Source organism: Falco biarmicus, chromosome Z, assembly GCF_023638135.1.
Source record: "Falco biarmicus isolate bFalBia1 chromosome Z, bFalBia1.pri, whole genome shotgun sequence".
In the NCBI taxonomy this organism is placed as follows: domain Eukaryota; kingdom Metazoa; phylum Chordata; class Aves; order Falconiformes; family Falconidae; genus Falco; species Falco biarmicus.
Genome location: NC_079311.1, coordinates 42,722,895 through 42,985,088, shown reverse-complemented (window position 1 = coordinate 42,985,088; position 262,194 = coordinate 42,722,895). Strand labels below are relative to the sequence as shown.

At 39.1% G+C, this 262,194-nt stretch overlaps 4 protein-coding genes across 20 annotated transcripts in view; 1 reads left to right on the top strand and 3 right to left on the bottom strand.

Annotated features, from left to right (window-relative positions):
- Positions 1–58,431: 58,431 nt before the first annotated feature.
- Positions 58,432–199,149, bottom strand: FRMD3 (FERM domain containing 3). Its single transcript, XM_056325495.1, has 14 exons — positions 198,784–199,149; positions 134,479–134,583; positions 121,700–121,742; positions 112,685–112,763; positions 101,154–101,251; positions 99,803–99,926; positions 89,848–89,935; positions 87,936–88,024; positions 85,604–85,667; positions 84,510–84,598; positions 81,120–81,194; positions 80,468–80,536; positions 77,179–77,300; positions 58,432–61,921 (listed from the first exon to the last, which is right to left on the bottom strand). The coding sequence occupies exons 1-14, from the start codon at positions 198,880–198,882 to the stop codon at positions 61,326–61,328; spliced, it is 1,740 nt and encodes a 579-aa protein (XP_056181470.1). The 5' UTR covers positions 198,883–199,149; the 3' UTR covers positions 58,432–61,325.
- Positions 199,150–213,404: 14,255 nt separating this feature from the next.
- Positions 213,405–218,928, top strand: IDNK (IDNK gluconokinase). Of its 4 annotated transcripts, none has more exons than XM_056324607.1 (5): positions 213,405–213,456; positions 213,760–213,790; positions 214,084–214,170; positions 215,710–215,753; positions 217,911–218,928. In XM_056324607.1, the coding sequence occupies exons 3-5, from the start codon at positions 214,141–214,143 to the stop codon at positions 218,269–218,271; spliced, it is 435 nt and encodes a 144-aa protein (XP_056180582.1). In that variant the 5' UTR covers positions 213,405–213,456; positions 213,760–213,790; positions 214,084–214,140; the 3' UTR covers positions 218,272–218,928. The 4 variants fall into 4 exon arrangements, with proteins under 4 accessions (XP_056180582.1, XP_056180584.1, XP_056180581.1 ...); XM_056324606.1 differs by lacking the exon at positions 213,405–213,456 and adding an exon at positions 213,498–213,604; XM_056324609.1 differs by lacking the exons at positions 213,405–213,456; positions 213,760–213,790 and adding an exon at positions 213,480–213,604.
- Positions 218,929–224,265: 5,337 nt separating this feature from the next.
- UBQLN1 (ubiquilin 1) lies at positions 224,266–251,389 on the bottom strand. Of its 5 annotated transcripts, none has more exons than XM_056324604.1 (11): positions 251,103–251,389; positions 239,293–239,444; positions 235,051–235,166; positions 233,493–233,755; positions 232,557–232,715; positions 231,665–231,908; positions 231,048–231,190; positions 229,990–230,073; positions 227,677–227,792; positions 227,201–227,369; positions 224,266–225,480 (listed from the first exon to the last, which is right to left on the bottom strand). In XM_056324604.1, exons 1-11 carry the CDS (start codon positions 251,262–251,264, stop codon positions 225,388–225,390), a joined length of 1,701 nt encoding a protein of 566 aa, XP_056180579.1. In that variant the 5' UTR covers positions 251,265–251,389; the 3' UTR covers positions 224,266–225,387. The 5 variants fall into 5 exon arrangements, with proteins under 5 accessions (XP_056180579.1, XP_056180577.1, XP_056180578.1 ...); XM_056324602.1 differs by having other exon boundaries at positions 224,266–225,458; XM_056324603.1 differs by having other exon boundaries at positions 224,266–225,461; positions 233,493–233,734.
- A 9,843-nt stretch (positions 251,390–261,232) lies between these two features.
- The window catches only part of GKAP1 (G kinase anchoring protein 1), a 27,434-nt gene continuing 26,472 nt past the window's right edge, over positions 261,233–262,194 (bottom strand). For 9 of the 10 annotated variants that reach the window (XM_056325312.1, XM_056325311.1, XM_056325308.1 and 6 more), the window contains one exon: positions 261,233–261,541. In XM_056325312.1, the coding sequence (XP_056181287.1) occupies positions 261,500–261,541 (42 nt within the window). In that variant the 3' untranslated portion in view covers positions 261,233–261,499. The remainder of the gene's footprint in view (positions 261,542–262,194) is intronic. The other variant, XM_056325306.1, reaches the window with a different exon arrangement.

Below are 262,194 nucleotides of genomic sequence, written 5' to 3'. Positions count from 1 at the left end.
AACTTGAGGCTGTTTCCTTTTGGTCCTGTCACTTCTATGGGAGAAGAGACCTGCCCCCACCTGCCCACAGCCTCCTTCCAGGCAGCTGTAGAGGAGAACAAGTTCCCCGCTGAGTCTCCTCCTCTCCAGACTCAACAGCCCCAGTTCCCTCAGCCGCTCCCCATCAGACTTGTGCTCCAGACCCTGCACCAGCCTCGCTGCCCGCTCTGGCCACGCTGCAGCACCTCAGCGTCCCTCTTGCAGCGAGGGGCCCAAACCTGAACACAGCGTTCGAGGTGCGGCCTCACCAGTGCCCAGGACAGGGGGACCATCGCTGCCCTGGTCCTGCTGGCCACACTGTGTCTGGTACCAGCCAGGGTGCTGCTGGCCGCCTTGGCCACCTGGGCACACTGCTGGCTCACGCTCAGCCGGCTGTGGACCAGCACCCCCAGGCCCTTTCCCACCAGGCCCTTTCCAGCCGCTCTGCCCCAGCCTGTAGCGCTGTGTGGGGCTGCTGTGACCAAGGGCAGGACCCGGCACTGAGCCTTGTTGAGCCTCATACAGTTGGCCTCGACCCATCAGTCCAGCCTGTCCAGATCCCTCTGGATGGCATCCCTTCCCTCTAGCATGTTGACCACATCACACAGCTTGATATGGTTGGCAAACTTGCTGAAGATGCGTTTGATCCCACTGTCCACAAAGACATTGAACACCACTGGATCCAGTACAGAGCCCCGAGGAATGCCACTCATCATTGATCATCCAGCCAATTTGTTATCCACTGGGTGGTTCACCTGTCAAATCCATGCCTCTCCAGTTTAGAGACAAGGATGTTATGTGGGACAGTGTCAAATGCTTTGCACAAGTCCAGGTAGATGATATCGGTTGCTCTTCCCTGATCCATCAACACTGTAAGGCCACCAGATTTGTCAGGCCTGACTTGCCCTTACTGAAGCCATGTTCACTGTCACCAGTCACCTCCTTATTTTCCATGTGCCTTAGCATAGCTTCCAGGAGGATTTGTTCCATGATCTTGCCAGGCACTAAGGTGAGACTGACTGGCCTGTAGTTCCTCGGGTCTTCTTTATTTCCCTTTTTAAATATGGGAGTTATGTTTCCCCTTTCCCAGTCCTTGGGAATTTCACTGGACTGCGACAAATTCTCAGTTATGAGGGATAGTAGCTTAGCCGCTTATTCCACCAGTTCCCTCGGTACCTGCAGATGGATCTCATCACGACCCATGGACTTGTGCACCTTCAGGTTCCTTAGACAGTCTCAGACCTGATCTTCTCCTACAGTGGGAGGTTCTTCATTTTCGCAGTCCCTGCCTTTGCCTTCTGCTACATGGATGGCGTGGCTGGAGCACCTGTGAATGAAGACCAAGGCAAAAATGTCATTGAGTACCTCACACAGTTTGCAGTCACCTGAATCTTCATATAAGTACAGAGACACAAACACGTACTGAAGATGGTATTTCTAATTACAAGTGCTTCTGGTCAAACATCAAGTACACCACCTACACCACCAACAATTAACGATTTTTTTCTGACACATCATCTCTAACAAAAAACTCCAGAAACATTTCTGGTCCAGGAATCAAGTAAATAGAATTTACCTCTTTCTACCAGAATTCTCAGAGTTTTGAGGCAGTTGCCATCTAAAAGAGAAACTGAAGCAGCTAATCATCAAATAGACCATACTAAACACACTACAAAAAATCCCTGAAATCCATCTGTATTGGAACCACCTATTTTCATTCATTTGTATGGCAAATTTTGTGTGTTTGTGGCATTCATGTATACATACAAACTTACATATGTATACCAGCATATGCACATACATAAACAAACAGAACGGACTCAGACGAGATCAGAGAAATTGCAGCTCAGAATGAAAAAACACATGCCTATATACTTTCCATACAATACTATCTTCATATTCTTTGAAATGTGAACTAATGGTATTCCAGTCATCACAAGCATGTGCAGATAATAAATTCTGAATGAAATCTGTGAACATTGTGCCTGAATGACAGTGCAGATTATGCTTACATATCTGGCTATTTGAAATGTCATCTACACTTAAGTAACACAAACCAACACGCACATAGACTGCTGTTCTGAAAGACAATTTTGGAAGGAAAATGATCACGTGTAATGTGAATCATACACTGGCTATTGCCTTCTGGTTTCATGTTCACTAGTCAATTAAGATTTGTCATTTTGTTCAAGAAGAAACCTTTAAGGTGTTTGCTTTTTCAACACCTTTGAATATTTCTCTGAAATAAAAATTTGACTTAAAATGTCAACATTTTTTAAAAATTAAATACATAATAGTTTTACTATGAAAATAAAAAAGGACAAAATGTTTTTAAGAATTCCAAGAAAATACTTCAAATAGACAAAACATATATTTTCCTGCTAGTAGTCATATAGATGAGAGCAGTAACAAAAAGAATATTGGAATCACTGCCTACAACCATTGGAAAAGAAATGTGGTGGTCAACGCATTTGTAAAACAATTGTTACTAGCTCACATGTAAAGAAAAACCCAATGAATCAATGATCAGAGACTGCTGTGTGCTCTGTCTGAGTCTTCCAGGTAATCCAGTGACCAGCCAGGGTTCATCGTTTCCTGCAAGAAAATGATTGGTAAGGACAAAACTTTTCCTCTGTAATAATCTGTATTATTAATAAGAAATTACTGTCAGTGATCTAGCCAAGAGTTAAGCAGTTTGTTTAAATTTTGAGAAGTATTTCTCACCTTTACAGGAAAAGTTTGTTAGCCTCTGCTTTCATTTCTGAGATATCTGCACCTTATCACAGGCCGTTACAAATTAAAGTAACACACATTAGCTAACAGTCTTTACAAATACGAAAACTTTTATATATCTCAATATATGTGTAAAAATATAACTAGAAATTATTATTAATATTTTTCCTATTCTCTATTCTATAAAACACACACATAAATATTTTTTTCTAGGAGGGATTACAAATCTAGAGAAATGTTCTAAAATTACATTTGTGTTACATTTCTACATACAATAGTTCATCTGCCTATGAAAAAACATAAAACATACAGATGAATAATAACATAATTCAATTCAATTCATACATTATAAACAAAGAAGTATTTTGAATATATGAAAATTTACTAAGACAATATATGGCAGGTGGAGCTTGTAATTTTGATTATTAAACAGTATATAAATTAATGCAGTAAAAACTGTAAGGATAGCAATTCCAATAAACCTCAAACCATAAAAAATTTAAAATGTTTCTTCTTCAGCTGTAAATATTTACTAGAAGCAATATTTTTGTCAGGATGTGCATGCAGGGCTTTCAAATTGAGAAGCATCTATGTCATGGCTAGGGAAGAAGTTAATGGTTATCCACAGTATAGCACAATGGGGACCTGTACGTTACATCCAAGGACGGTGTAACGGTGCGTCAGCTGGGATTGCGTGGGAAGGGGAGGGTAGAAGAAAGAAGACCACAGAGAAAATCTGACTTGCTGACAATTTTTCATTCAAAGAACGAGTCTGCACATTTCAGGAACAAGAAATCGAATTCCTAAGGCAGCACCCCATTAATGTGCAGAGTTTTGCTATGCCAATGGTTTGTTCCAAAGAAAGGAGGAGAATGAACCATTTGATTATCTGTGAATTTCTGCACAGCAAGCACCATTCTGATTTTAGTTTGCAACACTGTGATATAATATCAACATATCAACATATAATATCACAATAGTTGGCAACACTGTGATATGCCTTAGCCAAGGATTGCTGGTATAATTCTTACTTAAAGAAGGATGCCAACCATGCTGTGTCATTAAAATACACCTAACACTGAAGGTTATGCCACATAAGCCATGTCTGAATGCCCATAATTAGCAAGGAAATTTCTACAAAAGAAGCAAAATTGCTAAATAACTCTTACAGCAAAAAAAGATAGACAATGAAAAAGAATACTAATTACTTTCAGCATGTCAAACCTCAGACAAGTTTTGGTGGTTTTTTTGGGGTTTTTGTTTTTGTTAAAAAAAACCCTTCTTTTACTTGTTGCTGTAGAGCTCAGAGCAAGATGATGAAGCTGGCAACAGCTGCCTGCCAAAGCCTGAATTCCTGTATAAAAGTCACTTTTTACAGCCACAGTTATCAAGATACCTGTAGATATCAAAACAATCGATTACTTCCAAAGTATGTTTGCTATGAGCACGTCATGAAATTAAGAAAGTCTTCATCTATATTTAGATCTATATACATTTACTGTATATTTTAAATAAGTATAGTAGTAAGACCATCACAGAAGTTGTTTTATTACTCTAAAATGTATACACTCTATACTAAAATACATTGATTCTCACTTCTCCTGCTTATATTATGGCTTCACTTTAAAAGAATTTTGTAAAAAACTGTTAATGAGAAGGATTTTCACTAGATCAACAGGATAGTCTCCGTAGAAAAGAAAGTTGCTTATACTAAGACACCTCCTCCACCTTGTGCTCAGGCTTTTTTATATACATGCTCACTTTTGACAAGGAAAATGTAAAGATTCCCAAAATAAAAATGAATTATATGCAACCAAGACTTAAAGTTAATGTTCTATAAACACGTTTAACTTGAATTCTAAATGTGAGATCCACTAGATTTTCTTGCAACTCTTATGCCTAAGCAGCTCATGAATGTCAATCTCATAGCGTAAGACAAAAACCCAGTGGTGAGTGTTCAATCATGAATTGTGTCACCGAAGATAGATAATAAACCTGGAAAGCTTACAACTATGTCATGACAGTATGGGGTTTTAGAGCATTAAATGACCAATTAAGAATTAAAATGGCAGAATAGTTACTAAGGCATGTTTTGTGCATAAATAGATAGATAGATAGATAGAGATAGATATAGATATGTGCTAGAATAAAATTTATGCTAAACCATCATATCAAATAACAACATGAAATCCGTTTATTCTAAATAGACTGCAAGAACATTTTCTTCCTGGTGGATTCTACTATCATGTTCCCACTTGGAGGCTATAAATCTAAGCAACATTTGTTTACCTAAGAATTTCATGAGTGCGAGCATGCTAGAGGGCTGTTAGGAAAGTAATGCTATGTTCTTGCTTTGATACCAATTTTCATAAGTAACTAGCAGGCTCAGCTAAAACATTCAGCAACATAGTTAATGAGCATGAGGAAGGAGTGCTTCAATTATTACCACCAGGCACCATCAAAATACCCAAGACAGATGGACAGAAGCAATCTCTGCTACCTCATCATCTTCTGTCATTCCAGCTGCATAGAACCACACAGAAAGATAAAAGGAATTATGAGAAGTTATAGCTTCAGTGAACTCAGAATTATGTAGCTGAAAAGGAAAGCTTAATTGAAGTAGGTGTTGTCACAGTATCTCACTCCTTAAATAAATACTGTAACTGTTTTTTTTTTGTTTACATATATTAAAAAGGTGAGGGAAAAAAAAAAGAAAACAGTGAACTTCTTGTCAGTATTTATATAGAAAATAATTACTTCTCCAGCAATTTAATAATTCAGAATGTTGCAGTCTTGCATAAAGTATCATTATTTCATCACAGAAATGTCTTTACAGAGCAATAACATAATGTTTTGATTGTTCACAGCAAGATAAGTATTTCTACAGAGAATCACTATCTTCTCCTGTTGGATACACTCTGAGGAAAAATTGATGTTTCCATCTTTCTCTAAATCAGAATTGCTGAAAAATTGGATATTTATACAGATGTAGCCAGCTTCTGCCAAATAGGACATCATTCAAAAGACCTATGCTTTCAATCACTAGAACCAGGAAGACTAACTGCTGATTCAGGACTCACATACCTCCACAGTGACATCTCCAGTAAAGAAACCACAGTCTCTGCTTTTGGAATACCAGCAAGACTCACATGATTTTTCAAATGGCTGAAATATTCAAATTGACAAGACTCTCATATGGACAAACATTTTCCTTTCAGCATTCAACTTTGTACTGATCATTCATAAACAGGTACTAAAGTCCACCAGTTTTGATCTGTCACTTGTGAAGAGGAGCTGAAAACTAAATACCTCAGCTTAGGACACTGAGTCATAATAAAATGGACAGCAATATCTCTCATCTAAAATGCAGCACATAGAGGGGAAATGAAATACGAACTCTTTAAATATGTGCCTAAACATACCTGCCTAAAATTTCCCTGCCAGAACATTGAGCGGCAGCTGAAAACAATAAAATCCAATGGCCATTCATGCTTGCACAACTTGTCTGTAGATAAGCAGTATACAGTTATCATTATACCCAACTTTATCATCAAAACATGCCTGGTGGTGAAGCCTCTTAGGGTTACATGGTCCTCGCTCCTTGAAAAATTAGCCTTTTTTTCCAAAAAAAGATGACATGATAACAAAGTAAAATGTGTAGTAGTAACAGTTAAGACTGAAGTTTGCAACACATATTGATTCCATTATCACGCATACATAACATAGCTGGATCCTCCCCTCACAGGCTCACTCTGCTATGAGCATCATGCTAACTCAGAGCAGATCTTCCCAAACCATGACATCTTCATTGACCAAAGACCTCTAACAACACATTGTCTGTTGCTAAGTCAAGGGTCATCACTATTTCCTTACTAGTTAGGCAAAATACAGAACTATACATTGATTTAAGCTACCAAAATAAATAAAAGGAGCAGATAGTTATTTGCAAGAAAAGACCTCATAGCAACGGGTTGTTTTCTTAATAACAGAATTTTATTACTGTCTGTGTTTTGTTCATTATCACAGGAAGCATTCACATCCTTTCACTGAGGATATCTTTCCACTTTATACCCCAATTGTGTTTTTTAAAGCTGTATGTAATGACTCCTACTGATACTCAATGAGACCTGGTAACTTACTGTCTTTTCTATACATTAAATTCAGTCTGCAGAAAACACTCTGCAACAAATGTGGGTTTTAGCACATGAATGTCAGACACCGTCACAATATTTTTAGGGTTCTCTGTTTTGTAAAATATGTAGGAGACATTCACAATCTCTATATTATGCCATTTGTATAATACCATGCCCGCACTCTTTAAAGAAACAAGACGTGGAGGCACTACCGTGAGTCTTATGGATTACACAAAATGCTGCAAGTAGATAGGAAATATCAACACATAGCATTACAAATATCAACAAATATGATGCAAATAATATAGATACAAATCAAACTGCACCTAGTAATTTTAAAATTAATTGAGGCAAGAGCAAGAAATCAAAACTTCATTACCACATTGAGCCCAGTTACACTGAGTGCAGTTTTCTCAGATATTCCAAACTATGTGATGAACAGGCATGGGTAATGCTCAGGACTCTGCCAGTGTTCTGAATAGCCACTAGCCATGGAGCTTAGACATTTGGCAGTTAGAGAATGACAGCCAAATAGTTTTAGTTTTCTATGTCTGGGAACAACAGGATGAAATTACAGAAACATCAAATTCAAGATCATTAGTACAAAAGCCCCCAAAAATACAAAATTTGTTTTAAATTGTTTCAGTTTTCTTTTTCCTAAATAGACCAGACATCAAGAAGATTGCAAACATTGACACAGAGGCACTGATGACTTCCTACTATCCAATTCTGGATAATGTGGGAAGAAACATGTAAAACAGAAACTTCTAAATACCACAGAAAAAGAAATGGGTAGTCAAATATTAGTCCCTGTGTCTGAATCTCCTTGTCTGGGTATTAGAGTGATGGAAACCTCTTCAGATACCTAATTATTTTAAATTTTCATCTTGATAGACCATAATCCTAGGCATATAAACTGAAGATGTTGGTGGATGAAAATGTGAATACAAAGCTCTTAGGATGGCACCTAATTTCTTACATATCAACTCTCCCCTCTCCCTCTTGAACAGACCCTTTAGCCACAGTTTCCAGTACAACATAACTCACAACCTGAAAGGACTCAACCCCTCTCTCAGAACTTACATTACAACAACACACAATCCATTAGAAAATAGGAAAGTAGTAAGAGAAATGAAAAAGATACTGAATGAGAAAGTTACATGTTTGGCCTTGAAAGCAGTAACAGATGTTGACATATATGGTCATTTAAGGACTACTTCATAGTCCATTACCATGCTAATATCATGCAAATATAAATATACTTAATAAAATCTATTTGTTTTCTAAAACTAGAAGAGGATTTAAGATGTTGGATTTCAGCAGATGAACAATTTTAATACATCATCTTTCCTCAATGGCTTATAAGGTGCATTTAGTGGTATGATAATATAGACATTAATCAAGGTTCAACACAGCTCCAAGTCAGAGAATGCGGAAACCTTACTTCTCTGATTCTGCACTTTACTGTTATAGCATAGCATTGCACTGAGGATTGGTTGGGATTTTTTCCTCTTAGGTGCTTTGGAGGATCACATCAATAAAATATGTGAATCCTTTGAAATGCGACTTAAATTCTCTTACAATTCCTCTGAGAGATAAGTAAACAATAGTATTTTGTATTAGTTTACTTTTACTTAAGAAAAGGTGACTTGCCAAAGGTTGGAGCATCTATAATGAAACAGAAGACAAAACACATTGCTTCAATCTCAACTCCACTTGCTTCTTTAATGTTTAACTAGTAAAACTATTGCTGAGCAACAGCAGTCACCAAAGGCCTCACTTGCAGCTGAACTAGCAGCTCAAGCCTCAGACAGATCAAACTGCCTTGAAAATACAGACTATAGTTAGTGACTAACTGGAATTATTCACCAGACACCTTCTGTATTCTGCAACAAACCAGACTGCAGCTTGAAATGGTTCATTCATTCCAAAGGAGCCCTGCAGGACAAGGTGGTAGGTTTTATAGCCACTTTCACATGGCAAATATATACCCAGATAAGAAAGTCCCTGTTTAAATTTCTGATCATAAGTCGGAACCTGCTGTGCGCTGGAAACTTTATGATGTGCTTATTTCCTGAATCTAGTAGGACACAAAAAAGAAGCACTTTCCTCCTCAGCAGAAATATATCTCATTTATACTTGTAGTATTTTATTCTTTGTTCCCATTCACATTTTCCTTTGACATCTTTCCTTCTCTCTGACACTTTAACATCTATTTTTAGAAAGCATTTGTCCTATATGATCATGATTAATCTTCTTTGTCTCTTCCAAATCTTTTCATTTCATCGCAGGAATAAGAGACAAAACAAGTTATTTTGTATTCTCTGCTTCTGATGCCATTTCTACTATTTCTAAGAATGAGAGGAATTCCTGTTTCCATGTACTGCATAACCCATTCCATTTGTCATCACATTTTGCAGATCATTATGGTCATTCCTGTCTTACAAAATGTGAGGGGGTTAATATTTAATACAAGACTTACACATAACTGCAGGAACAGGTGTTCTTTTGAAAGTGGTAAAATAGAAGTCGGAGAAGAACTGTCAGGGACAGCATTGAAACTTTAATTGCGGGATACAGATCCTGGCTGGCTTGTTTATAACTACACATTTTCTTGCATTTGGCAACCACCTGTTCTCACTCTGTCATGCAGCCATACGTAGACATACAGGGAATGGAAGCAGAATTCAGTAGTCAAGTACTCTGTATAAATCTGCAGCTGCTGCTGCGATCACAGCTTGTGTGCCATGCCTCAGCTGGCACTGAATGAACGCTTAGCTGCATCACTGCAGCACCGTGGAGCATAATTGTGGCCACTACAAACATGCAAAGCAGCTAAACACGTATCTGTGCAGTTACTCTGCACCGCCTTTCTCTCTACGGTGATCCTAGTGCTTAGCCAAGCTAGTTTAAAGCCAGTACTGATATCCCTAAAGGACATACGACCAATCTTGGTGAAGAGGTTCCTGGGATAACTGTTATGGAGTTATCCAGAGCAGGAAAGCACAAGAGCTTCCCTGGCAGAGCACTGCTCTGCAACACTGCCCGCAGGGCCCCTGCTCTCACATTTTGAGACAGCTGTAGGACTTGCACACACATCTGCCAATATCAGTGCAGACAGCCCCCAAATCAATTAGGTGCTTTTGTGGTTTTTAAGCTGTGAAACCCAGTTTGCCCTGTGAAATGCACAGTGACCATACAAATTATGTTCACCAGGTGTGAAAATGAGGCCAATCTTAAAGTGGTTCTGTAAATAACCAATTTTAGATGTCTAACCTTGAAAGGGAAGACACAGACTAAAGATTGCATCAAAATTACTACCGAAGATAATGTTGTCATTATGTTAGACAGCTATTATTATTAAAATAGTGTTTTTTCAACAGTAACTGTGTTTCCTACTTTTGAAGCTGAAAAGTTTGGTTTTGGCTCACGAATTGCATTTCTTTCTTTTATAACAGATAAGAAGATCCCTCCTCCCCACCTGCTACAGAAGAAATGTAATATCGTACTCACAAACAAACCAGATCAACTCCTGAGAGGCAGTCTGGAGAGTCAGGTGCTCCTGTAACATCAGTTAGTATCCTACTGAGTTCCCTTTACATTAGCCAAGGATTTAGCTCATCACATAAAATTCCAATTCAGTGTGAGGAGCAGGGTCCTGCCCTAAGTTTAATATACATTAATTTATGGTAGTACATGGTACCACATGATATGAAATAGGAAGGATAGATAAAGGGTCAGCAATTCATCACATAAAGGTATTTTTATGTCATTCTAAGTAAAATATTCAGACAGATGCTAAACTAAAAGAAAACACTTAAGCATCTTCAAAGCTTTGAAACATACATGATATATTTGCTGAAGAAAATCAGATGGATAAGGTTCTGTTTCCATCATTTTAATTCATAATGCATATTCTTTGCACAGAATATTAAAGAACTGCTTGAAGACAATGCAGCTTACTGCTATCACTTTCATTTCTTCTTGCTAATGTAATTTATTTGAATAAATTCACCATACAACCAAATTCTTGAACTATGAAAAAAAAATCATATTCTTCTCTGGAAAAAGCAGCACAAGTAATAGTTTTCATTGAATGATATTACTACAATATCTGAAGTATGTCATCTTTACCAATAAATTATGTGTATGCTGAATTCTCGAGTATTAACAATTAACATGCTTCAAACAGGTGAAAATTGATTTTTAGTGCTCAACTTCTGGCAACTTCTTTAACTGAGGACAACTGGCATTACCATGAAAATTTCCATAATTTTTTACAAAAGGCAACCTTCAGGAACTTCTCAAATTTCTAAGACATGTGAGAAACCATCAAACTATGTCTTTCAATGCATCAGGTCTTAATATGGACATGATGCACTGCATAGTAGTGGACTACCACACGTAATCCACATGTGCCATCTTCCCCCATTGCAAAAACAGAACAAGAATTTGGCCACTGGTACAGGATTGCCACATTCCTGGCAGCCTGATCAAAGCTACTGATCTGTATGGCTACCAGATACCTGGACATCTCAGAATTCTGCAAATACGGAGATGGCACACGCAGTGAGCTAGCACATCTTGCATGCACTGGACCCTATGCATGTGTCGTACGCGATCAGTACAGCTAGCACAGATGGCCCAAACTTTTTTGCACTTACTACCCATGTTCTGACCACTATGGACTGTCAATGCACACATATCTAGTATTTCTCAACAGAAGTACAGGTAACTTACAGTCTCACTCTATTAATGAACATACCTGAGTGAATAAAATGTACTAGTTATTAGCATTAGTTTAAAATAATAATGATGTGCTACCTTTTGCACTTAAGATAATGCAGGTCTTTGAATGTGTATTCATTCATATGTGTAAGTATATACATATATATTTTTATATATTGAATTAAAAAGATCTCATTTTACACCTAAGCTGAACAAAAGTGGAACTGTTGACCTGCTTAAAAAAGTAAGAAAGAAATTTCCTTAGACAACTTTGCTTAAAAATATGTATATTAATAGAATCAATTGTGTACTCATCTTTTGAGCAGTGACTAAGCATGGAATCACTTTATATTTTCTGTACACACAGAGACACCCGAAAAAAGCAACAAAACATAAAGCACTTCCCACAATCCTGGAAAGCAAACAAAATTTTACAAATCTTGCCATAAAGCTATGAGCAAAAAAGACTTACATGACTGAGTCATATGGTGCAAAATATGAATCCAGAGAGGACAACTGTTTGGCTAATGTGTGCATTTGTCTATGGTCAGTTTGAAGAGAAATGGACTGGCTTACCCCTTCAGCTAGAAGAATCAGTCTAAAGGAGGACTGAATAGCCTATGCTACTGTACAGATCCCAAGCATGCAAAAGAAGCAGAAATGATCACTTTAGACAGTACTCAGTTCAAAGGCCGTATTCAGCCAACTTGTCAGACTGACCCTCACTAGTATTTTCAACCATTGCCCAAATACCATCAGAGAACCTTCCCGTCCCCCGACATCAGGCAGGTGCTGGAGTCAAGACTGGATTTCGTGACCAAATTTTAATTCATCTGTCTTCGTTGTATACTGAAGATATTCTGAGGTAGTTAGACAAACTCTGTCTTAGAAAGAAGGTTGAAGAGCAAGCATTTCTGATGTTCCTCCCAACAAACCACAGTAAGAGATTTGCTGCTGGACAAAAACGATTGACTGTCTGAGCTATTAGACCATCTGCCTCCTTTCCAGCCAAACAAGGTTTCTGCCTAAAACTCAGCTCCACTACATTTGAGAAGAAACCTACATCAACATACATAACGTTTAACTTCATTCACAATTATTTTTTTATTCCACCCCCCCGCCCCCCAGCCTAAGCAAATATCTGAGGAAAAGAACTGGGCACTGACAATAAACAAAAGAAAAATAAGTGAAAATAGGTCCCATAGGTCCCATCCACCTGAGTTTCTTCATCCTCTGCTTCACGTTTAGCAATAACAAATGGAATGTCAGCAACACACAACCACCACCACCCCCAACAGTAGATTTACATGTTTTCTGATTCCATGTATTCAAAGGAAGTTCAATGACAAGCCAGCAAGACCACTTCAGAGTACTCCTTTGTCTGGGTAGTTAAAAAATGTCACAGTTCATGCCCTTGATTTTCTTGTGTATTGTTTAGCTGCCACACAGCCAAAATTTCCATTTATCGCAGGGTAACACATGTGTTCTCATACATTACTGCCAAAATACCTTATGCAAAAAAGTAATTTTGTTTTTTAGTTAGCAACATATGTATAAGACACAGATTCACAGTATACTCCTTCCAATTCCTATACTTGTGTATTATAAAAAATATAAAAACACCAAATTACTGCAAAAATTAACTCATCTTCTCTCATTCTCATGCACCTTGTTGCTTTATTTCCCCAAATACCATGCTAACATAGCTCTTACTGTTAACAGACTCTTTATGTTTCACAGGGTTTGATTTTTTCCTAGCTAATCATTCAAATCTAATGCTTCTTATATAATCACAAACACAAAATTCAGTTAGGTTGATATTGAGATTGTTACACAGCGTATCAACCAACTGAAATTGCATAAGCCGGGAAATAAGCCATTGATACACTCAGTTCTACTCTTCCAGGTTTTATTAGCTCTGTTACAGCACAGGACCCTCTTAGAGAAGAATACGTGCAGTCTTAAATCTGAACAGCTTGATGGTGTCATACCCAAGCAGAACTGATTCATGTTATGACTATATTTGATGTTTGTGTAGTTTGAATGTTTAATTCATAAACACAGCTGGAATGAAATCTGGTCTCTCAGAAGTGGATGTAAGGACAGGGCAAGGGAAGTAAACGGGCTACCAGAGACACTTACCTCTTCACTTATCTCAAACCCTAGGCCAAGTAATTAACTCATAGTCTCTAGTCTTCACCTACACTTAAAAGTTCGGGCATAGTCATGTGTCTCTGGAGTGTGAAAAACACACCTCCAACCCAGCTGGCAAGGATTAATGCCCTCAGGTAGACACACAACCCTGCTGTCAAAACCACTATGTTATCACCAGGTGTTTTTCTGCATAGGACACTGCTTTATCATTCTGCTAAGCAAGCACAGTATTGCAGCAGCTACACCCTCATTTCAGGGACAGTTATAAAAACTTTTCCTTGGAAGTTATATTAGTAACTACTTTCCAATGTAAACACAGTCATATGCACCTTTACTGAGACAGGTCAACACAGATGATAAAACTCAGCTGCAATTAAGCCAAAATAACTGCATTGTCACAAAGAACTTGTAATATCACTGCCCAAGGTCATTTGAATGGTGGTTACCTTTTACCATGCTTTTAACCAGGGTATTTAAAGCATCATCAGTAATCTGGCATCCATTAGCAGAAACACCCTGAGAACTGAAATGCAAAAAGTAATGTCTATTTCACCAGTCTTGGAAGGAAAAAACCAAAACAAAACCAACCAACAAACCAAACCAACAAACAAAAAAAAACCCAAATCAACAAACAAATGGAAAAAACCCCCACAAAATCCAAAGCTGACAATTTCACTGGCTTCAGAGGTCAGGACTAATTTACTCTAACTCCTTCCCATTACTTAGGAGGCATATAGGGCAAGGGAACTGGATGCCATCAAACAGAAAAGGCTTTAAAAACTTTCAGCTGGAGTAAATATTTCTGCTGCTTGCTTCCAGTCCTCTAAGCAGGAAGCCTGTAGTGACACAATGCAAAAAGGATGCACAGAAGGGAGCTGCACCCCTGAAGTGAGATATACTAACAGAAAGCTCCTACTCCCAAGGGTGTACCTGGATTTTAAAGCTGGAAAATTAAGAGTAGAGATTTGTTCCCTGCCACAAAACTCTCATTCCATGCATGATGAGCAGAGTTCTGGTACAGCTGAGAAGCAAGAATCAAGTGAATAAAGCAGGCTTTTGAAAACTAGGTCAGTGAACAAAACAAGTTGTATGTATGGACTTCAACAGTGTATGATAAGACTTGATTTTCATTTTTTTTCCTATAATATTTGACCTTAAAGAAGCTTCTGCTAAAGAAATGATCTCTAAATCAATAGACCCTGCCCAGCCACCTACCCACAGAGGTAAACTGTTTACAAAAGCTGCTTGCATGCAGCAGGATTATGTCCCCTCTCAGCACAGGACCACCACAGCTTGTTATATTCAATATCTAGATATAAAAAGTACAAGCAGCTTTGTTGCTGAGCAGTGCTGAATTCTTCTAGAGGAAGACCTGGGTGAACTTTATTTCACTAAACATGGACTTGGAAGAATTCTCAGACTGCAATTTTTATCCTGATGCTATTCTTTAAGTACAACTCTTCATCCTCATTTTTATATCCACATAATTAAAAAATTATTTTATGACACTGTTTATTGTTCTTTTTAATGGGATTCAAGCAGCACATTTACAACATATATAGGCATATACATATAAGCCTATGCACTTAGTGTACTATATATTTTCCACATACAAAATACACATTTAGATGTGAAAAAATATCTGTTTGCACTACCTTAAGTGTTTTTATATGGTGCAAAACTAAATTATTCTTGTAGGTGTAAATAGGGTTCACCTAAACAAAACTTTAGCTGCTTATTGATGTGGTTAACTGCAGTTGAGTTCCACTTCAGTATGCATTGAAGTTGTTATACAGCAGTGTAGCATTGTAGCAATGCCCTTGTTTTCTACATTCAAGGACAAAATAACTTGTTCATTAATTAAAATCACTAATGTTGACAAGAAAAATAACAGACAGTAAAGATCATATTTGTTTCCTTGCTCTACCATTAAAACAAAATTATAAACTGGAAGAAGTTTGTAGATTCATATTTGGTTCTATCAATTTTAAGAGTTCAAAAATCTGGAGACAAATTTAAAGCAGTTTTAATTCAACGTAAAATAAATTAATTTAAATTAATTCTATATTCCTTTTATTTGCCTCTCCTGTGCCTGCAGAATTGCTGTTCTCAGGGGTGAGGTGTAGGTATTACAGTAGCTACAGACATCAGTTTAGACTGTAAATTGAACCATGTAGCTCCCACACTGTTATCTCCTGACACTCAGAAGTTATCAGGTGTGTGCAGTGGCCTAGCAATTACCCTCTCAGTCTGCTGGCAGTTTGTCTTTAGTCAGTTCTCACTGTGACATCCATCAGCACACGCACTTTTATGGACAACCAGTGTGTACTTACTGTGTGTGTGAAGACAGCCAGCACCCGAGTTTGTGTCCTTTTCTGCCTCCTGTTCTGGCTGTTAAGGCCCCCATCCCAACCACCTTTGGTGCAGTGAAGCCTTTCAGACCTGATGTCTACTGTGTGCTCTGAACCAAAGGCAGGTTTACAGCTGATAATCACATCACAAGGCTGCCCCTAATCGCTCCTCACAAAGCAATCTGAAGTCCTTTGTAAGTCCATTTTTTCTCTCCTGGTTACAGCCCACTGAATGCCAGCATCTGAAACTGCAGCCACATATTATGGGCTGCCCAACTCAGATATCCCCTGTGGTTTTTCTCTGCTTGACATTCTGTCCCCCTGGCAACTGATTTATCTTTACCCCCTCTCTGAAGCCTATTCACTTGTATAGCATGAAAACAATTGTAAATGCCAAGAACTTTACCATGGTGCCACAAATAATTTCTCTGTAAGACAGGATACGGACATGAATTTCCAAAGAGAAGAAGAAAACTTCCATTTTGTCAGGAAACTCCTATTATGTTAATCAATAAAAGATTTATTGTTATTCTTCTATGGAATAAAGCACTGAAACATGTTTATATTGATTTTGTATAATTTTTAAATCAATCATCAGTTAATGGTTCACGTATGCAATCTTCAAATCGCTAGGTACCACAATTGAAGTGTTTCTACTGAAATGGCTCATTGGACTCCAATTAAATATTTTAGGCATCTTTCTTTCTCTTGCTTTCACATTTCACATGATAGATACATTTACAAGATCTGGAATGTTATATAATCTTTAACACACATTCTTCCTGTACCCATTTACCAAGATAATTTTGTATTTTCTATGACCACGTTATCAGAACACTTGACAGGTAAGGAACATATCTTCGCAGTGACCTTTGAGACAAAAAGTGTCATTATCAGCAAGTAAGTAAAATCCGAACTGAAGATATAAATACATGAATTCTCGAGTCTTCACTTCTCCTTGAAAAGTTTCATGAAGACAGAACAAGAAGTCTGTGACAGACTCAGCAGTTCCCATATAACAGTTTCAGTACCTTGACTGAAAATTCCCGGCTTACAGCATTTCCTGTGATCTGGTTAGTTTTGGCTGCAGGTCCTTCTCCTCCACTGGCAGCTTTGGCCACTGAAAATAGACTGAAGATGTGCACGAAGGACTGAATACCGCTTATCAACACTTTCCTTATTCTTCCATATATATTCTTGCTCTCCCTTATTTTTACTGCCATTTAAGGGAATGAGAAGCCATTGAATATACAAGGTCAAAATGTTGACAGAAAGAGATTCAAATAGCCCAGGCCTGGTGTAATTTCAAAAGCACCCTTACAGCCAGGTCACAGTTTCTGCTGCCCATGCAGGAACAAATTGCTACACAGATGTGCGAGCAGTCAGATTTTTTGAGGTTTGCTGTAAGACACTGGGAAGAAGACCTCATATAAGCTTAAAGTGAACTTCAAAGTCTACAAACTAAGGGGAAAGAAAGAACCTGTCTCCCACAGAAGCCACCAGGATCCCTTCTGTTGCCAGTAATGGAAACTAGGTTTGGTCTGAAATGTAGTTACATTAAACAGGCAATGAGTAGAAGAACCTGAAAGAGTATGCAGCCCAAATTTCATAAAACACCAGTTTTCCAGCACCAGATTGAAAAATTAGTATTGCTATTAAATAAGAGACTACTGAATACTAGTAAATATATTCCATAACGGCTTTAGAATAACAGATTTTTTAAATTCATTGGTCTGAATCTTATGGAAAAGGACATATAATGAAACAGTTATTGTACAAAAGATGAGCTGCTGCAGAAATTAATTGAATTATTCCTAGTTACCCTCTATGTCTGAAAATAATTTTGCTATTCAACCCAAGGGTCTTATTAGGGAATACTCAGCCACAGCTAATGTTCTGAAGAAAGCTAATTAACTGATATAACTGATGATCTATTTACAAGACACTTTCTTTTACCAGACACTTTGGGTTTGCTGCTAAAGGATCTGTTCACTTAACCTGGCTAATACTGAGGACAGACTAGCTATTTCAGGTGTAATGCATATATGAAACATGTTAACTCATTTGCCTATACCTGTGTATGTGCAACTGTGTATTTACACAGTTGCATATGAAGTATCAGTCAATAACTCTACCTTTTGTCCTTGTTTTAGATACAACTTTCACCACAAAGATAAACAGCATCTCGGAGATTTCAACGGTCAAGATGTCACAAGCTATATGGTTTCCTTGCTGTTCACCTTCTGTGCAGCAGCATGACAGTGCTGATACATACTCAGATTTGTTACCTAATCCTGACTGGCAAAGCCCTGGCACAGGCCCTCAGTTTGGTACCAACTGCAAATGTAAGGAGCAAGCTGCCTACAGCATTGTAAAGATCACTGAAAACTCTCACTGAACATCACTGAAATCTCTACTGAAAACAGTAGAACAAAACCTGTGAAGAGTTCAAAACATTCTCTCTATAATGAAAACAAATTACTTGCATCTACTCTTGAAACAGATTCCATTTTTTCATTTGTTTGCAGATATTTACACCTAGCCCATTTCTCTGGATTGCTTGTGAGAATAACATGAAGGACAGTGCCAAACACCTATTTGGTCTCTACTGTCCTTAGCCTCTCTGTAAGGCCTGTTAGCATACGGCAGAGAGGGCCATTGACTGGAAAAAGGTATCTCTTCCCTTTTTCTTTTATTTTTTTTCTTTTTTTTTTTTTTTTACCACCATTGAAAATTAAGTTTTATTATTTATCTGAAAAATCCTCCAGGAATGGTAGTTATTCTTAGCACACTAAAATTCCTGGCTTCCTTCTTTTTCTTCCTCAAAGACAAGCACTACTTAAGGGCTAATATACCCTAATACAATTTTTCCTTAATCTTCCTTTTATCACTGCTTATGCAGAATGACATCCTGTAACTATTGATTAAGCTCTCTAGCTACATATCCTGTGGAAATATGTGGCTATCTTGTTAATAAATATACTCAAATTGCACAAAACAGGTCCTTATATGTTTCAAAACTAAATTCTCTCTGTCATCTTCTAGTTCTGAGACAGTTCTCTGGAAAGCCATTATAGATCTAAGCCCCCAGTTTTGCATTATGCTCATGTTTAATTAATTGATTTCAATAAAGCAGTCACTGAAATATATTTTCTTAGTAATAAAAAGCCTTGGCAATGGATTGCTTTTATTTTTCTGTATTTTTCTGTTGAAAAATCTCAGCATACTGATGAACACTGTATCAACTTCATCACTGTACAATGGGCTTCAAGGAGGTTTTGTAATCAGTGGCTGATTGAAGCTACATGATAAATATTACCACCATGTTAATCTATGTTAATCCTTGAAATTTCTTAAATTAATAAAAATAAATCAACAGAAACTAAGGATTGTGTAGGCTTGTGCATATGCTATCCTTAAGAGGCTGGGGATGTAACTCTGATCTTTCCAATAAAATTTATTGGAAAACTTGTGAATTCAGTAGAGACCAACTGGGACAACGGGTTTCAGTACATTCTTTGGTTCTGTTTTTATTCAAAATAAGAATCTTACCTGTTTAATCTTTCCCAGGGTAGAGGTAAAATTCAGAAATATACTGCATCAGATAACTTTTCACTAGTTTCTGTTGAACAGAAGTCTGAACACCTTTAACTACTAAAGAAAAATTCTCATGTTTAACTCTTTAAGCAACACAGGATTGCCTGCTGAGTATATCAAAAAAGCACTTGGTGACTTGGGCTCCCTCTCGTGGTTATTTTTTGTGCAATATTCTAATTTTTCACACAAAACCCTTAAATTTGCTACACCTAAGAAAGAAATCCAAGTAAGGGAATGTTTTTAAATTAAGTGTGTTCTGCTTAAAACTTTTTCTCATTCATCTGTAAAAGATCAAAGAGTTCTTGAATCATTAATGATGATCAAGGGCAACAACCCAGAATCAAGCATATCCATTTATAAATTGTATACCTTGTAATAATTTTATACCAATATAATTTGTGTACACTAGATAAAAGTTGAAGACAGGTTTGGAAAGGAATAGGCATAGTTCTAACCTCTGTTACGGTAAGGGAGTTTCTAATAAGATGTCAGAAATGTGTTTGTGGAAATCCAACTTACACTATCCCATACTATCTTCTTCAACAGAAATTGTTTTCCTTGTCATGGCAGTGCTTAATTCAAAGGCAGCCACTGAGCAGTTTTATCTTAACTATTGTTTAACTCCTGGTTCCATGTACCACCTACTGCCCACCATTCCAAGTCAGGTCTAAGATGAGACCATCATTACAGCAACAGAACATTTCACAAAGAGAAATTGTCCTTAACTTATAGGACAGGTAACAGTTGATAATACTCCCCTTTTATGTATGAGAATGGAGGTACAGAGAGGGTAAGCATTTACAGCCTGCTATTGCAGTGTCACACCACTGAGTGACTTACTGAGTGAACATACTTTAGCAGTCTAGGGCACTGGAAAGTTTCCTTTTAGGTGCAAATTTTCCTTGTCTCTATACTTGTAACTATGGAGGTGTGTTCAGAGTGGTGCAACCAAGGCTGAAATCATGAGCAAGGATATCAGTTAAGGCACCTAACTCACCATGTGGAAGCAAGGTCTCCTGTAGTTCTTTTTCCACATCCAATACTCTGTTAATAACAGCAACATCCTGTTAAGTACCGACATAAAGTGCTTGCCTAGGACTGACAAATGATAGGAACTTTATTGATGGTAAATGTGTGATACAGACATGCAATCTTAGAGGCATAACAGCTCACATCAAATCAACGCCCAGTCCTTCCCTTGCTGCACTGCATAGGTTGGTAATGTAGACACACCCATGTACCACCCAGTTTGGACCTTCCCTGGGGATAAACTGGGTTTTGACCAGCTGAAGGCTGTTGCTGCATCTTGCTGCCTGTAACAGCATGCTTTATTCATTCCAGAGATCACCACCTAGTTTACACTTAAGGATTCCTTCCACAGTGCAATGCAATACGTAGATAGACACACTTTTGCACAGCTTTTGAATGTTCTTCAAATGAGGAGATAGGGTTTATTACCATTAAAATTGCTGTGTTATCATTAATTATTTGGAACTGAATCTCCCCACATTTATAATAGTATGAACCAGGAACACTCTCAGTTTCTTTGCTATATAAATGGTGTAAGTAAGTGGGAAAGCTGTCCCAGTGGTTAGTCTCATGCTTCAAGTCAATTGTTCTTTGCCTTAGCTGTAAAACCCAGATAAGAATAATGTAACTTAATAAGAGTGCTGCAAGGTTAGTTAATCAATGTCCACATTTTTCTCTGAAAGCCTAATTTATGATACAAACACAAGAAAATGTCACTATTTCAGTTCAGTGAAACAGACCCTTAATAAACCAACAGGTCTTTTTTGCCATCTTTTTATTGCTAAGAAAAGCTGGTTTGAGATACTTGACTAGTAAAAACTCTTCTTGCCATAAATCTTCAATGTTTTAAAAACATGATTTGTTTTAAAACCTATGTGGATCTTCATATGTTTATATGAAAGACTATAGTAAATTCACTCCTTAGTCCTACATAAATTGGGGAGTGCAGTCACTGACAAAATCGAAACACTATTAGAACTTTTGTATATCTTAATATGCCATTTTGACCATGTAAGTTAAAATGTATTATATATTGGTAAAATATTTAGATGTGAAGTACAAGAATTTAATAGAACAAATGTGCAATGTAAGTCCTTACTTTTACTCACATATGCCTGACAAAGCTAGAGCGTCTTTACTTCAGTTTTTTCATTTTCTGTAACATAAGAGGAGCATTACTTCAATTTTTTCATTTTCTGTAAAATAAGAGGAGCAGTAATTGATGACATTAGGACACTACTTTGAAAAGGTAAACCTCTATACAGTTGTTCATTATGACTGTATAACATACTTAAAATAAAATACATCTTTTTTGTATCTGAGTAGTATTTATAACTATCATTAAGCATTTTATTGCACTACAATGTCTGTCACTAATTTGTAGATCTAACCATCACTTTTTCAGATCATGTATAAAATACAAAACATGCCTGCCACAAACAGCATAAATGTAAGTACCGAGATGTGAGGCAACAAGTAAATACAACAAATGAAGGAGCACAAGGAAACAAAGAGATAATTCTCACCACATGCTAAACATGTATTTTTAAAACATATTAAAAATGTGAATAAAAAGAATCAAACCTTTATGTGGAACAAATCTTTCCTGGAATGTACTTGTAGTAGTAAAATGGCACATTTTTAAAAATCAAAAACATATCAGCACATAAGCCGTACCACGTCTCTGAAAAAAAGACTTTTGTCTCACAAAAACTTGCATTACCTTAAGAGACTCTGCAATGATCAAAGAACTAAGCCCTTACCAGTAAGCTGACGGTTTCATTGTGGCAAAGGTAAAGAGTGAAACACTGATGATGGTGGAGTCCTAAACTGATCCACCGTCCATAATTCAAGTAATGTTAATCTGCAATCTGAATCTCCCTTCCTGCAAAAAGAAATTCATGTTGCCATTTTACACAAAGAAATACAAGCACATATTTCTATTCCATTGTTTGTATAACATAATAGGTTGAAAGTAGTTTATTTAAAGACCTTATTTAAAGAATTAGATCCAGAATATATGTGTACAGTATGTTTTTCTACTAATAAATCCATCATTAGAATACAGTCTGAACTGAAGATTAACTTTGAAAAGGCCAGTGCTCCCTAAACAAACAAGAAAATTCAATCACATGCATTTCCTCTATGTCTTCTGCCGGCAAAAAGTCCTTTAAAAGTTTTATTGCTATTTGGTATGGTATTATCACTTCACAAAAAACTACTCTATAGTTACACAGTACTATTTGGAAATAACCTTTATAAACTATTATTGATGAAAGAACATTTTTTGCTTCTGCTTATTTGTTACATTCTCATGTTCACTTTTCCCTATGAAACCTCAAAGGATTTTTTTAGACCAGACATAATACTGGCATTGTCATACCCAAACATTTCAGACACCCATTCAAGCCAAAGTATAAACATTGCTTTGCCTTAGAAGTGTCATAACCCATTTACTGTGGAATAGAAAAAGAAGAGTGATTTCTGAGGATACCAATAGGTTTTACCTACTGTTAAGAATGAAAATCAGAACATGTGAGTCAACAGAATCCCAGTCAACTCAGGTCAACTGTTTTTGGCATTCAGGAGTTCATCTCACAGGGTATAGGAACTGTGGGGGCTTCTGTCAAGGAATACCCAATTATTAGTGAAGATCAACAGTTCTGCTCTAAAAGTTGGCCTGCGATTGCAAGATGTATGCCTGCTGATTACTCTAGCAGAACTGCTCATTTTCTTGTCTGGCTACATATGTAAATTGCTTTAATTTAATCTAAGTTCTCAAACTTTATTTCACTCCACTTAAAAGCAACAATTTTCTGCTGTGACAAAACTAGCAACACAGGATATTAATAGTGGCAAGCAATGCAACTCCTATTTAAATTCAGTATTAAATATGCAAAATTATCCACATTCTCCTTTTACAGAATGCAACAATATGCATTATGTGGAAAAAAACCCAACCACAAACTAGTTAGCTCCAGACCAAACTGGACAACAAAATAACTCATTCTTAAAAAACTTTGTCTGTAATGGGTAAAAACTAAAATAGAGGACTTTGAGTAGACTTCAACTTCTATGACACACAGGACTTTTTGTGCAATGAGCACCAAATCATTACATTTGTTAATATTATAGAAGTTAATTGACTAAGGCAAAGGTGTTGCACAAAACAGTAAATACTTCTACTTTTTATCTCACTCCAATGAATAAAAGTTAATTAATTACTAGATTGGAAACTAGTGGTTGCTTAAAGACAAGTTATTGTGACACACATATTCAATATGGGAATACAGAACACAGTCCCAACAAATAATTATACACATTTTTTTATTCAAAAGGGATAAATTTCCCAATGCAAAAAGTCATAGGAAAAATTACTGGGAAGAAAAATGTTCATAGAAAACAATATAACAAAAAATCAGAAGTTAAAGCAAGTGTTGCACTTGGCAAAACTCTTTAATTCCAGTCATCTTTGTCTAAACAATGGAGAACTACATTTAGAAGCAACAATTAGAAACAACAAATATAATTAATGTTAAACAGAGGAAATAGATGGTAATAAAACTGAATATAAAAAGTGCAGGAAAAGGATAAGGAAAGCTAAAGACTGCTGAAATAAATCTGTATTATCAGATGTTAGGCCAGCAAGACTAACATTTGACGTAAATTAGCCACAAAAGAAATAATGCCAGTGATATAATCCCACTTACAGACAGAGATGATATACTATTAATATTGCATGAAAGGCAAAATTGTTCAATGCATACTTCTGTTCTGCATTTTAAAAGAATCCAGATGATTTCCTTGTACAACAGAAGATTTTCAGGTCATTAAGAACTAAGATTTATATTTTAAAACATTCACTAGACAATAACCCTTTTAAAATCATCAAACCTGAGACTTCCATCCAAAAAGAGTTGACTACATAGATCATGTGGTAGAAGGCAACCAATTATTAAAAACCTTGAATTGTTGAGAAAATACTGTAAGAAAGAGCATACGGTGGACAACAAATGCTACAACAGGTAGCTGGATACTAGTGCTCGTTAAGATAAGGGAAAAAGAACCACGTTATAAAGTTAATAAAAGCTATAAAACTTGAAATCAAATCAATATTGTTTTCTAGGAAGTACACTTGATTCCATCTTGGATTTTGCCACATGACTCCTGATTTACAAATACAAAACTGGGAGACAGAATACGCTGAGGAACCTACACGGGAGAGGCAGCAAGGGAAGGTAAGGCTAAGGGGTACATGGAAATGAGGGACACTTTCTCCACCTGACAGAAAATGGCTGAAAAAAAGGGCAGTCCTCACTGCCAGTGCATCAAACAAATGAGAGGAAATAATGAAATAATCTACAGTTATCAAGGGAAAATATGCAAACTACTGAATCAGTGCCCTTTGCTGCAATTTCTGTACAGGCCTGTACCAAGACAAAATTTGTCTCTCCTTTTCCATTTACTCCTATTCCCCTTCTTTTAACCTGACATGAAAATTCTCTGTCATAAAGGAGAAACTGCAGGGAAAATCCCTTCAGGTCTTGCTTTTATTATAGACTAACACCATAAATCCTGAAATACTGGCACCAGGATTTCAAGGCCAACACACTCCCATTTCTGCAGCCTGCAGAACTGCATACAGAAGGCAGCTAACAGCAGGATCCACAGCTGACACTGAGACTTCAGGGGGAATCCAGAAGCACAGCATAAATTTACAGTTAATTTGCCATAATTATGTTAATTTTTCCCCATTAGAAGTTAAGGTAATTTAGATACGTAAATGCCAGAATTAATGGAACTACAACAAAATCACAGGGAAAATATCATCACAGCTTATGACTCGTAACAAGCTCTCAGAGGGGAAGTGGGAGAAAAATAATTGTTCCCCCCAAAAAAAAACCCACACAAAACCAACCAGCATTGATTAGCATCTATAAATATTATTAGCACCCATAACTCAAATAAGTTTAAATAATAAGAAATGAAACAGGATAAATGCTACAGCAAAGAGTTGGCCCTTCAGACAGCCAGCAGAAGCCTCACATTCACAGGCCCTGGTGCTCAGGGTGGGTCCCAGCCACCCCAACACCTGCTGCAGCCGTGCAATCCAGCGGGGCACAGGCAGTCAGGAGGTTTCTGGACTGCACTGATGACAACCTTCTGGAAAGCAATTTAGAAGCCGACAAGCGAAAATGCTCTGCTGGGCTTCACACATGCAAAAAAGGAAGGACTTATCATGGATGTACAGGTCAGGGGCAGCATTGGCTGTAGTGACCATGAGATGGTGGAGCTCAGGATCTTGATATGAGAAAACACGGTAAAAAACATGATCACAGTGCTGGACTTCAGGAAGGCCAAGTTTGGCTTCTTCAAGGACCTGCTTAGAAGAAACTGATGGGATATTGCCCCGGAGAGAAAGGAGTCAAAGAAAGCTGGTTGCTTTTCAAGGCTCATATCCTCAAAACTCAAGAATGGTCCATCCCAACAAGTAGGAAATCAAATAAAGGCTGCAGGAGGCCTGCATGGATGAACAAAACACTTGAGACCAAATTCAGGCATAAAAAGCAAGCATTTAAGAGCTGGAGGAAGGGCTAGTTAGCTCAGCAGGAATAGAGAAACACTGTTCAAGCATACAGGGGTGGGGTTAGGAAAGCCAAAACCCATCTGGAGTTCAAGGTGGTGAGGGATATGAAGGGCAAGAAGAATTTCCACAGGTACATCTGCAACAAAAATATGGACATGCTGCTGAATGAAACGGAGAACCTAGGTTCTCAACACCTTCTTCACTTAAATCTTTACTGGTAGGATTTGTCTCCAGAAACCTCAGTCCTCTGAGACCCAGGAGAAAGTCTGGAGCATGGAAGACTTATCATTGGTGGAAGAGGATCAGGCTAAAATTCCAGTCTTATAGGGTTATGGATCAGTGACACAACCTTCAGTTGGAGACTAGTCACGGATGGAGTAGAGTGCTAGGGCTTGATCAAGGGCTGATATAATTCAGCATCTTCATTAACAATCTAGATGATGTTACAGAGTGAACCCCCAGCAAGTCTGGAGATGATACAAAACTAGTAAGCATGGCTCTTACACCAGATGGTTGTGCTGCTAACCAGAGGCACCTCAGCAGGCTGGAGAATCAAATAACAGGAATCTGCTGGAGTTCAACAAAGGGAAAGGCAAAGTCCTGAGTCTGGGGAGGGATAACCACATGCACCAGAACACGCTGGAAGCCAACCAGCTTAGCATAAAAAGATCTGGGAGTTCTGCGGGCAAGTTGAACACAAGCCAGCAGCTCACCAACAAAAGGCTGACAGCTGCCTGGGCTGCATTAGGATAAGCAGCACCACTGGGTAGATAGAGCTGATCCTTTCTCTCTACTCAGCACTGGTGAGACACCTAGAGAGCTGGGTCCAGCTCTGGATCCCCAGTACAAGAGAGACATGGTCATACTGTACTGAAACTAGCAAGCAGCCATGAAGGAGACTGATGTCCTGTGATTAAGGGACTCGAACATCTGTCACAGAAGGAAAGGCTGAGCACATTGGGAGAAGAGAAGGTCTGGGGGGATCTTATCAGTGTGTGTAATTATCTGCTGAGAGGGTGTAAAGACAGAGCCAGACTTCTCTCAGTGGTATTCAGTGACAGGACAAGAGGCAAGGGGCAAAAATGGAAATGCAAGAAATTATGTTTAAACATAGGAAAAACTTCTTGACTCTAAGAACACTGACACATGTTGTCCATGTACACTGTGGAGTTTCCATCGTTGAAGATATTCAACACCCAGCTGGAGACAGCACTAAGAAACCTGCTTTAGCTGACTCACTTTGAACTGGGGCATTGAACTACCTGATTTCCAGAGGTCCCTCCTGCCTCTGTCATTCTGTGACTCCATGAAACAAAGGCATTGATAGGCTCTATTATGTCATCACTTTCTAAAAATTTTCTCCTCTATTCCTTTACTGTCAATATGACTGAAGTCTTTTACAAACCTACATGTTTAGCGCAAGTCTTACTAATGCAGGACTGAAGACCAGCTGCAGCAGAAGCAACCTGGTTTACCTTAAGCCTCCAACTGTTTCCAGTGTCATGTTAATGCTTATGGAAAATTTTCAGAAATTGTCTCTTGTGCAAAGATCTTATGAGCCACCAGGGAATGCAACACCATGCTGGGGAAACAGCTGATCTAGCTATTAATGAACTGGAACACCATATTATCATGCAACAACATTAGCTTAGGTTCCAAAAAGCTGTATAATTGCATCAGCACAATGCTTCATCCAGGCTAATTAGCTCTGCCAATCAGACTAATTAGCACAGGGCACAGCCATGCTAATGTGGCTATACTGATTCTAGCTCCTGAAGTACTAATGACAACACCACACTACTCCAAACAAGAGGTATCATTTGAGTATATTTAGAGGTGAAAATTCCTGTAACTCTGCCCATTCTGTATGTGCAAAATTTTTAGAAAAATTTTTCTTACTTTTCCAACAGACATTTAAGTATGAAACATATTTGAAGCTATTACAAATAACATTTCAAGGGCTTTAAAAATGTGTTTCTGCTCAATACTGGTTATTCTGCAAGATGATTAGCTGCTACAGCAGATTATAACATCCCCTGGATTTCTGTCAGGTTATGTCTCTTAGAAGGAGAATCTTTGAAAAGGCAGTAACTTCACTGATGCAATTTTGTTTCTTCACATAGGGTTTTCACAAAGCTCTATTTCCTTTAACACCTTTAAGACATAAACCACCAGACACTTCTCCTGCTCATCTGGTGTTGTACTATCACTTCCTTAAAAGTGTAACTCCTAATTTTTAGCTGCATAAGGAAAAAAAAATACTTTCTGGTATTTGGTAAATTTATTTGTTTCAAAATGTTATGATAAAGCTTAGATTACCTTGTGCTTGCTAAAAACTGGAGGTGCATTACCAATTTCCTCTAGGATATATGTCAGGCTTTGCGTAAAGAACAGCTCAACCTCTGTCATGCTCTGCTTGCTTCCCAGAAAACGATCATGTTGTTCAGGTAGTTCATGTCAACTTCATCCACTTCCAAATAATTAATGTCTTTGATGTCAGCTAATTAGTTCTGCACTGCTGCAGCCTGTTTAACAAGGCTCTGTGTATCTAGGCTAACGCAAGAAGCATAATAAATCCTTTCAAGTAAACTCTTGATCTAAAGCACACTTGTCAGGTCATACTTAAGAATGGATTCCAAATTCCAAATTTATATTCTGAAGTACCCCCTCAACATGGTCTTGATGTGCCAAAGGTTTTAATCTAGGCAGGGCCTTTCTTGGCTTGAAAATTCTTTTCTTAGTCTTGGTCTTGAAAGGATCTTAACTCCCAGGGTTTTATTTTATTTCTTTCCAGCTGTGACTCTACTTTCAGCTGCTTGCTGTGTGAAAGTGCACTACCCTGGCTGACTCTGCAGCAAACTAACTTACGATGAATACATGGGACATCACCAAGGCAAAATCTGAGCAGAAAGGAACCTAAATTACTTCTAGCATGTATCTAAATAAGGTAACCAAAAGACTTGTAATACATGCTGAAATGTTGGTGATTTGTTATAGCAAAGATTAATTTGACTGTTATCGCTGAAAAAATCAGCTTTAAAGGTTCAATATTTCCCAACTGAAACTTATGTCTAAAAGAGCCCCCCCTGGAAAGTCAGTCCTTGTCTGTGTTTGCAATACACTGTATACCAGTGCTCATAGCAACCTCATAATGAAACGCTGCTCCAGGGCAAACTTTCACACAGCCTTTGCCCACAGCAGTGGGTGTGGCAATACACAAATAAAGGTCACTCCGATGACCTCTCCTCCGCTATTTTAAATGTTCTTACTTCAGCTGATGATCCAGCAGCAGGAAGTCATCTGTATAAATACCCCAAACTGCCTTCGAATTAGCTGCTTAATGCCAAAAGATGTATACAATTCATTGCAAAAAGGAAATTAAAACCATCTCTCCTGGACAGATAAATAAAGGGTTAAATGAGTGCACTTTGCAATGGACCCATAGTCAGGCTGAGGTGCCCCATGCAACTGCTCAAGGTTTGATGCTGGTCCATGTATATATGAGGAATCTGCTTGTTATACATCTTTGCAGACTCTGTGTTGTGTGTTGATAGTGTGTTGTGGTGGGGCTCTGCCCAATGCATTGTTCATTAAATTTTCTGTTATATTTTAAGCACAAGCATGTATTTAATTTGCCTCAAGGGGTACCATAAAAATTCCCTAACAGTTGTTAAAATGATTTTAAAGAAATTGGGTACCATAAAAATTCCCTAACAGTTGTTAAAATGATTTTAAAGAAATTGTTTAAATCTTCAACATGCAATGGACTGCTCTGTTAATGTACACCAATCTATATTCTGCATCCAAACTGAAGCAATACAGGACAATTGACTGTTATGGTATTTCATCAGGCTTCTCATATCCTCATTTTTGCATAGATCTTCAACATACAGCAGCCTGAGCTTATACTTTCATTCAAAAGTGATCTAGAGTCTGTTCTACTAATGGGAAATATCTGAGGGCAGAGTTAAACAGCTGGTTTCAGCCATTTATGAGTCCTCCATTTTCCCTTTTTGAACCACATATAGTTCAGGATTTCATAATATTACAAAACTGTATTAAGAGGATCTTATTATCAGTTATTCCCATTTATTCACTGTTCTTCAAGTACCATTAAGTTTAACCTAAAACAAAGCTAAAATACTGTGTTTACTTGTTCAAAGGGTACCACATGCACATCAAGTGCTGTATAAATAGCTATGATCACAACAGCAATAACAAATTAACAAACCTAATTTGAAAAAGATCTAGAATCTGCTATTTCTCACCATGTGTGCTGCCTTACTTTAAGTTAATCACTTTACCATCTTCTCTGTGTGCCAAAAGTCACTGTAGGATTTAACAACAAAACTTAAAGCAATCACAGTACTTACCTCCATTAACTTAAATTGCAGTTCCAAAAAGAAGAAAGTACAAAACAGAACCTATGTTAAGTGACTTGACAAACCTTAGCAGTTTCAATACACTGATTTAATCTCTTTCTTCTCTTTTACACACAATGTACATCAGCTCAAACTGTACATACAAATGACCTAGTTGTGTGTAGTATATTGTCAAGCTACAGCTTTGTTTGGAGATGGTGCTAAACTCTCCCAGGCTGCATTCATGTCTACAGAAACTGCTGGTACTCCAACACGGACCCCAAAGCACCTCAAAATGCAAGAAGCAAATATCAATTATGAAAGAAAGATTTATAGACAGAAAAATATGGATAGTTTCTAAGGTTAAGGTTTGTATAATTTGCTGTGGTAGACATGATAACATCTACTGAAAGAATTAACTATGACTTAAACTTAGGGAACACACAGCCCCTTTTATGTAAATAGTATATATATGAAAAAGCACTTTTTTTTCCCAGAGCTTGGGCCTCAAAGGTTTGTTCCTTTTACAGCCACTCTTTCTATGGATGTTACCTATATGCATATATGTAAGTATGCACATCCCTCTGTGTCGTATGTAGGAAAGCTTTATGATAAACTTAAGAAAAAATCCATAACTTCAGTTAAGACTCATTTGCAGCTGTTTCCTCAAAGAGGGAACAGGGAACAATATAGCTGAGCTAAATAAGCCTGCTGGTTTAAAGAGGCAAATGTATTTTAATCGGTGAGTAACACCATTTACTAAAGATAACTGCCTGATTACATGAGACTGCCCCATTCTCAGTCCCCAAATCCTTACCTGACAATCACTCTGGAAAATTACATTCATCATTACTACAGACTAACAGAAAACATATCTAAACAACTGGTTGAGAAGAGAAATTAAAAGCATGAACTAAGAATCACAAGCAGAACAAGACTTGATTTTCAGAGACACAAACTCTAAACACTAAAGAGCAAAAGTTAGAGAGAGAGATGCCTCCTACTCCACTCTTGCTGCGTGATGGAGTATTGTCCAACCAGCTGAGAGACTATCAGCAAACCCAAAGCAGCTGTCTGCACTTGTAACCACAGTGGAGCTAAATTATTTCATTATTTCCAATTGAGCCTGATGAGATAGTATATTTGCTTACAGAATACATATGATAAGCTAATATAGATCTGTATTCTTTCTTAAAAGTAAGATATTCTTAAAAGTAAAATACATGCTAGTAACCCTAATGACTGGAATAACCTAAAGCAGCTGGTTACAGGAGAAGCACAGGATATTCATACATTACTGTATTCAGAATACTAGCTCTTCCATCATGCTGTACTTCCTGTTCCAGCAACTGGAGGACAGTTTTGTTAAGATCACTGCCCTTACTGCTATGAATCTTTCTGTCAATACCAGCCTGGCACTAGCAAGCAGATTTTTAAAAAGCTGGGTTTGGATTGGCTTCAGCCTTGTATTTCTTTACTTTTAATCATACCAGTTAAGGAAGTGGAATCATTAAAGGGGAAAGTAGCTACAGTTATTGAACATATGAATACAGGAATTTATGAAAATTTCAAAAATGTACATATAAAGTGCATAATTGTATCGACATCATGGGCTGAACATGACGTTATGTTAGTCTGAAATGTTAGGGCAAGATAAAGACAGGCTAAGGCTTAAAACACAGGACCTTCATCTCAGAGAAAAAGCTAGCTTCAGTTAGAGGCTTCCTAGAAGGCTAATGAAGATCAACATTACTTTCAGATTTGCAAACTTTGCGTATTACTAGTAGCAGAATACTACTGCTAGCATAGAAATAGTGTGGATAGCATGGAAATACACAGAAATATCTAATGTCAATCATAATAGTATGCCTTCATCCATCTTGGAAAACAAATATATATATTGCCTTTGAAAGTACGACATACCTATCTTCACTATGCAGTTCACAGCCCTTTTCTTATTTATCTGACCATGTATAACTGATAAAACTTCACTGAGTTTTGAAGCTTTGGTCCTTCACGACATGTACAATAACCAAAGCCAAATACAACACAAGCACCAAACTAAAAATCCCAGACTGACTTAAATTTTTCCACGCCTGTCTGTTGACTTTGGTTTACATCATATATGGTAGTCTATGACACAGTGCAAAAATCCTGCATGGAGCCTCCTGAATTGATGCACCTTGGGTGAGCCAGGACTTGCGTGCCCATCCGCATGGACCCTACCTGCTACTGCTGCTGCTGCCACCCTCTTTCTGGAGGAATACAATGCTTGGGTTGCTAAAACATTTGTTCAGCACCACTGAAATGCAACACCCTACTTTGTTTGGGCAAGGTGTAAGTATTTGCTCAGGAATCCACCGTGAGAACATGACATAAGCCCTGACAGAGCTATCTACAGCAGGTGACCTCCAGTTTTGTTTGCTTCCTTAGTCATAGCCTTGAGTTTCTTCCTTTTTTAGAAGCCGCCACCCTTATTAACCATTCAGGTCATTCAGTGCATGTAAGGTTTCTTCTGCTTTGTTTCTGAAGTGTTCTTCTTTGGTCTACGGATAAAAGTTTGCTGGTGGGTTTATTTTTTATTATATTTTGACTTAAATTCTTGAGAACAATAAAACAGAAACACTGTTTGACAATGGGAAATCTTCAGTTTCCTTTTTATTTCTCTGTAGTAAGTTAAACTTTCCCATGGGTGAAAGATTCTGGAAATCTGTACAAACAAACTGGAGAAAGCTGGGTTCAGTGACTTACCCTGGTCACTGAATGAATATTTGTGGCAAAGATCTCAATCCAAATGCCACTGATCACAAACCTACAATTTTCCTGCTTACATATTCATGTGAGCCCAGCTGGTCAAAATCTCTGCTGAAGGAGAAGAGCAGGAAGACTTCTTCATTACAGAAAAATTGTTCAAGTAACATCTGTCAGGTTTAGTATGTGGATCACACCTAATAAGATGGCACATATTTATGTGTTCTTTGGTAACAATAAAATTTTTTTCTTATTATTTATTCTTGGTTCAGACTCGTATATGTTTAGCTGGGTACTGAATCTAGAAGTACTTGAAGTATTTGCAGAAAATCCACAGCTACCACATCAAGGTGAACTTGAAAATGATAACAAAAATACAAAAGGGAGAGGACACCTTGAGAAGAATTCACTTACAGGAGATAAGTATGTGACAATTTTCCTTAATGGAAACACTTAATTTGTGAAAAAAAAAAGAAATCCAGTTATTTATGTCATATTTTATCAGGGATTACCTAGAATTTGCAATAATTTGCAAGTCCCAAATTAATAATGGCTATGTAAGAATATTTAAAGAACTTTAATATAAATACATTCAGGAGATTTTCTTGGGTTTTTTAAATACATTACATGGAACAAAACAAGTATAGTAATATCTGTTGTTGTTCCACACAATGCAATTACTTAGCCATTACATGTTGTTATTATCTTGATTTACAATATATGACAAACATAAAAGTTTTTGCAAGACCTTTCTATAGTGCAAGTGCTTTAGTGAAATAAAAGTCTTTCTATGTTCCAGAAAAAATGGAGCGCTATGGAATAGTATTCTCCTTAATGCAGAAGCTGAACACTAGACAAGCCTAGAGTAAATTCAATTTCCAATACTGAGACGCGCATATAGAGAAAAACAAGGCATATCTAAAAAGACTTAAATAACATACTGAAACAAAAAGGGGTACATTACATATCATAGTGCATGTGACAAATTTCTTGTAAGGCCTTGAAAATTAAGTTCTTTTCCATCTCCCCCCCAGACAGACATACATTTCTTTGTAACCATGATCTGCATAATTATCAATACAGACAAATTTGTTCTAAACATCATCTTTCCACCACATAACTTATTAGAGACAAAGGAAATCTTTACAATTTAAGATTTTAGAAATGGGTTTAATAGCCTATAAAAGACGACATTTATTAGCTTCAAAAACTGAACACATTCTTCCTCTTCAAAAATATCCCACAAATGAAAATATATGCACCATTTCTTAATGGTAACCTGTCAGTTACAACACTTACTATATAGGAGTAAGAGAAGTTATTGTTTGACCAAATACAATATCCACAGGAATTTATTCTACAAAAACTCATAACTCAATTAGAGTATTGCCAAATTAAAATTTAGGTCTGAACATCTGTGAACACGAAGTTGTTTAGACTAAATAACTACCACATTGAAACGTAAAAATGTGCCATTAGATTTTTCCATATCTATCAGTGGTTACTAGGGTGTTTCTTAGAGTCTCATTTGTTATTTCCCACCAGAGGGGACTTCTTCACCTTCATCTTACTGATCTTAATCCAGATACTGTAATATACTTACAAAACAATCCTTTGCAAGCCAGTGGAATCAGTGGCAGACTTATGGACAGCAGTAAGAAAATGCATAGCCACACCTCATCAGGCAGAAGAAGCCACACTGAGAAGTCACTTTTGCCTTTATTGCTCTGAAAGTAGACTAAAACTACAAGTAGTTGCAAGGAATGACAACAAATACAGTACAGTCTCTGACAATTCTTGTCAATTCTTGACTTGCAATAGACATGCAAAGTCAGGTACTGGAGGGGAGCATTTTCTTTTGTTCTTTAGATCTATTTTAATGTCATCTAATGTTTCTGAAAAAGAAACATGGTCTAAAGCATGCACCAGAGACACTCGGAAGATCTGTAGTCCCTATTTTAAAAAATCCTTACCACATCCTGGAAGACAGCTGTTTTGTAAAAATAAGCTAGAGAACAGATTTGCAAATAAAGACCATGCCATTATATTTTTCAAGGGAGCTTCAGGACTCACACCTCTGCAATCCCAAAGTAAGAATCTTTAAGATAGACACACACCCCCCAAAAAAAAAATTAAAATATCTGAAGGTGGATTTGTGGCATAGTAAAAATTAACGTCAAAGTAGTATTTTGAACATGTAGCTAGGCACAGATGTACTTATTTACTAAATACGTTGTTCTCTCAGCAGTCTGAACTGTATTTTTGGAAGTTGGACTGTATTTGGAGTTGGATTTTAGAAAAAAGAGAGATTAGTTTGAAATCCCAGAGTTATAAGTAACTTTCTTTGGGATTTTTTAGTAAGGAAAGATACTAAAAAAACCCAAAAGTAATAAATACATAAGCAGTGGTCAAGCTGCACTGGCATACCCTGCCAGAAATATATATGTACATTGTTATCACAGGGAAAACAGGATCAAATTTCTCAACTTTCCATGATGAATTCAGCATTTCCATTTTAACCACTATACAACTGGCCAGACTGTAATTTCCAAGAACTTGCAACACATAAGATTGAAAAGCCCTGTGATGTATGGGGATCTATTCTACATTTTAGTTCAGACTTTCAAAGGCCTATTAGGTCTATTATTACTGGCAAAGGCAACTGGAGGCAAAATTTTGTGCCAGAATAACTTGTGTTTGCACTTACTTTGGCACAATTGCTTTCTTAAAGATGTCTGAGCATGCAGAGGTACATTTTCTACAAAACCAGCTCTAACAGCTGCTAAGAAACTATGTTGTAGGGAATCATCCCAGAGCAGGAGGCAGACAGCTTACATGATTTTAACACATCTTTCCCATTTCTAAGAAATGAGACCTCATGAAGTGAACAACATATTTGTGTCTTTCATTCAATTAGTATTTTCTCTCAGTCACTGGTATTACGCGATTACACATTAATTTCTGTCACTACAATTGCTACACGGTCAACAGTTAATAGCCAATGAATTATTCTAGCATGAAGCAAATTAGGCTTTTACACATCATTGTGAAATATTTACACTGCTTTCTAGACTGAACTCAACACAGCTCAAGTTCAGCAGCATGGCAGATTGTAGAAGACTGCTGATTTACCATCAGCCTGACAAATTCCACTCTGTTGTTCCACTTATACATGAAGCTAAATAGCTGGGCAGGGTAGAGAACTGAGAGTCCAGTAATTGTGGACATAGGAAACTGGTACTTAAAAGGCTGTGAACACAGCAAGTGAGAACATGGAGTACCGTGCTATCTGCCCTTCACTTCAACTTGTACTTGGTTGACAGCTGATGTCCTAACAGGATTACTATGCATTAAAATCATCCTACTACTTCTGTTGATGTGATTCTTTGCAGAATAATAGAAGAGCATTTCCAACAAAAAATGAATGACTCATAAACTTCTTTTTAAAAAAATATAGTCTATTTAACATACTGAGTCTAGAGCACCAGTGATTATAGGACAACTGTATTTTATTCAGATAGCTTTTGCAATGATGCAAAGCCACATGTGGTCCCATGTGCATTCACAGTCTTTTTTTTTTTGAAAGCACAATAATTAGCATGGTCAGTAATCCATGCTAACATTATTATGTGACTACTGAAGCAGAGTCACTGACTGTCTTTGTGGATGGAAGAGAACAGTGTCATGAACTCAGATGGGCTGTGTTTGCTAGTATTCATTGCAACACAATAGTGCATACAAGCAGTACAAATAATTGTAATCAACCAGTGAAATAACATCTATATATAACATTCTCATGTCATTTACAGATTCTAAAACTTAATACACTACTTAATGTCTGCATTAATCCTTATAAGACCTTAAGATACAAAAGCTAGAGACTACTTGATTATGTCTTCAAAGAACTAGGCATATCAGTAGTATCCCATTCAAATCTTACAGTCCTGTTAATATCACTTCAGCCACTAATCCAAGGATAGCTTCAAACCATTTCCAGGAGAGGTTACTTGATTATGCTTTAATGCCACCTCCTGTAAGCTTCTTAAACTTAACTGTAAAAGATGCAGCAGCTTCAACTGCTCAGTGTTCAGCCACTCAGCACATCATTGAGTTCATGACACCAGATCTGAACAGAAGTTAAACCAAGCAAGGGGAAAGTGGTAGATGTAGCAAGCACAGAAATTAGGTGATACTTAAATAATGGTTTTTATTTATGTGCATTTAGTCCTCTTAAGAGCTACTACTCTGTTTTCAGCAGGCAGTTTCTGTTGTACTTTCTCAGACACAGTAAATTTCCAGGAAGGAAGTGTTTTCCCTTGTCTGAAATCAACACAAACTATGGAAAAATGTTTTCATAACATTTTCTTAGTTTCTTAGAATGTGGTAAGTAATGGAACATAGAACAAAATTATTTCACAGGTTGGAAAGAATCCATGCCACCACTTGATTCAATCTTTATGCATAACTTATCTGTAGTAATCCAGCAGTTCTAATGTGCTGAAACATAATGATTCAGTCTTCACATCAGACCTCTTCACTCAGTCTTGAATTTACCTGCAAGGTATTTTTTGGACCAGTCAGTCTATTCTAATAATTTGGTTTCCCAGTTTTTGAATCTTTTTAAACATTAGAAGCCCCATGTCAAGAATGTTAATCATTTTCAACAAGTCATGTTTCAGAAGTCATGGAATGCTTCTTATGGTATGTGGCTTAGGATCCACCAGCTTGATGAACTGAGAGAAATAAAGCAATAGGAAAAGAAGGGCTGGGGGTGGGGATGGGGGGGTGGGCTGGGGGAAGGTATTTTTATCTTCTTGTGTGAAGTCTTTAGTTCTTCTGTTTGAATACATAACTAGATTAATGGCAACAAAATAACATGGATTCTAGTTGCATTGCTAATGAACAAGGTTGGCTTTATGTAACCATTATTCTTGAATCGCAGTAAGAGATAAATAAGATTATCTGTCAACTGATTGCTGGGTTAGGGCGTTCCATCTTTGATTGGAACCTTTTCTCATTACTTCCAGAAAGAATGTACCTAGTACAAGCACACAGGATTATTAAGCAATGGGATGTTAAGACCTCTCCAGGATCTTTTGCAGTGTGCTGACACTGTGAACATAAGATCTGAAAGACTGAAATGCAGTTTCTACGTTTACTGTAAGACTATATTTTCTGTATACAGTGGAAGTGTCCATGCATAAATTGTTTACTGGAACTTGTCTGTTTTAAATTAGCTGCCTTGTAGCACAAAAGACATACAATAAAAGGGCAAAAGCAAGCTCTCTAATCTATAAAACTGAGAATTATTTGCTTCTGAAAAATTTCATTTAATTGATCAGACACAGGAGATATAAACCAGTATGCTTTAGAATGCATGTAAAACCCTTTAAGACTGCTATACAATTTAAGGACTGTCAAATAAGTAACTACCAGCTGAGTGTGATAAAAATCCAGCAAAGTGAGCATTTTCCTTTTATAGAAAGTGTATGTAATTGTCATCGTCATTGCATGATTTGTGCAGAACACTAATGTAAAAGGGAAATTGAAGAAACACAGTAAGTGTAAGTGTAAGCATGAACAAGAAGCTGAAAATATGGAACACAAAACCAAATCTGAGTATTTTGTATGATAAGAGTAATAGCTGCTTGCTTAATCAAAAAATTCAACATAGGCTCGGTAAAAATTAGTTACTACTCCTACATGAAATATCAAGAAAACCTTTGCAGGGGCAGTATTACATTGCATTTTACACATCATACATAATTAATTTATATACCACAACACTACAGAAGTAATCCTGACCTATAGGGTTGATATTCCAGTTGGCTGTGATGTCACAGAAGGCTGGAGAAATGAATAAATGGGAATCTCATAGAATTCAACAAAGGGGAAGGCAAAGTCTTGCATCTGGGGAGAAATAACCACATGCACCAGAACAAGCTGGAAGCCAACCACCTGACCAGCAGCTTGGCAGAAAAAGACCTGGGAATGCTATGGACAACAAGTTGAACATGAACCAGCACTGTTGGCTGGTGTGGGTAACAACCAACTGGGCTGCATTAGGAAGGGCATCACCAGCAAGTGATCCTTCCTCTCTACTCAACACTGGTGAGACACACTTAGAAAACTGAGTCCAGCTCTGGGCTCCCCACTGTAAGAGAGACATGGTCATACTGGGCCAAATCTAGTGAACAGCCTTGAAGGACACCAGCTGTGGAGTCTCTGTCCTTGGAGATATTCAATACTCAACTGGAAATGGCCCTGACCAATCTGCTCTAGTTGGCCCTTCTCTGATCAGGGACACTGCATGAGACAGTCTCTAGATGTTCCCCCTATTTCAATCATTTTGTGATTCCACATTTGCCAGTTTCTCAAAAAGTTGCTCTGATTTTCAGTCTTCAAGGCTTATCTCAGCAATGTGAACAATAAAATGCTTACTCTAAGTAATCACGATATAAATGGAATGACACTTAGCATGATTAAATCAAAAAAGCACAACTTTATTTGAAGCCCTTCAGCAGGGGCATGTAGATAGTACAAGAATGCCTCTTCAAAAGGATGGAGAGTGAAAAGATAGGAGGATCTGCACGAGAAGAAAATAAGCTCACAGATGACATGTAGAAATCGTGTACATTTGAATTAATAACCTTCTGAATTACTTTTCAAAGGTGAGTATTGTGCATTGGGTGGCTCAGAGTCAAACTTTCAGCAACTTTGTCTACCAGATGGAGGAAGTAATTGGAGGTAAAGGAAGGGTATTAATTAACACAGGCCCACAGGCTCCAAATTCTGTGTGGCAAGAAAGAAATACAATGTAACTACCACCAAACCGTAGGATGTTACACTGGTCTTGCTGTGTATTCCTAGGCACATAAGCAATCCAGTTCCACTTTCTGGGCTTTTCCCTACTTCATAGTATTTGTTTACTTGGAAGTAGGACTGCAACTACCAGAACATCACATTTAATTACACTGATTAAGAGAAGTAAACCAGAAAAGAATAAACTGAAGAATATTGAGAGATTCCAGTACATCATTCCCCTTTCACTGAAAGGTCATGCTTTCTTTCTGTTTTTAATTAAAATATAAAAGCAATTAAAATCTGTTTTCATTCTTCTGAATAGTTATATGACCATTTTAAACAAGGTGAAAATGTGGATTCTGAAACCTTGAGATTTGTCTCACACTTATCAGCAGGAGTTGTAGGCTAGGCATTGATCAAAATTTGTATTTTATCTACAAATCTGCAACAGCACATACATTTGCTGTGGCACATTGTTAACAGATATGCCCCATTGCCTCAGCCATACATTTAACCTAAGGACTTTTGTTATTTTAATGGCTATTGATTTATGTGGCAAATGAAGAGACGGGACGCAGCTTGATGCAAGCAAGTGTCCATTTATTAGTGATTTTCTTACAATTATATATGTTTCTACCTTCTACATATTACACACTGATTGGTTAAATCTTAAGCGTAAAAAACACTGATTGGTTAATATTTAAGGCACACCGTTAGAACAATAGGTACTTACTAGTTTATCTTGACCTAGCAATAATTTTTATTCCAAGGTTAGCGAGTTTCTTTCTACGCGGCTTTCTTGATTACATGTTGGTGCCATCCGTTCCCTTATCTGGCTACTTTTTTCTCTGTCCATCTGGTTGCCTCCTCAACTGTGACGGCTCAGGGGTCTGCAGTTAGCTTGTTCCTTTGCTCCCAGGGCTTGTGCCCTACAAGTTCTAACAGGTCTCTATTCATCAGGCTATCAGTACTTGGACTCTTGTCCTTGAGGCCTTGTCCTACAGATTTACATACTTGAAGATTGACCATTTTGATACATATCACTAATCTTGTTCGTATCAGCTGAAACTGGTCTTTGGACATATTATGATCTGTGTCAGGCAATAAAATATCTCATTAAATTAGTTCTTTATTTTCATTTGCTCTTCATGAAAAGCTATTAGTATGCTAATTAGCATACTATGACCCATTAGCTATGATGCACTGCCAAATACAGTACTAAAACACACTGAAAACAAAAACATAACTGAAATCATACTAGTAGCATTTTACTAAATGCACTAAGCATATTACATGTCTTAATAAATGGGTCCCTCTTTGCAGAGACAGTATAATTTAATAAGTTGCAAATCCATATAAGAAATATGGAACCAACCGAACAGTCATATGAAGAATTTCTGTAATTTGCTGTCATATTTATCAGCTTATTACCTTTTCAAGGAAAGTAATTCAAATTCTGTTATTTAGCTATCATGGGTTAACTATTTTGAACAGTTGCATACAAGATTCCTCCCATTAAAATGTAAGTATCAGAAGACCTAAACTTTTTTTACATTGCTTATACTAATTTCATAATCCGATGTACATACTAACAGTCATCTATTAGACAGCTGATATTGAGCATCCTGTGTTCATTTCAGCATCATACAACAAATTAAATTTAATGTTAATGCAAGTATACCTCTCATCTAGGAATATGATCTCTGACAACAATGTATTTCAAAAGAGTTCTCATTATTTCTCCTTAATGAGGTACACCAAAAAAACGAATATTTGCATACGGATTTACGCTACAAGGGTTAAAGAAGCTTTAGCCTTGCATATTTCTGTTGTTAATGTGAATTATTACTGCTTGCCCTTATGAATGAACCAGAACAAATGAGGCACAAAGTACAGAGTCATTTCTAAACAGTAAAGTTCATTCAAAATTCTTTTAGGAAATTGATGGGGGTTTATATGGCATTTGCTACACTTTTTCATGCAACATTACACACAATGCTCATTCAAATTTTTTCAGGTCACATGCAACGGAAACTGATGGAATGAAGAAGAACAAGCAGCAAGTTAGCAGCAATTAACTGCATGTAGGGAGCCTTAAAGGAATAATTCAGAGTCCTAACATTTGGTTTTAACACATTTAAATTCTCTGCTAATGATACAAAGGAGCTGGCAGCAGAACCTAGGAGTGGAGGAGACTGCTTAGGTTGCTTAGTTCATTGCATCACATGACTAATACCACATCAAATAATCCTAGCCATGGCTAAAATTCATTGCTGTTGAATCATACAAAGTTACACATTAATCAAAACAAAAGAATAACAGTGAAGTGTCGACAGGCATTAATAACATAGTGCGGAGAGACAAATACGGGGCGGGGGGGTGTGGTGGACGACGATGACAATCTTAAAATGTTCAGCTTGGAGAGTTTCAGTTGGTAGTAAGGCCACAATATGATCAGAAATACATGCTGTCAAAGAGAAGTGAAGTAAAAAATAACACCAGCCCAGTGAAGAACCTTTCTTTTTACTTTCTCTTAATGAAAATCTCAAACAGGATAGCTGGAAAAAAATGCATTCATGCATAGATTTTAGCAACATATTCACATAATGCTTTCAGAACAAACTGACTGCAGACACTGCATAGATGATCTAAGTTCAGAGGAAGTGGTTAAACTATTTTGACGGAGTTTTCCACTGGAAGCTGTTACTTAACTGCAAACATAAGCTTTTGAAGAAATGCACCATTTTGACAAAATTTTTGATTAAAAAGTTCTAAGCATTTAAAAAATAAAATGCATCTGTCTTTCAAGTCTGTTTTGATGCATCACTTTTTTATTATCTCCTTACCTAATTTTAAATTGAAACTGTTATTTTGAAAACTTAATATTGCCATAAGGTTCTGACAACAACACTGAGTTCTTTATTTTGTGGAAAAACAAGTTTTCAGCTAAATCTCAAGTAAAACTAGGAAAAAAGGCAGGAAAAGATTGTAAAAAAAAAACAGAGGTGATTTGTCTTGCCCATGGCAAGTAACTGGGACACTATCCCCTGCAAACCATTGAATACAATGGATTTCCCATTAAGATCAAATACTGCACAAAAATAAAAAGATATTGAAAAAGACTATTTGCAGTATGTCAGTCATCCACCATGTTATTTCCAGTTTCAGGCTGGGTGATTTATGAAGTATGCAGATACACGACCTGAATGGGAGCGAAGGGAAACCCACTAGGTCCAGAGTCCTGTTGCCTTTGTGGGACTCCATGGGGAATAACTTGGCAAGGATGCTGACAAGCACATCACAACAGGACGAGACAACTTCCATGCACTCTGAAAACAGGAACATTCAAAATGCAGCATCCCAGCAGGGCTCGGCCACTTTACTTGTACTCAGTTTTCTGCTGCTGTGAGTGACCTTAGAAGAAGGTGTAAAATGAAGGTAGAAATAGAAAAATATGTACCTGTTATGTAAATATTTTTCAAAGCCCTTTTCCTCACCTATTTTCCAAATATTTCTTTCTCCCACTGTTTTTCTCCAGTGGGCTTGATTTTTATTCATCACCAGGTCATCTACTTAAATTTTTTCTCATTTTAAACTCATTTTATATTAGATTTACATTCAGTGTAAATGATAATTTGATTCATGCTAAGCAATCTCTTTTATTTAAGTATACTGGCTTTGTATACAGGCTTTCTGTTTCTAGTGGTTACTTTTTCTATTCCCTGTCTTAAATATTCAGCTGTCTACCAAACAAAAGTAATGAAGTTCTGAGGCCTTTGAATAAAAATTTACCACAGACATCATGGAGGCCTTACAGGATATTAGCAATACAGGACTTACCTTGTCTTATTTATGGATGTGCTTCAAACAGAAACACTGAGTAATAGAATGTATTCATTGTAGCCTACCACCTCACTGTGGAGTGTATAAAAACAAAGCTCTGACAACTGTAGTTTGTTTTCTTTGATTTAAATTCAGTCACTGTCAGGACGATTATAACCTTAATGCAATACACTAAAAATTGAGAAAAATATAAAAGCTGAAGGTAAGGATTAAGGACATTGTATTGTTAAAAGTCAGTATTAAAGCCCTCACTGGAGTATTCACTAAAGATAAGAAATATCTTGTAAGAAATATGAGCTCAAAAAGTAAGCAAGCCTTGGTTTCAGCTGCCCATGTATGTAAGATGACTACGTAAGTCTGGACTTCTCCCAGTGCCTCCTCGGACCACTCACTTTTGTCCTAAGGGTTTGTGCTACAAAGAGTTTCCTATTTAAACTGTGTGACAGCATGAAATGTTACAAAACATATTTATTTAATACAAAACATGATGAGTGTTCCTTTTAATAAGGGGAGACCAAAACTTCTCCTCCACTGTAAAATAACTGTGTTGCTTAAGCACAGTTTCATAGTTCTCTACTACATTGTGCTGCATTAAAACCAGTTTTTGGTATCACCACCTGTGAACAACAACCAAGAACAGCTTTATTTGGGATTTTTTGTGTACAACCAGGCTATAGAATACAGAAGAGTGCTAATATTAACAATTAGTTATACAAGCAAGCTTTATGTTTCGTTTGACAATATTTTTCTAATGCAGAAATTGACCATGCTGGAATAGATCAATCTATTATGTATTTTAATGAGTAAGGGTACTACTTTTCAGGGTAGTGCAATTATTCCTATTACTACATTAAAGACAGTAACAATGTGTATTTAAAACAAAATTAATTACAGTCATATCAAAAAGCATGACTTGTATTTAACAGAATTATCAACAATGATTATTTACACAATTAAAATCAACAGCTAAGCATATGTCAGAAATTCTTTACCTATCTAAATTATATAATTAAAATTATATAATTAAATTACATACAATTATAGTAATATTTTATATTATATATAATTTAATAATAAAATCATATATAATAATTATATAATTAAAAATAATAAATCCTGGTTTATTAGTTGACGCAGGACTATCCAAAGGCTTTGAAAAAACATGCTTTACCTCAGATTCTGCATAAAATCTCTCATCTTCAAGCGGTATGGTCTTTTCTTCCACACCGCAGTCCTTCAATTACTATTAAAACTTAGTCTGGATGATCTGCAACCATTGCCAGTTCCTTCCATCTTGTCTTATTCAACAACTTTATTTTCAAGATGTCTGGCAAATCATCTTCAGAGAACACATTTCCCCTTTGGAGAAAAGGTGATTCATTTTCTTCTTTGAGCTGAAGCCATCTCATCATACTTAACATCCTGAAACAGACAAAACTCTCATTTTGTGATCCATGCTTAATGGTTCATCCTCCCAACATAACACCTTTCTTACTTTCGGAGCCTTATCAAGGCTGCTTTTCAAAACTTTTGTAGATGTGCTTATCAGATTTTATACACTCTTTGCTCACCAATGTATTTCCCAGAGTTTATTGATATACTGAACAGGGGTATAGCCACATTCAGAATTTCTGTTCGGAAAATTGAGACTTCTATAATTGGAAAAACCTTTAAAGGACAGGCAGCTTCCTGAAGGACTGTCTCCTGAGTTAAGCATCAAATCACTGCTTTCCACAGCAGAACTTTCTGCAGGTGATTGTAGTGCTAATTTATTACCAAAAATTTTGTCAATACTTGATTCAATAATGGCTCTATCCATTTGATTTATGCTAATCCACTTTCTCACTTCCAACATTTTGCCTTCCTTTTCTCTATCTTCAAATCTTTGTTTGTTTTTTCTGACCCGTCTGTACTTTAAAAACTTCAAAATTTAAGATCAAAGCCTCCAAATCATTTACTTATTCCTTTGCCTTAGGAGAGAAAGCCTGTCCCTTGGTGTTATCTGTAATATTTTTGCAAACACAGGAAATGTCAGCCTTTATGGGAAAAGCAGAATTTTTCATCTTGTCTTTATTATCTACTATATGCTTTTTTCTTGTGCTGCATTTTCCACTGCTGTTAGTCTTTTTTTCCAGAAGAAAACATTGCCTTCCAACCAAGTAGAAAAAAAGTGGTTTGTATTTTCTATTTTGAAGGAAGAAAATTTATTTGGAGACTTTTTTGGTATAATATCCTTATTGGATCTCCTTTTAATGTCTGTCAGAGCAATTCTTTCTGCACAGTTCTCATCAGATCTATCAATTAGGGTAATCAAAAAATAGGTATGAGTGTTTTCATGCAGTGTTTCTCCCTCATCCAAGCTTTCAAAATATTTCTCCTTGAGGTTTTGTGGTCATCAACAGCTGGAAGTTGGCCTAAAGTAACTTTTTAGATCTTAGGATCCTTTCCTTCCCATTTATCCATAATTACTGTTCTTCATCGATTAGTAAGATTCTGTAAGACTGAATCTTACAGAAACACTTGTTTTGAAAAGGTAATGAATAAATAGGAATGGATTTTCCTTGTGTAGTCCATACTGATAAATTAAATGCTACAAAGTCTAGATGCACACATCAGCATGTAAACTGAACTTGTCTGCCCACGAAAAGCAAAAGCTACCTGAACTTTCAAGTTTCTCCATCTTGCTAACTATTGCTTTCTTACTTTCACTGTCTTGAGAAAAGATACATTCTTGGTACAACTGTGAATTTCTTGACAGACAATTGCTCTTGGGAGCTTTACTGTGAGTCTGTCCTATACATTTTCTAGATACTTCTGAACCTAATATTGTTATCCAGTCTTTTTCTGAATGTGATATTCCAGGTCATTTCTCACTGTCTAATTAAGTGGCTGAGTGCTGTTTGACACAAAATTGATTTCCATCATCTTCTGCCTTCATTATGGAATACAAAATTTTTCCTTGCAATGCTTAGTCTGGTTTGTTTTGAGCAACAGGACAGGAAACCTTTATTTTTTTTTAGTAAGCTAGGTGCTTGACCTGTATGAACTTGAGGTCTTGAGCGTGAGTTGTCTTTGTTTCACTAGGGATTTTGGCATGCAGCTGTTCAGTCGCTTTTTCAGAAAAGTGTTCTGCCTGAAAGGAAAAGAAAGCATGTTAAAATGAACTAAAATGTTCCTTTAATATATTCAAAGCTGCATTACTTTGTTGGCAGAAAGCTGTAAGATAGTGGGGTAAAAAAATCCCAAAACATGCAAATCCATTTGAAATTACCTATGTTTAAATAAAGATGTTGTTGTACTTCACTATTTAGTGATAGTGATGACTGCAGATTTGATCCTGCCCCTAATAAAGGAAATTCTTTACTGACAGCAAAGACAACCCTGAAGATTAAGAGCTCAGTGAATGCCAAACAAAGACATAAAAGCAATATTCCCTTGTTGAAGTTCTATCTGCCTAACATGAAATAGGTGAGAAAATTAAGTTTTTTTCAAGGACAGTTTTCATGTGATTAGAATTGGGCATATGCACCACTGGCATCTTACCACTGACTCTTTAAAAGTTCTGAAACTTTAAAGTATTCATAGCAAGTAAGGCAGCTCTTTGAAGTGCTCCTTTATTTTCTTAAACATATGGAAAATCTTTTATTTATTTACTTTTAAACTGGAAAACCAGACTCTGAATGTATGAATATATGAAAATTAAAATCTAGATGATATTTAATTTCACAGTTAAAAGGCAACAGACCTTTTACACAGTATTCTATTGCTATTTTGATATGTTACAAATCAAACCCCAACTATGTTCACAGTTACCTTTAAACTAGATAGGACAATACACAAAACTCCTGCTTGCTATCAGACCCATATATTTTCCACTTGGCAAACAGGATTATATTGGTTGATTTGAAAATCCATCAGAAATTTAAATAGTACAACAGAAACAAAAATATTAAATGCATTATTTCCAAAACAATATTCTGGAGTATAAGAATAATATAGGGTATTAAATAAATCTGATATTTAGCCAGCAAAGCGTCTCTAAATTTTAAAAAACCCCAGCAAAACCTAATTTTGAAATAAAATCCTTAATCACAGCTCACTATCCCAAGGGTAGGACAGGTAAATTTCTCTATCATCAAGAATTATAGTAAGGAAGGTTTTTTTATATTGTCAGATATTCAACAAACTCATAGATATATGCATGTATGCCTCTGCAAAAATCTTTTAAATGTGTGATCTGCTAAAGCCTCATGAAGCCCTGACAACCTTGAAGGTGAAATCCTGACTTCATTAAGATTAATGATAATATTTCCAGTGATATTAACGCAAAGTCCATAGTTTTGTTTGTTTCCAAGGTCCAGCTGAGTCTTGCAGACTCAGAAAAATCAAACTAGCTCAGATTTGGGGAACACAAACAAATTCATCTGAATGAACACTGCAGTGCCACAAGATATCATCAATCGTTATGAAATACACAATTCCATTTAGGATGAAATTTAGCAATCAAGATGTCATTCAAAAAGGATTATAATGTATTTGAATTTAATTTTTTTTTTAAACTCAAAAGCCACAATAAAGTTGATAGCATACTTTTTTTTTTTTTTTTGCTGTCAATCCAGATCTGTACGGATCTTACTGGAGGAAAAGAAGCAATAATGCAAATAACAGGAAATCTACTTCACCCGTTTTCACCTGTCTACAGATATAGACCTTAATCTTACAAGAAAATTTTTACATGCTTAACTCCAAGCATATAGCTATCCTAGGTTACATGAAAAGGTGTCTTTTTCTCTCTCTTACAGCTTAACACCAACATTTGTCTTCCAGACTGACTACGCAGTCAGACAAGGAAATGTTGATAACATGATCCTGCATGTAACTGAATATATTAATAAAGATTTGGGTAAGGCTTACTCTCAACAGCATTTGATTTTGATTACAGGTCACCCCTGTAGCATGAATTCCCCTTAAAATGAAGGAACTTTAGCAATGTCCCTTTCAGGCTTAAGTACCGACTTGAAAGTAAGCACTGGTTATTTTTCAGTATTTTCCTTGAGTATTTGAGCCTTCAGATTCATATTGCTACTTTTTTTTATTTTAGGAAACAAGGCAATATACTACAAGCTTATCAATCACAATTTTAATAAAAGGTAAAAAGAGCAGTGAAGCATTTGGATTGACAGCACATCTAAAACTGATGTGTTTCCAAAGACCAATTCTCAAAGCTAATATAATCAGTAAAACGAATTCATTCAGAGGCTGCCCTTAGGAAATATTCTCCCAAGACAAAACTGACTGCAGATACTTCCAAGGCAAGCCAGATCCCTTAAAATCTAAAACTTCCATTAGGTTTAAAGCCACTAAGATGAACTAATACAGATGATCAAGGATTTAGGTGAAATACCACATATTCTTGGACTTCTGTTCCCACCCTGATCTTGCCCTTGCCCAAGTAACTCACCTAAGCAGGCTGAAGCATATTAGGCAAATAATGAGCAAATCAGAATTCACAAGTCATACAATATCATTCCTAAGGTTCAAGATATGTTAGACTGACCTTACTACTGGCGCGGATCTTCCACATACTCCCCCTCTGGCTACCCTGCTCATGGAGCAGAGGACACATGGGTTCAGGTATCAAAGCAATCAAGAAAATAAATGTTATTCCACCCAGTCTCTGCTCTAACAAAGGGTTCTTGCATACCTGCTGGCCTCAACTGAACAGTCTGCACAACCCTTCTGATTCCAGCAGAGTAGGCAGCATGAGGCACTACAAGACTGCCAGAAGGACAGTCTAATCGAAATGGCACCTATCAGTTATAATGGAAAATCCTTTTAATATCTATACAGAGCAAATGACATCTATAACAAAATATATACCAAATGAGATTTATAATAAATTAAATGTTATCATATAATTTTGTAAAATACAACAGAGCTGATGATTGATACCTACAGCTATAAGTAAGCTATGTAAGTAAGATACAGCAGGAAATAATTAAGGGATAGAAGACAGGGGAGACAGTGCAGAAAAACAGGTCTCTTGTTTGGAAACTTATGATAAGTTCCTTCCAAGAAAATACTTACTGATTATTTCACAGCCTGTGTTTCCTTCCCACGTAGTTCTTTTAAGTCCCAAAGATTTGACATTCTCTGTACATACCAAGGGCTTTTTTCAAAGTATTTCTATTTCCAATTTCAACTACTCTCTAGTCTCCATTTGTAATTTAGACCACAAAGTAATAAAAGCTTTGTGTATTTCTATCCTTTAAACATTACCTTAGGGGCTGATAAACATTTTCTTGGTTGCTAGAGGTTAGAAAAACCAAAACAAGCAGCTGACAAAATCTTAACTGGCACAGCAAGAAATGCAATCCAGACTCTTGTAGGTTTGATAAAAAGCAAAATAAAGCAAATAACTAGCATTCACAAATAATTTACTGAATAATATGGCCACAGAAACAACATTCAGCAACACAAAAATTAAATTTATCTTGCAAATGCCATCTGAATGGCTAAGAAAATTATACTAATTTATAACACATTTATTATAATAACTTCTCTCAGAAACCTGGTTTTCAGGTTATCAGACCACGTTAATTTTCAAAGCAAAGCTGCCCCACATACTTTTGCTTGCCTGCCTTCTCTAAGAGTAATTCTCAAACATTCTTTGATTATTTTTTTCCTCCTAAAATGAAGCCTAAAACTAAAGCTCTCTGGCTCAGATCAAACTGTTTCACTTTTTACCAGTACATCCTGTTCCTCCTTACTACGAGAAAAAGAACAAAATCAAAAGTTTAATCTGCATAGTTAATGAGGGGAAAGAAGATATCACAAGAACACAGTGTTTTTAGACTTGGAGACTATCTAAAGCTCAGAACTGTGCATTGTGTGTTAGTACACGTGTAGGTTGCATGGATCACTACCCTTAATTGTTCCCAGGGAAAGCTTCCACAGTATTCTGCTCCCATATGCCCTTTGGACAACTTTCTCTCAGTGAACTGTCTCATTTGTATTACCTCAAGGCTTTGCAGGGAGTAACAGGACAAGAGACAATTTTATAATTTATAGTTTTCCCATAAAATTCAAGAAAGCAGCCACTTAAATTGATGCAGGTGATAATTTTCAGTTTCTACCGTTTAGTGAAATCAGCAGAAGCACTCGCACTATCCATGTGAAGATCAACAGGGCTGACAGAAACTTTTCATATCAAACTTCTCAGTGGAAAACACTGTTCCACCAGAGCACTGCAAGTCCTTGTTCTCTTTTAATTGATTCTTCAGGAAAAAAAACATCCATTATAAATTAAATATTTCAGCTTGACATTACACTTCTTATCAGCTGCACAACTATACTGTCTTCATTTCTGTTCCCTTTTTCTACAGGTCTACTCTCTGGTGCCATGTTAACCTACAGCCAAATTTTCCAACTTGATATCAAATGCTTGAGGTCTCCCTTCCTACTACACGCTGCTCAGGAGCAGCTGCCTACACAGAAATGTATCATTAGGATCTTTTAGAGCAATCAAGGAGGCCAACATACAGCAGAGACCATCAGTCCTGGATGAACAGATTTCCCTTCTGTGTTGCTGTATATCAACACCAATATCTTCTTTAACTCCTGGGACACCTGAGCTACAGCAGTGCTGCAGTAAATTAAAAACCACCTGTTATTTTTTTTGTGTTTGGTGCAAAGTAAGTTCAAAAGAGCAGGACAGGCAGGGAGGAAAGTGACTAAAGGTCTCTCATTTGACTAAACTGAAAATGTGTAAGCTGTGGTTAGCTAAATTTATCCATGATGCCACCAGCCAAACAGAACTGAATAATAATAATTGCTTGTCATTTCCAAGTGCAGTTGAGAAGCGTGACCAAAGGCAATCCTGGTATGCAGAAAGATGCATAGTGCCAATGAGAAGGTCATTACAATCACACAAGTCCAGCTGAAGGTTTAAATGGAGCTTGCTTTCACTACCCCTCACAGACACACACTATGGATATACTATATATATATATAATGTATATATAGAGAGATGCATATTTATGTATCTGCAGGGATGCTGCCAGCAGTGGCAGAACTCTGAGCAGGATGGCTGTGCACTCACAGCTCCACCAACACTGGGGTCACCCAGCCCTGTCCACTTGGGGTGGCAAAAAGTGCCACTGGAGATCTTTGGCACTGTATTTTTCTGAACCGGTGTAAAAGTTTATTCTGAGATCAACAAAACTTGAACTTATGCCTAAAACTTTAAACATCTAATTCAAAACTGTTTGGAAATATTTCTTTAGTGTTATTAAAAAAAAAAAACCAACCACCAAAAAACTTAAATCCCAAAAACCAAACCTACTAAAAAAAACCCCAAAAACCCCACCAATACCAGAATCAATTTTTTTTAAAAAGGCAGAGAACTCCTGATGGATTATTCTGTAGTACCACAAGAGGACACTCTTAAACTTCTTTTTTTAATGAGGACAGGTGTATTACAAGTTGTTTTGTATTCAGTGGTAAATATAGATTTCTGCTCCCCAGCAACACAGAAAAGAAGGACAGTTCTTGATATTAATCAAATCTTGTTTAAGCTCAGAATTCAGGTAGTAAATAATTAATAAAATTTGTTATAATATCTCCTTTAAAAAATTTAGCTCAACTGACAGCTGTAGCCCTATACAAATTGCACAAGCTTTGGTTCTTACAGCTTTTTCGACTACTTGCTCATTTATACCTTTCCTCTGAAAGCATGTAAATGTATACACTATATTACAACATTGTTAGAAACTTGCTATTTCCATCTCTGTAAAGGTGTCTTACCAGTACTCGTGTACCTTGGCTTTAACTGCTCAAATCAACTAGGCATTTATACTATTTCTAAAAATTTCTTAGGAATTATGTTTTTAGAACCATAAACCAGGTATTTAAATTAGCTGTAGTATTAAAAATAATGAAACAACTACAGTGTCACTGGCTTATCATTATTTTAGAGATTTTGGGTGCAAGTTTTCGAGATAAAGTCAAGCAAGTAATTAGAATATGTGAATTATACATTAAAAACACTTGTGCACATGTAACCCAGTCACAGGTTTGGAACAAAACTAACACAAATACATAAAATATCTTCCTTCTCTGTAGTAAACTTGGTGGAGCATTTACAATCAACCTGTAAAATCTTTTTCCATTTTGCTTATTATATGACTTGCAGTAAATTCTGTGGCCTGAACAAGGACAACAACAAAAGAAAAAGTTAAATGATTAATTAGTTTCTTTATACATACAACTTAACAATAAACTGATTAGGAGCAATAAAACTTAACGATAGCTGATGTTGCTGGTTATATTTGGGAAAAAGGTGTTTCATGCCTAACTTAATTTTAAAGTTTTCATGAGGTGAACAGTACTGTTAACAAAACTGAGTAGGACTAATGCCCTTATTATACTGGTTAGTTGTTTTACGGGGAAGAGAGTAGCCTCAAATTGTTATTCAAAGACTCAACATTACATTTTTAACTTTGGCTTTCATCATAGCAGCAATTAGGTGGATACAGGAGACCACAATTATCTTTGCCTTGACCAACGTGGCCATGTCTGAGATATTCTGCTGGTTTACTTACATCCTTCAGATCTGTTTGCTGATTTTTGTTCAGTCTGATGTGTTAGTACCAAAAGAACTTTCCCCACATTACTAGGTCCAGTCTGATCCACCACAGCATTTCCAGCAAGCTGAATTTACCACATTGTCACCATATCCAGGAAAGATTTGGGTAAAGAAAACATGAAGAAACTTGTAATAAAATGTCCATTTTATAGCTGGTAGTAATATGAACAACTGTATTTTTTCTCCTGTCTTCTTGTTCTTTTATAATCTATATGGAAGCTTAACACTTAGATGAATGTAACTACAAATAGGATTAACACTGCTTGCTTTGTGTATCTCTGGAGAGTCAGACTCCTATAGTGGGGGCTTTCTGGTGTACATTCACAGCTATATTTTAGTATTTTAGGTAGATGTGAGGTCTGCTCAGTTGTGATTTCATAATTTCAAATTTGCTGTATTCCTTTTTCTAAGTTGTTATTTTGTGACGAATAGCTCCAGCCTCTGGGGAGAAGTATCTTGTGATTTCGGAGTCTCCTGGTTGCTTTTTGCTAAATGCTCTTCTCAGTGTCCCGCCAAGGGAGTTCTGATAACTCCAGAAGTCAATAAGTTAAGTACAGCCATAAATTATTCGCAGGCAGGAGAGTAGAGACAGTCACAGAACCAAAACCTTTGAAACAGATGCTATTGTACTTTATAAAGGTTTTGAGAGTGCTGGATCACAGCATATTTGCTACATCTGTAGATTTTTAGCAAGTATGTAAGAACAGCGAGTGCTGCAATGCACGTTGCAAAATAATGGCTATTCAGCACACAATATACAGGAATCAGTTGTACATGTTTTGCAGCTCTGGAAAATTAACACGTCAAAATATTACCAAATTAAAAAGGATGGGAAAGAAACATAGAACTGTGTTTCCTCCCACTTCTCCATGAGAAGTTTTCCTCACATGATCATATAAATGGCCCTCTCTGATCTCTGCATCCTGATGATCTAGGCATTATGCTGCACTGCTTTTTTCCCGATAATTCACTGTAAGACATGCCTTATTTCATCTCCAAAGGCTCACCTGTTGTTCCACATACACTCCTGGCCAGTCCTGATGGATACACAAAGTGTATCTGTTAGTTTTTAAGTAAGTTGCCCTTTTACTATTTCTTCAACGTTAGCCTCTCTCTCTCCTTAGCACTTTCATCAGGCGTACCTGCCTGGGGTGCCAGGTTCTATATTTTACTTTGCAGCAGTTCAGTTTCAGAAGCATTTTCTCTTTGTACTTTCTATGCTTTTTGTAAATAACCAGGAGAATGAAAAGGAACTAGCCCTTTTAGTGCATTGCCAAAGGTTCACCCTGCCCTGTTACTGACAAACGCTGCTACAGTCGCACCTCCCCGTCAGCCAGGGTGGCCAGGCTGTGGCTGGTGAGCAGCCCGGAGGTGGCCGTTGCAGTCCCCGGGGCACGCAGAATGGTTTGGATGTCCAGGGTGTGTATTAAAGTTGCATGTGAGAAATGGAAGAGGAAGAGAGGCTTAGAAAATAAGGATTTTCACAGGAGGAGCTTCGTGCTTTGTGGAGTATAGTTGCCTAAGTCAGAACAGCAAAGGAGACTGATCAGAAGACAGTGCACATGAAGGAGGAAGTAATGAGTACACAGCTGGGAACAGAAACTCCTGTTTCCAGCCTCTGAGCTCCCTTCACACACAAACACGCCAGCTATGCTGTTGTAATGACAAAGGAACTGCTCACACATTAAAAAGAAGAGATCAACCCTTTATCTGTGTACCCATACCATGCCATACTCTTTAAAGACATGTTTTATCTCATTTCCGAGGTTCCAAAATAACTTTTGGGAAACAGAAGTGTCAAGGAAAGGGCAGGGGGAAAGAAGGGAAAAGGACTTCCTATCCATCTGAAATGAAGAAAATTGCGGGAATAGAATAATGGTCTCAAAGGTAATAGAGTTAGCAATATTTTTGGTGAGCTGTCCAAAGAAAACACAACTGGCCTATTCTGGCTTAACAGCAGGTTTATTAAAAAAAAAAACCCAAAACAACACAAACCCAAAAGGATGAAATAACAAAACCAGATAGGCAACTATGAAGCAAAACTTCATATTTTCACCAGCAGTTGATGTTTATTTGGGGTTTATACCAGTTTAGCATAATAAAGGCATCTCTTTACATCACCTTTGTTGTTACAGTTCCCTGCGGATATACCATGATGTCAGACCGAAATGGCACATGCCATCAGCTAGGCAAAACCAGTAGAGGAATGGTGGTTGTCATGAGACCACGAGATGCGGTGCTACTGAATTTGGCATTTCCAGTGGTTATATACCTGCTGAGTGAGGATTACAGCTGCGACTGAGACTTAAGCAAACATTGAGCTCAGATGTTTTTTTGGATTTGGCTTTGCAGAAGTTCTGTTTCTCATACCTAAGTGTATCTCCATATGTCGACCCAGCTCTAACTGTGGGAAAAGAAAACTGAGGATTTAGTCGGAAAAAAATAGGGGACACATCAGGTGACATTTTCGTTTGTACTGCCAGGGTCATTGCACCTGAAGTTAATTTAAAAATACATGCAACCCTCTCAAAACTTCTCTTCAGGAAACTATTGCTGCAAATAGTACTGAAAATCAGAACACATTTTAAAGATGTTTTAAAAACAGACTTTTCAGAAGTCATTACATGCGGTAGGTCTTTTTATTACAGACTATAAATAGGATCTACAGGATTGCAGTTGAGAGGCTTTCTGTGTTCTGTCTACAGCTTTTTCCAGTAACACATGCTCTATTCAATCAATACAGTTAATTATTCTTCAGTCAAAGAAAGGTAACCTATTTCACCTCAATTTCTAGTCCATTTAAACCAGTTATGTTCTCTTCCATCTTTTGTGACTAGCAATTAGTAAGCAGTATTTGTTCATCAGGACACTGATGATTCTAGGGGCCACTTTGCATCTCTGAAGTATCTACCATTTCGTGAGCTCAGCAGACGTATCTGGATTGAAATGGCAAGCCAGCTACCATGGGAAAACTCAGAACTAAATGCACAAAGCAGGTAATTTCTCATGCTTATGTTTCATTTTTATAAATATTTTTTGCACCCCTCCACTACATGACTGTGAAGTAGAAATTAATGCTTTATTGTTCTTCACTGTCACGCACTATCATGCTGTGGTTGGCTATAGCAGGAAAACTTTTGTGATACAAGTTTTGCCACAGCCTTAAATTCCCACTACATGATTAAGCATCACCACATAGGAACAGCTAGTGCCCATGTTTTCTAGGAGGGAGCTACAAGACATGTAAAGGGCAAGCTGTGAACTTAACAGCGTAAGACAGAATTGCTGCAGGGAGTTCATCTGCTGAGATGAACAGCAATAACCTGCTTTAAAAGAAACCAGCTGCAAGCAAGGCAGATTCAAAACATCAAAGCAGCTCCTACAAACTTCTGAGGATAAGACTGAAAAAGGATTCACCTTTGCAGACGGGCAGAATGAAAAACATTAAGGCTATGGAATCAAAGTCTTGCAGCATGGCACTTAACAGCTGTAACAGCAGAGACCTTCACAAGGTGTCTCAGAGATCTTTTTCCACATAAAACACAGCTGTAAGAAAACCTACAGCAAATCCATACAAACAGAAAAGATGATTACTTCCTCTTGGGTTTAAACAAAACCAAAAATGAACAAAATAAAACAAAAAGTTAAGAAACGTACCTTGACTTCCAAATGAAGTTTCTTGCCTTCCAGTGCTTGTGATCTTCAATTTGGCCAACACGGCTGTTGTCAAGTTCTAAGTTACCTACAGCAACTATTAGCACTGATACCTGCATCCTGATGTCTTCAGATGCCAATTTGGCATGACATTTCTGTGAGTTTTAATTTTAGAGAAATTTTATGTGTCATTATTCAGAAGGAATTTTATGACAAATTCTGAATTTCTACTCGAAGTACACATGCTATTCCCATAAATTGTGGTAAGTACTTAGAATGTTGAGGAGGATATACTGTATTCTCACGTTACTGCAGGAATGCAACCTCTTTTCAAGGCAGCATTACAACTTACCCCATTTCAACTGAGCAAATAGGTGTACTTGTACTATATAGTACTGGCCCTTTACATTTCAAATTGCCAGACAGTCCATTTACATTTTGGCACCTTCTGTACTGTACATACACATCTGCATCTAAATGTTTTATGTGTTCAAGAAGTGTCCTTGTTTTTTTCTGACTTAGCTCTCCAAAACAATGTTGTTTCCTCTTTGCAGACTGTATGTTTCTTACCGGATGCTTTTTCACTGTCCGAGCTCCAAATCAACTTAATATAAGCAAGCTCCATCCAAAAGCTGCAAAGCTTTGCTTGCATAACAGTCTAGCCAGAACTGCCTACCAAAAGGTTGCAGCCATATTTTATGGGTCTAACTTTAAAAGGGCCTAACTTTAAAACCAGAGTTCTCAATTTGTATTCTCTGTGTAGTAATTTTATTTCAGGGCAAACTGAAGACTATGACCAACTCTTACATAGTAACTGCGCAAACCATTAAGCCCTTGGTTAGTGTATCTGAAGCCATGTTAATAATATCTCATTTTAAAGCACTTTCTTACTGTCTCTCCAGCTGATGAATAAAAAAATCAGTATGTAAAAAAACCTGTAAGAGTTCTAAGAAATCCGCACTGCATCACGTACTGATTAATTCTCAACAAGAACTATTATTTATGAAACATCTTTCACCATATGAACAGTCATAACTGCAGAAACCTTTTCTCCAGTGTATTTTTATTAGGGATTCCTGCCATCATATCAACATACAAACCAATCAGGATGTTGACATATAGAAATGTGAAATTCACTGTACAAAGATAAGGCTCAAGTTACAGGTATATTTTCCCCTTAGTCTCCATGAAATAAAACCATTTTAAATTCTTCCCAGAGTTGTGTTTATAAATGTTAGACAAACCACAAAATAGATTTCAAGTACATAACATTTAACAATATAATCCAAGCACAGACAGAAATACACAATACTGTACCTATAGATTCTCCATAATCCAAGTCTGTCATCCTCACCCATAAAATACGAGACTGCTACTCTCTCTGAATATGCCCAGCCATATCCTTCTGTATGTATTACGTGGTCCTAGCCTTTAAGTTACAGGATTCTCATTACCTTCGGTTAAATTACTTTTACAGACTAGAGAATATCAGGAAGGAAGGGAAGAATTTTAAAAGGCCAGGCCTGAATATATGCACATAGTTAGTAAAGGCAGGCGTATGTGCGCACACACGCTTGCATTTAACCCTACGTAAAACCTTACTGCACTGCACAGTTTCTGAGATTATGTTCTCATGCAACTCAGCTATTTTCTGATAGAGTTAAATCAAGCATAATAATACTCCTACTTTGGGAGTGCTGTAATTTACAGGGACAAGACTATATTTTAGAGCATAAGATCTAAGTTTTGTTTTTTGTTTTTGCTTAAATACTTATCAGGCTTATATAGAATCCTCTATGGAACCATGTCTCCATGATCCAGCAGGATGCCAGCTGCCACAGCCTTCACAACTCAAAACACCTTTTCTGACACCTTTGTTTAGAAACAATGCAAGTGAGTAATTTCCTGTTAAGGGCAAATATCGTCTTTAGTTCACTCTCCGTTTCTATTAGGCTGAATGATTACTACCTCATGGGAAAGGATCATTTAGCTGCAAGTAGCACAAGAAGAAGTACACATCAATAACTAATCAATAACGATTCTTCTGGGGAACAGATTGGCAAGGACAACCAAAGACAAGAGAAAAAAGGTAGTTGTTTAATTCAGCCTTTCTTGGTTGGGAAATGAATAGCAATTCAAAAATTTTCAACTAAAAAAGAACTCCTAAGCCATGTAACTGTTTTGTCCTTCAAAAACTGGGGAAGATTAGAGGGAAAGGAGAAACCCACCATGGAAATTGCCATTTTCAAACTAGAATCTGCAAAGGCTCACATGAGAAAACCAAGCAAAACTGATTCTCTGATATCAAAACTAAATTAATTTATTCAGTAGGAGATCTGGTACAATGTGTTAAATGCACATCTAATAAAATAGCCTTAAATATGTCTCCAATTCATAAATGTCTAAGCAGGAGAAAGGCTCTGAGGCCAAAATCAGATTTCCCTTGTTTAAATATGAAATACATCTGCACTAATATCAGGTCAGGGAAAAAGAATAAAAACTTTCTCCTCTTCAAATGTACCACAGGGGTTGTATTTAAGGCCTTCAAATGTTCTCAATATTGACAAGATTGTACTTAAGTATATTCTCTAAGCTATATTGGAATACTTTTAGATACACAAATCCATGTTACACGAAACAGCATTAGACCATGTAACTGGGCTTACAATAATGGGAAAGAGGGTAAGTATGCTGCTGTATGTGAAAGGAAGCATATTAGTATGCACGGAAAATATGTTGTCTTAGAGATTAGTAATAATGGGCATCAGGGATGAAGATGCATCTCTCTTAAAGTGTTTAAGCCTTTAACTGAGTCAGTAGGATACTTTTACATCGACTGTACAGCCTAATGCTTGTTTTTAAAAAGGAATACAAAAAATATATTCCTTTTCCTCCTTTCCCCTTCTCTTAATTTGTAAAGTAGGTAACTCCCTATTGATCTAGGTAGGGTGCTTTTTTTTTTTTTACTTTTTTTCTTCTTTTTTCTTTTTTTTTTTTCTCCTTACTATTGTCTTTTTCTATGTTATGTACAGTAATCTACATATAGACTGAAGACTCAATGTCTTCCAAAACATACTTACGTACTTGGACTATCTTGTAGGGACTTTCTACAGCACTGATAAAGTGTAAGACAACCTGACAGGTAAGAGGAAGGATCATTATTTTTAGTTCTGCTCACTTCCCCAAGCTTTACAACTGTGCCTTTCAGAAATTCTTCTGCACACTTGGTGTCCTTTCACCTCATCCAATCAGCCCCTACTGAACTTGAGTGAACTTTTAATATATTTCCAAACCACAGTCCCTCTATACAGAGCTATATTAAACTCATTCATTCTTCAGCCCATAGTTTAAAAACAAATCATTGCTAAAACACTAAAAACACCCTACGTGCCCTTGTGCATTACTCTTAACGGTTTCTACATTTAAATAACATCAGAAGTTGTCTTTTGCTAAAAATTTACCAAAATATTTTAAACACATAAAAATGTAAAAAAAACAAACAAACAGAAAACCAACTCAAAAACAAAACCCCAGCATAAACATTGCTTGTATAGGCATTGGTTAGAAGAGACTGCTGTACTAAGGAGTATATTCAAAAAGGTTTTTCTTTCAGTTTCATTGGATTTAGTGTCATGAATCTAAAGGTTAAGGACAATGAACTTTACTGTGACCCCATCTTATATGATGTAATAGATGAGCAGGAAGTCTGAAATGCAATTAAAATAAAGCTTCTTTTTTTGTTATTGAATGGTGACTGCATAAACCCGTAACTAAAGGGTAGCTTAAGTATGTAAAGAGAATTTAAGAAGCTGAAGAATCTGTAATGAACTGGATATGAAGACAGCTACCAAATGATGGCCCCAGGGGCAATATGGAAAGCTGGCACTAACCGAAATTTTGAATATAGCCCTTAGTTTTATCATATTTATTTCAAATTTAAAAGCTGCCCAGCATGTCACAAATGAAGTTTATTTTGCAAGCCACCCACTGCCTAAGGGGGCAGTAATATTCAATATGAAACTGCTGAAATTCTGGTGTCTGACGGATTTCATGAAGAAAAGAAATTTGAAGGTCCGATTCCAAAAGAACAAGCAGAAGAGGAAACACAAACAACAACAGTCCAAGGCCTACAAGAAGAAGTCTGGAGAAACTCTTCACAAAGGCATTCACCTCTATGTTGCCCATTACAAAGTCATAGCTCCACCTAAGTGCTCTCCGAGCTTCTTTCAGTTCTTCCTCTTCTGCAATCAAAAATGCATTTTCATCTGCTTCCAGTTCCTCAAATGAATCTGTATCATCTTTCTCATTCTCTACTCTTGGACAGGTATCAAAGAGCATGTCAATCTCATCATCAACAGGGGTGGGCAGCAAGCTGGCACTGGGATTGTATACCATTTCCGAGATGGTTAAAGGTTCTTCTTTCATCTTCTCTTCCTGTTCAATGGCAAGATCAACATTCTCCCCAGTGTCCTTAACGGGGGAGCTTGAAGTCACAGGTACTGAAATCTCATCTTCCTTTGGCAGCTGGATACCTTAAAAAAGGAGATGAGAATAGTGATCCTAAATTTCTGCCTTCCTGGTGGCAAAACTCATCCTTCCAATAGTATTAAAAAAAGGTTGGAAAGATGATTCTGCAATTATTTTGTATATTGAAACCAAACCACACATGATTAGCAAAAACTGGAAAAGGTTTTTGAAAAGCTACAGAGGGCAACATCTTTACAACACTGCAGTAACCAGATGTGCTTAACTGTAACTGATGCAGCTAATAATGCTGTAATGCAAAACAGAAAACAAAACAGCTCATTTTCTACTAACAATAAGACTTCTGATATTAATTAACACGTAGTACATATGTGAATTGGTCTTATTTGGTGTATAACAATAACAGTAAAAATAAACACAACAACCCACCTTTATTTCTTTGAGGAGAATGTGGTAAGATAAGGGCTGAGGTGGGGAATTTTTGATAGAGAATCACATTAAAAAGAGATAATAGGTTATCACGATAAATTCACATTAACAGCAGAGAGGACAAAAGGAGAAGGTGGCTGACACTCAGTATGAGGATTACATATCATTGAAACAGAATGAGCCTCACCTCTAAAAAGCTCCCTCTTCTCATGTCTAATTTTTCTTCCAGTCATCTTTCTACTCTTTGTACGCACAGTTTCTTTTCTCCCTCTCCTTTAAATTTTTCTCTCCAACCCTCAGAGAGGAGTCTTTCTTAGCCTTATGGTATGCTTGTTTCTTATTACCCCACTTGCTGCCCAAGCTTTCTCTTCCTGAAACTTACCTTTTTCCAGTTTAACGTCAGTAGCAGTAAGTCTGAAAAAGAGTCTTGGTGTTTAGCAACTATATCAACACAGCAGTGACTGCTGTTAGTCATCAGTTGCAGGAGTGGAAGGGAGAAGAGTCAGACACAGAGCTCAGAAAAAGTGATGGGAAAAATAGATTTAAATTTGTCCTAACTCTCATTACCATCATCAGATACCATCTATATGCAAAAGGAACAGACCATACACAGTATCATGTGCAACAGAAACACATAACCCTTAGTACTTCTCATTTTGTGATGTTAAGCATCTCTCCATTCTTTACTGACTAATACAAAAACAACAGATGGATAAGGATCAAGCAGGTAAAACCAATACAAGGCTACATGACTTGTCCAACAAGTAACTCAGGAAATCCATGTCAATGTACTATTTCAAATAGCCTAATTCTTTGATTTTAGGTAAAAGACAGTGAACTGACATTATCAAAGATTCATTCCAGTTTTATTGTGGTAAAGATTAAGGTTCAGAGACTTCAAAACAACATGATGTAACAGAAAATATACTATTACAGAAAAAAAAAAGTACTCGGAAAAACAGTACATCTCCAGCCCTAATTACACTGGACATATAATGGTTTTCAGTGTGAATTACAAGGGTCTCAGCAAGCTACATTGAAGTTTTCTGTTAAAGGATGGCAAACATAAAAAAAATTAAACTGAACAAAAGACCTATTATGGTCAATTTGAGGTGAAGGAAATAAAGTATGTCCTGAACCATGCTATAAAGAAGAGATGCACCAGTGCTCTGTAAACAGACGAACCAGGACAAAAACGGAAAAGCAAAAATCCCCGTCATAAAGGCATCTACAATATAGGACAGTAAACAGCTTAGGTGCATTTGGATTACAATACTAAGCCACAATTTTAAATAGTAACCAAACTATAACTGACCAGAATTCTGCAAAGAATCTCACTTTAAGATCAGAAGACTTTTCACATTTTTTCTTGAAAAAGCCACTTTTTTTTTGTACATTATTAGTACTAAGAATTTTAAATACCATTCATTGCACTGAAATTATTAACTTTGTTTCTGAAACCTACTTTCCTTTGTTACACTAGATAGTAAAAGAATATCCTTAAGTCATTGGCTACTACTAGCAGTAGGCATAACTACATTTCAGCAAAGTTGGTGATACTTGCCTTACCCTAGACCTCCTCATTGTTACAAGTTTTGCATTTCTTGAATGACAAGGTCTTATAATCTCTATTTTCAATTTCTTCCCCCAACACACACACACACACACACACACGTATATCTACCACGACTATCATGGGACAGGACATATCCATGAAAGCCTCAGTTTCATAACTGATACCAGCTTTGTGTCCTAATAGGTCACTCAGCAGTAGACCTGCCCTGAGCCAGACACAGACACGTGATCATATTTCTGCCAGAGCCCAAAATACCCAGTACTTGCAGAAAAATCTCCCAATACAAAGTTAACATGTTTAAACTTCGTAAATGAAATTAAACAACCAGAGTAACACTTTGTGAGAAAGGGCTGCTGCACTAGGAATCTTGAAACTTGTTACAACACTTCCTCACGTAAACATCTCCCTTAGCTCCTGCTGTATGACAGAGTGCCTGACAGTTATCATAAAATCCTCTATGCAACCTCTGCAGCTCTGTAAGCATGTTCTCCAGACAATCGAATGGGTAAGTAAGGTACTTGCTAAGTTAACCCAGTTCACAGACTTCCCAAAAGTTGGGTAAGTGATGGCTTGCTAATATCTGGTAACTTTAAAGTTATACCAAACTTAATGCCAGTGGGGATGAAATGCCAATAAATGCAACATAAAATAACAACATATTACAAATATTTCTAAAAACGTAAGAAATTATAGAAAACCTACATTAATTCACTCCTTGAACAAGCTAGCTTGATTCTAATGTGACCAGAAATGTTTCTGTATCAATTTCTTAATGAATCCTTTTACCTGTCATGTTACATTCATCACAGAAAACCTCTTAATTACAGAACACCGTCCTCAGGAAGCATCCCCTTATTCTGTAGAACACATTAGCTATTAAAACTGATTTCCCCATTTCAGTCTTCAAAATGGCCCAGGCAGACGTCGTCCCCCCCCTGTAATTCGTTACCTCTTCCTGCTCTCTGGGAGATACACTGGCCATGCCTCCAGGTGAGATTTCACATTACGGCAGAATCAACGAAACCCACCGTTTCTGCTTCCCCTTACTTCAGCCCTGAGCAAGCCAGCTTGTAAAGCTAACCTAGGAAAAGAACTGGTTTTCTTCCTGGGTTAGTTCTCTGATGGTTTTTCTTCCTGAACTGGCTTGTCAGACGGTCTCACAAGTGCAGCACCTGACCAGGGACACAGAGAGAGAGGAGTACTCCTCTCACCAACACAAAGCCAGCAGGTCTGCATAGCTTGTCCTCAATAAAGAAAATGCAGATGTCTCATCATTAGCTTAATTTGGCTGCATAATTTCTTGCCTCAACTATTCTGTCCTCTCCTATCACAGCCACATTAGAAATTCATCACGTTTCAGCATGAAACATATTTTGGCTGGAACTTACTGTCTACACCAGTCTGTGCATTAACAAATACATTTGTCACAATCATCAAGAGGAGGATACAAACTGATGGAAACTGGACACAACAGTCTAAGAACACTAAGAGGTGAGATCTGGGGTAAACTTTCTCCTAAGCATACTGTAACAGCTGGTAACACTGGATCATCAAACCGCACTCCAAGTCATTTGAGAGTGCATTCAGATATCTTAAAAATATAAAATCCAAAATTTTTAAACTCTGGAGCCCAACATTAAACACCTACATGTATTTTTAGATACACAAGTACTACTGTTTGATTTTCAAATGTGGTTTCCACTTTCTCTTAATAGAAGTAAAAGGTAAGTTGAACCACTTACTTAGACACCTCAGTATGGATTAAAGGACTAATTTTAACCTCTCAGATTTGAGAATCTCGGCCATAGGCATCTCTATACCTGCTTAGATGCAAGGTCAGTAATATATCTTCATCATGTTTCTCATCATAGAGAAGACAGCTGCAACTACCGCAAAGAAAGGTCACCCCAATTGATGATTCTTGAGCCTTCTCTCCTTCCTCAGAGTAAATTCCAGTGTGCATAGTGAACATAAACACAAGAGATCATATTAACTTTCATTAAAACTGTATTTTTCTCAAATAACTAGCAAACTTCTGACATTGTGATTAACTGTAGATAGAAGGCGGTAGAGGAACATTTTCAGATCAGTGTTTTCTGAAGGGGTTGTATTAACACTGGAATATGTAGCAGTTCCAGAGCATACATCAGCTTTACAGTCCACTCCTTAGCCTTAGTGGATTACAAGAATTTTCAACTGGTTTGCATGTTATTATGACATATGAAATGCATTCTACATCAGCCAAACAGATGCGTAAGTAAGTAATGTTTTGATGTAAAAAACTGAAAATTTAGAACAGGCATTAACTGCTGCTGTTGCAAGCTCATTTAATATTTGAAAAATTAAATATATAAAGCTGTTCTTTTCATTACTTCATATTCCCTATAACACCACAACATTTCTCAGGTCAAGGACTGAGGAAACAATTAGCTATGAACTGTGTAAGCCCACAGCAAACATAGATTTTGAAGAGTCTACTAAATTTATATTGTGTTTAGATTTAAAGGATGACTTCAGTATTAAATTACATTTGAGAACAACTTCTTTGTTCCATTCTTCATTTTATATTTCTACCAGCAATTTACATTCCATAGATCAGAATCTTTTAACACCTATTACTGGAATATCAAGTAAATAACCTAAATTTTATTTTTAGTATTATATATCTATAGGAAAAATCTGCTACACTTTTCTGACAACTAGACAAATTTTACAGTTCCAGAAAGATCTCATTACACTAGCCAAAAGTCAGCACTTCTCTTCCACCAAATACTGGGATTAGTTCAAACCGCTAACTGGCTACAGCAGATAGAAACATGAACAGCTGAATAAAACATGACTTTACAGTGGTCATCTGCTGAGAATATTAACATGCAAGAGGTATAAAAAAATTTTGTCAGCCGCTAGTGTTCCTAAAGGGGCCAAAACCAGCAGCTGAGAATTAGCAAGATGAAGGGCAGCCCCAGCTTCACCTCTCTTAAGCAGCTGCAGTTGCTGGAAATACAGCACCCCAGAAAAACGTATCCTCTGCTTATTGAAAAATTCAGTTCATGCATTGTTTGGTGACCAGATACACTGCACACAGCTTTACTTACCAGACATGCAAACACAATTACACATCTGTAAAGGCTTAGTATAGTGGAGAAAGGAACAAGTGTCTTTCCTTCTTCTAAACAGCAATGTAAAATTAGATATTGCCCAGAAAGAGCAGTGCTGGCAATACTTCATTTAAACAAGTAAGGCCAGCCAGGCTGCAATTAGGACAGTTTCTTCCTAACCCTTTTACTACTTCCTCTAGAAATATTGTGTAGTCCTTTGCTGGTTTTCAATGTGGACAAAATTAATTTGTACTATGAACAAATGACCTTTCAGAGGGAAGGGGAGGGTGACTTTCTCACATAAGCAAAGTGCATGGATGTCACAAAGAATATGTAGGAAAGGGAAACAGAATCTAGAATTGCACTAAACTCAAATATTCCCCTACACGAGATCTATATCAAAGCAAGATCCACATCACGGCCAGATGTCCAGCCCTCAGAAGTAGGAGGACATAGATCCCTACCTTACCCACATCCCGTGCCCACAGAAAACACCTGTTCTAGATTTGCAAGGAGAGTAAATCAATGACAGTTATAATAACTCCTTTCTAGACAGTGACCTGGCTTTCCTGCTGGCCATTCCCATCTGTTCTAATCTTACAGGCAATTCTAGAAGGGAGTAAAGCCCTGTCAACAGTTGCCAACTCACCCCGGTGACTGCAGCGTTACAACTCACCTCTTACGGCGTTGTGTGTCAGTGTTCAACCAATGTCACAGCTAGTGCAGCCACCGGAGACCATCGCCCTGCTTTTCACACCCACAGGGCACCCAAAGCACAGAGACAGAAGCAAAACAGAGCACACAGCACAGCAGGCGTTCTGGTGTGCCTGTCTCTAACCTCCCTCTGGCCTGGAAGGAGCCCACCCCAGCACTGCTGACCCCATTCCAGAACCAGGATTAAGCAGCGAAAATGCTGAAGGGAGTAGCAGGGAGAGAGAACTGTGTATCATGGAAGCAGGAATGAGAAGGCAAGATACATCTGTCAGTAGCTCAAGGAAACGGGAGAAGCTGGTGAAGGAACTGCAGCGACTCAGTGTCTAGCACCAGGCCAATGAGACCAAGGTTGAAAAGAAGTGGGCACAATGTGAAAGCTTAGCACCCAAGAAAAGGAAGAAAGTGGGACATTTCATCACCCCTACTCAGCTTGGGTGAGCCCTCCTGGTGAGAGTCAGCGTTGGTCTGAAGTGGTTGCAAACACAACAGGGTTCTTCCAAGGATTTATGGCCCCTGCCATGAGTTTTGCACAAGCTACCTCCAGTCCTTAGGTTTCATATGCTGACATACAGGTTTTATGTATGTGTATACCAAAAGGAATAACATCCTATGAACTACTGTAAAATCAAGTCTTTTAAGAACCAATGTAGCTCCAGTGCACAAACACATTACTAGACTAGTGTCATATTAAACCAACAAGACGGCTTGTGTCTATTTGGAGCCAGCGTTTAACCTCTGATGTATAAGGATACAAAATGCATCTAAATACTAACGCTTTTCAATCTTACTACCTGTTTTTGAATCAAGGGAGTTCAGTGCCTTCTCGTAGACATGATCGTTTACCCTGAGTGGTGAACTCATGAAGCAAAGGCAGCCAGGGGCTGTTGCTATTCAAGAGACAAGTCACTGCAAGAAGCAGGTTCTCCCGTATCTGCTGTGCTTAATGCATTCTGATTTTCAGATGCCAAAGGTGTGAGAGTATTCTGGTCTTTGCCAGGACATTCTCAGTTAATTCTTCTGTAAATATTTATTACTGAAATGAAGATTCAATACAAAGGCATAGTTTTATATAGGTGCATGGAAACTGAAATCTGTCAATCTATATATGCAAAAATAACAAAAGTAAACAGTACCATAAACAGCATGGAGAAACAAATTTTGAAACGTCTCACAACATTAAAGAAACAGAGACAGATAAACTGATAGACAGGCCAAGCCATCTTTGGCAAAGAGATTTCGTATAAAAACGAGAAAAAAGGTCTTTGTTTTGGTTGCTATCCAAAGCAATGTTGAATACACATTGTTCCCTGGGTTGCACTTGTGTTATGTGGAAGTGAAAACCAGATCTGAACCAGATTCCCTTCCCCATCCCCCCCCCCCCCCCCCCCCCCCCCCCCCGTAACATTACTCACTATATTAAATTATTCTGTATCTAGAAAAATAAAACCAACAAAGTTATGATCTGGCAACCCAACCCACTTAGTTGAAGTAAAATGCTAAACTGAACTCACACTGTATTCAGTTGGCATCCAAAATCTGCCATGAACCTGTCTGCTAATTTAAGACCTATTTAGCTTTGTCAGAAATTATCAGTTTCAAAGTATTTCTCTCCCTCAGCCCAAGAAAACTACGAGGGGAAAAATTCCAGTCACTCATTTGTTGGCAGTTAACAAATAAATCCACAATTTACATCAGCTATTACAACAAATGTCATTTAAGTTTTGTCTCATTCATCCTCCATTTGCAACTCTGCTCCTGTCAGGAATTCATCCTTATTCTCTGCTGTACTTGATGTGACATTGTCATTCACCGTACAGTTCCTTTCCAACAGACCTCTATTAGCACAACAAACTGGGGGGTGGGGTGGGGGCAGGGAAAAGGTTTGAGTAAAATAAATTTAAATTTACCAGCCCTTCTGGCTGTGAGCTTGGAGCCATGTCGCAGCAATCGAACGCACACTTCCTTGTTGCAGTGGTTAATCATCCGCAAATGAATGCTTCTCTTGGTTTGGATTTTTACAAGACATTTCACCATTTTGGCTATTAATTCCTCTTCTCAAAGTCTTGTAAAGGCTCTACCCATACCAGCTTTGACCTTTTATTGAGTTCCCACTGAGTTTTAAGAGACTAACAGAAGTCACTCTCAATGAATCAAGTGACAAGCTTCCAACATGGCCAACAAAAATATCCCAGTAGGGAACAGAACGAGAGGTTATTTTTAAACATTTCCAAATGCCTCATAACGTATAATACAAACTTCCACAGCATCTATCTCAGTTAGCAGTTGCTAGCATAACAGCTGAACAAGCATAAAAATATCCATGGCATCAAAACATAACACAGTGAAACAAAAGGCCAGCATCTGGAGTACGTTTTTCACAGAACAAAAATGACACTGTGGCCATTATTTTTCTAAAGAGCTTCAATTTGGCCACTGATGTTGGTTTCCCACCACTGCCTGGGAAGCATCTGCAGAAAATGTATAGATACAAATGGAAAAATCCCTATGCTGTTCTTACAAACCTTAGTCACAAGGCAAACCAACGTGTGGAAAATGCTTTCATTTCAAGCCTAGAATCAAAGCTGACCTGCCTGGTATAAACAAGAAGAGAAAATTCTTAACTTGGGGAAAAATGTCTCCCTTTGTATATGTTCTCCATTTCCCACTTGTGGACAGCTATGGGACATTTGTATCCACCAGAAGTGTTGCTTCAGAAGGCTGGGCACTGCGCCATCCAGCAAAGATATGCAGGCTCCTAAAAAAAGGCATGACACTCACACACTGACCGATGACAACTTGCTCCAGCTGGAAGCTGGAATGCAACCTCATGCACAGCATCACAGTGTCCTAGTGGGAAAGGAGCTCTTACTGGGTCCACTGAAACCTCAGAGAGGACATAAACTGGAAGGAGCATACTGGCAGCAAGGCAGTCTCTCATTTCCCAGAATACTTAACCTTTAATGTTTATGACATATTATACCATCCAAGTCTTCATTATCTGGCGTCCTTGTTCCCTCTGCACCATAACATCAACGATGTGCATGCAAATATGTGGGAAAGAAATGGGCAGGGAAGACTGTCCTGTAATTGTGTGTTTTACACCAAGTGACTTCTCCCATGAAAGACACCCATTTCAATGGAGCTTTTGGAAAGCATCTTTACTGTGGCTCCTTTCCTGTGCCTGGCCCACACAATATGAATATCCAGCAGGTTTTTACTTTTTGCTCCTTCCTCCTGCAGGGCAGACTCTCCTCTTTTCCTTTCCTTCCCTGCCAGCACTTCTTTGCGGGTCTGAGATTATGTGCCCCTCTGCTTTCTATCTCCATTTTGTCACCACTTCAAAAGTAAGATTCTGCTTTTCTCATCTTTATTCTTATAACTGTTATAGCAACCAAAAGAGTATCATTAAAATCTCACCAAAAATGGATGGATCTTCAACATGTACACAGCTACAAAACATAGAAAGCACCCATTCTTACAAGAGTCTGATCACCAACACATTCAATACGCAAAGGAAAGAACACAAGTGTCACCTGGACATGGCTGTGGATGATTTCCAACAGGAGTACATTCATGTTGATGAATAAATATATATAACATGCTTCATGTGACCATGCTCATGCGAAAGAGAAAAGACTGTGAGATTTAAAGTCACTTCCCACAAACCATGTATACAAAACTAAGGGATATTTATGCCGACACCTTGCAGCTGAGTCAGCAACTCTCTGTCTCTACTACTAAGTCCCTGCAAGTAAGGAACAGGTTCTGTCTCCTGAGAGAAAGATGACTTTGCGTGACCTGACACAGGCAGCACATCCTGCGTGATGGTTGGAAGATGGTTTTCAGCAAAGCTTTTCCAGACAAGGAGCCTGCTTCTATTCTGCAGTGCTGCCCAGGACTCTGTGCAGATGAGTGCCAGCAAGGGGATGGGTCCACTCTCAGTAACTAATTGTTTTTGCAGCTCACTTCACTCTCCTCCTTCCTGAATTGCTACTCTAGATACTGCACTGCTGACAGGCTAATGACCGGTGGGAACTGTGGCAGAGACCCTTACCATTCATGCACCATTACAGGGGGGCCAGAAAACAGCAGATGGTTATGTAACTTCCCTTAAAATCAGAAAGTATGGTTTACAAAAGCAAAACCAAAACCTAGAACTAATAAAACACTCTTCCGAACTAGTCCCAGCCAGTGAAAACAGTGAACAGGAAATTTCTGTTCAAAAATAACAATTTTAATGTATATGTGAAAAGGAAGTATATCACCTGTCTTCAGATTTTAGAGGTACCCTATTATGGTGATGGGGACAATGTTATTTAGTTTGTAACTAAAGTAGTGATCTTATTTTGTAGGCACATGGCATGATAAACACCTGGAAATCTGAGAATTTGTAAATAAGTTACAAATGAAAGCTGGCAGAGCTAATTGTTAGCATTAGGTACTGCCATCTTGAAGCAAAAGGTTTGCTCCTAAAAAAATTCTTTTGGGGCTTTGCAGGGCTCAATTACATGGTTAGAGGACTGTAAATCCACGTTAGTTTATTGAACACAGACATGATGATGCATGCAGTGATGTTAAGATCTCCTTAGGCCAGAACGCTCTTTGGGCGACTCCCAGAAACTTGCAAGACAAAGTGTGCAGCAGCAGGAGAAACTTAAGATGACCAGACTTTATTCGAAAAATAAAAGAATGATCTCAACATTAAAAAACTAGCAAAAAAACAGTAGAAAATTCCATCACATACAACCTGGCCAAAGGATGCTCACTTTGGCCTCTACCAAATTCACTGGAATATTAGAAGAAATTATCTCAGCAGATCACAGGAATCTAAAAATAGAACCATTATTTTATTTAGAAAAGCCACTAAGAAATCTGATGAACTCTTACATGTTACAATTTTTGTTATCATACACACACACATACCTGGTACAATCAGCTAACAGGACTATTGCTTCTGCTAATTTCACAGGGAAAAGCTGTTTGATGATACATGACATAAGACATTTAATGATTCTCTCTGATGTAACGTATGTGTCCCATATACAGCAGGTATGATTTTAAAAATATAAATGTTGGCAAGCTGTGTATTAGTTCTATCCAGAGAACAGTTAGCACTAAACCAACAATTCTTTTTTCAAATAAAAACTAAATGTAACAATACTGAGCTGTACCCAGGGCAAAAAGTGAACTAGTTTCCCTGTTATAGTGCTCTTGCTATACAAACAACATGTGAACAGATACTTAAAATTGTCTCCTATTTTACCAACATATTTTTAACATTTATTTATACAATTATTAATAAGTGGCTAATTTTTCATGTGTTCTGCCTAAGCTGTAACCACAAAAGCTCCATATGCCTCTGCTCTACAAGCAAAGCTTACACAGATAAGAACTCTCACGCAGACTGGCAGGAGCAGGTGTGTGCTCATTCCCATACATACCTGTAAGATGCAACAAAGACTCCACATTATAAAATAAAGACACTACTTGTGCCAATTAATTGCTGTTAATGCAGTATTTCTTATACTTAAGTGACACACAAAAATAAGTTTTCTAAAGGTTAAGAGCTCTCCATACATAACTCAGATGCACAGGCATACAATTTCAGAATTTAAAAAAAGATCAATGAGGACATCTAAACAGTGAGGAAGAAAGAATTGAGGAACATGGATTTTAAACAAGAGGAATTTAGAATGAGTCTGTGCCATCAACACTGTGTTTTCTAAAAAAAGTACAAGTTAATTCTATCAATACGATGACTGAAGCACTCTTTCACTTTGGTTTTCCAAGGGCAAAAGTCAATGTCACTAGGAAAATCATTCATGTATGAAAGCTAAGCATACATGTACCAAGTGACTTACAAGACCTTTTCGTGCCTTTGTCAAAACACCATTAATACGCTGTCACTCAGAGTGTGGTTTTGCTGTTTTTTTTAAAAAAAAAAAATAGGACTACTCAAGTACATGAAGCATCTGGTGTTGGGAAATCCAAAGACAATTATCTACCACCTGCAAAATAATTGCCAAGTGATCAGGACAGGCAATAATATGTCTCACCAAATCAGATGGTAAAAGAAGGCAGCCACAGAATTCCTCTATCAATGCCAAAAATATTATAATGTCTTCAACTGCACATAGAGCAAGGACCATGGAAAGGACCTAACATGAGCATTCAGAGGGCCTGATTTTGCCCTCTGTGACAAAGAGGAATTTTGCAATCACAATTCTGGATACACTTCGAACTTCTGTAGCTAGGTGCCTTTTGAACAACATCTTTTAGGTTCAAAAGTTAGAAACGATCTTTCCAAGCATATCTGACACTCATACATGTAAAATCTAATTCCATGCAATAACCCTCTATGCATAACTTTATGGTTGCATTTTCACATTAGCATGGCTCTTTCTTTCTTCTTCCTGAGATGGAAGGACATCAGTGCAAAACAAAAGTTAGTAACAAGGAATATGCGAAGTGTGAAGAATCGTAGGCAGTAGCAATAAAGCACTGACAGATGACCTGCAAAACCTAAGATATGAACACATGAGATTAGTTTTTTAATTTGATAAAATATGTACTGGCTGGTGGCCAACCTCTTATATAAACCACTTACATAACGGTAATTTAACTGAATGTAACTGAAGAATTGCATTTTGAAGAATGAGACACCAATAGACAAACTCAGGATACTTTTTCCTGCCGTTCTAATAAAAAATAAAATACCATTACTTGTTTTCAAATCCTCTTGTGTAAATGTCAACTGCTGAAGTAACTATTACAGTGGTGTCATGGGCGTCCAGTATCTTTCTTTCCACAGTGGTCCTTTATGACTGTGTTTAGGCAGCATACCCTTTCTTAACATGTCTGCAAAACCAATGGACAATTTTGGCTTTTCTGGAGGACACCTTCACTTCAGCATGACAGCCAGAATAGATTTGTAAGATGGAATTTCATATGGGAGAATGGATGGGCTTTAATTCTTTTTCAGTATTTGGTTGCACCATGTTTATTTTCCATCTGAAAGGATTATCCCATACGGACAACAAGGCAGGCTGATGCTGCTCAAAATCCTGTGGGCTCTGCTGTGGCCATCTCTGATGGCTTTTTTCCCTAGCAACTATCAACTGGCACAAAATCTTCACTCTCACCTGGCAGTTTCTGTTAGTTCAGTTTCATACAACCCAGTCTCAGCCATCTCAGAGTTCATCTCTCCAGAAGTTTCAGGAAGCAGAAATATTTACTCAAGACACTGAGGCCACCATATTTTTGTCCATCTGTTTTCCTCATAATACATAAAGCTAATTTAAAATTAAGAACAAGTAACTTTTGCTCAGTTAAAAGACAAAGCTGTGCACTCTCCTGAATCTGTCCAAGGTATGCATGCACAGCTGGCAGTGCCATTATCGCCAGCTGTGCTAATGAGTTGCTTGGGCCCGTCTACACAGCACAGTGCAGCACTATGTGAAGGTCTCGGCCATTGGCGGCTGGAACATCCGTGTGCATATGGCAGCACCTTGCAGAAATAGGACCGAGGGTCCTGGAAACTGCATTAGCCAAACCACACAGCAAAGCCACATCTGACCTAGGCAGGACTGCACCATGCTCTCAACACCATCTGCAGGCTCTTTGGAAAGCACCCCAGGGTGTCCATCCCCACCTCAGGCCCAGACATTCAGAGAGATGCCAAGGCTGCTACATGTGCACAGTGCACTAAAAGCAGTTTCCCAATGCAGGTAAGCCTGTCCCAGGGCTAGGTGCCTCCCCTGTCCCCACCTCCTGCTCCTGCCCTTGGCCTTGCACAGGACCCTTGCCTGGCCCCCTGTGATGAGCCTCTTCAAGGTTGAGCCAGGCAGTATTGGGACACTGTACAGTCAGGGGTGCGTTGGGGAGCATTGGTTGGGGTTTGGTTTCTTTTGTTTGGTTGGTTTTTTTCTAACTCCTCCCAGTTCACTCTGGGATGATCAGTGCTGACGCAAGGGAGTAGATGGGAATCCATGGAAGTGGATTGAGTGCATGTGGGCAGAACAGCCAGCATCAGTGTCAGAGAGCTGTGAGATCAGTTCAAGAGGCAAGTCGGTAATATAGCCAAATTCACTGCAGGAAAGTATTGTAAAAGAGCTAAACACTGCTAACTTAGCATCTGGTGGTATTTAATTACACATAACACTTTCTACAGGAAATCCACCAGCAAGTACTTCTATTAAATTGCAGTAGTAACAACAATCTGTCTGAATGAAAGGAAACATGCTTTCAAGCTTACATAATATGTACATTTGAAACCAGCAATGGTAAGTCAGCACTTTCCAAAAATGGATTTCATTGCTTAGAGTTGTAAGTGTGGTACAGCAGTAGCAAGCTGTTGATAACTCTGCAGTGGTGGCAACTGCCTAGCAGGAACACAGTGTTGATACTTGGTTGTCAGAAAGTGAATTCTCAGATACACTTATTTCACAGCAGAGGTAAATGAGTAATTATAAAAATTAACTACATGTCATGCAGCTACTACTAATTACAAAAAACTAAGTTCACAGACAATCTAATTCACCTTGCTCTTGCTACATTCACTGTTAAAACTCTGAAGAACAAACAAAACATGTTCATATGACTCCTACAAAACTAAAGTAGGATGCATTCCTATGAAAATGAACATACTTGCTGAGCTGTTTTCCGTTTCCCATTAATCATCCACAACAAACCAACAGCAGAGGTCATATTTCCCAAGTTCTGAAACAATTAGCTCACTACATCTCAAGTAAGAACCACTGTTAGGCTTTTTGGGTTGGCTTCCTTTTTTATTAGGAAGAATGCAGTTACCCTCATTTAAGCTAGCTAAGATGTTCATACCATTCTTTGTAATGACTGGGTCTCTAAAAGATAGTGTTGAATGCAATTTTTAAAATATCAAGGAATAAACAAATACAGGGAAAACCTTGTTAAACAAAATGCATTAAAACTGATCTTCCAATAACATCCTTTTTTGTCAATGGGATTAAATTAGAAGAGATTCTTTCCTAACTGACCTTCAAATAATGGTCCTTTTTGTCAATGGAATTAAATTAGGAGACAGTTTTTCCTAACATTAGAACAAAAAGAAAGAAATATAAAAGTAAAGGGAAGCAAGAAAAACAAAGATACTTAACAGTAAACTGCCAGTTTTCACTCCTGAGTAACTGTAGTTACTTTTTAGTAAAATAGTGCTATAAAAATGAGATTATTTATTTCCTGTTAAGTTCCCTTCACCTGACAATCTAAAAAAAAATTTTTTAAACAGAAAGCTGAACAGCATTAACTTCCTCACAATCTCACACGAGGCTTCTGCACAGTTCCTTGAGCTAGTGATCATTTCCCAGTATGACATGCAAAAGCTTAATGGTGTACTCCTAATGGAAATTATTAAATTTTTCCCATATCCCTGCATCAGTAACTCACCTTTTTCCATACATTTTATCATAAATATTGGTAGCATTTGGCAGGAATCGGGTAAGTGACTCACCTTCACCTAAAGGAACCTCTTCATCCTCACAGGGAGAAGGAAGGAGGGGCTGTAGAGGTTCCAGGTTGATTATGAGTTGCTTGTTCAAGGAGGGAGAGCTGCGACTCTGGGTAATGCTGGTTCTAAAAGAATGGGGAAAAGAGGATCAGTTTATTCACAAGGAAACAACTGCAGTCAAGTACATCTCACCCCAGAATTGTTTTGCATAAATTACAGGAGGCCTTGAGTGATCATAACAAACTCTGCACACTGAACGCTGCTTCCAGCCGTGTTGTATTGCACCCTCAGCAGATATAAACCTTTCAACATCTGAAGTGTAAGAAAGGTTTTGTGCTGCTTTACTTCCCTTTACACAGCCTGACTCCTTTTCACCTTATGCAGGATTTCAGTGTGCTGCTCCTCACCATGCTGCACAGCACACACCAGTATTTGGCTTCAAGGAAGGGGAAGGTAGAGAGGATACAAACTGTTTTCCTGATGTTGTTCCATTGCCTTCAGGACTGAGTAAAAGCTTTGTTAATGGTTTGAGCACTGCAGACGAAAGGCTAAAGCAAGAACGGCTGTATCCCTTCAGTTAACAGATACACAATGCTCTCACTCTCCCATACCCCAGACACTACCTCTACACCATGCCTCCAGGTGATCAGGTTGGTTTTCTTTCTTGTCTTATTTGGCTCTAACAGGCTTTCATGATAGCAGGTGTTGGAACTTTCTCAGGGAAGTCTGAGGAATGCTGTTGATTCACTTGAGCCTAAAATCTTATTACTGAGAAGATAAAATGGTTCTTCAGAATAAGTTATCTAGGACTTACAGGCCTGAAGCAAGAGTCCTGCTATAAATGTGAACTATTACATTATAAAATATTTACTTTTAACAAAAGCAAAGATGAAAGGGAAGAGGATTCTACTTGACTTCAAATGGTACATAGGTACAGTGCTGAATTTCACAAACTGCATTTCAAATTTGCACAATGACTCAACTTAAAATTCCACATAGATAAACAAACTGAACAAAGCACCTATTGCAAGTGAAAAGAAGGGACTGTGTGTTGCTGAGGGCTTAGGTAAACTCAGACACAGATGTCCCATGTTAAGTCACATTACATGTCATTAAATATTCTGTGGGGATAAACAAGCTTTCTTGCTCAATTGCCACAATTCCTTGCCGTTAACCGTTAACATATGCCCAAAACTAAAATCCTCCATTTGCATTCTGTAAGCAGTCTCTAATAACTGTTTAGTTTAAATGTTCACTATCCAGAGAAGTTTTTCACTCGGATTACTGTAATTACAATCACTCCAATCCAACAGTACCTCCACAGGCTCGTTATGCATCCCCTGAATCTTTGTGCTGGCTGTAAAGAGCTATCAAGCAACTCCCAAAACAGGAGTTGTGCTTGAAAGCCCATAGAATATTCCTACTCAACACTTACTTACAAAGATCCCTCCTTAAGGCATGTCCTGGAAGCAAAATATTAAATCATTCAGTGTGCATTTGTCAGAAGAACTCACCACCACATTAATGCTGCATGACTACAGACTCCAACAGGTTTTCAGCCTGTGGTCCTTTAAGAGTAATATCCAAACAACAAGATACAGAACAGTAACCTCCTTACGACTGTATATTTCTTTCTCAATGCAGCCATGGTACCATCGAATTGACTTTGACGGAGGGGGCAAGGGATAGAAAACTTCTTTCTATATGTTTATGTTTATATTTATATACATATATATTTATCATAAATCTTATCATTTCCTCTAAATGTTTTGCATCTTAAAAACTATCATTTCCCATCGCCAAATCTTCTTTCACAGAGTAACTTGATTCTAAGGCCTGCTTTGTTGGTGATGAAAATTTTCTATGCTTTTTGCCTAATGGTGCTACTAAAGACAAGCTATCTACCTCTGTCTCCCGTTTCAAAACCTGCACTATAAAAGCACTTTAAATCATTAGACTTTCTTAGTCTTTCTAAGAAACTGAACCTGGAGCTGCCATAATACTGTATATGCAAGCATTTTAAGAAGTTAATCACAAAAAATATACATTATTATTTATAGGTATTAAATCTGTATGACTCATTTGCCCTCTGATCCGTTTCTTTATGAACACTGAGTTTTAAACAGTATGTTTAAAATATTTTAAATACTGAAAGCAAAAAAAAGTAAAATACAAGATATAAAATAATTTTACATGAAAATGTTTTCTTATCCTACGGAAAAAAGAGACCCTATGGAAAGTAGGCAATAAGCTGTTTCCTTATGTAACTATTTGCATTTAAAATGCACTTCTGTGCCCAAGTATTCTACTCTGCCTCAGTGATGGAGCTCTATTCTGCCTTGTGTGTTCTCAATTAACACATTTTAGACCATTGCTTACCCCATTGTTAAATGTAATCTGCAAAAGCATGTTCAAAAGCATCCCTGCACGGCCTTACTATTAATTACATATCTGACAACATAATTACAAATATTTGCTGCAAATATACTCCTATCCTTTAGTAAAGACAACCCAAGTTTTTCTCAAATATAGATGGAATAACCATATTAAATTAAAAATAAACCAAACACACATACCACCCCTGAAAAAAAAATCACTGTAAAAATAGGGATATGGCTGTAGAATGCTCAGAAAGTTAAGCAGCCTTTTTAAAAAGTTGTTAAATAGCTTTTTCCTGCTGGCTTCTTTCTTCTTGTCTGAAGGACTTTAATTAGGTTCCTACCAGTTTTCCTTGTTACTACAATGAGTGATAAAGTCAAGAAAGTATTTTGCTTGCAAAGTCCAGCTGCTTATTTCTAACAAGCCAAATTTTTCTCTGAAAAGAAGATTGTCTGATCTTTTTTTCCTTTACTAAATGAACGTCTTGCTTTTTAATCTGACTGCATTATAGAAAAGCTATAAAGTATACTTTTAATCATACCGATATACATCCACAAAACAGAATTTTTCGAAACCAGGCAAGAACTAGCAATGAAATGAGAATGTACTTTTCTGTCAGGATCATGTAATAAGAGTCTATGTCATAACACAGAAAATTATATAAGGTACTTATCTGACTGATCGATTAAAACCAGCTTCAAACCAGCACAGATTAAGTTCCCTTGTGTAGACTACATGCTATTGTCAAAATTTCATAACACTGGCAACATGTACTTCCCAAGGCTTGCATGCCTCATTGTAGAAGCTCAGCATGACAGCCATTACAGTTCAAGTGAAAGGAATGAGAATTTATTTGTAGAGAACAATAATCATCCTTACTCCTTGAACTTTAATATCGAATATCAAGACATACCTGTGAACTTCAGGAGGTTCCCTCTGGATTTTAGAGCTTGCCTCCACAACCTCTTTGGCTACTTTTCCACTGCATTAGAACATGAAATAAATATTCAGGCAAATGCTAAGATTAGCTCATTACATGCCAAGCACTATATATACATGAACAATTCAGGTACATTCAAAAGAAGAATAGGAAAAGGTAAAAAAAAAAAAAAAAAAAAAATCCTATGCAGTGGACATATAATGTCCCAGATTAAAAATTCTGCTGACAACCTGTCTGCAAAGCTGTTGAAGAAAAAGCAACTTTGCAGTACAATGCGAGGAGTGGGACTGGACTATCCCATTAATGCATCCGTGGTCCAGAGATGCCCAGTTACAGGGAGCATACAATCTGCACTGGCCACACATCCTTGTTTGTACAGAAACTGCACAAGAAGTGAAGTGCTGTTCTGATGAAACTGCTCTTTGACAGAGGTCTGCGTGAAGCCTCCACATCATTTTATAGGTGATGCTAAAGAGAGAACAGAAAGTTTTTCAAATCCTGACCTGGATTAGGGGTGAACAGGTCCTCAAGAAGGAAAAGCTCTCAATTTACCACCCATAATTACCCATGTTTTCCCTTACTTTCTGAAATGGTTTACCATGAAAAAGAAACTGCAAACACCCACCTATATCGAAATCTACTGCCTTTAAAAAATATCTTGCTGCTGGACATGGTCTTGATCTGACTGGATTTTGCATACCTGAAGAAAAATAACAGAGGCTGTCACATTTTCAGCACAGAAGGAACCTGATAAGCAAAACCAAACAAGGTAAACTACAAGCTTTTCTATTTTTATACCACAAAGTAATATTCAATAATTGGCCTTTCCAACTTTTTTAAGGCCTTACAAATTAGAATAAAAAGCACACAGACAAAAAAAAATCAGATAGCACAGAATGCCTGAACACCAAACAAGTGATTGTCTGGATAAGAAAGCAAGAAAATTAGATGCAGACACTTGCTGCATCTCTGGGGACTTTCATTCACAGGACACAGGAAAGACCATGGTACACCAAGAGCCCCTGGGACAAGTCACCTTGTTTGTGGGAAGACACGGCTATTTCCACTTTCCAACTAGTAAACCAAAGAAAAAAAAAAAAGAAGTGGTAACACTTGTCTCCCAAAGTAGTTGCATTTCTGATGTCTCTATAGTGTCAACTTCTCAGTAGCCTATACCATATCCTACTGCTTCTCTCTAATCACAAAGTACACAGGAACCTTTTATCACAGTATTTTACCACAAAAGTCATGGAAGAGTACCTCAGACATGCCATCTCCTTCATGTTCTCTGCCTTCAAAATGGCATACTGATTTTGTATCAAGTCTCTCGTTCCCAGACCCTAGTAGACAATCTTCTATGATTTATATCTATTCAAAAATAATCACAACAGTCAACCCTGAGCCTGGATCAAAACACAACTAAAGCTCTGTTTTTCAAGACATACCAAGTGATCATGACCTTATCTTAAATTCCAAGTCTCAAGCTCCTCTGAGCAGAAGAGAGGACCAAATTTAATTAAGGCAAAGCACCATTATCATTAATTACTTACACAACCTGGCTTCGTCTGTCCTAACCTTACTAGAATTCCTTGTTGGTATCATACAGGACATAGACAGGATTTATCTAATGCTGTAAGACGCTAACAGTCTATACCGTACAGCTCAGTTTCTCTGAAACGTATGAAAAGCTGTGTTGTTTCAAAACTACTACTCTAAGCATTTATTCACAAATTACTTTGGCTTCAGTTTCGTGTTTGGGTTATTGTTGTTATTTTTCTGTATCACACATATTAACCATTACTATTTTCTAATTTACCTGCCAGGTTGCTCTCCACTGAATATCACTACCAAGCTTCACTTTCGTAAAGTAGCCCTCTTTTAAAACCCACCAAAACTGAAACAGGCAAGCATAATTCTAAGGAATCATGCTAAAGAAATAACCCCGCAGTAGTGCCCTGAAGGCATTCAGAAAACAGAAAAAAACCATGAGAGAAGCAGCCTTGCACACACCAAGGTCAGAGAAGAAAGAGCAGGAGGAGGTGCTCCAGGTGCCGGAGCAGAGATTCTCCTGCAGCCTGTGGAAAACACCACAGGGAAGCAGGTTGTCCCCCCTGCAGCCCATGGAAGACCATGCCAGAGCAGATACCCACACCGCAACGCACGGGGGTCCCTGCACTACAGCAGGTGGTCATGCTTTGAGGGAAGCTGCAGCCTGTGGACAGCCCATGCAGGAGCTGGCTCCTGGCAGGAGTTGTGGCCCATAGAGAGGAACCCGTGCCACAGGAGGTTTATCCTGAAGGACTGCAGCCCATGGGAAGGACCCATGCTGGAGCAGTTTGTGAAGGACATTGGAGCAGGGGAAAAGTGTGAGGAGGAAGGAGCAGCAGAGTGAAACTGCTATGAACTGACTGCAAACCCCATTCCCCATCTCCCTTGCACTGCTTGGGGCAAGGAGGACATGGAGGAGTTGGAAATGAAAGAGTGAAGTTGAGCCTGGGAAGAAACAGGGGAAGGGTGGTTTTAGTTTTGTGTTTATTGACACTTCAAAAAAGAGTAAGAGGTGAGAAACAAATCAAATTAACTTCCTCAAGTCAAGTCTGTTTTGCCCATGACAGTAATTGGTATGCAATCCTTCTGCCTTTATCCAAACCCAAGAGCTTTTTTGTCTTATATTCTCACCTTGACCTGCTGAAGAGAGGGAATGAGAGAGTAGATGCATGGGCATCTGGCACCTACTCAAGGCCAAACCCACCACAACCATGCATTTGTGACCAAACCCCACAGTTAATGCTACAACCACCTAACAGTAAGAGCAGAGAGATTATATTCCTGTGAGTGTCCCTCAGACATCTTTACTTTGAACACCAGTTTCTCTCTTTTGGGTGGGAATTGTTTCCCATTCCCTATATTTCTTTCTAGTATCATAAAATAAAACCTCTCTAATACCATGCACTATGTTCCTGCTTACATGTGTTTACATACACTTCCAATGGAAAACACTTCCAGATAATCTTTTTATTACTTCAGTCTCAAAACACAGTAGATGTTAACATAAAGAATTAACAGCCACACTGTGCCAGCTCATATTTCCTGTTTCTTCACTGAATGTATCAATTGAATAGATTATATTGATATATTAGTATATCAGTGCTGAAACAATAGAAGAAATTGTCTCCAAAATAAAGCAGGTCATTAACACCCACGTTAGAAGACACATTTTTCCTACTCAGTAATTATTTACCCTTATGGCAGCCCCCTGGTGTTTCTATGCTGCAACACAAAACCAGTATTTTTTTATAAAATATGCAAGATGCTGTAAGGAGAGACTGAGTAGCAAGAATAAAAGCTGTGGGCCTAAAGGCAGGCATCAATAAAAAAATCTAACAAAGTCAATGAAGGCCAAAAAGAACACATGAGAGCTTTTTAATAAATTATTTTCAGGTTCTCTTTTAGGGAATAAAGAGGAAGATACTCCTTTTTTCTTGTCAGTTTACAGGCCTTTTTTATGAGATGGCTGGCATCTTCCAAAATGTATCTAAGAACATTTTCTTTTGGTTTTTAAATCATTGCACAGAATATTTTTTTTCAACCAACTCTTGACTAAATCTTGGATTTCAAGTGGAAGAACATCATCTACCAGCAGAAAAGCCCAGAGAATCAAGCATAACAGTTTCCTTCATTCTCAAGGTATTCAACCGCAGGGCTAAGATTAACAATGATGTTCCCAGACACAAGTGCAGTACTGTGTCCATCCAACATCACAACACAGAGCGACAAAAGAAGCGTGCTGGAAAAAGTGTAATTATTCACTGCCAAAACTCTCCTGCCTCCTTTAGATTTTAAACAGTTTATAATATTGGCTCAAAATGAAATAATATTCTCCATTAACATGCATATTTTCTGTCTGCATTTTGAATTCCATTAGTGAAATGGAGCATTTCATATTGAGTGATCTTTAACTCACATGCACATTTTTTTTACATTTAGTATAGATAATGACTTCAGGTTTACATACTTGTAAAAAGCCTGGTTCTCCACCCCACATTTCCAAAGATGCTTGCAGGCTGCTGGTGTAGAGGTATGGAATGACAACACAGTCTTTTTCTAAGTGCAAGGAAAAGAAGGCAAATAAAAGTAATTAAAATGTTGAATTCTCGAAGACTGAATCAGCTGTACCTGACGGCATCACCATGAACCAGATACAATGAAGAGTAAGTCTTCCTGTGGAGCCTCAATCTGTGGTTCACCTACAGAAGTTCAACCCATATGTAGCTGATATTTAAATTGCCCAGACACTTGCTTCAGAAATAAAAGGAAATGCTTCAAGTGGGCAGAGAAAGGTATATGTACAAATGGCTTGTAGAGTAAATCTGTACCAACTCTATCCAAGCCAAAATCAAAGGAGTCGTCTCTGTGTTCAGTATTACACATTCCACAGTCACTGCCCTACTTACCATCCATTTCTTCCCTATGTCTTACCATCAAATCTTCCTTGCTACCACACAAACAGCCCCTAATACCTCCAGCATTATGTCCTTCCTCCATTTTCTGTTCCTCACCTAGATTGTATCCAAGGCCATAAGCCTGGGCTTTATCACTCTGCCCTAGGGGAAGAACTGATTATAGTGTGCTGTAGGCAAAGATCTCTACAATTTCAATGGCAAGAGCCCAGCGATAAGACTCCTAACTACTTCAACAGACTCCAGCCTATTCAGCAGACCAGGACTTGAGGACATGATTTTAATTAGCCCAAAATACCTCACATGGATCCAGGTATCAATGCTTACCTGAATTTTCAATCTTATACAGATGTCACTCATGCTTTAGAGTGTGTGAGTACAGCTTTAGTGCTTTAAAATCCATCAAAATGTGACTACACAGACCATCAAAACCCTGAGCAATCAACATAGCACTGCATGAATGTTCAGTGAGAATGTCTCAACTCTGCAAACCAGGCATTCTTCTGACAACAGCAATATTCACATTCACTCATTCTATGTTTTAGTTACAATATGAGGTACAACTGATTGTTTAGAAATTTATTTAGTTAAAAAATAATGTTATGTTTTAAATCAAATACAGAAGTTCTGTAAAAATATTAAACCTGACCTCTTTCTGAGCTCCAAACACATAGAAAGTCTTCCCTTCAAATTTCAGTTTATAGACATCACACCTAGAAAGAGAAAAATTATTTGAATATAGGAAAAACAGATAGATCCATAGGTAAGAAAAGCAACTTGCATGCACGTTTCTCTGATTTCCAAAGTCAAGCAGGCTGTCAAATGACAAAGAGCCTCAACAGAAGCCTTACAACCTTTAGCATGAAAGTATTTAATATTCTAATTTTCTTTAGAGTAGAGAACATAATCCCACAGTATTTCTTTTACATCTGTATGCACCTTCAAAGAATTTACTTTGGCTGCTGGAAAATGAAAAGGAAATTAAAAGTAGGCAGAAGCTTATGTTTACATTCTATTTATTACACAGTTTGTAATTCCTCTGGTATCTTACAATCTTGGAACATCTACCGTAATTAAGTTATGTAATTAAGTTATGTAAGTAATTGAGGGAAAGAAAATACTCATCTCTACCATTCTTTATGGATTCATATCACACATCTTAGTAACTGACTACTTACAGACAGAACACAACAGGGAGAAAAAGAAAATGTTTGACAGCACTTACTACTGGGGCATTGTGAGTTGCAAACCTATGACAAAATTTAATTTAACTAAAGTTGAAAGCACAATCTACATGTGGAATAGCGGCACACCATACAAAAGCAATACAATGCCTCTGTTTAAATTGTAATGGAAATACAGTCATCACCACAGCTAAAATGGAGACACTGTAGTTTTTTTATAAACTGCTCTAAAGATTTTGGGCATCAGTTGGTTGAAATGGGAATGATTCTGGAGGCAAGGACAATGTTATCCCTGAGACTTTATAATGAAAGTTTTGCTTTAACATTAAACAACAACAAAAACAACAAATCATTCCAGCTAAGAAAGCTTTTTCATCTAAAATAAAATCCAAAACATTAATTTGTGTGTAGTGCAAATTTCAGCTAATATCAGTTAAATTAGCACTCATTCCTAGATCTCAGAAATGAAAGGAGCTGTACATGGCATTCAGATTAATCTCACTAGATTGACCTTCCAACAGCCAGCATAACACTGAGACAGCTTAACGGTTTTTCCTCTACCACTATTTCATTTTGTGTCTGGTTTACGTGCTGATGGACTAAATGAATACACCTAGATCTCCGAAAAGACGTGTTACCCTTAAGTAAGATGAAAATCTAAGCACTGTGAAACTCATTACCCACAACATGGTGGATACATGCTTGGCAACTGTTATTCTCTCCTGCATGCACTGCAGACTGATTTGTCCTTAAGCCAAAATCTCAAACTACCTTAGCACTGTGACTAGGGCTACCTGAAATTAACCCTAGGGAAACTACAGCACAAATCCAGGATCACAAATAGATGATATTTGACTGGTATGTCCTCAAAGCTCCACAGGGAACTGAATCACACTGACAGAACTACACTGACTTTAGAATTCTGAGGATTTCAGGTTAGCCAGGTATTGGGGAGGTTTCTGTGAATATGTAGTGGAGTTCAGCTCTACACAAAAAAAAAAACAAAACACCTCACCATTTCTTTCTTCACTTTCTGCCCATCTTCTTCCCACAAGACAGGCTGGGAGCACTGAGGCAGAGCGGCCACAGCTAGGCAACTACTGTTGGCAGCCGTTTACCAGCAGGGCTAAAATGAGATTTATGAATGCCTGAGCATTACTGGGCTCGCTCTGCACAACACTGCTGAGGGCATGGCCAGATGCTGTCACACCACCTGCAGGAGATGGGTTTTACCTCTCCCTCAAACGTGGCTGAGGCTGCCCAGTCAAGTGTTTTACGAGCAGAAAAGAAAAGCAAAGCCAGACAAACCAAAGCCAAAATGTCCAGTCCTTAAAAAAAAAAAAAAGAGACTAAAAAATAAAAATTCAGCAGTATTCTCACTTCCTCTTCTGCTTACCAAATAAGTTATTTTACAATTTTCCAACTGAGGTTAATTGAGGAAATAGCAACATTTCCTAGAGTGAAATAAAGATGCAGGTGGACTCTTCCAGACACCTGTGCCAATAAGCCTCATTGGTGATTTACAGCATAGTTGAAAAATCAAATTACTTAATTTTAGCATTTGTGCATTATGTCAACTAACGCACCCTGTAGAACGACTTTCACTGGAGGAAGTATGAGACCAAATCCTACTTCTCATCTAAGATCTTTTAAAACAGAAACATGATGAGGCAAGAGAAGGTATATTCATGTGGTTCATCTTAAATACAAGAAATGCAGGTGAAGACAGTAGGAAGAAGGAAAGACACAGGAGGAAAGACTCCTGCATATTAATCTACTCTTACTTCACATGCTTACCATTTTAACAAATGAATTCTTTTATTCCCCTGGAAAACTACAAATCCTGCAGCTGTGAATCCTAAAAATGTAGTCATCCCCGTTGAGTCCTTGAAAGAGAAAAAAGAAATAGAATTTTCCCCTCATCCAGTGATGTATTTCTTATGGTTAGAATAAATTGTTACTCCACTATAGACTACCCCTAATGTTTTTCCTTTTTGAAATAAATTTTTCGTTCAAATTGTACACTTCAAAAAACAAAGACTACTGTTGGCCATACAGGTCTCATTTATTTCTAAGCATTTAAATGAGTAACAGCATCTTATGTTTTGTTTCCATCTACCTGTAGCTGATGACAACAGGGAATCCTTAGGTATACTTACTAATGTTGTTGAAAACACAACTTCTGTGTATGTCTCATTCTTAACCAGCAGACTAACTACACATCAGGCATTCACATCTACTTCAACACTAATATTTTTTAAGATTTCACAATAACATTGTTCCTCTGTGAGATGTCGTGGTGGAAGTACTGCTGACAGACAGAATTACTACAGTAAGCAAGTACTCTTGACTACAAACCAGAACATACCATGATACTTGTCTTTCAAACAGAAAAGACTATTTTTAATTTGTAATTCCACAATAAAAGTTCTGGCTCATAGTTTTTCGCCAAGGATTCAGGTGAGTTTTCCATTAATTAGGTTTCCTGTCCATCCCAAGTTCCAGACCCTCACCTTGCTAAAGTCAGTCAACTTTATTGTGACTTATGTTCCACCAGTCAAATAAAGGGGAATGGAAACAGTGATGCTTCTGTAGTAGCAGCCACAGCACTGTAAGGGAGCACATCATAAGAAGCCAAGGAAGCACTTTGCTTTGCAGTTCACTTCCAGAAGACTGAAAAATTTTGCTTACGCATGGGCTGTGAACCCCTGACTGCATTCACACTACAAGCCCTGCTGCACAGGTAAAGAGGAAATTCTGAGCCAGTTTTGACTCTGTTCTAAGTGCCAACATAAGTCTCTGGGATTCACACCTGAAAATCTGCACTATATTTTTGAACTAAAGTTTACTAAGTCACTGACTTCACTGAGCTCTGAACCAGACCCTGTATTTCACAGAGAAGCATCATTCCCAGCAAAGTAGACACAAAATCCAGTGCAGCTTTATTAGAGCTGACTGTTTTAAGGGCACTCACCACCAGAACAGCTAACCAGACAGCCGTGCTGTTCCGCCAAATGGCATGGTATACAAGCCAGAGCAAAAGCAGCAGTTAAAACAAGAGTTAAAGCAAGTAACACTAAAAACAAACCCTGTAGTTTATGGAGATAAAACCCAAGTAATTATAAATGCAGGTGTAAGGGATAATCAGAACTAGTAACTAAAATCACCTTCTTAGAGAAACCACAAAACAGTGAAATGGGGGAATATGCAAATGCATACCCAGTTCTCCCCTTCGTACATTTGGTTTGCTGTGCTTCCTAAGATTTCCATATATTGATAGTGTTTGAAAAAATAATCAGCCAAGGACTAACACTTTGCTGCATCTTCTGGACAGAATAATGCTGAATCCTGAAAATCTTGTCAAACACAAAATATTTCACACCTGGAGTATTTAGAGAAACCTTTGCATTAAATGCAAAGAAATTATGAAGTATAATCAAAGCTTTTGTCATGACACTCTACTACATTCTCCTATGATGTTCTGCTTCCTCTAGGGAGACCTTTCCTTTGACTGATGCAGAAATGTCAACCAGTCAATGTTCTTCCACGGCTTAAACATAATAACATAGTTCCAGGGCAAGTTCTTTTATAAATTACTCCCTATTTGTGCCTGGATAAAAAACAGAGTTAAATCAATTCAATTAACAGCTTTTTACTAAGTGTCAGTAAAAATAATGCTTTATTAAATGCTAGTAAAAAGAACCACTACCTTGCAAGGATGAGGATCAACACCATAAGTTTCCAAAGAATATGCTTTCAGGAGCAAGTTAAATTCAGCAACAGCTGGGCTCTGACCTCTGAAAATACAAAGAAACAGCAGTTTGACAGCAAAAAGAAAACAGGAGAAAAAGACTTTTTGACTGAAGAGTTTAAACGCATAAAAAAGGAGGAAAGAAAGGGTCTTACTGAAATACAAACTATTTCAACTATGTTCTGTTTATCAGATAAAGTTAGAAAACTTTTCACGTTTTCTCCTGCTGAATTGTACAGTGCCTGATATTTTCAGGTAAATCCTGATGGTTTTGTCCCGCTCCTGAGAGAACATATGTTGTGCAGTTAACCAGAGTTATCTGATATCCTGCAAGTATTTGGTGTCTTTTGATATACACACACATCAGCCTGAATATGAAGTAAACCTCAGCATCTTTTTTCCACAGACTCTTGTTCTCCAGCTCATATAAAAGGATCGTGCAGATTAACAGACATTCCTTCCAGTGCAGGGCATAAACACAGCAATCATATTACACTGGTCTGCTCAGATGTACTCCTAATTATAGCAGTGCCTGTTACCATCATGATGGTTCAGAATCTGTCAGCATTTCCATTATATGCCCCTATTTTTAGGGTGTCTATAATGAACTCAAGCCTGAAACATGGCATGCAAGACTTGAGTTCTAGAGCAAGTTTTATTATTTGAATTTTGCTCTTCTAACTCTTGCCATTACAATAAGCTCTAACACAGATTTGCAATGCCTGCTTATCAGTGAACTGTTCCAAGTATTACTTTATTTACATATTTGAATGACTAGAGTGCATGACCCTATTAGACAATACGCATTTGTGACAACGGGCTGTGCTTAGGACCTTTAGAAAGTCATACCTCATAAATCCTTCTCATGCAAATTATCCCCAAAATATGCCATATCAAACTTCAAGGAACACATCAATAGTCATACTTTATCTTACCCCTGCATTTTTGGGGTCCAGTGTCACACCGTGACCAATGGCACTCATGAACTGGCATTTAAAAATTGTTCTGTGCACTGCTGTAGAATAATTTCCCTTTAAGTCTGTTACCCCTCAGTAGCTAGAAACCAACAAGCTTTGACATGTAAGATCCAGTATTTGGCCCAAAGTTCAGTTAAACAATTAAGATAATGTCTAGCATGCTTGTGGATGTCAAATCCTATTTTGAACCTAGCAACCTGATGCCCTGTGGCAATGTGTCAATAACATCTTCTGTTAGAAAGTTTTAATTCATGCTCATTTGTACTTCACTGCTTATCGTCTCCCAGTCAATCCCATGATACTTCTTCAGCCTCTTCCCTATGTCTTTTGGTCCTCTTTGATACTACACTTTATTTCAGATCACATTTTTGTTCATGTTTAGCTTTTAAACATAAAAAAACACGTAAGAGAGAGAACAAGTGCCCTTCTTTCTCCTTGCATTCTTGGTCTCTTTCTCACCAATTTCCAATGGAGAAGTTCTTGTATCAAATGGAACACTAAATATTACAAAAGTGCATTTACACAGCTAAATATTTAAGGGGAAAAAAGCATGAAAGCATCAAACAAAACAGTATTTATTTTGCCCAACCAACTTTCTGGCAGCTTTACTAAACTGGTTTTCTCCCTTTTCAATACTAATAAATCACAAGCTTTAAGTGTAATCATAACTGTAAGACCATAAAAGACCCTTAAAAAAAAGCAGTAAGTTTGTTTCATGTACCAACCACCTGCCCAGGACAGAAGAAATCAACTAAATTGACCTAAATTACTTAGAACACTTATGTTACATAGTGAAAAGCCAAACAAGTAAGACAGTTTGATTTCATATTGGAAATTGGACCTTACAGAAAAATAAGATCATAAAATGCATCTTTTTTTCCCACCTCCCTTTACTGATCCAAAGGAAAGCAGTCAGTCTTCTGGTTTGAAAGGACCAAAAAGTGACAATTTGGAACAATGTAATTTAGGGGTTTTGACATTTCCAAAAGTAAAAAAAAAATTAAATTGCAATTATAATTAAAGAGGCACATTAAAAAAGAATTAATATGCTCTCCCCCCTTATATCCTCTAAACCCATGCTACCTTTGCGTACATCAAGTGGAACAAGCTGTGGTACTTGGAAAAAAAGCAGAAGATGTGGACAAGTTTGAACTTATCGTATTACAGGCTAATCAAATGGCTACTGAGCAAAGCCTTAAAAAAACAACACAAAGCAGAAGAGTCAAGGGCAATATAAAATTTAAAAATCCTCATTCATCCCTTATCAAAAGATTAATATTCAAGCCTTGATAACATGCTTTTTATCTGTAACTTAGTAATGGAATTTCCCTTAGTAAATAAAAATGTAACTACAGCAAATCCAATCAGCAAAGCCAGTATTTTTTTATCCATCACTGATTTAACATTAGCTATGCCTCTGTCTTTGTTAAAAAGCCTTTAAGATTTACACATGCATCAAACAGCCTTATAAAAAAATTTAGTTTCCTTACCTATGCAAGTGTTTCAACAGTGGAAAAAAGGGAATATTTAGACCACATATCTTTGCTGTTTTGTAACTCAGTTCTCTCAAGAAAGTCAGATCTCTGTCAGTGTATTCACGTCTTTTGATCTTACATGACTTCCCAAATTTTTCAGTAAGTATTCAGCATGCAGTGGAAGATGTATTCCCTTTCCATATGTCGCAGCCACTATAGCACCCAGCTGCAGCATGCCAAAAGTTTTGAACAGGACCAGTAAAAAACCATTACAAGGAAAAGTTTCTGTACACTATACAAATAATAAAATGTGGAATACTTGTGAAATTAAAGCTCCATAGTCATTAGCTATGGATTAATGATTCAACCTAGGAATCAATCATTGCAAAAGTTCCTAATAAAATTTTAATGAAACCAAGTCTTTAATAGAAGACTGAGAGGTCTGCAACACAGTCTGTTTTTTCCTTTAGGCTCATAAGAAGTACACGCTAGCGGATGTACAAGCTCTGTTTATTCCCCACAGGGCCCCCAACTCTGAAGCACTTCAAAGGCCAGGAAGCTCAACACGGAATACTTCCAGGGTGTGCCACAGCAATGATCTCCTTTTGTTGGCTGCTCACACGAATTCACTCTAAAATTTTCTCCCCTTCATACCTTTCCTTTGAGGTGTGTATCTGTTCCATACAGAAGCAGTGAAGCTTAGTGAAAGTCAAGGATGAGATTGCAAAAGATTGAGGACTGATTTCTTTTAACAAACAGAGAAGACTATACAACAATAACAGCAAAGAAAGCATTTTCAATGCTATTTTTGGTCTCTTGATTTCTGAATGACCTTAGTAAAGTCACTCCATCTATCTTTTCTAATTCTCTTACTGAGTGATAATGGGCTGTGAGATACCATTAGCATACTAATAATATTAATAAAAGGGAAAATTAATGTCCACCTTTGTGCCTCATCTCTATGTTAAACAAAGTTACTTGCTGCAGAATACAATAGCAATACTGTATTTGAGCGTGCCCCATGTATGATTAATTTCTGGATATTTATGGTCTGTAGGGCATTTCAATTTAATTAATTCAAAGAGAAAGTATGTACATAATGATCTGGCCTCTAGAAACATTGCATATTCACCTCCACACAAACCAGTGCCAGCCATAAAGCTTTAAACAACATAGGCTCAGCCTCCATCAAAGAGATGCCACCAAAGGCACCCTTTGCTCTGCCTCGCTACTGTGGACATGCTTCACTGCAGTCTCAGGAGAGACCACAGTGACTATTTCAGGAAGTACCTCCATCTATGAAACATTCTCCTTGTTATATCCCAGATCTTGTACAGGGTTACCTGCGTTTCCTTTTAACCTAAAAAAAAAAATAAAAAAAATCCAGAATTCGTCAGAACAAATCAACATGTTTAGCTACACTATATACTGATCACGGAACTGCTTACCACATAGCTGAGGTTTTGCTGTTGTTTCTTTAAATCTTTTCAGAGGTGGCTGAGACACCAACTGCTATACAATTATAGTGCTAAAGGTCTTGCATAGTTTACTTTTCATTTGAGCTCAGGACATGAGACAGTGGAGTTGGTTTTAAGTACATCCTGTCCGCTACTGTTCTTGATCACAATGAAGGTGCTAAGGAGGTCTATGTAGTATTGAAATATAAATCTCCTAGAATTCCCCATTTCAGTTGTACTGGAGACAATAGCATGATGGTGTGATAATTTCAACATTAAGACACTGTTAAGTGGAATTGCATTGTAGGATGTGAGTCAGTTTGTCAGAACAGTGAGGCCAGGCTTTGTACGTTGCCCAGGCAGCAGCACTGCTCCTCTGCGAATTGCCAGGGCCACCAGCATCAGGGAGTTAAAAGCCTTTAAATGGGTTTGCATATGAAAACAGACCCTTATCACCCGGCAGGTAGCTGAATTGCTGAAGTGTTTCTGGAACATAGAAAACTGCAGAAGACAAATATAAATTTTAACTTGTACTGCATAATTGTTTCTTCCCTCAGATAGAATCCTAGGATGAGAAAAACCTGAATAATCACTTTAAAATAGTAATCAAACTCATTTATTGAGTCTGTTAAATGCTTAGGGGGTTAATTTTACACCATGCATATTGTAATGATATGTCCCACTTATATAACTCCTTCTACCAGAACGTTTTAAATTACTTGTGTGCCTTAAGAGATCAGGCTGATATGGTATCTCTGAAGTCTGTGTTTAGGTATTTGTATTTCACCTTTACTTCATTAATTGATCAGTGACACAGACAGCTCTAACTCTATTCAACAGACAGAATATATTTACAAAACAGAAGCAGTTTTAATTTACCTGTTATTAATTTATAATCTATTCCCATGATACAGAGACCTCTACTGAGCTATGTGTTTTCAATACCACAGTAGATTCATCTTTCTGGTCCAGACAGACCTAGCTTGTAAAGCCTCCTCCCAAATAAAGAAGACGTGGGGAGGGAAATCCTTACACTGTGGAAATTCACACTGCCATTTGAATTCAGCAGTACGCTAAATATGCAGAGTGTGAACCCAAACCTCACCATGAGACAGGTAGCTTGGTAAGGAAAACAACCACATTTGGGGTTCATGATTACGACCGCTCTTCCCAGTGTGGGGAAATGGGGAAGGTACATGCACATACACACACACACGCACACACAGAATAAATCTTCCCTAAAGCTAAAAAATTATCAGTTACAACAAAAGCCGCTACCTTCTCCAATTCAAGCAGATTATCCTTTCTACTGAATATTTCTTGGAATTCTCATTAAAAGAAATATCACATATATTGATCTTTTCAATTTTTCATTTTATCAGATAAACTTTCAGGAAAAGAGGAGGGAAAACACCTGTTTTGTCTGTGAAGTTCCTCTCTCTATGTTACTGCTACAACTGCACCTTCCATTAAAATATGCTCAGGTAAAGCTGTTCCTCACCTTAAAGCTTCTGGAAATACTCTCTGTGCCATGCAAATGCCAATCCCAACAAAAATTATCTCGCTCTTACAATTTCTAGTAAGCGCATCCATAGTTACAAGTATAGTTCCTTAATTTTAATTGGTTTTAAGCACACTTCTGTAAGAAAAGAAATAGTTCAAAAGAACAAAGCTTTGAGGAAAGCAACACATACATCATTTTTCAGGGAAAGGACAAGGTGACTGGGAGAACCTGTTATTTCAAACTTCCAATAAATATAAATTCCAGCCATCTTTCTAATACAGTCAAATTACAACTGACAAGAATGTACGGAGTGAAAGAATACACCAGGAAAATACAGCAGATTAAAAACAAATTGTTCATTTATTACAGCTAACACAACGTCATTTTAATACCAGTCTTCTAAATTAGAGAGAATTAGGTAATTTTGAAGTCACAGTGACATGTGCCAACATACAGCCTGATGGATAAACCTAAATGCCAACACTGGGAAACTGTAAAGGAACCAGCAGGGCCTATCAAGGCTGAAATGAAGTGGACATTCAATGCCACCCAGGGCTGTAATGTAGGTGGGACGCAGAGCAGCAGCCACCACTATCTGCCTATGAACTCCCTGTACACATCACCATCCTCCTCTGCTCTCCAAAGTCTTTGGTATGCTTTGTATAGCTGAAAACTACAAAGACTTTGGCTCCTTAGGCCTAGAAGTCAGCTATCCTTGCTGTAGGCCAAGTCCTGCTCTTTTCCAAACTCCCCCTTCCACTCCATGTAAACCTCAACAGATCCTCGGTCCCCAGCAAAGCAGCCTCTGTCTCCCGTAACATGACTTGCAAGTTTTAAAGCATGCCATACGTCCTTCTGATCAGATTCCTTTCATGTGTACAAGGACATTAGATATCAATGTGATTAGGGTAGTACAAGAAGCTAGATATAAAGTGTAGATGAGTGTGCTGCCAGCATTAAATGCATAAAAGCAGATAACATGTAATTTTAATTACAGGAAGATCCTAAATGAAATACAAGACCCACCTTATTCTGGACTTGCTAAACGGGAATTTAGTTTTAGCACTTTTTAATGTATTCAACAGAATGCAAGAAGTCCCTTTAATCTTGGCTAAATGATATTAACACCCACAAAGAGAAGCATTTTCCAGCAGTCCTTGCCAAATCTTCTAGGACAGCCTCCCAGAATGTACTCTGATGGTAACATGTTGTTATACTTGCCAGTGGCTCCCCTGACAGCTCTATGCCTGCACGAGAGCTGAAGAGCCCGATCAGCAGAGACTGGGAAATCCTGTACTCCTCCTGGCACCTGAGTCTGAGCACCCATGGTAACTGATAGTGTGGTGAAGGGAATACAGTAAAACAAAGCAGGAGAGGAAAGTTAAAAGTGCTTAAACCCCCACCAAGCAGTTGCAGTATAGACGATGCAGCAAAGGATAAAAATATGATATGCCTTTCCAATCAAATTTAAACACCACCTTTCATTTTGCTCGGACCAAAAACAAGCATTAATTTGCTACTCTGGTTTTCAAGAAAATACTACCCTTTAGCTTAAAAGTTTACATTGCTTTTGAGACAGTTAATAGCAGAACATGGCAGTGATTTCATGCCCTTAGAGGAAACTTTTTCTTCTCCCAAAAGATGTTCTCCCATATATGACTTCTGCAAAAGCTGGAATATTTGATACAGACAATGGAGATGACAGCCAATTCAGTAGCACTTAACCGCCCTGAGCCTGCATCCACAGCTGCCATCCCAAGCAATACTAAATAACTTCCATACGAGGTCAGCATGGGAAACAGGCATTTGAACAGGTCATATAACTCTATAATTTACTGGGCAAAGTTAATGTTTGCATAGTGCTTTCAGATAAATTCATGACTGTTTACATAATACTTTCATATAAAATACATAGCACAATATTTCACATTAGAAATAAGTAAAAACGGATCATTAGTTTTCAAGCGGGACACAAAAAAAATCTCTTTATTTTCAACCACTGAGTCCTTTAAAAAAAAAAAAAAACAACAAAAAAAGCCCCATGAATCCTACAAATATAAATTCCCTTGATAGGGATTTAGGTGGATCTTCTCTTTGGAAATCTATGTATTTTCAGGTATCTGGACTCAGGAAGCTCTAGCTGACAGGTATCTTTCAAAAGCCAGGGAATTTTTTCAGAGTAGCAAATGTTCTGTTAAAGGGCATACAATTTGATATAAATTCATATGAAGGATTATTTCCAGCTAGATACAGAAATCCAATCGTCTAGCACTAGACCTCTCTATATATAGATACTTCTATGACAGATATATTTTATTAATTTGTACTCCTAGAATAGCGATCCATGGAATTAAATATCCAGAAAAGTCACATTTCTGTGTGACTAGTGAATGTCTGATGTAAAAAATGCAATAGAACAATCAATTTTGGCAAGACAGAGCTGCAGTGGAAAATTTCCAGATAGTAGCTACAGACAGCTCTGAAACCAGACAGATAGGTAAGGCACACCAGATGCTGACATAAGTGAAAGAAAACAGAAAAGAAAGAAAATAGCCCCTGAGGGCTGCAAAGAGCATAAGCCACTGGGCCTAACATCCATAACATACGAATTGGTAAAATCTAGAATAGAAAGGGATTATGGAACATACACATGTAAGTGTGCAGTTATGCCTCAAACACCTCCTGGAGTTCTTTGCAGGAATCAGCAGATCCACAGGCAAAAGAAGCTGGGTTGATACACCTGATTTCCAAAAGGCAATAATAAACAGCATCCCCCATCAAGACTACAGAAGAAATTCAGAGGACATCCTCACATGCCGAGCAGCCCTTGAAGGGAGGAGTCCATGACTAGGAGAATCCCAGAGGGAACTGAGCGAAGGCTTGTAACATTTACTGTCGCAGGATCAGAAGCATCACACTTCTTAGGACACAAAGGGGGGTTAAAAATGAGTTAAAAAATGTGTCTGGTTATTCATAGAAGAGGAACTAGCAGATTAAAGTCACAATGGATGGGCAGAATTAATGCACAAAGTTAAAAAACAACACAGACAAATACATCTCTCTCAGGGCTATGAAACACAAAGAACACCAGCTTTGTTAACCACCCTTCCTTCTCTTCTCCTAACTTTAAATAAAGGACTAGCCTGTTCCTTGAAAGACTGAATTGATCAAAATATTTTCAATTGTGCCTTGGCTTAACTGATGAAAGATCTTGGGTTTTAAAAGTTGAATTTATCTTTTGGAAATCTGCAGCCACTGTATAGAACAATACTGAAAGTAAGAGAAATTCTGCTTTCTTTTTTAAAAGGCTATGGGTTTCTGTGGGTCTATGTACAATGCAGCTTGGACTGCTCTAAAAATATTAGACACCGCTGTGCCATTGAAAGCATTGTTTTGCTGCATGAAATATAAGCAAAGCATATAGGCTTCAGGAAGGAAAAAAGAGAAGACATTAATACTGGCAAGCTTACTGTCATGAATGCTGCATTTTGGTTGAACAAAATATTTGATAGGCTTCTGGAAAAAAGTGATTTAAGCTTTAACACCTCTAAAATGGCATTTTTCATTCCTCGCCTGCAATTTGGTGTCTCCCAATCTAACTTTTGTATAAATAGTATTCATACACTTAAGCAAACCATTTACATATATTGCAACATGAAAACAAAACACAGGGTTTTAAGCAAGGGCAAAGGGCCTTGTAATCTCCGAATAAAAGTTACTCGTCCACTTTATGTAATTAATCGTTTCCTTTCATTTGATTTTCTGCACATCCTATGCCTCTCCAAGTTTTCCGAGGACTGTCTGAGGACATACAAAGTGACTAGGGCATCATGCAAGTTACCGTCACCGACTGCTGTGTGTGTCATTCGCTGACAATCCAGAAGAGGGTAGAGTTGCACAACACACTGCTACTTCTCTGCTGAAAGGCTATGCTTAGGGACACAGTCAACTTTGAAACCAAAAGATTGATTAATCTATCTTTTTTGATTCCCCTTTGTCACACTGTTAAAAGTTTAGGACACAAAAAGAGCATGCAGAGTTCTGAATCTCACCTCCTTAGTCTTTCAAAGAAGTTATTTAAATACATTTCTCTGCAATTCACCACTATGTTAACAACCTACAGATAAAATAACTTAATTACAGTTTCCGTCAGGTCAATAGCTATCAAGAATTTTATAATTGCACTACAAAGAGAAATTTCACAGTCAAAGACATGTGACCGCTAAATGAAAGTTACTCTTCTACTCGTCAAACAAAACCGCACTCATGATGCTAGTTAGGAGCAGCTCACCAGGCCTACATATTGATTAACGAAGGTTAACAGGAAAAGAAAACCCACTACGCTGAAACCGCATTTTCAAATAGGGCATATTAGACAGTATATTGGTAGAATATCTATTATAATCCAAGGAACAAACCCTCCTAAATTAACATACACTATCTGGAAACAGATAAAAGTATTTCTTCACTGTCTCTTTACCAAACAGCATTCTAAATTACCTGAATTCATTTTTATGCATTTCAGCTATTTTCTTCTCGAGTTTTTGTGACTGCTTGGGAAAAATCTTAAAGTCGCTGATGTAATTCTCTGGGTGTTCATCAGGATCATAATCACCAAGCTCAGCTAAACAGATCCGAAATACAAAACAAAACAGAAAAATGCAATCGCAACATTATTTAACAAGGAAAAAAAGTCAGTTAATACAGTGTAATTCAAGACACTTCCATGACTGGAAAAAATCCAGCATCTCTCAAGAAATGCTATGCTGAAGAATTGACAGTTAACTGAAAGGACAAAATTTGTAACTGCCACTGCATCAATGAGTGTCAAGTGAAGTTCATGGTTGATTAAATGCAGCAGTAATTAGCAGTCCTAAACTATTTTCTGTGGCAGAAATGTGCTCTGTAGAAGAGAGGCATAGGTAATGTTCCCCCTTTGAATACGTGTCATTCTGGTACCAGGCAGAACTAAAACAACGCTCCCCAGATTCTACTGCTTTTTACACCAATTTATCCTCACCAATATGGACTGGTTTATTTCTGTTCTGGCAGAGAAGCACAGGCTGTAATATTATTTAAGGTGGCCCACAGTATTTGATTCCTCTTCTAAAGGATGCATCACTTAGTTACCCAAACATGGCATTTGGTGTCTTAATTTTCGAAATAAGCCTCCTTTAATAAGGTCTAGGCTCAATCATGGTTTGGATACACTACCTTATAATGCAGTAAGTCCTTGATTCATTTTAAGGCAGAATGAAGGGGATTTCTACATATACGACATCTCTAATCAGATATCTAGCTAACTGGTTCTCTGTGTGCAACCCAAGACATATACCTGAATTTGGCACTAAGGAAATGACAGGGAGGGAGAGAGGGAGAATAAAAAATAGGAAGGGGGGGGAAAAGGCCTTTCTCCTTGAATTAAGTCTACTGTTTTTGCCATAGATTCCATTATCACACAGTTCTTCTTTACCGTAAGAAAGGGCACTGAACGACACTTTTCCCTGCTTAGTTCAAATGGAATAGGCTACATTTACCTTCATGATTCAGAACAGAACTTTGCTTTGTTTAGAACAGATATCAAACATTGATGCCATACTTTTTCACTTAAATACTAAGACAACCCATTTTTTAATATTTTTTTTAAAGTTACAGTTTGGTTTTAGTTGGCTAAAGGGCTGAATCACATAGAACATTTTTACAGTGGTGTCAGTGCAGGGAAACTACAACTACAAAAAAAAAAAAAAAAGTACATCCTGCTAGCTATATTCCCACAACAGTTTTGAGTTTCTCTTTATGATGAACACACCTATGAGTTAAGTATTTAAAAAAGCCTGCTGCTTGTACTTACCTTGGACAATACAGGCACCCAGGTAGGCAGCATCCGAAAAAGAACACAGCAGACGGCCATGGAAAATGTCTCTTTTTATTTGTAGATATAAGAGGTATCTGAAATACAATTTAAAAAAATAGGAAATTATGTGGCATCTTTTTGTAACAGATTTAACTTATTAGTGTGAAACCAGCTGTGTAACTATTCTGGATCGCTCTCTTGCTACCTTAAATGGCAGGAAAAAGAGGCAAAGCATGACTACAAAAATTAAATGTAAGACAAGAGATTCTTCTCAGTAACAATAAAATAATGACAGCAGAAGCAACAACAACCCACTAAGCGCTAGCACGGAGAGTACTTTGTTTAAAATGTACAGCTGTTACAATGCTTATTGGTAAGGTGAAATAAAAGACAGTAATGTAAGTTTGTTTGAACTCTCATTGAATACAGGTTTACACAAGGAAATCCTTCTGTTGCTATAGTCAAAATAGCACGTTACCACAGTGGAGAGGATTACCTTCCTTTTCTTTTTTCAGTCTGTGAAGAATCCTAGATTAATTTTTGAGACAGAAGCAACTGCCTGAGGCCCAGAGGGGTGGCAGGCATAGGGGATCTGCCTGGAGGGAACCTCTCCAATTCCTCTGAGCTGCTCTGCCTCCAGAAGAACTGGGGAGAAGAAACAAAAGGCTCCTTCTCCCTGCCCTCCGCCTCCTACCACCGAACAGCATTATTTCCGATAGCAGGAGGGAGGCGAAGCGGCCACGCCATTGCTTTTTCTCTCGCTTCCTCCCCTGGAAAGCAAGCCTCCCAGAGATGGAGCGACTCACAGCCCAGCGACACGTTTGCAGCTCCTTTCCCAGCCACCAGGCTGGCTACAGCTGCACCATTCAGCAGCTTAATCCCTCCAGGAAAATAAACCATTTAGGCATTGCTTTAGCCACATAAAGTCAACGAGCTCAAGCACATTATCAAACTCTGTGGCTTCTGCAGACCTTCAGGACATTCCCTGATGCTGCCAGTCCTCTCTAGCCTTGAGCTACAGTGTAGCCAATAAAAATGTGCTTTATGAATAACACTGATGTCAGATGCATTTTGCCCAAGCTACCTGGTTCTGTGTGGACCGTGAGCTCCTGTGCCAAGTAGCTTAACCAAAGCTTACAGTGAGTTCTAGTTTGAGCAAGACTGGAAGTATTATCTGAAGGGCAAGAGAAATTTACCTCCTTTCCTTGGATTGTTTAATAAATGCTACATAAATGCAATTATCATTGAGAGAAGCAATTTGTTCTCATTGTGAATGCATCCCTTCACTCAACAGTATTACAAGTTTCTACCAGCACCTTGCACTTCAAGGTCTTTTTTTGTTACTATTTTTCAATCCCTATTTTTTTCCTGTAATCAGTGTCCACTAACAGCTCACTAATTCCGTTCCATAATTTTGTACTGCTACAGTACAGGTATGCATATCAGGGTGTACTGAAGGCCTCAGTGAAATCCATTAAAAATTCTTAACCTGCAATGACAGGCTACTGGAAAAAGCTCAGTATCTTGATGCAAATACCATACATAACCTAGGCAAATGAGCAGTCTCCATCCTAAAACTTTTTAGTAAGTCTCTCCAGGGTGAAAAATCAGGTTGTCGTTCTCCAGAGTGACCATTAACTTCAGGCCAAACTGAGTTCACCTTTTCAGAAGTGCCAAAAAAGAGCCACCTGTGAAAGGGCATTTCACAGTGCAGCTTGTTAGCTGAGCTGTAAGGTCAACAGACCTCTAGCAACACTGCACATAGGTGAGTTCTGAGTTTGAAAATTACTATAATGATATACAAAGTACATAAGCTCCTGGGAAAGCATATTAACCCACTGATCCTGTCCTACATTTGCAGATGTGGGACTGAGATGAGAACTAAGAATCTGAAGTCTCAGCATCATGCCATGTCCAATTCTCCAGCTGTATGGATAGAAGCAAATCCTATAAACAGTTACTTTTCTATGAATATTTTGGTATTTACAAAAAGAAAGAATAGTTTTTCATGAAATTCTCTCCCATGTAACAGAATTAGGCAGCAGCGCTGTCCACTTTGACCATATAGCACAGACCATTATCTTCAGAGACCAGGGAGAAAGGAAAATCTTCAAGAATTGACTCAAAGCACCTATTCAAGAGTCAGGCAGCCTCTCTCTTACTCTCTCTTTCAAATGCTATGCAATAAATCACAAGTTAAGATTCCTGGAGTGAGGTGGCAGGGAGTTCCCCTGCCCCCCAGTATGGTTATTTTATGAGAATAAACCTGAAAAAAACATACATGAATTCACTAGGTTTCAAAACCTTTTCCTTTTTTTAATATAGGGGGACAGCCATAAATGCAACAGTTCATGATGGGTCATTAAGATACTACACCAGCATTTAAGATCAAGAACAAAGCATCAACAAAAAAAAACTTAGAATGAGGGCAAAACCTCATTTCTATGCATCCCACCAAAATTCTATATAGATGAACATAGGAGCTTGGGTGGGAATGTGCAGACCTGTGGCATTTTTAAGTAAATATTTTGCTGCTGACCAGGATCGATCAAAGATCCTCAATGCCGTTACTAAATTTCTGCATCTGTAACAGTCTCAGTTGTCTGAGCTAATATTAAACAAATGTTTATTTTCCCCAGAAAGAAATGAAACAGGAATAAATACAAGTTTTAAACTAGTTTCTTGCTTAAGCCTATTTGCAATATGAAACTACTAAAACTTGTCAAAAAATACCCCCCAAAGTTAGCTTCATTACAATAAAAAATAATATATACTTTTTCAATCTATATTGTCAATATATGCACTTTTGTCAATTACATGAAGCTAATACAAATGTATTATTATCCATCCCATTCAGCTAAATCACTGGCTCTGCAACTTGTTCAGAGTTCAAAAAAAATAAATCAGGATTTTAGAATTGCAGAAAATTTCTGTTATAATTTTTCTGGAACTTCAAAATAACACATTTTTCATTGTCTTGTCTCCCTAACATACCAGGAAATATTTCCTTTCTGTAACAATCAGGAACACACGATCTTTTGCTGTGAGGTATGTTAACAGAAAAAAAATTCGAGTAAACTGAGGATATATAACCAAACCAGCACATAAGATATTATTTTAGGGAAAAGAATATCTGTGCCTCAGATAGGATTTCCTCCCAGTGATCACCCTGGGATGACAGAGCTGAACACAAGCCATCACATAGGCTAGCTTCTGTCACAGATGTGGGCCATAGATGTTATTCACGTGTCTTTGCTTTAAAATATATAATTCCTAGTACTTGCTAGTCAGAGGAAGGAGCTCTGGTTTTCCTACCTTATGTGAAAGGGGGTTTGTTGCTGCAATTGGCTTTGAGGGGCAGGGGGGTTGTCTCTTAAATTGTTCACATACCTTTCTATTACACCGATAATTTTTTAAATAAAAATACTGGAGTTTATTTTTTCTGTCACTAAGGTTCTTTCCTATTGAGTTACTGCATGCATTTGACCACTGAAATCCTTAATGAAATGGTTCAAACTTGCACTTTCAAAGAACTATTTTGCTTCTGAGTATAATGAAAAAAAAAAAAAAAAAAAAAGAACAAAGAAACACCTCCAAGAAAAAAGGCAGCCATCAAGAGAGGGAAAGAGGCACAGAGCATAGTTCACAGTGGCGACTGGAGAAATTGTTAGCTGGGACACTAGGGAAGCACTTGCACTTAGAAGGGCAGATGCATGCAGAGCAGAATCAGAGCCTGACTGTGTTTTTCAGAGACCACTAACACAACAACCTGCACGGGATTCTGTTCATCTTCAAAGTAAGAAGGGCAGTCTGGAACAAGACTAAGACAAGTTCTTTCAAATGAAGGAGAAGCATGCACAATGGACTGAACACCAGTGTCGCAAGCTTTACCAAAGGTTGGCTCAACATCAGACACTTCCTGTAATCCTGACAGAGTCATTTATGTCCCAGTTCAGCAAGAACCTATGAATGCTCACCTCACTCCTGAATTCAGTAAGGGTTATCCATGTAGTTCAGATTGGCTACACTTAGAAAAATAAGTTGCAATATCAGATCTGATTTTGCTGTTTCTCACGTCTTTCCACCACAGCTGTTTTTTCCAGGCCTTGGCACAACTTTATAGCCTGATTTACAGCCCTAAGTATTCGGTCTTACCAGCAAGCTAGTAAATGTATGCTTCAGTGCTTACACTCACGAATGTCTATCATTGGAATAACCTCATTTTCATCTATTATCCATTTGCAATACAGAGGACAACTCGAGCTTAGCCAAGCCCTTCCTGCAACTGCAGATAAAGGGTCAGCAGTATCTATTCTTGTTTTTAAGCAGGCTTTGTGACCCCCAGAGATGATGTTTCTAACTGCTTAATAGTCAATTTAGTTATCTATTTTAAGATGTTCAGTGAGGCAAGAAAGCTTTCCCACAGCCAAACTCTGTGGTTTGTCCACGTAGTGTTTTTTTTTCTTGTGTTCAGGTCACTTCACTCATTTTTATTCCAGTAACAAGCATTTCTCCCAGAGTTGTTGCAGTCTTTCCAGCTAACAGGCATGGTCACCTCAGGAGATCCAGCAGTGTTTCAAAAATTGTTCTCAGTGTGGTGTCTGACTTTGACTGCACTGCTCTCTCCCATGCTGCTGTGCATATTCAGGTGCAGGGCAGCAGAGTGCAAATGAGTGTATTTACTGCATTCCTGGACTGGATGCTTTCCTCCCCCAGCAGGATTTGTGGGTTCTTTATGTATATTATTCTGGATACTAACTTCACATTGTGTCTTCTCCAGTAGATATCACCAAGTACACTGCAAGAGCACTAATCTCCTGCCAAAGTCTACGAACCTAACCTAAACATCAACTACTACATGTAATGTATGTAATGCCACAACTAAGAAAACACCTTCTGTATGCTTTTACAGTGCCACCTAGATAAAAAAGCTAACAGAAAAAATAATTATATTCTCTAGAAATATATTGCTTATCTACTTAATATTAAAGAAGTATTTTGGTATCTTATAAATTAAAAGAAAAGCCATCACTCTATTAGCTACCAACAAAACACAGAGGTGACAGATAGATCTTGGAGTCATTACAGACAGGTTCCTGAAATCAACTCAGAGTGCAGCAGCAGCCAAAAAAGCTAATAAAATGCTGGGCATGATGCAGGAAGATATTGTGAACAAGACAGAGGGGCAGTCTGCCACTATTTAATGCCTTGGTGTAATCACATCTTGAATGTATAACCTAGCTCTAGTTCATCCATCCTATGTAGGACATAACTGAGGTTGACAGGTAGGAAAACTCAAATGAGTGAGATGGTGGAGCCTCCCATACAAGGGGAGATGGTGACTGAGGGGGAATAAAAGTGAGTCTTACAAAATCTTGAGGGTAGTGGGAAAGGCAAACACAGAACTGCTATTCACTGAGTTCTGTAATACTAGAGCTAAGGGGAGGTCAGTGAAATCCAGGGAATTGCTTAAGGCAGATGAAGGAAAATACCTTACGCAGCAGGTAGTGAACTAACTGCCTCAGGAGGCTGTGAAGAAAAACAGTATTACTAAGAAAAAAAAAAAATAAATGATTAGACAAATTCATGAACAACAGATCTAGAAAATAATACTAAAATAAATATGCAGGGATGTAATTGTTAAAATTGTTAATATAATAATTCCAGAAACCTTTTAGTGAATTTGGATGAGAAAGAGATCTGTTTGTTTTCTTATTTTTCTGGAACAATATGGAAGTTTTGTTCACACTGGCGTGGCTTAAACCCATCACAGCACTTGTAAAAGAGGTACACATGGCAGTATGTGTGCCACAGTGATGTTAGTACAGAAGTTGCTTTTCAATCCACCTACTCAGATATAAGTCAAATTCTAGCAGAGGAATTTGGAACTAGGGACATAGTAATCATGTCCTCAAAACACATTCAAACACGGGAAAAAAGAAAAATCTATTTCTCTTAAAATGTCTAAGACTGTAAGTAGTAGGAACCACCTTGTTACCTTACTTGGGAAAATGCAAGACTGTCTTTTGTGTTAACAGGCAGCTGTAGGAAGAACCTCTCTCCTTGTTCTATACCTTCTGGAGAGAAGTACTGATGCTAAGTATTCAAACACAACAGAAGTAGTAGCATCCCTTAACTCCATCCTGAACCTATGTCTCCCACAGATGGCCAAAACAATCAGAGAAGCTCTGGATTCATAGTAATATATATATATATATATATAAAAATGTAAAAACCAAATAAACAAATCAAATTAAACAAAAAAACCTAACCAAACAAAAAAAACACCACACACTAAAAAAAAAAAAACAACCCCAAAACCAAAAACTCAACAAACAAACATCAAAACTACTCCCTCAGAAAAAAATAGTCCATTCTCCTGCCATGGGGTGGAGGTGTGAAAATCACTTGAATAACAGCTTTCCAGTAATCTCAGATCTCTCATTTCTGTGATCAGGATCATGACTGCCACTTACAACTGGTAGTGTGGGGGTTTGTCCTTCTGGCTTTGGAACTGGCCAGTGCCTGCACTGCAGTGTACGGTCTTTCCTTGGGAAAAGGGAAAATGTGAAAAATTAACATACCAGCCAGCTGCTTGACACTACTGGCTACACGGGAAAAAAACCAGCTTTATTGCTATACAACAACTAATTTCACTGATGAATAATGAGGACAAAGGAGTGGTTAGGGAAAAGCTTTATTTTGGATGCTGGGTACATAAGAGCCTCACTGCGGCACAGGAATAGCTTCCCCTCTGCAAGCTTCCACAGCTGAACTGCATCTTCTCAGCGCCTCCTGCCTTCCCCTCAGAGCACCACAAGAGGACCTTGGAACATGTAAGGTCTCCTCCCACAGGCACAAGCTCCACCAAAACACCCAGGACTCTCCTGGATAATTTTTTTCCCTGCCCCAAATGCTATGTGCAAGCCTGCCTGCACCAAGCATAATTTGTAACAACTTGCATTCATTTTTAAGACCTATGCTATTCAACATGATTGCGAGTCCAATACTATTAAAACAACAAACTCACTTGCCAACTGCCAATATGGCCCTAAGAAAGCCAGAACAGACAAGCTGACTTGCAGAGGCATCAAAACATAGCTACCATTGCACATCTCAAGAAAAGCAGGACTGGGTATCCAGAGCAGCAGAGGTATTCCTAAATGATGCCTGGAACAGGTTTCAGCAGCACAGTCCTACATCATACTGGCTTACCCTTGGAAGGATGAACATATTGCAAGACTTTTCAACTTGCACATAAATGGTTTGATATTAAGATATTCAAGCACTAACAACCAGCTGGAGCACTACAGCCCCAACTGGCCTCTCGTTTCTGGAGGGAAAAGCAACCGACTCTTCCAGCACAAGTCAATATCAAATACAGCTGTTTGAGATAGGACTAGTCAAGCACATTATGCATGCAGCTACATTGTTCTTCCTTGCCTGAGCTAGCTCACTCAGGGCTTTAGAATTTGCCATGTTTACACACCTCAAGTCTTTGTCATTTTATATGATTTCTAATTAAACATTTTTTTATCTGCTCTTCTTGTATCAAAGTACTCATTACACTTTTGTAACAGCCTAGTGACTGAAGAACTGCTTCTTGGGTTAGGAAATACGGATTAGAAAAGAAAGGGCATGATAAAAATTGATTGAAATAATCCATCTTTGGTTAATTCCATCACCTACTTATTCATGTCCTCTTCTAGGTCTGTTTTTTCCATAGTAATCATGGATTACTGCTGACACAGTACTATCTGTAGCATTTTAGATCATTCCTTTGAGACCTCAAACGGCTTTATATTCTCTCATTTTAATTATACATACACAGTATAATGTAGGAATTTGGAGAAAAGAACACGTGAGGCCTTGGGCTGCTCTATTACATGAGAAAGAACACTGATTTATTTATTACCTAAACAAGAATGCTGAAAAGAAGTAACGTAGTAAAATATCTGTACCCGGGTATGACCAGTCCTTGGATCCATCTGTTCACACTCCTTTGACTGTTCCCATTCTGTTCACATGCAGCATCTCAGGCTTTCCCAGCTATGGACTCTCCCAGGGCTTTGACCGCTGATCAAAGAATAGTGGAGAGGCACAGAACAAAAACGTCTGTGCTTTCCAGAGAGTGCAGTGGGATGCTGTGTGTGCTGCAGATTGAATGACCTCTGTAGTTACAACTGACTTCACGGAAATTTTGCATCTCTGCATGCCCTGCCAGCAGAATAATCCTGACCATCATAGTGAGCTCTGGAGTATTATTTTTTCTGCACGTGGTTCCACGCACATAGCTAAAGCAAAACTCCTCTCACCACCAAGCCTATCACGGTCTCTGGAAAAACAACTGAAATGCACCAAAGAGACTGCCCCACCAAGAAAACAGTATTTCCACAATTAAAGACAGATCTTCTAAATCCGTGTTGGCACAAGTTAAGGAGATGAGCAAAGAAGGTTAAGCACTGAAGCGCGTTAAGATTTGGACTTTGTTGACAAGTTGGGTTTCATGTAGTCTGTCATTACAGAAACAGGAGAGCTCAAGGTGACAACCCTCATGGCCAGTGAAGTTATTTGTGAATTACAATCCCAGCACCAGCTGACTGTAGAGAAAACAGCAATCAAGGACCACACAGAACCTCCCTCTGTAGCACGAGGCAGAACTTTTGTCCTGAGTCCATAAATCTCCTATTTAGCAGTAATATCTCAAAGTGCCCTAACACCCAGAGGCAGGCACTGGTGTTATTTCAAAAGCATAGTTATGGAAGTGCTCATTAATTAAACTGAGGGAAGATGAAAGTATGCAGCTGGAATGGTACAACATGGCTGACGGTATGCACAGGCATCCTTAGCAGTGGAACCAAATGCAGTGACAAGCAAGTGCATGGCATGATCCTTTGCCCAAGGCACTCCTAGTCTCTAAACACACAGCACACACACATTTTCAGGCTTTTATGGGTTTTTTTTCTATATCATAGGCAGAGGACTAACTTCAGCTATATCATTCTCCATCTTAATTTCCTGAAAATAGTTCCACCTGTAAAACCACAGACTAACTAAAGGATAACAGTCCAGACGAGCATACCAAAGGTAAGATAGAAATGAAGCAGCAGTGACAAATACTGTTTTCTTCCTGCAAGCAATATCTACATCCTGAATATACTTCTATCCACTATTTTCAGAGAAATCAAACCATTTGGCCCACACACACAGAGCTTCATGTATTGAATAGATGATATTTTTTTTGCATCAGATATTGCTATGGAAGAGTAGGAAAACCAGCTCTTTTTAACATCTGTATGTGTCTTTGATGTCTCTAAGGTACTGCATTAAAGATTTATTCCTATAAAGCTTTTACAATGACTGCATCGACAATAATCCACATGGGGGATTTAGACAGGGTTAATTAATATTCTGAACCAAAGAGTAGTATGACAATATGACAGGATGTCTTACTGTAATCTTAATTTCATTATCTAAATGGGGACTACAGACACACATCGGATTTCTAGCAAGAGAGCAGCTCTATGACATGCTTAGTTAGGCACAGAGAATAGCAGAAATGCAAAGCACAGTTACTCAGACTCAGCTGACTGTATATACAGCTATGAAATACAGATAGCGTTTAAGTCAAAGAGGACAATATTATTAGTTTATTTTCAAATCATCTTCAGCACACACTGCAACAAATGTGACTGTCCAGTAAACAGCAGAGCCAGAACAAAATCTACCAAAAAGCCAACTAGCTGTCAAGGTTTCATGTCTGCCCTCAGTCAAATACTAATGGACCTTCCCTTTCTTGAATTTCACCAATCATTGCAATTCAAGAAAAAAAAATTAACTCAAGCCAATTTGGAGTGTCACCTGCAAACTAACCCTCTGCTTCAGATGACAAAGCAAATTCTCAGAGGTGAGTTAAATGAATACACCTCACTTCCTTGTTTCAGGATGATTTCTATGTTTTGTTACTGTATTAGACACCTGGGCAGAGACAAAGCTTCCCAAATAGCTGTATCAGGAAACTGTAAAGCTGATCAGATACAAAAAGGTGTCACGTGCACAAGGTGGACATATGAAAAAAGAAATTATTTCTCTTTTTTAAGGTCTTAATAGTATTAGTTTTAATAAAAGACCATAAAACAGGTTTTTATACAGCCGCTTGACTGCAAAAAATAATTTGAAATATTCTAGCAAAGCCTAAAACATGCTGACAGCACAATACATGTCAGTGAGCAAATTCTAGGTGCTTTGCTTTTCAACAAAACTTCTCCTGGAAGGGTACTGAAGCAGGTATAAAAAAAATATCAATTAATTAAGGCTCTTGAATGAGGGAAGTCTATACAAAGTTGATACTCTGGCTCATAAAAAGTTAAATGTTCATCCAAGGACAAACACTAACAAATAATGAAAATCCCTTGACTTCCTGGCTTACAACCTGTTCACTCAGCTAGACAGGTTCAGTATTTCACCCAAGATAAACAGCTATAATATGAACTGCATGTTCCAGCTGCTCTGTACAAACTATAGACTTACCATTCAGCAGAATGCAAGCTGTTCCTGAAACTTCCAGTATAAGACCAGGGATAAGGGGATCACTCCCGCTCATGAAGTGACTTGTGAGCATAAAAATGTGCAGGGCTTGGGGAAAGCATCAGTGGAGAACTCAAGATAACAAGCACTCAGGCGCTCTGTGCTTCCACACAACTACTAGTCAGTGGTATGAGCTGCTGACTAGCAACACAGTGAGTTGTACATAGTCCTGCACAGCTGGTGTAGAGGTCAAAAGATCTGTGACTTTCCTACATTTTTTCCACCAAGTGCATTTATTAAAAAACACCCAGAGCAACAGAGTATTCACAATGGCTAATAAGAATGACAAATTTCCATTGTTAAGTATGACTGATCCGTTGCACAGCTGTGTTTTCACATCATAAGCTGGAAAATTCCAATGTAAGTAACAAGACTTCTTAACCTCCAGAGCAGCTGTACTTTAAAAACACAAATATCTTGCACCCCTACATCAGTTTGCTAAAGGTCTATCATTAGTTTAAAAATACTTTCTTGTTTGTGGTCCTAAAGACACACACAACAGAAAATTCAGTGAGACTATCCATGCTCCTGTTGAAAGAGCCAGGGCCACACCTGAATTAAACTTGACAAATTCATTCACCCTAAAAAAAAAAACCACCTCAGACACAAAAGGAACTTACTCAAGACCACAACTCTTTCCCAGAAAGAGTCAGGATAGTCCTTGCCCAATCATTTAACCACTGCTTCTCTTTCTAAAAGTTTTTCAGCATCACTGCTTCTCTGTTATAGAAAAGTCCCCTCTGTGTTATAGAAAAGTCCCCTCAAACTTCTTTTAAATATCTACAGGTATCACAATAAATAAAAAAGCTCTCAGTAGGGCAAACGCCTGTCTACTCTAGTATTATAACATAGTGAGAACCTTACCCTATGCAGCAAACTCTTATTTTGAATTTGTTAACGATGTACATTAAATGCACAAACACATTAAAAAAAAAAATTACCTGGTGAGCTCTTCTTTAATCTTCAAGGGTTCATGTGGGTAGAATTTCACTCTAAAGCACATGGTATATGGTGGATGAGCTGAAACATTATAAAGAAAAAGCATGAGAACAGTAGCAAGCAAACACTGCCTCAGCACTCTGAAGGATTGCCCTCCAAGAGTCTTACAAATAGCCTGTGTGATGGTTAGCTCCAGAGCATCAGGCAGGGACTCAAACAAAACCAAAAATTATTTATACATATAAAAAGAACAGAATATATGACAAAAAAAGGCCAAAACACATACAAAATACAGCTAACCAAGGCAATTCAATTTATAAATGGTTTCGCACCTCACAAGAGTTATTGCTTGATCCAAGAGGTACAAAACATATCTGAGCTGCCTTTTTCTTTTGGCTATTGATAAACAGGAAGTAATTGCATCTTGTCACAATGAGATACAAAAGTATTACGTATATTTGTTACTTCCTGATAATGATTATGCCTAGACTATAAAATGGCAGAATTAAATTTGGTTACGAAGCTAGAGACCACAGAACTGTTTCTGTTTCCAGTATTTAATAAGGCTACATGACCTGCTCCTGAGCTATGGTACCAATACCAGACCTTAAGTACAATACTGTTTCCAAAAAAAGGAAGGGAAGAAGGGAGGAAGGGAGGGACAGAGGGAGGAGGGAAGCAAGATGACAGTAACAGGAATTATTTCAATTCTGAAACCAGTGCGCCTCAGTTTTACATTAATGAAACAGCTTTATATCCCACTTTTGTATCTTTGATGGCATTCAAAATAACTAATCCTAGGCCAGTTGATCTTTCAGTGAGGGACAGAAAGCAAATCGAAGACTACCATTATAATGAAAAAGGCATCTTGTGATATTCATGTTAGGATAAAAGACATGGGAAAACCAAGTAGAAGGCTTAAGAATAACACATCAGGCACAATACACAGGTAGGCAGAGCCCTCAGAGCTATCTGTAGCCAGGTAATGTTCATGTTTCAAATCTAGTTCAAAGCAAGAAGGAAAATACTGCATCTTCAAAAGGTAAACGGTTTGGGGAAAAACCACAACTATATTTACACAGGCCATGGTAACTGGCAGGCCTGCTGGTTAACACCAAGAGGGAGCACAGAGACGGAGGAAGCACCAAGGCATAACTGCTGTCCGAGTAAGCCATGTGAGGGTCCTCTTTACTAAAACATTTATCAGCACAGCCATTTTTAGATGGACAGAAACAGAAGAATAGATAAGGCTTCAAACAAAACGGAAACCTGTGATCATTGTGCTCATTTGGGAGTGTTCTGCAGACCTGAGTGCAGAACTGTAATCCTTTTATTAAAATATTTACCTTTGAAATTAACTTTCTGCATATTTACACTAGTACTCAACATTTATAGACCCTCTTAACAAGGTGGGGGGTTGGGGTTTTGTTCTATTGTTTTTTTTTTAAAGGAAAGCATCATGCAACTTCAATTCACGGTAAAGTGCAGATCTGTAATAGTCCAGTTAGTTTTAAAAGTCCCTTAATCTTAATGTATAATCAAAGTACAGAGTCAATCTAACTTTCCCAAATCCTGAAGAGATGGTACTTTTACAGGAGGGGAAAAAAGGAAAGGCAGAAGAAAAGGGCAAAGAAAATTACAGAGAAAATGAAGAAAAAGATCAGGAGAATCAGATAATTACTTTTTAGTTACTGTAATCTCTAACAATAATCACTGAGCTACTGTAACATTTTACTGTACCATCTCCTGAAGCTTACTTAGGTCACCGGCTTGTATAATAGCATGTGGACATTAGTTCAACAATCATGATACTCTTAAAGCTACCTTGACTGTAGTATTTATTCATATGCTGCAGTCTTCCAGAACCTCACCTCTAGACATCACATAATTCCATGTGATATACAAAAGCAACAGAAAATAAAAATGCATTGCAACTTTTGTTATGGTTGGTATCTTTTGGAGAGTTCAATTGCTTTTGAAGATGAAGCAGTATTTTCCCCTTTAACAACCCCATGTTGCACTTTTTAAAAGCATGGTCAGCCTTAACAAACCTGCTGATTTCACCTTCTTTTACATGTTTAAAATAACTACTCATTTAAGACACAACGTCTGAAGAGATGGGGATGGAAAAATGAAAAATACAGAAAAAAAGAAAGCAAAGAAACAGTAACAAATAGAAACAAGAGGAAATGGAGAAAGAAAAACAAGCTCTAAGTGTTTCCTAGGGATGGTTTGAACATTCAGGCTAATCAAATCTGGAAAAGGCCTCTGAAAGGAAGCAAAACACTCCAACTGCTTTCTGTGGGTTTTGGCATCTTAGATGTGACCACAGCATTGTCTTACAGTGACTGGAAATAGGTTGCAAAACAGAGGACATTGTTACGTCCTCCCTGCCCTGTAATGGCAAACTGGAAGGTAAACTGAATTCAATGTCCCAGAAAGGGAAACAGACATACAGAAATGCACTAAGGAGTCATGTTGCCTGGACAAAGCAAAAGATAACATAAGTCATCTTAAAGGGTTCTCTCTTCTCAATAGCCTTCTTAAAACTAAGCACAGGAGTAAAACATGCACTTCCAGAATACGGTTTCATTTACAAAACACAACAGAAGAGCCAACCTGTACTAAATGAGCAAGAGTTCTTTGTCAGAAAAAAAAAAAGGCTTTTAAGTGTCCTGGCAGATTTAGAGGTAGTTTGTGCTTGAAATAGGGATATGCAGAAATAAGGACAGGGCATGGCTCTGCAGGGCCCTTAGCTATTACAAGCCTACTGCAAGACCCAAAAAATGTACTGAATTTTACGCAAAGTTTTGGATGTCAATGAAACGACTGAAACTTTGGTTGTTATAAAAATAAAGGAAAAAAAATGTTAGAGTTACAGTAGAAGAGTCACACTCTGGAAGTTTATGGCAACCACAGAAAAGCAACAGCTGCCTCATATGAAAAGAGTACCACAGCAAGGAAAGAATGGCATACACTGCACTAAAAAATAGTCCACATTGTTAACAGCAAAGGTTATAATAGGAAATGTTTTCCTTGTAGCAGAAAGACAGTAAGTGACAGAAGTATACACCAATGCACAGAATATGCATAGGAAATTTGGCAAAGCAGTTTGAAGCCTACTTTGCAAACCTTTTCCTGGAGTCAAGCTTCTGTAACGATATTCCTCCTCAGCTGTAATACAAAACAAGGCTGCTGCAGCCTCCTAAACAGAGGTCCTTTTCTCAGTAACACCTGCAAGAATGGCACAGTCTTGACTGACTTGCAATTGGAAATGTTAAAAAGAATATGATACCCTCCACTCAATTAATCTCTGGAGATAAGAAGGTACCCTGCAATCACTGAAGGAAACAAGATCCTGGTTTTCTGTTCCTCTTTCCCAGTTAGAAAACCAGCCACAAACAATGAACACTTGAAAAGGGAAGGAAGGAACACCCACAGCTATCCACTTGCCTCGCCATCTTAATTTTAAAATGGATCGTAAGCCTGACGTTCCTCAAAAAACACATTTGATGATATGCAAACATTTATTAAGGCCTTTGTCTTACAGATTTTACAGTAATGGAGAACCACACCAGAACCTCTTATTCTCTCATTCACTGTACACTTGTAGTGGAAAGCAAGACAGAGAGTGAACCATATCAGCTCAAGAGATGAGATTGTCAAGCCAGACAATTCCTCAATTCCTTGAAAGCAAAATTACTTTCTACCACTTACTCACACATTAAAGTGGAAACATTAACAACAAACCTTCCCAAAACAGATTTCAATTTGCAGAACATTTCTTCAACATAAAACCAGCCTGAATATAATCCGCTTTATAATAGCTATAAGCCTTTTCTTTCAGCATGGTCCTTTATTTGTCAGATAAGAAGCAGCTGGTATAGTGAAATGCCCAAGGCTTTGTCAGAATTTCCCACCATCACAGGCTTTGCTTTCTCGCTAAAAAAGATTCACAATTACAGTAATTTCAAAGGACTTTAGCATGAAAAACAGTACTGGCTGCAAACTCCATTGCAATAGGGCTATTAATTTGGCACTTTATGTGCTAACAGCACATAAAAAAGGAAGGCAAAAGAACAAATACAAACATTTAAATTATATTAAATGCTGAAACCAGTCTAGACCCTTCCTGAAAGAAATACATACACAGCATGGAAGGTTTCCAGGCAACTGGTTTTACGCTGTTAAGGTTTATTTCAGTTGTATTTAACTAAGACAATGTATATGAAACAGTAAGGATCTCCTAGCTAAAACCCAAGCCTCTTAACACCCTGACCAGAGCAAAGATATAGCAGCTTCACCCCTTGGCACAGATACCAACGTGTAAGGGACAGAGTCTCATGTGCATTCATTTTCAAGCAAAGCCCGCTGCATGATTTCTCTTCTGTGAAGTTGAAGAGCTTATAGGGAATGAGAAACCTAATAAAAATTACACATTCATACTACCATTTTCTTCATAGAAAAACAATCTGAAACAGCAAAAGAAATATACTTATGTAGTAGAAAATTTGTTTTTAGAAGCTGGTGCAAATCTTGATTTAAGTTTTAGAAGTGTGAACCAAAGAGGGAGAAGGACAGAAGTTTCTCAGCTGCCACTTCTGGGAAGTTTTCCTATTTGTTTTTAACAGCCTGCTTTTCATCCAGCACAAATACTAGCTTCTGTAATAAGCTGTAGTGTTGATTTTTTGATTAAACATGGAGTACAGATGGATACTGAAAGCCAAAAGAAGATGTTTAAATTATCTTCATAGCTCTGAGAATGTAATATTGCAGAAAACTACTTGCATCTCTCCTCGATGTTACATATTTTCTAAACTATGCTACATTACTGAAAGTTAAGTGAAAAATTAAAAAAAAAACCCCACACACAAAAACATTACACTCAAACAGTCTTCAAGTTTGCTGATGCTGCAGAAGGATCTCTGGGGAACCCTGAATACATATGCTGTTGCTTCCATAGACCTTTTCCCTTACCAGATGAATCGGCTGTTTATCCATACAACTTGCTGTGCATGTTCCAGACAGAACAGTACTCAGTGTTTTTCTTTTATACGTAAGAAATACTTGATCTCAATATAAACCTCAAATTGTGGGGTCTTCCTGATGGCACTCAATTAGTTATGGAACAACACAGGGCAAAGTAGATTTTCATCATCAAGTTACAATATGCTTTAGAGCGTGTTATTAAATCTTCATGAACATCTCAGGTAAAGGATACACAGCATTTGGATTAGTGCCTGAAGAATCACACAAAACTTCCCATTGTCACTGTGCACAGATTTATGCACCACAGATTTGATTACACTCTTTTTTAGATTTGTGCTGAGACATGAAAACTGATGGTAAGTTTGTTGAGATTTAAGAATCTTTAGAAAGTTTTGCACAACCCATCTCTGCACCTGGGTTCTTGCTTCCCCTAGTTTGTTCCTTCTCCTTTCATATTTTATGACAGCCTTAGAGATTAATGAAATTAACTTAACAAATTTCAATGGACTGACACAGGAAACCATCCTTTCTGCATTACTCTCTCAGATCATCTGAGATGCAAGGCAGCAAGAAAAACATGTAAATTTTGAACTCCTGCACATAACAGCAACAGAACTGATTCTGTTCCACTGTAATCAAGAACAGAACACATACAGTTGGATATTTCCCACAAGCAAGTTACAGGATAGCTGTATACTTATACAGAATAACCTTTAAAATTGAAGAAAAAAGGGAATGAAAGTGCATGGGAAAACACTGTTCTGTACTTTAACATTAGTACTGATGTGACCAGTAGGATTTACACCAAGACATTCCTAGACAGAAAATAAGTAAAAACATGTAGGATGGCCAAATGGAGAACTTTACTGGCAGCATCTGGGAGAAAATAACTGTGTACGGAAAAAAAAAAAAAAAAAAAACACAAAAAAAAAACCAAAACAACAACCACAAAAGAACAGAAAAAAATAGTTTTAAAAGAACCACGAAGATGATGCAGCTACCTTAGGCAACCTCCCAGAGAGTTTTTTCAACACATTATTTGAAGCATGGTGCTCACAGCTACGGATCGCTGGCCACCAGCTGGCTTCAACCAGTACAAGACTGGCACTGGTACAGGGCATTTCTAGAGACTAAAATTTCCCCTCTCGGGCAAAATTAGTGGTAAAAATGGCTGAGACACAGACCTAGACTTTACACATCATCTTATGACACAAACATTTCAGTGAAGACAGTAAATGCAAAGGTAGATGCCGAGAGAATAAAAGATGCCATGCCTTCCTCCTTCTTGTGTTGCACCAGAACACATTTTAATATGGTTTCATATGTAATAAGACAAAATATAAAATATTTTGGAAGATGTCTTCTGTCATATCCCAGTAGTACTAAATATGAACTTAAAGCAATCTTTGTGAAAGCTAAAGAAATTAAAATGGTAGCACATCAGACAAGAACCTATGCAGACTTCAGAGCTTCAAACATACAACATTCTGTCCCACTGACAGAAACACAGCTGCCAAATTCTGATTGCTGTACAACCTGACTATATAGAGGGATTATGCTTGAATGATTCACGTACTACTGAGGCCCATGAAATCTAGCACCTACTGAAATTTGTATTAGAACACTACTCCCAGACATTCCTTTTCTGCTCTGAATATTTGTAATACTGAGCTGCACGAATAAATACACTGAAAAGCTTGTTACTCTTGCTGGGGAAAAAATGAAGTTCCCCACAAATGGTAGCTGAGATCAAGCAAGCAGCATTTTTCAAATTCTGCTGCATGTATGCAAGTCCTCTGTATTCCTATGTAAATCTGAGCATTTAACTGAATTTAGAGCACTTTGAATCATTAGTAATAATACAGCCAACTCCTGCACCAGAGGAAATTAAAGTCCATTATTACAAAACAGATCATTTCACTGTCTTCTGAATTCCTTAGTGTCAAAGAAAAAAAGGCAGCCTCCATCCAATGCAGTCTCTGTGAATAGCTTTCTGCCACCATTTCTCCCAGAAGTCATATATACATAATGCATGTTCTATTAACCAGTCACTTCATGGCTTCAGTTATGGAAAGAAGCACTTTACAGCTCCTACTAATTTCAGTCCTCACTTGTGTCACCTGAAACTGGGATGCTTTTCAAATGAATATTGGTAATTTCTTCTGAGTCTAAACTTTTTAATAGTAAACTGAATATTTTTAGATAAAATACAAATTAACCTGTGTGCCTTTAGAAATTGCTTAGTATTTGACATTAATATAACATATTTTAGAAAAATAAATCAGGAGGTTTCTGATGTGAAATGCTTACAAAAGTGTCCTTGAAACCTGTGGGAGCAAAAGATCTATTTATGCATAATCTACGTGGATTCTACACATGTATAGAATATATATATATATTTCCTTGTTTTATTTCCTTAAAGGGTTACTGTAGCAACTAAAATCCTTCATCTGTGACAAAAGATAAAGTTACACTACTATTAAACTGAAGCTGCTCATGAAAAACCAATCACATAGTTAAATTGCACTTCTGTCCTAAATCTAAGGTTGATAACAAAACTCCTTTGTTTGTGTCTCATTCTGTTTTGCTGTTGTTGTAGACCTTTTCACTATGATAAATAACGTCATACTAGCTGCATTTTATTTTGCTTTTTTTCTATGCATTAATTTTTCGGTCTTCAGAGATTTTATTAGGATTCTACCCCAAAAGCCACACAAGTTATCTGATGAGACCATCACATCACTACATCTATGGAATTTATAGAGTACCATCGATCACATCTAGGCAACATCTATACACAGGTAGAATTTTTTGGAGTAAGTGAAAAAATTCTGAGCATATCTGCCAGCAGAGTTCCAGAATATTTTCACTTACTCAAAAAAATTCTTGTCCCTCATTTCTTCTTTCACTGGCACTGCAGAGGAGCACAAGTTAGTTTTAGCTTGACATTCTTGAACTTATTTTTTATCAGATAACTCTGGTTAGCTAAACACTAGATATAAACAGTTCACACTGAATATGCTAGGTACGTGTGTGCATGCTTATATACACATGCATGAACATGTTGTGACATATACTATTACTGCATTAATGGAAGAATTTATTGAAGTATTCCATGTAGTTCTGCTAGCACCCAGGACTACTGTTTTTAGGTATTAGACAATCTCTTAAGCCTCATCACATTTTAAAAAATACATTATTTCCCATACAAAAGACACCTTATGCTTAAAATAGAAAATGGCTGCATATGAAGGGTATGTGAATAAAATTATATTTAATTTTGTAAACTAAAAATAGGCAACATCTTTTATCAAACAAGACACAACTCCCAGTGACCTCAGTCAAGTCTCAGAACTGCCAAATAACGGCTCTCTTCCACTGCTGGATATAAACCTGAGCACCAAAATAGTTCCGTTTCCTGAAGAAGTCTTCACAGTTGGCCCATTGGAAAGGATGAGCCAGACCATAAAATTTCAAAAAGAAAATTAAAATAATACATTCCTATTTTGAGGAGTCTTTTTGAAATGATGACTGTAATTTTCCACTTGCCTGTGGCAGGAGCTCACCACATAACCCACAGCACTAGAGTTTGCTGGACTGTAACACTGATCTGAAACCAATGCACTGCATTGTCAGGAAGCAGGGGGCAGCAGAAAGAAAGCAAACCAGAAAGACTCAGAAGCAGATTGCCACACTCCATATTTTATCGCCATCTCCCAGTGGATGATTGCATCTGCCTGAAAATAAGAGCCAGAACATACAGGTCTTCCCACCAGATCTGCCACCCCACACACATCAGCTGGCCTCTGGCTCTAGCCTGAAGCAGTAAACTAAAGCTCTTGATGTGCAGAGCACTGTGAGACAGTGAAATGAGTGTAGCATGGAGTTTTTAGGAGTCCAGATGGCACACAAAGGGCCTATTTGCACCAACAAACAAATGAAGCATATTTTAAATTACTGCATGGAAGCACAGGAGAACCTTTCAGCATTTCCAAACCAGTTTAAAAACAAAAGCTCTCAACACTTACATTTCATTTGCTTGAAGATGGACTTGTTGAGCTCAAGCCAGTGCTAGAAAAGCAAAGCAGAGAGCACAGGTTAATATGGATCACAGCAGACAACAATATCCTTGTAGATGTACGTGGTACCAAAAATAGGAAGTAGGATTATTGTTTCACTGAGACATACATAAACTCGAAAAAGCACCTCCACAGTGTTATAATACTGAAATTGCACTGTATAAGCATACTTGATATTTTACCACTGCTTATAAGATGTAGTTGAGACAAAAAAAAGACAAATAATTCAAAGACCAATTTAAAGGAGACAGGCTCTAGAAATTAATTCGCAGCAGGCGTTTTAGTCTTATACTTTCAGCCATTTTTCCCCAGAAGAATCATTATACTGGACATAGGATAGAGTATTCAGAAATATTAACACAATCTGTTCATTAATGCTGTCTTCTACAGTTTTTGTAACTAAAGCCTGTGAAAATACTGTATTCTCAGTCAGCACCCTCAGTGTTCTCTTCTAGCAAGAACTAAAGATCTGAAGGGAAAAAAGTGTTCTTTTCCATTAAATGTTTATGCTACGGACAGTCAATGCACAACAGAGCCTACCAGTTGATGTATAAATTTCTAGGGAAAGACTGCTATGGCAGGAAAACTTTCATTTATTAATTCTCCTGGAAAAGAAACTCAGATGCTACCATAATGAAAAGGTAGGCTAACATTTTAGTTAAGACCCTTAGCACATCCCCTGGTAACAGTAGCTGAACTGTCAGTAGGACGTTTTGATTGACAAAAGAACATGCTGATATTCAAGGCCCACTTCTGACCACAGCCAACAGCATCTTTCCTGTAAGCAAAAAATCTCCATGCTAAAATAAGATTTGTGCTGCAGAAGCAGCTGGTCAAAAAGCATAGTACTCAGCTTTAATAAGCTTAATCAACACTGCAAGGCCTTGCACCAAGGGGTTTCGTTTTTAACTCTTTTCATTCTAGCTCTAAACCCCTATGATCTACTGCAAAACAAAAACCTAGCAATTCTTAAAACATATGTCATACTTAAAATATCCTACAGCAGCTACTATTTTTCCTCATAACTTGTAGGAATTCTACTACAGAGGAAGGCAAGGGGAAGATACTTTGTAGGTATTGTTAGTAAGTGACAGAAAATTATTTTAAAAATGACATCTCAAGATTTCAATTAAAATCAGGGGTAATTTAGAATTAATTTTCTGAAACAATTTACAACAAAACAAATTGGAAAGAACATTTTCAAATATCTGCAGCTTATATGCTATGGCTGCTCAGAAATTCCTGCATCTAGTTTACAGAAATATTGGAGATAAGCACTACTGTGCATTTCTTTTTGAAGTTCAATTATCACTAAGAGACTGATTGGAACCCTAGTACTCAAAAGACAAACAAAACAAAAAACCAAAACTTCAAACAACAACAAAAACAATCCCACACTATTTCTTCACTTGTTTCCTCTCCCCAGTATCTCCTGTTTTGAGGGAAAGAAAGAAAGAAACAGAACTGAGAAAGCAATGACTGTTTCACCAACTTACCAGAAATATCTAGCTCATTTCATTCTTTTTTAGATCACACAGACACAGATACATTATTTATACATTTTGCTCTGAGTAATGGGGGGTAAGGGTTGTTCATAAAAAAAGTAAGGCAATTTAAGACATTTGGTACCATCTGCAGTACTTTATAGATACATAATTCAGAATGAATTCACAGACAGGAAACCAGTCAAGACACACAGATAGGTAAGTTTGCTTTCCTTAACATCCTCACACACCTACCCCACCTCCACCAGGATCTAGGCAGTCCAAGGTGAAGATTCAGACAGCGAAGAAGAACTTGGACAGTAAGCCATGCTGTACTGTTCCCTGGGAACTGAGCGTGAGGAGGTATCTCACTATTTTCATCCCACAGGAGCAGAACAGAACTTGTCTGGTATTCCTTTTTGAAAGGCCAAGCTGAAATATTAGCAAGGACCAGGTCAGCGTGTACAGATGTTTGAAAAAGTCAATTACCTATGCTAACAAAAAGTCAGAGGTAAAAAAAAAAAAAGCCAATTTTCAAATATGAAACCCTTCTAATTCACCATATGAATAATGAGAAAGAGGAAACATGGATGAAAATTCCCCATGCAGTGCACCAAACCCCCAGGAATGCAGATTTAACTAACACATCCAAAAGCAAACACATTTCACTAAGACCTGACTTTCATGGGTTAAAAATGGATTGAAAAGACACTGAGCAATTAAGCAGTCTACACTTTCACTTGGAGGTCAATATGCTGACAGGCAGTTTTTATAAGCTCAGATTTCTGTGGTGACCTTCTGTTGGTGGAATATTGTGAACATACAGGCAATTCAGCTGAATCTTCCAGAAAACTGAGCAGTTGCTTTATAATTTGTGATTTTCAAAGCACAGCAATTAGGTGCTTAATGCATTCTGAGTGTCAGGGGAAGATAAACACCTAGTCATTGTCAGTACTTCTGAAGATAGTCACCCTTATATTTGTTTGCATATTTCAAGTTAAGTTTTAGGAAAGATTTTCCCCCGAGTACTTATCTTTCAGCTTTACAGCATTGACTATTAATAATTAATAATAGTGCCTCATCTCTATAGTACTATAGAGTATTCATGCTATATTTATTCCAAGATTAATTAGCTGTTATAGCTAGGACCAGACTAAGGTTCCTATAAATTCATGGAAGGGTTTCTGCAGGAATTTTCAATTGAAAAGCATCACGGCCTTGCAAAATGCTTTTTCCATGTATCAACCTTTTTTTTTTAACAATTTCTCTGAAAAAGAAAAAAAAATCCTCAAATGAAAGGGAAATACAATGTTTTGAGTTAGTCTGTCAGGCCAAATTTTAAAAGCATTTCAAATCTTCAACTGCGAAAAAATTTCATCACTACTGTATGCCACACTGCCTTGTGGGAACAGAACATAGGTGTTTCCATTTTTTTTTTGTAAGGCTAACACTTCATAAGACAAAATAGATAAACAAAGCCAGTCAGAAGTAAAACTTGGAGCCAGAGGCAATAATCTTTAATTTCTCTCCTTGCAGTAAAATGTGCTAATGAGGGGGATAAAACCCCAGCAAATCTTAAACAGTTTCATTTTTGCCTCATGTATTTCACATCACTGTCCGTAAAGGTTGCTTTAATTTGGGTGATGGCCTACACCCTCAAACCAGCTTGGCTTTATATGTAATAGTATATAATGATCATCAGAAATCATTCCTGCAGAGGCTGAGCTTCCCATTTCCTTGATGGCATGTTAGCAATGTGGTTGTTGCCTAATGGAGAAGAAAAGACTTTGATCCCAGCCCAGCTAACACCTATTACCAAGGATCCCGTGACGAGATCTGTGTTCAGCACTGCCAATTTCTAATCTCTTCTGCTGAAAGAGGTTTGGGTAGCAGCTGGGCATCTAGCTGGTCAGGCAGATGTCCTCACAGAAGCAGAAGGCAGACAGAAAGATACTTAGAGATCTCAAAGGGTCCATCATGGGACAGCTAATGAGTCAGGTGCCAGTGGTGAGTAAGCAAACTATTATGGGTATCACTTTTGGTCCTGGGATCATAATATGCTGAGAATTGCCTTCTGACTGAGGTTTCATTGCAACTGCATTCTGTGTTTCAGACTAATGCAATTTTTACTTTGTAAATACAGCTCTCACCTCTGATCAGTCTTTAAGTGGCACTGAGTAGTCATTAGTAAGGCCAGGTGTGTTCTTGCTTACCCACAAATGCTGGGCAGCTGATGTGCTACCAGCTTCCACAGCAAAAGCTGAGGATGAGCAAGGACACCACACAAGGGTAAAAGCACCATTCTAGAAAGGCAATTTAATTCCAAAAACACTGATGTGGATTTTAGCAAACACATTTCAGCCTGTTTTGAACAAAGTCATTCACTGATAAGCTCAGACACGACTGAGCTTGGTCCCGGTATAGCACAGGGTTAAGGGTTTTGGAATTAGAAGCAGGGAGGAAAGAGGACATAATGTCCCATATCTCTTCTTACACCCATTGTAAGGGGTCAGGTGTCATTAAAAACCCCACTGTTCTTCCTCTACATTGCAGCAGCCACTCTATGGTGCAAAGACGTGTGCTCCAGTCTCACCTTCCTATGGACTCCAGCATAAGACTGGCATAAATCAAAGCCTACCTCCTACAAAATTGCCAAGCCATGAGCAGGTGCTCGGGACCTGACCAGCCACTGAATTCAGTGAAAAGTCTCTCCCTTCCTGCAACAGAAGAGGCTTTTTATTTAGTCTCCGTGTTTGGAAGCGGAGCAGTAACGAAGGGGCAACCAAAAGTGGCCAAATACTGTATTTAAATCACACCCAGCAAGCAATACTCAGTCACATGCTCAGATGTGCATACAGTAAAACAGAATAAGAAGAACCTGCAGATGTTACAAGAATATTTTAACCAGGCAACAAATGGATTTGAAGACTTTGTTGAATGGACAGAAGAGAGCAGGGGAATGGAGATATGCACTGAAACACTGCTAGAAATGTAATAAAATTAATTTTATTTAAGCCTCAACCCTATATTAATCTTCAAAATTAATACCTAACCTTTTCCTTGAATGAAAGGCAAAATGAAAATCAATTTGCTTTAGCCTCAAAGCAGTGACTTGCACCAGGTCACTGCCTGCCACAAGTTGGATTAAAAAAAAATAAAATAGTAACAGTATCCAAAGCTAATGGAAGCTCAGACAGGGAAATAAATTGGGTTCCCACTCTGTACCAGCACAACAGAGGCCAAATGACCCTGGGCAGCCTGCATGTCGTCTTCTTCACGCCCTAAGGCTGACACCATTTTTTCATGGCTTCAAGAACCTCTAAACCAGGGGTCCTCAAACTTTTTAACCAGGGGGCCAGCGCATGGATGAAGTGGCAGGCAGCCATCTGCGGCTGCTTGGTTTCCCCCCCCAACGCCCGGTGGGGGGGGGGGCGGGGGGGTCTGTAAATACCGGGGGCCGGACTGAGGACCCTGGGGGGCTGTATCCAGCCTGCGGGCTGTAGTTTGAGGACCCCTGCTCTATACTAAGAACATCAATATTTTTCCATTGCAGCAAGGGAGCTGTTCCTCTGTACTGTTCACAAAATCAGGGCACTGACTCTGGTTAGTGGTATGCTAAGCAGGAAGAAACAAGGTACATCACTATCACAAAAATACAATGGAACAGAATCACTGTTTGTATGATTCTGAGCTGCAATTTACTAAACAGATTTCCAAAGTCTCACTCTGTTATTCCTATTACACTAATATATTTAGTGCTGTATCCAATCAACTGATCCATAACCTCAATATCAGCTGAACATCCAGCCATGAAATCTGCATATATTGATGTATGCATGAGCCAGCCACATGCTCATAGACAACAGGTTCAAAACTGATGGAAAAACAACCTTTATTAAATAGCCTGCGGAATTATTTTATTTACAAGGTTACTAATCATCAGACAAAATATTTTAGTTGCATCATTACTGCTGAATTAAGTTTGTATATTCACACCACTATTCATTTGTGCCAAGACTGTGCTTGGTACATAAATGCACCGCTACTGGTAAAAGCGGGAACCCATTTAACTTAGCACTTTGTCCCTGGAAATGGCCTAAAGCAAACACTTAGAAGAAGTACAAAACTAATAGCTCCCATTGTGTTCACTGGGCTTTTTCCACCAGCCTCCATTGTAACTTGTTTCTAAGTCTTCCTGGACTTTAATCAGTTTGTCTAAACACTTATTTTTAAACAATTTTGTTATATTTTTGGCAGCTACAACAATGAATTTTATGAATCAATATTGCATTTTAAAGACTACTTCTTTATAGCAATTGTTTTATAATTTCTTAGTGTGTTTCAGTTCTGTTACAAGAATTACAGGGCAATCTTTCCTTGTCCGCCTTCTCCAAGCCATTTTACATCATATCTTCCGCTGTCAGTCTCTCTTGCTCATTCTCTCACGCTCTCTTATTCATTCCCTCTCATTCATTCTCTTTCACTCACCTCTTCTCCTACTGGAATTATTCTAGTCTAATCCATCTCTCTTCACATGAAATCCATTCCTATTTGATATCATTGTCAGGGCTGTCTTTGTTCCTTTTCTACTCCTACTGTATTTTTTTGAAACAGCATAACCTGAAACTGCACACACCAAGCAGGGTCACAGCAAGACTTCGTGTAAAAGCACATAATTTTTGTGACAAATCTGTGCAGGAGGGGAGATTCATATGCGTAGAGAAAGATTAAAATTGTAATTAACCTATGGATCAGTCACGCTGGTGTTCAGCCTGTAATACTTCTGCTCTGCCCCTTCAAAGAGACTGGAGAGCTCACAGACAGCTACATAGCTCTATGGAGCCTTATGGGTCATTACACAAATACATAGACTTGTTAAACAAAGGTTGCAAATTATCTGCTGTCTCTGCTGTCTCTTTCTGTCCTAATGTGGGACCAAGTAGACATTTTTAAGAAAATGTATTAAATAACTGTTGTTTCTAAAGAAGAGACCAGCTGAACACAAGGCTTGCTGACCCTTTCAAAAAGTCCCTCTGATGAGGAACTGCTGTGCATTTTGTGTACATGTCCCACTAAAAACAGAACTGCTACTTCACAATAAATAAATTCATTGCTCACAGGCAACACAGTCCAGTTTTCTTCCCTAGTAAATACTGGGACAATGTTGAACAACTGGGGTTGTAGGATTAAACAAATACTCTGCCCAGGTCCATTGGAAGTGCTGTACTCTAGGATACAAATGGAACTCCCCAGCAGCCTTTCTAGTGAAATAAACATGTAATCTGAGAAAAAACTACCTGTGTGTAGAGGTGCCTAGCAGTTTTGGTCTCATCTAAGCTTGAAAGGAAAACAAGAATTGTATTTGCAACAATTCTCCACAGAGAGACTGGCAGAAGCACTGGCAAATCAGTGGTGCACAGTGTCATCCTTCTAACTCTGGGAAAAGTCAGGAAATCCCAGCATACTCACAGCCACCATTAAAGATAAGCTGCATAGCTGGAGTGTATTCATACAGCAGTTTCACTGGTCATACAGCCTTGCTTTCATACTGCCAGGGATACATGCACAGAGCTAAAACCACTGCACTGCTCCTGAGTAGCCCTGCAGCACATCCAAATGACAAAGCATCTTAATGCTTCAGGGTGATGACAGTCTCAAACATTTGTACGCTGACTGGTGAGACTTCACAGTTGCTTCACGGTCCTAACAAAGCCTTTTCATAACACCTAACACTTCCAACGTACCTCATGGGTAGCTCCAAGGTATTTCTGCCTAACTGCCACATATCTTCACATTCAAAAACATAATTACAAGCACATGCTCAAATCCACCTATTGGGAGTAAAAAGGGGGAAACAAGTATTTCCAACTATAAATCACTGCTCAGATGCCTTACTGAAGGGACTTGAAGAAAACATTTCACCACATTACCATCTTCCTTCAGCCCAGTCCTCTACTGCCCTTAATACCAGTGGGATCCCTCAACAAGGGTTCTCTAGTTGCAATCTCTAGTGAGGATGCTGAACAGTAGCTGCATCATAACATCCTATTCCCAACTCTAACAGCCCCAAAATCACAAAAAAGTGCTCAGTCAACCCAGGGTATCTGGCACAGAATTAGCTATGCTGCATATCCTCAAGGGTAGGAGTATCTATTACATGAAGATATACCAACAGGTAGCTCCTGGAGTAGCAGAACCAGTAACACCTCCTCCAGATATGTCCCCTGTTTGAAACTACCCGTTTCTAAAAACTACAAGCTCCAAATGATGGTTTCTGGGTTCTTAGTGTCTCTCTCCCAGCTCTCTCTAGATTCCCCATGGGGGAGTGTTGCCCTACAGCATTTCCCTCGGTAAGAATAATAATAGGGATTTACCCATCTATGTGGCAGCTTATCTTGATGAAACCTTACAGGAATGTAATGTTTGAGACCTATACACCATAAAATATCGACCAAAGCTGGCTTCAAAAGTTACTACACGTAAGAGTTGGGGAGAAGGCCAATGGGATCCCATATACCTAGTTTTCTCAGAAATCCAGACAAAAAATTCAACAGTGAACACTAGGAAATCATTTGTTCCCAGCATAGTACCATTAGACACCAAATGGCATGCTGCAATTTACTGCATACTTTTACTACAATCCTGGCTTTTCTGAAGCTACCCTAAGGCACAGTTTCCCCAAAGGAACATCCAAATGTGATGCTAGACGATAAAACAGCAGATATGATGTAGAACCTAGAGTCTTTAACTGCTAGTTCATTGGCATTGTTACTCTCATGCATATCCAAACATAATTAAAAAGCTACATGCTGCCTTCTGTTAGGAGTGTCTTCCAGTTTCTTTTTTGGTCTGGAATAGAAAATGAAAAGCTATAGAAAATTTTATAGTTTGACTATGCCTAACATATCCGCACACGTTTTACTTATGCAGAAGGAAAAGTTTATTATTTAAGGGGGGGGAAGGAGGTATACATCATAACTTACTTGAAAATTGACCTATAAAAACAGTAGCTGTTTCCCACCACAGTTTTCCCACATTTCAAAATTTTGTTCCAGTCTAAGACAATGAGCTCAATCATCTAAATTTTTCACATAGTCAGAAGTTCTGAATGTTCTAAACACAAAAATTTAAACATTTCATTTGAAACATCTGAAATACTGAAACCGTTCATTTTTTAAATTCTCAAACTCAGTGAAGTGTTTCAACACTCCTAAGTCAAAATGCTACATTTTGGTAGCATACTGGGAAAGAAGACACTTAGGATGAATTGAAGCTGGTATTTTTGCCTGCTTGAGCTCTCTCAATAGATGACAAAACAAAAGGACTGCAAATTAGCTTTTGGAGCAACTCTGTAACCTTCACAAAAAAAATTACATACAAATAAGAGAGAGGCAAGCATCACTGATAGACTAAATTCCAGCAGGAGTAATTCTGCACAATATTCATATATATATATATGTGTGTGTGTATACTATATAATAATATACTATTATGTCATATAACTTTACCATTCAGAGCCAATCAAGAATAATTCACTAAAAGCCAGAATTAAATGCATGATTTTGGCAGTTCCATTTGGAACCACAGCTATAGCCCTATCTGTGCAGAAGCAGAGACTATGCAGTGGAATACAAACTACAACAGAGGCATTCAACACTTCCAAGAAAACAGGCAAAGTAACATGAATTGTACACTACCTGCATCAGAATCAATCAAAAAGCGTAAAAAAAAAAATTACGCTTTCTTGTTTCAGCTTTTATTACATATTCTTTGAAAAAAAACTCAGAAAATTATGCCTGGTCTTTATCTCTATCAATGTTTAACATAAACCCTTCCATAAAATTATAGAGATCTGTCTTAAAATTCATCACAAATCTAGTTAAAAATTTTGCCCTGTTGCCTCTATTATGGCTGTTGCAGACATTACAGCTCTCATTGGCTTAATTAAGAAGCCACCTCTCATGCTCAAACTTTCTTTTTCTTTCTGCTTTACACTCTGATGCATGCATAACCGTATCCTCTTATCCTTTGTTTTGCTGCACTAAGCGGGTTATGCTGTTCTTAATATCATCTCAAAAACAAGTTCTCCATTCTCTTTATCTTTCTAACAGTCCATCTCCTGATTCAGTTAAACTGATCTTTCCTAAATGCAGACGTCTAGATCAGAATAACTGCAGTCTCATTAGGGTGTAACGACTTTAATACTTTCCTGAAAATACAATCCTAACAAGGGGCAAACAAAGTGTTGTCTTTTGTCATAGCCACATCATGCCAACACCAGACCGGGGAATATTCATTTTATTCATTGTCCCATATCTCTTTATTTGTCCACAAGGCACTGAAGTGCATTATCACATACATTATTGAACTGGTTTAGGATAAATTATCACTTCCCTTCAAAGCAACTGTTCTCAGTCAAATCACCAGATTTAACTTTAGAATGAAGCTCTCTGTGAATTCCACATACAGATCTTACTGTTTCCATTTTGTAATGCATCTAACAGACCCATAAGAATGTACTGCAGGAAATGTCTCTCCCTTTTTCCTTGGTGGGACCTGCAAGAATTCCACAGAGCTTCAGAAATCTCTTCTACAGAGCTGTAAGTACTGTTTCGTGTAAGGTGGCTACAATGATGTGACATTACCCCTGTGACCCCGCTACATCTTATACTTGCTATAGCTCATCTCTATAACCACAGACCTAAACAACTACTCTTCTGGAATCTCAGGGGCTTTTGTTAACATGAATTTCAGGTAGCTACGCTCAGAACTACTAAAATACAAAACTGTGGGAAAAGCCATCACCTACCTCATCATTTCAAAATCATGATTTCCTCTATTTTTCTACTGTGCTGTTTGCCGATGAACTTTATGTAACTACAGTGCTTGGGCCCCACCACACTTATCCATAGAGTCCCACATTGTTATAGTACTGGGAGACTGTTGGTTAGTATGTTTCTTTAAGATCAGAAAAAGCTCAGAATAGTCTGCTGATGGGAGATGAACTGTAATTACAGTTTCACAGTCTTCTTACATCTGACTGGTAGACATCAATGCAACTGTATGTGATACAGAGCTAAGACTCAGGTAAGCAAACCTCAACAAGATCAGAGATTCAAAAGAACCAGATGATGTAAAACTGTCAAAAAAAGAAAAAAAAAAAGAAAAAAAAAAGAACTATTCTTCTATTAGAACATTTGTCTGCAGTTTAGTCTTTAGGACAGGGTTTGTTGCAGAGGAAATATCCACTCTGAGGGAAAGCAATCTATGTCTAAAAGTTTAGAAGTGCAATCTTAAAAAAGAAAAAAAACCATCAGAACAGGACAAAGGGACAACAGAATAACTGCATATTAAAATAGCTTATTTTGATGAATTGTAATAAACCTAGGAGAAAAATTTATGTCACTTTCAATTCATCATCCAGAGCATTTTTAAATCTAAAGAAGTCTAAAGAAATGACCCTTACAATTTATGTTTTAATTCATCAGTTTAAAATCAACAATTAATACCCTATTAGAGAAGTTACCATATGCTTAAATATACAAGAGTAATTATAAATCAGCATTTAAAAATGCATGTATGGAAAATGTAAGCTTGAGAAGTTTGCCTAAAAAATTCCAGCTGAAGAATGTGCCAGTCGATACAAGCCATCCTGCTACACAGGATGGCCACAGTATTCTCAGTTGTTGGATATAAAGGCAAATGAAGACCTAAGATTTTTTAGGTAAGAACATAAATGTTTTCTCAGATTGTCTTTTAGTACTAACTAAGAGAAACCTTCAGTATAATAATCTTTCATAAACTTAACACAGAATTAGCCACACTATAAGACCTAAAAGTAAGCTGTGAAGCCAAGACTGGTACTGCAGTGAATTTGTCAATATAGTTAACAGTTCTTTAAAACATGGGAACCATATAAGGTATGATATAACAAGCATCCCAACAGGAGTGGGTTTTTTTTATTTTTTTCTGAAGCATCACTTTTTTAAAGTATTCTGCCAAAAAAATTAAAGCTTTTACTAAAAAAAAAACCCCTCTTGATTGCTATTAAGTAAAATAGCTTTTCTGTAGCAATTTTTGTGTGACTGTCAGAGAAAGGCTCAGCAAAAGTAAGTATTCATTAAGCCCTACCTCATTACAGTCTAATCCAGCACTCCACCTGCTTCTCCTATTGTTTTCAACCAGGTGAACACCTCTATAAATTTAATGATTGTGAAGAATTAAGTACATTGGTCAGAATAACTGCTAATCATTCTTCTAGTTATTTTAATTTTAAAAGGAGGATGCAATGGAAATGACCTGCTGCAGCTTTGCAAAGCTATTGCAATTCTGTAAGGTTGACCAGAGCGTGTTTCCCAATCATTTTTGACAGAACTAATTAGGGTGTAGCAAGAGATATCCAGCAAAATGTTTTTATCCTGAATCATAGCCATTTCAAGCTAGTGATCATCTTCAGAGATTAAAAGCCAGTAGATGCCAGATATTTAAAGACATATTCAAGCCTTAATCTTGAGACTAGCAGGACCACACAGTGAAGAAGTTCTGAATTCCATTGTCTGAGGACTCCTGCATCCTTTCCTGCTCTCAAACAGTAACAATCATCTGAAAACAAACAAGGAGTAGCAGTAGCAAATCATATACAGAGTACAACCTGCAGGACCACCTTCCACCTAAGAAAGATGAAAAATCACTGTCCACACAAATGCCTAGAGCACAGGCTTGTAAATTTCATTCCACAAATGTAAAGATGTTCATGGGGAGAGCTAACCTGAAGACTCCCCCACAACCCAACAAATCATACCTATTTTGTGTATTACAGATATCTAAGCCCATGTGCCCTATGAAAAGTGAACCTGAATGATGCTTTTAGCTGTTGAACTCAATAGGATTCCTGCCTACATGTCTCAGGATGTATACTCTACAGCAAAACAGAAATCCAAATTCCAGTGCACTGCCAGAGCCTAGAGCTACCCTGTGCTACATCTGAGTCATGCCCATAGATCTCTTCTATCTTCAGTGCCAGGAAAACTACACAAATCAGAATATATCTATTTACTGCAACTAAATACATGAACTGAGGGGAAAATTTAATAATGCCACTTTAAGAACCTCTATGGATTACGGCCAGAGCATAAGCCCTCAGAGATCCATAACTTTGCATTAAAACTTGCCTGCTTATTGGGGAAAAAAATAATCAGTTTAACATTACTTAAAAGTAAATGTAGTAAGAGTTCATATACGTACCCTCTGCTTCTCAGGGTCAACATATCGAATGCCAAAATAGTCTTTTTCCAGCAAGCTGTAATAGTTGCAGATGTGATCTATGAGAAACTGACCTTTAGTTTCCCTCTGTAAAAAGAGAAAGAATTGATACATTATTCTGAGTATTCTGAACTTGCTGTCTATAAATATTAAAAAAAACCTAATTGAAGTGTCAAGGAAAATGGCACGTGAAATTTATTGTTATTCAGATGAGGCCAAGGATTTGAGCATTTATCTCCTCTAAAAGATGCAGGAGATCAGTGATTGATATACTCCCTGCACATTCACAAATTGATTTGTTAAGAAAATATCATCACTACTCCTGCCTCAGGAAAACTCTCTAATAGCTGCACATTTATAACATTTAACATATTACTAGTAACTGTATTTCCACCTGATGCTATAATGGCGTAATAGATACCATTTACGTATGGAATTTCAAACCATGTTTTTTCACATCGCCCAAGTTTGCAAGCAGTTTTGGCAGTGAGTACCTTCCAAGATTTTTCCGTAATGCCCACAGCCAGACAGACCTGATCCTTAATTCCCAGACAGCACTACAGTACAGGGAATAAATGCTCAAATCACTAAAAGAGATGTCTTCATCTTTGCATTGTCACTGGGTAACTATAGACTTAAGGAAACTTAGTGTATACACAGTGGTTAGTTAAAAAACTTATTCATTATTTCTGCTTTCTTCAGTCTCTATCCTGTGTTTCATTTCTCCTTAATCTACTGCCTGATAAAGAGAACCTACATGAAATTAAGATTTGTTCAATAAATTTCAAATCTGTTGGGTTGTTGGTTTTTTTTTCTGAACTGTGATGAGTATAAACACCGGGCTAAAGCTGTTCTCCTAAAACACTCCACTCTAAGCAGACAAAGGTGTTTCACTACATCATAGTTTCAGGTCTCTACATCTCTCTCCCTTGATCTGTCTACCCTGGTCCTGCACTAAGACATCTCTGCTGTGCACCGGGTAGCGAGTTTGCAAGACTCTACCCTTTGCTGACATGAAACAACTTGAACTTAGCTCTTTAATGTCTAAAAATAGAATCTACACAGGGTAAGCAATCAAATTATATAAAAAAATTACCTAATTGTTCCTCCAAATGATTCCCTGAAAACTTTAATTCTATGCCTTATTCAACCTTTCTTCAAGAAGCTAACAGGGAATTTAAACCATATAGCTAAGCAAAAATGAATAGGTAGCTCCTGCATTTCTCAAGGTACTTTACAAAATTAAACATAGTTATCACCTACATTTCATAGAGAAGCAGCTGAGGCAAAAACAGCACTGTAACCTATCCAAGGTCACACTCTAAAGGGCAGAGGAAGCAATGGCCTTGGGACCACCACTGTCCAGTGAAACCTACTGCTTCCCACAGGAAAAATGAGACACGCTTCAAGACTGGAGCGTTAGAAAAGAACACAATCTGTGAACCACTGCTCTGTTTTTTTCTTTACAATCAATAAAGAATTCTGATATGGATACAGTTATCATCTTTTTGCTCCCATCACCGAGCATACAGACGAAGCACGCTTGGTGAAGGCATTGACAGAGAGCTGCATGGCCCTTCCAGGGCACCAGGGCTCCTGTGGCCAGCCCCTTCCCTGCCACACGGACCTTCTCTCCTCCCAGATTCATTTCCAGCTACAAAGGAATTGCTAATTCTTTTTCTTAGATGTGGGGTCTCTGCTTCTCTTCCCCTTCTGTAAGCCATCTACTTCAACTACTGTTTCTTTCCTCCACCTCCTATCTCCTATGTATTTACCCCTCACTATGTGTCCCTTACTCTTCCATATGCTGCTGCTTGCCTGGAGGATACCCCTGCCTTGATGGCACCATGGTATTTCAGTACTTTGTTTTCCTATTTTTAAATGGCCAGTGTCAAAGTATGTTAACCAAATTTCTCTGTTTTCTGTACATGCTCACTCAGCCTCATGCTTTGTGCCCTACACTGCTACCTTCTCCCCTAAAATACAGCTGCAACAAGTTTCTTTCTGTAATTTTTCTTTCCAGCCTCCGGACATTTAAGAACAGACTTGTTTGCTGTTAAGAACGCTTAACATATACACTGACATTTTTTTATACTGTACCCAGTCACAAGTACGGGTGTGCGAGTGACTGCACAGGGAAAATCTTCCTCAAAAGGCAAAGCCAGTATCAAAGATTGAAAAGTACAAAAAGAAAACTGCCACTTTCTTCATGACCAACAAAAAAAGGTTTACACTTATACAGTCATACCTCAATGGAGTATTTTCTAGCTTAAAATCTTAGAAGTGTCTGCAAACTTTTGTGACTATGTGATAAGCAAGACTATCAAAATATTGAGAAAATTTGCACAGCGACATTTCAATACAAAGGCAGTAGGAAAAATCTGAACACAGATGTGAAATTCAAGTTGCACAGTTTTAAGATGAATCTACAATGAACTAAATAGAAGTGGGGAATAACAGCTATTAGATGACTCAGGTACAGTCAAATGCATCAAAATAGATTTTACTGACAACCCTGTACAAAAGAAATCCATTTTTAAAACACTGGAAATGAGGAAATTAGACTAGTCGTATTTTCATCTGACAACATTAGAGGGTGTTACCTGAAGAGCAGTCAGTAATCCATTAGCTTCTATAGGTTCACATTCTAACCCATTCATTTAAAAAGCACTTTGCTTCACCCATCTAAATAATCACATAAGTTTTTTGAGTTCTTAAGCAATGTGATAAAAGGCTAGGCCATGTACAGTGTTTTTCAATCCAGTTACAACACTCCCTTTCTAAAATGAATTGATGCCCTACTTTTCTTGCTTGAAAGATAGATGATGCAAATGAATCAAACAAAAAAGAGCAAATGAACAAAAGCCTCCAAGCTAAATTCATGCTCTAGGAATCCTTAAGCCCTCCACAGATAAATAAAAGGGACTAGTTAATAACTTCACCCTTGGTTAATACACACTTCAGTTAATCGTGCTACTTAGTCAGGCTTCAAGTTCCATGTGATTCATTAACAGATATTAAAAATGGTTCAAGATGTATAAAAGTGGCTAAATGGGCACATACATAATGTAATGACTGTTCTCATAAAAAATACTCATGTTGTAAATGTTCCACTATTAGACTTTTTAAATACCTGAAATTTGAAAAAATTCAGATCACGTGTACACAGGGGAACATACTTGATGTGGCACAGAGCACCTCAAGTCTGAATTCATCACAGACAGTGGGGCAAAGATAGGCAATGGCTGTTCATTTTGTTTTCTGCAAACAGCATCCATAAACATTTTCTACATTTCTCTAATAAAATTCCAAATTCTCCTGAGCTTTAGAATCTGATGATCCTTCTCATCTCCTGTATTCTTTGATACATTTATTACATTACAAAAGAATATGTTAAATCCAAAGTTTATTCTCATTTGCGAAAGAATATGAATAAATTAAATTAGGAACTGCCAGTCATCCACAACAGAGCACAGGAATGGATTTGGGCCACAGAATAATGAATAAAAAGCATTGCCTGAAATTTCAGACAGTTGCCATATAGTTTTCCAATTAAATGATCCTTCAAATAAAAAAACAAAAAACAAAAAAACCCCAAACCCAAACAACCAAATAAAAACAAACCTCAAACCCTGCTATACCAATAAAGTACTTTTCAGCAGTTTAGAATAATATTTTTATGCTACATTTCAGCATGTTTGTCAGAACATGAAAAAATGACATCATAAACAAAGCATTATTTGAACCACTACTGAAAATGTCAGCAACAGACCACAGGAATCTGAGTGAAGATCAAGTCTTTTAAAAGCTTCACAGCTGAAACGTTTGATTATATATACCACAGTTCACCCAGAACTCATCAACTATTCCCAAGTAGAGAAGACCAATCCAGGCAGAAACAAGAGTCTCAAAAGTGTGTAAGCAAGAGAACCAAAATGTCTTGGACTGTAATCAAATACACTGTTCTCAACAAAAGAATACCAAGTTAAACAACCCACTTTTTTCTAAGTCTATTAATTCAAATACAACATCTGGCTATCTCAGCTGAGATATATTTTCTTTCAGATTCTTGTAACCCGTACTCCATGAAAAGTGCTTTTTAAAACGGCCTTAAACAAAGAACTATAATGTAGCCATTCCACACAGACGCTCAAAAATAGGTTTCTGTTGATTCCTATAAATAATTTGAGGAACTCTCCGATTTGCTTAGATAAATTGGCACAGACAGGCTGGACATGTTTTTCCTAAGGCTGCATTTGAATACCTGACCTTAATACCACTAAAATCCCACAACAAACCCCAACATGCATGCAAGGGATATAATACCATGTAAATGACAGGATCCCTGAAGACAGAAGGTCAACTAGCAAATAGCTGTTAAACTCTGCTTTTTAAGCTGGATCAAAATTTTTCTTTTCTATTGAAACAAGTATGTACCAAATTAAACTAGCAGCTGTTTCAAAAGAACCGAGCAAAGCAAGGGCCATTCTCCACTCCCAACAAAACATGAAAACATAATCATACAGAGTCCTCTATTGATGGATTCACTGGACAACCTGAGTTTCTTCCTTAACTCTAGGAACCAAGTAAAAGACTGCAGAGATGCTTCATTTTCACTACCAGACACTAGTATTATGGCTTCCATTTCTGCAACTCTGCAAATTTATGACTGAGTAACCCAATTCCTTGGTATCTCTTCTTTTACATAGAAATGAATCCAAAGATCTCCATGGCTCTTAAACAGTTTCAGTCTAACACAATATCCCAATCTCGTGCTTGCTTGTGGAGATTTCTTTTTTTATTCCTAGTTTCTTTGTGCAAGTTAAAAAGCAAGGGAGAGCGTATCTTCTTGTGGCAATTTAACCTCTCTCTGATGATGTAAACATCTGTGACTTTTACAATTCTGAAAGTGAGAGGAAAACCTTTTGTAGCAATTTAAGATCTTGCATTCAGTGAAATGTCTTCCCTATTTGCATCTGCTTTGCTGTGGAGTTCTGTGTCTATTAATCTTAATGTCGTCACAAGGAAGAGCAAGAGTCACAAGCAGATTAAACACCACGCTGCTGCTCTGTTATCTAACCACTGAAGTCCTGCCAGCTGTGCTTATCTCTGTCAGGAAGCCACTGACATTACTAAGAAGGAGTGCAGAGTTATAAACACAGAGTTTATTTGTACCAGGGATTTCAATCCTCATCCCATGAGTGACTTTACTCGTGCGAACAGTTCCCAACAGTGACCCTCCATGCAAAGCTGCTCACATACTTAAGTACTTACTTAAGCTTAAATCCACTCAAAAAAAAAAAAAAAAAAAAGTAAATTAAAGCCACAATTCAACCAGTATTTCTGTTTAAATGCATAGAACGTCCAGGCTCTTGGGCAAGGCAAGAGTAATGACTGATCTTGTATGCTTGTTTTCTTCTTTTCTGTAACATATTTTGAAGTTCTATGGATGTAAAAAAATTAATATATGAATTTGAGAATAATAATAATACCACCATAGAAAGAAACCCAACCACATCAGAAAAATGGACAAAACCATGAAGTTCGGCTAAGGCAAAAACTAATTCAAAAAGCATCTTTACTCACTGAAAACTGAAATAGTTCTATTGACAATACTTGACAAAAATGATAAAAAGCAACAAAGATTTACAGAGTTAAACTGCCTCCTCAACTGCCACCTCTCATATTTCCGACTTCTCTTCAAACATCCTCCTCCAGTAATAAGATCATATTTCTTCTAGGCCATTTCATGAGAGAAATACCTTGAATCCCAACAGGCATACATCTTCCATTTCATTGACAGATATTCTATATAGCTCAGTATCAGGGCCTGCTTGCATACACGGAAGTATGGCTGTAAAAGGACATATGGGAGCAATTCTCTGCTCATGTTGGTTTGGGGACAGCTGTCATCACATCTGCATTTATTTCCAGTGTCACAGCAAAAATGTTCACTAAGCATCACCACCAGACTGGGGCACACACTATAGGAATGGGACTGATTTATTATCAACCCTTCAGAACTGAATGGGGACGAGGTCTGAGGAAAAAGAGAGGGAAAGCAACCTGGCATGCCAGAATTTCAGCATATCTTCTAGATGAATTTTTAAGTCGAGCACAAGTAGCAACATCAAAAACAGAACCCTCATTCTGCAGCAAGCAAAGGCAGTGAAGTGGAATGGGCTCAGCTCCAAGCCAGCAATGTTGTGCCAGCCCTAACCCTGACAACCTCCAACATCCCGGGCAAATTTCTTAAGGCTCTTTGGATTTATGGATTCACTGAGATTACAAATGATAGTAACTGCTCACAAGACGGATATACAGACAACCTCTTAGCCTTTTCTGCTCCACCTTTGTAAGCAGTGATAAGAACATCCTTCTGCAGATGTTTCACAAGAACTGGATATTGCATAACGCCTTCAAAATACAAAGAACAGTTAAAAACATGTCTGTTTCATTCCTCAACTAAAACGCTATAGCCCTTCAAAAGGATTTCCTTCCCACTCATAATCAGCACCCTCTGGTATTTTAAACTACTTGAAGTACACTGGAGGTCTATTATACAGCATTTAACTGGAAAATTTTCTCAATTGTAAGAAGGGCCAGCTGCAATTTACTTTGTTGTTGTTGTTCAAGTTTCAAAATAAAAAAAAAGACAAAAAACTTTTGCTCATAAAAACCCAACTTGGAACTGATTTTAGAATCAAAGTATTCATGGCAGACTATTTGTTTGTTTATGATGAGAAATTACCTGTATTTTTACAAACCTGGAAAAAGGGGGAGAAAAAAGCAGTGCTAATAATTTTTCATGGAAAGAACAAAAAATGACACTGCAATAAAGCAGCTGGCATTTACTTAATTACAAGAGTCCTCTTCCATACATTTTTTTTGCATGAATTACCTCTTGTAAATTGTATCCCTTATTCCATATAGGCAATTACCTAACCATAATTTGTATCAACATCTAATTCTAGAATGTAGGGGAGGATGGATTTTTTTAATCTGTCTCTTAATACATTTTGTTATGTGTAAATTCACTTATTTCACTACACAACGTTACAAAACTAGCTTTTGTAAACGGCTTTGACCTGTTTACCTACCAGATCTTTTTCATCCAATCAGGCAGAAATAGATTAAAGAATGTGCTCTCGGTAGCAAAGTTTTCATTATCTTCATTTAACTGAAGGGAAAAAGTGGCACCCTACTACACTGTTGGAAATCCAGCCCCAACACCATCCACAAGGAGCTGACTAATAAGACGCACGCTCAATAAATGGGAAGAATGAAGGGATGTACGGGAAAATCCTCTAGGGAGGAGAGTAACAACCCAACACTGTAATGCACAAAGCAAATATACACTATATGATACAAAAACATACTCAGAGAAGAACTGTACTTGCTCTTATTTATCTACTCACTTTCTGAATAAAGCCCATGAAAGATGCATCTCTTCCTAATAAGCCGCCTAATAAGACAAGCAACCAGAATACATTTCCCTTAGTCACCGGGCTTCCACAACATCATTTCAGCAGAGCTTCCCAGACATGTATGCTGTAGAAATGCACAGTGATGCAACACCAACTTACTCAAAAGTAACAGAAGTAAAACTTCAGATTTTAATTACCATCTTATTTAACAATTTAAAATGGGAAAGACTTTCAGAGTAAAAAAAGAAAAGGATGTGAATACATGAGTGAAAGCATTAGAGAATTAATGCCCATTTTATTTCATAGGGAATTTAGCAGTTAACCTTTGATAACCTTTGCCCACAAGAACACTTCATGCCCGAGACACAAACTGCCTGCACTCCTCTGGTCAAGACCATAACTTTTACAAAGGTATTAGCCTTGAAACTCAAACTTCCGAGCCCTCAATTATCAGTAGAAACTCTGCAGCACCTCAGTGTCCCTCTTGCAGTGAGGGGCCCAAACCTGAACACAGCGTTCGAGGTGCGGCCTCACCAGTGCCCAGGACAGGGGGACCATCGCTGCCCTGGCCCTGCTGGCCACACTGTGTCTGGTACCAGCCAGGGTGCTGCTGGCCGCCTTGGCCACCTGGGCACACTGCTGGCTCACGCTCAGCCGGCTGTGGACCAGCACCCCCAGGCCCTTTCCCACCAGGCCCTTTCCAGCCGCTCTGCCCCAGCCTGTAGCGCTGTGTGGGGCTGCTGTGACCCAAGGGCAGGACCCGGCACTGAGCCCTGTTGAACCTCATACAATTGGCCTCAGCCCATCAGTGCAGCCTGTCCAGATCCCTCTGCAGAGCCTGCCTGCCCTCCAGCAGGTCAACACCCCCCCCAGTTTGGTGCCATCTGCAAACCTACTGAGGGTGCACTCAATCCCCTTGTCCAGATCATTGATAAAGATATTAAACAGAACTGGCCCAAATACTCATTAATGGAACTAAATATAAAAAAAACCAAACCCAAAGCCCAAACAACTACAAACCTGTGGTTGTTTCATTTGGGCAACAAATAAACAAATATATCTTCAAACATAAAGGAGAAAGCAAAGAAAGAGGAAGAATGGCTATGCTGAGAAGAAAAGAAGTGCAAACCAATTTCAAGGCTGTATGGGTGAATGCAGGTGTGGAAGTTCTATTAATCTTAAATGAAACTGCATGGCTAAATATACACAGCATTGAAAATTTACCCAGAAATGTCTGCTGTAGTGAGGTCAGAAACATATTTGTCAAAGACGATACTTCTTGTGTGCTACCTCGGTTGGGAAATGAAGAGGGTTATTCAAGGTTACTTTAGTTTTGCACTATTCATTTGCAGCAGATGGACAGTTTTGTCCACACAACAGCACATTTTTGCCCTCTCTTGAATTAGAGGTTATTGTAGGATGACAGTGGTCAAATAATAAAAGATGAAGGGGAAAAAGAACAATTACACCATAGAAAAATTAGTAATGCCAGTCCCATGCAATGGAAACAACTATAAAAGCAAAATCATTAAGTAAATGAAAATTGTATTCTACTACACAGTAAAACTTGGACAGCAGGAGTGAGCACAGATAACAGCTTTCACACAATCAGCTCTCAACCTCAGTGCTGTTCTGCAAGGAAATTACTCTGACCTATGAGTAAATTATAAATGACAAAAAGATGTATTTATAGTTCACATACTGCCGTTCTCATAAGTCACCACCAGCCAGGCAGGAAGGCAACTGAAGAAACCACAAATGCAATATTCATTTACATGGCTCATCATCATTATTTGTCCCTCTGCACACAGGCAACACTTGACCATTTAGGTTTTATGTCCCTGAAGTGACAGCTTCACAGAAGGCTTGTAGCATTAACTGTTCACTTCTCATAACAGCTTCCATTAGTGCAGCATTCATGATGCTATCTGAGGCACTATTGATTTCTTAAAAGGAACTGAGTGCTTCTGTCAACAAATCTATCATTTTATTCAATATCCAGAATTGTTCAGCACAGCTAACTCTGCTTTCTCTCTTGCATCCCTGACATCAAAACTAACTTGGAAGATACAGCTAAGACACATCACCATACCACACCTAGCAAAGCAGATGAGAGATTTCAAGTATGAGTTCTCAGCCCTCACCGACAAAGCAACCCAAAAGCCAAATCAGGATTTTGACCAAATTACCTAATGTCCGCCAGTACAGGTGATGGTCAACAACCCTCCCTTGGCCCCATGCAATACTGAATCTTCTCAGTGGGTTCAGCAGACCCAGAAAATGAGGCCTCCTCTGTGTTCTCCTTCAAGTACCATTCTTTAAATATGCCTTTTCTAACAGATACACAGCAGTGTGCCCATTTTTGTACAAAAATAAGTATTCTAAAAAAGAAAACCAACAAAAAATACTTCTAGCCAAACAAGACACTTCCCCAAGCACATGCAGAAGAATCAGCATGGTGTCACACAGCTTAGTTAAGCTGCTTGAAGAAAACCAACCAACTGGTAAGGGGCAAGAATGCCACTTCACAGCTGCATTTCAGGGCTCAGCTGAATGTACTGAACCCCAACCACAGTGACGGTCATGCAGGAACAGCCACACTGTTGTTTCCGCACCAAGTGGGAAAGTATGACCACAGCAGAGAAGGGTGAGTTGGAAGAAGAGACGAGCAGAGCAGGGGAGCTACTGTAAACACTGGTAGTGGCTCAGATGATGTCCCTCAGCCCCCAGCTTGGGGTTAACGCCCATGTTCCTCCCCTCTCACAGGGAAATACAGCATGAGTGCCTGCAAGCACAACATGGGGTGTGCATGCACTGGGCAGGAGGGAAATCGAAAGAAAAGTAAGATCATGGAACATAATCCCTAGAGGGGGAGATTTCCTGACTGCTGAATTAATGCCCATTTGAAAGGCTATTAGTGATGTGTGAGGCCAAGACCTTACATAAAAAACAGAATATATGACTAGATACTACAGGAATTTGATCCATCATTATGTGGATTACTCCAGAATCACAAGCCCAGCTGTGCAGCCAGTAGTCTGGCAATATCAATTCTGCAGCACACTGAATCACTGCAAGTGCTGCAAATCACAGTTAATGTCTCCTGGCAGACAAGACCCACAGCCACAGCGATGTAGTCAACAGCTCCCAGTGAACCAGCTGAAAGTATAACTCACACTCTAATCTGATGTGATAACGGCCTAGATGAAAAAAACTTTTGGCTAACTGCAGAATCCTCAACATGCTATGCACTTGAGCTGTGTGATAGTTGTACCATATAATCGTATCATTAAAACCTCACAGGACATTTGTCATAGTACCTGCTCAGGATATGTGAAAAGGTTTTTATAACTTGTAAGAGGGTAAGGATGCCAAGAAGCTCTCCCACCTATTACTAATTTAGAATCCATAAACACATTTTTTTCTTTCAAATACTCATGTTCCTTACCTGCCCAAGGTAACTCACTCTTTTCTGAGAAAACTATTTGGTCTTTATTAATGCTGCACTATGCTCTCTCACTTTCCCCAGGTGTTTTGACTGCAGAAATGTTCTAACTTGAGGGACCATGTTGGGTCATTTCCCATTTGCCAAAGTGTTCTATTCCTTTACTCTCTTTGGGGTGAACTGAAAGAATTATTTCACCATGAAAAACTATTTCCAAACCACTCAATTAGTAATTTATGGACACACATGCATAAATACATTTTCCTGTTAGAAATAATTACACAGAAAAGAACCTTTCATCAATATCCACCCCACCCCCAATAATCCCTGCTGTTAAATGCTTGTTGTGAAGGAAAACAAACATTAAATTTTTAAGATTAGCTATCCAATCTTCAGAAAAGCAAATTTATGGAATATTGAAAACACTAGAAAAAGAAACCCTCCAGAAGCATTCCTTGGACATAGAGCCTACCCTACACCAATAACCCCAACAATATTTAATAAAAGCCAGCTATTGGCATCAGGAACTCATTCTCTTGTGTCATATAAACTTCTGTCTCTATGCAAAAAAAAAGTTTCCAGTTCACAAATTTTTGATAGTATGAGAAACTGGATTGATTTTTTTCTTTCTTTCTCACTTTCTGGGGGTCATTCAGTCCTTGAAAGCCACATCAATTGTCTCATTAGCACTACCTAAAATAAAACTTCCACTTGATAGCACAGCTGGAACTCCCCTTGCATTTGTAATCACCTTACAAAATTACAACTATACTAAGTTGTTGGGGTTTTTTTACTCTTTTAAGTACAATTAAATATAATCCAGACTTAAACCAAAAATTCTTTCTGAATTTCTTTTAAATGTCACCACAAGAGACACAACACATTTTAAATAATGGTTGGTAAAAATACAGACCGTGTGTTGTACAGTCTTGCTCCATTAACCACAGCTGCAAAAAAGAAGATAATATAGCAATATAATTTACAGGTCCCATACCAAATAAACTGTTTTTCCCTTACTAGACTCCACTTTTCTCCCTTGCTCTGCCACATTCATCTTCACCTTCCTGTTCTGTGCCCAGGCTCCCTGCTCCCACGTGCTCAGCAGAGATAAAACGCAAACTGTCCCAGCTTTTCACTGTTTCAGTAATTGGTCTGTTTTCCACACCTCTGAGTCATGGTACATATCTACACACTGTTAAAATGCATCCTTTTTGACTAAGTTGGGAACTTATCACACTTGATTCTTCTCAACAGTACTTGCTCTCCTATCTCTTTTAAGATCCCCATCCCTGGAATAAATCCTAGGACACCACAAATTATTTCTTACACCCAGTAACCAGAAAGCAAAGCCCTGAATTACATACCAAATGACAATGCAATTGCTCAATGCAAACCCTGACCTCACAGAAACACTATTCAGGACACAATTTGCTGCTTTTGGTATTTATAACATTTCAGCTCCCTGCTGAAAGTGAAGAAAAAAAGGGAAAAAAAATTAAAATACTTCTGAATATGTGTTTAAACACTGGGAGTAGACTAGGCTGTTCCACATAGCTGGCATTTAAGAAAAGTATTGTAAAGTCACTCAGTTTATTGCACATTATGTGGATGATGTTTATGCACGTTGACTACCAGTTATCAGCACATTCCCTCAGCTATCCACATTGCCTATTGCAACTGAACAAAAAAACTCATTAAAACAAGTAAAGACCAGAAGAAGATACTGAATGGGATGACCTGTATCCATTTTACTATAGGTAGTGGTGGGTAAGAAAACCATACAGTGAAAACTACATTCTGTGTGCAACTAAGCAATGCATAGCTGTCCTAAGCAAGTCTCTCCAGAGAAGTCAGTCAGGGGCGGGGGGACGACAACAAGACAAGATGACACAAAAAAACCCCAACCAACAAACACAAAAGTACCTTGTTTACAGGTATTTAAGGACCAAAGCAAATTTTTGTACATAAAGTCCTGTTCTCTCACAGGTGGTTGGGGGGGGAGCCATAAAAAATTACAACATACCGTTACATTCATAAATATATTGTGCAGCTGGTTCCTAGGTCACCAGTTGCATCAGAAGCTCTCTTTAATGCCTGTCATATTTCGAGTAAAAGCAGAACCACAGCAAATGTCAGGATGAAAACCGAGCAACTTGCTAAGGCACTGAACAGGTCTGAATATTACCTCAAGATAGAAAGTTAACTAAGGTTTCTTTTTCTCCCCTCTCAGTGTCGAAAGATCTGTGCTAAACCTTTTGTAATTTGGCAGCAGACTTAGGCTACATTTTCTCTTCTCTTCACCCAGATCATCTGTGGCTGCTACCGGCTTATGGCGGGGAGGGGACGGGGGGTGGGAATCCTCTTTAAAAAAAGTCTCTTAAGAAAGAGCTAGACCCAGCACAAGGCTGACATGCAGATGATAACAAGCAAAGCTCTGACAGCTTCATACCTGCTGTGCCAGAACTGACTGCAAAACCTCAGGATGCAATTATTTTATAATGATCCTCTTTTCCAAACTGGAGAAGTTGCACAAATGAGCAAATGACACCAAAGAAGAAAAGGTAACTTTGTCTTACAGCACAAGGCAACTTTTTCAATTTTTCTTTCTGCCTGACACAGTGAAGCCAAAAGAACATTTGGGAAATAAAGTGAGAAAAAAGCCAGCATGGGAACTGGCAAGAGAGCAAGCAGACATATCAGCACCCTTACACCCTTCCTGTGGGATGCAGCAACCATCCCTAGCTATGTGCCCTAAGTACAAGCATGAGCAGCAAGTAGAAGGGAGGCAGAGATGGAGAGGAGGACTTCACCGCCAAGTGCACTTCTGTCTGTCACCCAGACCCACCCATCTTCATGTGCTCTCCAAAGAGCCTTAAGGAAAGCATGGGACTCCCACATCAGCTGAGAAAGTACCAGAGTTAAGCGTAACCATTATCAAAGACATGTGAGACCCAGTAAATCAGGATGTATTCTTCTAGGTAAGGTGGAAGATCCCCTTTCATCCAATGCATTTAAAGCTTATTGCAGAGTGACATCTGCTCTTGTACTCCCCCGTCCCACCACCACCTGGTCTTCTCTAGCCCTTCCCAGTCCAGCCCATCTCCCTCTTTGCCACCCAATAGCGGGCAGCCAGCCTCAGACCATGTGGGTAGGAAAAGCACGTTGAGACACCCAACAGCTAGTATGCTCAGAAGCGTTGTCTTTGCCACTTTCTCTCAACAGAAAACAGAAACCCAGAAGTAAATTAATGACAGCTTGCAAGCTCTGAGCATTTGACTGAATGCACAACTGTCAGAAAGAAATGACTACTGAAGGACGCTGCTTCACACTGTGGTTGGAAAGGTCTTTCAATAACCAAATGCCAATACTGATTTCTACATATGACTACCTATTTAAACAGTGACGCCACTGAGTCCCTGTAGTACATACTCATACGTAGCCATCTTGGAGAGCAGCAGATATTAATCTTGAAATACTAATTTAAGATTCTATAACAGCAATGGTGAATAGATAAAAAAATATGATCATCATGTATTCAGCTCATTAAAGGCACTTCCTCTTCTAGCTTATAATGCATCTTTGACACATCTCACACATACACACACCATAATTTTGATGCATATGTGTCTATAGGCACACATGCACAGTTTATATACAAATATATAAGAAAGATGTCAAGAAAAAGTACTAAATTTAGAGAAGGCCATTAGATCATTTGGCTGTCTGTATAATTTGGAAAATTTTGTCCAATTTACGTCTCATACTACCCAGCTTTATCTTTTGTCAAGCTCAATAATTGCATTTTTTTCTACAGTGTGTCTGCAGCTGAGGCAGTCAATCTTGATTTAGAGCTTTAACAAAAAAAAAAAAAAAAGGTTGAAAATCTGCAGATTCTGTTCCTGGTTTATTCTACTGCCATTACAAGCTTTACAAAACTTAAACTAATGCTTCAGTTAAACTGTCAGCATAGCACCATGGAGCACCATAATTCCCTATGAACATTGTTACTAAAATAAATATACTGAAAAAAAGAGCTATCTACAACAATCTCCTTTGAACAAAAGGATTTAATGAAGGACCATAATCTATTTGACGGCACTCAAAAACTGTTATTTTAAAAAATATATATGCTGTCATATTTAATAATATCCACTTTCTCACAAACCAGAACATATTACAAAGTTTTATGCACCACTTTTCCCCAAGTTGTACAATATAGTCTCATCCTTATTTTATTGAGTCCCTAAGACAGCTATAAGCAGCCAACTTGAAGCCCCATATTGGGCAAAATGTTTTACAGACCAACCAAACAATACACATACACAGGAATCTATTTCAAATATCTACTTTGGTTTTCAGCATCAACCTTTAAAATGATGTAAAGCTTCACCATCCCAACAGCTTCTGATATTTTGAACAGCTGTGAAGTTTAGATATCCTTTCTCCAAAAAGTATGAAAGGAAGAACAAAGCATTCAAACATTAGGGGAATCCCATATGATAGTCAGTTCAGCTTCCTAATTTATACTGAAAGCAGTTAATTTTCTGTATATGTCATTTTAGGTGAGAATTACAGGCTTGCAGTTTCTTCTGATTGTTCGGCAAAGCCATTACCTGATGTGAGAACAGCTCTCCCAAGCCCAGTGAGTTTTCAGCCCCTTGCTCAAACACAGATCTTGTCCCCGTGCATTTTGGGCACTCTCCCCATCCCCAAAAGCACCTCTGCACTGACTCGTGCAGACTGCCCACATGCCACGGACCTCAAGCAACAACACACATACAGTTGCACTCAAGCTCCCAAAGCCAGCAATTTTCCTGCACTGGCGCTTACTGCCCTGTCCTCCAGTAGCTGATGGCAGAGCTGGCACCAAAGAAAGAATAAGGGGTATGGATAACCCTTTTGTATTGGCACTGGAAACACCCATTTCCAGTAAGTTCATGACAGATTAGTGAAACAGAAGGCAGCCAGGCAGCTTACCCTGGGACAGAATTGCACACTCCACCCCCAAAATCACCTGCCATCAATCCTGCCTGTGCGATAGTCACAGTTTCCATCTCACTGTGGCACAACTTTGTAATGTTACCCTGCACTGGGGGAAAAGGAAGTGTGGTTCCGCCCTCCTGGCAAAAACAAGGGAAATCCTCAAAGCCACACACCGAATGCTTGAGCTGAACTTTATATTTGTCAAGTTCTCTAAAAAAAAGCTCAGCTGAGAAGAAAACAGACACAGAAAACAGAGCCTGCCTACAGCGGGTGGCAGTTCCACCCACTTCAGAACCCATGTAGCTGTTTCAGATTCTCCTCTGTTTTAATTAGAACATTTCCTAGTTTACTCACTCTTCCTCATCTGCTGCTCTGAACTATGGACTGTGCCGGAAAGCTTTGAAATTACCAGAAAGCTAAAACATATTCTTCTACTTGTGAAAATATTACCAGATAACTACATTGTGCACAGGAAAAAAGACCCTCACAGATTAACTTCAAAATTCACATACTTTTTTTTGGTTTCTTTCTTTGATCACCAAAAGGAAAATCATGATATTCCAAAACAAGGGGTACAACAGGAGGAGGTCTCAGCCTCTCAACTGCACAATCAGGTAGCAGCCATCCTACTCTTCTCTATCACAACATCCATCTCCTATTGCACATCACCCAGTGTTAAGGGTGCTACTAGGGGACTGACAACGACAACTCCCGTTATTGGATCAAAATCATTGTGATACTCCAGTTACTGAAAGCTCCAGCTGCCATAAAACTGGACAAGAATCTCTGGTTGAACTTAAAAAAAAACAAGGAAAACCTGCACCCCAAACTAAGGAAAACCCACCAACCCCTCAAAACACCAGGAAGTGAAAAAAAAAGAGGCAAACTGCATTGTGTAAATGCAGTTTGTTTTTCTTGTGAGCCAATGTTGCAATTTTGGGGATGATTTTTATATGCTTGCTATTAGCAGTACTGGAAAAGACTAGCAAATACACTGTATGGCATGCAGTAAATTAACTAGTGCAACCAAAACAGTATCAATATACAATTAGCCTTCAACAGCATTCTGCCAGGACTACATAAATTAGATTCAACTCAGCTTTTCTCCTGAACAGAGATATTAATCTATGTCAAGGACAAAGTTTCATCTTTCCTAATGCAATACCCTTCTGCCCAGACTGTGAAAAAGCAAAGATCTAAAGGTCATCTGCATCACTGATTTAAAATTTTAAATGCAAAAATGAGTATATTCATTACAGCATTATATGTGATGTAGGAATGAGTACACCTACATTTTATTGAAATAGCTTAATGGGTCCAAACACTACACTGCCCAAAAACTGTTTTGTTGTGAGTATCAACCTTGCTTTCAAATGCAACAGCAAGACAATACAGAAAAGTATCTCCTGTCTGAATGCTATGCCGACTGTATAAATAACCTTTATTCTGATAATTTATGATAAATACCTGATAATCTTTTCCGTTTCATAAATTCTAATGCTTGGTAATAAAAACGTCCAGTGACAAATTGCCTAGACTTAATTAATTATGTTTCGACAGTTTTCAGCTTTACTGTTTGCTTTGCTATCAATTTCATTCTTCATGTGCAAAAAAAAGCTGTATTCCACTTCTTCACATTTTGATGCCTATTTGGGTATAGTGAGGAATCTTCCAGACCCTTCTCTGTTATGTTCTTCTAGCACTGAACACCCTAAAATACAGCAACAAAAACATCTGGGGGCTTAGTTGTATTATGCTGCTTGATGATCTAATCACCCATCCATTCCACCCACTTAATGCCAGTCAAGAACACAGTCTTGCTCCAGACTAGTCTGAACAATGAACTATCCCCTCTGCAGAGGGTAAATCCTTATTAACTTTTCATCTTAATAAGGGGCCTTATGATTGTCTCCTGGTGGTGCAAAATAACATAGGTGTTACATAACCTAACTCCTCCAGAAAGGAGCTGCATTAAGGATGGACCAGGGAATTTGTCTGCTTACAAAAACATCGCATGGTTGCCTAGTACATTCATGGAAAACACCTAAGTAATAAAGTTATGTACTTGTTTTCTTTTCAAGAGCAAATTTACTTATTCATAAAGAGAATAAAGTGCCCAAGAGCAGCAGCACTGAATATCAGAGCATGTCTCCCCTCAGCAACATAACTACAGAAGTACTCTAGCTCTCCCCTACATGCATCCTAAGTGAAGAAAAACCCTAATCTCCCCTGCCCAAAGCACAGAGCAAATAAAAAAAAGGCAGACTGCAAACTTTCTTGCCTATACTGGCTTCTCGGAGAAGATCACAGAAAATTCAAGTTCTTATTCTGACCATTAGTCACAGTCTAACGTATCATGAAGATCACATAAATGAAATATGGACAACATTTGTATCCCCCAGCCAGTAATTTGGGTTACAGCCCAGGCCAGGCAGATGACTTCTCTGCCAGGACACCGTTGTACCAAGCAGAGGAAAGCAGAAACTTCCCAGGTAATGGAGGAGGGAAAGATTACAAGGGCCCTATGGGATGCATACAGCAGCACACCTGGCTTTGCCTTGACAGTTTATTGAGGCCGGTACACCAGCTTTACCAGTGATATGATGAAACCAAGGATAACCTTCAGCCATTCAACACTAACCCACTTCAGGGTGTTCCATGTCTAAAGCACGTAACAGTGACAGTATCAGCAGCATCAGCATAAAACACCGTACTGCTAACACTTCAGCAATGCCAGCTTCTGGGCTAGCAACACAGACTTCCAAGCTACCATGACAAATTTTTCATTGCTTTCAAAAACATGTGTGAGAAGAATTTTGAGAAGTTTATTAACCCCTTCTAACTGAATAAATTATATAGTTCAAAACACTTTCAAATAGCATTCTTAAAATACTATCTCAAAGGCTGATTTTAGGGGATCCCTCCTGCAAAAGACTGTATTTTTAAGTTATTTATTACAAATCCCGAACCCTACTCTGCAAATCTTACTAGTTTTTCTTTTAAAACAATTCAGAGCTTATTTCTGCAAGGGTCAAATGCCCCACTAACTTCATATTTGATAGAGGCTGAATAAGTTAACAGCTAGCAGGAGGGAAAAAGACAAAGAAGCAGGCACCACACAGCGTTTTGCAGTCACAGGTTAGTATCCCAGCCTACAATGGAACGTCCTCCTCCCACATCAGAAAAGGACCTCGTCATGTTAGTTTATGCAGCTCTAACTTGTACACAACTCCTAAGATAGAATAAAGAGTTCGGTGCTTGAAGTTCTCATCTTGGTCTCAATCACATTCAAAGGTATCTGTTAACATCAGCAAGCCACAGTCACTCTTTCTTATATTCCCCTTTGCATTGACATGTTTACCTATATTCTTTACCCTCTACTTAAATTTTTTCTGGTTTCAATGTGTTCACATTGCAAGATGGCATCACACGTTCTCAGGAAAAAGTATAAGGAGGGCCAGCCACACATTCGGCAGAGGGAAGGATGTGGGCCTGGATGCCTAGATCACTCTGTCCACTTGCATGTCCTCTGTGCAGGGCAGGGAACACCGGAAAAAACATGAGCAGGCACAAGATTCAGCAATAGCCCAGAGGCATCCACTTAGGCAGAGATAGGGCAAATGCGCACAGCTTTTCACCAGTGGCTAAGAGGAGTGCTATAATGCAGGAGTGTGAAGGTGCAGCACTTATAGCATCCCAAGATACATGTGGAAACTACCAAGGATGAAACAGCTACTGACTTGAGATTGCTGGATCCTTCCAACCTACTTGCAGCAGGAGCCTTTGGAAAGTGTATTGTACTCCCAAAGGGAATCCAGAAAAAGGAGTTTTGCTCCCAGTGTCAATTGGTGCAGTCATGGGAAATTACATCAGAGCATTGTTCAGCAAAGGTATGAACTGGAACCAGCAGAACAAGAGGAACGGCATCTTCAAGGCAAATGAATTCAGTAAATTATGCAATGATACAGAAAGTTGTAGCCTCAGTTCTTCACTCTCCTTTCATGTAAACCAAAGACATCTGTGTATTAATTTCATTAATTATGATTAAGTTTAATTCTAAAGTTTTTTAGAGATGAAAAAGCTAATTAATTAGTTCTGCTTTTATGTTCATTAGTTCAAAAGTAAGCTGACCAATAAGTTGCGTAAATCTTAAATTCAAAGCAGCAGGGCTTGACATCTTCTTTGAAATTCCCTAGGAAACAGTAACACAACTGATCTTTATAATGCACAACCCTTATGCTCTTTGATCTTTCCTTCCAGGAAGTGCCAGTCTTACTCCTTTATGTTTTAGCACACCTAATGCTACCAAAGGCTCTTCAAATCAGAAAGTGCACATTCTAAAAAACTCAGCCTACAGGAACTTGATACTGATTTTCTTTATTTAAAAAAAAAAAAGGGGGCGGGGGGAAGCTTTTTGTAGTTAGCACTTCAATAAATTTAACTAACATATCACTGAGTATTGAACAATTGTTGATTAAAGCCAAAAAATAAAGTCATTTAAATAAAATAAGAGAAACAGAAAATGCAGCATTTAGAATCATCTAACAGCAAATTCAGCATTTAGAGTCATCTTTTCCTCTGGTACACAAAGAGGAAGCAAATGGAAAACCCAAATATGATTTATGCAGTAAATGGGGAAATTCAATGCTTTCCCAGTTCAAAGTAACACCTGCCCAGTACTGTAGTCATGCCTCCTGTGTGCTGCCTCTAACAGTAATTGCACCGTGGCTCCATACAGTTCAGTGATCCACTTACCACTTTTTCTTTCTCAATTCTCCTCTGCATGTCATTGCACAAAAAGCTAACATGGAACAACATATGCTCCACAGCTCATGACAATTACAGACCTGCTCTTATCTCCAGAGCAGATCCCCATTTCTTTCACAGGAGACCTGGCACTTCCAAATACCTTTAAAAAAACAAGCAGAAAAAAAAACCCCAAATGTCAAAACCCAACAAAAACTAGACCTTGATATGAAAAAGATGCCAGGAAAATTAAAACAAATCAGCAATCACATTAAAAACCACACAAGTACACAGTGGATACTAGAATTTTACTTGGGACATATTCTACTTCAAAAGATCTCTTTTTATAGCAGAAGTGACCATTATGGACAGGCAAGAGAGTTGAGCCTGCTGCTAACATCAGGCACATTCCTCCCATGTTTGCTGAACTGTAACTGATTTTCTTCTCTGTTGTTCTAGATAAAACTTGTAATGGCCAGCATGGCCACCTTACACATTTTCATTTCATCCACATTTCATTCTATTGTTATTAATACTGATGACTTGACAGCACTTAAAAAAATATAGGGAAATCTAATTACAATATATATTTACAAGAGCAGATTGGGAATTCTTGTTCCTTTCATATGTACTGACAGTTCTGACCATTTTTATAGATGACATCAGTACTGAAGGGAAGCTATCAAAATTTTGTAAATCAGGTCTAAAGAATATGATGCTAAACTATACAAGCAAACAATCATAGGTATTTTTAAATTTTTTAAAACTTCATATTGAATACATATTGAAAATTAACGCAAAAAAGCAAAATGCATTACTGGGAGTACTAGAAAGGAAGTTTATCATGACCCTTCCCTTGAATCATTCAGTCATCACAGGGATGAACCTTTTCAGTGCAAGGCTGTTACTTACCTTCCCAAAGAAAGGGCAATTTTCTTCCTCAGAGAAAGGATCAATTTTCTTTAGAGCTACAAAAAATACTCCCTTCCTGATTAAATGCTTATCTCTTCTTTTCCACCCTCACCCAGAGAAGAGTTAAATGGAACCTAGCATTCAATCCAGTGCACAACACTAGGTCGTGAATTTCGAAAGTTACCTTGAAGAGTAAATGCTGAAGCCAACAGGAGATGCTTCTCACTTCACATGGGCTCTACAAAATACAGGAATCTGTTCCTGAAGAATCTGCTTGGGAATCCCACGGGCTCTTCAGTGATCATCAGTTTCAAATCAAAAATTGACCTTTTCTACATAATACACTACAAGCATATGGGAAGTTTAGAATGATTTCTCAATGTGTTCAATCCAACTGCATTTGAAGTCAGTTGGAAATGGATTAGAGCCAAAAACCTGATTATTAGCACTGAAAAGTGCTGACAAAATGTGTGATCACACCTTGTGGACCACGCTATTTATATTTTGGTTTCGTATTTACCTAAACAAATCCCCTCTTTGCTTTTAATCCTGGCTGCTTTTGTGTCTCACATGGTGATGCCTAAATCCTGATGCTTCCTCTTGGTCAGCATCTGCCTAAAGCTGAATAAAAAATGGGCTCTGACACCTGGGAAAGCAACAAGATGACAAAATCTGAGGGAAAGCAGAAGATTAAACATTCCCCCTCCTACCCCGCATTTATCCTTTAATGGGCACAGAAGTGATAAAGCTTGACCTAAAGGAGTGTATGACAACATGTTACTGTGCTTCAGCCTCTCCTCCTGGGGACCAGTGGAACGTAGCCCAGGCCCAGGACAAGGTTCAGCCCCCTGCCACAACCCAGGAGCAACTCCATAGCTTCTGTCCCTACACTGTGCTGGTTAGCAGCATAAAGGCCCCAAACTAAGATCTGGGTAGGGGCAGCTGACTAGAATGAACATCAAAAACATGCTTCTGCAGTGCAAAACAAATGGCTAAAATAAATAATTAATAAAAAACCCAGCAGATTGCCTTCTGCCCACGACTTCAAGCAGTCACCTGTTCTGCACTCCATGGCCATTCAGCAGCAAGTACAGCATGGATCATGGCCACCTGGGGCCTCCTGTTACAAAAATGCAGGCTTCTGCCTCAAGACTAACAAAGCTACCTCTGTCTCAAAGGAAGACACATCAGTTACCAGCCATAAACCATTACTTGCACAGATGGATGTACACATGCTCACACACTGGTTAGTTTTGATTTATTTGTAGTGCTACAACTACATATACTACCAGGTTTCTTGCCACTCTCTTCCTTTTGGTTCTGGTTAAGACATAAGAGCTACAACAAGTATATACACTAGCCAATAACCTCAGTTTATTTTTCATCTTTTTGTAATGTAAAATATTGCCTTCTGAAAATACCTACAATAATTACGCTCACAAACAGCCAGCAGTTTAAAATATTCAGACCATTAAACATCAAAACAGTCTGGAAGACTTGAGTCACGGCTTAAATCTTCGTTACTACATCTGAAGTAAGTTTCTTTTCCTATATATAAAAAGGCCTGTATGCAAATATTCCACACAACAAGAGGGGAGAACTACATATTACCAGGTTCACTTGTTTGCCTAACATACCCATAAAAGACCTGTCTCTTGGGTACACATGTCATTCTTCCCCAGTCAGTTTGTCTCTGCATCAGGATTTTTAGCCCTGTGATAAGCACTATACCAGTGGCAATACCGCAGGACAGAATATGATGAAAATACCATCATGGGTTACTGTGCTCTGGGCCAGTTTTCAAAAAACTGCAGTCACCATGGGAATGGAGTGAAAGCCTAAAGTGACAGGAAATGAAAGGGGAAAAAATTCTCAGTGCCTGCTCCATTAAGGAAATAAGATGAACAAGACAGAAAAAACCCTCTGAATTAAACACTCTTTTGGCTCATCAGAGAAACTCGGGTTGTCAGGGCGAGACTGTTCCTCCCTCCTCATGTTCCCTCCTCCTCTCTGCTTGTATATTCACCATACTAAGCTTTTCTACCCAGAGAGATTGTTCAGTATTTTCTGCAAAAAAAACCACCAAACCCCAAAACCATAAAGTTTTGTAATCTTCTGACTTACAAGCCATGCACTAGACTCTCTTCAGTCTGTCCTACAGCTCACAGATTTGCAAGTAAGGAGGTGAAGTCACTGTTACTGATAAATATGTCTTTAGTAAAAACATAAACAGAAAATATCACAGGAAACAGGTTTGTCCTTTTTTATTATTATTACTTAATACATGGAGATATGAAATGAATGGACAAATACTAAAAAATTGAATGTGAGAAGAGTAAACGGTTGAAACAGTTCTTGCACAACCCATTGAAAAGTCACCTCTTAAACATAAAAGTGGTTTCCTCAGAGATTAAAAGTTCAGTATGTGCTTTCAGTTTCAGCAAACTGAGAAGCATGAAATTCCCAGGTAAAAGCAATCTGCATGACAGAATTCCTTGGCAGGACCTGCATGCATCACAGCTGCAGAAGCCAGGTTAACCAAGGTCTCCACCTCATTACCAAATCAACAATGTATCACAATATTGCAAAAATGTATGCAGAAAGCTCTGCAGTCCTTCATTTTAGAGCACAATACAAGCCCCCACCATTGTCACATAACAGTTCCAATAAATCTTTCTAAACTTATTTCTCTTGTGGCATCTTTGTGATGGAAACTATCATCATGCTTCTTATTTCAGCCAGGAAACCAAGGCACTTCAAAGCTAGTTTGAGAAACCAAGATTACGACAGTTTGAGAAGCTGAGCTTGAGAGGCTAGGACTGAGAATTTCACTTGCACCTGGTGAATGCAAGTTCAGTATTTTGCCAGCAACTCACCAGTGTGCATTTATACTCTGAGAATTTGGGGGTCTCCAGCTTTGAAAACCATAGCCACAGTACCTCGGGGTTTGGGAATTTCTTCCCCTCTGAGGCACTTCCTTAAACTCATGTAAGTGAATTAGCAGAGATCCTCTTTACTCACCAATCTTTCCTTCTCTTCTGCTCCAACAGGATGCCAAGACAGACAAGTGTCTGCTGCTTGGCAGTATATGTTTGTATCTGCCACTCACCTCCTCAATCTCATCCTTCTCCATACAAGTTTTGGACCTTACCAGCTCAGTGCCCCAAGGCTGTTCAGACTATTTAAAACAAGCCCCAACAGAATAACATTTTGCAGAAATGCCAGTTTGTGTTCCCAGCTGACAATCCTCCCAGTTTGCAGGTATGTGATGTAGCATCAGTCTGTGACTTTTATTTATATGCATGTCGCTTTTCTTCAGAAACATGCATGAACAAGGAATCTAATCCCTGTTAGAGATACCACAGAGGCTGCATTTAACAGGAACATAACAGAAGCCCACTGTGCTTTAACAGGATGATAGAGGCATGTGCCTGTTGCTCTCATACAAGCTCTGCCAAACTGTTTTGGGGAGAAGGGATAAAAGCTCCCACCACTCATTCAACTTCCCACTTGCATACCAATTTTCATGCGTCAGCATGAAAAATTAGCCCCTGCGACCCTGTAATACAGTGATGCCATTCAATTCATGGAGATAAACAACTTTGTTCCAGATAAATGCAAACTTCACAACCACTTCAAGTTTTGCAGTCTCTTAAAACAAAAGGTAACTTATTATTATAACTAAATGCTCTACATACTGTAACATAGGACCTTAGCACAAAGGAAACTTGTATAAATGTTGATATAAAAAGGCAAACTGATTGCATTCCTAAAATTTGCCTTAAATAACCCTATGGTAAACATATATTAGTGCTTAATGAGGGTAAATTCAGTGATATCATTATAACATCAGTATATCAGAACTCAGAGAAAGCTCTACAGATTTTGAAATATTTTTCTTTCACTCCACATAAATAGTCTTTTTTCAAAGAATGGAATTTAAAGACTGCTCTCAAGAGCAGGATTACTGTACATTTTGCAAAAGCACACACTTCTAAAATTACTCCAGTGGGAGTCAATGTGAAGCATGGGGTAGAACTGGGGTGTGCAGCACCACGTGAGGAAACACACAAAGTGCCTTCAAGGTGATTCCAGAGGAATTTTATCAGTGTGCTTAACTGTAAATGTTGCAACTAATGTTTCCATGACATTGCTGAGCTGCACAACGCTGTATTATGTACTTTAGCTAGTAGTAGAACGCTGCATTTTATAGTTTAGCTACTAAGTAGGTAAGAACTGGTCCAAAACCCAGACATGAGCCAAGAGTGCTGAAACAGGGCCAGAAGAAGAGAAGGTCATGAAAAGGATGAGAAGAAGAAGAGGAAGAGGATGAAAAAGACGATGATGAAAAGATGAAGATGTCCCAAACGACCACAAGAGGATCCCCGACCCATTACGCCACACATGCATAGTAAGAGTGTAGATATGATACATAGTTCTTGGAACCGTAACACATACGCTAATAGTTTCTCAGAAATGTCATTAGTATGCATAGATCGGCCATATAAAGATAAACAGTGAACAAAGACAGTATGCACATTGGGGGGAACTTATCCCTCATGCATCTGTCACCAAGAATAAAGAAGGCCTGCTTTCTAAAACTCCAAACCAAGTATTAGAGAGTTTTGCCTCTGATTTTTCTGTATCAAAGGAATCCATCTTCCTTTAACCTCGCAGCAGCTAGAAGCTTCATTCTGAGAGGTACAAATTTCTCAAAATATCACAAACCCAAATGTGCTACTTTGCATGTTGTGATTTATCTTACACATCTAAAGTTCACCAGAATAAGCTCATTGAAAATAATGTAACCCTTCCAGAGGCTTCATAGACTTGCAAAAATGGAAGACTCCCTGACACTCAAATTATTTTGTAAGCAGACACTACTGCAGGACACCACTTACAAATCTGAGTCACTGTGGATAGGATCTGTATACTCATGTTAGCAATGTATGAAAAAGGTACACGTACACAGTGCTGCTGAAGTCTTTCATCCATTTTCACTTCACTTGCAAGTCACTTGCAAATAGACCTGTGTAAACCTTACCAAAAGCTGCACCAGAACTGTCAAAGTCTGTGTGGGTCTTCAAACTGTGAGTTGCTCTCACCATACGGAAATACAGGGGTCTGAGCTTCCCACTACCAAACAAAGCTTCTGTAGTCCTACATTTACCCTGCCTGTGAGAATGTGGACAAATCTCTGACATATTATGAGTCTTTCTTCTCCTGTCAAATGGGTCTAGACTACCTGCCTTTCTCTCAGAAAAATTAATATCCATTGGAGTCTGTAAAAAGCTCCTTAAAGTTTTTACATGTATTTGTAAATCTGTTGTTCTAGCCATCAAAATTTCTAAAGGGAGATAAGAAGCTTAGCCGTTTCAAATCTTTAAGATGGTTACTACAGAAAAGCAGCCACATCAATTTTTGCAAGGGTGGGTAGAAAGAAGTGTAAACCAGGAGCAAAGACAAGGTGGCACAGCCACAACTTCGGCTTTTGCTGCTTGAGTGTTTTCCTTTTGGTCAGCTGCTAGAGAAAATGCACATTTATGCTTTCATGCAAAACTGCAGGGGCAAAGATACTCACCTATAGACAGATACCCAAGTTCTAAGCAGGGCATTGGTATGCTTTAACATCAGGCAACTGTTTAAAGGATTATTACAAGTGTCTGCCAGGTACTTTCTTTAGCTGTAGACCCACTGCTGTCAAAGTTTTCATACTTTTTTTCTGCCTGCAACATCAAATTCTGAATACAGTTGAAAGTTCATCTATTTGCAACACACACAAGTAAGAAAGGAGAGAAATGCACATGGAAATAAGATATACAGTATTAACACTAATCTCTCAGTCAGCAGTACTGTGATGGATTGCATCAGTAACTACCTAATAAAAAGAGACAGTACTTCTTCCTCCTCATAAACAAGGGTCTACATGTTCTAGAGAAGCTAAGTGGTTATATGCAGACTTCTACAGGAAGAGCAAGTTCAAAAATGCATGCATGGTAGATACAGCTAGTATGAAAATGTAAGCTCACTGCATTGAGGGATTCATTAAAGGACTTTCCTTCGTGGCTTCGCTTCCTTGAAAACACAACATAGTCTTTGCCAGGTAAACTATGTGTAATGACATAAGAGACAAGCTGCAAAATCCCATCTTTACATTTTGATGATTCCTTGCAACCAGATGACTTCTTACTTTTGTTTGCTTGTTTTTAAAAGGAAGCAAAAGGCTGCAAGATTCATGGAAACGCACGTAAGAAATCAGCTGCAAAGGCAAATAAAACCAGAGCTCTTCCAGGCCTCTGCTGTAGCTGTACCGTCTTTCCTCTTTGCTCATTGCAGTTTCCCAATTTCTATGGCCTTGACAAGAAAAGAAATGCATTTAAATCAGAACACAGGCTAAAAAGAACAACTTCAGAAATGGAAGTTTGTCCAAATTGTTATTCAAAGAAGAATTGTTCACAGGTTTTAGGAACTCCTATGCAAAAGTTTTACTATAGTTGTTTTACCTCTGCAGGGAGGGCAGACCTCCCCATCCCAGCCACCAGAGGATGAGAGGGTGGTGTGCACTAATTCTAGCACACCTGATTTCATCTCTGTTCTAATTTCAGGTGTTATGTAGGTAACAACACCTACAGAAAAGCAGAAGAAAACACAGGGAATAACAGTGAAATGGTGGACAGTTAATCTGATCATATCACTGGTTAATAAATTACAGGTGTACAATTAATACCACACAGTAGCAGGCAGTTTCAGATTCATTATCAATTAAAAAGGAAGCATGGGAAACAAAATGAAGACCTGCACAGAAGAGCTGCTACTGTGAAGCGCTGTAAATCAAAAGATGACTAAATATGCACCTTCTGCAGCAACACAAGTATCTATGGCACCTACCTTTACTGCCAAGGTAAACGCTACGTAAACTACAGAAACATCTCAGTGTATTAGCTCAATTACTTCTTCCTTCAATTTCTTTTATATTTTATGGGTTTAGTTCAAGATGCTATACTGCTTACCATCCTCAGATCACCTCTTAAAATGAAAGCAAATGCAGCTGCAAATCTGCTCCTTTGCTGTGTATCAGTACAGGTCAAAACTGCACAACAAGCTGGACAGACTTTAATTGCAATCTCCTGGATGTGATGATTCACCTCAGTACAACCTACTTATGAAATGAGAGAGTAAGACTGACACTGAGGTTACTGTTCAACTGTAAAAATAAATGAAAACTTTCTTTCCTTAAAAACTTACTATAGTGTTAATAAAAAAAACAAAGTTTCATCCTTTGTTGTTGTTTGTTTTGGGGGTTTTTTTCCCAGAATGCAATTACAATTTTGCTGCCAAAAAATCCTCCACATTAAGTCTAGTTAACTAGACTAAAGCTGACTACCACTAAACTAACAAGACCCTAGATGTTGCCCTCCATTTAATTCCCAGTTCTACTGTATTCTTGCAGCAACTTTTTGGCTTAAAAGCCACTCCAGACTCCACAACAGCAAGGTGATAGCTCATTTTCAAACTACTGTATTTGGCAAACAAGAATTCTTAAACAAGGTAGTAAATTCTGAGTTTCACTTTAAGGCCCAGTTGTGTTTTATAAGAACGTATTTTATGTTTAGTTGCTTACTGTGTCTATATTGATCAAAACATCTCATTCTAACTCAAAGTTTTATTATACCCAAACCAATTCCTGTGCACTAGCAACTCACTGCAAACAGCTGTTCAGCTTCTCAGTCAACCTGTGAAATATCTTTGAAGACAGATACTGCATCAAAACCACTAATCTACATCAACCAATAACAAGATTAAAAATACATCAAAACAGAAACTTGAAATATAATTAGGCTGAAGAGGCATATCTTCTCCCCCCACCCTCCCACTTACATTCTCAGGAGTTGTCACAAATGACTATATGCAAAAAAGCTCCTTCTAAGTATGGATGCAGGAAATATTTATCCTTTGCAAACATGTGATGAAGCCCCTAAGGCATAAACAAATCCTCTGAGAAGCATGTCCACATCAGAGTTCCCCTTAATTACACATCTACCAACTGACAGAGGCAAAAGGATGAATGATTGTAGCACACTCACCCTACAAATGCTAAAATATTTGATGAGGTCTAGCCATGGAAAGATAAAAATGAGTATCTATTTAAAGACAGAAGAACTTTGCTTCTGTCAATGGTGATTTTCAGAACAAAATTAGCATGCAGGAGAACAGCTTCTTCAATTTTGAGACAGTGTTACTGGTTAACAAAAGGTACATCCAAATCACATACCAATTTTGGTTACAGGATGAATGAAATCAACCATATTAAAAGAACTTCATACGCAGCATCTCCAGCAACTACTATTCAATACCACCACTAATATTATTATAGAAAAACAGAATACGCAGTATCTGTACTGCACTTCCAAGGACAAGCAGTACATGATACCACTACAGCCATTTTCACAATCAACCTCTATTATGTTTGGTTTTCCTCTCCTTCCTCATTCTCTGACTTTTCCTTTCTAATAGAAGCCACTAGAAGTTAAATATTTCACTTAGTTTCCTAAGAACAGCAGTTACAGGATACACAGCAAAGCCAACAGAAAAATCTCACCAGTTCAACCCAGTATTACCATAGTATCAGTGTTAACAGACATCAGTGTCCTCAAATCGTTAAACAGTGGGATCTTATCCTTGGAAGTTGAGATCCTTAGGGTAAAATACATAGAGTTCTAATCACCCAAGATTAAACAGCTGAGTACATACTTAAAACACAGAAGAAACACAACTGCTTACTGTTCAGCTTCAATTTTGTTGTTACATTCATATGTCTACATTTAAAGCCTTAGGAAGCTTTCTCTACTTTCCCCTGAAAAGCATTTACCTAGGAAAAGTGAGTATCACCAGTTAAGATTCTTGCTTTTATAAAGTAATACCACAGACAGAGCTTTGCTCATAGTACTATTTAAGCCTCCTAGCAGCCTGAAGTAGTTGGGTCTTTGCTTCAGAGTTTTATTCAGGGAACTTGTTACTTGTTTAGCATGTAGCATGACCAGAAAATCTCAAAATAGGGTTGATGTTCTCTTTACTAGAGACCCACTACGTTGCCTCTGCTTAGAAGAGTTACAGACAACCAAGTAAGAAATGGAGGCTAAAATTAATTATCAGGTAGTAATGACAATGCCTGAACATACAAAACAAGTGACATTTCCTTTTTATTTGTGAAGTTACATTAACCTGCAAATGTCCTTTCTGTCTCTGAAGAGATCCTGTTCAGCAATTGAGGACTCCTGCTGTCTCTAACACCCCAAACATTTGTAAAGTCATCTACCACAGGAGTGCAATGACCTCCTCTGAGGATGCTTCTGAGGGATACAACAGATACTACACACAAGAACTGCACTAAAGCAAGCCTAGCCACTTCATTAAACCATCATTATTAGTTGACTTCACTGCAGAGTTGACATTTGTAAACAAACCCATAAATTCACAACACACCTTACCAAAGCGCCTTGTTAAAGTATTTTTCAGAACAGGACCTCAGGTCTATACTTGCTGAACCTGGAACCAGAGCAAAGCCCTGAGGCTGGATGGTCCTGTGCACCTGCTGCATCTGAGCTTTCCGGATTAAAAGCAATGTAGAGACCACAGCACCACAAGCCAGGTGTGACAGACATCCACAAAAGGTGCATGTAGGTATGCATTTAATTTTCCACAAGTCATTGTAAGAGATATTTCTCTGTGGTTATCAGGTGTAGAGGCTGGTGCTTAGAAGCTCAACAGTCCACTTGCATTCAGGCAGGATAAGGGCAATAAATGCAGACACATTTTCATATTGTATTATGAGCTTCTGAATTTCACAACCTGATCCTAACAGCTAATGCTTATTATTTGAAATGTATGGTCCTAGATAGACTTGGATTTAAAAGTCCACCATTAGAGTTGCTTTAGGTATCTATAATTAGGTCTAGGAACATACTGATGTCATAAAACGTTATCACTTGGTCTGGACTGTCATTACTCCTCCCTTCCCTTTTTTTACCCCATCCTAGCACTGTCCACTAGAAAAAATACTTTTTGCAAGTTTTTTAATGAGAGCCTACTTTTTGCTAGAGGACACTTTTCTTAGTAGGCAAAGAACAGACAAAAGTTTTGTTCCCAGTTAGACCCCATGGCAGACAATCTTCATGGGACCCCTCCAGCTGTGATGGCCTACTGCAGCTACAAGAGTATTGCCATGTTCATGCATAATTTTCTACTTGTGCGTGACCTGCATACGTTAGCATGTCATCTGGCTATGCAAGGCCCACAGCTTCCCTCAGAAATGGAGACTGTGCCTCTCTGCAGAAGCAGCTCCTCAGGAGGCATGCCTTTGCTGCACCACCGCTGCTGCCAGCAACCACACTCAATGCTCTTGAACAGAATTCCTTGAAGGGCTTCAGATGAGATGGTCTGACATGCCCTTGCCTGAGGATATTATTGCCTAAACTCTCAAACTACCAAACTGATTTAGCGTTTCACTATGTGTTAAACAATCTGCGCACAAGGTTTGGGCCAAGCTGACTCTCTGAAGTTGTTAAAAGTGAGGAATGCAGGGACTTCTGATTGAAGGAGTCAGCCTTGGGAAGGACAGGAAACAATGGATGTGACAACAACACAGTTATCCAAGTTACAGAAAGAAGCCTCCAAGTGAGGAAGTTTGGGCTGCAAGAGGAGACAAGGATAAAGTGTTGCAATTCACAGAAACTTGGTCAAAAGTAGGACAAAGGTTATTGTGGTAGTGGGAGATGGCGACCTCCGACTCAAATAGCCCCCCAGAGAGGGTAAACCCTGCCTGGGGAGCATGGGCAGTTGGTGAAGAACTTCATCAGCGCTGTCTGAGGCTGCGCACTGATTTGCATTAGAAGCGAGACACTTGTAACCACTCCTGTGTGCGTGAATGGCAATGAATATGTAATACACTATGAATGTGCAAGTGCTCTGCTGTATATAATGTGTACCCTTGAGCTGTTGGGGTCTGCAGCGGGTCTGCAGACAAGTTAGTTGACTTCAAAGACTTAGCCGTGTACCTTTAAGACAGCCACAAATTGTCAGGTATGTAAACAGGGTGTGAAGAATCGGAACTTAGAACCGCAGCATACGGGCACCTACAGCAACAGCAAATAGCAAGCAAGAAGAAGGACACAAAAACTTATCAGGGTATGACACACGGACTGTCTAAGATATATAAATAGTTTGTATAAACAATAAAGGCCATTTTTGTCCCAACCCAGCCACGCAGACATAGTGTTTTTTTCAGTCCGCCTCAACTTGCTTTCACCACATTGAGCAACTTGGTGTGCACGCTGGGCGGAGCGATCCCACATGCATCCATCATGTGGACCCGTAATTAAAGAGAATGTCTGCTTCTTAATGCTACATTGGTGTTAACAGGTTTACTCATGACTTTGATAACAAGGACAGCTTCGCCTCGTAGGGCTGAACCATCAGTATCTCAAAGAAATCACACAGACCAGGAGCTCAATCCAGCTGCTATGGTATAAATATTTTTTAGCAGAGAATAAGGCTTCTCCCAGGGCTTAGTTGTTAGTATTGCTTCTCCAAGCAGCTTGGAGTGACCTTTTGGAGTAAACAGAGATGTCTGTGCCTGGAAATTGTTTCCAGATTTAAAACTGTTATCTGCTCCTCCTCCCTACATACACACATGCACATCACACACATATATGCACACTCTCTCTCATGTTCATCTTGAGTTTTCTTTGGCATGTAACTAACTATGGCCAAGCAATCAAAGAAAATGGAAAACAGTTTGAAATATGAAATCAGCAGCATTATATAAATTTGAGTGCAATACATTAGAGTTACAAAGAAGAAAAATTCCCTAGCAGCAACAACATTTTAGAGTCCAACAATCTTTTAGAGTAAATTATCACTTTATAAAAGACTTTTGGCACAATCACTCCACTCAGCACCCAAATTCATCTTTACTTGTGTTTCTTCCACAGAAAAGCAGCAAATTGACTATTCTTAGGATGAGCATAAGAAGCACCAATACAGGGCATTCAGAAAGCTTAGCTGTCCTCCTGCAGTTCTCTCTCAGAACTCAAGCTTGACTGCCTGGAGGAGCAATCTCCCTTTGGCTCTTACTTCGCCATAAACACTTAATGCATCATGATAGTTAATTTTACCTTGAAACCTCACCCTCCTCAATACATCTCTCTGATAATCTCTAAAAGATGCTCAGGTGGTTGGAGCCCTGGGAAGTGCCAGCACAGTGACCACTTCTAAGGAAAGGATTAGAGGGAAAGCTCCAACTGAAGTTACTGAGAGTGTGGCTTGTAAACTGACTGAACAAAATCCAAAATAAGAATGTAAGGCTTCCTATCCAGGACTGTTTTAAAAGGTGTTGGGCTGTTTGGTGTCAGCATTGTTATCTTCAGCATGGGCATGAGGATTCTAAGTACAGAAACCAAACTGGAACCTCTGTAATTCCTAAAAATTTTAATAGTTTCAGAATTCTAAGTTGACAATTAGCCTTGGCAATATCTGCTAGCCAGTGGGCTTTACAACAAACGATTTCTTATTTTGAGTTCTATTTTCTTTTCCTCCTACCCTCACATTATTCCATGAGGCTGTTCTTGCAGAATTGATGGAACTAAAGGAAACATGCATTCCAGCTGGAAGCTTGCAATCACAACTTTTAAATGACATGCAGTGTTAATCTCCAGTCACTCTAGATGTAGATAATACACTAGCTGAAGTATGTTGAAATTACAATGGCAAAAACATGAGGTAATAGTCATACTACCAGTTTTGAAAGGAGCATTTTCCAATGTGTTTATAAGTGATTGTCTTATGTTTTGTTTATTAAATTCTTTTCACAGATCTTCTCAGCTGCTTTTAGGAACACTGGAAGTCACACGTGCAATGCCATTTCTCAGAAAGTACGCAACAACCACATGAGATCATCATACTTCATCAGCAACATTTCCTGTTTCTCCAGTCAGGAGCAGGCATAAAGGGGAATTACTGGAGCTAAGAAGGAAGGTAATGAAATTTGGGTTTTGCTAACATCTCGTGTTAGCAGCTGCAGCTTCTCCTTCTCTGAGATGCAGAAAAGGGAAAGCACATGCTATTTTAGCAGTAGCAGCAATGAATTCAACATTTGGCATACGTTAAAGTAGCACAATGCAGTGCCAGGTAAAGCCAGCCCAGCAACTCTGAATGGAACTCTTCTGGCAGAAATCAAAGGACTGCCTGGACCAAATCCAAGTTTGTACCACTGGCTTAAAATTAGCTATACTGCTTATCTGTGTAAGGAGAATCAAGTACTAGCAAATACTGAACGAAACAGGGTGCCATTTTTGCAGTATACAGACTTCAAGTGTGAGGTGAGGTTAGCCACTAGAAAAGCTAAACTCACTTCACCTTGTCATTTTAGTTTTTATCACATTTCTGTATCTTTATGACACATGTTCAACTGACATCCAATATCCAAATTAGTTTCTTCCCCTTATGACATTTTATGATAAATCATTCAACTGATTGGGGCTACAGTACTTCAATTAAAATGCCTTGAATAGTGAGTTTATGCACCGCTGTGTTACATCTCCATAGCTAACCTGTACCATCTTGTCCACAGATTTAACTGGTCACCACACCAAGGCCTTTCAGTCAATTCTAGCAGTACATATCTTGCCTAGCAAACAGTATTAAACACACTAAGGAAAAGGAGAAAATTATCTTATGACAAATAACAATTCAATGAGACCGGTGTTGTGCTTTGACAAGAATTACACAGCAGATGCTGTCTTTTGGTAACATGCAATTTGGCCACAGTTCAGGTGGTCATGTCTATGGTTCCCCATATGCTGTATTTTATTTTCATGAAAGAGAGAGGCTGACTAACAGAGAGACTTGACCTGCACGACAACAGATCTGACCCTTCCCATGGTTCTTTTTATCATCCATTTCTCCCCACTGCGACAAAGAGATGCCCCATTTGCCTAACAGAGAGGAGTCAGGTTGACTCTGGGAAAATGGACTTCTGAAAGTTGCCCTGAAGGTAGTAGCTGAACTGCAGCCAGGTATTCTTACAGCTCACCCCACTTGCAGCTGCAACTCTTAATCATGTACTACTATGGTAGATCAGATCACACCGAGGGGAACAGGTATGCACAAAACTAAGTGAATTACATCTTCAAAACAAAGTTGAGGACTAACATCGCAAAATCATTGACCTTCCCCCCATACTTGCTATGTAATGCTACACACTTCAACTCAAGAGATCACAAAAGAAAACAGTGCAATAAATTGCAGCAATTGAATCCACTCTTCCATGAAACCACTTAAAGAAAACACGTGATACCACACCATTTTGTAAGAACTCATCCTAAAAGGTGATGGAAGTTTCATGCACTTAGCACATCAGGGTGAGCTGGTATCTCAGTTTCAAGCCCCTCCTTGTTCAGACGTTTGACTTGTCTATAAGGCCACTGCCCATTCAAAAAATCCAAAACAATTTCAAGACTTTCTAGTCTTGAAATGCCCATGAAGCAGCAAGATAACAGCATTTTCACAACTGTGCATCATTCCAGGCAAGTCTTGCATACAGACTCCAAAGCCTCTGAAGCACATCAACAAAATACTTAAAGGCTAATTGACCACATTTTAGTACGTTTTGTAGTACACGTTGTAGTTCTGTAGTACTTTTTGACATTTTGACACCTACACTAACAGCTAATTAAAACTTAACAGGTGAAGCAAGAAAAATCCATCCCAAGGAGGATGCAGCTCTTGCAAATTAGCAAATGAGCATCAGTGTGTCCCTTTTGAATCTCACACTCAATGGCTTGAGGTGGCACAGAGAGAAACATTGCCAACAGAAAACTAATTAAAAGGAACAGTAGAAGATGATGCCAGAAATAATTTTTTTTTTATTGTGAAAAGAAGCAAGAAACTTTTTTACGAGTCATCTGACCAACATCTAGTTTAGACTAGATATTAGGAAAAATTTCTTCACTGAAAGGGTTGTCACGCATTGAACAGGCTGTCCAGGGAAGTGGATCAGTCACCATCCATGGAGGTATTTAAAACATACATAGATAATGCACTTAGGGACATGGTTTAGTGGTGGACTTGGCAGTGTTAGGTTTATTGTTAGACTCAATGATCTTAAAGGTCTTTTCCAACCTAAATGATTCTATGATTCTATGATCAAATGCAGAAAATGCCACTAACGCTGTCCTCTCACAACTGTTCATTCAATACAATTCATAGTGTACAAAGCACCTACTATCCAACAAGTTAAAACTTCAACAGTCTAGCTATTTTAAAAAATACCTTTAGAAAATCCAAATCAGTAAAAAATTTACCATAATATCTATCTGCATTTTTATGAACATGCCACATAAATGTAGGAAATTGGTTAAATGTAACATTTCCTAATAGAAAAAGCTGGTCTGGTTTTTTCTTAATTGCACACACCAAGTAAGTTGTACAAAGTTTTCATTAAAAATGTCAGTTCATCCGATATGAAGCTTTGAGGAAAGTGTTACTGACACCAGGTCTCTGTCAAAAAGAGTGAGAAAATCTCATCACATCAGGATATCCACTGAGAACACGGAAGACCTAGGGAAGTCCACATTTACCTGAATCAGACTGTTTCCCAAGAAAGGAAGACCCTAATTCTCTACTTATTTGCTCATCTAGGATACATCTGATTATGAAGATGAGATTTATTTCACCTCTGCTGAAGTTCTACCTAGTTTTTAAAATAAATTTGTATATATATAAACATGCATGTGTGTGCATGCATGTGTGCAAGTGACAGATATGAAAGATAACAAAAGGAATAGTATTAATATATCCATGCATGTCAATATATCAAAATTTATGACAAACAATTAGGAAATGGTAAGAGACATCATCTGAATTTGGGAGAGTGGGAAATTCAACCTAACGCAAACCCCAGTCCTGAGTCAAAGCACCAGGAAAACATGTTGGTGCTATTAAGGCCAAGGCTGAAACATGCTTTCCTCCACATTTCTAAAAAAAAAAACAACCAAAAAACCAACCACCAAAAAAGGTAGGTAATTCACTCATGTTTACCATGCAATTTGCATATTTGTAAAGCTGTCTTTAGCTAGCAGACTTAATTAGGACCCTTTGAAAAGATCCTACATAAGTTGACAGAAATTAAGAGGAAAACAATAAAAAGTTGCAAATACTGATCTGCTATGCTTATTTAAAGCTTTAAATTTAGTTAATTTTTTTAAAATGCAGTTTCTGACCACAGCATTATATTCTTCTTTGTTTCTTACTTTTTTTGCTTTATCTCATCATCTTGCCCTTTTCTTCTTTCCATCTTCTCCAAAAGAGATTTATCAGTAAGCATCATTACAAATTTCTAAAAGGAGGCACTACAAAGGAACCAGGAAAAATATAGAAGTAAAGAAAAAAGAAGTGAAGGTGACTGGCAGCAAAAGTGGATTATAGTTTACTTCTTAATTACAATGCTGTAATACATTGCAAAATGACAGCAGTGTCTGCCAAGCAGTGCAAACACAAATCTAAACCTGCTAGATGGACAAGATTCTACATATATTTTGAGTTTTTTTCAAAATAATACCTCAGTGTTTTGAAAGCAGCATCTGATGTTGAACAGTTCTATTTGCTTACTAGCTGCCACTGCTTCTGGGTTTCTAACATGTTAAACCAGGCATAAAATGATTTTAAATGGCAGATTCTGGTCCACAGCCAGCTCTGTACTTTGTCAAGGCTCCACCAATGGCCCAGATATGCAATGCCTCTCACATGCTGGCCAGAAATCCTTCCCTTGCTCTCCCAGGGCTTGGAAAGTAGTTGCAATGTGCTGCTCCAGTTACTGATTGCTTAGAAAACACACAGTGCCTTTTGGCGTTGCAGAGCTAGAGCCAGTACACAGCAACTACTCCCTGATGCCTGACCTCATGGAGAGTGAATTAACCAAGGTCTACTTTCAGTAGACTCTAATTAATTATACAGCCCTTCGGTAACTATGATATTCACAGAGTAAACATCTCAATGACCAAGTGAGTGTAATTTATAAAATAATCACAGATCATCACAAGGACACCAAATTTTCATCAAAAGCCTATGAATGGAGCTTGTTTGGGAAGTTGGTCCTTGCAAGCAACTCAGGTGCTGCATTCAGCCCTCAAGAAAGAAACCTTTGTCATCTCTCTGCAAATCACCTATTGGAAAAACCTGCAGCAAAATAAATAAACTGTCTTCAGTATTCTAGGGAAGCTTTACAAGTAAGTTTGCAGGAAGGAGGAGAGATGGGTTTGAGGAAGAGCAAGAGTGGGACAGCTTAAAAAAGCTCAGCTAATGACAGTACACTCAGTGGCTTCAACTTGAAAAACCACAATAACATGCTGAATGAGGCAGCAGCAATTGAAAGAAGACATATTTGCAATTTCAAAAGCAAAATCAGGATCAGACCAGGCTCTGAAACTGAGCCAGATGTGTCATTACTTTCTACAACTCCATCAGGTATTATATCACCCCATGCAACTCCTTTGAAAAGCAGGTGCTGTGGAGAGGTGTGTGCTGAAGGGCAATGCAGAATACAGGAAACACAAATTTAAGTGAAAATACCACAGGCACCATTTAGCAGATGTCATAAGGGAAGAATAAAGTAGCACAGGTTACAGAACTGTCCATGGGGGATTCTAATATATTGACACTGCATATGGAACCAGAATTATGTAAGCATGGAAAACATTATTTCAATTAGATAAACAAGAAGAAAGAAGAAATAACATTAACATTACCCATTCTGACCTAAAATCCACAAGCTGTGCAAAATGCACGGCACACATCAAACTTAGCACCCAATAGCTCCACATTTCTATTTAACTCCATGTTACATCTAAGTCCATGTATCTGCAACCTGTCCTGGTATACCTAAATCAATAATCATCCTGGTATGCCAAAATCAATAAAAACCCAATACCATACACATACATATAATGATAAACTAATAATATACTATCCTATATAGAAAGGCCAGTTATCATGCAGCTGTTGCAACTTAGTATTTTGACATAACTTTATTACGGAAGAAAATATATTTAAAAGAAAGTTCTCACATTTCAAAAATCCAGAGACCAAATGGTTTCTGTAAGCACCTATATATATATATATATCCTATGAACTGTAAGAACTTTGGAATGTGAGCTACCAATGAAAAAATCTGTTACAGAATAAACTAACTGCACCAAGATTAATATCAAAGATGTTTAAGTATAAAACATCATTCAGTCTTTCATTCAGACATACTTTTTTCTCACAATAAATGTATACCTGGATTCCTAATCATTTCTCTCTGACACAGCTCACAGAAAAGAGGGGAACTCTGGATAAATTTTAAATAGAAGCAAATACATAAATCTTTAATTATTACATTTTTTAATCAGAAACATTTGTCATAACAGATTATTACTTATTACCTTCAACATTAGCCTACCTTCAAGTACAGCAAAATCAGCATTTTGGTCATTTATTCAAATTCTATTTTAATTAATAAATACTGCATGCTACAAATAAAATGGTCTTACAGAAGAACGTAACAAGCTTTTGAGCTTGGTTCTAGACAAGCAGTTAAATGTATCATTCACCCACAGCTGGGCCAGCAGAAGAAGGCCACTGCAGTTTGCCTCCAGTCTCTCAATATACTATAAACGTGCATACTTAAGATCCCTTCAATTTCTGATGGAAAACAGCAAAAATCTGTTAAGGAAAGAGACCACAACAGATTTTCTCTGTCCTTTTTGTTATACTGTGGAACACTACTTACCTACTCATTTGCAGATTTTCAGAAACATTGGAGCTAGAGTATTAGGCTTAATCATGTTTAAGGCTACAAAGGTATGCAAGGTCTCCATGGCTCTCTGAAACTAAATCACAGGCAAAAGAAAAAAACAAAAAAAACCCCAACAAACCAACCACCAAATCAAACAAGTCAAACCCTGAACAACCACAAACCAAAGCATCCCAGGAAGGTTCTGGAAGACTTGATTCTTTATCCACAGATTGACCATAATGGAAGATACAGATCTTGCAATATTACATATGAATGGGAATATTTTGCCTTTTGTGAAGATACATTCAGCATGCAATTAAAATAAAAGACCAACAGCTGAGAGTATCCACAAAACAGAAAAGCCTAGAAGAAGCAAATGCCTCTTAATACAAGTTAGGAATAGATTTGAGAACTGAGATTAGTATAACAAAAGCCCATATGGGCTAGCCCAAGAATTATCCATGAAGCAAGGAAGTGAAGGCCTAATTCAGACTTTCTGAATTTTACCTGTATCATGTTACTGAATTTTCAAGCATTCACTATGGCTTAAACCAATGGGCCTGTCCCATTCCTAAAGACCCATTCATACTCTAAATATATCCCCCAGACACAGTACTGATACTGGAGCGGAAAACTTCCAAGATACACCGTTTGACTGAAATGAGAAGAATAATATGAATCTCACATTGAAAAAAATGTTATATGGATTTCTTTTTTGGCAGAACTTGCTGACTACTGTACAATAAAAATGTAAACAACTCTTAATAGTCAAGCTACAACTATACCTTGAGACACACTCTTGTGATGAGAATGGAAACACATCAAGTTTGTAACTGGACTGCTGCCAGCTTGAAATGTCAGAAATGCCATAAACAGAACTAAAACCTTTATGCACAACATTCTGTAGTCCCAAAGAATTAATACCCATACAATGAAGCTGATAAGGAAATGCATAAAGAGGAAGGAGTCAGAGACAGCTCAAAGGTTTCTACACAAAAAATACAGTCTTGTCCTTGTCCCCTGCATGTGCAGCAGCAACAAGCAAGTCCTTGGGGTCCTAGCTGCTTAACCCATGGACCCAGCCACACAGGAACGACTCCCCATAGACACTGCTTACTACAGGCATGCTGCCGATTATCCCCATCCCATGTACTCCCTCAAAACCATTCCTAATCAACCCCATCCTTCTAGCTACAGATGAAGCAGCTTCCCCTGCCTCAACGCAAGGAAGCAGCCATAGCCAAGGCCACCCAGAGGAGGCCTATACTCCTAGCAGCACAGTCACAGGCTGCCACTGTCACCCCTCCAGCAGAAGATGCCACTCCTCATCCTCTTTCCACTTGCACCAGCAGAGGGCTGTGCACGCAGAACAACCCCTGCTAGTCCGCTACTTAATACCTGTCCAAACAGAAGCATCTCTCAAATAGCAGCTTTTAGACACCCCAATGAGCTGGGGCACAAAGCAAGATGTGAAGCACTTGTAGCAATGCCAAGGCTCCCGTTCTTAACACTATGCCACTAAAACTTCTGCCAGGGCAGAAGCTGGGTCCTGCCTCCCATCTCACGAGGCAAGAAATCCATGTAAAGACTGGGGGTGTGGGTGTGTATAAAGAGACGAAAATACTCTCTGAAACACTGGCCAACAATAAACAGATAGGTAGAACTGATTCAAAACCAGAGATGTCAAATGTTTGAGACTTCAGTCACACATCCAAAGATAATGGGCAGGGAAGGCTTCCTTTTTAAACTACCATCTGGAGTCAAATAACTGAGCTGAAAATTTATGATGATGACGATAGTAGCTCCTAGCCTTCAGGGATTTTCAGGACAATCTGAATATACTACCCCTAAACTAAAAGAAAACCTAAAAGCATGGTCTTTCAAAAAAAAAAAAAAAAAAGCTAAAAGATTTAAAAAAAAAATACAGCACAACACAGGTCCTTCCCAAATATGGCCAAGGCAGACCTCAACACAGAACTGCCATACACCTCGGGTGTGGGTAATGCTGTCTAACACTGCTAGATGAAGGATTTATTCCCCAAAGCAAGGTGAGTTCCATTAAAAATAAAAAAATTCTCCACAAGCGTTGCAGGTGTTACTTCTGCTTTTTTCCCCTCGGGTACATAGGCCTTCTTTAATATAAACAAACAAGCAAACAAACAAACAAAGGCACAAATAAGCAACTAGATGTTTTTACAGCTAAGTAATACAATGCACTCATTCCCATTCACCTAAAAACCTTTGCTGACACAAGGACATCTGTGACCAGTAATTCAGTGTTTAATATTACTATGTAGCGTTCTGTGTAGCACTCGGCAGAAACCAGAAAAGCCTTCATAAGAATCCCATGTATAAATTATGCTTCATGACAGATTACGTGTCCCAAAATTTCCCTCTCTTCAGTTTAAATATGTGTGTTTACAGTCTCCCACTTAAACAATACACTTTACTTAGCTGTTTCATACAGGATAAATCAAGCTTATGTGACTGCACAGAAGCTAGGGATCTGCTCTTAAAATAATTACAAAAATTCATATCCTTCACAGGCTTGATTCTTTCCAGCTAGTTCATAAGCAAAGAAGCGTATCTCCAGAAACACTGATGTTCTATTCTCAGAACGTTATTTATTATTAAAAGGAATTTCCAACCTAATGCTGTCTCTTTCCTTGAAAACGCTTCCAAACATCACTTTCCTGTGACAAAAAGAAAACAACACCAAGACAGGACTGACACACGTTTGTGACCTGTCTGTAAAGAAAAATTACCTACACTGAAAAATCTATTTCATTAAATGTGAATACCTGAGACCTTTATATTTGTCTCCTCCTAAGCACAGCAGTTTTAAAAAACAACGCACAGCCTTGTAAATTCCCTTTAAATTGATAATCCACGCTGTTTTACAGACCAGCAGCGGGAGTGGCCAGGAACAGCAAGCAATATAGCAGCACAGTCAGCACGTGAGCCCAGCAGCTGGCAGCCCTGACTCCGACCGCGCTGTGCCATCAATGACCAGAAGTCATTCGCATTTAGAGGCAGAATTTAGCCCACCAGATAAACTGCAGTAGTGGAAATGTTCACAAAAATTCCTCATCAGGCACACTTCACAGTAGCAGGGCAGGATCTTGACTTCCGAACTAGACAGGATTTTTGTTTGCTTATTTTTGCCAGTAAAACATGACACCAAATGAGCACTGCAGCCATTACGTGCTTTGACAACCACTGCAGGTACACTGTATTTACAATAGCAACCAGGAAACCACTGACATGCAAAATAAACAATTCCACTTTAATATTTGCGCTTTTTTCCTTTACATTAACTGTCTTTAGTTGATAATCCTTGAAAATGCTAGCCAACATAACCATGCCATTGTATTGAGTATACACACATAATTACTTAAGCATTTAAGTATCACCAAGGATGAGTTCAATATTCCATTTTCTAATGTTCAGTATTCTGTTCTAATGGGATGAGCACTAGAATTTCACTGAAGAGTAAACAAAATAAACGTCTACTAATTAAAATTACACTATGGGTTGGAGGGAAATCCAGCAAGTGACTTATGTAGAAACGACTTTCCAAAAAAAAGGAAATCAGTATGTACAGTTGGAGATACAGACTGTATATGGTACTACTTTCATGTATGTTTCTGAACTTGTATCTTTTTGTTACAGTTTCATTCCTCATCAGTTTCTGAAGTTTGTACAAGTCATGGAGGCAGACAATCTGTATGATTGCTCAAGGAAAAGCTATTTTTTGTAAATAACAGATAAAGAAATGCTATTACAAACTAGTCAACTTCTATAATGTACATAATTTTGGAAAGTTGTTGGGGTCTTTTTTGGTGCCATTAAACATGTCAAATCCACTAGGTATTACATTAGCTAATCCTTAACATACTGTGCAGAGAAAATGAAGCAAAGCATGAATTAAGGGCTTCTTATGACAATGGGATGGTTTGTAACTTTCCCTTTTTCCGTGATTGCAACTAAAAAATCATGGATATACCTAACAACATCACCACAGGAAACTCCAGTTCATTATCTGTTTGCATCAGGCATGAAATCAGCTTTATTATAGTACATAAAGCAAACAATCTCTGCATTCTGAGTGCCTGCAAAGACTGTCTTCATGAGAACTATGCAGCCTCATACAAATTATGTATTGCGTCTGACAAGACCTCAGAATTGTTACATAAAATTAACGTTCAAAGCTGATTGTGATGCTCATGTGATTTTGGTAATGCATCCTCAGTCTCTTGGAAAACCAGTACTGAATGTAATAGCTGTAACATTTAAACCAGCAGCTACTGTTCTTGCCCAAAATCCAGGGCTTCAGTATGTCTGCACCAGCAGAGACAGATACAATATTCTAAACCTCTTTGCTGTTAACTTCAGCAGAGCAAGCTGGGAAAACACTTACAGTATATTTAAAAAAGAAAATGAAGTAATGCCTGCAAGAAAATTACCTTGATCAGTGTAAGCATAACAAAATTATAAGAAAGCACATGTATTTCAGAGCAACTGCTTTTATGTACTGTGCATGCGCAGTTCCATATTCCAAGCATGATACAGGAAACAAAGTTGATTCACATAAAACCATGTACCTTCCATATATTGATCAACCATATTGATTCCACTGACTGCACTGGGACCACTCAGTTGATTCCACTCACCTTAATGCTCTTTGGAGGATTTTTTGAAAAAGAGATAACCATTTCTCCAAACTAAAATTTATTTAAATAAACTTCTGTTTTCCCACCCTGAGCCTTTGAAGTGTTTACACCTGACAACAGATCCATTTCCTGCGTGATGTTTTACATTAAAGATTTGTTTCTAACTGATGTCACTAACTGGTTAAACAAATAGAAGCTGTACACACCTTAATCTAAATCTTAAAAAACTGTGTAGGCTTTGTGTATTATTCATGGTACAGTTTTGCCTAAAGCTGATGTAAATTATAACCCTATTCCCACAGTAACAGAGATTAGCTGTAAAGCAGTACACATAACTCCTGTCTTCCCACCAAATCCACTGTGCCAGGAGTCGAACAAGCATGGATCCATCCAATTAGTTACATGCTAATGTAACTGGCATCGATACAGTTGCACCCAGACTTTTGCCCCTTCATATTCAAAGGCATTGGGTTTAATGCATTTTTTGCAGTTAACAGACTTGTAACCTGTCATGTAGCATAGTTATAACTGATGAAAAAAACATTTTAAGTATTCTAAAATTTAGATGTAATGAAAGGTATGTGTATTTGCATATCCCACTCCTAAATCTCTGGCATCAGCAGTGAGGAGAGCACTATGTACACTTGCATTCCCTTCTGATTATCCAATATAGTTAAGGAGAAATCTATTGCAAATAAAAAAGCCACTTTCATAATTCAGATGTGCCATATTAAACCTTACTATAATATCTCTGAGTAGTTCCTGAATAACGGAGTAAGCATGCAACCAGTTTTCCTTCAGATTTTTGGTCAGGAATGGACAACAGTCGAAGTCTGTCGGCACTCGTCACCACACAATCCTTAATCACATTAAACAATCCTTTAAAAGCCAACTGTGAAATGTTCAATAAAAAGTATTTAAGTTCTTTTACTTAGTAATTTTCTATCAGACATCCCCTATATTGCAGTCTTTCAGCACTAACATTTAAGCTGCTGCCTCATGCCAAAAAGCCTGTTATCTAGTCTAATTTTAACTATTCTAGTTTAGTAAACTGATGTAGTCTAATTCAACTTAATCTAGTCAAATACCTGATACAAATCAACAGAAACATTTACATGTATTTTTCTAAATGGGTTTTCATTTTCTCTAGTGCCAAAACATTTTCCTCCAAAGCAGCAACTACACTGGAAGACCATAAGCAGCTCACCAGCACTTTTACCCTTGCTGCAATACTCCCTAACGCCTTGTAAAAATCTCTGAGTTTTTCATATCACAACTTTCATATTACAGATGACAGCCACTTTTTCTTGTTAAAGACTGTAATATTTTTTTAAACATTAAAAGCTGCTTATCATATTGAAAATCATGCCACCCAAGGTCAGAATGCACGTAATTTGGTAGATAAAAGTACAGCAATTCTGTAGAAGTTGAAGAGCTCAACAGAGTTGAGACTCACCTTTCAAGTCTGTAGATAACATCATGGACAATCCCAAAACAGGGCAAGTCTAACTCTAGATGATACCCAGGAGCCTGTGACCCTGCCAGCACACAACTGGGTGCTAGCACGGGGTTCAGGATTCTCCATGACAAATTCAAAACAAAGAAGTATTGAAGTATCATTTATTAATTGAGAATGGGGGTCTGCTGCTAAGTGTCCAGAGATCCCTTACCTTCTTGGAAGCACACCATACACAGCTTCACTTCACAAGGAGCCCATGCATCCTTGGCCTGTCAGAGGCGGCTTTTAAAAAGCTCTTAAATTTTCAAGTATGACAAAGCTGATGTTCTAACACACACCTACTTTTTTTCCTAAAATCATATTCTTATTATAGATAATCATTACTCCTCCTAACCCCTAAGTAAACAAGGGTATAATAAAACAAGACATTATTTCATTACTATCATTTTGTGAATAATCCCAACATCATATCCTCCGGCCTGCCAAATGCCATTTTTGCTCATTGATACCTTTCCAAATAATGATGCAAAGATCTTTTCCCTGATCTACTGCTTCAGCATATCCCTTTGTGCATGCCTCCAGTAATTTTGTCATTTCCACCAGCTACTCCTCATCCACCTGTTCCCAGTTGCAATTTACCCCTGCCTACCAGGACCCTCTCACTTTATGCCCCCTTATCTCCTTCTTGCTGAGGGAGGGAGGACAGCAATCACCCACCCTTCTCAGCTTCCACAGTCCACCTCTCAAACTGCCAGAACAAGCAACCCTGTGTTTCCTTCCAGGTCAGCCCTTCTGTCAGGGAGGAGGAATGACAAAATACACTCCATTATAACCTTCCAAACCCCTGTTTCCTTGGCAAAGGTGACCATGTGCAGAGACCACTAACTACCTCACACTGCCCGGTGTTGTTTCCCGCCTAGGGAACAGTCTTCTTGTAAGAATATGAGCACAGAATATAACTCAGCTGCATTTGAGCTTTAATAGATTATTGCCTGCCTCGGTGAGCACCGTCCAGCTGCAACATATTAAAATGTATGAGCGAAAAGGCTTCAGACTACTACTTTTCACTCCTGGTTCCCACGAACCGAAAGCACCCGCAGATTCAAGTACAACTCCTCATCCATATGGCAGCAAGCTGGGGGTTTTTACATAACATACTATTCCACTGGCTGTCCACGTCCTCAGACATAACTAGGAAGTGTATCTTTGTGTTTGCATAGCAAAATGGGGTCCTTACCCATGCCTTAGGCTCTGAGGCACTATTGTCATAACACAGTAGACACTGCTATTACTACCCATGGAAATGTACTCCACACGATCCATTCTCTGTGTCAAGCTGCCATTTGCATGTTGCCTCTAAGCATCTTGCATTCATTAGATATACTGAAATAACTGAAGCGTCTGAGTTTTGGCTGTTTCTTGCAGTTTTTTAAATTACCCATGTGAAATAGCAGACATTCTTAATGAAAGGCGCCCGAACTTTTATCCTTTAGAAATTTATCATTTAAAAACAGCAATTCCTGCAAAAATAAAATGGTAATACAGTAGAGAAAAATTACTAGCATGCAGGAAAATTACTATCAGTCCCTTTTGCAAGAAAGCAGGCACAGGTACACTGAAAGTCTGTGACAATACTAACACTGAGGAACAACAAGCTCTGAAAGAAACATGATTCTACCCTCACCAAATTACAAGCCTCTGTAAGGCATATGGTGTAATATTTTGAAATCCTGAATGCTTCCTGTGCTGTAGTCTCCATTTGTAATCCTGAATGGTTATCTTGTAAAAAATATAGAAAAATATAATGCTTCAGATGACCTGAGGTCTGGCAATAACACTGCTGTGCCCAGGATCATAGCTCTGCTTGTGAGAATCACAAGACATGGGAAAGCTTAATGCTTAATACCCCTCTGGGACACAGTATCTATCCCCTTCCACAGAAAAAGACATTTATACATTTATCAATTGATGCCCTCCAGCTCTGGAGTAGCAACAATGTGGAGACAGTCTGGATGAGTATGTCTCCCCTAAGCACTTTGGAGGGACACAATGACCCTGGAAACCCAGGAAAAGTGTTAGAGCTGTGGTCAATTCAACCTCCATCTCCTCTCTCTGCAAAGCAGGAGAGGCTCAGGAGCCAGACAAGTACAAATAATAATTTGTTTCTCCATACTAGGCATACAAAGCACATTATCCTTCATGAGCTCTGCAGCAAATTTCCAGTTCAGTGCAAGACACTCCATCCCACACAGTCACCTGAGGAACTAAATGATTCTTCTGAATCTCAGGGAAGGTGTTCCCACATGAATGTATCAACATGTACAGACCAGAAAGCATTACTGTTTCTACCCCAGATTTGTGAAGTTTGTAGTCATCCTTGCAGAACTCATAGAGTGCTCCAAATTAAACATTACAGTCCCTCTCCCAAGGGCAGCTTTCATCCCCAAAATCCAGATATACACCTGTTAGCGTGCCCCCTAAGAACACTATAAATAGACATCTGGGGATGAAAGGTCCTACTACAACCACAGAAAGTCATGGAAAGCATCTCTTACTTCTCTGAGGGACCAAAAGACATCAGCCAGCCCATCTCCCAGGAGCAGCCATGCCTACGGCTACGGGTCATCACAGCCCCACTTCGGGCATTTTTGATCCCATATTGTAAACCAGTAAACCTGAGCTCCACTACCGCTTAGTCTGGCTAAACATGCGTATTACCCCTCAATTTTTCACCAGCTACTGCTGTGTTCTAACTGCCAAACACTTCAGCAAAACTCCAAACCACACAAACCAAGATGTAGGTAAAGTAACAACTGATTTGTACCTCCATACACTATCACATACTCTTTGGAGGTGGGGGAGAATATAGGCAGTCCCTCAACATAGAACTTTACCGTTATATCTTGCAACATTTTATTAATCGCCTCACTGTCAGGAAACTGTTCCAGAATTTGCTTAATAAAATTTATCATGCCAACTAAGCCATGGGATGTGTCCAGTGCACAAAAATCAGACTTTTAAACATTTTTCATTTACTTAACAGAAAGCATGTTACATGCCAAAGTGGTAGTCATAGTTCACATCTTTACATGCAGCCTTCACCATTTGTGGTCTCCCTACATAAATACCAAAATTAAGACGACCAACATATGCTCCGTTACATTTGGGCCATTGGCAAGGTGAAGGATGTCATCAGTATTGCTGCAGATCTAGCAGTAGTTAAAGTGAATCTGCATAGATGAAGGAGCAATCATTAAGGCTTTACAGATTCGCATTCCTCCAGAGTGTCAAAAATCCTCCCCACACACCCTCAAGTGCTGGAGTTCAGTTTTGATCGCTGATTTAGCTGGAAGATGTGTAAAAGCAGGCACAACATTATCCACTGGCTAAGTGCCTGAGACAGCTCTGTGTGTTGTTTATTCCAGTGAGTACATAAAATATCTTGCAGTCATGAAACGTGTCAGAATGATGTTTACTTTGAACAGAAATATACCATTATCTTGTTCATAAAGCAGAAATATCTCTCTTGGCAAGAAAACTCGTATTCCTGCAAAGAAATACTGCCACGGGAATTCCAGTCCACCTTTCGGAAGGCAGTACTTTCCCTTTTATTTCCTTCCTTTTTTAAGCATACATTTAGCTGTTCTATTCCAGGAATACATGGGAAAGGCTACATAGTTAAAAATGAGAAAAACAATATTCTGTAGAAGCAGATCCAATTTTAATTACAAAGCAATATCAAATCGGTATGGACACAGTGGGAAAACAGAATTTGTTTAACTGGCTTCCCCCTGGATTCATAACCTTTCTTCATTATTCAGCCTGCAGGATAAAACACTAAAAATCCTTCTCCAGCAAACATTTTGGTTTCTGTGTAAGCAGTGAATCCTCTGAAGACAGAGGAGGCATAGAGAGGTTAGAAAATGCAATTCCTTTGGTATGTCTCAGAGAAGTGCCAAACATTATGTAGGGCACAAACCAGCTCTGCAGGTTCACCATGAACATAGCTCTTCTTGTCTCCTCTGAGCACTGTCAAGTCAGCGAACTAGGAATTTCAAAAAGGATTTACATGTCACCTTGCCTATGGGCTTGTTCTTTAAAAAAACAGAAACTAGGAGGGCGGGGGGAGGAACTTTGATGCCTCGCACAGAGAGAAGTATTTCCTTTCTCAACAGAGTACCTGTGTGGCCAAGACTGAAAGTAAAGAGGTTTGATTAATAGAGAAAAGCATAATACAAATATTACTAGTAACACTGAGACAGGCAGCAAGTAAGAGAAGCACACAGGTCAGTTTGAGGCAGGAGAGGAGCGAGGACATCATAGCTCTAACTAGCAACCTGTCTGGACATCTACCTGCTAACACCTGATAGAGTTTTCATCTTTCTTGGAGTACCACCAAAAGACAGCTTGGCTAAGCATAAGGAGGGGACCAAAATCACTATTAGAAATCAACGCCCTCAAAATGACCAAAAGTTCCTCCTGTGAATGGATGGCGGGGAGAAGAAGAAAGAAGGGGAAAGCACCTAAATCCACATCTGCATCTTCTCTTTCATTTCCTAATCAATAAAAGATATAGCTAGCCAGAGCTCTTAAAAGCAAGTTAATGGAAACTCACCAAATGCAACAAAAACTCTTCATCCTCAGAATACTAGCTACATAAGGAAAAACTGAAAAGGAAAACTCTCCTGTGTTTTTTAAGACTACACTGATAGCTCTGAACACAAAGCAACAACAGCATAAATATTCACAGAGTGAAAAAGAACTGTAAGAAGACAGATGTTGAAGCTATGAATAAAAAAACTCAGTTTTTGTCTGTTCTTTCAGGACACAAGATACTCACTGAACTGCTTATCACCTCCTGACGAAAACTGCATCACTTTCTGTAAACAGGACAGGATGTCTAAATAAATTCAAGCACAAAGAAAAAAAAGTAAAAGATGTGAATATTCATACAGAAGAGTATGTTAGCAGTGCTAAGAGTTTTAACAGAAAGTACATCTGGGAGGAAGGGAGGTTTAGTTTTCAAAAAGGATTTGTTTCCTCGTGCTGTATGAAAACCCCTGCAGGACACAGAAACATTTCCATTATTCTTGAACAACTCCAGTATCATTCAGGATTTCACGTACCAGTGCAAATGTAAAGAATGGGCAAAAATCTGTAGCATGAAGACTGAAAACGCTGGATCTCAATTTAAAAAAAAACAACATAAATTCCATTAAGACTTTGGAAAAGACAGAAAAAAAACTAATTTGAGAGAGGTCAGCCTAGCAGACCATGAAAATGAAGATTTTTCTCTGATTTTAAAATCAATGAAAAGAAATTAAATCGGTAAGAATAAATTAGTGAACGAGCAAAAAGGTGAAGAAACTTAAGTTTCCGAGGTACAATCTAGTTGTTATAAAACCTGATTGTTATAAATTGCAGTTAGCAAAACAAAGATTTACAAACAACCAGGATACCGTAAAAGCCTCACAATGATACAGACCATTACAGGTAAGTTACAGGAAGTATATAAACACACATATATACAAATTATTTAGATTATATATAAACACACAGATATTACCCTGTGCAGAAAGTATGTTACCAAGAGCAAAAAAATTATAACCAGTGAGTCAAGATAATTCATTGAGACAGTAAACTACAAAAGATTACAAGAAAAAAAAAAACCACAACCAAACCACCACACCAAAATACAGCATGAAACTTCAAAAAACAGTACTTCTGGTAAACACTGCCCAAAGACTAACTCCAGATCATCATCAAAATGATGACTGAAAAAATCACTTTGGTGGGGAAAAAAAATTCAATAACACAAAAGTAAGCAATGATTAGTATGAATGTATAACATTCTCTCTGAAATAATTACAGGAATCAGCAAACCAGGGAATGATGTTTATCAACTGATCTAGATCAACTGATCTAGGTTTCTGTTGTGTATCCAAGAGAGTGTACAGCCCCACTTCCAAAAATAAAGGAAAAGAAAAGGAAAAAAAAAAAAAAAAAAAGAAAAGAAATCATAACTTCAAAGTGCCATGAATAAAAGCATTGTGAAAAGGACTGAAAACTGTCTGGAGGACTGAAGAAAAGGGCAATGAAAAAGCAATGCAACTGGTGAGTTAGATGACAGCCTCAGCAGGCGTCTGTGTTTAGGCATGGTATTGATATCTTTGTCTACGATGGAGAAGACAGTAAACTAAGTGCTCCTGGAAGACAGGAGTAGAAATGAAAATCAATGGGTCTGCAGAGCAGAACTACAACTCATATTTCCCCCCCACCCCAATCCAACCCAGCCGCCTGTGGGTTTTGCTACATTCACAAGCTCCTCAAGACTTTGACAGAGAAGGGAGATGGCAAGTCATTTAACAAACTGCAATGGACATTAACTGTACTGCAACGGACTTCACCCCTTGACACCTCAAAGCAAACATGAAGTAAAAAATATAGAGGGAAACAGATTCATAAAAATTACCTTAGCAGTTGGGATCATAGATTTATGAGCTATGTGTTCTTCCACTGGAAAGCGTTTCTAAATAACAGAATAAAACAAAAGAAGGTGCAAACACTGAAAGGGCGTAGTCAATCCTCTCTGCAATACACCACGTCACTGCTGAAATCTCTACACAACTGGAGCTTTGTTCTGTTCTCCACACATATGAGCATCGAACTCCTGGAATTTCTTCTTCTACAGTAGTATTTTTCCCCCCTTTACTTAAGTGTAAAGTCAGGCCAATGGCACAAATTAATTTGTGCAGTCCCATCATCACAATATGAATTAAGCATTCCCTTACTGTGTTTTCCCTGAAATCACACCATGAACTCTTCTGGGGCAATATACAAACCAGCCTCTGATTCTCAAGAAGATGCAAGACAAAAATTGCTACTTATTTGGGGCATGTAACCCACACACAAAGATTAACTGTAACTGTGCTGAACACACTGTCCTGAAACTGTGTAATTATTGTTTATTTTTCACTTAGATAGGCCACTCTTTTTGCTTTAATGCCCACGAGCAGCAACTGTGTTTGGTTTGGGGACTGATGATTCGTTTCAAGTCTTCTCTGTTCTGGTGGCTGTAAAGTACCAGCTGCCAGACTGTATGAGAAAACTAATCCAGAAATCCTGACCAGTAGGTCAGGTTGAGTAGATTCTCCAGTCAAAACAGAAAAGCCTCTGTGGATCCGCACCTCGCAACTGGCAGGGGCACTGCAAGCTGCTGGAGCGATTTCACGTGAGCGGATGAGTCTGCATGCTGAATCACTCACGGCACGGTCTGTAAAAGCCTCTGCTGTTTCCTTCCTTTTCCCAGGATGGAGCTGAAGAAAATTCACACGGAGCTGAAGCAAGCAGGGTCAGTGTGTTTGGTGCACTCACCTCTGTTGGCACACTGAGCGTGTCTCGAGGTAAATTCCCTGAAGCCACCTAAGTTCAGGCTGGCAGTGCACAGCTTCAGAGTTCAGCTCACACCCCAGGTAACTGTCCCGTTTAACGCAAGAGCAACCATCACTCTCTGACTGTGAAGTATTTATCTTTGTTAACCAATTTTTAAGTAACAAGGTGAAAGCGAAGGATCAGCTGCCTTTTACTCCAGAAAATTTAAAGAAATAGGATTAAAAGTATGTTCTGTGCATCTCCGTGGTGTTTTCTTTTTTAAAACAGAGATTGCATCTAGACTAAAACTACTAAAACCATTCAAGCATTTTGGGGTGTTGAAATCTACCACCTGTGCTATCAAACTCTTAGGGCATTCCCTGACAAAAACCCAGTCTGTGTAACTAGCATTCTTTCTGACCAGTTCCCAGGCACTGCCTGACAGATAGAATGGTCCAGGAACCATTCCTAAAAGGCAGCTCACACACAGACACTCTGTTTTGGACACAAAAACATTTGATTAGCCTCTGTGCTTGGAAACAATACAAATATATCGCTACTGAACTTCATGCATTAATTTCCACAGGAAGTCACCTTTAACTTGAAATTGCTTGCAACTGCTTTTTGGTCTCTTTAATTAATTATTAAATCCTGTTGTAAATTCTCCTGATACTGTTTGGGTTTGGGGGGTGAGGGGATTGGGGTTTTGTTTTCATTTTGCAACCCCATTTCTTTTTTGCTTCTGTTGCAGTTACATGAAAGACCAAAAAAAGCATGCACACAGACTGGCTCTATGAAAAAGGTTTTACACAGTGTTGTCAGAAATACCCAAAGTTATCTTTGCAACATGGGTCCTTTTACAGTAAGTTTACATATTACAACATCAGACAAAAAATGGCCAGGTGCAAATCTTGCAAAACTTTTTTAAAGCACAATTCTCTTCCAAAGAGAGTTGTTATAGGGAAAATATCATTGTGAGATAATATGTCTGCAAGCATGCCTTTAATCCAGATTGCCTACTTCTTCCTGGAGTTTAAGTAAACAAGGAAAAAATAACAAATGTTTTAAATGAAGATGTTGACTCATTTAACATTTTTTCAAAGGAAGCCTTTAAAGAGCAATCATTTTGCAGCCACTTAATACTTATGTTTCTTACTACAACTGTCTCGAATGGACAGATTTCCAATTATTGCAGGAATTACTTCTGTTTGCAAACCCTTCTGCTGAAAAAGAACGCATGGTGTGTAGCCCATACCATCTCATTCCTGGCTGTGAGCGATCTTGAGAAATTTTATACATATACTTACCCTTATACAGATTGGTATGATACATTTTATCTCAAGTTTCAAGTATTACTTTCAGTCATGGGAAGCTCTTCCATGAAAGATAACAGTACTAGAGTATCCATGTTCATTTGTCATCCCTGGGTCCTCCTTAGCTGGGTTTCTCAGTAACTCCCATGAACCGCAACCATGAATAGGACAATTACTATTTACACTTGGCCTACTACTGGCATAATTAACCATGAGCTGCAAAACAGCATCTATCTTAACAGCACACTGAGATGCCTAGATGTGGTTATCAACACAAAACCAACATGTTAAACCCTGAAAAGCGGAGAACAGCAACACTTTTATGAACTGAATGCCAGTAGCTGGAAAGGATACAATCAATTTACAGTGGAGGAGTAAAGGAAGAAAAGAATGCTTGGGGCTTTTTTATTTATTTATTTAAGTTTTATGCCAGAAAGAAAAAAAAATAATAAATTAATTACTGCTGAATTATTATAATTGTGGTTTTACTATCAGATGAATTAAAAAAGAGCGAGAACAAGCTAATCTGATAGGAACAAAAAGGTGATTTGCAACGTCTAGAAAGGGTCTCTGAGAAGGCAAGGCTAAGGAGAAAAATAAGGCTTTACTTAGGCAAAGACAGAACAAAGGAACAGATAATCAGCCTCTGCTGAAGGAAGAAGTATGAGGAGATATTTTCCATATCCAGCAGGGAAATACACAATAGAAGTCGTCTGGTGGCTGCTTGACTTTAACAGGGAAAGGAGAGAAAGATTATCTGGACGATATGAACCTTGCCAGCAGGCTGATATTACCCACACCAGGGAGTGAAGGGGGAGTACAAAAAGAGAGAGGGAGTAACAGGAAGATAAAGAGAGCTGTTTTCAGTATGTTTGATTTAATAAGCAAAAATACCCAGAAGGACAGAGACCTCTGCTGCAGAAAACCAGCACTATATCACAGAAAGAATTACTCTGGTCCTCCCAACCCACCTGGGGTTTTGATGGGTTTTTTTGAGGCAGAAGAGGAATCAGCTTCCATTCCTCCTGTTCTTTAACCTAAGTGTTCAAACCTTGAGTTTTTAATATACCGTCTGTTCCAGGGGACCAGCAACAACCATGCAAGTCAAATCCAGACTCCCTATTTCACCTTCCCATAGAAAAGGCACTAAGCTCTTCTGTTACAGGTAATTTCAGGATCATTGATATACATTATTAAATCATTCTGGACCTATACAGAAAATTCAATCTAGGCAAATATGATGAAAAAGTGAAAATACAGTACTTCCTCAACAAAGATTCATTTTGACTCTAATCTTAGGCCAATCAATTCTGTCAAATGATCCCTTCCCAGCTGCCTCTTATATTTGATCTGTATCAGTGCACTGAAGATACCTAGACAGATGACAGCAAGAAGACAAAGCCTCATAAGGTGCCAAAAGCCCTTTCAAGAAGAGTACATGAAGTTCCTGCAAGCAGAAAGCACCCTGTACCTCACAGGGGCCACTCTTCACCTCACAGGATCAAACTGATCATTTGCAATTTGGAGATCTAAACTATGCTGCATTGTATTATTGAATTTCCCGTTGTCTTTTTATCAAACAGCTCCACCTCTACCGTTCAGCCAGTGTCCAAACATGTATGACAATAAAGAATGTGAATACATTTATTCACAGCTGTAAGAAAAATCAAAGATGGGTAAAAGTGAAAATATAATTTAAATCAGTAACTATACTTGTAGCTTGCCACTGTTAACTAGCAAACTTTGTCTAAGGATACTTGCATTTTTTGTATTTCTTTCCTCCACACTGCAGCACCAGGCCTCACAAATACATTAAAATACTGACCATCTACACTGTTTGATTTTACTGAAATACAGGTTGACCTTCAACGCTGCATTGGGCAAATCCTTAAGCACACATCTAAGTTCCACCACCACAGTTTACTAGCAATCAAAACATGAATAACAACACCAATAGCAATACACAGAAAATACACAGCTAAACTAAAAGGGAAGATCATAATCTTTAAGATCAGGAATTTTCAGAGTTTGTTCACTATCAGACATGGACTGCGGAAAAAAACTAATTCAACATCATTAATAGCCTTTATCCAACACAAAAGCAGCTCAGCTGCAGTTTAGTATATGTCTTGTGCAAACCAGCTTTGTAAGTATTTCAATTTTAGAAAAACAAGAAAGAACAACAGAGTTTATGAATTGGTAGCATCACGTAAGTATTACACATATCTATGTGCCTTTCACCTAGCAGAGATACAGAAACCAATGTGAAGCAAACGCTGAACTTCACAAACACTCAGCAAAACCCATCAAGACAATTAATTTCTTAATTTGTAATGAGAACTCCCAACACCTTAGTAACTTTACAGTAGCACCTTCTAATCCTTGTTACCTTTTCAGCCCTGGAAGGAGCTAAGGGCACATCCATAAGCACTATTAGAAAGAAAACACATGACTGCAAACTTAACCAAAGACACAAAATGACAACAAAGGTACCTTTAACCCACAGGCTTGGCTTAATTTGAGAGGCTTCCCATTCGCAACCCTCATCAAGAGTACCAGTTGTAACTGTACTATTAAAGTCTCAAGCATGAAGTTAGGAATACAAGCCCTAGTGTGCAGTTTCTAAAATGTGTCAACATAACACAGCACAGAACCCATCCTAGCTTGCATCCCCTTCCTTTTCTTGTCTGACTACCTGGATCCATTCATTACAGCATCATCCCAGCAGCACAAGGCGCTTGCTGGTTACAGTTCTGACATCGCTTAGAGGATAAATATAAATTCACTAAATCTCCTGCCTGCTGTCTACATAATCCCTTAACCTTTCCCTTTCCACAACTATGGCTCTCTGCCACCTTCTCATCTCTAGCCTCTCTGCTCTTTTCATTCTCAAGCTGCCTTCCCTTCCCACTTATTTTTCCAAATCACTGACATTCCGCATATCTTCACAGTGAGATACGTGGTCACTACTCTTACCTCCAGCCTGCCTTGGCATGTTGTTTTGGTTTTTACACTTTATGAGAGATAGGAATTTTAAAGAGAGTTCTTTGGTTAGCAGATTTCTATTAAATTTAGCATCTGCTTGCAAGTCGCAGACAAAGCAGAAAATATTAAGGAAGAAGGTGGGTTTCCACTCATCAATGTGCTACAAAAAGAACTAGACAGGACAGTGTGTGTCACATTTGGGGGGGAGGGGTGGGGTGGTGGGCAGTCAAGCTAGGAAATTATTAGCTAAACTGCAGGCAGCAATATTCAAACTGTACAGAAGCCACTCCTAAATTAAGATTAAAAAGACACAAGGCCATCTTACCCTATTGGACCAGCAGCAGCAGAACCAACTGAGCCTTCTCAGACTTTGTCATCCTCATTCTTACTTACGCGAAAAAGGTAAAATATCTAAGAACAGAACATGAGTAAACTAAAACTTTGCCCTGCTTCCTTTCTTCCTGATTTCTAAACCAGGTTTTAAAAATTATGTGTTCTCCTTTCTCAAAAGATGGACACACAGAAATTCAAGCTTGTGCTTTAAACGACAATCAAATAATCATTTAGACACATTAAAAAAATCAGTACTGTAGCCAGGTGATATTTTTGGGGGCATCCAGACAGATTTTTGTTTGGAAAGCTCATACGAAGCAAAACCTGTGTCATTACAAAGGCCCCATTACTACACAGTTTTACACATAGGCTGAGGCACAAGGAGATCCAGTCATACAGTACTTCCACATTTAAACAAGCAGGCAGCAAAGTCCACTACCACTTTCAATAATAAGCTCCAGCTGGGAGAAAAGCCTTATTCATGTCAACCTTAACTCCAGTTTTGCACAGCTGGATCTGAGCAGCTGAAGGAGTAAAATAAAACTTCTATTCATTTAAAAATTAAGTAATGTACTAAAAGTGGCATTTTTCTAGAGTGAGCTTATAATTTTATATTAACCTCATATAGATAAATAAATCCAGAGCTATAATAGTAGCTAATAGACATTCATATTTTGAAAAAATTAAAAGCAGTAGTAGCAGTAGTCACTTCAATTAAATGAGGTATACTGGGCCCTTGCCTTATTTAAAACATGCCAGTGGCACCACTGAACCCAAGGTACACTTACATATTTAATAACAAACAGTTTACCATAACAGGACCTTGAAAGTTAACTTTACTCACAACTTAAGCACAAGTAATCTTACAGAATAAGACAGGTCAAAAAATTTTTTTTTCCTTCCTATTTAAGAAGTTGTGCTGGTTTTGGCTGGGATAGAGATAATTTTCTTCATAGTGACTAGTATGGGGCTATGTTTCGGATTTGAAAACAGTGTTGATAAACCAGGGATGTTTTCATCATCAGTAAGCAGGGCTTACCCAGAGCCAGGGTCTTTTCTGCTCCTCTTCCCACCCCACCAAGCAGGCTGGGGGGGGGCACTAGCAGTTGGGAGGGGACACAGCTAGGACAGCTGGCCCCAGCTGAGCAAAGGGAATGGTATGGAATATCATATGACACGTGCTCATATGTGTCTCCTGGGGGGAAAGAAAGCTGGGGAAAGAAAAAGGAAGGGGGAGGACGTTTGGAGTGACGGTGTATGCCTTCCCAAGTAACTTACATGTGATGGAGCCCAGCTTTCCTGGGTACGGCTGAGCACCTCCCTGCCCATGGGAAGTGGTGAATGAATTCCTTGTTTTGCTTTGCTTGCATATGCGGCTTTTGCTTCACCTACTAAACTGTCTTTATCTCAACCCATGAGTTTTCTCACTTTCACTCTTTGAATTCTCTCCCCATCCCACCGAGGGGAGGGAGGGAGGGAGGGATCGGCTGCCTGGGGCTTCCTGACAAAGTGGGGTTAAATCACAAGCAATGTTTAGGCTATTGTTACTAAAAGGTTAATTAGATGCGTGAAGTTACTGCATGAAGCCTGCAAAAATGGGAGTAAAGTGATCCTTATGTCAATGACTCAGAAAGTATCACACTAGCACCCTCAGAAAGGAGGTCTTCCTGCTGCTCCAGACACATTTCCGATAGTTCCAACTGCCCTCTTTCAAGCCTTGGTTCTGTGCTTTATCAGGCAGGCTGCACAAACAGGGCATCTCTCTCTCTTGCACATGGGAACAGACCGTGGCCACTGGCCCTTCAGGCTGTTTTTCATAACCTCTCTGTTTTAGCTGTGCCACTACAACTCACTCTACTGCTGCTGTAAGAGTGCCCGACATACAGGTCCCAGAGAGGCTTCACAAACAAAAATCATGGGAAACTAAATGTCACCACAAGTTAAGTACCCCTTGGGCCTCAGCCCCTTCCTATGTCTGTCACCACTTAGCTAATTTAGAGTCACAAAGTCTCTCAGATGAAGAGGACGACACACTGAATCCCGACCTTTGAGCTGCAAACCTAGCCTTGAGCAACTTGGTGACCTACATGGCAGCTGCACAGCTCAATAACTAGTTGGCTGGAGTCTGTAACGCATGATTCATCTCTGATTCTCCCTACACCACCCCATATGCTGTTACTAGCTTGCTTGCTATAAAATGGAATTTCCAAAAGCAGGCTCTGCTAGCCTGTTGGTTTGCTGAAACATGGTTTTGAAAGAACTTTAATAATAAAAAGAAAAATGTATTTTATTTTCCTACCTAACACTATGAAATTTACACAGAGAGGAAAAAACTACACATACTTATGCAACACCTGAATACATCTGCACCTGCTTACTTTTCTAACACCAGCTCCCAATGTTTTAGCTGAGCAACACATGACTTTGGTTGCACATTTTGTAGGGCCAAAGATCTACACTATCTGCAAAGATTTTAGTTAGCAGACATCTCTGCACTCTAGTGGTACCGCAGCCCTCTGATACTAGCCCACATGTGCAAGCCAACTGCTGGAAAGATATACTTGAAAAAGTAGGGTTTGGCAAAACCTAGTGTGCTAAAATTCAGCAGATCCTCAGCTACATACATCACCATCCAGACTAGCTGCGTATCTCCCCGCCTTTCCCCCTGAAAATACACAGCTAGAATTTCTGTTGTCACCATTCCTTACTGCATCCTGTGTCCTTAAGAGACTCTGTTGGCATTTCTCAGTGTTGTAGAATTAGGCCTTCTTATCCTCTTAATGACCAAAACACAGCTGTCCAATATGCTCCAGCTGGTGCAGCCCTGGCATCTCTGCTGTCAACCCAGCAGCACATCATCTGGGCTGTCTTGACCCGCTGAATATGCATCGATATGCATATACACAACTAACTCCCAACTTTTATTTTTTTCCATTAAGAAATGAAATGGTAGCACTCTGAAAACTCCTAGCAAGTCTTGTCCACATTATGAAGTTCAAATACAGATCTGATCAAGACACTAAAGGAAAGAAGTTGAGTGGTTTGGGGTTTATTAGTCTAGTGTCTTAATAGCTACACACACACAAGAGGATAAATAAATTATACAGCTAAATTATATCTCCTCTGTATATACAGTGCTAGATAAGGGGTAGCTGTCTATAGAGAGGACGAAGCAGCTAGAAGCATGAGGCACAGGAAAGAGGGAAAGGTAACTCAGAACAATAACATGTTACCATTAATTGCATGTTTCTGCTGAAGTGACCAAGAGTGAAGTAGTTCCTCATACTAAGATCTGCATTTACATTTTTAGAATTTCAGTACCCAAAAATCCTAGGGGGAAAAAAAAAACCAAACACAGGAGCCATTCCCACCTTTTAGATATTTTTGGTCAGTGTGCAGACTCAGGAAAACAAGTTCTAGATGAGTTTATAATAGAATTCAATTTTCAGGATTACCCTTAGAACTGTAACAGTTAAAACACTGTGAACTTTGGCGTAAAACACTTTTCCCCTGCATGCATTAAATGCGCAATGAGCCACAAGGATGCAATATGATTCAACTGGTTCTGAGCTAATTACCTCACCCTGTACAACGCAACACCTAAAGTAACGACTTTTTTTTCTACCCTTTGGGCATCAAAGGACATACTCTTAACAAGTGTAAATCTGTTGAGTACTACAAACCTACAGAGTTGTAATGACACCACCTTAGATTTTGACTTTGAATTCATCGTTGTTTAAAGAGACTCATTTTTAAAGATGCCACATTAAAAGCTTTCATTAAGCTCTGATAAAAGATTCTGAAGGCCATTCTGCTTCTTACCCATTAAAGCCATGACCTCATAACCACGCTACTCATTAACAAGAGCACTACAATGGTACAGGTACAAGATGTTTCAGCAATTTCCTGTTACTTCCAGGCTACATGCTGTTTGAGTGTTAAGTAGTACACGAGTATGAACTGGGAGAGGAGTGCTGGAGCGCAGCCCTGCAGGGAGGGATCTGGGGGTGCTGGCTGACACAGGCTCAGTGTGGGTCAGCAGCGTGCCCTGGCCGGCAGGAGGGCAAACCGCGTCCTGGGGGGCATCAAACACAGCATGACCAGCCGGTCAGAAGCGGGGATTGTCCCGCTGTACTTGGCCTTGGTGCGGCCTCACCTCGAGCACAGTGTGCAGTTCTGGGCCCCACAGTTTCAGAAGGGTGTTAAGGTCCTGGAATGTGTCCAGAGGAGGGCAACGGAGCCGGTGGAAGGGCTGGAAGACATGTCCTGTGAGGAGCGGCGGGGGACTCTGGGTTTGTCTGGCTTGGAGAGAAGGAGGCTGAGGGGTGACCTCATTGCTCCCCACAGCTTCCTGAGGAGGGGACGGGGAGAGGGAGGTGCTGAGCTCTTCTCCCCGGGATCCAGTGACAGGACGTGTGGGAATGGTTCAAAGCTGTGCCAGGGGAGGTTCTGACTTGACAGTAGGAAACATTTCTTTACTGAGGGGGTGGTCAAACACTGGAACAGGCTGCCGAGAGTAGTTGATGCCCCATGCTGGTCAGTACCTTAAAAAAAGGCATTTGGACAATGGCCTCCATAATATTCTTTCGCTTTTGGTCAGCCCTGATGTGGTTAGGCGGTCAGACTAGATGATCATCACAGGTCCCTTCCGACTGGAACTATTCTATTCTGTTCTACTATTAAATGGCTCCGTTGCAACTAATGAAAACCAGAATTTGGTGCAAGCAAAAATGTAGCTTGCATCTCATGGCACTTGATTTTTTCAGCCATAGTTGCCCTTCATACAAGACCACCAACCTGATTTCAAGCTGTGGGTATTTCCTACTACCAGCAAGACAGAAAGATCAACTGGACATGACAAACAACATCCCAAAAGACCACTCACATCTTCCAATCTGGATGCCAAGTTAATCTCAGTAATGACTGCAATGGAAATTTCAGAGTAACTTAGTTTCTAACGCTTGCAGTTTAAGAATCTGTAAGACGTCCATAACACACCAGAGCACAGGTCTCGTTAGGACACCTACAACACCCCTCTGCTTTCACACGCTACAAGCACTGCTGCTCCAACAGAAATGCACAGCCTCCTTACTCTTCACCCATTACCCTTATTACCTGGAGGAATAAAAAGGGACCAAGTAATCAGGGAGAAGGGCTGCTGCAAAGTTGCCTTCTTTCCAACTGCACAAGTACCAGCACTCATGGAAAACCCTTCCGCAAGTTATCCTTTGCCGTAAATGCAGGGGCAGCGGGAGCAGGACCCTGAGCTCTGCCCGCTACCCCGGTGCCAGCGCTGCCCGCCACCGCACGCCGCGGGCCTGGCTGCCCAGGCGGGGGTCCCCCGCCGGCCCGGCTGCAAGCAGTGCCCACCGGGGCGCTCCGACAGCGCGCCGCGGGACGGGCAAGGCGCCGCCGGGTCCCCTCCCCGCCCGGGGCGCCGCAGCCCGGCGGGCTCCTGCTGCCCGCGGGGACGCCGTGCCTGGGGTACCGGAGCGCGGCGGACCCCAGCGGCGGCCGGGCGGGCTCCGCGCCGCGCCGTGCAACGCCGTGGCGTAGCGGCGGGAGGCGGCGGCGAAGACCCGGCTGCCCGCGCCGGAGCTGCTCCGCGGAGCTCCGCGCAGGGGGAACGGGGCGTGCGGGCAGCTCCTGCCGCGGCCGCGCCGAGCCGAGCCGCCGCTCGGGCCCTAAGACGGGCTCCGCGCCGGGGAGCCGCCGCCCGCGCCCCGGCCCGGCTCTGCGCCCCCGGGCCGGGGTGCCGCCGCCCGCCGAGCCGAGCCGCGCCGCCGCCGCCCCTCTCCCCGCCGGCACCTGGATGTGGCAGGAGATCTCGGAGTCGTCCAGCAGCCGCACGGTGCATTTCATCTCCGCGCTCAGCGACCTGATGCTGGAGCTCCGGAACCGGATCATGCCTGCAGCCCGCCCGCCGCCGCCCCGCAGGCAGCCGCAGGGGGCCAGCCTGCAGCGGCGCCCGGCCGAGCACGGCACGGCGCGGCACGGCGGCGGCGCCGCCCCTCAGCCCCGCGGCGCCCCGCCGCCGCCCGCCATCCGCCCGCCCGCCGCGGCTGGGGCCGCCGCTGCGTCAAACTGAGCTCCGCTCGCCGGCTTCAGCATCCTCCTGCGCCCGCCCCCGGCACGGCACGGCACGGCACGGCGCGGCGCGGTGCGGCACGGCACGGCCCGCGGGGGCACCGCTGTGCCCTCACCTGCACCCCGCGCTCCCCCGCCCCACCGGCGCTGGCGAGACGCCCCGCGGGGCGCCGCGCCGCCGGGCTGGGGAAAGGGAAATGGCCCGCGCGTGTGTTTGCCCTCCCCGGCACCGGCCTGTGCTTCGCCTGGCTTGGAGCGCACCTGAGCGACCGGCACTCGCGGGGAGTGCCCGGTGCCCTGCAGAGCCGGGAGTGAAGTCCCCATGCCGCCTGCCCGACCGTAGCGTGGGTCTCCGGGGTACCCCAACACAGGCTGACACAGGAGGAGGACCAGAGAACCCTGTGAAAAACATGTAGTTTAATATATGTATAGTTTTATATACATATAGTTTTATATATATATAACAAAATTGACCAAAGAAGGTGGCTGCACTGTAAGGAAAGGGAAGAAATCACAATGCAACTTCTTCTAAGAGTGCAGGTGTTGGAAACTTGTTTCCTCGGGGAAAAGAATGGTTGTTGAGGGAGGAGCAGTTTCATCCCATTTGCTGTGCAAGTGGGAAAGAAAATACAGCATCCCGTGCCTTCAGCGTTACGTTCTCCACCACAAAAGACTACACACATTTGTGCAAAACCTTGCAGGAAGCAAGCACTGAAGTTGACCAGCCTTGAAACAGGGATCAGCACTGTGGCGAAAAAGGAGCACCCCCTTTTTCTGTGCGAAATGAAAAACAGCCAGTGCAAAAGGGGATGTGTCCAGAAGTGTCTGCAAAGAGAAAAAGAGTACTGACAGCCACACACAAGGTGTATTTCAGTCATTTTGCCTAGTTGTCCATGATCGCTTGTAAACTTCCATATTTTGAAAATAGTTCCATGTGAGTGGAAAATGTCAAAGCGAATCAACCTCTAAAACCCCTTTTTTACAGATCTATATACCTAAGCCTTAGACGGGTTTGTTGTAATGTCTACAACTGTGTGTTTGGTATTTTCATATTACACTAATATCCCAGAGGGTCTGTTTGCGTATTTTGGAGCTAGCATTAATGCATCAGGAAATACTGAGAAACATGGCCGTAACAAAATTCTGCTATAAGCACAGCCCTCAATACATACATTTAACAGCTTTAAACCAAGATATTATGTCCTTTTGAAAGGCCAATAGGAAAGCCTAAGTGCTGCTACTGCTGTAAATTTCTTCCTTTGGCATTCTGCTGGACTGCTAACAGCAGGAAATACAACCACAAACAAAAGAGAAGTACATAACGCTCACTGCTGCCAGCTAATACATACGCAAAGCCCTTTAACGTGGAACATAAAAGAAAAATGGTAAGTATATGCTTCTTGTAAATAAGAAATGCTTTCAATTGCACAGTGAAGAGTGAAGCAAATCGGTGAGTATTTAAAACAGATTATTCACCTCAATAGCCACAGTGAGCCCACAAAATATGGAAGAAGGACCTTATCAGCTGAGACACCTGTTGCGGGCACCCACTTGTGAGTAATAAAGTAACACTTTTTGTCCTGCAGTCCTGCAGCGTGGGAACGCAGCAGATGCAGGATTTCAGCTTATGTGTGCATTGAGTGTCAGGCGACACAGATTTTCCTGTTTACAATAGAGAAGGAATCGTTTCTTTCTAAGCCAGGTATTTTACCTTTCCCTTCAGTCTCCGCAGCATCTCCATCTTTCACAGTCTTTCTCCATCCAAAAGGGGAACCAGAAGAGGGAGCTGAGACAATGATGAAGCTTTAGGGAGCAGGTCAAAGTCTACCACTGTCAGAGGGTTTTTCTTTTTACTGTCAAAACCACGTGGAGAGGGGCGAGCTTCCCAGGGGTTCTAAGTTACAGACACAGTGATGACAGCAGCATGAAATTCATATCTCCAAACTGACTTACACAGCAAGTGTGGACTGGTGTGTACCAACAGCAGCACAGCTGCAGCTGCACAAAGCTCAGCATAACTTTTCTTGCCTGCTTTAAAGACAGATCATTCATGTCCTTTTGACACTTTATTTGCTTGTGATGCCCCATACCATGTAGACTTGAGGAGCCCGAGAACTTGTGAGACATGTAACAGATTTCTATGTTTCATTTACCACAGAAATACAGTCACTATTAGCACTGAATACAGTAGCCAACCAGCAGGATGTCACCAAAGAAATAAAACCATCACAACGAAATACTCCACACATATGGAAAAAAAACAGGCAATGAAAGGAAACACTGCCCAGTTGGAGCTGCAGGATGTAAATCCATCAGATGGATTTTGCATCAGATACCAGGACTGCCATTCCTCCCTTACTCATGAAGCTTTAAAGGCCTTTTTATTATTTCCCCCCTACAAATAGAAGGCTTTTAAATGTCTCATATTATTACAAGTTACAAAGAAAACCCACAAACATATTTCAGCAGCCACCCCTTTTTCTGCCATATCTTGGAGACCAAACAGTCCTTACACTGCTAGTGTTTGGAAAGGTCACCTGAAAAGTCAGGTACTTCAGAAACAAGCATTAAATAGTATGGCCAAGATTAGAAAACACAAAGCAACACAAAGATAAATTCAATTCAGTTAACAGTAAAGCTGAGCTGATGGAGTATAAAAAAAATAAAAATACAATGCTTGTACATCTACCCACTTCTGAGTCAGTGGAAGGTTATTGGCTACTGCTATTGCTGCCAAGACCACGGCATGTTACAGAGAGGTCTATCCAAACTCTCACTTGGCTTCACACTGAAGAGCATGGAAGATCTGATGGGAGATACTCAATACCAGGTAATTACGGCTGCAAGAACAAATGCTGGTGGGTAAGCACATGCTTGAAATGCATTTGAGGTTCATCAGTCTCAGGACTGTCACTCAAAGCAATAGCCACAGTCCCATTCTTTGTTCACCTAAACGGTCACTGAATGAATTTGCTTTGGCCTGAGAACATTCAAATGGAGTAAGGGACAGCAGCCTATACTCCCTATTTACCTAGGAATTGCTGCCAAATATGAAGTTAGATTCAGGGATAGCAGAGAGCACTGATGAGCTTCAGTACTTTGAGTTCTGGATGATTCTCTATGGAGCCATGTTACAGAACACAATAATTAAGGGTTTTCCTTCAGTGACTGATCATCACAGCAAATTTAGCTTTTTAAGTTAGTGTTTATAATTTAAACTTGTGTGTGTGTGTGTGTATAAAAAATGTCCAATACTCAAAGACTAACCCATAAATGCAACTGCTGCAGCTGTAAACACATCTGCCTTGGGTCAGACCTCGGGTGCCAGCATGGGTAGAGCCGCTACACACTTCACTGCCCCCCACAGGGGTGCCCTGCTCAAAACACTCAGCTTCTTCCACTCTACCCACACTTACCCATCACCTCGGGCTTGGGCCCTTTGCGAGGTTCTCACCGCCAAGCCATACAGCATGTACAGCAATTAGCTGCGACTCATAGATCATGGTGCCACAAGCAAACAACAGTGACTTCATTAGAATTAAATGAAGTCTAGGACAGTTCAGATTTTACCCACTTCCCTCCCACAATAGGATTAGGAACCCCAGCTTTACAATCTTTCAGCTGAAGACAGATGATCTGGACATCAGGCTTCTCCAGAACATATCCTAAAGAGTGGAGGGTGGAGGACTGAGCTAGCAATGAACCAATACTCCAGGGAGCAGTTTACTATAGTCAGGGAAGCGTGAGTTTTGCTCTCAGAGTTGTAAGGTCCACAGGAAAGTTAGCTTCCTAGGTGTCCTAGAGGTCCTGTTACAGAGAAGTAGGTTTGGGTGACTTCTGAAGGACCCATTGTTCATACCAAGGTCCAAAATTTTTGTGCATATACTTTGTTATCTTCAATAGAATTGCCTTTGAGCCACACACTGTGTTTGTGTAATACTGGAAGTATTTTATTTCCAGTGCTGGAAGTATATATTTCCAGTAAAATTCTGGAAGCCAAGCCTGAAGTAGTAATGAGCCAACTGAATAGATCTAGGCATACTAGACAGCACTCAAAATACGGAAACAAACAAGCTCATCAAATGTTATATATACAGATATATAAATGTTATATATACATACCTACGGGATGCTTTTGTTCAACTCTTAAGTAAGTATTTGACAGGCAAAAAAATCAATTTCACTTCATAGCAAAAAACAATTGTAAAGAAAAAGAGGGGGGTTGCATGTTGAAATAAAAGGTCTCTGGCATCTGAATATTGCACCAGTAATTTGAAAACTGTATATAAAATATTAATGCATATTTCTATAATGCTTATAACTATAATAACAAACCCTAAGAGTATTTAAAGATACATAAATTACAAAGAAAAATATTTAAATAGCAAAAGTTCTACTGATTTCAATGAGGGCAGAGTTGAGTCACAAGCTGAAACTATAATTCACATAGGGTTTCTACTTTCTTTTACCTTATTACAAAAATATCACAAAACCATCAAGTACGCATTGCATGAATGAGAGGGCAACAAGATCTGTAAAACAGGACATTATTTGACAGCAGTACCAAAGTACTTGGGGTTTTCATGTTTGTACTTCAAAAGGAATTTCTATTGTGAGGCAAACATGCTCTCACTCCAAAGCCACTAAAAAATACGGAGCTATCAGTGACATATTCAGCCACAATTACCCCAGCAAAAAGACATAGAGTCCTATTGAAATCTGTAGGGATGTCTCACAGCTTGCATGACACCGGTGGTCCTGCTGGCCTCCAAATTCCTTGTGTGTAGTTACGAGCGCAGCCACAACCATGGCTCACAGTCGGAAGGGTGCATTGTCTTTTACTGCTGAAGTTCAGAAATCTCTGCAAAAATTCAGAAGTATAGGAAGAACATTACAGTACTCCCTTCCAGCAGAGAATCATGGGTTGAATACAAACTTCTTAGCAAACTTCCTGCACGTCACCCGGAAGCTCAAGTATCAATCAACATTTATCTGAGTTAAACTGTATTGCACAATACTATTCTTGAATGTTGCTTACTCAAGAAAATGTTACATTGATTTTAATCCACAGAAGACAACTATCATGAAGGCAAATGTCAGCTCCCAGCATTTGATTCAGAGGGTACAAAGTCAGTGAGACAATTGTCATGGTTCACTGGGTCCTGGGACTTGCCAGGGTGTTTACCCATAGGGATTGAAATGTTTCTTTGGTAGACTCTTCTCTTTTCAGGGAACGTATAGCCAGTTCTGTTTTTCTAATGCTGTAGTCAGGAAAGCAAGCAGCGTACTCTCTCAGAGTTTCCCATGCTGCCTCTCCAAGGAGTTCCTCTCCTCTGAGGACCATGTTTGTTCCCAAATACTTCTTTCATTGCTGGTTCTCTCTCATTGCTTTCACACAATCCATGCAGTAAGCTTCTGGGCTTGTTAACAGTCCCAGAGAAACCCTGCAGCTTACACCGCTGAAAGACTAACAAGTTTTGCATGTGACACAACTGGTGGTTTCAGATGTTTACAGTTAATTCAGTACCTACAGGAACCTGATTGTCTCTTGAGTAATGCAGGGTGGCTGCCATATCCATGTATCTCCACAGTCTATGACAAGTTAAAAGAACATTCCCACACCAGTGGCTTAGTAGTCTGAATAAAGACCCTCAGCATCTCCTGATCAAGCTGAAAATCAGAGTTCTGCTCTTCTGACTGTATTTGCACATAGACAAGGGATATAGCAACGCATATCTGCCCATCAAAAAAGTTTATTTTTAAAGTAGATAGAGATATATTTGCAGACAGTTTGGGCAGGTGGAGAAAAGAGGTATTGCCTACCTATAGCCTGAACAGCTCCTTTTTTTTAACAGTATTTGTTTAAATAAATGTTTAGCAAGGCTCCAGTCCAAAACACAGTCTAATGTTACACCAAATAGTCACATCTTTTCAGCTTTATCATTGCAGGGATGATAAAAACAAGAGTAAAAGTTGATCATTACTGTAACACTAATACTAATAATAAAATATACAAAAACTACATTAGCATTGGTTACCGGGTGGCCAGACCAGCAGACTTTGCAGAGCCAGGTTTTGAAAAGCTCTCAGCATCCCAAAAGCCTTGCTCAATGAGTGGAGAGAAATAATCCCCATCACGCAACAATTTGGTGTTTTTTTATACTGTTCTTGCTACCAGAGAGACTTTGGATGCTGATGGGCAAAATTTGCTTGCAGTAACATCCTGTTTCCATGGCTGCTGCACATGCACTTTGAAACAGCTGAAAGTGCTTAGACCAGTTTTGGCTGGTTTTATAATTCCTTTTCTCCTTTTGAGGTTATTCTGATTTTTAATACTCCCATCATGCAACTTGGAATTTTACAACCTTTGTCTATACTGGTAGTTGTCTAACTTCTGATGTGTTTAAAGCACTTTTCCAACTAGGAATGATCCTCAAAGTTGGAGACTGTATGAGGAACTGGACATTACACCATGTCTAATTCGCATAAATCAAGGTGAAGTCCAGCAAATAAAACTCCTGCTTTGCATATGCAGTATGTCAGGTTCCTAGTACATTTTGTGAACAAATTAAGAAGTACAGGAAAAACCTGTATCATATACAACAGGTATTTCAAGTTTGTTAATCTTGCCCCCATCTAATCTCTATCCAGAGTATGTTATTACAGTAATTAGCACCGTGATTTTTGAATAATAATATGCAACAGTATTCAGTTTCTGATATAACTGTCTTTATAGCTTCTGATTTTTGTCATTAATTACTTTGCAAATTACTGTAAGGACTATTGCTTTTTATTGATCTGCTCTTTTAGTTATGTAAAAGCTAATAAGGACAGGATTTAAAGTTGCAATTACCTTTGTTGCTAAACTTCTTTGCACATGAGTGGCTTTCTTATGTAAGAGCTAAGTACACTTGTAGGTGATTGCAGAATGAAGGCTTGGCTATCCAGAGGAGAGATATGGACTAACCGAAAGCAACAAACATCAGAGATACTAAGAAAGCACACTTCAAAAGCAAGCATTTGATAACTGTTCCGTAATTGTAACCTTACAACTTGTAGGAGCTGCACTTTAAGATACCTGTATTTTCTCCTCGCCACTTCCCAAAGCCAGCAGCAGCTGGCTACATCTCAGTAACGCTTTCAGTGCTTTCAAAACTGGTAGTCCTCCATCAGCGTGGCTGTCGTAAGTACTGTTGAACTACAGCATTCCTAAGTTTTACTCCCTGGGTGTGAGGAGACAAATACAAGATAAGATGATAAAATAACAGATCTGTTGCAAAACCTGTACTTCCAACGGAGACCAGAAGCTTTCAAAGTGACAGATGTAATCCTGCAGCAGCTACTTTTAGTCTCACTTAGGCTGGAATTGAAACAGTACAGCTCTCCTGAAGTTCTCTTTAGCTATGCCCCATTTCTTTTTGAAGAGACTGAAAAAAGAAAATTGCCTCCCGGTGACCCTGTGGTCTTCTTTATTTCCAGCCTGCCCCTGCAGCAGAGCTGGAATTACTCCAGACTGCACATGACTGTGGGCTGCGAGCAGCGGCTGCGCAAGCCGCCAGCACCACACGTGCCAGCAGCCTCCCACTGCCGGGCAGAAGGACCCCTGTATCATCCTGTCTCTGTTCTGAGCACCAGACACAGCCCCTTGGCTTTCACAGTCACTTCTGAATCACAGTGCTGCAGCTCCAGTTGTTTCTCTGGACTGAAACCGCTGTAGTTCTTTTTTTTTTTTTTACACTCTTGAGATGGCAGATAAATAAAATATTATTTTATGACCTCAAGGTTCAAACAGATTTTGATTTGTTGAGCCCTTCGAGGAGTCTTTATGCTAGTGCATTAATTTCTGTTATGGCACGTAGAGAAATTTTTATTTGGGAAAACAGACTTTGACTTCTTATACACAATTAAATTTTGTAAGATTCTTGTGCAAACCTGGAGATGGTATCAAAAGATTTACTCTGGATTACACTGATAAAGTATAGCCCATAAAATGAAAATGTTTTCAAAACAACCATGTAAAAAGGCAACTAATATTCCACTGGTTATCTACATTAATTTTCTTGAAAGTGAGTCACCTAGCCATTGCATAAGCATATTATTGTATTTCTTTTTTTGTTATTCCTAGAAAAATAACAATGAATTAAAAATAGCTCCTAAATAGTATTTAGGATTACATGTATTTAACTTTCAGATCAATGTTTTCTTAGGCTTCTCGATATAGAAATTAGTGAGCTAGGTCATGTATAGGTTATAATACTGTATGAAGTATTGCATTCTTCTTCTTACCTATAGCTACTTTCAGTTAATTTTGCCATTCCTTCAGCTTTGAAGTTGTCCTGGTTTCAGCTGGGACAGAGTTAATTTTCTTCCTAGTATCTGGTACAGTGCTGTGGTTTGGATTTATTCTAAGCTTGACAACATGCTGATGTTTCAGTTGCTGCTAAGTAGCGTTTACTCTGTATCAAGGGCTTTCCAGTTTCCATGCTCTGCCAGTGAGCAGGTGCTCAAGAAGCCAGGAGGAAGCACAGCCGGGACAGCTGAACTGAACTAGCCAAAGGGATATTCCATACCACAGAACATCATGCCCAGTATAGAAACTAGAGGCAGTTGGCTGGGGACCGCCAAACACTGCTCAGGGACTGGCTGGGCACTGGTCATCGGGTGGTCAGCAACTATATATCACTTAGTTTCTCTTGGGGTTTATTCCTCTGTCTATTTTTGTTACCTCTCTTTTCATTGCCTTTTTTTTATAAAATAAAACCACACTTTATTTCAGTTATTGAACTGTTCTTATGTCAACCCATGGGTTTTACCTTTTTCACATTCTCGTCCCCATCCTGCTGGGGCAGAGTGGAGTAAGTGAGCAGCTGTGTGGTACTTAGTTGACAGCTGGGGTTAAACCATGACAGTAATCGAGCTGAGAACGTACTTATGTCGCTTAGAAGCAACAAGATCAAGTTACTCCCATTCCCTCTTAACTGGGTCTTTTGTACTGCAAACTGGAAAAATAAGAAAAGCTACTTACAACTCTAATTTTTTATTTCATGAACATCACACCCTAAAGCTCTGCACTTCAGTATGAACAAATGGGATGAGGTAGCATGTACAAATACTTAATGTGATTCTTAAAACCTAAACCAGCTTTGGTTTGATTTACTGATCCCAAATGCCTGAACGCTTGACAGATTCATCAAACTGACCATTTTTTTCCCAGTACTGGGAAATCCTTTTGGTTGCAGAAAGCCAGTTTGTACTAACTTCTCCCCCGTCCCCAAAATATGAAAAGGAAAGGATTTCAGACAGTGTATTGACTGACTTTGCATTGCATAGGACAAATTCTGAAAACTGTTGGTATGATTTTGATTAACACAGCCATAATTTGAAGCTGATTTACTTCATAATGAGGACTAACTGTGACAGGACACTGCAGTATAGGCTATTTATTTCCAGTATAGGCTATTTATTTCAGCAACTCTCCTCACAATGAACACATCTTATTAACACTCTCTAGATTGTATTTACTGTCAATACATATCCAGGATTTAATTTGAACCCCTGAAGGTCTACATAAATCTGGGGTTTAGTTGCTTGAAAGACAGTCTTTCTGCCCTTAAGATTTAGGAAGTTGAGAACACCCAACTTATGTGAGCCCTCACTTTTATAAGGAACAGATGTCCATGATGCTGCATGTTGCTGGCAAGGTTTAAGAGGTCTGTGCACTCTTATAGTAGTTCACCATTATGCCGGGGCAAGTTTCAATCATGAATTAGAACAGGAGTAGTTTTCTCCTACTTTGAATTCGGCAATATCCTGAATACAACAGACCTTTCCTAGTGTCTTTGGGAAGGAGGCAGATAAAGTAAAGGCAAGTAGAAATAAGTTCAGAAAAGTAAAATCCTTTCTTTCCTATGTTACCCTTCTCTAAAATTAGGCAGCTAATTTGACGATAAAGCTTTACTGAATTCCACAAATTCAGTATTAGACAATTAGTCAAACCACAGAGGCTCAGAAAGACACTGAAAATATTCCCCAAAGCCATAAAACAGACTAAATGCCATTTAAAAAAGTATTTAAAAATTCTGTATCTGGAAACTCTTTAGGGGCTAGAAGTGCATGATCAGTTTTCTGGTAGGTAGGTATTCTTGAGGGGGGGGGTTTCCTTTTAATTTTTGACTGTTCATCATTCACCATTATATCCTAATTTCACCTGTTATTAAATATAATAAATAAAACATCAGAAGACATTGACATTCCATAGTCTCCTATTTCAGCTATGTCAATGTACTCTGGAATTCATTAAACCATACAGCTTTTTTACGTAACTACATCAGAGCTTCAGAATCAAGTTATATGTTCTGCAAACACTGGAAGTAATATTAATTTTAAATGCTAGAGAGAAGGCACCCATGCCAATTACAGCAAATGGTCGTCAATGGAACGACAGCATCAGAATAAATTTCCTAAGATGTGCTCATATTATTAAATGACAGAGACTATTATGAAGCTCCTCCATGTTATTGAAGAAATAATAAGCGGAAAAAATATTTATTTTGTCTCTGATTAGGACTGACTTGAAGGGGAATCCTAATTCAACTCTAACCAAAAGTATCTACATACCTTGTGGGATCTACAACTTCATTAAGCATACCTTAAGTGATACCGAAGAGTATGCGACGTGATCCTGTTAAGTCAACCATGTGGCTGAAATTTACCCAATCGCCTCTCCAGTTGACTACTAACTTGAATTCTATCTGCACAAATCAAATGAACCACACTAGCAGGAAGTCTGAATATAATTGCCTTCTTCGTATTGCCTATAGGCTCCTGTGTTTGTACAGTCTGATTAGTTTTCTCCTCCTCCTCTTCCCCTCCCTGCAGCAGCATCTGCTGTCTGTACAGCTCCGTCAACGCATGCTCATGGTTTGTTAATGACAAGTAGGCTTTCACTTTTTTTGAGTGAAAGAGAACTCCTGGCAAGACTTCCTGCAAATACAGTGATATAAAATAGCTGTTAGATGACATCATACCAGTCCAGCATGGAGCTTTTCATAAAATGCAAACTTGTACATTATGAAAAAAAGCTGTCAAATAGAGAAACAGATGTTTTCTCTGCTTCGTAGTAATGAAGCTGGATAAAATTGTGATAATCTCGTTACAAAAGCAGTTGAGTGTGCGCTGGAGTGGGGTAGTCAGTTGCTCTTGATGTTAACAAAATCTCAAGGATTGTTGTGACAGAAAAATTAAGGTTTTAATTCTGGGAATGGGAATAGCAATTGTGATAATGCTTTCAGGATCAAAGCAACCACAGGTATTTTCAGTTTTGTTCCTGGATCTCCCAAGAGCTCTCATCTGAATGAAACATTTCCTCCTGCCTCACAATTAATCAGCCAAGAAACTGAAAAGACACAGGCAAATTGAATTACTTTAGCACAATCATACTGCCATTACAGCATGATTTGCATTCAGTCACTGGGAGCCTTAAAGGAATCATTGTGGTCTGTTAGTAATTTGAGGACTAGGCTGTTTACGTGGTGGCCTAATAACTTTGAAGGTTCTGGTCTTTGTTAAGAAACTCTTAATAGGTATGTGAACTACAGGCAGTTCCAACTTCAATTAAATAGTCAGAAACAGATAACAAAAAAACTCCACAAGGCATCCATTGTTCATAACGTTATTTGAAGTGCCCTGCAAAGCAAATAAAATTTCATGGGGACTGGGAGACTTAATGTACTTTCTGAGAATTTCTTCCAAGGTTTGATTCATAAGATCACATTACTCCTTTTAGGTTCAGAAGCTAGGATTCACTCAGTCTTCTTTATTTTGGAGAAGGACTTCTAGTTGAGAAACTTAACTGATATGTATTAAAAAACTTTATTCCTTCAAAGGAGAAGCTAACTTAAAATACTCATAAAAAAGAAACAATTTAAATTTATCTCATGAAGAGTCACCACCACTAACAGATCTCTTCTCTAAATAAAGTTTTAGGTTTTCTCTGTCCAGTGTAATGAACTTGTTCATTTTGCAATCACCTAGATAGCCTTTACTTACAGGAGAAAAACAAAGAGGAAATCCAATGTCTATAATTCAAACAGGGAGATATTTTCCCATAAAATCACATTTTCAAATTTCAATACATCTTTTGTTATGGCAGTGCCAATTAATTTTTTTTTTATTAAAGAAAGATAAAAACTCTTTTCTATCTATCCCTATGCTAGCAGAGAAACCAGAATGTGAACTGTAGAAGGAATGAGTTAAAACTAACTGGATGGATCAGTATGGCTAATAACATGTTCATTTAAGACCTCTTTTATTATTTCAAACAACAATTTCTCACACAGAAGCGTGAAGCCATGGGTAAGTGAGCAAGGTACACCGTTTCAGAATCTGTATGACAGCATATTTGAGACAATATTATAAAAACACCAGGACTTGTTAACGTTTTTTTTAAACATGGGTAAATCCATCGTATTATGTCAAATAATCATGACTATACAAGAAATATGACATCATTATACTTAGAATTAGCACTACTGCCTATTCTGGAACAAGTCAGCGCCTGTAACCTGAAAAACACGCTTATTACCCACTGCTCCTCATTGTCAACTGTGGTTTATAAAGCATTAGCAGCTGAACTCCCACATTGGCGGTGATACATGCAGTACGATGTGACCATCCTTGGTGCCCAACCAGCTTTGTGATTTTTTCATGGATACTTCTTCCCTTCCTGACACCCTAGCGTCAGGCCATCTACTCAAGGTACCTGCTAGCCCTTCCCCCGGTAGGATTATGAGATGTCTGAGCTCAATTGACTGTTAACTCTTTTTCCACCTGCAAATTGTCTTCAAGTAGAATATATAGAACCTGGACTGGAACTGCCAGACATTGTGTTGTTTAGTTGCGGTGCCTGTTCCGACCAAACTGCCAAAGTCTGTAAATCCCTGCCGTGCCTACCGCGCACAGGCAAAGCAACTTTAGCATTCACATATGGCATACACAGTCCATCCAGGAGCAAGAAACACAGTGCCCACGGTACATCACTCGCTGTGCATGCATAGGCTGTCAGTCAGGGACGTGAGCTGCAGGTCTGGGACATCCCACACCCATCAGCCTGCCTATGCCCCTGCCCTCTCTGCCTTGTTACTCCCAAGAGGTATTGTTCCCTCCACACCTTCCCCCAAGACACAGATCTACTACAACCTTTCCAAAAAGGAAAAAAGAACCCCCCCCACAAACTACTGCCCCACTTGCACATTCTCGTCACCCATATACTCTCTATTTAGACTGCAGCCTTTCCCACGAAGAGGCTGTCATCCGAGTCTTGTGGACATCCAGGGATTTGTTATGCCCTGCCACTACCGTGCTGCTGTCCTCTTCGCAGCATTAGTGGCAGGTGGCAATTTCTCCACCTAGGATACGACGGGATCCTGCAAAGACAAGATTTAAGAAAGGAAGCTGAAAACAAAATGCACAATGCCAGTGCCATGAATTTTCTAGGTTGTGTTTCAAAATAAACACCTGCAAACAGCAGCAGTGCTTCCCCAGCGGGGCACGAAGGCAGGTGCAGGCCATGCCCTCCCGGCTCCCGCGGGCAATGCCGGTGCTGCTCCCCTGCCTAGGAAAACTCCACGAGCGCTGGCCGGAGCTCTGCCGCCCGTGATCTGCAAGGGCAGAAACCTTGCCAGGCCGGACGTGGGTACGTGCCAGCAGCACGGCACGGGTGTCTAAGGGCAGTGCCACACTTTAAAGTATATGTAGGACTTGACTCATCCTTAGCAAGAGCGCTGCAACAAGCGTTAGCCAGGCCACGGGGCGCGGGCTGACTGTTGTAAAGGCAGAGGCCTGCGTGCGCACGGGTGACCAGCGCCCTGTAACGCTCACGGCAGCCGCCGCTCCCCGTTACCCGCGTCGCCGGGGCCGCGGCCGGCGCGGGGCGCGCGGGGGCCACGGGGCAGGAGGCGCGCGGCCAGGCGGCACAGCGAGGAACGCGCGGCAGGCCCTGCGCACGGTGCCACCGCGGGCGGGGCGCGCGGGGCGGGCGGGGCGCGCGGGGCGGGCGGGGCGCGCGGGGCGGGCGGGGCGCGCGGGGCGGGCGGGGCGCGCGGGGCGGGCGGGGCGCGCGGGGCGGGCGGGGCGCGCGGGGCGGGCGGGGCGCGCGGGGCGGGCGGGGCGCGCGGGGCGGGCGGGGCGCGCGGGGCGGGCGGGGCGCGCGGGGCGGGCGGGGCGCGCGGGGCGGGCGGGGCGCGCGGGGCGGGCGGGGCGCGCGGGGCGGGCGGGGCGCGCGGGGCGGGCGGGGCGCGCGGGGCGGGCGGGGCGCGCGGGGCGGGCGGGGCCAGGAGGCGGTGCTTTCCCCACCTCCCCGCGGCGCCGCCCTCCGCGCCCGAAGCCTGCGGGCGGGTACGCACACGCCTCCCGCAGCCGGGGAGGGGGCCGGGGCGGCGGCGCGGAGGCAGGAGAGGGGAGCGGGGAGAGGCGGCGGGGAGCGCCGCGGCGGGCCGGCAGCCATGGTGCTGGTGGTGGTGATGGGCGTCAGCGGCTCGGGGAAGTAGGTACCGGGCGGGCGGCGGGGGCTGCCCCGGGCGGGTGTTTCCGACTCGCCGTCGCCGCAGGCTGCCGGAGCCGGTCTGCGGGGGCGGGGGTCTCAGCCCCTTGCCCGAGGGCCAGGGCAGGCTCTAACCGACTCTCGTTGCTTCCCTGCAGGACCACGGTGGGGTCGCGCCTGGCAGCCAAGGTGCGTGTCCGTGCCGGCTCCGGGGGCGGCGGGCAGCCCCCTGCCTGCGGGCGGCCGGGCCGGGCCGGGCGGGCTGGGGCGGGGGCGCGCTCAGCGCCGCGCCGCGCTGTGTCAGCGGTTGCTGCTGCTGAGCCGGCGTTGTAATTGTTGCTAATCGACATGACGTAAGTGGTGATCCATGCTGTGGTGCAAGAGGCTTGGCGTAGAAATTACATCGTCATAAAGCCTGGGAGCCTTGTTAGCTCGCCTGGTTTGGCTGAATGATCAATAATTTATATATTTTTTTTTCTTAGCTCGGATGGAAATTCTACGATGCTGATGATTACCATTCTCCAGAGAACAAAAAGAAGATGGCAGAAGGAATACCACTAAATGACGAGGTACCTTGTATACACCCTGAAAGAACAGCCATCGACACAGTTACCTGAGTAACCTCTGGCACATCCCACTGCAGTGAGTTGTACTTCAGGTGGACTAGGCTGACTGTAGGCACAGGCTGAAATTACAGGTCTGCAGCCGGTAAGGGGGAGGCTTCTTGTGTTACAAAGATTTCTGAGTAAACAAAGTAGTTTTATCAAAGTGTGCTTGGTAGCTCACAAGGCGGTTGCTTCTGATTCAGGATTTCTCTCTCAGAAGTCTCTCCCTCTACATCAATATACAGGTCGCAGCTTTAGATTACATGCTGTTGCTTCGAGTTAAGTACAAGAAGACAAGCAAATATTTCTAGTGAAGTACATTTCATCACTTTCAGTTACTGCAGTGATTAGTCCACAAGATTCTGTTTTACAGGCTCCTTCTTAAAACGTCCTTCCTTCCCTTCAGCCTGTTGTTCAAGCTTAAACAGGTAGAAAAGATCAAGTTAGTTTCACAATACTTACAAATTGAGAGACTTGAGTGATTAGAAAAGTTACAAGATGACACCTCTTGAACTTTTTCTGGGAAATATCTAGAAACAAAGCTGAGCTAGGGAGTTCTTCAAAGCACTCTGTATAGTCTGAAAAACAATATTGTAGGTTCTAGAAACTTTAATCTTTCAGTATTAGTTGGAAGTTCATATATGCTAGCATGTCGTCTAAAGCAGCACTGTGCAAAGGAATGACTAAACCATTGGCGTATAGTGTGAGCAAGAGGGAAGCATCTCTTCTGAAGCTCCAGAGATGCAAAATTGTGAGTGCCTTCCAGTGGGACATGATTCTGTAATGACAATAACAAAGAGTTGTTGCATTTATTTGTCCATTTATCATTTATTGTACTCACTCAGCAATAACAGCATTGAAAGATGAAATGGGAGCAGTTGTTTAGTACTCAATATGTACAAAAAAATGTTTCTGGGAGCTTAACATTTAAAATAAGATTATAATAAGTTGATCGACCACTCACATTGTGTTTGCCTAACTACCAAGCAGAAGTATTGCAAAATTGTGGCTATGACAACACATTTGTGATTGCTACCGACATAAAAATGATATATTTTATTGCAGATAACTAAATTTAAATCTGTTCCTGAAAATCTCAACTTTGATCCAAAGCATTGTGTGTATGTGCCAAGATACAAGGAAAAAGAAACAACAATTCAGGCTGTACATTTGAATTGTATAATGGAAGCAAGAGAGAAGTTGACTGTCATTCAAAGGTTTACAACATGCATGCTACATGTAAATACAAACTACTTCCATCAGATAGTTCCAGGTATCTGTAATGTAAAAAGTACTATTCCACTAAAAACATCGTACTGACAACATGAGCACTTCTTGTTAGCCTTCAGGTGAATCTGCGTTAGGAAGAATGAGAATCAAAACTGAACTTGCTGTACAGTTTAATGCTAATTTTCATCTCTAGTCAAAATGCTCTAGATGTTGGAACTAATTGTTTCAAATCAATTTCATAAACAATTTTGAACTAACTTGTTTTCTATCTAGGACAGGATTCCCTGGCTTTGTGTATTGCATGATATACTAAGGAGGTAAGAGAACATCTAGCTGTGAGGAGTTTAGGCTAAAGAAAATAAAAAGTACCAAAAGTATTTTTCTCCATTGCATTCCAAAGCAGAAATGTATGTAGTAGTGTAAAAATATTCTGCAGGTAGTAAAGCCATTCCATTTTCATTTATCTAAGCTGTCACAGTAATTGCTAAGGGTGAGATAATGCCTGAATAAAAGTGTTGGGAAATTGTTGGCAATGATAGTTGTTTTTCTACTGTCTGTGTAAAAATAATTTCAAGGATCCAGTTCAGTAACACGCCTGACATTAGATACTTACAAAGTACATAACCACAAAATCCACCAATAGTGACAGCAGGATAAAATTTTATAAAATATTGTTAAAGATACAGTGTCAAGTTTGCTTGACATCATCTGCCATAGGATCCTTATAGAGAAGCTGATGGAAGTTAAGTGCTGGATGAGCAGACAGTGAGGTGGATTGAAAACTGGCTGAACAGCCAGGTGCAAAGGGTGGTGATCAGTGGCACGAAGTCTGTCCGGGGGCTGGTAACTTAGTGGTATACCCCAGGGGTCAGTGCTGGGTCCTGTCCTGTTTAACATCTTCATTAATGATCTGGGTGATGGGGCAAAGTGAACTCTCAGCAAGTTTGCAGATGACATCAAACTGCGAGGGGTGGCGGGTCTAGAGGGACCTTGATAGGCTGTGGAAATGGGCTGGCAGGAACTCCATGCAGTTTAAGAAGTGCAAAGGCCTCCCCCTGGGGAGGAACAGCCCCAGGCACCAGTACAGACACTGCCCGGCACCCAGCTGGAAAGCAGCTTAGCAGAAAAGGACCTGTGGAGGTGCTGTGGCAGACACCCAAGCTGAATGAGCCAGCAATTGTGCTCTTCTGAAAAGGCAGGCCAGCAATATCCTGGGCTGTATTACACAAAGTATTGCCAGCAGGTCGAGGGAAGTGATCCTTTCCCTCTCCTTAGCACTCGTGAGGCCACACCTGGAGTGCTGTGTTCATTTCTGGGTTCTCCATCATGACAGAGACATGAACATACTGGAGAGTATCCAGTGATGGGCCATGTAGGTGATGAAGGGACTGAAGCGCCTCCCAAATGAGGAAAGGCTGGGAGAGCAGGGACTCTTTAGCTTGCCTTTACACCGTGGCTGTTCCTTGCTTGAGCACACCAGGTGAGCATACCTCATTGGTGCGGGCTCATTTACTGAGAAGTTTGTCTGGATTGTTACTCTGGATCCATTGCCTTATGTTACATGCTAGCCCAAGGCTACTGCCCAGCTCCAGAAACTTTGCAAAATCAAGTATACTTTAAAAGACCCTAATGCCAGTGTTTTAATTACTGGTACAAGTAGCTGAGGCTGGCATTGGCTTACCTAGGTGAAAATAGTAGATATTATAAGTTCTTGTTTCCTTGTGCACCAAAATCTGATGAACAGAGCATAATTTTTAAATAGATTCATACCTAATTTTAATTTGATTACAAAACTAATTCTGGATTTGCTTTTCAATGAAACAGACACACCCACCATTTAATGCTTCCTTTATTTTAAGAAACTTTACCAGTAAAAAATCCTATGTGCAAGGCATTAATTTACTTGCATCCAATCCCTTGTTTAACTTGAAGTGGACATATATGCAGTGCTGCCATTACAGGAAACATAGAATAGAACATTACAGTTAAATATGACACAATGAAAACAGGTGTTGAAAGTATACCTCCGTATGTATTTAAGAACAGAGGCCTGTACTGTTCAGCAGCCACATACTCTGAACAGATTAGTACAGTAATTTTATAGATAACAGATGGGAGTTTGTATGGATATTCAGTTGCTGCTGTTCTCAGCAAGTGGGGAAATGATGGTGATACTTCCCAGTGCTAGAACTAAATTTGATTTGGGAAAGAATGGTGGCTAATAGAAAATGTTCCCAAGATTTACATTTTACCAAGAGGCTGGCTAGCCTGACCTCGCTTTCAAATCACATCTTCACCTGCATTGGTAATTTGATTTCAAAATCCTGTCAAAATTATGAAAAAATGCCGCTTCTCCCAAGGCTGTCCTCTGCAGGGATCCGGGTCTCATCTCCCTTGTTCAGTAGAACTAATACAGAATAACATTTTGTTATACCACACGTGGATGTATTTTTTTCTTCTTTCATTTTTGATAGAGAAGACTCGCGTAGCCAAGATGCTGTTCTGGCCTGTTCTGCACTGAAGAAGATGTACAGGCTTGTATTAGTTAGCGGAGCATCTGCAATTGAAAGCAAGCAGCCAGCACAACCAGGAGAAAAGCCAGCACTGAAGATCCTCTTTGTTCATTTGCATGGGCCTATAAACATTATTGCTGGCCGCCTGGAGAAGAGGAGAGGACATTTCATGCCACCTGAACTTCTCAAGTCTCAGTTTGATACTCTGGAGCCTCCTACAGCACCAGAAAATTTTATTACTGTCAGTGTAGAAAAATCTCTCCCCAAGATATTGCTGGAGATAGAGAGTGCCATTTTGCAGGATGAGGCTCTTCTAGAGTAATACCCTGAACTACACATGCAGAAATTATCTTTTAAGATATTAAGATTGTGAAACAGCATTTTAATTATTAAGTTAAAAACTTAATTATTAAATAGAAACAAATTGTTTTTCTTGGTACTTAAATGGATTGCAATATTAAGAGCTTTTTTTTTAGTATTTTTATCATGGCTCTGTAGAAGATGTGCAAGATGAAATTTTCAAAAACTGTCAACTTCTTTAACCCTTCACCATATGAAGTTAAAACTCCCATTTTAGGAAAAGCCTGCTTTTGAATATCCTGCCAAGGGTCATACACAATAATTAATTTTCCTCATTTTAATTTTTACTCTGTGGACATGGGCACTTCTGCTATTAAGTGATGAAATAATTTACAGCTTTGTTAGAAACAATCTATTTTTCTAGAAGTGTAAGAGGCAGGAACATGGATGATGAAGTTCTGCGCCTGACACTACCACTGTCTCACTACCAGATCTTCAGTAAGTTGTAGCTTTGTGTCCTAGCTAACCAGGGCACTGGTGACCTCATGAGAACTTCTGTGAACTCTTACTGAACACCCAGCTGAAAAATGTGAGGAAAAAAAGGTAGTGGTGGTGAGGCAATATACAAAATGCAATTAATTGTATGGAAAGTTTTAGAAATAAAGTGTAAGTGGCATCATATTGGCTCTCAGCTCATGGTTTTCATGTATAAAGCACACGCATTAATGAGGTACAGTGGAGAGTGAGTCAACCAGTGATCAATACTCTATACAAATTGAGTGAAAATAATACAAGATTGATAGACATTTCCTTCTTATAGAAAAACTAATACCTCTCTCACAGTTGGACCTCCTCCTTCACTTCCCTTTTCTGGTGTGTGCTTTAGTTTTCCACCTCTGCCAATGCCCACTCCAACACATGCATATGGATAGGTGTTCATACAACTGCTTTAAAGCTTAAGATCAAACTATTTCTAATGCACATTTCTCACTTTTTTTTTGGTGATTGGAAAATTCCAAATAGCCTGTCTGTTACCTAACTCACAGAATTTAAGGCTGAAATCCTTTTTTATTGCCAGAGTTTCTTAAAAAGTTCTTTATGTCTTGTTACACAAGGGATGCCACGTTTAGCTTAATGAAATCTACAGATAGTTTCTGTAAGAAACAAATATTTGGGTCACATCTGAATGGATGCCATTGCACATGGATCATTTTTACTGTCATGCAATTTTTTCATTTCTAGGATGACAGATGAACTCCTTTAGAATCAAAACTCATGTTTCAAAACATCTTTGGTGTAATTTTTACCTGGATAACTATCTGATAACCAAGACAAACATTTGTCTTAGTTTTCATTATGTATGAGTAGTAAGGGCTTTGTAGTTCACTAGACAAACTACTGTGCTTAGATCAGTACAATAAATAGGTGTTACTTGAGTGAAAGCAGACATTCTTAGAAACAGATTTGGGGTTGTGTATGTTAACATACCCACACAGAAGTGGCCTTTTCGTGTTTGTTCGTGACCCGGAGGGAGATTACCAGGCTGTTACCAGTTTTAGTCTCCTGCTGTACAGCACAGCAGCATTAGAAACAGGGCTTGCTCTCAGTTCAGAGTCTGGTTATGGTGAGAGCCAAGGTGCAAGCTTAAAACAGAGGCAAAGGTACGTGCAAAAGACAGGTATGTCTGTCTGATCCTTAGCACCATCAAACTTCAGCGACTAGGCACCTCTTCAGACAAAGTGACTTGTCAGAACGGTGAAGGTTTAGTAGCTGTGATAGTCAAAGAAACGGCACCCTCTCGTGGTACCTCCCGCTTTTTGTGATGTCTTCCTATTTTCCCAATACACAATTTTACAAAGAAAGCCTCTGTAATATACCCATTACTAAATAGAGATCTGTGCTCACTTTTTTTCAGACAGAGTAAAACTAGGTCAGGACACTGAACAGTGATGGGAAAGCAGCTGCACCCTGTCACAGATATGATCAGACCTTAAAAAAACAATAGTTGGGCAACATTCTCAAGCATGAGTTCTGAAAAGACTAGACTCCCGATATTGAGATCTGTTTGTCAGCTTTTATGGGATGCTCCCGAAGCTGCTGGCACCAGCAGAAAATTGTACTCAACACTTAAAAACTATTCCCTCTTAGGAAAGCCAATGTAAGCACCTAGGGTTTTGTAAGTCTTTTCTGAACAAAACAGTATGTTCTTACTTACAGCCAAGTCATGCTTTGTCAAATTAGGTTGCGGTATTTCTCACTCTTAGCTCCCATGACAGGAGTATTTCCTTTCCTTAGCTTTTTAATATTTTGCCTTTTGCTTTTACTTAAAGCAAAACAGGTATTTCTACAGTTCAAATGATTCTGAAAGGACAACAAAGCAACCATTTAGATAAACATGTCACAAGATACATGTAGTTTTCACAGCCTGGAGTTCAGTACTTTAGTCTGCCAAGTCCTGATCAGCTGGTGCCTGAAGCTTGCAATTCCCACTTCCATTAACAGAAGACACCTCTGTATCTTCACTGTTCTAGCCCCCACATTAACTAGGAATTATCAGCACCTACCTAAAGCTAGTCATATTTTGCAGACTTGGTGCTCATGAGAACCTCCCATTTCCAAGAAAGGGAAGCTGACAGTAAGTGAACACAGCAAAACGTTAAACACACATCAGTTTTTCTCAGAATATGGATCTGAAGATAATGCCAAGCATCTGCATTTCTCTCTGAATCTCAGAAAAGGCAGGAGTTTGCCTCCACCATACTTTATCTCAGAGAGGGACATGAAGCCAAAAAAACTGCACAACCTGCCCGCTCCATAAACAAGTAGAAACCAAGAAGCAGTTACGGTGCAGGTGAAATCTTCACGAACACAACTTCTTACAGATGCTTTACCTCTACACTCTTCTGGCTTGCTTTTTATTTAGAAAAGGAAGATTGCAAGGCTCCTGGGAAACCTTCCATTAGCTCCATCTCACATTCAGTTTATTTTCCCCAACACAGGACCATGCTTGTGTAACGAGCTGGACAGAACCGTTAGTTTACTAAAACTTTTGCCACAGTGCCACATACCTGACCTTTGCAATGCTAAATCCACAGGGGATTGCAGGAGTGGCTGGCTTTTTTCCCCTACACGGGAAAAGCCTCCAGTTTTCTGCCAGCCTGTTCACATGCAGCTGCAGGAAAGTGCAAATTATTTAAAAGAACAGCACATTCGCATTTTGCATGCCTGGCTGTGGACCCCAGCTCCATAATTTGAGACAGTTTCAGATACTGCATAAAAGGTTGTTGTCAACTTAATCTGTTGTTATCTGCTGTTCTAAACTATAAAAAAGCATTACTTCTCTTCATTTACATCTTGTGCATCACAAATTAACAGATGTCAGTTACCCAAATGCTAACCACATAAAACCACTCTTGATTTCAAGGAGGCTTGGCATGTGTAGAGTGGAAGGAAGAGATCGCAGAAGAATCCCTGTACTTAAGTTTCATTTACCTGCCAAAAGACAACCCCACCTTTCATTTACACCCCACCCCACCCCCTGCCTTTTTTTTAAGTGAACTGAACACTGTATTAGGGATGTTGTGTTCAGGTTAGTTGGGCAGGTTATTTATGTTTAGCTCAGGTTATTGGGATGCAAGCTTTCTGTCTGTATTTTGAAATTCATTTAGCAAAGGCAGCAAAAGCTAAGAAGGAAACATCTGGAGTTAAAAATTGTTTTTTCTCTGCCATGTTTCTGCCATGAGCACAATTTATCTATGGAAGATAGATGCTCTATACCTCCTCAAGATTTTATGCTAAGCATAGTTTGTAACATGCTGTGTAAATACTGTACCTAATACAGCATAAGCATTTTGCAATGCTATGAGGAAATACAAATGAAATGCTAGATCCCAGTAACAGTATCCATTCATACATTACATACAGAAAAGGTACAACCTTCTTAAAACTACACAGGTTGTCTATACGGGCAAAGGAACAACCCCAGCTGCCTGGCAACTCTGCTCTAAATTGAGGTGGTTATTTTATTAGGCAGGCACTGGACCAAGAAGAAACCACATCCTTAAAACTAGAAATCTTGCTGTCACTTTCCCAACAGTACTGTAACAACCTTTGATTTGAATATACATATTTTAAATGGCATCTGTCAATTCACACTACCATGACTTCCAGCTTTTTCTTTTTGCAGCAGTTACTATCTCTAGCAATAGTTACTATCTCTAGCAATAGTCTGATTATCAGGCAAGGCAGCTCTGTAGACCGGATCAATCCTACCAGATCATTTGGTCCAGTGTAGGGGAAAAGGAAAAGAAAACAGAGACAAGCTTCAGGCAGACATGCCCTTTTTCTGGTCCAAAATGCAAGCAGTTCAAATACAAGTTACCGAAGTGCTTGCAGTTAACTATAATGGCTCCTGAAAGAAGAGGTAGATCATACTTCTTAAGAGAGAATTTTAGAAAGATGGTAAAAGCAGCAATGGGGGATGGGGAAGCAGTGCACTAACAGAAACACTGTAATATGCCATTACACCACCAAGTGTTATCATTCTTTTATTGTTAAAGATTAATAAAAAGTCTACCCTACTTACAAACTTTATTCCATTTACTGTGTTTTCTGAAAATCCCTCCTATGCAAAAGCTGGCTCAGTGTTTTACCATCACTTACAGAAAGTCAGTAACTGTTGTTACTAGTTGACAATACTTACTGATAAATATCACCTGTATTTCAAGAAGGAAACTTAGCTCAAGGCTCACTGTAGAATGTAGATCAAATTTCACCTCTTGCTGAATTGCAATAAAATTTTACTTCAAATATAGCATCTCCTAGTTTGTAACATGCAACTGAAATACTTACATAGGTGAACTGCATACTGTCTCAAGAAAGCATTCATGCTAATTAGATTCATCATTGTTTTAGTGCCTTGGTAAAGCTTGCTAAAATTACTCCCTTCCCCACCCAACCTTTTCATTTGACAGTAGGCTTTCTGCATGTTACAGATTGTATTCTCAAAAGGACTTGCCTTCTGTATGATGAGGGGTCTTAAATTTATTAAAACAAGGCCCTAGTAAGGCATGTTATAGTCAGATTAGTTACTCTGAAGATCCTAACAAAGTCTTGTGAAAGTAACTGTAAAAAGGTAGTGATTATTCTACAGAAACTACTTGCTATCTGTATCACCTCCCTATCACAGTCATGCACTTGGTGCAATGAAAGCTACCCACCCAATAGAAGTCACTGTGAAGGTATGATGATGGGTCTGATCACTGGCTTGGCAATAATTTTGCACCCAAACTATAGGTATTTTGAATTTAATATAATCAAAACCTTTTATCTTACCAATAGATTCTATTTTAATCTATTCCTGTTTATTTTAACACTTCATGCTGTTACCTCTATGAGACTTTGATCCAGCGGCAGAGGCTGCTAACCAGGAGAACTTCCTGAAATTTTCCCAGTGCCATGCATCACCAGTATTTGATCAACTTACTTACTGCCAAAGTAAGACAAGATTACTAGACAGTGACTGAAACTTCCCTTCTGTGGTAAGAATACAACACAGCTACTGCCAACAAAACTGCATACATGGCTTTCACAAAAGTTTTTACAATTTCACTATATGCTGAAGTGTGCTCAGCTTCTTCCTTCGTGTTGCATTATAATTTCCCTTCAAAGTGATTAACAACCTTGAGTTAAGCTATTTGCAAGCAATGATTTTTAGAGCAAAATGAATTAATACTTGTACCAGAAAAAGAATGTTCAAACCCAGTGTTTAAAAGCACTACAGGAATTCAGTGAGCATATTCACAACTACACTGACGAAGAAGACCAATAAAAAGCAGATGCTATTCAGTAACACACACACACACAGAGTAGCATCTTTTGTTCTGCTACCCCATTTTATCTAAGTTAGTCATCTTCAACATCATATACCTCTTACTTTCTTCCCTCTGCCTTACAGAGGTGGGGAATATTCCTGGAGCTTACACTTAAGTTATCATCAACTGCAAACACACTGAGACAAGATGCTTAAAGATTCTTTTAATTCATTTATTACCTGTGCACAAGAGAAGTAACTACCAATAAAAACTCAGGAGATATACAGTATTTTTTACATGGTTGTTAAAAGGAATTAGAATATCACATGACCATGAATGAAAGTAATATTTCCAATTACAAATCAGAATACATGTTAGAATCCTAATGGAACAAGCCAAAAAGCCTTAGAAGCCGTTCCAGAGCACAAGTCAGTGCCCCTTTAATTTGCACAATAATAAAGGTAATTTACAGTTAATCTTTGTGAATATTGAAACAATGTTACAATGCAAGTTTCTGTACAGTTAGATTTAAAGAGATAACCAGAACAGTAACTCTAGTATATTTTAGCTGAACTTGCTTAAGCATTTTTGCTGACATGGTAGTCAAAGATGCTGAAAGATTCTACACTGAAAAGAGTCTTACGACTTTTTTTTTCCCCTGGCTTTTTTGCATTTCTTATAATCTCATTCTATTGCAATGTGTAAATCTCCAGAAATGAGCTGTCTCCATTGTATATATTGTGTTTATACAAATTAAAGCAAAAAAAAGGTAGTTACTGAAGTGGTGTAAGTCTTTCACCATTTTGCTAGCAAAAAACCCCAAAAAAACCACCATGCCAAAATCACAATAAGCAGTATTGGTACCCACAAATTGTAGCTTCAATTAATTTTGTTTCATTTTTAATTTGTATTCTACATAAATTACTACTGAAAGCTAATGCTTAAGTAGTAAATAAATTGGACAGTTGTAAGTCAGACAAAACCTGCTCACCCAACTGTGAAAGCTGAGATTGTTTCAAAAAAATCACAAATAATGCAGAAAAGTGTGATGCATGCAAAAGTGAAAATGCATTGATTCCCACTATTTGAAGAAAACTACTGCACTCCACCTTAAAATGCATCAGATTGATTTTAGTTGTAACAAGACAATCCCAAGAGTCAGAATGAAATAAAGCAAATATTTTAAAGATTTAGAAGTTGTTATCAAAAATAAATTACATTTTTTCAAGTTAAAGAAACACTGCTATGAAGGCTGAGAACCAAGCAGCCTTTCAATAGCTGCACTGACGTCTCCTCCTGTTGCTATTAGCGCTTGTAAGTTTGCTTCACGGTTCAGAAAGCCCATTGCACTCAGCTGCTCCAGTTGTTGCTGAAATCGAACTTCTGGATTTTGCAACTGCTAAGAATAAAATTTCAAGCTATGAAGGCATAACACACATTTAGTAAAGTAGAGGATCTAAACGCAGCTGGTTCTGCACCACTCTTGTCTTTACAAATTTTTTACTACATCTTTTTCGAGATCCTAAAACTATACTATGACATAAAAAAAAATTCAGTTTTGAATTGAATTTAACAAGTCAGACCAGCTTCCAAGAGTATCTACACTTACATGACATTCTTGAACTGCAGGAAAAGCTGCTTCTTTGATAGAAAAGGATTAAAATTAAACTGGGTAAGTATGTCTCATGAACATTTTCTTAAAGACAAGCACATACATGTTTTTTTATTTAAATGAAACAGAGTTCAGCCTAGTAATATGAAACAGCAAGGATTATGATGATGTCACTGTTGGCAATAGTGAACAAAGACTTTTTTTCTTTACATAAAAATCACATAATTGTTAATGCTCCAAGCACTTGTTCACTAAAATTACCCAAATTCTAATTGTTAGAAAGCTTCAGTCTAAGGCAAACTGGCAGCTGTGCTTTATGGGATTATCTGGCTCACGCAAACTCATGGCAAAATTCTGCATAACTTCAGTGGTGTATCAGTTCAGAGGCATATCTGAATCAGATCAATTATAGAAAATAATATGCTGAAGTAATACTGAGAAGCATTTTTGAAATCAGTGAGTTGATTCAGACATTAAGACAAAACTTGTGCAGCCACTGCTAATTTTCCTTTTGTTCTAATTCAACAGTTTCATACATCAAGAAATTGCCACCAGTATTTAAAATCTGCATATGGTTCCACACCAATCCAATGTAAAGACATAACCTGGAATTTAAGAACTGCCTCCCACTTGCTTCCCCCATGCAAAACTAAAGAGAATGTTGACTCAGTAGTGCAAGATTTGACAACTTAAGTGAAAATGTATAATATGGTTTCCCACAGTGACACCCACCAACACTTTCTTGTGGTTAGAAAACTAAAAGAGTCTGTCAGATCAGGAAGCTGAACTAACTCACCCTGTGGCAACAGAAAAAGCAGGACTGCCCCTTCCACCAGCGGTCTGCCATTACACTGGGTATGCACCACAGTGTTAGGGTGCCGTTTCACACAGCATTCTTGGAGAGTTAACAGCGTGTCTCCTTTAAAGCCAATCTTCTTCACCACCCTACAACTACTGGCAAAACTGCTACTTTTGCTTGACTTTTGGAACTCTGGAAACCCTTAATCCCACTCAGCATGTTAACAAAATGCACTACAGTCTGGACCTGCAGGATGTCAATGAAGCCATACAACAAATTCAGTCTCCAAATAACCAGAGTGTGGTTATTCCAAAGCGTGGGACAGAGGCTTAGTTACAGCTAAAGAGTGGCAGCCCGCAATAAAGACAAAAAGCACAGAGGTAACGATGTTCAATACGCTTTTCTCTTGCCTGAGCCCACAATTCACTTGCCAGCAAACCTTCCCATCCCAATGTGCCTCAATCTTTCCAAGCACTTCAGAAATTAAAGGGTATGAAGATGAGTGCATAAAAATCAACTGTTTAAAGGATACTTCTACTCAAGTTCAATGTTTTTCCAGCATTTACTTGCACAGGTGCAACACCACTTTTAAACCCCCTCTACTCTCCTTTGACCAGAAGTATTTAGGGGGCTCTCCTCTCAACAATCAGCTTCCTTTCTAGTGGTCTACAATGCAAAAACCAAGTAAGAATTTTAAAAAAATCTAGAATATAGTGATGTACTTTACCTGAGCATTTGCACCAGCAAGCGCCTGCAACATTTGCTGGACAAACTGCTGATGACCAGGTTCAGCAGTTCCTGATGTTGGACTTGTACTGTCACTGGGAGCAGAACTAGGTACAGTGGACCCTGCAGGAGCTCCAATGCTTCCTAATCCACCTAAACCAGGATTAAATCTGCATAAATGAGAAAAAGAAATACACTGCTTGAATTATAAATTGTAGCTTGCCTTCTCAGTTATTTAATTACAGTAAAAATCCTGTTCAAGAGGGAATGACAATTTAAGTAGTAAGACCAGAGTCATCACTGTTTAGAAGCGCACAGCAGGCAAAACTGGCAGCTTCTAAAAAAATTTTAGTTAAACTATAAAAGGCAGGAAGAGTCATCTTTAATAAAAACTGGTTAAGTCTCCACGTGTAAAAAGAATGAACAACGAAACACAAGAGAAAAGGTCTTGTCTAAATTTGTAAGACTGATTCTTACCCTGGTATAAGCCCCGGTGCTTCTGTTGCTAGCGTCTGCAAGCCCTGCTGAATCTGTAGCAAAGCCTGCATTGCTCTGGGGTTTGACATAGCTGATATCGTGTCAGGATTCTGCATCTAAGAAAAGGAGATAAACTCTTCCAATATATGCAGACATTCACAGTTAATCTTTATCACTAGATGTTTTACAGAATCTGATATAACTTCTGAACTTGTTATGCAGCTTTGAGTATTTACATGAAATCCTTCAGGTATTTTTCCTTTTTTGAGAAAACTTTCATAGGAGGTCATCAATGAACTCTCTAGATGTGGACTAAGTCTTTCAAATAAGAAGTACACAGGGAAAAGTGTTTTTCATTTCCTCTTCCAGCAGACTTTGTAATCTTTCAAAGCTATAGGACTGTATTAGTCCAACTCATTCTAGATTTAGTCTCCTATATCGTACTACTGGTAAGCAACTATGGTGAACACAATGGAACAAGACCAACAGGTATCCAAGTTATATAATATTTATTTTTCCTAGCTAAATTGAGACCACAGCAGTGCGATCATGACTATTTATGCATGTCTTCCTATCTGTAGTGCCCTCAGAGCCTAAAAAAATGCAAATACAGTGCCAAACATACTAGCAAGCAAATGTAGAATATTCAAGGCCTCTCTCTCTCCTGTGACTTCAATTAACCGGCTTTCACATCCACAGATACTTTAAAAGGCAAATTCTTTTCATTTCTGAAATTAAGTGTCCAGAAACCTAACTGTTTTAGATACAAACCCAAAACTAATGGCTTATGCTCACCTCTGCTTAGAGATGCCATAGATAAGTGAAAAGTAATGTTTCAGTCACAAGTGACACAGCCTTGGTAGCCAGACCTACTTCAAACAGCAGACAGGTTTGTTAATCTTAGCAGCCTTCACTTGGCAACTACACCAAATTCCTTCGGCTGCAAAAACATTTTTGATTCGCATAGAAGTTACAGATTAAGGTCAAACTACCTCTGGTGCAGAGAACTGCAGAATAGGACATGAACTCTGGTCTGGAATATGGGTGCATACTGAGACTTAAGCACAGCAAGTTGTTAATATTCTCCATTCATCTCTTGGACTTTTACCTTCCTGACAGCTAGAAGTCTGAAAATAACTAAATATAGCTGGTAAAGTTTACTCAAATTTTAAAGAGGAAAACATTTTGCGTTCTCCAAAGAAAGCTGCTGCAACTACTTAAAGAAATTATTTAAATCCCAACTTACTGTCTCATATTTGTGTTACTTTACAGAAATGGTGGCCCAACAATTCTCGGAGCACTTAGGTGACCTGGATTTTCCCTCTATTAAAGTTATTAATTTCAGCTGTTAAGTAGCAGCAGCAATTCTTTCCTAGTTCTGCCAGGCAATTGCCCTTTATTGCAAAAGATGCCTTCCATTATGCAGAGGAACATTCCATGGTTTCTATCACCTAAACCCATAATATAAATGCCAGTAGACAAGCAAGGGAGTACAAGCTGCAGTGCTCTCAACATTCTAAGAATATCCAGCTATTTCTACACTTCACCTGCTAATGCTGCTGATCATCTGACCTAACATAGCGAATACAGCAGAGAACTAGCTGTGCAGATAAATTGCAAGGTGATACTGAGATCTTGGCAACGCACATTTACTCTGATACGAAGGACTGCCTAATGATGAACTCATGCATTTGATTAAGTCTTCAATTCCTAAGAAAAGTCTTGCTTGCTCCTATTTAGGGAACACAGTACTACTACACGCTGTGGCAGCTAATACCAAGCAAATACCTAGACTGCAAACACAGTGATATTAAGAGGGGAAGATGGTGGGAGGCCAATCTTTACAGGCAAAAAAACTTCAGAACTCACTTCTTTTGAATTAGACATGCTGTAAGATCTCTTTCCCAAATACTCAAGGTAGGTTTGAAGAGGTACAAGAAAAGCATAATGAAACTTTATTCTAGTAGTGGGAGAAGTACTAAGCTTTTTAATTTGCAAAACAAATCATGTTGCAAACAGGTGTTCTTCAACTGATGAGCCATTAGAACTCCTTCCAAGCAAAGAAGCAAAAGCAAATCTAAGCAGTTGCACTAGCCGAAGACAAAAACATCCGCTAAAAATCAGGTTTAACTTTTAAAAGGGATAGAGCCATTAAGCAAGAATTTATTACTACGTGACAATCCAACCTGGTGTCTAAAGCTAAAGAGAATATATTACAGAATCTAGCTTTTAGCCAAATCAAAGACACCAGTTTATTGAAAATATTTCTCACTGATTTGCAGACATGTATTAGCAGCTACTATTTCATCTTACTTGCTGAAGGAAAGTTGGAAGTTGTTGTCTCATTTGTTCCTGAAGTTGAGGATTTCCAGCAAATAAAGGATTATTCAACATCATCTATGGGACAAAAATATTTAACTTCACAAAGATCAAGTAGTAAAAACCACACGGGGTTTGAAAACTACTTACATGGTAATAGTCTATGAAAATAACCTCATAGAATAATGATCATCTACATCTCCTTTGACCAAAACTTGTTATGAACAACCGGACTAGAACACACTGCAGAAGTTTTTTGGTTGGGTTTTTTTTTTTTTAATTCATTTATGCTGCTGTTGTTTTAGTTTGGTTTGTTTGGGTATTTTTATCTTTTAAGTGAATGAACTGCCAGATAATTGCCAAGACAACCTCACTTGTATTACAAGAAAATCCTTGTCTGCTCAGCCTCCACTAGAGATCTAAGCAATGGCTTCCCTGCAAACGTCACCTGAAGTGAAGGACATTTTCCAATTGAGTATTTACTACAGAGAAGATAATGTTTTTTTAGTCTCAGTTCAGGATTTGACTTTGGATATTACTGCTTTAAGTAAAATTTGAAAGCACTTCTATGATAGCATTCATAAAACGGCACCTGAACTTCTACAGTGAGCACAAGTCACAAAACAGAAGCTGAAACCAGAATCATTCCTAGACTGGGCACCACCTCACCTCCCTTCACTTCTCCAAAGCTAGTAAGGGTATTTATTTACTGGTAGATCTACTGTAATTTACAACCAAAACATTCATTTTGTCCAACTGGTTCTTAGGCTGGGTCACAAGTTTAGGGCTGTACAAAACATACACAAACTTACAAGTTATTTTAGAAGCATGCCTGGCATGATGTCCAATTACAAATTGAAGAAGCTCACTGCAACAAATTATTAAGTATAAGTAGGTAATAATTTCAGTGAGTTAGGGCTTAACATTGAAAACTGGGCCACTCACTACAGACAACTGAGATGTGAAAATTTAACTGTGCCATAGATTGAACTTTTTTTTTTTTCTTTTTCACATCAATACACACAATACATTACTATACCAAATGCATTTACCTGTACAGCAAGATCAGGATTTTGGCTTAATGACTGCATCATGCTTCTCATATAGGGTGCAGACAACATATTCTGCATAAGTTGTGGGTTTTCTGTTATCTGCTGCAATAAACTCTGCATTCCTGGTGTGTTGAACATACCAGCTTTAAAAAAAAGTAAAAGGCCACTTTAGCAAACATCCTGACTATCATCAGATGAATTAGACTACCTAGAACCAGGATATAATCACTTGGTTTCTAAGAGTTTTAGTCCCTGAAACATACCTCAATGCAGTTCTGCCTCCAGAGACATCCTAGAAGACAGAGGCTGTATCCAACAAGCAATCCCACTAAGTATCCAAAATTATTAGCTCTCACATTTGTCTCCAAACAGGAAAAATACTATCATTTATATAGAGATTCCCTGCCTTTGTTATTTTAAGGCAATACACAAGTACTATTACCACTCTTTGTTTACTTTTTATGTTTATTTTTCTACAGAGGACTTTGCTACTGGTCAAATGTTCTACAAAAGTAAATAGCACCAAAAACTCTGAAGCAAAAACTCTCTAATGAAAGCATAATTTCCTGCAAGTCCCAACTATGTGCAAATATATAAAATTGCAGTAACAAACATACCTCCTAGTCCAGGTCCCAAATTTGGTACAGTTGAGCTCTGCCCTGTGCTGCCAGAGGTGCTGTTTCCAGCACTACTGCTGCCACCACTCTCACCACTGGTGGTGGTACTTGTTGTGGAAGTCTGCGAGCTGGACTGAGGAGCCCAGGGATTTGGTAGAGGATCTCTATTTTCTGTACGAGATGGCTGACTGTCCCCTCCTGTTGATGCATTGCTTACTAAAGAAGCAAATGGGTTACCTCCAAACTACAGGGGAAGGAAAGCAAACATGTATTATCTGCTAAAGCAAACAGTTTATACATTGGCTATAAATGACAAATTACCTTCCAAAATTACAGAAGGTGGTAAGCGTTGATGGCTCTTGACAAGTCATACTCACCATTCTATAGTAATTCATTGTAAATATTCTGAAAAGACTAGAGATACTAGCCCATCCAGAAAAAATTAAATCACATTTTTTTGAAAGCAGTGTTCTACTACACTGGTATTTTGATCACAATAAGATTGTATCTTGCATACTGGTTTACAAATTCAAAGCCTTTTTTCCTTCCCATCTTAGGTTCCAAGTTACTAAACACACCCCTAAAAAAATATTCCTGGACCTCAGAATTTTAAGGCAAAGAATTAAAAGAAATTAAAATCAAGTAATACAGGAACCCATTAACTTTAAAATACTTTCTCAAATACACAAAGCAATACCTGTATTTCTTCAAGCTTAGAGAAGCACCAAATTTTTAAAGCTCTTTCCTCCTCCCCTCAAGAGTAAGAGACCACGTGTTGACTTCAAGCTTCAAGAAACATTTTGTCACATACGCATTTTGAAATTTACATTACTTACATGTTTTTGTTTTAAAAAAATTTTTACTTTCAGTGGCATCTGCAATCTTTTCTCACCTGTTCCTGTGCTGCATTCATCATTGGCTCCTGAATATCTGTGTACATACGTCGTAAGGCATTGTATCCACCTGGTATACTTTCAAGGTTGCTCAACGCTCGGTCTTGGTTTCGCATCATTTCCTGCATCATTGCAGGGTTTCTAGCAAGTTCTAGTGTCTAGAGAAGTGGAACGTTTAATCTGTATTAATAAGAAATCCATTCTAAGGCGAATGGATTTCAGCGTTTGGCAATATCTCAGTTACCACTGTTTAACCCAGTTTGAAATTATGATTAAAGCCAAATGAAGATGTCAGCTTAGTGGGACTCAAGTGAATTCAGTACTTAGCCAGCGTTCTACCACAACTGTCATTATGTTCATTGGGTCAGGAAGCACTGGCTAAACAGAAGAAAAACCTGGATTAAACTGTTCTTTTATTTCTTCATCTTCACAGCACGAAATACTCCTACCATTTCCAACATCATTACAACAGGCAGTTTATAGTAAGAAATTTAAAGTAAATACCTACATTTTCAGAAGCACCTATTTTTCTTCTGATACCTTCTGCCAAACACCATATGTTACATACCATTAATTTTAGAAGTACTCAGAAATACCCCCAGTTAGATAAAACTAAAATATGTGGTATTTTGGATAATTACTACTTCTGGTACAGAGGGTTTCAAGTGCACACACAGACATCCAACTCTAACCTCCGAAGGCATGATTACACAGTCCTCAATGTCAGAACGATGTCGCAGACCTTCTGAATTATCAGTCTATTTTGGACATTAACAACTAGAAACGCAAGTATCAGTTGTCTACAGCAATCTCTTACGGATTTTCTAGTAAGCCTAAATACTTCAAGAATATTTAAGCACGTCCAATTCCTGTTCTGTTGTTCACAGTTACAATATAATCAAAAGTCATGAACTTACAGAGATCCTTCCACATACCTGTCTCATTATATCTGGATTATTCAGCATGTGACTGATTTCTGGATTTCTCTGTATCAGTTGCTGCATTTGAGGGTTAGCCATAATTAACTGCCTCATCAGGTCAGGATTTGAAAGCATGCTCTGAACAAATGGATTTTCCATTATCTGAACCATCATTTCTGGGTTGGACATAAGTTGCCGTTGCATCTGACTTTGCAACTCTGAGAAGTTTGATGTATTTAAGCCCAGGCTACTCAGACCTGCAAAACCACCGAGGCCACCTTTAAGAGAATGAAAAAAGTATAACCAAACTTTCAGCTTCTAGTATACATTGAAACACATCCAGGTTCTTTCTAAATACAAAATACTTGAACTTATCCCACACTTTAAAGTAATGAAGATGAATGGAAAGTCTATCTTTGCAAGCTGTTAAGGAATTGTCCACCAAGAGTTCACTTCTTTAAGTAAGAAGACACACAAACAAAAATCCAAGAAACTGTTATCTGAAATAGAATGTGTTATAATTCTAACAGCTTCTTCTTCTCATTTTCAATAGGTAAGATACAAGGGATGTTTGATTGTCAGGGTCTTAGGTTCCTCCCCCCCTCCCAGCAACACTGACAATGCATTTATAATAATCATTTATCTGTCTCTTGGTTAGACTATAACCAAGAGAGAGTTCACAATATGACTCATATTCCTTATTCTAATCAAAAAGTAGAGCTCCTCTTCTCGCTAATGCACCAAGAACTAATTATGCTTTGAACTCCCCTCCTCTGCCGAGTCCAAACAAGAAATCTCAGAAAGTACTCATCAGTCTGAAGACATGTTTACACCTAAGAAAGCAACTGCTTACTATGGGTAGCTTTTCCTGTTCTACCTCTTCCCAGGACCCCAAAATCAAATGGCATGAAAAAGAATGAACCAAAAATCCCACTAAAAACACTAGATAGTATTTTTAAGTCAATAGACTACAGCCTCTTTATCCATAAAGAAAAGACTGATGCTATTAGACTTGGAACCTGAGAAATACCGAGTTGCAAGACTAGCAGCAATTTTGTTACTCCTGTTCCAGATCTTGGTTTCATTTTACAGGTCCAACTTCATCAAAACTCTCCTCACAGCAACTCAGATGCACTTTTAAGGAGCACAAGGGCACTGGAAGGAGTATCATTACCCATAGTGCCAGAATATAGCATAAGTGGCACCTTACTACTAAAGGTGAAACAGCCCAAGTCTGAAGTTTGTGGTGAAATACTGGAACAGGCTACCCAGAGAGATGGTATATACCCCATCCCAAACATTCAAGGTCAGGTTAGATGGAGCTCTGACAACCTATCTAGTTTAAGACATCCCTGCTTATTGCAGGGGGGCTGGACTAGATGTTCTTTGGAAGTCCTTTCCAACCCAAACTACTCTTATGATTCTATAAAAAATTAAGGAAACAACTTTCCTCTGGTAACTTACTGATCAGAAACCTTGTATAACCAATACCATAGATATATGTAATCACTTTTTTGGGTGGTGAGTTAGTTTGTTTTTAAAGTTTTCCATGCTATCTAACCAATATTCTTACCCAAGCCCAAAGGGTTACTATTTGTTGAAGCTGGTGTTGAGGTACTACCGCTTGATGTTGAAGTGGTAGCAGTACTCCCAGTGGTGTTTGCTTGTTGAGCTGGGTGGTCTTGTGATCTAAAAAAAGCAAGTTTATGAAGTTGCAACTTTAACAAGTTCATTTAAATAATGCTGTTAAATACAGGAACAGTATCATACTTGAGAATCTTAATCTACATTTTGATTCTTTCTCAAAAATCAGATTGTTATCTCTAGATGGTTTCCTGTAAAATCTTTCCGAGACATCCGTAATATCATCAGTTTTACAGAACAGTAGTTTGAAACATTAAGAAAACAGATGGGCACCACTGCAGCCATTACCATCTTCTCACCCTATCCCTGGGACACCCACCAATGAATTGTTTCCTCAGTCCTCTACCGTGCTTTAAGGATCCTTGCCTTATTCCACTGTACTCAAATACTACTGATTATGTCTGGGGCTTAAATAAAGCATAGCAAGATTTAATGTGTTGAATTTACTTAATGCCGCATCATTAATAGGATGCCTTACTGAATGTGAAATTCAGTTAACATTTCATTAGAAGTCAAATATGAGAATCTCAATAAAATTTAAGATTTCAAGAACAGGGTAAAAAAAAATGTTATATGAAGTTAAAGCCAGCATAATTTAGCATGGGCACTGAAGCATACTCAAGTCATATGCTGGCCATGCCCTTCTACTGCAGAGGCATAAACATGGGTGCTGCCATTTAGTGAAAGAGGTCAAGGAACTGAGCTTGTGTAAAACTAACCTGGCCTCTATTCAAAACAGAAAGAGGCTAACTTGAAACCCAAATGAGTTCTCCAGTCTGGTTCAACAATTAATCTCACAAATTCCTGTATCTGCAGGACTACAGCATGAAGTAACTTGTAGAAACTATGAATTCAGACCTCACACAAAGATTTGAGGATTCAACAGTACACTAAGTTTCATGCCTCGGTTAATCTCAGAGCACCTTTCTGCTGTAATGAAATTCTGTGATTCTTTCACTAAAGCAGAGGCTGGAAAAAAAAACCCAAAACAGAAACAAATCCAAATAAACAAAAATATCCAACCCAAGCCCAAGAGATGCCTCAGGTCCAGAGGCTCCCCTGCTATTTCTAAGAGTTCTCTGACTCCAGGCAAAACATTAGCTACCAAAGCCATAAACAGAAACTAGAGGCATGTGGAATACTTTGCACACTTTGCAAGTTCTTTCACCAAATCAACACTAACTTATAAGTAGCCTATTCTGCTGCTATACCCTGCTCATTTGACCAGTGTTCTTGTAAACAGGTAAATAAATCACAGCATGCCAAGTCATGAAGGTCTAAGATGCCATGGGACCAAGTCAACTTATTCAAGTTCTTACTGATGTTCTGGGTGTGAAGGAGGAGATATTGGTTTTGATATCTAACAGTTCTTGTTAAACTTGTGATTCCTACAAATTTGGTTTTGCATCTTTTAATATATATTCTTTTCTTGTTTCCTTTCATGTCTATCAAAACACAGATTTTGCCGAGTGAAAACCCGTTCTAGAGAAAATCTTTCAGACAGATGCTAACAATCCAGGAAAGGGAATCCTGGATAGCTCTGACATAAGTTGCCCTGACATAAGGCATCAGGTGAAACTCCTGAGAGGAAGCATTAATACTCTGTAACATTAATGGCAACTGTGAACTTTGAACACAACACAACTACCATTGACCATGTGGCTGTAACTTCAGTGAGGAAGATTATAGGCTGTACACTGACCATGGATCTTCTGCTAGAGGCACTTGGCTTCCCTTGGTCTAGAAAACACAGCAATCTTTCCTTCGTAAGCAAAAGGAAAGTAAAAAGCTTAAACCGTATTTGATTTTTCAACCGAAAAACTGTTTTGAGAAGCAACTGTAACTCTTCGTGTAACAGACAAGAAAGGTTTTCAAAGTAGGATAGAAAAGCAGACGACTGAAAACTTGCCGTTCATAGTGCTTCTATGGAAATTTGGGGTGTATTTCCTCAAGATAATGATTTGAGTATGAAGTCTGCCAGCCTCAAGTCTTTGAGTGAAATTCCCGTAAAGTGCACATCATCTTTTACATCCACTTTGCCATTATGTTTCCTCTGGCCGCTTATTAACAAATTATAGGTGTTGACTTGGAACTTTGTATTCAGAAATTCAATGCATCTTCACTGCCCATTGCTGACCACTCACTACTGCTCTGACACTGTCTAGGCCAGGTTACAAGATTACAGTGGAAGCCTGTATAATTTTGCGAAATGTAGCACAGTGATAAAATTTATCTTTTTTCAACACGGACTGGTTGGGATATATGAGGTTTCCTATTTCAAAGTGACACTTCTAATATTATTTAGAAGGGAAAAGATCTAGCTTTGGAACAGAACTTTTGTTTATTCAAGTATATGGCAGCAACAGCAGCAGCAACAAACAGAAAAGTAAGTGGCATAAAGTGGTTGGAAGCAATCCAATCTTGATACTCATGGCCAAAACCCAGCACTTGACAGGCCACATCAGAGGGGTCTAAGTCTTGCTTTTTGGGTGAAGCATAAACCCCAGGTATTTCATATACAGAATATTGAGGTGGTTCAGGACAACACTGTACTTTCTGAAAAGGTGATTTTCATTGTGCTGGCAGTTCTCTTTAGCAGGTCTTAGGAGCATACTTTAAGTTTATTCCAGCAAAGACAGTAGGTGAAAACATCACTGCTTCATTTGAAGACAAGGTACATACACGCAAAGGGTCTGTAGCTGGTGGGGTTTTTTTACTTCCTTGTCTGGGACACAATTAAAACATTCTGAAGATAATGGTAATACAGTCTTCTAGAATTCCTCAAAAAAAGCAGGAGAGGAGAGACAGATTGCAATGCTGACAGGACCAATGCAGGGACACCAAAAATTCCCCGAAAGCCATAGAAGTGGCATTGTGCATGGGTGCTCCTTTGCCCAGAGGCAAAATGCAAGAAAGTAAGAGAGACTGGCATGGCTATTTCAGTACGTACAGCTCTTGTAGGTTCAACCTATGAATCCTCTGGTGACTGTGCAAGTCAAAAGCATCCTGCTATCACTATGCACAAAGCCTCTCTGCCACACTCAAGACTGCAGGCAAAAAAAGCAGAAGTCATGACAATAGCATAATACTAGTTTAGATGCATGAAGCACAGAACCACAGTATTAGCTAATACCGTACACAAGATCTGGGTGGCTATCAGGTCTAAACTGCAGGCTGGGGAGGCATGGGGCAGGGAAGGGAAACCTCTGCCAGTGCAAACAAAAGTGTTTTGACAGAAACACAACCCCAAGACAGAGAAGATAGTCCCACCAGGAAGTGACCATGGAAATGAAGACATGATTTTCAAAGATGCCTACATTTAATACTAATGCTACTAATTTCAACAGGTACATAAATTTAATGCTATGTTATGAAGACGCCTCTGTGACTTGGTAAGGCCTTGAAATAGAAAGCATGTTTGGTTTCTGTCCTGAGTTGCATGCCCTTACCTTCATCATGTGACATTTTCCCACAGAAGGAGATCCTCACCACAGACAGGAAAGACTCAAGCAGAAGGGGAGCAAGAACACTCTCACTCTAGAATAACGCGTATTTCATTGACTAAGCAAGCTGCATTCAGTTGAGGGATGTATTACCCTACTTGCTGAAAGGATTTTTGAGTTTAGCCTTTTCCTTCTGGACACTTCACAGGAAGTAATGTGCAGATGACATAGCTCAACTGATGCAACTTTCTCATTGTCATTTTAAAGTTACTTCACCAAAACAAAAAATTCTTAAACTCCAAGGCCTTCTCTACAGCCAGATAAACTAGCTGCACTAAAGCAGTTCTCCAAAAAACTTCCTTGTCTTGTTTCATCAAACAGCAAGTAAGGATTCACTGCACGTTTTCACAATGAAAAGCTGCACAACATATCCATATGGATGGTTATGAGCTGGTGTCTAGACCTACGGAGCCAAAATACAGCCAGTATTCAGCACTAAAACCAAAAGCGCAAGACAGTTGCATCTAGAAACATGAACCCAATTAAAATACAAGACAAACCAAAGAAAAGAGCACTGTAACTTCAGACTTATTCTGCACCAACTGTGACTAAGGAGATGATTAAAGTGATTTAGTCCAATCTAGGTTTGCCAAACAGAAAGCTAGTAAGAATTCAGAGTATTTTCACTTCTTAGAGGTAAACAGAAGATCACTCATCAGTAAGGTTACCTGTTTTGCGTTTTGATAACCAGGTGAACAGTAAGTCCATCATGAATTCCATGCTGAGTCAATGTATCTTGATCTTTTAAAATTTTTCCAGCAAATATCAACACCAGCTGATCAGTGTGGGACTTGAAACGCTTAGAGATTTCTTCCTTGAACTAAACAGAAAATATTTACACAATTATGTAATTGAAAACTGAACCGTATTTTTGTATTGATTTAAGGACAATTTATTTTTTTCACTTTAATGTATTATCCTACTTGCACTGCAGATTGTTTCACAACATCTAGAAATTCTTTATTAAGTTTTCTTAATTTTTTTTGTCCATAGGAAAGTGGGAAATAGTTATTTTTATTTTGTATAATAAAAATCAAGAGTTTCACATCTAGACCACTAGTTATGTAACTACCAAATAACAAAATTCAGACTCCACTTAAAAGACTACTATGGCTTCAATTAGGCATCCATCCATGACAATAAATATATACAAGTATGTATACTACTTATATATGCACAAATATATACACACCATAAATACTTTTATATAATTATATACTAGTGTGCATATAATTATATAAAAGTAAGTATACACTGATACATATATATACACACGCGCGCGTGCCACTGAAACCATCCATTGCTGAAAGACTGAGGATGGAATATCACAAGTATGATATATATGTCTACACTTTTGCTGGAAATAAACAGAGAAGTATCCTCTCTTCTTAGACATATTTTTGCTGCCTTCCATGTATCAAAATTAGCTTTCCCTTCCATGCAGGTAAAAGTTACCTCTCAAGTGGCTCTGCTTTCTCATTCAACATATAACATAGCTACACGAAATACTGTTGCAGCCCAGAGCATGGCTAATAGCCACATTCTTCAGCTGACCAGGAAATCATACCCTCATTAAAACAACTGAACATGGATGCCTATCATGTACCTCCTTGCCTTCCTAGCCAATAATAGCCATGTTACGCTTTGACTGAGTTCTGACTGGGATTTACTATTCTCTAGAAAAATGCTCTCACAGAAAGAAAAAAAAAAAAAAAAGAAACAACAAAAAAACCCCACAGAACTTAAAAAGGAAGATACCCAAGAAAAAATGCTAAGGAATTACCTGATTATAAGAAAGCCTGATAAATTTATTCAATAAAACTAGTCAGTAGGCTAAGTTTTTTAAGAGTATCCCAGACAGTCAGAAACTCCTTCAGCAGTTCACCCTATTTAACAGTTTAAGTTAGTTGACCATACTACTTTAAAAACCTTCCCAAACAGCCTACGGAGGTCTCACTCTTATGAATATAAAATATTAATCTTTCAATTAGTTATGAATAATTTTCTAAGTAAAATCCCACTGTATTAGGCTTTGAAGGTTCTTTTAGTATAGGAAGAGGGGAAAAACCAGATGGGGGGAGGAGGCAGGGAGAGAGTGTGTCTAACAACAGAGGTAAAAAATTTCTGTGTTTGGGTAGGAGGTTACCCTTGGTTATTAGAAGTCTACTCACACAGCATTAGTTCTCGTTCTTGGGGAAAAAAATTTAAAAAACTTATAAAGTCAGCCTTTATACTCACAATATTTAGAGTTGCAAGTATTCCAGAAAGTCACCCAGTCTACTTCCTCCCAAAGTGGGTTACTTAGCTGAATTATTCCTGACATGTTTATCTAGTCTGTTCTCTTCAGATCCCCAGCAACTTTTTTCTAAGAAACCTGTTCCAGCATTTCACTGTCCTATTTTTTCATTGTCTTGTCCACAATGGACAATCCAAACAGACCGTTGTTCTCCTTAGAATAAAGGGTTGCAGTAAGGCTAATCTTTCATTGAGGGCTGTTTTCTAATCCGATCATTCCCGTCACACTCTGGATTTTCAAATCCAGTTACATCATTTTGTCAGTGGGGAGCTCAAAACTGGATAAAATATTCCATACCGGTTCTTATCTATACTTAATGGAACAACAGGATAAACTCCACATCCTGCAAACCATACTTCTATTTATAAGAAAGTGAGAAAACATTCATGTAACAGTGCTGACTTATTTAACAGCTATAAACTCTAGACTCTTTTCTGCAGAGCAACTGTTCATGCAGTTGCTTCTTATTCTGTGGTGTTCTAGTTCATTATTCTTAATACACATTCTAATGTAGCATAAAACCAGCAGAAATACAATTTCATAGAAAGCTAATGCATAAGAATAAAGGACTACCACACTGTGCCAAACCAAACCTATTTACCCAAACTCATCACATTTTCAATATGTTGTGACTGTGAAATCCACAACTTAATTCTCATCAGAAGGCTGATGCTGTAGTATAAAAAATATTCACAGAATCACACAATATTTTGAGTTGTAAGGGATCCATAAGTATCACTGAATTCAACTCCCTGCTCCTCAATGGACTACCTAAAATTAAACTGTATGATTAAGAGCATCATCCAGACACTCTTTGACCTCTGACCAGCTTGATGCCATGACCACCTCCCTGGGGAGCTCATTCCAGCAACTGACCACCCTCTCAGTGAACAGCCTTTTCCTAACATCCAGTCTGAACTCCTTCCTGATGCAGCTTCATTCCATTTCCTTGTGTCCTACCACTGGCCACCAAAAAGATGAGCACCTCCTCCTCCTCCGCTGCCTCCCTTCAGGAAGCTGTAGACTCTGACAAGGTCACCCTTCAGCTTCTCTTCTCTAAGATGAACAAACCAAGTGACCTGGGCTGCTCCTTCCAAGTCTTGCCATCAAGGCCCTTCACTGTCTTGATCACCCTCCTTTGGACACACTCTAGTTTAATGTCCTTCTTTAAATTACGTTATCTTAAACCAAGCCCTGTGACACACTTCCAGAAGATGCTATTTACCCATCAGGTTAAGGAAACAAAACCCCATTTCTAGAACATAACCAAACAGTACATAATGTTACTAGTATATAGCCATCAAAAGGCTATAAAATTCCTTTTCTCTACTTGCATTTAATGCTATTCAGACCTACAAAACAATACTACAGTATGACATGAATGCAACAGTCAATATACCAGGACCCCCAAAACAACTTATACGGCAACATACATGCATGATCCAAATGCACAATCAATCTTTCCAGTCACAATAATAAAACTGTCAAGAAAACAGCCAATTCTGACTGAGGTTTATTTACATAAAAAGCCCAACCAAGATGAAAGGGGGGGGGGATCAACACCTAATGTGTTGCTTCTGGGGGGAAAAAATAAAAATCAGAAGACAAGGATAAGTCTCATCTTTGGCATCACCTGATCTCTGCTAATACTAGAAGACTATTAGCTTTAGGCTGGAGTTTGTCACAAGTCACTACTGTTTGCACTGTGAAATACAGTCAAGGAGGATGGAAGAGAAGACTTCCATTCTGTATGCAAAACCTACCTTTGGTATTATCAGTCTCTCACTGTTAATGGTAACTGAACTGCAAGTCCATTCCCCCACAGTGAAGGGAAATCACAGAATTTTCTTCAAATTCAGACAACAAAAGGACGAGCAAAATGACTGGCAAATGCATTCTTACTCCCACAGACCTTATCTGTGTAGCTTTTATAGGACTCCCCACCACTCTTACTGGCAAGAAATAATTTGAGGGGTAAGGTGCTACAGCACTACAGTAATGAAAGACAGCATAAAAAGTGAAGCCAAATTTCTCAATTCTCTTTTCCCTAAACAGAACTGTAAACATTAATCTGGTACATATTGCCTCAGAGCCTCAAATTAAACATATGCAATCAATAGCAAAGGGAATAAAGCAAATGAGATTATGATTATGGGAATTAATACACATTTGTAAGAAAAAGCACTATCAGTAAATTATAGTTTAAATACTTTGTTACCAGGGAAAATGAAAGCAGGAGTTTGAAGTGTCACTGACTGGAAATAATGAGCATTTCTGTCCAGTTTTCCCACTGCACTAACTCTTCACTTTTGTTAACATAATCTGAAACCACTGCTTGGTTTATTTGCTTTAATATTCTAAAATGCAAGTTCTAGCTCACTGTAATAATTCTAGGCACTGTGATACTAAAAAAAGATGTTCAGTTTGAGCGAAGAAAAGGACTTAAAGTTGTAAAAATAATGTTTCACCATACCCAACACCCAGCACAGTCACAGGAACTAGTTCATTGTAGTCCTCTAGTCACTGACTAAAAATTATGTATAATTAAGTCAATTGTAGACATTAATAGACAAATCAGTGGACAGAAACACAATGGGAGTCAGACTGAAACACAAGACTAACATCTAGACAGAGTCCTAGTTTCCCTAGTGAGTAAATGAGAACACAGTAAGAGTGAATTAATTCAAGGTCACAACTTCCTTAAAGCATGGAAACTTGTAGATTTGACATGAATTAGAGCAAATCTAAAACTAGTCTTTTTGAAGCACTTTGCCCATATTACCATTTTACCTCAAGCTGACTTGTTTCTATCAACTTTTTTGTTTTTAAAAGGACAGGAACAGTGTCATTTTTCACATTGAGAACATTCACTTTTTTTTAGCAGCACACCAGCACTTCTTGTTTATACTCTCAATTTCCATGTTAAATATCCTCATCTTTACACAGCTTTAAAAAAAACTTAGCCCAGTACTGTGCTAACAAAACTTGGATTTTTTCATTCTATGTTAAAACAAAAATAAGCTGTGAAGCAAGTTAGGACTTCTATCACACCACCTCAGCTTATTTCCTGTGAAGAATTTTGCAAAGGGTGGACATCATGATGTTAATGCCCAGTGCTGAACAAATGCGTACTTCCACCTGACCTAGTTAAAGTAAACATTTTGTCACTTAAAGCAAGTATCTGAATACATGAGTAGAACAGCTGACTAAGACTTGTTTTGCACTGTCAGGTTGCAGAGCAGATCCCTACTTCAAACATTAACATATTAACATCTGAGCATCTGACAAGTAGGCCTAGGAAGGGCCTGGTACAAAGTTATTCTAGGCAAAGTAAAAAATACTAATATGCAAACTGTCCTTCCGTATGTTACCACTACGTAAGGACTCAAAAGCTTCTGCTGCCTCACTCTATGACGTCAAAAACAGCAACTGTAACAACATTACTATCCATTCACATGACAAGCACTGTGAAAAAGCAGTGAAAACAGGGAAACAAATAAATGAAAAATACTTTCCCAATCCTCTCAACCTTGGCTTAATGAGACACACTTAAAAATTAAATTACAGTAACAGTCTGAAAGAGGCCTCAGGGAATCAACATCCAATTCCCACCGAAAAGTAGGAAAAAACAGGCCCCTAAACACTGCAACCGCTTCAAAGATACTAAGCCTCAATTTTATCTAGATGATAATAAAAAAATAAAGTTGCTGTATCTCCCCACACACTCTGTTTTGAATACAGTAGTGGATGACACGGAAGCAAAAGCTTGTACCCAGAGGGCTGAACTGCAGTTCACATTCTCAGCAGTCCCTCCAGCAGTTCTACTACAAAGAGCTTCACATCACATTACCTTGTTCAGCACTGCCATTTCAAATGATCATTTAAACTTTCAGCTGCTATTCCTATTAACTTAACTGTGTAAGTGCATTAGTAAGATCCTACTCTTACACCTACACCTAGATGTTTCAACAGAGGCTAACTTTGATGACCTCTGGCTTTCTTCTATAGCATAGAATGAAAGGCTACAGGTCCTCCTGACCCAAGAAGTTAATGAACCACAGACTCACAGCAACACAACCACCGATAGCTTTCCTAATGAATCATACCTGGTGATCTTATGACTGGGACTTAAAGTGAGTCAGTGGAGACAGGGTTTCATTGCACAATTCTTGGACATATACAGGAAGGGGGACACAAATTTGTGGTTTTAAGTAGGAAAGCACTTTTAGCCCACAGCCTATAGCATGCAGCAGATAAAATGTAGTCAGATATGCATCCCAAATCAGGCTTCTATATAAGCGTATTCTCTCTTTCACAACCCAATGCAGTTACTATCTTCCTGCACCCTTGCCAGTGACCCATGCTAGTTTCACAATCCAATTATTTCCTCAAATTCCTGCAACCCAAACTCATCTCAAGAAATACATTCAGTTTCCTGATGAGTTTGCAAGGCTAGTAGCCCATACAGGAAAACTGCAGAAATGCAACCTAGTGGAAAGGGCTCAGGACTTGTGTTCTAGCTAGTTCTATTGCTTTCACACATCCTTCAGCAAGTCACTCCACTCCTCCATGCTTTGACTTAGAAGAAATGGTTACCAATACTTCCCTTCTCCATAAAAACACTTTGCAATCTACCAGTGCAAAGTGCTGTCCTTGCAACAGAACTAGTCTGTTCTCTAGCAAGGCACCAAGACTGGAAAAGGGCATAAAAGGATTAGGTGTAAACCAGGATTCTTTCAGTAGAGCTCCTTCCTGAGAATCCACCCTATACTTTCTTTTTCATGAGACAGCATAAGATGTTTTATCCTTTAACTTAACTGGGAAGACCTTGGGCAACATCCATTTTTCCTGGGGAAACACCAAGATGGGAGTTACTGCTGACAGAATTTCTTCTCATCCAACTTTAAACTGGTAAGTGTCTTTAAACAGTTTGACTTTAGCAAGTTTCAAATTTAAGGTGATACTGAATATAAACATGAATGGACTACAGATATAATAGCTAACATTCTTTTTAGCCTGCCAGTGGAAGCAAACAATTAATGCCATCTAAAACAAGAAGTATAAAAAAAAGCATTTTTCTCCATATATTCCCAATATATGGAGAAAAATATATTCCCAATTTTTAAGATTTTGGCCTAACCTTACTCCCATACAGTGACCCTTCTTACATATCCAAGGTTTACAGTCACTAGATTAAGATGTTGACTGGGCTCTAAACATGAGAGCTCTATCACCTCTTACCATGAGACCTCTATCACAGCTGTTTATTCATTAGAGTTTTCTCTGCTGTTGCAATTTTGAACAGTATACAGGACAATCTTTAAAGATTCTGTGATACTCCTGACCCATGACTGAGGGTGAAGGTGTTTTGCAAGCAAAACAAACTCACACAAAATCACAGGAGCAAGGCAGGCCCTATGCAACATGAATAAAGTTTAACAAGGATTAAAAACCTGAAATATTAAAAAGAACCTGTACTCTGCGGGAAAGTATCTGCACACAAGACACTTCACAGTATTATTTAAATAGGTACTCTTATTTTACTATATCTGCCAGTCATTTATCAGAAAACTTGCTAAGTACCATGGTTTGATAACTGATACTTCGGAGTTGCATCTAACTAAGCCAATTGTCAGTAAAATCAATAGACCTTTTCCTAAATGTTTCTGTTCTACCAAACAGCCATCTACCATTGCTCTAAAACAATTTTTACCAAGTTTCCAAAATGAGAAAAAACTCCAAACCTTAAGAAACATGAATAATCAGGAGTATTTATGGAGCTATATGCATATATATGCAGTAGAGTCCACAGATGTGTTTCAATGCACCGAGACACCAGATGATGGAAAACCTAATGTTAAGCAATTCTGGTAGTCAATTCACTTGAGTGCCAACAGAAAGCTAAATCATAACACTGGAAAAGAAAACAAACTGAACTCCATTATCCAGTTTCAACCTTTTTTGGTTGTACCCTTCAGCAATCCCTGGACTACAGAAAAACAGAGAAAGGATTGGATTAAGTTAAGAACAGTTTAATTTTAACTCCTTTATGAAGCAAAACATTACATAAAATATTAAAAGCATATACAAGTCAGGAAAGATGCTCCACTACCAAATTACCCAATGCTCCCCTTAACATTTATACCTATGTGATCTTTATAAGCAGAACATTAGGAATTTGGGATTTTGAGAACTAGGCACAAATCTGAAACCCTGGATTTACAGATTTGAAGTTTCAACCATAAACTGCATTCAGTTGTAATCAGAGAATACAACCTCATGAGGCCTCCAGTTGACAAAAAGCATCCTTCAACACAATGTATACATTTACACATGTAATTCAGTAAGTCAGGCTTTTACCTATAATTTAGTGTAGTACAGAAATCACTTATTTTCAAAAGCATACTACAAGCTGTTAAATATGCTAATACTAAAAACTGTATCCCACACTGAAGAGACATTCCATTAAAATGTTGAAGTTAAATAGATATGGGGGAAAAATGCAAAAGAACCAAATCTGTTTTCTGTGGAACTAAACTCAATTTCACTAAGTCTTCCAGATGGACATTACTCCAAAATTTTCAGATAATCACAGGATTGACAGTAATTATAAGAACTGCAAGCTTCTGAAATTATCAGTGCAGATTTGATATATGCACTGTTTGTTGGCTTAAGTTAAAAATATACAGCAAGTTTCAGAGTTGTCATGTTCACAGAATGCACAACTTGGTATCTTGCAGTCTGCATATGCACTGCTGGACAGTAACTCTGAACCAAATATAACAATCTCTTGAACGCTGCAAATGTCAACATTGGGCATTAAAAGAAATGCACTATGAAGTTTCAGCAAGCTTTAACTCTTCCAAAATTCCCTCATTGCGTAAACAGTCTCAATGATGAAAGTAAAATGTTTTTTCCATTTAACTAGTTCCAACACCTCACCACTCAAACAATTCAAGTCATTCACTAAGACATAGAGACACAAGTCGTCCATAACATGAGCACTTTGCCTTTGCACACAGGCTTTACCAAAACACACGCTTAAGTCACCTGTGCTAAGCAAGAGATTGCCAAGATTGATGAAGTCAGAAAATGAACTGGGGGTGGGGTGGCATTGGTCCTTACAGTGCAGGACAGAGGCAAAAGACAGTTTTGCTAAGCTCAGGTGTCAGCACCGTCAAGAGTCGGCTTAAGTCAGCAAGCTTACAGGTATTTATCTTTACACACCATATATTCTTGCTTTTTGCAAAGACTTCACGATCAGTGTCATACCCAGTCAAGAAAGCAAATATTTGGTCTTTGCCCTAACATTGAGCCAAACTGTGCTCAGTACAATCAAATAGGTTCAACAGAGAAAAAGACAGATGGGTGGCACTTGCAATCAACTGACCTCCCAGAGTGGCTTTGTACTTGAAGGTAATTTTCCATTCCAACCTGCATATCTGCTGTTCTAGCTGCACAACAACAGTATCAGCAATAACAAATCCTACGTTGCTGAAGTCTTCCAACGTAGGGAAAAGTCCTCCTTGACTTAGGGTGGTTGCAAACCTGATTTACATTAACGAGCCGACATAAAATATGTTTTGTGTAGCCCTAAATTTGGCCCTGATGACCCAAAATATTTAGCTAAAAATCTAGATTTTTGTTCTGGCAGTTTTCTGAAATGACTACAGACAAACAAACAAGTCAGCCCACAAAGTTATAATATTAGCTCCAGAAACATGTAACTGAATGGGGTTTATTTTGCTGTTTTAGGGTTACCTGGGTGGTTTTTTTCAACCTACAAATACAGCAAGCATTGCAGGCCCACCTACACCAACAGAACAAACCACCTGCTGATCCCAGATGCATTTGAACAGATACTTGGTTTGAGATCAACCTATTTTCAAGGCTGGCTCTAGAAGCATAACATCTACTGTTGATGCTTATTATTAAGAACAGCCGATTTTTACAGTTTAAAAGCAACAGCCAGTACTAGTCATACTACAGGAACAGTGCAGTTTTTTAGTACTAGTTACGACACTGTCTGAGACGCAAAGCAAACGGTTGACCCATATGGGCAACCTTACTTCAAGAAATCAAGATGTAACTGTAGATTTTATCTTTTAACAACAGCTCCAAGGGAGACAACATTTGGACTTTAAGGTATATGTGGACAACAAAGACATTTCAAGCAGTATGTTCTATTAATTACCTAAATTTGTGTGGCTGCTTTCAGTAAAAACTCATGTTCTTGCCAGGTTGTATAACTATTTGAGTTTAAGACAATTGCTCATTTGAAAACCTGGCAGCCTCACTGGCATTCACATTTAAAACAATCTTGCTGAAGTGGAAAATATTATAAAATTCACATCTTAAGTAAATCATGTTTATAATTCTTGAAGGACCTAAACTAACAGCAGACTGCTTTTCAGGACAAATGCGATCCTCAAGTCAGATCCAGCGTATGAATCTCTCTTTAAAAAAAGAAAAACCCAAACCAAACCCAAACAAAAAACAACACCCACACAAAACCCCCCAAACCTGCAAAGACTTAACAAAAACTGCATGACACAGTTCACAAATCTGTGGAGAACAGAGAAGCAAAAAGCACCCCTTTCAGACTGAGATTGCTGGGAAAGCAGTGGACAACATTAAAAAGCAAACACAGTCATTTTACCTTTGGGAGAAATGCCTAGATTAAGCTTGCAGAGACAGTAGCTGATACATACAATACTGCAGCTGCCAAAATATCTGAAAATGTCAGTGAAGACAAGACAGTAGTCTCACCCCCCTGGCAGCTGGAGTGAAGACCTCAATGAAACTTATGCCTGGGATACTTATAAGCCAAACGCTGACACAAAAAAATCTGATTCTAAACCAGACCCAGTGTAAAAGCTAGTGGGGGGGTGGGTGGGTGTGTGGAAGCGGAAACAGCATTTTGTCTCTGTACATTTACTAACTGGAACAAGAGTCTGATATTCTAGCCAAGGTGCAGGCACTAAATTTTACACTTGGGAGCCTTTACTTCATTTTTTGTATTCTCCTACAATAGCCACACAATGCCTTTGAGCTCACTCATTAGGTAAAGGAAAAGATTTCAAGCTCCGTAACTAGACAACAGTGGCACTATCACACATGTAACCTCTTTTTGGTGGAGTTTGCAGTTACCAACTGTACCAAAAAAATGTGAAATCGTACTGACCTGCCACATTTAGAGACATTTCAATAAGGACTTCAGAGAAATTCTATGGAAAACGAAGTAAGCTTTGACTCTCCTTCAGGGAACTTCACTTTCTGGAGTATTTAGCACAGCAACGTCTACATCCTTCACCAAGTGGGAGACTCTGGCTTTACAGCACCTCTACCTTACAGTTTAATTATACCTTTTCTATGATTTCTAGTTTTCTAATTCAAATAATGAACTTCTAGTCAATACTTGCAAATAGTACTGATTGATTCAGTAGCTGTCACTGCTTCTGTTGAGCCAAAGGTGCCACTGGGCACAGGCTCCCACAAGAATGCAAAAAAGACCCTGATAATTCAGACCTGCCTAACAGTACTGCCACGCTAAGTACTGCATAAATAACTAGCACAGTTAAGTACAGCATGCATGCTTTATTTGTACTGTAAATATTACAAACAGTCTAGAGACATAACTTCCCTAAAATGCAGGCATCTTTGCATAACCTGCTTGCTGCTTCTAAGGACAGTTTTAGATCAAGGTAACCACCGGCAGTACACAGCTGCAACGCAAGGTGATTGCATCTATTTTCTACAGTCATGCTCGCTAGCCAGCCTACTTGCAGACTGAGTCAGCTCGACAGGACAACTCACAGTTAGAAAAGGAGCCACATCCACCTTCCGGCCCGGCTCTCAGCATTGCAACAGCGAAGAGAAAAGACGGAGAGGGGAGGAGGAGGTGAAGCGGGAGGTTTCTTCACTACCCCCGCTAGGCTCAGATGGCAGCGGCCGGCTCCTGGGCCGGGCCGGGCCCAGGCCAGTCCGAAGAACAGGAGCTGCTTTGTCACCGTGACGGGCCCTCGCCCTGCAATGCTGGAAGCGGGAGCCGCGGGCCTGGTCTCCTCTCCCAGACCGCGCTCCGCCCGGCCCCGGGCCCCAGCCCCGTCCTGGCTACCCCCGCCAGGCCCCGCTGCTCGCTCCCTCGCCCGCCGGCCCCTCGGCCCGCCGCGCTGCCCTCACCTGCCGGACACTGCTGGTCTCAGACACGGCGAACTCCTCCTTCTCTTTGGGCGTCTTCACCGTGACTTTGATGATCCGCGGCTCGGCGGCGGCGGCGGAGCCCTGGGCGGGGGACTCCGGGGGGCTACGGCCCCCCGCGGGACCCTCCGCGCTCTCCGACATGGCGGGGGGGGGTGGGAGACCTGGCCGGCTGCGCCCGCGCGCTCCCACCGGCTCGCCACAGACCCTCCGCGCTGCGCAGCGACCCCGACGCCCGCCCCGCAGCCGCGACCGGAAACAGCCCGGCTCCGCCGCGGCGCGCGCTGATGACGCCCCGCATCGGGGAAGTTACTAGAAAAGGGCGGTGCCTGCCCGGGTGTGGGCTGGCCCGCCCCGCCCCCGCGCGCCGGAGGAGCCCCGCGCATGCGCCGCACGCCCCGGCCTCCGCAGCCGCCGCCGCCGCGGGGGGTTTGAACGCTCGGTCTGCCGTCGTGGAGCTTGGAGTTCATGTTCAGATCCAGCGGGGCGCTGTGCTTGGAAATTTCACGGAATCGCAAGTGGTCAGGGTTGGAGGGGACCTCTGGAGATCATCTCGTCCAACCCCCTGCTAAAGCATGTTCCCTCAGAGCAGGCTGCACAGAATCAAGTCCGGGTGGGTTTTGAATGTCTCCAGAGAAGGAGACTGCACAGCCTCTCTGGGCAGCCTGTGCCAGGGCTCTGTCACCCTCAAGGTAAACAAGTTCTTCCTCATATTCAGATGGAACTTCCTAAACAGGCTGCACCGGCCCATCTCTCTCGGCCTTCCCTCATGAGGGAGGTGCTCCAGCCCCCCCACCCCCTTGGCAGCCCCCCGCTGGCCCCTCTCCAGTCGCTCCCTGTCTCTCCTGAACTGGGGAGCCCAGCGCTGGGCACAGCACTCCAGGTGCGGCCTCAGCAGGGCAGAGCAGAGGGGCAGGACACCCCCCGCACCCGCTGGCCACGCTCCTCCTGATGCAGCCCGCGCTGGCAGCGGCCTTCTTGCCCACCAGGGCACACTGCTGGCCCACGGGCCGCTCGGTGTCCTCCAGGCCTCCCAGGCCCTTCCCCGCAGAGCTGCCTGCCAGCAGGTCAGCCCCAGCCCGTGCTGGTGCGTGGGGTCGCTCCCCCCCGGCGCAGGACCCTACCCCTGCCTTTGCTGAGCTTCATGACGCCCCCCCTGCCCCACTGCCCAGCCTGCCCGGGCCCCGCCGAACGGCAGCGCAGCCCCCGGGGTATCAGCCGCCCTCCCAGCGCTGTACCACCAGCAAACTCGCTGCGGGCACGCTCTGCCCCTTCACCCAGGGCGCTGGGGGGTGGGCTGAGCAGGACGGGACCCGGTGCTGAGCCCCGGGGCACAGCGCTGGCTGCGGGCCCCCAGCTGGGCTGCGCCGCTGGTCACAGCCCTCTGGGCTCTGCCATCAGCCAGGTCTCAGCCCACCTCCCTGCCCACGCGCCCAGCCCACCCGGCCTGCGCTCACCTGTGAGGATGTTATGGAAGACAGTGTCAAAAGCCTTGCTGAAGTTCAGGTAGTCGAGATCCACCACTCTCCCCTCGTTTGTCCATCCAGTCATTCCATCATAGAAAGCTATCAGGCTGGTCAGGCATGATTTACCTTTGGTGAACCCATGCTGACTGCTCCTGATAAACCTTCTCCACACGTTTAGAGATGATTTCCAGGGATGGAGGTGAGGCTGACCAGGTTGTAGTATCCTGGGTCCTCCTTTTTGTCCTTTTTAAAGACTGGAGTACACTGGCTTTTCTCCAGTCATCAGGCACCTCTCCTGTCCACCATGATCATTCGAAGATGATGGAGAGTGGCTTAGTGCTAACATCTGACACCTACCTCAGCACTTGGGAGTGCTGGATTTGTGAGGACCCATGGATTTGTGGGTGTCAAGTTTGCTTAAGGCTAAAGTGTTCTTTAACATGATCATCCTCAACCAAGGGAAAGTCTTTCTTACTCCAGATTTCCCCTCTTGCCTCTAGGGTCTGAGAAACTGGAGGGCTGGCTTTGGCAGTAAAGACTAAAACAAAAAAGGCACTCAGAAACTCTGCCTTCTTTGTGTCCTTCGTCACCAGGGCATACACCTCATTCAGCAGCAGGCCCACATTTTCTGTAGTTTTCATTTGCTACTGATGCACTTGAAGAAGCCCTTCTTGTTCTTGACATCCCTTGACAGACTTAATTCCAAGTGGACCTTAGCTTTCCTCATTGCCTCCCTGCATGTTTTGATAAAATTTCTATATTTCTCCCAATATGGATTTTCCACATCCCATAAACTTCACTCTTCTGTTTGTGTTTTGCCAGAGGCTTCTTGCTCATCCATGCAGGCCTCCTGTCCCCTTTGCTTGATTTCCTGCTCATGGGGATGCACCGATCTTGAGCTTTGAGGATATTATGTTTGAATATGAGCCAGGTCTCTTGGACCCCACTACTTTCTAGAGCCCTAACCCATGGGATTCCTTCAAGTAGATCCTTGAAGAGATCAAAGTTAGGTCTCCTGAAGTCCAGGGATACAATCCTACTTAATGTCCTGCTCCTTCCACGCAGGATCCTGAACTTCACCATTTCATTTACCCGTTTCAGGTAAATATGTGACGAAGGTTAGTAGGAGTTTCATGGTGTTGGGAGTGCAGATGCCTGACACGCAGCTGCTGTTTGCAGGAGCTCTAATCCATAACACAATGACACGTAGCATAGCATAACCAAGGCCTGTCATGACCTGCGAGGTTTTTGTATTGGAAAAAGCAAGAAAACTAACTTGGTACAGCTTGTGAACATACATTGAGGAAACAAATCACACCTTTTAAGCTGCTTTTAAGTTACTTACTTGGCACCAGCTAAACGGTAATAAATACTGAACATTTACTACTTTAAAAGTAGTATTGTTACGGAGGCGTTCCGTAGCTGGGACTCAGATTTTCCTCAAACTTGGACCCAAAAACCTTATTTACTAATTAAATCTAGTATCACCAAATTAGGTGTTTTCCCAAATTATGAGTGATTTTCCTGTCTCTCAGGAAATTCAAGATACCTGTTATTGTTTTGGTGTGAAATATGTGTGTGGCTTTGAATTCTAGACTCAAATACCCTTTCTTCCTTATCCTTAAATAAGAATGGGCTTTTCCCACAGTAACCTGATTTACCAGATGATTTGCTGGCTTCGTCTGCTGTTGGAATAATCTCTCAGGAATTCAATGTAAATTTATTCAGGTGATACTAAAAAAAGTTTAATTCAACATGGTAGGCTCCAACCATCTAAAATTTTTACTAAAGGAATGTAAGATCTGCTAAGAGGTTTTAAAATAGAAATACCAAAGACTGGCTGAAGGCAATCCCAGGTTTTGCCTGTCTTAAACCTTTGGTTTGTTGCAGATAAAAAATAATTTCAGGCGTATTTAACCACTTAGCCTTTCCTTGGTCACATTTGTTCCTTTTCCACATTAGTCGTGACCCTACAAGTCTTTGAATTCTGCTGCAGCAGAGCACTTCGACACATGCCAGTGCTACACCATCTTGTTGACAGGCAAAGTAAGGAACATTATGAAGTAACATTTTGCACTACCATCAAGCAGTGATTTCAAGCAGAAATCAATCAGATCAAAGTGCAAGGAGATGTTCCTCATCCCAGGCTGTTATTAGTTTATACATTTAGCTCATGCTGACTGCATAACTTGAGTAGATTTTGTACTGGAGTAGCACAACTGCTACTTGGTTATGGTTAGCACAGATTTACAAGTTAGTTACTGATGTACATTTGTTATAAAGGGACAAGGATACTAAAAAATCATAGAAAATAGCTTGAAAGCTATCAAAAGTTCTCAATTAAGCAGAGGAAATTTTACCAAAGAATGGTTGTTTCTTCATTGTAAGTTAGGCACAGCTAACAGGCATATGGGAGTTCATTTGCCAGTACCAGAAGCATCCAAGTAGAAAATACCTTAAACCAGAACAACAGCCTTGTGTGTTCACGGTCAGGTAGTTGACAACACAGTTTATACACAATGCATGGAAAATGAAAATGGTACAGCAAAGAATTCTGAGTTCTTAATCCTCCTTAGGCTGATGGGTATTTAAATTCTTCTGTCTTTCCTCTTGCTTTTTCTGTTCTTTACCACTTCTTTCCACCTGTGCTTTTATTTCCCCATCCTATAACCATCTGTGCAATTCTTCATCAATTTCTGATCCTAAAAAATATAATGCAGAATGTTTATTAGAGAGAGCAGCTTAATATTTATGCCACTTCCTTTTCCTCACCCGTGGTCACCGTATTTACTGCTGAAGTTCAGCTTAATTCCCAGCTCTGACAAGACATCTTCAATTTGCTATTTTTTCCATAGGCAGTTGGTTTAAACCAATGCAAAGATACCTAAGCTGACTTGAAACAAACAAACAAACTGAAAATGAACTTGCAGTGATCAGAAAGTATTTTGCATCAAAATGAAAATACTGGCTCAAGTTGAGTGGAACTACATTAAGAATATTGGTAAAATATTTTTAACCTGTTTGGCTAAACTCAGTTTAATGTTTTATCTGAAGTTAGTGATGCAATTCTGAATTTAGACAAGGTCTCAGGTGGTCTAATGACGGTAAAACTGACATGCAAGAATTCCAAAGTTTTTCTGTAAACTACAAATAACATTCCTTATATATTTCTGAATATTAAAACCAAAACATAACACAATCATTTGTGAATTATTCTTAATATATAAAGGAAGAGTATAGATTTCTACTTTCATATGACCTTAAAAAAGTATCTATATGTTGTTTCCCATTTCTGATTTGCCAGAAAAAAAGTTAGGACTTTTGATTGGGACAGTTAAAGGGGGTAAATTAAAAAAGCTGCATGCTAAAGTATGATTGGATAGACAGCAATTATCTTCTGCTGTGAATACGGGGCTCATCGTGTGGAGACTCTGTCTTCAGTATAGCAAACCACAAGCATAATGCCTTGCTAAATCTGAACCAAAGGGCAACTTCCTTGTCAGCTCATCAGTAATTCTAATAAATGAAATGCTATTGTCTCACTTTCAGCGAGGTTTGCTTTTTTGGAGGACACTAAAGATCTTTGTAAAAATAGCATTAGGCAGGAATAGAGCCTTGAGATTCTGAACTGTGACTGCTAGTTCTTGGCTAAAATCACACACTTAGAGTCTAGGGAAAAAAAGTCAACATTTTTATTATCCTGATCTGTTAACAGATTTTTTCCAATTGTACATTATACTGCTGTACTATTCCTACTTATTTTTGTTGGTTTGATTCACAAACATCATATATAAAGTTTTGTATTTGTATTTAGTCATATCCATCCCAGCAATTTTCTTTTCCACTCTGCAGGTACCCTGTGGCTTGGTCTTTCCAACACACTCTTGGTCTCCCTAACCTCTGTTGTGTGGAGCTTTTCATCTCTTTGGGAAAAGATGCCTCACATTCCCCTCACTGCAGATTTTTTTTCCCCCCAAATTCATTAGTATTCCTAATTTCAGCATGGGGAATTTGTATCTGTAGTATTGCTCCAACCACCTACTTTAAAGTTAGTACAGTCTATACTCTTTCTAATGTTCAATAAATAGGAGCCCTTTCCCCCCTCTTTATTCTGTCTTTCTCACCTCACCTTTGATTATGTGATTCTGACGACTTTTTATTTCTATTTTTAAATGAACTTTTTTTTTTTTTTAAGAAAAGGTTTTATTATGTTGCTATATATACAATTTACAGCTTACTTCAAAGCAATTAGCACAGGTACAGAACACTGTTGAAGATTTGTACAGGTAATCAGAAGAATGAAGAAACTGGCTATTGCCAAGTTATATACACTCACAGTCTAAAATGACTCATTGATGGAAAGTAATAGCAAGACAATTGGTGAATTTTCAGAAGAAAGCATACTGGGAGTACACCTCCTGAAACAGGCTGCAGCAGCTATAAAAAAGATTTGCCTTTACAAACATGCAGCTATTACAGATGTAAAAGGAACTAGATATGAGAAAATACATTTTTTTTTCCAAGAGTCATACAAGAATTTTTAAGTAAGAGCCACATAGAGAGAACAAATCAGCTGATAGAAGAATTTCTGTGTAATTTATACTAGATCGGCTAATACACCAAGTGATGAACAGGGAAAGGAGTTGTGTTGAATAGAGAACTGTATTCAGCATTGCCCACATTAGAAATATGTGTCTATTTCTTTAGCACTTAAAAACAGAATGAGCTTTTCATGAGGACATGAATATGCACTTTTAGAATGAAACTTCAGTTTCTTTTTAATAGAGTTCCTTCTGTTGTTAATCAGCAAGCATTATACAAACTAATTTTCATTTATGTCAAACTCAATAGCACAAGAAACAACACAGGTTAGTTCTACAGTGTTTGGGGGCTGGGGGCAAGCTTTTACTGACAGTCCTGAAAGAAAAGAAACAAACAAGCCAACAAATCCCTATGTCAGATAGGGACAGATGGGCAAATTAAAACTTAGAGGAAGACAAATTTGTAGGATAGCAGGTAGTCAGTCTTTTGTATTTTGGCTTCTAGACGGCTGAAGCAACAGAACTTTGAATTACTCTCTTTAAATCTAATTTAGTAATTTAATGACATCTTAAAACAGACATTAGATTTTGAGAAAAGATAAATATTCTGAAATTTTTAATTAAAATTTGCTTACAGATACAAACATGTTGGAAAAGAAGTTGCATCTTAAAGTTATAGGCACCATTGACTTGATTAGAAAAAAGTCTTGGTCTTCTTCTGGTAAATATTTCCTGTGGGGCAGCAGATAATGAAAAAAAATACCCCCTCCCCAAATAAAGGGGGTTTAGATTGAATCAGACTAGTATCACGACAGATTATTTTGTTCCACCCAGTAGTGTTTTATCTATTAGGATAATATGCTGCAGTTATGTGTGGTCACAAGATTCGCAGTTCTGAAAAAGTGGTATCAGTCCTGTCCTGAAGATGTGGTATTTGGAAATTATTTTCAAACAGTTGGCCAGAACTAAAAAAAAAAAAAAGGAAGGAAAAGGTAGGACAAACAAATACGTACGCCTGCGCTGAGTCTGAATATTATTATGAAATGTGAATAATCATGGACTGTTAGCTACAATGTCTAGTTTCTTAGAAAAGTCTTATTCCACTGTTAGCATCTTCATGGTATTAAGTTTTCAGAAGTCACTGCTAAGAGCTTTACGGATTCATAATACCTTTATTGATGAAGACTTTTGTCCTGCTTTTCTCTCCTGCCTCCTAGTGAAGTGCTGTCTTTGTACATACCTTGCTTTGGAAATTGCTTAGTACTACAGTGTGGTTAAAAAAAAAAAAAAAAAAAAAAAGTTAAAAGTCTTCTATTTTTTAGATCGATGGGTATTTTGCTTTGTCTCTCCCTTAGTTCTTTGGTTCTTTAGTTCTTAGTTCTCTGGTTCTTTCCCTCCAACTTGTGTGCTCTCTGCTGATTTCCCAGATAACTGACAAAGACTTTCTGATATGTTCCTAGTCTGCCAGCTCCTTCCTACTTGTCCTTCTGTAATGTTCACTTCAACAACAACCCAAAGTAAGAAAGATCCCAAGGTTTAGTACTATGTTCAGTGCTGCACAAACAGATCTGCATTTTTATATCCATATTGCACTCACTGCTAGTTAACATGGCACAAAAATATGTTTGAGCTTTGTTAGCACAAGAGGATTTGTTTATTACAAGGCAAGCTCTGAAGAATTACACAGGGCACTTTTCAAAGCTAGCAGGTAGGAAAGCTCTTTTTACATGTTAGTTGCGCATCAGCTTAATATTTTGCAGTTGAAACACATGTTGGATGAAAAGGTGTCCTGGTTTTGGCTGGGATAGAGTTAATTTTCTTCCTAGTAGCTGGTACAGTGCTGTTTTGGGTTTAGTATGGTAACACTGTATTTTATTTGTTGCTAGGTAGTGCTTACCCTATACTGAAGGTCTTTCCAGGAGTTTGGATGCTCTGCTGGTGAGCAGGTGCTCAAGAAGCCAGGAGGAAGCACAGCCGGGACAGCTGAACTGAACTAGCCAAAGGGATATTCCATACCATAGAACATCATGCTCAGTATGGAAACTAGAGGCAGTTGGCTGGGGACCACCAAACACTGCTCAGGGACTGGCTGGGCACTGGTTAGTGGGTGGTCAGCAACTGTATTGTGCATCACTTGTGGTTTTTTGTCCTTTGGCATTATTCCTCTCTCTTTCTCTCTCCTTTTCATTACAATTGTTGTTGTTGTTATTATATTTTATTTAAATTATTGTTTGTATCTCAGCTACAAGTTTTATCTTCTCCCAGTGCTCCTCCCCATTCCACCACGGTGTTGGGATTGGTGTGTGAGCAAGTGGCTGTCTGGTACTTCACTGCTGGATGCAGTTAAACCACAACAAAAGGATACAGATCATAGAATCTTCGAATCACAGAATGGTTTGGGTCAGATGGGACCTTTCAAAGATCATCTAAGGCCACACCCCTGCCACGGGCAGCGACATCTTCCACTTGATCACATTGCTCAAAGCCCCATCCAAGCTGACCTTGAGCACTTCCAGGGATTAGGTGTGGCATATTGCAGAGGGATTTTTAAAGGACCGAGGACATATGTTACCATTGTCCGGGTTGGACAACCCAGGCCTGTTAGTTGAAGCTGCAGAGCAACTTCAAATTGTCCTTGGAACAGGCAGTGTGAGAAAGAAAACAAGCTATGCACAAACAAGAAGCCAGGCACAGAGCAAGTCCTGGGAACTGGGAAATCAACACACTCTCATCGGCACACTCTGATCAGGCGCCTGCAGCATGCTCACCAGTCAGCGACACGGGCACTCGCGTGACCAGAAACTTTTATCCAATCACCTGTGTGTAGAGTCGTGTGAGCGGTTGGTTTAAGTTATAAATATGACCTGTTTGTTTAATGAAGTGAGCCCGGCATGTAGTCATATTGGTGTGATTGTCGTGACTTGGCTGACTCTCCATGGGGGACCCTCTTTGGCATATGAAGGCACGGACTCTGGATGTGGTTCAACCAGAGACACTTCATTGTACAGAGCAGCTCATATTTATATCTCTGAGCCCAGATACAAATTCCAGCTGTACGTACTACCCGGCTCAGGGCAGGAATCATTCATGCAGTTATATAGCTATATATCACTACAAGCATGCAAACACTTTTTGACTACTAGATAACCACGTTTACCTTTCTTACTTTCCTTCACAATACCCAGCTGTTCTCTCATCTCCTGCCAGATCAGACATTCTCCATCCTCCTCTCATACATCTCTCTTCATCCTCTACCCTCTTCTCCCACAATTAGGTATCCACAACTTCTCCGGGCAACTTGTTCCAGTGTCTCACCTTCATTGTAAAAAATTTCTTCCTTATCTAAATCTGCCCTCTATCTGTTTAAAACTGTTGGCCTTTGTCCTGTCACTACAGGCCCTGACAAAAAGTCTCTCTCTTATAAGTCTCCTTTAACTATTGAAAGGCCACACAGCAAGGTCTCCCTGGAGCCTTCTATTCTGCAGGCTGAACAACCCCAACTCTCTCCATCTGTCTTTGTTTGAGGGTTGCTCCAGCCTCTGATCATCTTTGTGGCCCTCCTCTGGACTCACTCCAACAGGTCCATGTCCTTCTTATGTTGGGGGCCCCAGAGCTGAACGCAGTATGCCAGGTGGGTCTCACTAGGGTTGAGTAGCAGGGGAGAATCACCTCCCTTGACCTGCTGGCCACGCTTCTTTTGATGCAGCCCAGGATACGGTGCACAGCGATGGCTCATGTCTAGCTTTTCATTTACCAGTATCCACCCATGTCCTTCCCCACATGGCTGCTCTCAATCCTTTCATCCCCCCAGGCTGTACTGATACTGGGGGTTGCCCCAACCCAGGTGCAGGACCCTTCAGTTGGCCTTGTTGAACCTCATGATAGTTAAAATGGATGAATACAGGAAGAGGAAATAATGACTGTTAACTTTTTAAAAACAGATCTGGATTCAGCAACGCAAAATGCTTTTGCATGAGCAGTATCATTTTCAGTTTTGACTTAGTAGAACTTTGAGCATTTGCATAGTAATGCCTTTGGACCTTGACAGTCATTAAAGGAAGTCTCCTTAATTAAGAAGTTCTGTGAGAGCAAGAATTCAAACATAGAAATGGAAGAGTAAATTTTATTGAATGTTGAAAAACTAATGGCAATACAGTTAGTTTCAGCTCTGCTGGAATACTAGTTTTCTAGTATTTCTGTTGCATAAAGTACAATAAATCTGACAATACATTCAGACTGTTAAACTAGTAATTGTTAATTTCTCTTCAAAAACTGCATAGTTGAGCAGTTGTGCAACAAAGATATAAATTTCTGCAAAACCCTGAATTTTATTTTTTTTTTTCTTTGAAACTGGTGACAGAGGAGATCACCTTCACTGGTCAGATTCTGAGTGCCTTTTCCCTTTTTTCCCACTCTGTAAAACAGAATGAAAACAAATGTTTAGTTAACGTATTAGACATGACACTTTATATCTGCCATTATTTTTTATATTAAAGTAGTATAAATTAACACGAAAAAACTCAGGAGTTAAGTTGCATACTTTAGTTAAATTATGCAACTATTATGGGATGCAAACTTGTCTGAACCTGAAATATTATTATATACATTAAAACAGTCAAGGCACTTACAGGATACATAACTGAGATGTTAACATCTAGGAATAAAACCACACTGGTTTTGGTGGTGGTGGGTTTTGGTTTTTTGTTTTGTTTTTAATCCACAGCTTTTGGTTACTTTTTTTTTTTTAATTTATCCTTATGTTTGAAAGCAGTATTCCATAAAAAAGTGGGCCTCATGTTATCAAAGACAACGCCGCAAATAGTAGTAATATAAGAAGGGTTGTCCTGGTCAGCCTCCAAGATTACACAGAATAATATAAGCAGAAACAACAATCCCTGCAAGCCATATGAGACAGTTTTCCTAAAACAAAAAATCACATTTAAAAAAAAAAGCTAAAAAAGTAATAAAAACCCAACCAGCCACACAAAAAATGCAGGGTGATGAATTAAGCAAGAAATACAGCAATATGTGAAAAGATAAAAGCATGTTAGGCTGGGAGGTGGGGGT

What these genes read in the sequence shown, in the direction of transcription:
- FRMD3 (XM_056325495.1), bottom strand. Translation starts at nt 198,882, where the DNA reads ATGATCCGGTTCCGGAGCTCCAGCATCAGGTCGCTGAGCGCGGAGATG. An exon ending in GGGTGCCTGTATTGTCCAAG is followed by an intron (nt 99,927 to 101,153) that starts GTAAGTACAAGC and finishes GGATCTGTTTAG; the next exon opens with CTGAGCTTGGTGATTATGAT. An exon ending in TTGATCCTCATCCTTGCAAG is followed by an intron (nt 88,025 to 89,847) that starts GTAGTGGTTCTT and finishes TTCTCTTTCAAG; the next exon opens with GACTCAACGGGGATGACTAC.
- IDNK (XM_056324606.1), top strand. Translation starts at nt 213,564, where the DNA reads ATGGTGCTGGTGGTGGTGATGGGCGTCAGCGGCTCGGGGAA. An exon ending in GGCGTCAGCGGCTCGGGGAA is followed by an intron (nt 213,605 to 213,759) that starts GTAGGTACCGGG and finishes GCTTCCCTGCAG; the next exon opens with GACCACGGTGGGGTCGCGCC. An exon ending in TTGCATGATATACTAAGGAG is followed by an intron (nt 215,754 to 217,910) that starts GTAAGAGAACAT and finishes CATTTTTGATAG; the next exon opens with AGAAGACTCGCGTAGCCAAG.
- UBQLN1 (XM_056324601.1), bottom strand. Translation starts at nt 251,264, where the DNA reads ATGTCGGAGAGCGCGGAGGGTCCCGCGGGGGGCCGTAGCCCCCCGGAG. An exon ending in AGACCAGCAGTGTCCGGCAG is followed by an intron (nt 239,445 to 251,102) that starts GTGAGGGCAGCG and finishes TTTTCTGTTTAG; the next exon opens with TTCAAGGAAGAAATCTCTAA. An exon ending in ATCCAGATATAATGAGACAG is followed by an intron (nt 232,716 to 233,492) that starts GTATGTGGAAGG and finishes CCACTTCTCTAG; the next exon opens with ACACTAGAACTTGCTAGAAA.